General features: G+C 44.6%; 4 protein-coding genes and 1 pseudogene across 8 annotated transcripts; 4 read left to right on the forward strand and 1 right to left on the reverse strand.

Moving 5' to 3' along the window:
* Positions 1–44,965: 44,965 nt before the first annotated feature.
* On the forward strand, positions 44,966–169,056 carry ATP8B1 (ATPase phospholipid transporting 8B1). Of its 5 annotated transcripts, XM_066353507.1 has the most exons (29): positions 45,408–45,859; positions 79,560–79,823; positions 106,423–106,625; positions 124,614–124,711; positions 126,016–126,129; positions 128,256–128,354; positions 128,471–128,532; positions 130,953–131,025; positions 131,131–131,201; positions 132,500–132,582; positions 132,710–132,868; positions 133,372–133,460; positions 135,398–135,588; positions 138,285–138,493; positions 140,308–140,351; positions 141,305–141,461; positions 147,768–147,956; positions 149,835–149,947; positions 150,372–150,536; positions 151,465–151,576; positions 152,953–153,028; positions 156,227–156,359; positions 157,373–157,661; positions 161,718–161,941; positions 163,232–163,315; positions 164,393–164,638; positions 164,941–165,079; positions 166,054–166,184; positions 167,384–169,056. In XM_066353507.1, the coding sequence occupies exons 3-29, from the start codon at positions 106,445–106,447 to the stop codon at positions 167,600–167,602; spliced, it is 3,750 nt and encodes a 1,249-aa protein (XP_066209604.1). In that variant the 5' UTR covers positions 45,408–45,859; positions 79,560–79,823; positions 106,423–106,444; the 3' UTR covers positions 167,603–169,056. The 5 variants fall into 5 exon arrangements, with proteins under 5 accessions (XP_066209605.1, XP_066209604.1, XP_066209603.1 ...); XM_066353508.1 differs by lacking the exons at positions 45,408–45,859; positions 79,560–79,823 and adding an exon at positions 44,966–44,988; XM_066353506.1 differs by lacking the exon at positions 79,560–79,823.
* On the forward strand, positions 119,711–119,817 carry LOC136383687 (U2 spliceosomal RNA; annotated as a pseudogene).
* Positions 169,057–193,250: 24,194 nt separating the features above from the next.
* LOC136382875 (uncharacterized) lies at positions 193,251–194,704 on the reverse strand. Its single transcript, XM_066352287.1, has one exon. It carries the CDS (start codon positions 194,702–194,704, stop codon positions 193,304–193,306), a length of 1,401 nt encoding a protein of 466 aa, XP_066208384.1. The 3' UTR covers positions 193,251–193,303.
* Positions 194,705–195,471: 767 nt separating this feature from the next.
* NARS1 (asparaginyl-tRNA synthetase 1) lies at positions 195,472–213,922 on the forward strand. Its single transcript, XM_066352719.1, has 15 exons — positions 195,472–195,619; positions 196,820–196,902; positions 200,060–200,125; positions 200,226–200,318; positions 200,404–200,493; positions 201,397–201,475; positions 202,701–202,771; positions 203,580–203,666; positions 206,168–206,389; positions 206,483–206,682; positions 207,059–207,194; positions 207,767–207,880; positions 210,483–210,614; positions 210,921–211,052; positions 212,743–213,922. The coding sequence occupies exons 1-15, from the start codon at positions 195,577–195,579 to the stop codon at positions 212,872–212,874; spliced, it is 1,680 nt and encodes a 559-aa protein (XP_066208816.1). The 5' UTR covers positions 195,472–195,576; the 3' UTR covers positions 212,875–213,922.
* A 6,807-nt stretch (positions 213,923–220,729) lies between these two features.
* Positions 220,730–253,139, forward strand: FECH (ferrochelatase). The gene is made up of 11 exons (XM_066352704.1): positions 220,730–220,946; positions 227,580–227,709; positions 231,851–231,970; positions 232,967–233,115; positions 237,499–237,633; positions 240,134–240,240; positions 244,304–244,402; positions 247,233–247,340; positions 247,903–248,067; positions 250,650–250,709; positions 251,213–253,139. Exons 1-11 carry the CDS (start codon positions 220,880–220,882, stop codon positions 251,345–251,347), a joined length of 1,275 nt encoding a protein of 424 aa, XP_066208801.1. The 5' UTR covers positions 220,730–220,879; the 3' UTR covers positions 251,348–253,139.
* Positions 253,140–288,358: the final 35,219 nt, after the last annotated feature.

Genomic DNA, 288,358 nt, shown 5'->3' on the forward strand with positions numbered 1-288,358 from the left:
TAAATTAAAAATGAAAAAAAAAAGGAAATTATCCCCCCCCTCCTTTTTTCCTCTCCTCTCCTCTTCCGTCTTTCTTGAGAAAATCTTGTGGTGAACTGTGAATTATATTGTACTAAATAGAACAAACAATGCCTGTACTGGAGGGCCTGAATTGGGGAGAAGTAATAAAGGGGCAAAAAAAAAAAAAAACCCAGAAAAAAAAGGGGGTATGGATCCACAAAAAGCAAATAAGGAAAAAATTGGGGTCAATAATAAAATGATTTGCTTATAGGTGTTGGTTGACTAAGAGTTATGATGAGAGGAATAAGAGGGAAACAGAAAAATGGGGGGACAAATTAAAAAATTACTATTGTATTTAGTGGTACAAGAACTAGATAAAATGGAGAGCCAGGGATGGGAGCACTGCTAGTGAGTTAAAAAGGTGAATTAAAAACCCCCCAAAATGCCACAAATGTAAGTTTGAGTCCCAGATAAGATAATTTGTTCGTTATTGAGGTTTGAATGAGAGAAGACGTAAAGGAGAAAGGAAGAAACTAATATAGAGGGAGAAAAGAAAGAGAGAGAGAGAAAAAAAAGAGAGGGAACCACTAAAAGAAGAAAAAAGAAAAAAGAGGAGAGAGAGAGAAAGAGAGAGAGAGAGAGAGTTAAGGGTTTTGGAGTGCAACCCTCATAGAGAGAAAGGAAGAGGAAAGAAAAGATAATGGGAGATGTAACACTTATGGGTAGTGTAGTTCAAGGAGAGGAGAGAGTAAGACCGGCAGAGAGTTAAACAACCAAATTGGAGGAGGGAAAAAAAAATTTTAAAAAATCAAGAATGAAGATAAGAGAAACAAACGAACAAATATAATAAAATGGGATAGGTTATAAAGTCTGTGGATTATTCTTGATTTTGAGAGGTTATCTTTTTGCTTTTTCTTTTCTCTCCCTCTTCCTGGTCGGTGACTCTGTACCCTGGGTTCTGCCCCTTTGGCACGCTCAGGTAGAGGTTTGCAGTTGATAAGTCTCTGTGGCGATGTCATGTATTGTGCTTCAGTCTCGTTGGCAGTCAAGGCTCATTAGCATTTATAGGCTCCGACAGTGATTGAGTCCATGTTCCTGGAGCCTCTCTCCTAGTCTTTCCTTCCTCAATTAGTAGCCTGATAATCCAGCTATGGGGTTGCTGCTGCCTCTGCCTGGATAGTTAGAGGCTCAAAGAGCTGGCCACTCCCCACTCTATTCCCACTCAGCACAGGGCTCTGGGTAAGGCTCAGTCAGTCAGAACCACTAGCATAATCAGGCGGGGCTTCCGCCCACTCAAAGACCTCTGGCTCTGCCACTCTGTCTGGTAACATGGGTGGGCACCCACTCCTGGGGTGCTTGGAGGAAACTCTCGCTCACTATCTGTGCGCAGACCAGTATATCAGGCCAGAAGTCTCACCCTCTGAGTGAAACCTCTTCCCGCACGGAAAAGTTGCAACGTTGGAATTGGCTCTCGCTCCCTCCCCATGCACGGCTTTTTCAGGGTGCTGGGGCGGCCCGGAGATTCCACTTTTGGCCCACACAAAGGCCCCTGACTCTGTCCCTCTGTGGGATAACACGGGTGCCCACTCCTGAGGTGCTTGGAGGAATCTCTTGCCCTCTCTCCGTGCATGCCGACCAGGATATCAGGCCAGCCGCCTCACCCTCTGAGTGAAACCCCCACCTGCACGGAAAAGTTGCAGTGTTGGAGTTGGCTCTCACTCCCTCCCCATGCGCGGCTCCCTCAGGGCACTGGGGCAGCCCGGAGATTCCGCTTTTGGCCCACACAAAGACCCCTGACTCTGCCCTTCTGTGGGATAACACGGGTGCCCACTGCCGAGGCACTCGGAGGAATCTCTCGCTCACTATCTGCACGCGCAGACCAGGATATCAGGCCAGCCGCCTCACTCTCTGAGTGAAACCCCCACCCGCACGGAAAAGTTGCAGCATTGGAATTGGCTCTCGCTCCCTCCCCATGCGTGGCTCCCTCAGGGCGCTGGGGTGACCGGAGATTCCGCTTTTGGCCCACACAAAGGCCTCTGACTCTGCCTCTCTGTGGGATAACACGGGCGCCCACTCCCAGGGCTTTGGAAGAAATCTCTCACCCACTATCTGCGCGCGCCGACCAGGGGATTGGGCAAAATGGCTGCCCCACTTGTCTTTCTTTGTCTGGGTTTGGCGCGAGTCTTAGCTTGTATTGCCCGGGTTGCCACAGGAACAGTTTTTCCTTGGTTTGGATCTCTGTGCCACAGCCTGGTTTGGCTGTTTGTGCCGCGGCCTGGATCTATTCACCCCCTTTGCCCGCCTCAGTTTCTATATTCTCAGTTCCCAGTGAAAGCTGCCCTGTTAAGGTTAGTGAGGAAAGCGGAGCATTTCTTACTCCCTATTTCCTTCGGGGTTTGATTATATATTTAGCCAATTTTTCACTCGACCATACCTTCGGGTGTATTGCGAAACAATCTATCTGGAGGCTCCAAGGATAGGTTTTTCTGTTTCTGGTTGAAGATCTTGTTGAGTTTTGGGGGAGATTTATTGGCATCGCTTCCTACTGCGCCATTACGCTGACATCATCTCCGTTTATTGGTTTTAGAGAGAGAGCAAGTGGAGAGAGAGAAAGGGACAGGACCATAGATCTGCTCCTGTATGTGCCCTGATTGGGGATTGAACTGGCAACCTCTGTGCATCAAGATGACTTTCTAACCAATCAAGCTATCTGGCCAAAGCTATGTATTCCAAGGTTTCTACAACAACATATCTCATTTTTTTGCAATCATAAAAATAATATAGCCTGACCGGCGGTGGCGCAGTGGATAGAGCGTCAGACTGGGATATGGAAGACCCAGGTTCGAGACCCCGAGGTCGCTAGCTTGAACATGGGCTCATCTGGTTTGAGCAAAGCTCACCAGCTTGGACCCAAGGTCGCTGGCTCGACCAAGGGGTTTCTCGGTCTGCTGAAGGCCCACGGTCAAGGCACATATGAGAAAGCAATCAATGAACAACTAAGATGTTGCAATGAAGAACTGATGATTGATGCTTTGTTGCTGTCTGTCTGTCCCTGTCTATCCTTCTCTCTATCTCTCTCTGTCTCTGTACAAGAAAATAAATAAATAGATAATAAAATAATAATAATAATATAAATACTTTTAAAGAGAGAAAGAGACTCTGGAGTTTCCTTTCATGTGATATTTAAAAAATCATTAAGTTGAAAAAATTCCATTGGGCACTGAGAAAATTTCCTTTGGTCCTCCCACTCCGGAGCAATGCCACAAACATCGTTTGTGTTGTACTAAGTTTATCTTCAGGTAGAAGGTTGTCAAAGAACAGTGGGGAGGGCAGGTGGCCTTTATTTGCTCTTAACCTCATAAACTTCAACTTATTCTTTGCCACCTGTTATCAACAACACCTGCATGATGAACTGTGGACAACAAAAGAGGCATTCAGGGACGGAAAACTATAGTTACATGATTCCAAAGTCAAGGTTTCATTTTTGTTGAGTCCATTCAGATACCTGTGGATATCTTTTTCCCTCAATAACTCACATAGTTTCTGAATTTATGAATATGAAATCCTTTGGGGCCTCCCTTCTGTGCAGTTTTTGCCTCCAAACTCTCTCACAGATCACGGATGACTTTTATCCATTTCGAGTACATTCTTCCAGAATTTCTTTAGGCAAATACAAGCATTTATAACCCTACATGTATTTTAAACTGTGGATCATTTAGCAAGCACCATATCTACTGGAAGTGATATTCTGGAATTTCCCCCCTTGTTTTGTGTATAAGAGAATGATTATAGCGACCCTATATAGTTTTAATTTCAAGCAATAGTAGAGATAGCCCAGCCTACTAACTAGCGCTGGGCTAAATGTCAATAGATGTGCTATAAGTTTAATATATAACTCTGAACTATCATTCTTTATGCTTCAGGTGAGAAAGAGAATATGCATCTGTGACTGTGAAATAGGAACATGAATATGTATATATATTGATTTCAGAGAGACAGAGAGGGGGAAGGGGAGAAAGAGATGAAAGCATTCATTTGTTGTGCGTTCATTGGTCGATTCCCATACGTGCCTTGACCAGGGATCCAATCCTTGGTGTTTCAGGACAATGCTCTAACTGACTGAGCTGGCCAGCCAGGGTGCAAAAAGAATGTTAATGCTTACTTTCATATGGACTATGGCATCTCCTAATCTTCCTATGGTGATGAAAGACCAGCCTTAATCTTTTAAACTCGATTTGCAAAGCAAGACACTACTATCAGATATAATTTCTGTAATGACCAACCTTCTTTTATTGCTTGCAAATGTCATTGCCATTAGCCAAAGTTTACTCACCCTCCGTAACGTGCTACCATCCACGGGGAGACGACTGTGTTGGGAGAGATATCTGGATATCGAGAATATCTAAAAGGGAAGTTGGTCATCAGCCACAGAGATCTCTGGGAATTGGCTAAGGAAGAGATAGTTGTCCACCTTCTTTCTCTCAATATATCTGAGAAAGCTAGCTTAACTCAACAGGATCTCACATGATTGTTTTTGCATTAATAATTGTTAATTTATAGGTTACATTTTCAAAGGCTTGTCCCATATCTTTGATCAACTTAATCTATGGAAAGCATGTGCCTCATTTATTTTACTGTGTATCTATCTGCCTTTATCATAATATATAACATATATATTACATGTTTTATATAAATATCTTTTCTCCTAAACTTGCCCACTTTCTCTTTTGTCCATAATGCATATATACCTAACCTGCCCGTTTTGTTCAGGGTCTTCTATCTTAGGACACCGCTGGCATGTACATCTGTAATGAACATTGTCCATTGCCTCCTGTTAATTGGCCACTTTTAATGTGACTATTCATCCACCCAGCTAGAAGTACTTACTTGAATGGTGGGAGGAAAAGTGGTTTTTTTAACCCCTACAGAACACAGCCGCATTCATGCATTATGTGTCCGGTGCAGCAGGCGGGAAGGGGTGTGTGTAGTTCCAACAGAGGCTCTGCGTTTTGCAAGACAAAAGTATTTACTATCTGGCCCAGAAGAATGCATAAAACACGTATGTGTGGTTTTAACCAGAGGTTGCCTTAAACATATAAATTATGTACTTTTTTGTATGCATGGTATATTTCACGTTATGCTTTTTAAAAAAACAATTTTATTGATTGATTTTTTTAAAGTGTCTTGATTATGTTTTTTTTTTTTTTATTTTTTATTTTTTACAGAGACAGAGAGTGAGTCAGAGAGAGGGATAGACAGGGACAGACAGACAGGAATGGAGAGAGATGAGAAGCATCAATCATTAGTTTTTCATTGCACGTTGCAACACCTTAGTTGTTCATTGGTTGCTTTCTCATATGTGCCTTGACCGTGGGCCTTTAGCAGACCAAGTAACCCCTTCCTGGAGCCAGCGACCGTGGGTCTAAGCTGGTGAGCTTTTGCTCAAACCAGATGAGCCCGCGCTCAAGCTGGCGACCTTGGGGTCTCGAACCTGGGTTCTCTGCATCCCAGTCTGACGCTCTGTCCACTGTGCCACCACCTGGTCAGGCTATTGATTGATTTTTGAGAGATAGAGGAAGGGAGAGAATCATTCATTTGTTGTTCCACTTAGTTGTGCATTCATTGGCCATTTCCCATGTGTATCCAGACCACACATTATGTTTTAAAGAGAGGAAAATGCAAAGAAAAAAAAATGCATGAAATTTGTTCTTAATATGGTTGATAGATTTTGTAATTTTTTTTTTTTGAAGACCCACTTTGAGAATCTGATTCAAGGATTATTCGCTGTAATTAACTAAAACAAACTCTTCCAAGTTCATGTAAATGAAGATTTATTATAAAGAAAGGGGGTCTCAAGGAACCCTACTGAGCTTCAGGATGGGGGAAAACAATCCCCGTAAGGTAAGCTTCTTTATCTCTTCTTTGTCCCCCTGCACCTCCTCCTTAGCATTTCATCTTCGCTGCTGTCCCCAAGTCTTGTTGGCCTCCCAGTCTGCGCCTTCACAGTTTACAGGACTGCGTCCGTGGTAACCTGGCAGGTGGAGTAGCTCATCCAGCCTGTGGGAAGGGAAGCATTTCTCAGCAGAGATTGTGTGTGGGGAGCGACGATTGTGCAGTCTAGCAAATAAGAAAGGAACAGGCTGGAACTATGAGGAGCAATAAACGGGCAGGGGTTGTTAAGCCTAATCCGGAGGGACTCGAAACATTGAAGACATGAACAAAATCCGTCGATTTCACACCAAAGCTTTATTGTCTAGCTTGGCCAAGTGGCGGCAACTCCGACAGAAATCTGAGGGAGAGCTCACCGGCCCTTTGTTTTACCTAGTTTTTATAGTTTTGCAAGTGGAAAGTACAGAAGCAAAAATTGCAATTAGGTGCCCTTTACCACTATTGGTTATAGTCATATACCCTTTAACATGATAGGACCATGTTCAATTTGCAAGCCATACATCATTTTGGAGAAAACAAAATTTACAAGTCAACACAATGATAGAAAGATGTCTCTTTACATATTAAGAGACATTCCTATATTTTCTAATGTTTATCCAGCCATCTCTTTGTCCAGAATCACACACATTAACTATATGCATTCACATGGGAGAGCTAGTTTCCATGGGGACAAATGCCCGCAAATGGCTCATTACTATAAGAAAAGGTTTATTTTGGCTTTTCTCTTCCTGCACCTGGCTAGCCATTCACCCCTTTCCCCACAGGTGTGGTGGAATGTCAGGGAATCCATGTTTTCCTTCCCTTTGAATTTACAATACAATGCCAAGGGCCATCCTGGTTTTATGCCAGTCACATAGTACAGAGATTATTCACAAAATTTCTCTGCACACCTTAACCCAAATTAATAAAATGTTCTTCAAGCCTTTTAAAATATTAATATTGATTCTGTAGCTTTTGGTACTTTACAACACCTGCGGGTGAGGTGGCGCAGTGGCTCCTCAGGGCTCCTCAGGGCTCCTCAGGGTGGCTGATGGATGTTGAAAGACCCCTTTCAAGTGTGTAGAAGGATTAATTTGCACTTTATGTTGAAAGAGTTTATGAACACTTTTTAAGCCTTTAAAACCAGAAGCTGAATTTGAGGGCAGAATGGAAGAGAATGGTGAAGTCACTAGAAACCGTAAGTGAGCAAACCAGCAGAGAGACAGAAGGGAAGGCGAAAACAACGCCCTGGAAGGAAAGCCTTTGAATAAGGTTAGTTTGCAAATGAGCAAGTGAGTATATATATATTTAAATAACTTTGCATCAAAATAGTAGTCCTGGGAGGCCTGCATCTATGACAAACGTGCTGGAAATCTGAACGTATTGACTCTTGCTGCAGGTGGTGTGCTGGGCTCCATACACAGGCAAAGCAGAAATCAGCAAGGACACCTGACACTGAGATGCAAATGAAGTAGCTGGAACTCTCGCTTGCTCTCTTGCAGCGGGTGGGGAGGGAGACGAGGCTAAGCAGCTTTCTCAGTGCTCCTCACCACAATCTGCAACCTGGTCTAATGGGTTCCTCGGGCCCTGGTTGTATAGCTTGGTTGGTCAGAGCATCGTGCTGACACACAGAGGTTTGGGTTTGGTCCTCTCTTGGGGCACATGCAGGAACAGATGGATGCTTCTGTCCTGCTCTCTCTCTCTCTCTCAAATCAATAAATAAATTAAAATGAAAAGAACGGTTCCTTGGATGGCCCTACCGTGACTCCCCAGGTCAACAATTTTTCCGCCACCTCTCCCACTCCCACCCCCACCGATATCACACAATGCACTTGTGTGTCACGATTGTCACCAGAAGTTGAGGAAACAAGCGAGCAGTGGCCCTCATGCTGTGGGCATGTTGATTACAGCTTCACAGGCAAACGGCCAGCACTTTCGGTCCTGAGAATCTCGTGGCCATCTTCACCCCCCAGGTGGACTTCTCTCCGAAGGCTGCAAGGTTTCCACCACGTTGCTCTGACCTCTTGTTCCCCACCCCCAGTTCCAGACTCCATCTTTCGCTTCTGGGCCACAGTTCGCCAACGCAACTGGACTCGCTCCGTTGTGCAAAACACCTGAAGTCACACCTCAACACAGCCCCATTCATGGGCTGTTCTTGACCTTGGGCTTCACAACAGAACAGGCAAGGCCCCAGTGAGAGAAAGGGTCCTATGTAAACACTACTACCCCTACTCTGAAGGATTCATGCCTGCCTCCTGCAAGGCACAGTTGGCTGGGCTAGAGTCCTCTGGATTGTTAAATAACAATAGTTTTCTTCCTGTGCAGATGTGAAGACTAACCCTTAGGACCTAGGACGTTTAGGCCCCTCTCCCAAAAGGAGCAGGTCTGAAGGCAGGATTCTAACGCAGGCCCAAGACTCCAGATCTAGTGTTCCTAGGTCTAGCGTTTCAACAAGGCCAGGCTGCTTTGCCTGAAGCTGTGTTTGAAACCTGACTTGTAGCTGTTATCATCTCTTAGTCACAGCTAGACTTGACTCAGGCCTCTGTTTTCTTAATATTTCTATTTTGCCAATATAAAATGATAGAAAAAGATAGATACATCACACTGAATTAAATAGTGTCCCCCTAAATTCACATTCACCCGGAGCCTCAGAATGTAACTATTGGGGCTGGGGAACGGTTCTCTCACCCTTTTAGTTCTTCTGGCTGGTCAAATAATTCAAACAACATAATTCAAAGTACAAATTTTAATATATGCACATGGGGAATTCACAGAAGCATGAAAATTCCTAAGGCAGTGAAGCAATCTTGGGTATATATAAGACATTTTTGGGCAAAGGAGAAAACAGGGAACAGGATATTAAATTTCAAAGGCAGAACAGGCCATTTACAGGTAGTTGAAGAACAAAACACACTGGGCAGGCAAATTTTTGGTAGGCAACTCAGAAACAATGGGACACAGAAGGAAAGAGCTACTACTGATCATGCTTGGAGTCTTCCTGACTAAAGCCAGGGTATAAATTCTCAAGGTGGTTAAGTCCAGGGGCCCTTCCTAAAGCAGACTTTTCTCTCTGAATCTCTAAGAAAAAGAGGAAGCAAAAGCTTGTCCTGAATTTGTTGGGCTTTAATTGATTTCCTTTTGAAATAATCTGCATGCCGTCCTGGCCGGACCTCGGAGCTCGGTTGCTTGGAGCATCGTCTCAAAGTGCAGAGGTTGTGGGTTTGAGCACCGATCGGGACACATACAGGAGCAGCGTGGTATTCTTGGCTCTCTCTCTCACTCCCTCTCTTACTGAAATCAATCAATAAATTTAAAAAAAGTAAAAAGAAAAAAAAAGAAAAGAAAAAGAAAGAAAAGAAAAGAAATAATCTGCATGCCAGGGTGGCACATTTTTGGGGGGACACTCACTCCTGACCCTCACATGACCTTATTTGGGATAAAGGTCTTTGCAGATGTAACAAGTTAAAATGAGGTCCTCCTACTGAGTTAGGGTAGTAATTGGTGTGTTTGTAAGAAAGCCATGAGAGACAGCGCAGAGCGGAGTAATGCAGCCCCAAGACAAAGAATGCCAAGTAACGCCAAGCATTGCCCACAACCACCGCAGAGTAGGGAAAAGACATGACCCAGATTCTTCCTCGGCGCCTCCAGGAAGAACCAACCCTGCCCACGCTTGGATTTGGGGTTTCTGGCCTCCTAAACTGTGAGAAAACAAATTTTGATTGTTTTAAGACATTCTGTGTGGGATACTATGTTATGACAGCCCTGGCAATTAATACACTAATTAAAGAAAAGTTGGAAATTAACAGTAAGAAATAAAAAAGAAAAGCCACGGGAAAATTCACCTCTGGGTGGCAGCTACTGTGTGACATTTTGGTGTGTTCCCTTCCAATCATTTTGCTGTGCACAAGGTATTCTATACAACCACACACTGTTTTGCTTCCTGGTTTTTGTTCAGTGTTATAAGTGTGCATCCACACTGGTATGTAATTGTTGGAAACATAAGTTCAATTCTTATATAATATTTTATCAAGAAAATGCCTCATAGTTAGTCAATAATGGTTTGCGAGTCTATTCCTGGGTTCAGAATGATTTATTTTTCAATTTTGTGGGACTTATTTTTTAATATTTTTTAAATTGTGGTAAAATACACATAACATAAATACCATCTTGGCCATTTTTTGTTTTTGTTTTAATTTTTATTGATTGATTTTTAGAGAGAGAGGAAGGGGAAGAGAGAAAGAGAAACATTGATTTGTTATTGCACTTACTTATACCTTCATTGGTTGATTCTTGTATGTGCTCTGACCAGGATTGAACTTGCAACTTTGGCATATTGGGATGATGCTCTACCAACTGAGTTACCAACAAGGCTTTCCTGATATTCTATCGCAGTTTATATTCAATACTATTTTGTATTAGTTTCAACTGTATAGCATAGTGGTTAGACAATCATGTACTTTACAAAGTATTCCCCCCAATGTTTCAAGTACCCATCTGGCACTATACACAGTATTGCAATATTATTGACTCTATTCCCTATGCTGTACTTCACATCCCCATGACTGTTCTATAATGACCAATCTGTTCTTTTTAGTCCCTTTGCCTTTTTCACTCAGTCCCCCAAATCCCCTCCCCTCTGCAACCATCCATCTGATCTCTATATCTAGGAGTCTGTTTCTATTTTGTTGCCTCATTTAGTGTACTCTTTAGATTCCACATATAAGTGAAATAATAGTGTTTGTAAAGTCATGGTGCACTTTTGACCAGTCACAGGAAAGCAACAAAAGACTATAGAAATGTGAAATCTGCACCAAATAAAAGGAAAACCCTCCCAGTTTCTGTAGGATGATGTGGCAGCATGTGCACATGCGCAGATGATGACGTAACACTGTGTATACAGCGGAGCAACCCACGGCCATGCCAATCTAGATGTGGACGGTACAGAGGAAAGTTCAGTGTGTTCTGTGGCTCGCTAAATTCGAATCCGTGGTCAAAGTGCAACGTGAATATCGGCGCATTTATAAAGAAGCGCCACCACATAGGAATAACATTCCTCGGTGGGATAAGCAGTTGAAGGAAACCGGCAGTTTGGTGGGGAAACCCCGTTCTGGTAGGCCGTCAGTAAGTGACGAGTCTGTAGAGGCTATACGGGATAGCTACCTAAGGAGCCCTAAAAAATCTGTGTGTGAGCCCACATCAAACTGCACTGCATAGGTATGAAACTGGGAGAGTTTACCTTTTATTTGATATAGATTTCACATTTCTATCCTTTTTTGTTGTTTTCCTATGATTGGTCAAAAGTGCACCATGACTTTATGGACACACTGTATGATATTGATCTTTTCCTGTCTGACTTCTTTTACTTAGCACAATAACCTCCATGTCCATCCATTCTGTCCCAAATAGTAAGATTCGATTTTTTTTTTTTTTTTTGTATTTTTCTGAAGCTGGAAATGGGGAGAGACAGTCAGACTCCCGCATGCGCCCGACCGGGATCCACCCGGCACGCCCACCAGGGGTGACGCTCTGCCCACCAGGGGGCGATGCTCTGCCCATCCTGGGCGTGGCTATGTTGCGACCAGAGCCACTCTAGCGCCTGAGGCAGAGGCCACAGAGCCATCCCCAGCACCCGAGCCATCTTTGCTCCAATGGAGCCTTAGCTGCGGGAGGGGAAGAGAGAGACAGAGAGGAAGGAGAGGGGGAGGGGTGGAGAAGCAGATGGGCACCTCTCCTGTGCGCCCTGGCCGGGAATTGAACCTGGGACTTCTGCATGCCAAGCCGATGCTCTACCACTGAGCCAACCGGCCAGGGCAGATTCAATTCTTTTTTATGGCTGAGTAATATTCTATTGTATATATGCACCAGAACTTTTTTATCCACTTGTCTGTTGATGGGCATTTGAGTTGCTTCCATGGTTTGGCTGCTGTAAGTAATGCTACAGTGAATATAGGGGTGCATACAATTTTTTGAATTTGTGTTTTGGGTTTCTTTGGACAAGTATAACCAGAAGTGAAATTGTTGGGTCATAAGGCAATTCCATTTTTAATTTTTTGAGGACCCTCCATACAGTTTTTCATAGTGGCTACGCCAATCTGTGTTCCCACTGGTAGTGCATGAGGGTTCCCCTTTCTCCACCAACACTTGCCTGTGGATTTATTGATGATAGCTATCCTGACAGGTGTGAGGTGACATCTCATGTGGTTTTAATTTGCATTTCTGATGATTAGTGATGTTGAGCCTATTTGCCTATCTAGTAGGTCATCTGTATGTCTTCCTTGGAGAAGTGACTATTTAGGCCCTTTGCCCAATTTTTATTTGGATTGTTTGGATTTTTGGTGTTGAGTTGTAAGAGTTATTTTTTGTTGTTGTTTGTTTTCTTTTTTTTTTTTAATTTTTGAAAGACTTTATTGATTTTTTTTTTAAATAAATTTTTATTAATGGTAATGGGATGACATTAATAAATCAGGGTACATATATTCAAAGAAAACATGTCTAGGTTACCTTGTCATTAAATTATGTTGCATACCCCTCGCCCAAAGTCAGATTGTCCTCCGTCACCCTCTATCTAGTTCTCTGTGCCCCTCCCCCTCCCCCTAACTCTCCCCCTGTCCTCCCTCCCCTCACCCCTGGTAACCACCACACACTTGTCCATGTCTCTTAGTCTCATTTTTATGTTCCACCAATGTATGGAATCATGTAGTTCTTGTTTTTTTCTGATTTACTTATTTCACTCCTTATAATGTTATCAAGATCCCACCATTTTGCTGTAAATGATCTGATGTCATCATTTCTTATGGCTGAGTAGTATTCCATAGTGTATATGTGCCACATCTTCTTTATCCAGTCTTCTATTGAAGGGCTTTTTGGTTGTTTCCATGTCTTGGCCACTGTGAACAGTGCTGCAATGAACATGGGGCTACATGTGTCTTCACGTATCAATGTTTCTGAGGTTTTGGGGTATATACCCAGTAGAGGGATTGCTGGGTCATAAGGTAGTTCTATTTTCAGTTTTTTGAGGAACCACCATACTTTCCTCCATAATGGTTGTACTACTTTACAGTCCCACCAACAGTGAATGAGGGTTCCTTTTTCTCCACAGCCTCTCCAACAGTTGCTATTACCCGTCTTGTTGATAATAGCTAATCTAACAGGGGTGAGGTGGTATCTCATTGTAGTTTTGATTTGCATTTCCCTAATAACTAATGAAGCTGAGCATCTTTTCATATATCTGTTGGCCATTTGTATCTCTTCCTGGGAGAAGTGTCTATTCATGTCTTCTTCCCATTTTTTTATTGGATTGTTTGTTTGTTTGTTGTTGAGTTTTATGAGTTCTTTGTAAATTTTGGAAATTAGGCCCTTATCTGAGCTGTTGTTTGAAAATATCATTTCCCATTTAGTTGGCTGTCTGTTTATTTTGATATCAGTTTCTCTTGCTGAGCAAAAACTTTTTATTCTGATGTAGTCCCATTCATTTATCTTTGCCTTCACTTCTCTTGCCATTGGAGTCAAGTTCATAAAATGTTCTTTAAAACCCAGGTCCATGAGTTTAGTACCTATGTCTTCTTCTATGTACTTTATTGTTTCAGGTCTTATATTTAGGTCTTTGATCCATTTTGAATTAATTTTAGTACACGGGGACAGGCTGTAGTCGAGTTTCATTCTTTTGCATGTGGCTTTCCAGTTTTCCCAACACCATTTGTTGAAGAGGCTTTCTTTTCTCCATTGTGTGTTGTTGGCCCCTTTATCAAAGATTATTTGACCATATATATGTGGTTTTATTTCTGGGCTTTCTATTCTGTTCCATTGGTCTGAGTGTCTATTTTTCTGCCAATACCATGCTGTTTTGATTATTGTGGCCCTATAATATAGTTTAAAGTCAGGTATTGTAATGCCCCCAGCTTCATTCTTTTTCCTTAGGATTGTTTTGGCTATTCGGGGTTTTTTATAGTTCCATATAAATCTGATGATTTTTTGTTCCATTTCTTTAAAAAATCTCATAGGGATTTTGATGGGAATTGCATTAAATTTGTATATTGCTTTGGGTAATATGGCCATTTTGATTATATTTATTCTTCCTATCCAAGAACAAGGAATATTTTTCCATCTCATTGTATCTTTTTCAATTTCCCTTAACAATGCTTTGTAATTTTCATTATATAGGTCCTTTACATTCTTTGTTATGTTTATTCCTAGGTATTTTATTTTTTTTGTTGCAATCGTGAAGGGGATTATTTTTTTGAGTTAGTTTTCTAATATTTCATTGTTGGCATAGAGAAAGGCTATTGACTTCTGTATGTTAATTTTGTATCCTGCGACCTTACTGTATTGGTTTATTGTTTCTAATAATCTTTTTGTGGAGTCCTTCGGGTTTTCGATGTATAGGATCATATCATCAGCAAAAAGTGATACCTTTACTTCTTCTTTTCCAATATGGATGCCTTTTATTTCTTTGTCTTGTCTGATTGCTCTGGCCAGAACTTCTAGCACCACGTTAAATAAGAGTGGAGAGAGTGGACAACCCTGTCTTGTTCCTGATTTAAGGTAGAAAGTCCTCAGTTTTATGCCGTTTAAAATGATGTTGGCTGATGGTTTATCATATATGGCCTTTATCATGTTGAGATATTTTCCTTCTATACCCATTTTGTTGAGAGTCTTAAACATAAAATTGTGTTGTATTTTATCAAAAGCCTTTTCTGCATCTATTGATAAGATCATGTGGTTTTTGTTCTTTGTTTTGTTGATATGGTGTATTACGTTAACCGTTTTGCGTATGTTGAACCATCCTTGAGATTCTGGGATGAATCCCACTTGATCATGATGTATTATTTTTTTAATATGTTGTTGTATTCGGTTTGCCAGTATTTTGTTTAGAATTTTAGCATCTGTATTCATTAGAGATATTGGTCTGTAGTTTTCTTTCTTTGTGCCATCCTTGCCAGGTTTTGGTATGAGGGTTATGTTGGCCTCATAAAATGTGTTTGGAAGTATTGCTTCTTCAATTTTTTGGAAGACTTTGAGTAGAATAGGAACCAAGTCTTCTTTGAATGTTTGATAGAATTCACTAGTATAACCGTCTGGGCCTGGACTTTTATTTTTGGGGAGGTTTTTAATAGTTTTTTCTATTTCCTCCCTGCTGATTGGTCTGTTTAGGCTTTCTGCTTCTTCATGACTCAGTCTAGGAAGGTTGTATTGTTCTAGGAATTTATCCATTTCTTCTAGATTGTTGTATTTGGTGGCATATAATTTTTCATAGTATTCTACAATAATTCTTTGTATATCTATGATGTCTGTGGTGATCTCTCCTCTTTCATTTTGGATTTTATTTATTTGAGTCCTGTGCCTTTTTTCCTTGGTGAGTCTTGCCAAGGGTTTGTCAATTTTGTTGATCTTTTCAAAGAACCAGCTCCTTGTTTTATTGATTTTTTCTATAGTTTTTCTGTTCTCTATTTCATATATTTCTGCTCTGATTTTTATTATCTCCTTTCTTCGGCTGGTTTTGGGTTGTCTTTGTTCTTCTTTTTCTAGTTCCTTAAGGTGTGAAGTTAAGTGGTTTACTTCGGCTCTCTCTTGTTTGTTCATATAGGCCTGAAGTGATATGAACTTTCCTCTTATTACTGCTTTTGCTGCATCCCAGAGATTCTGATATGTCGTATTTTCATTTTCATTTGTCTGTATGTATCTTTTGATCTCTGCGCTTATTTCTTCTTTGACCCATTCATTTTTTAGAAGTATGTTGTTTAGTTTCCACATTTTTGTGGGTTTTTCCCCCTCTTTTTTGCAGTTGAATTCTAGTTTCAAGGCTTTATGATCAGAAAATATGCTTGGTACAATTTCAATTTTTCTAAATTTGCTGGTATTGTCTTTGTGGCCCAACATATGGTCAATTCTTGAGAATGTTCCATGTACACTAGAGAAAAATGTATACTCTGTCGCTTTGGGATGAAGTGTCCTGTAGATGTCTATCATATCCAGGTGTTCTAGTATTTCGTTTAAGGCCACTATATCTTTATTGATTTTCTGTTTGGATGACCGATCTAGAGCCGTCAGCAGAGTATTGAGGTCTCCAAGTATGATTGTATTTTTGTTAGTTTTTGTTTTAAGGTCAATAAGTAGCTGTCTTATATATTTTGGTGCTCCTTGGTTTGGTGCATATATATTAAGAATTGTTATGTCTTCTTGATTCAGTGTCCCCTTAATCATTATGAAGTGACCATTTTTGTCTCTGAGTACTTTTTCTGTCTTGTAGTCAGCATTATCAGATATGAGTATTGCTACACCTGCTTTTTTTTGGGTGTTGTTTGCTTGGAGTATTGTTTTCCAGCCTTTCACTTTGAATTTGTTTTTATCCTTGTTGCTTAGATGTGTTTCTTGTAGGCAGCATATAGTTGGATTTTCTTTTTTAATCCATTCTGCTACTCTGTGTCTTTTTATTGGTAAGTTTAATCCATTTACATTTAGTGTAATTATTGACACTTGTGGGTTCCCTACTGCCATTTTATAAATTGCTTTCTGTTAGTTTTGTATCTAGTTTGATTCTTCTCTTTTGTTTTTCTATCATTTGTTTCTGTTTGTTTGTGTTCCATACTTCTTTCTCTGTTGCTACCTTTTTTAAGTCATGTGTTTTTGTGGTGGTTTTTTCTAGGGTGGTTACCATTAAGTAATGAAAAGGGTACCTACCATATTCATTGTAGTACCCTATCTTATAAGTATTTCTGCACTTCATCGTCCTTTGCTACTGTTAATCTCCATTCTCTCCCCCCCTTTTTTTCCTTTGTTGTCACAGTTTAAGTTTGGTTTTATTGTGTTCTTGGTGGAGCTGTTACTTGTGGTGTTGTTTTCTTTTGTTCTTTGAATCTGGTTGGAAAACCCCCTTTAGTATTTCCTGGAGTGGGGGCTTTCTCGTGATAAATTCTCTCATCTTTTCTGTATTTGTGAATGTTTTTATATCTCCTTCATACTTGAAGGATAGCTTTGATGGGTATAGTATTCTTGGCTGAAAGTTCCTCTCTTTCAGGGCTTTAAATATTGGGGTCCACTCTCTTCTAGCTTGTAGAGTTTCTGCTGAGAAATCTGATGATAAGATTTTTTTTTTTTTGAGTGAAGAGTAAGAGAAAATGGCAGGGAAAGAGCAGGAAGCATCAACTCGTAGTGGTTGCTTCTCATATGTGCCTTGATTGGGCAAGCCAGGGTTTCAGACCAGCAACCTAAACATTCCAGGTCTACGCTTGATCCACTCAGCAACCACAGGTCAGGCCGAGTTGTCTGAGTTCTTTATAAATTTTGGATATTAACCTTACCAGTGTTTAGTTGCTAAATGTGCTCTTTGATTCAGCAGGTTGTCTTTTCATTTTGTTAATAGTTTCCTGTGCTGTGCAAAAATATTTTAATTTGATGTAGTCCCATTTGTTTATGTTTTTTGTAATTTTCCTTGGCCAAGGAGATATGTCAGAAAAAAATATTGCTAAAAGAAATGTCAAAGATTTTACTGCCTATGTTTTCTTCTAGAATTCTTAAGGTTTTGAGTCTTACATTTAAGTCTTTAATTCTTTTATATGGTATGAGAAGGTGGTCTAGTTTCATATTTTTGCATGTATCTGTCCAATTTTCCCAATACCATTTGAATGACTGTCTTGACCCATTGTATGTTCTTTACTTCTTTGTCATATATTAACTGACCATATAGTCATGGGTTTATTTCTGGGCTCTCTATTCTGTTCCATTGATCCATGTGTCTGTTTTTATGCTAGCATTAGACTGTCCTGATTATTATAGGCTTGTAGTATTGTTTGATATCAGGTAGCATGATACCTCCGACTTTGTTCTTTCTCAAGATTGCTATTGCTATTTGGGGTCTTTTGTGATTCCCTGGTTCATATTTATTTAATTAACACATGTAGACACTCTGTGTTTGCTCATACTAGAAAGCAGTTAAGAGTCTAGAGTTGGGCCCTGGCCTGTTGGCTCAGCGGTAGAGCGTCGGCCTGGCGTGCGGGGGACCCGGGTTCGATTCCCGGCCAGCGCACATAGGAGAAGCGTCCATTTGCTTCTCCACCCCCACCCCCTCCTTCCTCTCTGTCTCTCTCTTCCCCTCCCGCAGCTGAGGCTCCATTGGAGCAAGAATGGCCCGGGCGCTGGGGATGGCTCCTTGGCCTCTGCCCCAGGCGCTCGAGTGGCTCTGGTCGCGGCAGAGCGACACCCCGGAGGGGCAGAGCATCGCCCCCTGGTGGGCAGAGCGTCGCCCCTAGTGGGCGTGCCGGGTGGATCCCGGTCGGGCGGGCGCATGCGGGAATCTGTCTGACTGTCTCTCCCTGTTTCCAGCTTCAGAAAAATACAAAAAAAAAAAAAAAAAAAAGAGTCTAGAGTTGGAAGCGAGGCTACTCAACTTTAAACCTTATTGTACTTCTTTCTAGAGGAATGACCTTGGGAAATTACTTATCCTCTTCTATGCCTCAAGTTTTCCCATTTATAAAATATATAAAAGAGAAAGAAAAACCTATTTTATAGGTTGTTTTGAGATTCTGAAATACGTTAATATATCTACAGTGCTGCTTCAAGGTAAGCACTGTGTAAGAGTTAAATAAGTTATAAAATGTGTAAACAAGATTTATTCAGAGCATCTGCCATGTGTTGGGTTCTTTGGAAGAGACTACTATAAACAAGATAAACTTTATGCCCTCAAGAGGGTCAATATGTTAAAAAAAATACATGCAACAAATCATAACAGAAGTAAAACATTAAAGTAAATCAGGGGTTAGAATATATTCTGAAGGCAATGGAGTACATTTCCATTTATTCCATTAGATACTTGCTGCAGTGGACGACACATTGGATAAACCTTCTAAAATATAGATACATGCCCAGAAAGTGGAATGACTCATTAAAAGGTTTGAACATTTTTAAAGCTTTGGACATATACAGGGTGGGGCAATTGTAAGTTTGCAATTGTTGGTATAGAAAATAATATAGTAACTAATAAATAAGAAGAATAAACTCTTTTGCATACTCGCAACTGTAAGCCTATCTTTTTACCCTACCGTATATATTGCCAAATTGCTTTCCAAAAAGTTGTAGCAATTTGTACCATCCCCAGCCATGCAGACAGTTCCTGTTTCTCAGCATCCTCACTAGTATTGGAGATGAAGTTCTCTAACCTGCCAGGTGGAAAATACTACCTCATTGTTTTAATTTGCGCTGAATTACTTTTCATTACAGATAGATAAAGGTGAATGGAAAATGGGTCCATGGACAGGTAGGCAGGCAGGGAGGTAGGTAGGTAAGTAGGTAGGTAGGTATGTAAGTAAATTCTAAACTTTAAAAGGTGAAAATTTTTACTCTGGCCAAGAAGCTCAGTTGGTTAGCTTCATCCCAATACACCAAGGTTGTGGGTACAGTCCCTGGTCAGGGTTAACCAATAAATACATAAGTGGAATAACAAATTGATGTTGCTCTCTGTCTTTCCCTATGTCTCTGTAAAAAGTCAGAAAGTTTTTTAAAGGTGAAAATTCTGCACAGCTGGGAGCAGTCAACGGGATAGCGGGAGTCAGATCACAAGCCCCAAAGGGGAGTTTCAGCAGCCCGTGAGCAACAAAAGCATGGCTGGAGTAACAGCACTCATGGGTCCCTCACGCACATAAATGACTTCTCATGTCTGTGTTTTAAAAAAGGAAGAAGACATATTTTTCTTGGATTAGTGTGCATCCTAAATAAGATCCTATGTGCGAGACAACTGGTGCATAACAGGAGATCGGAAGGGATTGATTGTGTGCTTTGAAAAGTCCCATTATTTTAAAGGCATACCTCAAGTGTATCAGATGTATTAGCAAATATGGAAAATGCAATAAAGATAGAGTTTAGGAAGTGACAGTCATGAAAAACACTCATAACCCTCTTCCTCCGGGGCCGAGCCACCACGGGGATCATGGAATCTCAGGTGCTCCAACCCGGTTTACCATGAGAGTTCTACAAAAGTGACTCCAGTGTTCAAACCAGTTGATCCGGTTAGTGCCTACACATCATATCTAGATTCCTCTAGTAAAACTCTTGTCACAGAACAGTCCATGACAATCGTACCAAAAATACTGTTCGACACTCTGTTTCAGGAAACTGCGTGGCAGGATAGTTACAAGTAGATACACATCTCTCAAAGCAAATGAGTACTACTTATAAGCTACTAGTTCTATAAGTTCTATAAATACATATGGAGTCCCTAAGGTGATTTTAAATTGAAAAATTATTTTATACCCAAATACAGTGTTTGAAATTTTTATTTTGAAATGACGGATTCACAAGAAGTTGCAGGAAAACCAAAATGTGCAGGGGAGTCCAGTGTGCCCTGGCCCAGCCTCCTCCCGTGGTAACGTCTGTCTGTGGCACAAGGCCCAAACCGGGAAACTGACATTGATGTGATCCATGGAATTCTCAGATCTCACCAATTTTCTGAGCAGTCATGTGTGTGTGTGTGTGTGTGGGGGGGGGGTGCATGTGTGTGTTTCCATGCAAATTTATCTCACGTTTACCTTCATGTAACCACCACCACAACTAAGATGCAGAACTGTTCCATTGCCCCAGGGCTGGCTCATGTTGCATTATTATATTCCCCCCAACCCCCATCCATACACCCTGACAATCACTAATCTTGTCTCCTATCTATCATTTCCTCATTACAAGACTGTTACAGAAATGAAATCGTGTGGTAGATGATCTTTGAGAATGGCTTTCCCCCCTTGAGATCCATCTAACTTGAGGTGTGTATCAATAACAAAATTCCTTGTCGGGCTGGGTAGTGTCTCATGACACGGCTGCACTGTGGTATGCTTCACCTTTCACCTATTGAAAGACATCTGGGCTGTTTCCTCTTTGGAGCTATTGTGATTAAAGCTGCTATGTACATTTGTGTACAGATTTTGCATGAACGTGAGTTTTATTTCTTGGGATAAATGCCAAGGACTACAGTCACTGCATCATGTGGCCAGTTCATGTTTAGTTTCTTAAGAACCTGACAAGCTGTTCTCCAGAGTGGCTGTCCATTCCGTATTCCCACCAGCAAGTCAGGAGAGGGCCAGGGATTCCATATGCTTCCAGGCTTTTTCTGCTATCACTGATTTTTATTTTAGTCACCCTTGTAGGTGTGTTGTGTGATCTTTGTGGTTTTCATTTGCATTTCCATACTGGTTAATGATGTGGACTATTGTTTCTTATGCTTTATGTATCGATTGTACAGGGTCAGGAAGAAGTAGGTTTACAATTGTTCATATGGAAAATAATACAATAATTTATAACTAATAATACAAGAATAAACTGTTTCACGTTCTCACACCGTAAACCAGGGGTTAGGAACCTTTTTGGCTGAGAGAGCCATGAACACCACATATTTTAAAATGTAATTCCATGAGAGCCATACAACGACCCGTGTACATTAGGCATTATCCAATAAAACTTTGGTGTTGTCCCGGAGGACAGCTGTGATTGGTTCCAGCCACCGGCAACCATAAACATGAGCAGTAGGAAATGAATGGATTGTAATACATGAGAATGTTTTATATTTTTAATGTTATTATTATTTTTTTATTAAAGATTTGTCTGCGAGCCAGATGCAGCCATCAAAAGAGCCACATCTGGCTCACGAGCCATAGGTTCCTGATCCCTGCTGTAAACCTACTCTTGCCCCACTTCATACATGCTTTCTAGTGAAACGTCTGTTTGTTTTCTAACTGGATCTCTAGGGTTGTCCTTTGTCAGGTATGTGGTTTGCAAATAGTATCTTCTCCCAATCCTTAGCTTGCCTTTCCACCTTCTTTCACAACGCCAAGGTTTCTCATCTCGACGAGGCTCAGCTCATGAAACCCGCCTTTTAGGGGCTGTCCTTCTGGTATCAAGTCTAAGAACTCTTCACCTCGCCCGGGGTCTCACACACTTCCTCCAATTTTTTTTTATTTTAAAAGTTGTATTTATTTATTTTTTATTTATTGACTTGAGAAAGAGTAACGGAGAGAGAGAGAAATATTGATTTGATTTCCACCTATCCACGCTCTCATTGGTTGACTCCTGTATGTGCCTCCACTGGGGATTGAACCTACAACCTTGGTGCATAGGGACAATGCTCCAACCAACTAAGCCACCCGGCCTAGGGTTCTGAAAGCTTCTGGATTTCCATTGTACATTCAAGTTCAAACCTTTCGGCACCATAGACAAAGTCCACCATCATGTAGGCAGCCATTTCTCCAGCCGCACATGCTTCGTCGCTGGTGCCGAAACCGTCCATCTCCGGGCCGGAGGAAGGGGCTGGCGTGCTGGGAGCGCTGGCTCGGTGAGGCAGACCACTGACTCTGTTCTGAAGGATTTAAAAGTAGTTTGAGATGAATAGTCATTTTCAAAGTTTTAAACATAAGAGGTTTTTCCCAGTATCCACTGAGTTTTTGCTTTTGAACTTGTTCCTCTCAGAAGAGGAAGCAAGAACAATGAAAACTGGAACTCTTAAGCTAGAGGAGAATGATAGCGAATGTGGCCAACATCTCCCCTACAGTCAACCTAAACAAGGAGATGTCAACCTCCAAGAGGAAAGTATAAGTTCCTTTGCTACGTAATGGATACTAATACCCCAGGCTGTGCCAAAGCATCTTTCTGGAGCGTTAAACAGTTAAAGTATAAGTAATTTAAAATAAGCTCAGCTACCTCATAAAGAATAATGACAAAGCCACACGGAACCTCCATAAAGCCCAGCTCGCAGGGCCCACGTTGCTAGCCCTGCACTCTCCCACCCGTGCAGGTGCTCGCCAACTGCCGGTCTGCAGACGAGTTGCTAGCCCTGCACCCTCCCACCTGTGCGGGTGCTCGCCAACTGCCGGTCTGCAGACCAGTTGCTAGCCCTGCACCCTCCCACCTGTGCGGGTGCTCGCCAACTGCCGGTCTGCAGACGAGTTGCTAGCCCTGCACCCTCCCACCCGTGCGGGTGCTCGCCAAGTGCCGGTCTGCAGACGAGTTGCTAGCCCTGCACCCTCCCACCTGTGCGGGTGCTCGCCAAGTGCCGGTCTGCAGACGAGTTGCTAGCCCTGCACCCTCCCACCTGTGCGGGTACTCGCCAAGTGCCGGTCTGCAGACGAGAAAACAAGTGTGGGGAGGCTAGTCTTCCAATCCAGGTGTTTGACCCCAAAACCCACACAGTCCACTATCTCATGATAGGACCTTCCTTGATATATTCCAGAACCTTCTCCCCTTATGTAATCATCATTAACATTACAATGGGCTTTGCCATGCTCTCTTTTTAGTGCATATAAAGTGCATTGTACTGTGTCTGGCCCTGTATATATAGTAGCTCTCTAGAATAGTCTCTATGACTGTATGAAGTGAGAATTATTATTGTCAACTATAGTTCATGGATGAATTCAACGTTTGCTCCTTGTAGGTACCAGGCATGGTTCTGGGTACCGGGCATACAGCTGAAAGGAAACAGACAAAAATTACTGACCTCATGAAGTTTATATTCAAGTTAGGGAGCACAGATAGTAGATAGATTAAAAAATAGAGAGAGAACGATAGATGCTGATAGTGCTAAGGATTAAAAATAAAACAGGGACTGGTGTGGGGCGCATGAGGGAGGTGGTCAGGGGACCCGCCCCAGCATGGTAACGTTAGGAACTGCAGGCTGGAGAGAGGGGAAGTGACATGCCCCTGCCCCTAACACCCAACCCTGCACTCTCTCCCTGATCTTAGTGGTTTACTTTCATAAAATCGTAAGATGTCAGAGATGGAGGTGACCATTGAGGGTGACCATATGTTTTACCTTATGTCTGGAACAAAGAACATCCTAAGTATAGTAAATGAAAAATTTATTTTTTGTGGCCACTCAGGTTGATGAGTGGTGGCTTCCTGGGTCATGCTGTTGAGCAGGATTTCGAGGTCAGGTCTGGGCTCAGAGCAGTGATGTTTGCTTGCGTCCTGGAAGAGGAGTGGGGAGGTTATACAGCCAACCACCTGTCCCTCATCAAGTGTGACCCTCCCATCCGATGGATGAGGTGACAGAGGCAGCAGCTAGAGAGGAACAAAGTGCCCGGCTGGATTTTTTAAATGGTGATCAACATGAAAAAATTGTATGCCTTTATTTTCATGACTGAGTACGTTGAAGTAAAGAAAATGGAGCAACACACTATAGGTCACTCTGAGAAATGCCTCTGCTCTTGAACTTGTCGTTTCTCTCAGGGAGACTTTTTTTCTGGAACTTATGGAAGGAAAGGTACAACTCCTTTGCTTATCCCACACCCACCAAGGTGCTCCTTGGACTTCGGTAAAAGAGCACAAGTCAACATTTTTCTTTATCATTTACTCTGGTGAAAGAAGTGGCTCCCACAGACACCTTGAGCCAAATAATGCATCAAAAGTCCCTGAAAAGATCTGAATAAAGCCACTTTTTTTTTTTTTTTTTTTTTTTTTTTTGTATTTTTCTGAAGCTGGAAATGGGGAGAGACAGTCAGACTCCTGCATGCGCCTGACCGGGATCCACCCGGAACGCCCACCAGGGGTGACGCTCTGCCCACCAGGGGGCGATGCTCTGCCCCTCCAGGGCGTCGCTCTGCCACGACCAGAGCCACTCTAGCGCCTGGGGCAGAGGCCGAGGAGCCATCCCCAGCGCCCAGGCCATCTTTGCTCCAATGGAGCCTTGGCTGCGGGAGGGGAAGAGAGAGACAGAGAGGAAGGGGGGGGGGTGGAGAAGCAAATGGGCACTTCTCCTGTGTGCCCTGGCCGGGAATCGAACCCAGGTCCCCCGCACGCCAGGCCGACGCTCTACCACTGAGCAAACCGGCCAGGGCCTAAAGCCACTTTTTAAGTCCTGCAATCATGTTTAAAATACCCAGAGAGTATGACTCTTTAAATGATGCATAAATTGAGTAGTTTCATCAAACAAAATCTCTTGATTTTGTATTTGTTTAATAAATTTTTTTTCTACTAGGTTTTTCTGTAGAATACAACTGTGTTTAGGCACAAATTATTTTCAATCATTAACTTGGTGTCTACATTACCCTCCATGTTTTCAAGTGCTTATATCTTCCATCATACCACCTCCTTCAATCCATTAGACCTTCAATCCTATTTATTTAATACACTTAGGAATCCCATTATTTTTAATGCACTGGAATTATGATAGGGCAGGAGAAAGAACTCACCTTCCTACCAATATGACATCACATAAATTGTATGACTGAAACACAGAGAAAAGGAAGATTATTATTATTTTTAAAATTGTTTTTATTGATTTATTTTTAGAGAGAGAGGGGAAGAGAGAGAGACAGACATTGATTTGTTGTTCCACTTATTTAGGAATTTATTGGTTGATTTTTGTACGTTCTGACTGGGGATCAAACCCACAACCTTGGTGTTTCGAGGTGATGCTCTAACTCAGTGGTCCCCAATCCCCGGGCCGCGGACCGGTACCAGTTCATGGGCCATTTGGTACCGGTCCGCAGAGAAAGAATAAATAACTTACATTATTTCCGTTTTATTTATATTTAAGTCTGAACAATGTTTTATTTTTTAAAAATGACCAGATTCCCTCTGTTACATCCATCTAAGACTCACTCTTGATGCTTGTCTCATAAGTTCGACAATTATATTTAAAAATACCACAGTTTTTACGCCGGTCGCATAATTTTATTTTGTGCATTTATCTGTCCCACCCTAAAGGCTGGTCCGTGAAAATATTTTCTGACATTAAACCGGTCCGTGGCCCCAAAAAAGTTGGGGACCACTGCTCTAACTGACTGAGTTAACTGGCCAGGTACTGAAAGATTATTATTTTTAAATCTTTTTTTTTTTCTTTATTCATCTTTAGAGAGGAGAGAGAGAGGGAGAGAGAGAGAGAGAGACAGAGAGAGAGAAGGGGGGAGGAGCTGGAAGCATCAACTCCCATATGTGCCTTGACCAGGCAAGCCCAGGGTTTCGAACCGGTGACCTCAGCATTTCCAGGTCGATGCGTTATCCACTGCGCCACCACAGATCAGGCAAAGATTATTATTTTTGACTGAAATCTCTTTGAGAATAAAACTGATGATGCTAGACCCCAGACATTAGTCTTCTGATGGTTTAGTGGTTGGAGTAAGATTCCAACCACTGCAAATTCCAGTTCATTGGGTGCAAGGTGAGCCTGAGAGGCCGTGGCTCTAACCAGCTTCCTGTTGTTGCTATGCTGCTGGTCCAGGGACCAGTCTGAGGAATAAGCTGAAGGCAGGAGGCAGCATGCCACACAAAGGTGCAGCTAATGAACAATTGGAAGAAAAGCAAACAAGATTAAAAAAAAAAAAGAATCATCAGACACATGTCCTTTTATGTCAGTAAAATATATGGAACCTGAAATTTATCACTTTAACTATTTTTAAGTGTGCACTTTGGTGGTATTACGTACATTGATTTTACAACTATCACCACCACCCATCTCTGGAATGTTTTCGTCTCCCCAAACTGAGACTCTGTCCCCATAAAGCCCTGGCTTCTCCTTCCCCCCTTTCCCCTTCGTCCTAGTAATCACCCTTCTATTTTCTGTCTCTATGAACTTGACTCCTCTGGGAATGTTTATGAGTGGTACCATATAACATCCTTCCATTGTTAACTGGCTTCTTTCACTTAGCATGATGTCCTCAAGGGTCATGCATGTTGTAGCATGTGTTAGAACAGGGGTCAGGAACCTTTTTGGCTGAGAGAGCCATGAACGCCACATATTTTAAAATGTAATTCCATGAGAGCCATACAACGACTCATGTACGTTAGGCATTATCCAATAAAAATTTGGTGTTGTCCTGGAGGACAGCTGTGATTGGCTCCAGCCACCCACAACCATGAACATGAGTGGTAGGAAATGAATGGATTGTAGTACATGAGAATGTTTTATATTTTTAACGTTATTATTTTTTTTATTAAAGCTTTGTCTGAGAGTCAGATGCAGCCATCAAAAGAGCCCCATCTGGCTCACGAGCCATAGGTTCCCAACCCCTGTGTTAGAATGTCCTTCCTTTTTATTTTTTTTAAAAGATTTTTTAATTCATTTTAGAGAGGAGAGAGAGAAAGAGGTTGGGAGGAGTAGAAAGCATCAACTCCTGCATGTGCTTTGACTAGGGAAGCCAGGGTTTCAAACCAGTGCCCTCAGCGTTCCAGGTCAATATTTTATCTACTGTGCCACCACAGGTCAGGCAGAATGTCCTTCCTTTTTAGAGGTATTATTATTATTAGTAGTAGTAGTACATTTACCTCTGTAGGGAACAGACAGGGACCAGTAGTTCTGATGACAGAATAACACACACAGAGTGCTACAGAGCAAAAGGAAGCCGGTAGGTGAGGCTAAAGTCACTCCCCGAAATGGGCTGTCATTGCAGAATGACCATGACTTACTTTCAGGAGCGCTGACTGGCCATCCTTCCCCCATGGAACACAAATTGGGGAAATTCCTGATGTGAAAAAAAGAATTAGTAATGACCTAACTATGTTAGCAAGAAGTCAACCACCCTCGCCATGATGACACAGCTCACAGCTGCTGGACCAGGTCCAGAAGGCTGAGCTCACCAATGAGCCGGCTCTTATGCTCCGAGGCCACCTGAAAGTGAGAGAGAAACTTTAGGTGGAAACGCCTCAGTGACAGCCATGCCAAAGCCGCCTGCCTCTGGGGACAGCTCTGGTAACCAGCTTTTCCCGGCAGAGGGACTGCCTCCCTAAAATAAGAAAAGAAACTCCCTCAAAGGAAATGAACGAGTTGAGTTCTGTGAAAAGGGTAACACCCAAGAATGAAACAATGTAAGAAAATTCCAAAGGAAATACTCTGTCTCCACTTAGATTTTGTGAGAAGTTGCCTCAAGCCAGCCAATAAGAATGAAACTGACCACCAGTGGGGAGATTCTTCTTCTGTGTCTCAAGGGTCAGGAAGCTTTCCCTGGAGGCCCAACCCTGATGCAATCTCGTGTGATCTCCGCAACCCTCAGACTTTGCCCGATTGCCCTGTTCTGTGTTTCATTGGCCTTGTGAACCGGAGCTTATCTAGTAACTCTTGAGTGGAAGAGATTGTATTCTCCGTACCAGAAACAGCCTGGTATTAGTGGAAAGATCTTAGAACTGAGACTTCAATAGGCCCAGAGAAAATCCTCCCTTTCCACTTGCCAACTTTGGGCAAGTTATTTGTTGATCCTGTCTCGGCTTTATTGATCTCATTGGTAAAATAAAGCTAACAATACCTTCCACACAGGGTTTTTATCAAGATTACATAAGGCTCTGGCTGGTTTGCTCAGTGGTAGAGTATTGGCCTGGCATGTGGAAATCCTGGGTTCAATTCCTGGTCAGGGCACACAGGAGAAGAGACTGTCTGCTTTTCCACCCCTCCTCCTTCTTTCTCCATCTCTTTCTCTCCCTCTCCCATAGCTATGGCTCAGTTTGAGCAAGTTGGACCTGGGCATTGAGGAATGCTCCATGGCCTCACCTCAGGTGCTGAAATAGCTTGGTTGCTGAGCAACAGAGCAGTGGGCCCAGTGGGCAGGCATCACCCTGTAGGGGGCTTGCGGGGTGGATCTTAGTCAGAGCACATGCAAGAGTCTGTCTGCCTTTTACCTCTAAGTTAAAGAAAAAAAAAAAGATTACATGAGCTATTGTTTTTAAGTGTCTGGTTATAGGGGCACTCCATAAATGTTGGTCCTCACATGCTGTGTTTATAAAATAGACAATGTTAGGGGCCCTGGCCGGTTGGCTCAGCGGTAGAGCGTCGGCCTGGCGTGCAGGGGACCCGGGTTCGATTCCCGGCTAGGGCACATAGGAGAAGCGCCCATTTGCTTCTCCACCCCCACCCCCCGCCTCCTTCCTCTCTGTCTTGCTCTTCCCCTCCTGCAGCCAAGGCTCCATTGGAGCAAAGATGGCCTGGGCGCTGGGGATGGCTCCTTGGCCTCTGCCCCAGGTGCTAGAGTGGCTCTGGTTGCGGCAGAGCGACGCCCCAGAGGGGCAGAGCATCGCCTCCTGGTGGGCAGAGCATCGCCCCTGGTGGGCGTGCCGGGTGGATCCCGGTCGGGCACATGCGGGAGTCTGTCTGACTGTCTCTCCCCGTTTCCAGCTTCAGAAAAATATAAAAAAACAAAAACAAAACAAAAAACAAGACAATGTTAGGAAGAGAAGAGCCAACTGTGAGGAAAATCACACAATGGCCTACCCTCAAAGAGCTTCAGTCTAGAGGGGAGGCAGATTGTAGCCAGACACCCACGAATGTCCAGCTGGACCTGGGTTAAGCTCAGTGACAGAGGTGAGATAAAGAATGCCATATGGGGGAGGGGGCGAGGAAGGAGAGAGGGAGGTGGGGGGAGGGGAGGGGCACAAAGAAAACCAGATAGAAGGTGACGGAAGACAATTTGACTTTGGGTGAGGGGTGTGCAGCATAATCAAATGTCAAAATAATCTGGAGATGTTTTCTTGGAACATATGTACCCTGATTGATCAATGTCACTGCATTAAAATTAATAAAAATAAGATTAAAAAAAAGAATGCCATATGGAGGCCCTGGCCGGGTAGCTCAGAGGTTAGAACATCATCTGGATATGCCAAGTTTTTGAGTTTGAGCCCTAATCAGGCACATACAAGAATCAACCAATGAATGCATAAATAGGTTGAACAATAAATTCATGATTCTTTGTCTCTGTCTCCCTTCCTTTCTCTAAAAATCAATTTAAAAATTAAAAACAATAAATGTTACATGACAGCACTTACTAAGGGGAGGATAGAAACTTCTATTCATCCTCCAAGTCTCTGTTGAGATGTCACCTTCTCCAAGAAACCTCCTGTGATATCTAAGAATGAGTCATGGCCCCTCCTCTCTTCCTATGTGCCTTCCTGCTTGGGGCAGTTACCCAACTGGGTTGGGTGTTGATTGCTGCTCCTGTATCCACAGCTCAACTAGAGGGGCTTGCGCATTGGACATGATCGATGAGCCTTTTGTGCATAAATGAAACAAACACGGCCCTGCCCTGAATCCCTTCACAAGGAAGATGAAATCCCAGCTTTGCAAAGATGGCTCATGCAGCCACAGCAGCCGAAACAGAAGTAGGTCTGAGGGAGCCAGGTCCTTGGGGGAACAAAGAGAACATGAATCAGCGTGTACAGGTGACCTCACGCTTCACCTGAGCGGCAGTCCTATTCTTGTTGCTCAAGCTTTGGGAGTCTCGCTTCCTTCCAAAACAACCCCAGGTTGTAACACAGGTGACATGTGACTGGTTGAATAGTCTTCTGCCCTGGGGTGAGGGGGGCGGGGGAGCAATCATCCACCAATGCTGATAGGAAGGTGTTTCCATTTTTTCCCTTTTCCCTTTAGATACACAGTCTGGATTACTGGGATTTGGGGTTTAAATGAATGTTTCCTTGAGTGGGTCCCAATAAAACATTATCTGGAAAAACAGATCCATTCTAACCTACTTTGCTTTCTCTAAAGATACAAGTGTCCAAAATACCCATTATCTGTGACAAAGTGACATTTGGCATTATTAGTAGCTAAAGAGCATTTACATTTAATTAGAACAAGTGGCACCCACCTCCGCTTTCAAAGGGGAAAGTGGGCTGGGCTGAGGCCCTTGCTGAAACGGTTCATTTTGCTTGAGGCTGCCCTGGGCCCCAGTTTCTTCTGTAAAAGGGGTGGTTGGATGAGAGTTTTAAGGCTGTTTTTAGCTCTTGTAGGTTACATTATATTTTTACTTGCTAGTTTCTTTTTTTAAAAGGTAGAGTCTTACCATTTAGTTTTACCTTAGCCACAGCGAGAAATTGTATTCAGCCATGAGTGAGAGAACTGAACACTAGCGGCTTCAACACACAAAGCTTAATTTTTTTACATACAGTAAATCCAGAGGAAGGCAGTCCTGGCTGGTGGAGTCGCACTGTGATGTCACCAGTTGACACAGTCTCCTTGCTTCCTGCTCCATCCTCCTCAGTGAATGGCTCCCATTTTCAAAGTCCCCTTAGATCTAAGGTGGTGACCAGTTCAGCAGCCATCATGACGACCTTGCAGATGAGAAGACTAAGAAAAAGGGCATGGGGACTGTCTTTGGGAGCCTTCCTGGACGTCCCATCCAACACCTGCCTACACCTTATCGTCCAGAACTTAGTCACATAGCCACATCTGGCTGAAGGGAGACTGGATATGTGATTCTTTATCGGGGCGCATTGCTGCCCCAAATAACACCAGGGTCTGTAACTAGGGAGGATGATGTTGGGTGGAGTAGAGAATGGATGTTGGGTGGAATGTCAGTGGCTCCAGGGGAGGGTGTCACAGAGTCAAAAAAAATTAACAGTTTCAATTAACTTACACAATTGTGTTTGTGCAAATGACATTTCAAGTGAGATGAAGTTCCCCTGTGCCCAAGTTGACAGAACTCTTGTACCCTACAACCTGAGTTAGTCTATTGCAGTGGCCGGCAAACTCATTAGTCAACAGAGCCAAATATCAACAGTACAATGATCGAAATTTCTTTTGAGAGCCAAATTTTTTAAACTTAAACTATATAGGTAGGTACATTCCTTATCGAGGTAGTGCCCGCACGTGGTATTTTGTGGAAGAGCCACATTCAAGGGGCCAAAGAGCCGCGTGTGGCTCACGAGCTGCGGTTTGCTGACCAGGGCTCTATTGCTTCCAGAACAATGGGCAGTGACCCAGGGGAGCAGAGAGTGTTCTGGGGGGGAATGCCTGCTTTGAGAGCTCCAGAAGGATCTCTTCCCAGACTTGACTGCAGCCACTGCCTAAAATTTTACCCCTAACGACTATGCCACTGAGATAAAATACTAACGTCTGTTTAAAAGGAAGATATCCTTAGAAGGGTTAACATGAACACATCTAGTTATGTATAACCTGTCATTTCTCTCTTTCAACTGACATCTAGTGGGAGAGGAGATACTGAATTGTGGGGGAAAGAGAGAGCTGTCCCATTGGGATCACCAAAGTCCTTGCTTAAAGAGGGTGGGTCGGGGTGGAGCTGGGCAGAGCCCCGGATGTCAGGGGCAGCACGAGGTGTCCAGCACCTGCCTCCGGGGGAAGAACATGTCTAAGAATGAATGCTCCTGTGAGACAATATAGGACATGGCCCCAGGGGACTTTAGATAAAAAATTTTAATTTTGAAAGGGACCTCAGCGATCTAGTCACACACACCCATTATATAGATGGGTAAACAGAGTCTGAGAAAGGCCTAATGACTTGACTAAGGCACACGACTGGCTCGTAGCTGGCACAGGCCTCAGAGCCTGTCTCATGATTCCTAGTCCACGAATCGTACCACGCCACAGTGGTTTTTTATTTCTTTCGTAGAGGATTAGGGTTCCACGGAGAGCGGCTGGGGAGGAGGGGAGAAGAGGAGGGCTCTACCAGTGTGGGGTCAGGTTTCGTAGGGCCTGAACTTTCTACTATTGGTGGAAGGGTAGGCTCTTAAAAAAAACGACAAAATTAAAAATACAAAATTAGGCACAGGGCCTTGAAGGCACTCTCTCAGGTTTAAGTGTCATTTGCTTCATGGTAAACCTGCCTTTGGGTCCCAACATTGATGCTTTATACCTGATACACCTGCCTTAAAATGTTGCAGTTAAAAAAACAACAACTTTGCATGGTTTGGAAATCATTGCTCAGCACCCGCTGTCACTCAGCATTGCTTTGAACTAGCCAGCGCAGCCAACATAATCACCTGCCAGCATTTCATTGTCAACATTTTGAGGAGTTAAATGATTTGAAGTGAGTCATAGGACATGTGCTTGCAGTTAAGTATAGGACTTAAGTGCTGGGACTCAGGGAAGCACAGTGACCTCCAAAGCACAAATGGAATTTGAATAATTCCTGCTCGGGGGTCACAAAATCAGATGTCATAGATTGTTTAGATTTTAACACATGTGGATTTAAAAATGGCTTTCAGCCCTGGCTAAGTAGCTCAGTTGGGTAAAGCATTGTCCTGATACACCAAGGTTGCAGGTTCAATCCCTGGTCAGGGCACATACAATCAAACAATGGATGCATAAATAAGTGGAACAACAAATTGGTGTTTCTCTCTCTCTCTCTCTCTCTCTCTTTCCCCCTTCCTCACTCTCTGAAAACATCAATAAATAAAAACTAAAAATAGATAAATGAAAATAAAAATGGCTTTCAGATGAATCATAGCTTAAAAAGCCAAACATTTTATGGTGTGTGTTATAAATCCTGGCATTCATTTCCGTTAGTGGGTCTGAGAAGGAGAGTCAGCCTGCATTCTCAATGCATGGGACTGTGAGAAAAAACCTTGGGAATGTCCCCATCCTAAGGAAAGAGGGAGATTGGGGCAATAAGCTTTATGCACTATCAGATTCTTCTTAATCGAGAGACAAAGCTGCCCACGTGTGACATGGGTTTTATCGATTACCTCTACCCCTTGTCCTTACGGAATTGTTCTTGGATTCTAAAAATACTGTAAGATATTGGAGAGCACCCGTCAGTGCTCTGGGCCCTACTGAGACTATCACAGGACCCCCTTCCCTCTGTAATTATATTTCTCTTTCTCTCCCACAGCCCCAGGACTGCAGTCCTTGCTCTCAGACACCCGGGACCTGGGGGTGGCGGTGCCTGATGGAAGACAGTGGCTCTTGGCGGATGCGGCACACATGGAGCCTGGTGACAGCAAGGAGGTACTGGCCCAGGGGCAGGGGGCCCTGCTCTCCGCTCTGTCTGTGAGCTTGCTCTGGAGCCGGCCTCTGGGGACAGCGGCCTCTGGGGACTGCCTGACGTATTTGAGGAATCTGTGGAACTCTGTACCAGCAGGGGAGGGGGAAGCATCAGAGAGATGATCTTTCTGTCACTTCGGATTCCGATTCCACAGGATGAGTCAAATCCTGTTCCAAAGACACATGAGAGGAAACATTGGCCCCCAAAGAGCACAGGTCCTGTACTAATCAGAAGACAGTGCACCATCACAGTGCCTTTCAGAAAGCCATCCGGGGACTCCCAGGAGCAGAACTGAAGGCATTCTCAGGAGGAGGACGAAGGGAAGCCCTGCTGACAGCAACCCCTCCACCCTGAAACTGGACAGAAGCTTACAGTAGAGGATGCCTCAAAGAAAAGAAAGCCAAACTGATCAGTTATGTCTGACGATCCCGAGAGAAGCTTGGTAGTTATGTGAGAAATCTGGGGACTGAGAGAATGGTTGGAACATGGTATGTGGGGGGGAGGGGGAGGCAATTATTAAATCCAAACCAAAAGCCATCTGAGCCTGACCTGTGGTAGCACATTGGATAGAAGATAGATCTGGAATGTTGAGGTCACCAGTTCGAAACTCTGGGCTGGCCCAGTCAAGGCACATATGAGAAGCAACTGCTATGAGTTGATACTTTCTGTTCCTCCCCAACTCTTTCTCTCTCTCTCTCTCTCTCTCTCTCTTTCTCTTCTCTCTAAAATCAATTAAAAAATAAAATTTAATTCAAAAGTCATCTGAGCAAAGAAACAGAACCATAGCGTACCACGTGGCTCAGCTGCATACAATATTCCCATGGTCAGAATATTGTACCCACTGACTGTGATATAACTGTAAATGGAAGTCTAATTACGATGGGAGAACATAGAAAGGGGAGAGTGCGTGTATACACAGGTGTGCTGGGAGCGGGATGCATCAGAGTTAAGTAGTCTTCACCCATAACATATATATATGTGCTACACACACACACACACACACACACACACACACACACACACACATTTTACTTTCACCAAAATAAAGAATGACATTAAAAACTTATACAGGGCCCTGGCCGGTTGGCTCAGTGGTAGAGCGTCGGCCTGGCGTGCAGGAGTCCCAGGTTCAATTCCCGGCCAGGGCACACAGGAGAAGCACTCATCTGCTTCTCCACCCCTCCCCTTCTCCTTCCTCTCTGTCTCTCTCTTCCCCTTCTGCAACCAGGGCTCCATTGGAGCAAAGATGGCCTGGGCACTGGGAATGGCTCTGTGGCCTCTGCCTCAGGCGCTAGAGTGGCTCTGGTTGCAGCAGAGCAGCACCCCAGATGGGCAGAGCATCGCCCCCTGGTGGGCATGCCAGGTGGATCCCGGTCGGGCGCATGCGGGAGTCTGTCTGACTGCCTCCCCGTTTCCAGCTTTGGAAAGATACAAAAAAAAACAACCCAAAACAAAAACAAAAAACTTATACAGAACACAGTAAAAAAATTAGCTATATTTATAAAAAAAAAATTAGTCTCCCTTCATAGAGATAAGTTTTAGCAATTTCTTGTGTCTCTTTCCAGTTTATTTTATATAAATATAAAACACATATTTATTATTTATGTTGTACAAATGGAGACAACCTATAAACATCACACACATATTTACATACACACACACACTCTTCTGTACTTTGCCTTTCCATGTAATGATATATTGTAGAGATGTTCCAAACAACAACATAACTAGATCTCCATAATTTTTTTTAAACGGCGATTATTATCCCATTGTGTGGGCGTAAGTTGTTAGTGGATATGGAAGCCACCTCTGGTCTTTTGTAGTGAGAAACAGGCTGCATTGACTATTTCTGCACATTGACCTTTGTGTAAGCAGTTAAATATATCTCTAGGATAGATTCTTAGACATGAATTTTTGGAGTAGGAGGTATACATGTTTAAAACTTGCTATATGTTTTCTGAATTTTCTTCCAAAGAACTTGTACATTTTGCATACTCACCAGCAGCATGTGAATGCATACTAACACTGCCAATGCAGAATAATACCAGGCTTTTTCCCTTTGACAAAGTGATAAATGAAAAATTGTTTCTCAATTTTTTTTTTGCATTTAATTTGCTTTTCTTTTTGGAGAGATAACCACTCATGCTGGCTATCTCTCCCTCTATCTATAATATATATTTTAGCATATACACATACTGTTTATGTCACACAAATAGAGACATTCTGTAAACACATGTTTTGTTTACACACACCTACTTTTTGGCAGTTTAGGAAAATTAAAAAGGCGGTCTTATCCACAGCATAGACTGCTATAACTTTATGAAAGAATTCAAATGCCACTTAAATTTTTTTGATTTATTTTATTTTTTTAAGAGAGAGAGAGAGACATTGATTTGTTGTTCCTCTTGTTCGCACATTCACTGGTAGATTTTTGCATGTGCCCTGACCGGGGATCAAACCCACAACCTTGGCATATGCGCATGGTGCTCCACCCAACTGAACCACCCAGCCAGGGCTCAAACACTGTTCTTTCTATTGGTCTGGTGATAGCAACAAAGCCTTAGATGTGCCCTAGTTCTAATGAAGAAAAAACTTCTGTTGTGTGGAGGACACACTGTTCCTGGAATGAAGTAAAGAAAGTCAAATCACAACCCATAAAATAAAAGGAACCAGAGAAATAAAATGTTTAGAAGCCCTAAACATATTGGTGGGTTGTGATTGATCAGATATTTCTGGAACAATAGCAAATGATTAAGTAAATCATCATCGGAAGAAAATACTATACAACTATGAAGAATATGACTGTGTAGACCAGTGGTTGGCAAACTCATTAGTCAACAGAGCCAAATATCAACAGTACAACGATTGAAATTTCTTTTGAGAGCCAAATTTTTTAAACTTAAACTATATATATACAGGCAGGTACATTCCTTATTGAGGTAGTGCCTGCATGTGGTATTTTGTGGAAGAGCCACGCTCAAGGGGCCAAAGAGCTGCATGTGGCTTGCGAGCCGTGGTTTGCCAACCACTGGACAGACCATCCATTTGTTCTATAGCAATTTATTGGGCAGATAAAATATATTATGCTCACTTTGTTAAAGATGGCACTGCCCATGTGGAAGCCCATCACCCAGGTGATAATATTAGTTGCCCTTTGTTGGTCAAATAAGTTTATAAATATGATATATATGTTTGCTCGCTTATAGTTTGTATTGAGTGTGGGGGACAGGCTGTAAGCAGGTCAGGTCGTTATAGCCTAAGGCTTAGTTTTTTTGTTTTTTTGTGTTTTTTTTTAACAAAGTAGATCTTGCTCTTAAGAGCTCTGAATTTACTTATTTATTTATTTTTAAATATTTTATTGATTAATTTTTAGAGAGAGAGAGGGAGAGAGAAGGGGGAGGAGCAGGAAGCATCAACTTCCATATGTGCCTTGACCAGGCAAGCCCAGGGTTTCAAACCGGCAACCTCAGTGTTCCAGGTCGACACTTTATCCCACTGCGCCACCACAGGTCAGGTTAAGACTAAGCTTTTCCCCACACCCTTGACTGATTGCATGATGTGGGGTGATGCACTCTCATGAGGAATCCCATTATGCTTCAGATAAGTAACTTTGTATCAGAGACTTCCTTATTTGTATATTGGATTAAAGGTTTTGATTTCTACACTATAAAACGGGGGCAGACCAGGAGCTTGCTCTCTCTCAGTTCCTGAGATTAGCATAGAGAGGAGAGAAGAGTGATTATCTTCTAGGAGGAGCCCATGCTGTAGGAGAGCAAAGGGAGGCCACGTGAAGGAGGCCAGGAGAAGCAGCCAAGATGGCAGAATGCTGAAGGAGAAGCCAGTTTGTGCAGAGAGAAGGAGATGGGGAACAGAGGTGAATAAGTCTGGTGAGCTAGAAACCTTTGATTCTAGGAAATTCAGATAAGTCAGTAGCTTTGTGAGCACTGAATGAGTGGGTTTTGGAGCTCAGTGTGTGATTTTACTTGCCCGCCGGGTGTAAGCTAAGATTAAAAGTAATGACCCACCAGTTATTGGCTCCATTGTTTCATTACCGTCTGTCCGAATCTAATGCAAACCTGCATGGGCCAGGCAGCTGTGATGGTGGCCATGGCTACAGGCTTTACACCCTTCTTGCTTGGGATGGGCGTGATTATGTTAATATGTGTTTGGGGAGGGCTTTTGCGCCAAAAGGTTTTAAAAGGAAGAGAGATCACCTTGTTCTGGGGGAAGAGTGATTACATTCTAGGAGGAACCCATGCTGTAGGACAGCAGAGTAAAGCCACGTGGAGGAGAGGAGAAGCAGCCAAGATGGTGGAGTGCTGAAGGAGAAGCCTTGTGCAGAGAGAAGGAGATGGGGAACAGAGGTGAATGAGACTGGTGAGGTAGAAACCTTTGATTCTAGGAAACTCAGATAAGTCAGTGGCTTTGGGAACCTTGAATGGAAAGGGAAGTGTTTTCCCACTGTGTGTATTTCTTGCTCGCCGGGTGCAAGCTAGGATTACAGCTAATGGCCCACCAGTTCTTGGCTCTGTTGTTTCATTATTGTCTGTCCGAATCAAATGTGAACTTGCATGGGCCAGGCGGCTGTGATGGTGGCTGTGGCTACTGGCCTTACAGAATTAATAGGTACTTAGGGTACCAGGGAAAAAGAAACCAAGAATAACACCCCTTCTTGGGTCTCAAGGGGTTCACAGTAAGGAAGAAAGCATCACCCCAACCAATAAGCTTCAAGGACATTTTATATTTTAGTCCAAGCATTCAGAGAGATTTTGTAAGGCAGTGGTCCCCAACCCCTGGGCTGCGGACCAGTACTGGTCCTTGGGCCATTTGGTACCGGTCCACAGAGAAAGAATAAATAACTTACATTATTTCTGTTTTATTTATATTTAAGTCTGAACAATGTTTTATTTTTAAAAAATGAACAGATTCCCTCTGTTACATCCATCTAAGACTCACTCTTGACGCTTGTCTCGGTCACGTGATACATTTATCCGTCCCACCCTAAAGGCTGGTCTGTGAAAATATTTTCTGACATTAAACCGGTCCATGGCCCAAAAAACATTGGGGACCACTGTTGTAAGGGACACCCTTGTAACTGTATGACTTGTACTGTTACTGTAATGTACTTCATTCCCTGCATTGGAATGCCTGTGGTGTAGACAGCAATACATGCCAAAGGAGTAGAATGTTAGCCAAATAAGTTTGTAAAAATACAATTTTTATACTTTTTTTAAAATTTTTTAAAATTTATTTACTTTTTTAGATTTTATTTATTCATTTTTATTAGACAGAGAGGGGAGAGAGAGAGAGAACAGGGGGAGGAGCAGGAAGCATCAACTCCCATATGTGCCTTGACCAGGCAAGCCCAGGGTTTTGAACCGGCGACCTCAGCATTCCAGGTCGACACTTTATCCACTGCGCCACCACAGGTAAGGCCGATTTTTATACTTATATGTGATTTGCAATGAGGACCAGGCAACACGATCTAAAAGTGGTCAGTGAAATTGCAAATTACCTCCCTTCCTGCTTAGAAAGGGCTATTATTTTGCTAATGGAGAGGTTTTCATACTAGAAAGTTTTAAAGGAAGAATGCAGGGGGAAGGGAGCCAGCAGGGGTGAACTGCTTCCTATAGTTCTCTGAAAAGTTGCATGAGACAACTTGCTACACAGAGAAAGGAATATAGAACTTATTTGAAAAGCCCCTTCCTCTCCCATTTTCTTTAAAGTTCTTAAGACCTTAATGGGCCATTTCCAATGCTTATTCTCTGACCTCACCTAAACCCCCTCCCATCCTGGAGTCATGTGATTGACATGTACCCTAGACAAAGAGATCATGAGCCCCTTGCATGCAAACCCGTGTTCTGTATATAAGATATAAGAAATCTAACTTCGGAGAGCATGCGTTTGACTTGTCTCTTCAGGAAGTCACGCTGCTCCGCCAGGTAATTAAATCCTACTTCCTTCATCAAGTTGTCTGGGCATTTTTGACCTCTGATTCCTGCAATAAAAGTGCACTGTGCAAAGAGACCAGGAAACAGTTCAAATGCAATGAAATAAAGGCTTCCCTAGCCATTAGGTACAAAATGCTATGATACCACTGTCTGGTGGAGAGTCGGGCAAGGCTTACCTAGAGGAAGTCACTTTGGAGCTGGAAGTCCGGGAAATGAGGACGGCATTTCTTTTTCTTTTTTAAAAGTTTTTATTTATTGGTTTTAGTGAGAGAGGAAGAGAGAGACAGGAACATTGATCTGTTCCTGGATGTGCCCTGACCTGGGATCAAACCAGCAACCTCAGTCCTTCCAGAGGATGCTCTAACCCAGGGGTCCCCAAACTATGGCCTGGCCCACAGGCTGCATGCGGCCCCCTGAGGCCATTTATCCGCCCCCTGCTGCACTTCCGGAAGGGGAACCTCTTTCATTGGTGGTCAGTGAGAGGAGCATAGTTACCATTGAAATACCGGTCAGTTTGTTGATTTAAATTTACTTGTTCTTTATTTTAAATATTGTATTTGTTCCCATTTTGTTTTTTACTTTAAAATAAGATATGTGCAGTGTGCATAGGGATTTGTTCATAGTTTTTTTATAGTCTGGCCCTCCAACGGTCTGAGGGACAGTGAACTGGCCCTTGTGTAAAAAGTTTGGGGACCCCTGTTCTAACCAATGGAGCTATCTGGTCAGGGCAAGGACAACATTTCAAACAGAGGGAATATCAAATACTATTCAGATTCTGTGAACTGCAAACAGCTTGGACTGGGGGAGCTTAGGTGCCTGTTGTGGGGGATGCGGGATAAAGTTGGGAAGGTAATCGTGTTTTCGTAACGCAGTGGTAAATATTGAAAATAGAGCACACAGTAATGCACACAAACTTTTTCCAGCTACATGAAAACATGGCTATATATACTAACAAGGATCACAGATAGTTGGGAAATTTACTAACTAAATGCCTAAATTAATTACATAAATTAACTGGTGTTATATTGTCAATACAAGTTCAGTGTATTGGTCATTACATTCCCTTACAGATAGAAGGTTGTAGAAAAGAAATTGGAGACTAATCCTATACATACTCATGAGTATGAAAGAAAGAGAAGTGAACTTTAATAATGTGCCAGGTGTAATATCTCCCCTAACTTCTCGTGCATATTAAGCCAAAATAACTGAGAGAGTTGATTATCTGATGCTTAATGTTTCTCTTACAAGCCAATTTTTAAGTTTAAAGTGTTGGTCAGAATAAAAGAAGTCACTAAGTAATAAAGGCAGTGGAAAGCATGTAAGTCAGAAGGAATTTGGAAAATTATTTGTGCAGAGACAGAATATATCATTTGCATCTATTTTAAATACCACTTAAAAGAAAGTGAGGTGGCCGAGTTGAAGCTTCTAATTTTTCGTATTGCAAAGACATGCTTATATAAGAGATAACTTCCTATCAACTCTAAAATTCTGGAGCAGATCTAGACAATGACTGTGAAGAATTCTTCCTCCAAGTGAGTTCACCTTGACTGCCAGGCAGGGGAGACAATACACCTCGGGAGGCACCACTACCTTTCCGTTGGCATTGAATGCTTTAGCTTAAATGACCACTGAGCTTAACAAAGAACTGAAGACAGCAGTATCACCTCCCTTTAACCATATCTTTATCCCTTAACTCTTACCTTATAGAAAATGATAGGAAGTGAATTTTCAGTACAATCGAGCTAGTTCTCTCGCGACCTCCCCAGCCTTCCCACGCACCTCAGGGGAATGCTCAGGAGTGTTGCTGAGAAAAGGGAGGGGGAAGCAGTTGGAGGAAATTACAAACTACAGAAGCTGAAGAGAAATGACTGTTTCTGTAAAATTTAATGATTTCCTCCAGCAGCTTGCAAGGTAAAGGTGAATGGGAGTAGCTCCTAAACAGAACCAGAGCAATGGCACCTGAAAGTGCCAAGTATCGTGGAGCTGGTGGCATCGGGGCTGGTGCCAGGACAAAGCAGCCATCACTCAAGTGACTCATGTGTGACACATCTCAACATCAATCTTTGTTGCATGCATGAGACACTTTCAGTGATTGACCTGACAAGGCACCCTGAAATCTGGCTGAGTGCTTTCAGAGAGGACAAGGGTCAGGAACTCCAGGTAAGCTACTTCCTTTATCAGCAACATCGGCTGACACGCTCTGAGAGTCTCTTCCCAACGACCAAAAAAGTGCTGAGGTTAGGGGAACTCACCAGGACAAGGTGTGAACATGCTCTTTTCTGGTGGGTTCCAGGTGAGATGGGATTTCAAAGAATTTCTCTCACCCAGGATGTAACCCCTTTACCTTCTTGCAAATCTTCCTAAAATGCAACACTTTGTGAAGTGTACCCTGGCCACATTATTCAAAATTGCAACTCATTCTCCCACGCCTAATGTCTTTTTTTTATTCATTTTAGAGAGGAGAGGGAGAGACAGAGAGAGAGAAGGGGGGGAGGAGCTGGAAGCATCAACTCCCATATGTGCCCTGACCAGGCAAGCCCAGGGTTTTGAACCGGTGACCTCAGCACTTCCAGGTCGATGCTTCATCCCACTGCGCCACCACAGGTCAGGCCACGCCTAATGTCTTAACCTTGCTCTATTGTTCTTATTTTTTGGTCTACAAGTCTTGAGTGTACAGGTTGATGCACTCTTATATATGTATACCCACACATAACCACCACCCAGATCAAGACAGAGAACTCTGACAGCACCCAGAAGGCTCCCACAGTGGCCTCTCCTAACTCAGTCCTATTCTATTTTTTTCCAAAACATTTGTCACCTTTTAAGAAAGAATTCCCCTGATGGGTTCAGTGATATATCCAAGCAAGTAGAACAGTGACTAGCATATAGTAGGCATTCAATAAAAAATTGTTAAGTGAATGAATCTTTGAAACAATACCCATTGTATCCCTTTGTCCATACTCCCCCTTCCATGTGGCCTGCAAGAGAAGCAAGCCAGCGTGAAGTCTGGTGTCTACACAGCGGTGTTAAATGCAGTGGTAGGAATGGCATTTATCAAATCTGGGCATGGCTGTTGATTGGATATGCTTTAGTGCTGTGTCCTTTCTAGGCAATGTTTCCCTGGACAGATTGAGCACTTGCTGGTTGATCTACATAAATGAAGGGATCCTTCCTTTAGTCTTGAGTCATCATTTGATTCCTAGGTTTACAGAGCCCCCCTCAGTGGCCTCCCTTCTGACTCTGCAGTTTCTACTAATGCCATCACCCAGCCTATGACCTTGGCTCACCATCCATGCTTCCGTCTGCCAGTCAGTTGTGTGCTGTGGCCACTCTGCATCTTGGCCATTTCTCCTGGGGTGTCCCTGTAAGCACTTCTGCCTTTTCACTTCCCCTGTTAACGCCTTCAGGCCCACCTAATGTTGCTGTATGAGCCTCCCAAGTGATACGCCCATCTTCAGTCTTACCTTCTTCCAAACTACCACCATTACTTTTCCTAAAATACAACCCTGGCTGTGTCACTGCTGTGGTTATAAACTTTCAATGGTTTGCAGGTACTGCCAAAAGCAAGCCCAAACTCCACTAGTCTTTTTTATTTTTTTTACAGAGACAGCAAGAGTCAGAGAGAGGGATAGATAGGGACAGACAGACAGGAACGGAGAGAGATGAGAAGCATCAATCATTAGTTTTTCATTGCAACACCTTAGTTGTTCAATGATTGCTTTCTCATATGTGCCTCGACTGCAGGCCTTCAGCAGACTGAGTAACCCCTTGCTTGAGCCAGCGACCTTGGGTCCAAGCTGGTGAGCCTTGCTCAAGGCAGATGAGCCCGTACTCAAGCTGGCGACCTTGGGGTCTCAAACCTGGGTCTTCTGCATCCCAGTTGGATGCTCTATCCACTGTGCCACCACCTGGTCAGGCTTCTTCACTAGTCTTTTTTTTTTTTTTTTTTTTTTTTCATTTTTCTGAAGCTGGAAACAGGGAGAGACAGTCAGACAGACTCCCGCATGCGCCCGACCGGGATCCACCCGGCACGCCCACCATGGGGCGACGCTCTGCCCACCAGGGGGCGATGCTCTGCCCATCCTGGGCATCACCATGTTGCCACCAGAGCCACTCTAGCGCCTGAGGCAGAGGCCACAGAGCCATCCCCAGCGCCCGGGCCATCTTTGCTCCAATGGAGCCTTGGCTGCGGGAGGGGAAGAGAGAGACAGAGAGGAAAGCGCGGCAGAGGGGTGGAAAAGCAAATGGGCACTTCTCCTGTGTGCCCTGGCCGGGAATCGAACCCGGGTCCTCTGCACGCTAGGCCGACGCTCTACCGCTGAGCCAACCGGCCAGGGCTTTACTAGTCTTATATAGTACTATTGCACTGCCAGCCAGCTGGTCTACCCCACTATCCCTAAACAGGCCCTGTTTTCAGGCCTCTGTATCTTTCCTCTGTTGTTGGGTTCAGAAAACGAGCACTGGAAGCACCCATGTCAGATCATCTGGTCCAGGCTCATTTTACAGGGGAGTAAACTGGGTCCCAGAGAAATTAAATGATGAGCACTATCTAGTCCAAGGGTAGGCAACCTTTTTATACCTACCGCCCATTTTTGTATCTCTGTTAGTAGTAAAATTTTCTAACCGCCCACTGGTTCTACAGTAATGGTGATTTATAAAGTAGGGAAGTAACTTTACTTTATAAAATTTATAAAGCATAGTTACAGCAAGTGAAAGCATATAATAATAATTACTTACCAAGTACTTTATGTCGGATTTTTGCTGTTTGGCAGAGTCAATCTTTACAAAACAACTTACTATAGTTAAATCTATCTTTTTATTTATACTTTGGTTGCTCCGCTACCGCCCACCATGAAAGCTGGAATGCCCACTAGTGGGCGGTAGGGACCAGGTTGACTACCACTGATTCTAGTCGAAGCTCAAGTGTGACTAAGAAAAAAAGAAACGCGGGGCAGTCTAGGATTTAACTATGTCAGTCTAATCTTTTATAAACCTGGTGGACTACTCTTTGAATACCCTCTCCGTGCAACTCTGACCCCTAAGAGTGTGGATTTTGAGTCCCCTCTCAAGCATAGCCTCTCCTATGAAGTGTCCTGTCAGTCCCCAGTTTCGAGTCTAAACCCTCAGGCCAATGCCCTGAGCCTCTCTGACCGGTAGGTAACTAGAGTCCTAGCTCCTTCACTACATTTTAATCAAACCCGGACTCGCTGACTTTCCTTCATTCTTATCTCCCGGACTTGTCTGCTGCAGGTGAGTAGCAAAATTCTGCTGAAAGTGGAGCTTCTGGTATAAGGAGCACAGTGTGCTGTCTCCTGCCAGGAAGGTGCGGCTCACATGGCCAGATACCGGCCATCAACCATGCGAGCAAGTCCAAAATTTCCAACTGCGCCGCGCCATTCACATGCCGCACCTTGGCTCCTGTCGACCCCCAAACTGTAAAGGTGAGAGAGTATGGTCTCAGCAGAAAGCCTGCTCGCTGCGGTTACAGGATACGTTTCTGGAAGTCTTTTGGCAACATCTATTTCCCCACCCTCCGCGCGTCGAACCGCCACGCGCATTCGGTGACCTGTCCCGGAACGTGACCTGGCATCAAGCAAGTACAGCTCCCCTTACTGAGGTATCTCAGGTCCCGGGCGAGCCTCGACCCCGACAGCTTTCCGGGCTGGCGCGGTCAACGACCCCGGGCGGCGGCCAGGCCAGCCCAGGGCAGCAGGAAAGTGACGCGGGGCTGGTGGGGCGGGGTGGCGCGCGCGGCCCCCAGGGAGGCGGGAGTATCTGGGGAGCCGAGAACGGCAGTCGCTGCCAGGTCTCCGCCACCGCCGGGGCGCCCACCTGCCGACCCGGGGCATCGAGGGCGCAGGGCTGGACCTGGGTCGCGTCTGTCAGTCCAAGGACTGGCCGTCTAGCCTCTCTCCGACTCCGAGAGGGACAAAGGGAGGGCCGACGGCTGGGCCCGCCCTCAGCCCCTGCTGTGCGCGGTGGCCGGGGCTGCCGCAGGGAGACGGGAGGCACCGTCCCGGAGCGGAGAAACCAGTTTGGCCGGTCCCGGGGAGCGGAGAGAAAAGGGCGGCCGCAGAGGGAGGGCGCGCGGACGCGGGGCGGGCAGAGGCGAGAAGCCATTGGCGAGCCGCGGGAGCCGGAGGAGCCGCCGCCAACTGGACGAGCTTCCCCGGCCTCGGGCCAGCCCCCGTGCGCCATGAAGCGCTAGCGCGGCGGCCGGAGCTGGGGCCGGGCGGGCGGCCAGGTGCGCAGCGACAGCGCAGAGCGGCGCGCACCCGACGGATGCCCTAGCCGGGGCCCGGCGAGCGCCAGGTAAGCCGAGACGCGGCGCCGGGGGCCTCCGACCCCTACCCCACCCCACAGGCCCCGCAGGTCTTAAGACTGTCCCGGGGCCGGCCGGCTCTGGGGATCCGGGATGAGGTGGCAGCAGCTGTCCGCGCCCTCTGCTCCTAAGTCCTCACGGGTGGGACTTGGGTGGGGGTGTGGGAGCCTTCGCGGGGAGTCACAACTGGCCGAGCAGGCAGCACTGTGGAGAGGTCCATGGGGTTTTCACCTGCCGGGAGACAGGGAACTCGCGGGAGCTGTTGGGTTCTTTGCTCATTTGTAACACACATGTCTGCGGTTTAAGCTCCGAGGGTCAAGCTTGGCGGGACTTGCCGGTTTTGGAGACGTGCCGCTGGCTTCCCTAAAGTGTCTGCCGCCCCTCTGGAAGTCTCCCGCGGCCGGGTTCTGCTGGAGCCCCTTTTGGGAACGGATGCCAACACGTCCGAAAAGACCTTAGGGCCAAAAGTACCTAGCTGCACCTGCCGGGACGCATGGTGAGATCGCTGCCACCGCGCCTGTTGCGTGACCAGGCACCCACCGGACATCTTCCGTGCGCCTTTACGCAGGTTGGGAGATGATGGGGGAAAAGGTCACTTTTTTCCGGTGGTAGTAGGTGGTATCCGCTAGCTCCCACGGCCCTGCTGCTACATCCCATCTCCTTCTGTTCCCAGTTTGGTGCCCGGTGCTGTCACCTTGTTTTAGGTGTGCGGAGAGGCAACTTGTTGGGGCGGGCGGTATTGCAGAGAATGACGAGTATTTTAACTTCTCACCTACCCACTCTTCCCCAAGTGAAAAAAAGCTTGACTTGTCGGCGCAACTTATCCCAGGGGGGTGTGCGCGCCTGGTCCCCCGGTAGTGGGGAGGAGGAAGCCTCGGTATGCTGATCTGAGACAACTAGAGAGGTAGGAGGAGGGTGCGAAGCGGGTTGACATGAGCAAGTAAGGGGCCCTGGCCCACATTTCTACCCAGTGAGCGTCTATGAATCCCACCCGACCCATTTGGCCCGCCCGCGCTGCCCCCGCGCGCTCCAAGTCCTTGGGTAGCCCAGGAGGCCGCCGAGTTCGCCTCCCGGAAACCGCCCGCCCTATGGGCTTGAGAAGAGAGTCTCTCCTATCTTCCTGCTTCCATTGCTTTTACATTTGTCTCCACTCCTTGAGAACTAAGGACACAAAGCGGGCAAAGTACTTAACCACCACCCGCCACACAGTACTTTTAGGAACAAAAACTAGAAAATGATGTGTGATAAATTCTGCAGTGATAGTGAATACAAGCGCATAATAGAAGAGGAAACAACACGAGATGAAGTAGAAGTTCTCCTTTTCGTTCTTGCAGGAGTATATTGGTGTTAGACTTACAATGCCATTCATTAACTTGGGGCCTATTGTTGCAGGCCTTATTAAAATCCATTATAAATGTGTAAAAGATGATTAATGGTTATTAGATGATTACTGTCTGGGGAGAAGCGGGCCTGCCTGCAATTACCCCCTCTGAATTCTCCTAATGGTTTTCACTGTGTAGTGGAGGCTTCTTTTAACTTTAGGTAAGAAACCTTGTTGCCCAGGTTCCAGTGGCTGGTGCTTCCGTAATTCTTAGTGATTCTTTGTGTCTGTTATTGAGGGGACAAACAAGACTCATGAGGCTCAGTACTAGTGAGCACAAATGCCATCTATGTGGGAGCAGCTCTGGCTACTTTCAAGCTTTCCTTCTGGTTTTTATTTTTATTTATTTAAAATCTATTGATTTTACAGAAGGGGAGGGGCGCAAGAGGAGTATCAACTCATAGTTGCTTCAGTTTAGTTGTTCATTGCTTGCTTTTTGCTTGCCATATGTGCCTTGACTGGGCAAGCCCAGGGTTTCGAACTGGCGACCTTAGCCTTCCAGGTGGTTGCCCTATCCACTGAGCCACCACAAGCCACACTTCTTACTGGTTTTTATTTTAAGGAAAATGCCTTCAAGTGTGTACTTATTACTTGTTAGTTACTGATAGAAGTAGGAGTTAGTTTTTTCAATTGCAGCTTTAAAATAATGATTTGGTTAAAAAAAAAAATGGCTTAACAGAAAGAAGACTGGGCCCTGGCCAGGAGGTAGTTCAGTTAGTTGGAGCGTCATCCTGTCATGCTGAGGTTGCGGGTTCCATTCCCGGTCAGGGCACATACAAGAGTCTACCAATGAGTGCCTGAATGGGTGGAGCAGCGGATCCATGTTTCTCTCTCTTAAAAAAATCAATTAAAAAAAAGAAGAAGAAGAAGCCTACAGCTGTAAGGCAAGTTCAGGATTAGTTCCCTGTTTCAGCTGGATCTCAGGCTCTTGATCTTGGCCCTAATGCCACTGACCGGATCTGGCTGTAGGATATTTTTGTCCTGGTCTCTCTGCAATCCTCCTTTCCTTCCTTTCTTTCCTTTTTTTTTCTCCCTTTCTTTTCAAGCAAGGAGTAGTGAAAAACAATAGATTTAGATTCCCATAGAATAGATTTTTTGTGTTTTTTTTTTATTTTTACTGACTTTAACTTATATTTAATTTTTTAAATTTATTTTTATTTATTGACTTCTATTTAAAAAAAATTTTAACAGAATTTTGTGTGTGTGTGTGTGTGTGTGTGTGTGTGTGACAGAGACAGAGATAGTTAAAGAGAGGGACAGATAGGGACAGACAGGAAGGGAGAGAGATAAGAAGCATCAATTCTTTGTTGTGGCACCTTAGTTGTTCATTGATTACTTTCTCATATATGCCTTGACCGTGGGGCTATAGCAGACCGAATGACCCCTTGCTCAAGCCAGTGACCTTGGGTTCAAGCTTTGCTCAAAGCAGATGAGCCCACGCTCAAGCTGGCAACCTTGGGGTCTCGAACCTGGGTCCTCCACATCCCAGTCCGACACTCTATCCACTGGTTAGGCTATTTTTAAAATTTATTTATTGATTATTTTTTTTTTTTTTTTGAGAGAGAGAGAGAGAGGAAGGGGGAGAGAGACAGACAGACAGAAACATCGACCTGTTCCTGTATGTGCCCTGACTGGGGACCAAATGGCAATCTCTGCGCATTGGGACGATGCTCTAACCAATAAGCCAGGGCTTATTATATTAATTTACTTTTAAAATTGTATAACCTCAGTTGAATTCCTAGATTTTCTGTACTTCACTTTACTCTTTATCTGGGGTAAAAAAAGATATCCACTTACTTGGGTTACTTGGGTTATTGAGAGAATTAAAGAAGAGAAAATGTGCAAGTCCCCTAGTGTATGGTAGGGATTCAAATGTTGTTTACTTATTTTCCTTATTAAACATATATTTTTAAAATTAGTATGATCACAGGTATTTGGTGTATTTTTAATAGTTTATTTTGCTTTGTTAGTCTGAATTCCATCTTGTTTCTCATAAATAACTCTCAGGGAATCAAGGTGATCCTTCTAATTCACTCCAGAGAGATTTTCATCTCCTAGTTGCCTTTGCTCTTCAGTTCTGATTGTTGTAAAAGAATCCTATGCTCTTACGAATGCAGAGGAACTTGCTTTTTAGGGACCAGAACAAGTTTTATGGGGTTTATTCATAACCCATTTCTCTGAAGAGGAGATGATAAGGTTTCTTCAGCTCTTAATTTTAGAATTTGCTTTTATATTTGCTTCTAGATTCATCTCCTGGGAAGTTTTTAATCTGGTGTATTTAGGTATCTTGTGAATTTTCAGGCCTGCTTGTTGGCACTATTCAATTAGATTAATTATATTTATGCCTCTGTAGGTGTTATGTTACTTATTAAGAATTGATGAGAAGCATCAATTCTTTGTTGTGGCACCTTAGTTGTTCATTGATTACTTTCTCATATATGCCTTGACCGTGGGGCTATAGCAGACCGAGTGACCCCTTACTCGAGCCAGTGACCTTGGGTTCAAGCCTTGCTCAAAGCAGATGAGCCCACGCTCAAGCTGGCAACCTTGGGGTCTTGAACCTGGGTCCTCCATGTCCCAGTGGAGGACCCAGGTTTAAATAATTTATTATTTAAAATAAATAAATAAATAAATAAGTAAAAATTAATTTGGTGCCCTAGGAGTTTTAATGATTCAAAAGAGATAGCTTATTCTTTTTGATTCTGTCAATCGAGTTACTCTTGAATCACCATCCTTGTGCCTAGTGACAAATAATTCCTAGTCTAACATCTTGCAGTCCTGTGTCACTGAAGACCTGGCATTATGAGGAGTAGTCTAGAAAGCGCGTGCACGCACACACACACACACACACACACACACTAGCCTTGTTTCTCATTTTTATTCTTAGAAGACAAAAAATATTTTTAAATTTAATTATTAATTTTAGAGACAGAGGAAGTGGGGAGAGAAAGAGAGGCAGAGAGAAATACAGAAACATTGTTCTCTTCCTGTATGTGCCAGGACCAGGGATCCAACCCACAACCTCTGCACATCAGGACCGAGCTGTCCGGCCAGGGTGACAAAGAAACTTTTATTACCTGGTCATTTAGGAACATATAAGTACTGTTTCTAATACTTCTAAAATGCACTGCACCTTTAAATAAACTGTTGCCAAAACCATGCCCAGTGGGAAGTAGTATGAGAACTGGTCCAGGCGCGCACTGAGCCCATAGGCAGCAGTGAGTAGAGGTGGGTCAGGAACTCGGGATCCTTCGAGGGAGCTGGCGCACCCAATCCTTACCACTGCCTAGCTGTAAAACCTGGGGCAAGTCGCTTAATCCCTCCCTCTGGCTTCAGTTTCCTTATTTGTAAAATGGGACAACAGCAGTTACTGCCTCACATGGTTGTAAGATGAATTCCAAATGGAAAAACAAAAACCAAAAAACCCAAAAAGGCTTAGCACAAAGCTCAACAAAGAGTACTCACTACTGGGGTGTTGTTGATATCGCTCAACAAATATGTATTTATTGCTCAGCTAGGAACTGCCTTCTACACTGCGTAGGAACCAGGACTCCCTCGCTTAGTATTTATTTAGCAAACGAAGGTACCTGTTTGCACCAGGCACTGTTGTCACCCTGGCCTAGGGGCGAGCTTCTAAACTAAGAAACCCAGGGCTCAAGTTCTGGATCACGGGAGTTTGATGGCTCCGAAGGACCCGAGTTGTTAATGAGCTAGGGACAAGCCCACTCAGTCACAGCCCTGTGGGTCCCTGGCTGCTGTCACCTGGTATTTCTCCTCCTGCACAGTGGACGCCCGTGGGAACTACTGAGTACTGCTGTGTCTCCTTTGTCCCCACTCTACGTCTGTCTTTCCTCTCCCTCCACCCCCATACTCCTGTTTAAAAAAACAAAAAGTATTATTCACTGTTCAAAATTCAGAAATTTTTAAAACTTAAATCTTTTTTTTAAGGATCTGTGTTCTCCATGTGGTTTCTTAGTGGTGATGCCTGCTAGGTGTTGCTAATGACAGAGACCCTTGGTATAATTCCATTTATTCAGTCATTAGTTGTTTGTTTGTTTTTGACAGAGAGAGAGAGACAGACAGACAGACAGGAAGGAAGAGAGATGAGAAGCGTCAATTCTTCATTGTAGCACCTTAGTTGTTCATTGATTGCTTTTTTTTTTTTTTTCATTTTTCTAAAGCTGGAAACAGGGAGAGACAGTCAGACAGACTCCCGCATGCGCCCGACCGGGATCCACCCGGCACGCCCACCAGGGGTGAGGCTCTGCCCACCAGGGGGCGATGCTCTGCCCATCCTGGGCGTCACCATGTTGCCACCAGAGCCACTCTAGTGCCTGAGGCAGAGGCCACAGAGCCATCCCCAGCGCCCGGGCCATCTTTGCTCCAATGGAGCCTTGGCTGCGGGAGGGGAAGAGAGAGACAGAGAGGAAAGCGCGGTGGAGGGGTGGAGAAGCAAATGTGATTGCTTTCTTAATATGTGACTTGATTGGGGGCTCCAGCAGACTGAGTGGCCCCTTGCTCAAGCCAGTGACCTTGGGCTTCAAGCCAATGACCTTTGGGCTCAAGCCAGGGACCATGGGGTCATGTCTGTGATCCCATGCTCGAACTGGATGAGCCCGTGCTCAAGCTGGTGACCTTGGGGTTGCAAACCTGGGTCCTCCATATCCCAGTCCAATGCTCTATCCACTGCACCACTGCCTGGTCAGGCCACTCAGTCATTAGCTTTTAGAATGGCTTGAGCATCTTCTCCAGGCTTTACACTGGTGGTTAGCTCCTGCTCATGGAAGCCTGTGAGGTTTTCAGAGGGTCTGACTTGTGTGTTCTTGTTCTTCATTGGTAGAAAAGTAGATCAGACATTGTCTCTTCCTGCCCTGGACCTGTCTCTCTGTGCAGGGAGAGATGGCTGCCTTAGACCCTGGAAGAGGGCCCAGGCCACTTCTAGGTCTGGAGCTCTGTTTTATGGCCACTCGCCAAGTCTAGTGAACTATGTAATAAGGGAGAGCTGAGCCTGGAAGCTGTGGAGCATCAGGGCGGGAAGCCCACTGACTCCTGGGGGCACAGAAGTCACTCTTGCTCAGCAGTGCCAACTGCCTGCCCCCGGTGGGACTGAGAAGCCTGGCACTTCGGCATTGAGTGCATACCTAGCCTGACCTTTGGTTGGGAGGTTGGTCTTTATTTACAGGGCTGTTATTTATGGCTTTGTCTCTTGGCCGAGTGGCTTTTGTTCCCCAACATTGAGGTTTGTTTGACTCAGTGCAGGCAGAGTAAAATCAGTTTTCTAACCTTTACTCGTGTTGAGTTGAGTGGGAATATCCTCACTGGAACTTCTTAGGCACCCAGCAATATCCTCACAGTCTCTGGCTGGCTGTTCTTGCTGTCTGGGGAAGCATGACTTATAAAATGTGATGTGACCTGTGCACAAATCCTTACGCTGTCTTCTCGGGACGCAGTGAACTACTGATGCCATTCTCTGAGATCTGCCTATGACTGGTGGATCCAGAAAAAACGGCTTCATATTCTTTATCAGAAAATAGAGAACTATTTGACATGGGTTGTTTAAAATGAGGAAATGGATGGGCCAGATTTTGTATATTTCTTGCTGGAAAATATTGGCCCTACCTTCATATTGGAAACAAACATGAGGGCCTCTAACCTCTAGAATCCGTGATAAAACAAGGAAAATAGTATGTGGGTTTTTATCAGACTGAAGAAATTGTAAAAATTAAGTGAAACTCTATACTCTGTTTTTGGAACCAGAACAACTTTGGGAGGAGAGGCATTTCTTTGTGATCTCACTTTAGTACAGAAGTTTATTTTATGGGAATTGTGTTAATTGTGGTAAAAAAATGTTTATGAAATATACCATTTTAGCCACTTTAAACTGAATTAAATGGCATTCAGCACATTCACAAAATCATGCAATTTTTGCCTCTGTCCATCTCTAGAACTTTCAGTCATCCCAAATGGAAATTCTGGGTCCATTCAGCTCTCTATGTTCTCCTCCCCCATAGCCCCTGGTAACCTCTATTATATTTGTTTCTATGAATTTGGCTTTTCTAAGGTGTAAGTGGAATCACCCAGTATTTGTCCTTGTGACCGACTCACTTCACTCAGCATGTCCTCCAGATTCATCCACGTCATAGCACATGGCAGAATTCCTTCCACTCTTCAAGGCTGAGGGACATCCCGTTGCATGTGTATGGTACACTTGGTTTATCTGTTCATTTGTCGATGGGTTGTGCCTTCCATCTGGCTGTTGTGAGTGGTGCTGCTGCGAACATGGGCGTATGAGGTAGTTTTTGTGATCCCGTTCGGTTTTGTGAGATTTATCTTTCACAGAAAGCAGTAAAGATGAGCAGGGACATGTAGTATTCCATATCACATCTCAAAACATGTTGGAGAGAAGAACTCGGGAAACTGCGGGAGGGTGGTTGTGTTGAAGATGCGTGTAGAGCAGCCACGCGCTTCTCCGTGTCACCTCCAGCTAGCTGCTCTACTGAAGCTGGTGGTGCCTCGGCATTCCGTCACTTAACTGGCCATGATGGGGCTGACACTGCTCTGTGCCAGCGTGGGCACAGAAGCTCGGGATACCTGGCTCCATGATCTGGAGACCACAGCTGCCTTCTAAGGAGGACGTTCTGTAGTGGAGAAAAAAATCCGTAACTTTCCTTCCAAAATAACATGGGTTAAATAAATAAATGCATGAATACATAAATAAACAAATGTTTTGGTGGAGGGAGGGTCAGAATGTGAGGAAAAGTGATATTTAAATGTTTGAAAAAGCAAATATTTAGAAGTCAGATTGTTTTCTAACTTAAGATAGAACCCACATTCTTCAAAACCAGCTTTAAGGTGAAAGATCAGTTATTGATCAGCTGTTGCATCTGTGTAAGACTATGCTTACATGTAGAGCAGGATAAAAACCCAAAGCCTCTTATTCTTCTTTGTTTTTTAGTGAGTGGGGTGGGAGAACAGACAGAGGAGGGGATAGAGATGAGAAGCAGCAACTCATACTTGTGGCACCTTAGTTGTTCATTTGATTGCTTTCTCATATGTGCCTTGACTGGGGGGCTCCAGCAGACTGAGTGACCCCTTGTTCAAGCCAGAGACCTTGGTCTCAAGCTAATGAGCCTGCATTCAAGCCTGTGACCTCAGAGTCAGAAGCCTTTCTATTATGATTATTTCTCAATCTATATTAAAGACATCTTCATCTATATTTTCTAGAGAACAATAGACTCTCATATGAGCTTATGCTCACACTGTGCCCTGAAAATTAGCCAAAATAAGGATTTGCATGTTTGATTTAATGTTGTTTTTTTTTTTTAATTTATTGATTGGAGAGAAAGAGAAGAGGGAGAGAACAAGAGAAACATTGATTTGTTGTTTTACTTATTTACATATTCATTGGTTGATTTTTTTATCATAGCATTTTATTTTATTTTATTAGTTTTTAATGATAGCATTTATTTAAAAACTTTTATTTATTGATTTTTAGAGAGAGAAATAGGGAAAGAGAGAGAGAGAATATACTACTTATTCATGCCATCATTGGTGATTCTTGTATGTGCCCTGACCAGGGATTGAACCCACAGCATTATATATGAGGACAATGTACTAACCAAGTGCACTACCCAGCCAAGGTGCATGTTTAATTTTAGCAGGTTTTTTTTTTTTAAGGAAAAAATTTAAATCTTCAAACTAAGCCCAAATGCCACCATCCTTGGGTATCATTCCACCTTTCTATCCTGTGCTAGTCATACCCACGAGAAAGATTTTGGGGCTAACGTGGCTAATCTCTCAGCTTTGATACTTTGTCTAGCTCAACTTGATTAAAATCATTTAATTTTTTTTCTATCAATCTTAGGTCCTCCCCCATGCCCCCAATTCCATAGAAAAAACATGGTGAGAATTCCAGTGTGTATTTGGGATTACTTGGACCGACACTCTTTCTAAAGCTGAAGAAAGTTTGCACAGGCCCTGAACTCTTAGTTAACTGTCAGGTCATGTCATGAGTTCTAGCTTGAATGGCCAAAGAAATAAGCCCGTGGCTTCTCCTAGGGAACTTCCCATCCCCTCAATCATTCCTCATGGGGGACTCTCTCGTCCATAGCCTTACAAAGACTAAAACAAACAGGCTTCACTTACCTAGCCAGCTCCACAGCCAACAGACGCACATAAAGCACAGGCCCCCATGAGAGTGGGGAAGGAGCCTGTCCTCAGGGAGCTCACATTCTAGAGAGGGAGCGACAGAGACAGAGATTGTAGGGATGCTTGGAGATTGCTGCGTCAGGGCAGACTGGCGAAAGCCGAACCAGGTAAAGGGAAGGGGGGATGCTAAGGAAGCAGGATGCAATTGTAGAGCAGAGGAGGGCGTAGCTGAGCAGACTTGGCCTGGAAGAGGGTGAGTCATGAAGAGCTAAGGGAAGGGTAGCCCTAGCACAGGGGATAGAGGTCTAGGTACAGGGGCTCTAACAGGGGGGTGCCTGGCCCCTCTACTGAAGTTGGATGCTGTTCCTCATACTGGGGAGCTGGGAGGAGAGGGGAAAGAAAGGACAAGACAGAAAGGTAGGGGACCCCACGCGCAGGGCTTCCTCTGTGCGTAAGGACTTTGGTTTTGACTTTATGGAAGATGGGATGGGGCAGGGGTCAGTGCGGGATATTGCCCATTGGAGCAGCATGATCTGTCATCTGACTTGCATTATCAAAGGGTCATTCTGGTTGCCAGGTGGAGTCAGGCAAGGGAGGACTCCCAACTAGGGAGACCATTTAGGAAAGAGGAGCCAAAGATAACTTTCTCTGCAGAGCCTGGATTACAGACAGGAATCTGGGTTTCCAAGTGCTGTAATTCCAATGGGCAGTGTTCAGATCACTTAAAATAGGTTATAAGGAGGCTCTGCAGAAATACGCATATTCCTAGCAGGCTTTGTTGCAGAGAACTTTACTGTGTTTATCATCAGAGCATGTCTTCCTACTTTGGTGGAGGAGAGAGGTAGTTTTTTTTTTTAATGTTTGTTTTATTGATTTTAGAGGAAGGGAGAGAATGTGAGAGAGAGAGACAGATGTTCCTGGGCCCTGACTGAGGATCAAACCGGCAACCTCTGTGCTTTAGGACTATCCTCTAAACCGAGGTATCCGGCCTGAGCAAGGGGTAGTGTTTAAAAAGAGAAAGAGACGATGTGCATGAAGCAGCAGCCTTTCTTGCACTGGATGGAAGATGGCCCGGCAGGTGCCGGCAGCACCCCCTGCAAACTCTCAGGCCTCAAACACAGGCAGGCCACCCCCGCCCCCAATGCGCGTGTCATCTCTAAAAAACAGCTTTACGGAGATAGAATTCATATTTCATACAACTCACCTTTTTAAAGAGTACAATTCCGTGATTTCCAGTATAGTTACAGACTCAGACAGCCATCACCAGAATCTGTTTTAGAAAATTTTTATCACCCCCCAAAAAGATATCCTGTCCCATTTAGCCATCACTCCTGAGCTCCCGGCAGCTCTCGCCTCCTTTCTAACTGTGGATCGGCCCGTCCTGGACACTTTATATACATGAAATCCTACTGTATGTGCTCTTTGTGTTTGACTTACTTAACATAATGTTTTCAAGATTCAGCCACACTGTAGCATTAATCATTACAATTTCAGCACACATGCTGCCTAAGCAGGCACTGGTGGAGCACTGATCAATGCCTACTTGTATTGCTAACTATGCATGCCATTTATGCATGTAACGCATTCTGGAAGAGACCCAGGAATTGGAACTGTGTGCCAGTCACAAATCGACTGACTTTCATGTTATAAAGGGAATTGGTGGTGCCCAGAGAGCTAGATGTGTGCATGCATGCGTGTGTGCAGATGCATTAATTTGTTCTCTTTCCCAGGTGAATGCAAAGTACGTGGAATTTGCCAGTGAACATAGACCAGTGGCTTTCCGGTGGCCTAATGATTTCTTTCATTTAATGATTCAACAGTTATTAATTAAATACCGATTACATGCCAGGCCGTGTCAGGGACTGGTGATTAATACAGGAATAAACAAAACAGACATGGTCCTCCCTGCTGTGAAGTTTACAGGGTTGTTGGGGTTTAGGTGACAGGAGTAGATAGTAAACAAAATATCGAACAAAAGAAATATGAAACAAGCTGATGTTAGAGTCACGATCTATGAAAAGCACTTGGAAAATAAGACATTACTAAGATAATAATGAGAGCCTACTTTAAAATGGCCAGAGAGGAACCCAGATGGCCTTTGAGGGGTGAAGAGATAAAATGTGTAGCCATAGATAGTCTTTAATCTGAAAAAGGAAGGACATTCTGACCCATGTTACACTCCCAGGGTGAGGGCTGTTCTCAGGCCTTCACCCCAGGGAGCTGATGGTTGGAGAAACAGAACAAGTGATCCTGAAATAGATTAGCAAATAAAAATATAGGACACATAGTTAAATTTGAATCTGAGATAAAGGAATTATTTTTTTAACATCAAGTCTGTTTCATGCAATATGTGGGACATGCACTAAAATTTATTTATTGTTTATCTAAAAATTCAAACTTACCTGTGTGTCGTGTATTTATTTCATTTGGCAACACTACCTGGAAGTGAACTTTTGGAACGTAGAGCTGTTTGTAATTTGAGGACTACCTGTGTTTTTGAGTTCCATTTGACAACTGGATTGTCCAGGCACTTTTTGACATTTGGTGGTGGGGGTGGAAGGGGGATTGATTTTCCTAGTCTCTCAAAATGGCTGGGTTGTGTTAGTCTCCCAGTCTATAATGAATATTTGTGATTTGTAGTAAACAGCAGCCTGGTATTGGGGAACAGGCTCTGGGTTCAGAGGATGTCAGAGCTGGCCCATTCATTCTCCAGATTTTTTACCTTGGCTGATAACAATGCTTGATGTTGTTATACCACTTCATATATTTAAAATATTCTCATTTGGGCCCTGACTGGGTAGCTTAGTTGGTTGAGCATTGTCCTGATATGCCAAGGTTGTGGGTTTGATCCCTAGTCAGGAGACATAGAAGAATCAACCAGTGAATGCATAAATAAGTGGAACAATGAATTGATGTTTCTCTCTCTCTCTCTCTCTCTGTCCTACCTCTTGGAAAAAATTAAAAAAAAAAAAAGCCTTTCCATTTGGGAGCTGTTAAGACAGATATCCCCACGGAACAGGTGAGAAACCCAAGGGAAGCAGGATTTGGATGGGTAGGCAGTAGCCAGGGGTGGGAAGACTCGTTCCAAATTTCACTTCTGTGATCATTGGTTCATTTCTTAAGCTCTGACTTCTTTGTGCTTCAAATCAAGGCCGTGATGTTTTATCCTTCTACCTGCTGACCAGGTGCTACTTCCTCTTGGGAAGTGTCTGATCTTTCAGCCTTACCCATCTCCCTCTTTCCCTCCTTCCCTCTTCTCCTCCTTCCCTCCTTCCCTCCTTCCCTCCTTCCCTTCCTCTACTTCTCTTGCAGGTCAAAGTGAGGGGCTGTCCTGCCTCCCTTATGGGGCCTCTCTGTCCAACCCAAGGCTTTTTGTGGTCTCATTGGCCATAAGATTCCAATTTTTAAAAAAATATTTTATTTATTCATTTGAGAGAGAGAGAGAGAGAGAGAGAGAGAGAGAGAGAAGGGGGAGGAGCAGGAAGCATCAACTCCCATATGTGCCTTGACCAGGCAAGCCCAGGGTTTTGAACCGGTGCCCTCAGTGTTCCAGGTTGGTGCTCCATCCTCTGTGCCACCACAGGTCAGGCAAGATTCCAATTTTAAATGCACATCCTGTAAATGTCAAGCATATCAGGTTCAGAAGTCAATGAAACTTAGTCTTTTCTGATGGCAGATAAGTACAATAGGTTGTTTTGATCATTTCATGTTTACTTTTATAAAGTATTTTTACGTCTATAAAATGGATACTACAGGTCCCTTTCACAGGTTTATAAAATTTCAAATGAGGCCTTTTAATTTCAACTTTTTTTTACTTTTTATTGCAAGTTTTTTTTTAAAAAATTTATTGATTTTTAGAGAAAGAGAAAGAGAGAGATAAAAAAAATCGACTTGTTTTTCTACTTATTTATGCATTCATTGGCTGATTAAACCTGCAACCTTGGCGTATTGGGACGATGCTCTAACCAACTGAGTTACCCGGCCAGGACTCAAATGGGGTCTTTTCATTTTAAAGGTTCTCCCCCCCCATTTGGAGAGATTTTAAGTCTCTAGAAAAATACAACCAACATTGTGTAGTTGACCACTGAGATTTGACAAAATTTGGAGCATGTTTAAACAATAAGACTCCTTTCTTATAGTTGAAAATTTGTAAAGCTGTGCAATCCATAAGGCACTAAAAGCCAGTTTTGGAAAAGGAGCTCGTGGCAAGGACCAAGCCAGAACAGCAAGAGCAGGGGTCCCCAAACTTTTTACACAGGGGGCCAGTTCATTGTCCCTCAGACCGTTGGAGGGCCGGACTATAAAAAAACTATGAACAAATCCCTATGCACACTGCACATATCTTATTTTAAAGTAAAAAAAACAAAATGGAAACAAATACAATATTTAAAATAAAGAACAAGTAAATTTAAATCAACAAACTGACCAGTATTTCAATGGGAACTATGCTCCTCTCACTGACCACCAATGAAAGAGGTGCCCCTTCCAGAAGTGTGGCGGGGGCTGGATAAACGGCCTCAGGGGGCTGCATGCAGCCACGGGCCGTAGTTTGGGGACCCCTGAGCAAGAGGAAACCCACAGCACGCCTGTGCTACCCCATGCTACCCGGCGTCCGGCTTCTAGAAGGGCTCTTATGCTCACCTTTTATCAGATGAAGTTATATTTTCTGTTATGTTAGGTTCCTTTGCATGTGTCATAAGGAAATCAGTAAGTATAAAAATGGCTTTAATTGCACTTGGCACCGGGCAAGGGAATATAAATATTGGCGACTGTTGCAAGAACTAAAGTACATTTTACCAGCAAGTGAAATCTTGTTTGCTATGTTGTCTCAGGCCTCGTTCAATGCTTCCCAGTACAGAGAGCCCTTAGAATTTAATATGACTGTCCTAACATTTATTGTCTTCAAAACTTTATATGTGAATACTTCCGTTCCATTAAAATAATATTTCTCCTCTCATGTCTTGTTGGCAGTCCTTATATTCTTTAGAATTTGTCTGACTAACCTCTAAGTTGTTACAGATAGTTTTTCTGTCCCAGCGTGTTCTAAGTCAGTGTTATCTTCCGTATCTTGCTGTATTTTAACCTTTCTTACTAGACGGAGATGATAGTATTTCTCCTTCGTACTCAAGCAAATCTTGATTTTTTTAAAACTTCCTTTAACATTTTTTTGGGTTCTTATTTTTCATGAACCTTTAGATGACCACATTTCATTATTTAAATGAAGGGGCTTAGTTTAGAAACAGTCAGCAAAATTCCCAGCTCTGACATCTCCGCTTATGTTCATTGTACTGGATCCTTCCCTCCATCCCAATCAGTTTCTACTTGAAAGGTGAGCCTGAGGTTTTTTTTTGTGTTTTTTTTTTAATCCTTTTTTTTTTTTTTTTTTTTGTATTTTTCTGAAGCTGGAAACGGGGAGAGACAGTCAGACAGACTCCCGCATGCGCCCGACCGGGATCCACCCGGCACTCCCACCAGGGGCTACGCTCTGCCCACCAGGGGGCGATGCTCTGCCCCTCCGGAGCGGAGCGTTGCTCTGCCGCGACCAGAGCCACTCCAGCGCCCGGGGCAGAGGCCAAGGAGCCATCCCAGCGCCCGGGCCATCCCTGCTCCAATGGAGCCTCGGCTGCGGGAGGGGAAGAGAGAGACAGAGAGGAAGGAGGGGGGGTGGAGAAGCAAATGGGCGCCTCCCCTATGCGCCCTGGCCGGGAATCGAACCCGGGTCCCCTGCACGCCAGGCCAACGCTCTACCACCGAGCCAACCGGTCAGGGCCGAGCCTGAGGTTTTTAAAAAAGTTATTATTATTATTTCTTCACTCATTTTCTGGACGGGTGCAAGCACCATCTTTAGACTAACTGAGCATCCCACATTTGCACACATTCTTAGTAGTGATATTAAAATGGCAGGGTTATGGCTATTTTATAATCCTGGCATTGCAGTGCACATGCGTGCCTCTAAAGCTCGGGCCCTTGTTTCAGGAGGAAAGCATTCAGTACGAAAGGGAGAAGCATGGCGATGAAATGCAATCATGCTTGCTCTCTGCAGGGGATTGGGTCCAGGACCCCCCGTGGACACCAGAATTCATAGGTGCTCAAGTCCCTTTTGTAAAATGGTGTAGTGTTTTCACATAGGCTACAGCGGAGTGTGCTTGCACACGTCACTTTATTCTCTTCATTGGAGTGGATTCCGTGTTAGTGCATGGCCCATGGCAAATTCAAGCTTGGCTTGAACTGTGGGCTGCTTTACTCCCATTCCCAGCCCCTCTCCGGATCTATTGTTTCTTCCTCCAGAAGATCTTGGATCTGCCTGGCCATGTCCCCTGCCATCCCCTTAGTTCAGGCCACCACCCTCCCTCTCCTGGACCATCGTGGAGTCTCCTAACTGATGTTTCCATTTCCACCTGCCCCCTCCGACCCAGAGCAGCCCCCAGGTCCGGAGCACATCTCCAAGCAGCTGCACAGCCTCTCCCCAGTGCGGTCACAACGCCATTGACCTCCTTTCCACGGTTCGCCAGGCCGGCCTGCTCTGCCCCTGTTTCCTCCCCGCAGCTCCCTTCTGGGCCTCCTTCATTTTCTGGAGCGTGACAAGCCCCTTCTTGTCCCTGGTCCCACATGTTTGTTGCACTATGACCTGAAAAGCTCTGCCCCTTACTGGTTTGCTTTTTGGCTCATGCCATTCCTCCAGAGCTCTCTCTAACCCCCCCTGATTCAAGTAGGTTTCTCCCAACATGTGCCTCTGCTCTTTTTCTTGTGTTCATTAGCATGTAACCCTTTATTTTTATTTTTTTAAGATTTTATTTATTGATTTTTACAGAGCGAGGAGGGGCAAGGAGCGAGAAGGACCAACTTATAGTTGTTTCACTTTAGTTGTTCATTGCTTGCTGTTGTATGTGCGTTGACTGGACAAGGCCAGAGCTTTGAACCGGCAACCTCAGCGTCCCAGGTTGATACTCTGTCCACTGCGCCACCACAGGCCAGGCTGTACCCCTTTATTTATCTGTGAGATTACTGGTGTGCCGCTCCATGGGCCTGGCAGCTTCAGGAGGAGGCACCACGTCCGTCCTGCTCAGTGGCTGATGGCGGCCGCCGAAGTTTATTGTCTAATTACTGGTGGTGGAAGACTGTGGGACTAGCTGCTCCCTGGGCGGGCAAGTGAAGGAATGGAGACTAGCCCGACTGGTGGGGTGCTGGGGCTCAGAGAAGGGAGGCACTAACTCAGTTTGGGGTGTCCAGGAAGCTTTCCAAGAAGGAGTGACATTGGAAGGATTGATGATGGGGTTGAGGATGATTTGGGGTTCCCCAGACTTGAGAAATAAGATGTTCCAACTGGGGTGAGGGGAAGTACTTGAAATTCAATGGATCCTAAAGAACATCTGGCCTCTGATCATGCTCCCTCCCGTAGATGCCATGGGCCATCCAGAAAGAGGCTGCTGCCACAGCGTCCACCAGTCACTTCTCAAACACTAACGTGCGTGTGAATCTCCCAAGGGATCTTGATAAAATGTAGATTCCGGGTTTGGCAGGTGGGAGGCTGGCCAACTCTGGGTGCTGTAAACACTGCTGGTCTGCAGACCTCCCTTTGAGTAGTAGCAAGGACACAAGGCGCGGAAGACCAGTTATTTTGTTAAAAGGACATCCTCTCTGTCCTCACCTGCCCTTTGATATATGGCAAAGGAGGTGGCTTCTGTCTTTTCCCCAATATTTCATTTTCTCTTACACTTTCATTTGTGAGTCACATAAAGAAGCGTTTCATGACAGTCATTTAAGGCAGCCTCTACAGGTATATGTGATACTTTAAAGGTATTATTGTTTTACACAGCCCCTCCTATATTATTCAAGGAAATAGAAACATAAAAAAGAGTTGTTTTTGAGCCCATCCTGTTACATGGTATCAGTTTCAAAGGACCACAAGAAGCATGTTAGGGCTCTCCTTGAATGGAAACCCTCCCCGGCATCATCCATCACGCCTGCCCTCCTCCAGCTGCGTTCTCTGTGCTGGGAGCTGCACAGTATCTGCTTTACGGTTTCTCTGCAAAGCGTGTTTCATCTGGATGTTCTGTTCTGACCACTTGTTGTACTTCTGGGCACCCCCTACCCCGTCAGCCTGAGTATCTTCAGAACAGGCAGATTCATATCAATCCAGGCCAGTCATCATTCAGAGCATAAATCTGTTTTCCTAAAGAACCATATTACAGTCCAGATGCAAACACATGGGTGTCACATTACCTGGAGCTGCCTTAAGATACAGAAAGCAGATGTGGCAGAGCAGTTTTCTGTGGGTGGGAGTGAGTGTGCAATCCCTTCTTGGCTTTGCAGTAAAGGAGGTTCTCAAACTTGGCTGCACCTTAAAAATACATGGGGAGCATCAAATATACTTACACCTGAGCCCCCACCTAGCGATTCTGTATCCAGCAGGGATACAGCCGGGGTGATTCTAATGCGTAGTCAAGGCAGAGAACTGCCGCTCGGAACGTAAACATGGTGCATTTAAAATCCTACAAATAATTGTAGGTGCACTATATACAAATTTCTGAGAAATATGTTATAATAACTAAGTCAAATATTAAAGAAAAGAAATATAAAGTCCAAGCATGCTTTTATGGTAATTAAACGGAATAAATATGACAAAATTAAATTTATTCTGACATTAAAAAACATTTTTATGTTACATTTTTTGAGTTATGCTTTTTTAGAATTCATAAAAAAGAGGGGTTAAAAAATAAAAAAACAACAAAAAATTATCTTTATATATATATATAGATACATTCTTAGTAAGATTTAGTGAATTCAGCAGGTCCCGGCACGAATGTGTTTTTTCATTCTTGTGTTTATGAGAAACATGAGCCTGATGTGTCCTAGTGATTTCTTCAATGTTTGGGCATATATTTGAAAGGCAAACTCTCATTTCCTCGTCAATACATTGAAGAATTCCTCTCTTTTTACTCTTGTGTTGAGGGTAAAAAATCCTAATTCATATAAATAGGATGTTGAAAATTGTAGTAAAATGTTCAAAGCTTTTTTAGATATTGCCACATATTCTTCTTTTATAGAAATCCAAAAGGCTTCAAGAGACAATTCCTTATGTTTAATCATCAATCCATGATCAGTGGATATAGCTGCTAGTTCTTCTTCTTCCGTTAATGTTAAACCAAAATCACTTGAAGCTTCTGTGAATGGGCTTCTAATCCAATCATATTGTTCAGTGTTAAGTGATGGAAAATGCTATAAATTAAATTCTACCTGTCCGCCTTCAAGTCCTATTTTATTTACATTTAACTTTTGCTCACTTCCAGAATCGGATTCTTCAATATCACGCTTCTTTTTGAGAAATCTATCCACTTTATTTGGGTGTATTTATCTAAAAATAATATAATGATGTGTTAATAATAAATATAATAATGATGTGTTAACAAAAAGAGTGGTATTTCCATAATATAATGGTATAAAAGAGTAACTATATTTTTATATCTGGGCACATGCCACAAACCAGCGCAGTTAATAATTCCAGGTCCCGAGTGGGAACGGTGTGGAGTTAAGAAAATATGTGGAATTAAGAAAATACGGGGTTGGGAGGGCCCTGTAATTGCTGCTAGCAAGAACAAAGTACGCCCCAAAACCACATCTTGCTTTATTTATAGGGCAGAGTGGGCCATTAGCAAATATTAACGGTACACCAAACAAAGGATAGAAGAAACTTGCCTCCAGTCTTTCCAGGGAACATGGGGTGTAGTGTAAACAATCCAGCACCACAGCTTAACAGCCTTTTGCAACCTAATCAGCTTACAGCCAATTCCCCACACCTCTGTCCCCCAAAAATCTAAACTCCAAAAACCCTGTTGGTTTTTTGGTCCCCAACATGCACATATTTCTCTGGAATACCAATGGGCATACCTGGAAATCTTCTAGGGCCCACCAGTGTGCCCTGGTGCACACTTTGAGAACCACTGATCTAGTGTGTCAGAAACTCACTAGGGTTTAAGGAAATGTCTAAATATACAGCTACAGGAGAAGTGATTAAAATGAATGAACGGTGTAACTTGGATACATGGGACTGGTGTCTGTAATGCATCAGCTGTGGGTGGCCTCGATCGAGTCACTTAATAACCTCACAGTTCATGTCTGCACAGTGGTTTGCCGAATCCAAAGAACCTTCACATGCAGTATCTTATTTTCACAAGACTTTGAAAGAGAGAGGGCAGGGCAGCTTTGCCCCTTCTGCCCTTTCTCCAGGGAACACAATTCTTCATTGTTTGCATTCAGCTGCTGCAACATCCTCCTGGCCCGGAGTGACTCGCCAGCTCTTCCAGGGCTGGGCTGGGTTGGCTTCCCCAAGCTTCCCCCAAATCCGGGACGCAACACCCTGTCCTGGCACGTACCACGTTGTGCTGTGACGCCCCTGTGTTAAGGTTTCTCTCCTGTGAGGAGGGGGCATCATATTTTTTCATCCCAAGCATTACCTAGTGGGCATTCAATACCTGTTAGATGATTGAATGGATACATTAGTCACCAGTTCATGGATGGGGACTCCGAGGGGCAGGCAGACCAAACACACGCCTCACATTCACCTCCCCTAACCTTTCTGAGCTCCGGATCCTTCTTGTGAAAATGAAGAATTTGGAGAATTTCTCTAACAACCCTCAGGGCTCTAAAATAGGGGCTGTTCTAGTCTATTTGGTTTTATTGTCAAAATTCAACAAAGCTCTCCAGGCTGCTATAAAGACTAGGATCAAAGTAACCCAATTTAGCCCTGGCCAGATAGCTTGGTTAGTTAGAACCTCATCCCAAAGTGCAGAGGTTGCTGGTTCGAACCCCGGTCAGGGCACACACTGGAACAGATGTTCCTGTCCTTCTCCGGCTCTCTTCCTTCCTCTCTCTAAAATCAATAAAATAAACATTAAAAAAATAAATAAATGAAAGCACTTCTTTTTTTTTTTTAATGTAACCCATTTATTGTCAAGAACAGAAACTCAGACTTACACTTCAGCCTAGACCAGTAACCCAGATACTTCTACACTTCCAAGTCACCTTGAGAGATTGAGAAAGTAGAAACGGCTGTGTCTGTCCCTTTATTTTCTCTGTAGTTCCCAGAGATTTTGAAGGAGAGAAGCCAGCTTTGAAGGCCCGCTTTCTGGTGTTCTGGGGATTGCTCACATCCGAGACCAGCCACGGTTCTGGGAACAGCCTTCAAGTCTGGTTTCATAAATTTTCAACAGCTGGAGGATGCAAACACAGCCGGGTGGGAGCGGCCTGCGTCACCGGCTGGCGGGCCGCTGTGCATCAAGCCCACACGGTGGAGGCGGGGAGGCTGTCTCCTGTCCAAATTAGGATGGAATCAGAGACGGCGCTGCTCAGACTGGCCTCTTGGCCACTTAGAAATAATATTGCTAATCAGCCAGGGTGAGGAGCCGGGGTGGACATTCTGGAATACAGAAAGAAAAACGGAAAACGTGAAACCTCATCTTTCTCGGGGTAGAACCTTTCAAGAAGAAGTAAGTTTTTCGGAGCGTGGGCAGTACTGTTTCCATCACGCAACCCCTTCAGCCAGAGCCAATTAAGGGATTTTTAAGGGTTGCGCAATGCAAGAATAAGGGCGTATATTTGAGAAGTTAAATGAAATCATTTCTCTGGCTTGGAGGAGAGCGGCCAGACTGTTGAAAATCCATATTTAGATGTAACTGTGAGCCCCACCGCCCACCACATTTTCCGAGAAGTTTTCTTTTTCTTGGTCTCCCACCAAGGCAGCCCTGAATCGGAAGGCGGCCTACCAGTTTTGCAGCATGATAAGATCTGACACTTTTGATTGTTAAAGTCTCAGAAGCTGTTAATACTGCATATGTAAACATACAACAGGATGTTCCTTACAGCTGCAAGGAATGACTTGGGAGCCAGGCCAGAGGAAACCCTTTACAGTGTGAATCCTGTCACAGACCTTCAGTAACGCTCAGAGCAACTGTGAGCTCAGGCGCTTTGATTTTCATAGGACTTTTAAAAGAAATTGATAAGTTGAATGTTTCTTTAATCCTTCTAAGGATTTGCTGAATTTCAAGATGAAGAAGAGATCTTGTTCGCTTTACCTTTTCCAACTTCAGATTTTCAAAAACTTTCGCTATATTTATTGATGTCTCCAAGACAGTTTTCCATATACAGACAACCTGTGCATTGAAATTGAACAAGCTGAATTTCACGTGCTGCTGTGATTTACAATGGGCTTAGCAAAGAAGACGGTGTTTAACATTATACCCAAGTGTTTCATTTCTCTTTTATTGCACAATGCAAGAATTGATAGTTAATCATTCAAAAAATAAAAAACAGCCTGACCAGGCGGTGGCGCAGTGGATAGAGCGTCAGACTGGGATGCGGAGGACCCAGGTTCAAGACCCCGAGGTCGCCAGCTTGAGCGCGGGCTCATCTGGTTTGAGCAAAAGCCCACCAGCTTGAACCCAAGGTCACTGGCTCCAGCAAGGGGTTCCTCGGTCTGCTGAAGGCCCGCAGTCAAGGCACATATGAGAAAGCAATCAATGAACAACTAAGGTGTTGCAACGCACAATGAAAAACTAATGATTGATGCTTCTCATCTCTCTCCATTCCTGTCTGTCTGTCCCTGTCTATCCTTCTCTCTGACTCACTCTCTGTCTCTGTAAAAAATAAATAAAAAATAAAATAAAATAAAAAACAAACGCATTCAATGTTACAAAAATAAAAAAGTGGACATAACAGGCCAGAGCTGATACCAACTTTGATCTTAAAAGGTAACTTTGCGTTTCCTTTCTGCCTCTTCAGATGCCCTGCAGTCCTGTCCCTGTGTCCTCGTAATGCTTGGCACCTCCTGACGCTGTTCTGGGTGAAGTCACGTCTCTCTGGGTCTCACTGACCACTAGCCCTCTAGTGCTTGTTTCATAACAGCTGCTTCCAAAGACTTTCAACCATATTCGGGACCCTGCTAAAATGTCAGGATTCTCGCTGAGTGGAACTTTTGGCTGCTCCTGTTTCTGGGTCGCCGCTGTCCTGGAGGGTGGGCTGGACCCTGTGATGCGCTTCTCATGAAGAGAATGTGGCCGGCAGCAGGAAAAGTCACTGCCAAGGCAGGCCTGCAAAAAGACCCTCCTTAGACTTGCTCTAAGAGAAGCCAGCTGCCATGTTGTGAACTGCCCTATGAGGAAGTGTGCGTGGCAAAGAACTGAAGGGAACCCCCACCCGACAGCCCATGAGGAGCGGAATCCTGCCTCCTGTGCTGGGAGTGAGCTTGGAAGCAGAGCCTTCCCAAGGGAGCCTTCGGGTGGCTACAGCCTTGGCTGACACCTTGCCTTGGAGCCCCGAGAAAGACGCTGAGCCACGCCCAAGACCCTGAGCCATTGAAACAGAGATCACACTTGTGTTTTGAACTGCTAAACATCATTTGTTATGCAGCAATAGATGACTAATACAAGGGCAGAGATGTAAGGCAGGACTGAAAGCCCGAGCTCCTGCTTCGGGTGGCTCACCATCCACCTCGTAAGCTCTAGTTGTCAAACATCACTGGTAAACCAAGATACAACACTGTCATTGTTACTTTTATTATTGTTGTTGTTGTTATTATTATTATTATTTTTAGAGAGAGAGGAGAGAAATAGAAAGGGGAGAAAAGGAGAAGTAGGAAGCATCAACTCATAGTAGTTACTTCTTGTGTGTGCCTTGACCAGACAAGCCCAGGGTCTCGAACCAGTGACCTCAGCATTCAAGTCGACGCTCTATCCACTGCACCTCCACATGTCAGGCGTCATTGTTATTTTTGATTAAAGGGCTCTGACAATAATAGTTTCTGAGCTTCAGTTTTGCTTCACATATTTTTTCTGTTTTTCAGTTTAATTGGTGAGTAAGTAATACAGCCAATGATTACAACCTTCAAAAGACAGAAAAGGGTATAAAGTATATACAGTAAATTTTATTGTTCCCTTTCAGCCCAGTACCCAGGCTCCTTCTCCAAAGGCAATAGCTGTTACCAGCTTATTGGTTAGCCTTCTAGGGTTAAACTTTTCATTTACAAATGCGTACATACATCCCATGTCCCCACCACCACCAAAACAAAGCAAATAGCAGTGGAATTTGGCCTTCAAGTTCGACCTGAAATGAAGAGTATGGTTGATATGCAACAGATTGAAATCTTACATAATTTCTGCCAATGGATTCTACTCGCAACTTAATAATTAACTTGAAACCGTTGAAAGACCTTTGAGAGAAGGGAAAATAGCGTGTCACATAATGATAGGGCTAGAGTAGGGCCTAGAGAAGTCATACAGTCCGCTCGCCCTTCTGGTTTGCCCTCTTGCCTTGGGCCAGGATAGTGTTTAAGTCATCAAGATGAGCTTCTCTTGAGAGGCTGCCTCAATGAAGTATCTTGTTGATCTCTGGGGAAAGGAGGGAATGGGTTGAACATAGTCTACAGATCAGAAAATGTTGTCCCAGCCTTTTACCCCCTTATTTTTCAATCAACTCCTCCTTAACTTCATACTGTGAAAAATGAGATTTGTGTGCAAATGCTCATGTGTGTGACTCGCTTCTGGTCACTCTAGGGAACTGAGCGGACTCTGGGTTAGAATGTGGAATGAGCCCTGAGAACAGATATGAAGAAGGAAGTGAGGGCTGACTCGTGCTGTTTTTCTACTTCTTTCTCTCACCCAGTGGTGGAGACTGGGTAACTGTTGTTAGCTGTGTGGGTGGTATCCCAGGCTTGCAGAACAGGACTTGACTCTTTCCCTGGCTGGCCCTGAGACCTTGGCCACACACCTAAACCTGTTCACGTCTCCGTTTCCTTTTTGCAAGGGGAGGTGCTGAAACCAGGTGATGAAATGCTTTCAACGATGGCAGAAGTCTAATTATCATTGTAGGTGAAGACTAATAAATATCCTAGAAGAAAAGCACCTTATGAATTTGAGGTGACATTGTTATTACAGTCATGACCTTTAAAATTATAGGCGGCATGCCAAACAAGGCGCGATGGAGGCGAAAGAGTAGTTGGACAGAATTCAGCCAAGCACAAATGTTGGTTTTGTTTGTTTCATGTGTAGTATCGACTTTAAATTGAAATGAGTCATACAGTATGTTCACTCTGTTTGTTTTGCCAGCTCACAAGATTGGCCAATCCTTTGAATTTATTGTTAAGAGAACCATAGAAGAAAGTAGCCAGAAATAATGGTAATAATTGTTATTCAGTGACTCATGATTCCTTTGATTGGAATCCAGGGTCTTATTTATTTCTTGTTCTGGCAACATTACTAGATATTCCCTTTTATTTCAGCTAAAGGAACACATGAATGGATAGATTTTAAATGAATGTTTACTTATTTTACTGCTCCTCCACAGAATCTCTTCCCATCCTAGAAGAACCAATGGTCTCTTTCTTTTAGGCCACTCATCTGTGACCCTGATGATATGGAGTGAGACTTCCTCTCTCTCTCTCTCTCTTTCCCTTTCCCTCCCTCTCTCCCTTCTTCCTTCTCTCCTTTCCTTCCTTCCTTTTTTCTTCCTTTCCTCCCTCTTTCTCCTCCTCCTCTTCTCTTTTTCCTTCCTTCCTTCCTTCCTTCCTTCCTTCCTTCCTTCCTTCCTTCCTTCCTTCCTTCCTTCCTTCCTCTCATTTACCAAACATTTAGATTCTGTTCCTAGTATCCAAAACCTTTCATTACCTACCAACTACCTACTATGTGCCAGGCACTGTTCTAGGTGCTTCAAATACAGCAAGGAGAAGAGACTGTGGGGGACGAACAAACTTTCCTCTGTCTTCAAGATTCTTCAGGCTGGTCTAATCATCAAAGAGATGTGAGAGAGGTCTGCAAGAGACAATAACCCAATGTAATACTACATATGAATGGGAACCCTGCATACATGGAAGAGTCAGACCCTCCTCCCCTGTGCACCAGAATCTCAGAGACAGAAAGGAGGGTGGAGGTATATAAGACACCCTGAGCTAGGGATGAGGTAATGCACCTTGAGACCTTCAAAGGGTCATGGCAGGGTGATAAGAGCAGATGTTTAAGAAATAAAGGTTTGCCCTGCCATCTCCAGGATAGGAACATGGGGTGGCTCGTTCTGAACCCACACATGACAAAGTTCCTGCCCTCATGGCACTTATACATGCTCATGTTGGAGGGACAGAGAATAAGCACTCTAACAAGTGTTAGGTCACTTGGTGATAATCACAATGGAAGAAATATACCAGTACACGGTGAGGGTGAATAGAAGAGGCCTCATTAACAAGGTGACCTTTCATCCAGTCCACAATATTGCTAACATACCTACTTACTGTGTGTGGGGCTGCGCTCTAGGTGCAAGGGTATATATGAACAAAACAGAAATCCTTCCTTCAGGGGTGTGCGTGCTGGTAGGAAGAGACAGGTGGCGCATGAACACATTTTAGAGTCTGTTAGGAGGGGAGGAACGGTGTAAAGGTGGCTAAGGTGTCAGGAAGGTGAGGCCACACAGTTCAAATGTGGTGGTCATTGGGCAGGTCTCCTAAAAAGGTGAACTTTGAGCTATGACAATGACAGGAGGGGTGGAGCTCTTTGGGGACTGCAGGAGGATTCCAGGCACAGGGACAGACACCACCCGGCTCCCACAGAGTGCGGGGCCAGGGAGGGACCACTGTGGCTGGAACAGAGCCCAGGAGGGTGGTGGAGGTCAGGCTGAGGGGGTGAAACAGGGGGTGGATGTTGGGTTTTGCTCGAAGAGAAAAAATCTCTAGCAGGGTTTGGAGCAGAGAAATCACACAATCTGAATTACCTTTGTAGAGAATCAGTCTGACTTGTGTGCTGAAACTAGGCCACCAGGGAGCAAGGACAGAAGCAGGAGAGCAGTTTGGGGACTACCTGTAACCCAGGTGAGAGAGGATGATGGTGGCTCAGCCAGGCGGCCAGCATGGAGGAGGTGAGAGGTTCTAGATTCTGGAAACGTTTGGAATGCAGAGCCTTTAGGGTTTGCTGATGGCTCAGGGACAGAGTGTGAGGAAGGAGTCAAGTCAGCAGGATTCCAGGTGTTTGTCTCAAGCACCTGGAAGGATGGGGTCACTTTTTACCAAAATGAGGACCCCTGGGAAAGAGTGGGTTTCAACGGAGAAGGAGGGATTCTGCTTTGATTTGGTCTGAGAGACTTCTGGTTCTAAATTTAGCTTCTTTGGTAATGTGGAAGCACTCAGGGGAGCCACTTTCCTCTTTAACAAGATGTGAGGCCCATCTACAATGCTGTTGCTAAAGTGTCTCTCAGTGAGAAGAAGGCGAAACTAAGAACAATCCCCACGTTCAGCTGCTTGCGCTGCCTCAGGTTCCAGCAGCAGTTCCCCGAGCTAGAAGCCCCTGATCTTCCTAGATGTCTTCCTGCCTGACTCCTTGTCCCAACCAGATGAGCTGTGAAATATTGTTGCTTCTCCCGCGGAAGGGTTTCCATGACCCCCTCTCTGCCTACAATGCCTTAGCCCAGGGGTCCCCAAACTTTATACACAGGGGGCCAGTTCACTGTCCCTCAGACCATTGGAGGGCCAGACTATAAAAAAAACTATGAACAAATCCCTATGCACACTGCACATATCTTATTTTAAAGTAAAAAAACAAAACGGGAACAAATACAATATTTAAAATAAAAAACAAGTAAATTTAAATCAAGAAACTGACCAGTATTTCAATGGGAACTATGGGCCTGCTTTTGGCTAATGAGATGGTCAATGTGCTCCTTTCATTGACCACCAATGAAAGAGGTGCCCCTTCCGGAAGTGCAGCGGGGGCCGGATAAATGGCCTCGGGGGCCGCATGTGGCCCGCGGGCCGTAGTTTGGGGACCCCTGCCTTAGCCTCTGCCTTTGTCATCCAGAGATCGGGACCAGAGGGACTTTCTGCAGCCCTGTCTGGGCCACAGATGAACAGCATCTGGCTCTGGAGTGCATGGTCATGGCCATTTCTAAAATGCAGATCTGACCAGGCCAGTCCCTGTTGAAGGGGCCCCAGGCCCTTTGCACGGACAACTGCCTAGAACTGTGCTCCATCTCTTCTGTTGCCCTATTTATTATGCTTACAGTTCCAGGGCTGACCTCAGTGCCAGTCCATCCCTGTCTGTCTCTTCCCAGGCTTAAGCTTCAGAAGGACAGGAGCCATGTCTTGCCCACCAGGAGCTACCTGAGTACCCGTCCTATAGTTGGGAGACAGTTGTTTTGAAATCCCAGGCCTGTGGTGGCCTGTGCTTGCTTAGCACACAAATTCCAGATGCCTCTGAACTGCGAGGCCTTCCCAGCCTTGCCACAGTCCACACTGTGCAGCCCCCTCTTCCAACCACCTTCCCCTGCACCTGCCCACCCTTGCGTAAGTCCCCCAGTCCTGTGTGCTTTGAGATGGTTACTTCCATGGCTTCCTCTCCTCAAGTGCCTCTCTTCTCTCACTGCCGCTCTCCCAGCCTGATCACGCCCCAACTTGACCCTCGAGGCTCAACTCAGAGAACTTCCCTTCCCTTTAGAGAAGTTCCTTTCTCTAAAGTCCCTGCCGATCAGGTCAGTCCACACTGACAGCTGTCTCCCCTGGATTCTCCTAGCACTGAGGTATGGTGGGTGTGTCTTTGCCACTGTCGCCAACTATAGCATAGGAGGACCAGACCTGGGTTTTATATGTCTCTATATACTTATATATATAGTTCATACACTGTATGTCTTTCTATACTGAAAACTTGTTTATTGCATTGGTGTTTCAATTAAAAGAAGAAATGGTGGAGTTTCACACTTCAGGAGGCTTGTTCCTTGGGACAGATCTTAGCTCTTTTGTAAAGCACTGATGTAACTAACAGATGCACAGGTTTGATCTCAGCTCAAGAGGGGTTCTTGCGGTGGGAACCTGGGGTTCTATATCTGGTTTATTTGCCTCAAAACTAAAGGTACAGCCTGCCTGTGTCTCCCCCCCCCCCCCAGATATTTTATCAGGAGTTTCTGGGCCTCGAGCTGTGTTTCCTTCCATATTTTTTCTGGTTGTTCCAAGAAAATTGCTGAGCGCACCCCTTGATGCGACTGGCAAACTAACTTATCTCATGAGATATTATTCAAATCTGTAGGGACTGGATGCATTCTGATCAGCTCATTGGTTTTCACCGGCAGGGATTCCGGTTAAGTTCAGACTGGAGGCAGCACCCCAGAGCAAGCTGCCCCTGTGGGTGGCCTGACAGCTCATCACTTATCAGAAAGGAAATTCTGCAATCGACTTTTAAAGTGCTGATACCTAAAAATGACTCCCGGGTGTGATCTTTGGAAGCCTAAGTAAGGGAAACCGGGTTATCTCTGATCATTCAGGAATTACAAAGAAGATGAATTGAAGGGTCAGAGAAAAGGCAGAGAAGGGAGTTGTCCTGAAATACAAGCTGTGCAAAGCCCAGTGCTGAGGACCGTATTAAACTGCTCAGTTAAACCATCTGAAGAGGTGAAGTACTGCTAACCTATCCTCCAAAGTGGGTAGTTCGTCTCCAACAGAAATAGCTCCGTTTTGACTTTACGAGGCAGTTGTGCAGAGATTTACCGTCTTAACTCCCCACCAGCTGTACTGGCACTGCATTGACACTTCCTCCTGACAACAATGGAAGTCCACGTGCCTAGGAAAGCGGAGACACTAACCTGGGTCTGACTGTCCCTTTTCTGTCCTTCTCTCTGTCTGTGACAGCAGGGCATGTCAAGGTGTTTTCACCCCTAGGTAGATCGCCATGAACTTGGCATCTGCAGCTGGCAGGCCCCAATGTGCCCGCTCCTTATGCATGGTTTGCCCCGATGAGCAAGCTGGGGCCAGACTGAGCAGATCTGAATCTAAGCTCTTCCTTGTGCTGGCTGTGAGATCCTGGGCAAGTTTCCTCATCTGAAAATGGGAATAACAGGACCTGCCTCACTGAGTTGTGAGCTTGAAACGTGTTTATATGTATTAAGTGCTTAGAACAGTACCTGGCACAGAGTGGTAGCTCTGTAAGTGGCTAGTGTTATCATTAATCCACTATTAGATCCAAATTACAAATAAGCAGCTCTTGGAGGGCACGTGCCATTTCCTGGGCATCTGGACTGCTACAGATGCCCCTTCCTCCTGAGTGAGTTTTCCCCAAGTCCTATCTCGACTGTCTGTTCTGGGGCTCTCCTTGGCCATTTCCTGTCACTGAGATAATGTACACACTAACTGCTTCTGGCTTTACCCTGGCGAAGGAGGCTTATTGTTCCTGATTTTAACCAAACCAGCAATTGGTAAATAAATGGCCTTCCATTCTTGGTGGTTTGGGGCATAAAAGCCCACGAGCATCCTTGGAAAGGCTCCAGAGAAACTGGTTTTAAACTGAGGTAGGATTCTATCTGCAGGACATGGAGGAGGAAGGCAAATAGATCTTGATTTTCATCTCCTTGAAGGACAGATTCGGGCAGAGATGGAGCCCAGAGGAGCAAGGGGTTGCAGTGCGGGCGGGCAGCTAACAGGGCTGTGGCGGTGGGGGCGTGGCTGGGCAGCTGGGCTCTCCTGGCCGGCGTGTGGTTTTGGGTGATGCAGACACCTGGTTCTTGTTTCTTCTTGAGATGCCCCTCCTTTAACACGCCTGGGCTCCGAGAATGTCAAACAAAGGCTGCATGTGGTCCGTCTGGGTCCTTCCCAAAGCCAACTTGTGTGTTGGCATCAGGACCAGAATGCTCAGGCAACCTAGGAGGACCATCTAGTCACTGGAAACGCGCCCACCAGATTCTTCATGAGGGCTTGGGCTGGGCTCTTCAGGCTGGTCAGTTACTTTCTGAGCAGCTGGGAAAATAAAAACACCTGGATTCTCTTTGCAGAAATCACCACCCACCCCTGGCTTCTGGGGTTTGTTAGCTGGCTGAAAATGATGTCGGTGATGGTCCACCCAAGGGTTAACCCTTTCTCTGGGCGTGTTTGTTAGCTGGCTGAAAGTGATGTCGGTGATGGCCCACCCAAGGGTTAACCCTTTCTCTGGGCATGTTTGTTAGCTGGCTGAAAATGATGTCGGTGATGGTCCACCCAAGGGTTAACCCTTTCTCTGGGCGTGTGTTCATCTCACAGCATAACTCATTTCCTCCCTGCATCCATTTCCAGCTCTGCCCTTGGCTTGGGGTTTGTTACCCACTTGGCATGCAATATATCTTGCCTTTTATTTTTAGAACTTAGAGTAAGGATTGGCACTGTAAAAATATGCATCCTGTGCATTGAATCCCAAGAGAGAAAAAGCCTTCAAAGCTTAGCTTTTGTAGCACAGAAATAGTCTAAATGGCTTTTTAGAATTTTAATCTGGGGTTTATTATCCTCCCTCAATGTGCTTGGACAGCAATTTTTTGAGGATTTAGAAATGGCTTTAAAGAATGTATGATTCTAGGATTCTTCTTAGTGGCTTGGAAAAACTATTCCTTTTATCTCCTTATTTAAGTGATATCTAGGATAGCTGTAGCTTGAATATATATTGTGAGGGACTGCCAGTTGCCTGGGATTTGACTCTGTAATTAAAAAAATTGATTTAGAGCTGTGTATGTGTGTTTATAAATAATGCCCAACCCAGCTGCAAGCTGGTTTAATGCAGTAAAACCAAGATGCCTGACAAGTCTTAGATCCAATCCTGCTTACATATCCTGGACCAGTGCTGTCCAATAGAACTTGCTGTGATGAGATAAAAGTAAACCCTGGCTGGTTAGCTCAGTCAGTCAGAGCCTGGTCCTGTAACACCAAGGTTGTAGGTTTGATCCCTGGTCAGGGCACATATGGGAATGAATGCACAACTAAGTGGAATAGCAAATAAATACTTCTCTCTCTTTCTCTCCTTCCCTCCATTCTTCCTTCCCTTCTTCTTTCCCTTCTTCCTCCCCTTCTTCCTCCCTCCTTCTTCACTCTTCCTCCCTCCTTCCTTTATTCTTCCTCCCTCCTTTCTTCCTTCCTTCTTCCCTCCCTTCTTCCCTTTTTTCTCTCTTTCTAAATTCAATCAACATATAATAAAAAAAATTAATTAAAAAAACATGTTCTGTATCTAGCTACCAGCCACATGTAGCTACTGAGCACTGAAATGTGGCTTGTTCAACTGAGAAACTGCCTTTAATTTAATTTCAGTTCATTACATTCACATAGCCTCACATGGCTAGTGGCTACCCGTATGGGGCCTCACAATGGACCTGGACTATTCTTACCTGAAATGCCCACTCAGGCAGCAGTTGGCTTTCTGAGGAGCTAGTGTTTCGATAGGGGATTGGCTGGGATGATTAGAATCAGAGGGATATGGGACATGGGACACATGCCACTGTACCCTCCCGAACTCCTCAGGCAGCTTCTCTGCTGGATGGAAGCCCTCCCTGGGATGGGATGATCCAGCCTTCATTCTTAGAGTGTAACTAACTCATCAGTGCCGAAAGCCCTTGGCGGCTTCCTGTTGCCCTGAAGATAAACTCAAGGCTCCCTAATGCTCGTGGTTATCTGCTCACCTTTCACTTCCTTGCTCATCACTTTCCTGTCACCCTCTGACTTTCCGTCACATGGACAGGCTTGCATTCAGAGAACAGCTGAGTGCGGTCTTACCTCAAGACCTTTGCAGGTACTGTGTTCTCTGCCTGGAATGACCCTTCCCTTCCCTTCCCTTCCCTTCCCTTCCCTTCCCTTCCCTTCCCTTCCTTTCCCTTCCTTTCCCTTCCTTTCCCTTCCTTTCCCTTCCTTTCCCTTCCCTTCCCTTCCCTTCCCTTCCCTTCCCTTCCCTTCCCTTCCCTTCCCTTCCCTTCCCTTCCCTTCCCTTCCCTTCCCTTCCCTTCCCTTCCCTTCCCTTCCCTTCCCTTCCCTTCCCTTCCCTCCCTTCCCTTTCCTTCCCTTCCCTTCCCTTCCCTTCCCTTCCCTTCCCTTCCCTTCCCTCCCTTCCCTTCCCTTCCCTTCCCTTCCCTCCCCTCCCCTCCCCTCCCCTCCCCATCCAGTCCTGTCCCAGTTTAGATGTCAGTTTTTATAGCATCTTGCCTGGATTATATGGTAATTCTATGTTTAATTTTTTTTTTTTTTTTTTTTGAGAGAGAGAGAGAGAATGAGAGAAAGAATTAGGGAAGGAGGGAGAGAGAAAGAAAGAGAAGCATCAAGTTGTTGCTCCACTTCGTTGTGCATTGACTACTTTTATGTGCCCTGACTGGGTCTGGGCCATCAACCTCAGGCTCAAGCCAGTGACCCTGAGCTCAAGCTGAGATCTCGGGTTTCAAACTGGCGACTTGAGCTTTCCTGGTCAACGCTCTGTCCACTGCGCCACCACCTGCCAGGCATTAATTGTTTTTAGGAGCCACCATACTGCTTTCCTCAGTGGCTGCCTCACTTTGCAGCTCTACTAACAATGTACAAGAGTTTTGACTTTACAACCCCCTCAACTAACATTTGTTATTTTATGTTTCTTTACAACTGAGTGCTTGAAAGAGAAAAGTTAATTTAAGAATAATGTCAAAGAAAGAGCTCCTAACTTTCTTAAATATATTTTTGATCAATTAAAACCTATCCCTATTAAATGAAAAGTTGTATGAAAAGAAATGAACTTAATATAATTTATTCCGGTTAGTCCTTGAAAGTGTTAGAATTTGAAAAAAAAAATGCAGGTGGAAACAAAAATGTTGAAATGTTACTACTAGTTCCTAGCACAATTTTTGGATACAGAATTCCATCTTTAGCAACTGGTTTTTTGGACAACTATTCTATCTTTAGCATTTACCCTAAAGAAATAATTGGATAAATGTGCAAAAATGTACGTTCAAAGACCTTCGTTTTCTCATTATTTTAACTTCTAAATTTCAGAGAACTGCAAGTGCCAGTTATCTTTAGATCAAGAGATGTAATTTCTGTCAACATCTGGTTGCCATCTCTTAGATTTTTAAAAAGTGTCCAAGACTATAAAGTCATAGAATCTGTGGCTCATCATACCTGGGAAGCACATTATATTATTAAGGAGTATTATGGGTTTGGTAGCTTATGTAACAGATAAATTATGTAGCAAAGATATCCTAAGTGCTAAAAAGAAAAAAATTAAAAGGTATGGTGTTTGGACACATGACACATAGACCCTCCCTCCCCCTTTTTTTTGAGAGAGCAACAGGAAGGGAGAGAGAGAGGAGGGAGGGAGAGAGAGTGAGAAGCATCAGCTCGTAGCTGCTTTCCCCTTAGTTGTTCATTGATCGCTTCTCCCACATGCCTTGACCAGGGATTGGACCTCAGGCTCCAAACAAGCCACCATCCTCTTGCTCAGGCCAGTGACATTTGGGCTCAAGCCAGCAACTGGTCTTTTCACACCAATGACCTTTGGGACTGTGTGGACGATCCCCTGCTCAAGCCAGCAACCCTGCACTCAAGCCGACAGCCCACGCTCCAGTGGACTACCTTGGGGTTTCATACTGGTGACCTCAGCATTCTGGGTTGACACTTCACCCCCTGCGCCACCACCAAGCAGGTTAGACCTTTGCTGAATGTAAGTATCTTTGGTTTTTCCCTCTGTGTTACTGCCTTTTACTGTGCCTCACTCTTTTTTTTTACATACTATATTATAGTTTCAGGTGAAGTGATTAGACATTACTTTCTGGAGTGATCACTGTAAGTCTAGTACCAAGTGAGCACCATACGTAGTTATTACAGTGTTACTGACTCTATTCCCTGTGCTGTACTTTACATCCCTGTGACTATTTTCCTAACTGGAAATTTGTACTTCTTAATCCCTTTCACCTTTTGTGGGAGGGAAGGGAAGTCCTGCTATTGAGAGCAAGACTTACTCAGGAGTTATTCTTTAAACTAGAGAACATGCATGTCATTGTACATGGTCAAACCCCATAGAATGTACAGCACAAAGTGAGCCTAATGTAAACTGTGGACATCGGTTAATAAGAATGCACTGCACTAATGCAGGATGGTAATTTAGGGGCATTTTTTTCTGCTCACCTTTTCTGTAAACCTAAAACTATTTAAAAAAATAATTTACTAATTTTAAAACTACCATATTTCCCCATGTACAAGATGTACCCCTGTGTAAGATGTACCTTAATTTTGGGGCCCAAAGTTGGGGGGGGGAGTTTTACGTTATTGAACTCAAGTTTTATTCATCATAAAATTCATACAGCTCCTCATCACTGTCCAGAAAGCAGGAAATGCAAGTAAAAAATCTACAACCACTATATAAGATGCACTCAGTTTTTAGACCCAAAAGTTTTTGGGAAAAGGTGTGTCTTATACATGGGGAAATATGGTAGTTTTTCAAATCTGATTGAGTTTGGAAACTCAAGGCCAGGCGGGATCTGGGGCCTCTGGAGCAGCCCGAGGACAGGACAGTTGCCTGAGTCGCAGCCATTTCCCGGCCAGCTTCAGGTCTAGGTCCAGGCCCCGCCGTCCGTCATTGTTAGCAGCATTCCATGGCGCTCTGATGTGTGATCCCACTTTAGAACCAGTGATCTGGTGGGGCATCCTCCTCACAGGTGAGAGACTGAGCCCAGGTGGGGACGTGACCTGCTGAAAGTCACAGCCAGTGCTGGCCTCTCTCCCCTACTCTGTGTTATCTCAGGGACCTTCAGAGCAGCTGTTGGGTTTTAATTTAAAAATTGCTTGAAGCATAGATGACAGTTCCCCTGGTCTCTTAAAAAAAAAAAGAGGGGAGGGGGAGATAATTCAGCCTGCCTCTTTAGCTGGACTAGTCCTCTATTTTCTCTTGTTTCAAGAAAAATCTTTTCGGCAAGCTTCCCATCTGGGAAGGTGAAGATATTCTTATGACTTCACCCTCTTTTAGTGATAGAGGTGCTCAGTGGCCACCGATTCTTGAACATGTTATTCCAGTTAGACAAACTGACCCTTGCCAAATCCTTTCGTAGAACCGAAGCGGTTTCTTTGTTGTAGAGGGAAAATTAAATTAGACACCATTAAGTACAAGTTGAGGGTATGCGAATTGTATCTATTTCTACTAGGTATGTTTCCTCCTTTTTGGAACCACTTCAGGACTTTTAAGTTTGTTTTCACAATACAGAACATCTTGGTAAACAGAGGGGGGCAGTAGTGTGTGGCCGTATTTCCTTGTGGAGAGTTTCAAGAAGGGAAGAGGTTTTGCCGCAGGTATAGGATTAAACTCCAGGGTGTGTGTTCCTCGTGAGCTGTGTCTTGTGCAAGCCACTAGCTTCTCTCCTTCCCTCCAGGGAGAGCAGCGTTCAGTGTGGGGAAGGTGAGAGAGAAAAGCTGCCCATGGAGGTAGGCTGGCCATGGAAGGGGGCTCAGGCATTGCTGGGGCTGGCTCTGCCCAGCGCCATGTTTGCAGCCAGTGGGTCTGGTGGACAGGACTGAAACTCAGCTAGATAAGAGGGCCTGAGGCTGAGCCCTCAGAGGGTTCATCCACCCGTAGTCTTATCTGACAGTGATTGTATTTGTCATAATAACCCCTGAGACTATAATTATATTAGTATACTGAATTCATCTCTGGCTTTCTTCCTTTTATATTTCTGTGTGCTCATTAAAATCACTATGGTGGGAATCACTTTTAGTCATTCTTTTTCCCCCTGACCTGTGCATATTGGAGAGATTGGCCAAGTTTGAAAAACCCAGTGCCACAATACTAGCTCGCTTCTTGTTGGTGAATGGAGAGCTTGGAGTGCAAGCGCTCTCCAGTGCCCTTGAATTTGGGTGTGGGTGACAAAGTGTGAGGAACTCCTACCAGCTCTCCTTCGAGGTGGGAATGATGGGCGGAGTCGGAGGACATTAGCCTCGAGCTGCAGTTGGCTTGCCAAGGGCAGGGCCTGGAGCGGGTTACCCAACAGTGGTGCTGGGTTTGTTTTGAGTCATCCTAATACCTCCTTTTCTTTCCTGGTTCCTTTAATGGCCATTTGACACAAGCTGCCAGATATCTGCCAGGGTTTAAAGGTTCACAGAGTGATCATTTTCAGTCCCTATGCTTGAATAGTTACTTAGTTGCTACTATTAGGGCCACCAATTTAGATCAAAATTTCGCTTGGGGAAGGTCCTTGGAAAGTATCTTACCTTTCCTCTAGCCCTGGTGAAGTTGAGTCCCTATAGGCAAACCTGACCTGAGGACATGGAGTGGCAGATGACTTCTGTTTCGGAGAACAGAGAGCAGCAAGGGAGCAAAGCATCGTGGAATCTATGAATTTCTTTAAACAGTCTTCCAAGAAAATGATTTAGACATACAATGTTTCTCTACTTGTCAACAGTCCCTGAAAAGTGAGTTTTAATGATTCCCAGGAGATACTAAGAAAAGCAAAGTACAAACAAGCGTATCTATTCAATTTCTATATAAGAAAGATAATAATTAGAAATAGATATATCTGCTCATCTTTATAACAAGAAGCACAAGAAGAATGAACAGAACCCAGTGACATCGATGACCAACCAGGGGTGGGTGGAGATGAGAAGGGGCTGTGTGAGGGAGAGCCACTTGGCTAAGTACCTTTTTTTTTTTTTTTTAAATTTTATTTTTATTTATTTATTCATCTTTGAGAGAGGAGAGAGAGAGAGAGAGAGAAAGAAGGAGGAGCAGGAAGCATCAACTCCCATACATGCCTTGACCAGGCAAGCCCAGGGTTTTGAACCGGTGACCTCAGTGTTCCAGGTCGACGCTTGATCCACTGCGCCACCACAGGTCAAGCCGGCTAAGTACCTTTAAGCAATTGTTTGACTTTGAGGAGCATGTTAATTATTCTACATATTCAAAAAATAAATTCAAATCAATAGAAGGTGAAGGAAGAGAAAATCCTAAACCTGAAAGCAAAATAAAATAAATGAACCCAATTGCATCTCAAACAAGTACCATAGCCACAATGAAGAGGGGAAAGAAGGAACGAATCCAGGGAACAGTGGACAAATTATTTTACTACAAATGCTCAGCCTTAGACAAGGTGCGGGGGGAGAAAGGCCAAAAGATCTGAAACTATTTTAGGATGTTTTGTGTAGTAATATTGGTGTAAAAGTTCTAGATGTATGTTGGCATTGAGCACATGAGTAAATGTGTTGTTCTGAGGAGCCAGGTTTTTCGCTGAGGAGGAAGGGACCTCCAGGTAACATGGAATGGGAGAAATTGTGGGGATCAATTGGAATTGGAGGTATTGATACAAATTCATTTCTGAAATATGTGCATGTAGAAGCATTCTCATGTAACATATATGTATGTGTGTGTGTTTATACATACATCTGCATGTACATGTGGATACTACTTAATTCTGTCCACCAAAGGGCCAAGAATTCAGGACACCCCAGTAGCAATGAGCACTCTAGTGCCCAGATCTTGGTCTCTAATATCATTCCCCACAGGAAAGAACCTGACTAGAGCAGAGCAGGCACAGTGAGCTTGGAACATCTTTTTACTGCTACAAAGTATGGAAATGCTCAAAGAAGGATGGAGGTCTGTTCTAAGGACACGTGTCATCTCAAAGGGACTCCCACTGGCCCAACCTGGGACAAGTTGAACACTAAAGTAATTATGGACAATAAGGGATTAAAAACCACTGGGAAAAGTAGAATGTATGCATTCATTCTAAATATATAGTAGACAAACAGACAAATTAGTGGGAATAAAGGAGACCCTTCTTACAGTGAAACGCCAAAGCCAATGATAAATGTGGAGGGAATGCGAGACGCAGGAGTCATCCCGGTGTAGACGTTATAAAGATTGGGTCAGGCCAGAACCATCAGTGGGTGCCACATCTAGGAGGAAGTTGTGGTAAAGAGCAGGGAATTTGCTTTGTCTTAAAGTGCTTCCCTACAGATTGCAAGTTTAAAAAAATATAGTGGAGAGATCAGACAACACCTTGACCAATTGACGCGAATTCAATCACCGGCGAGGGATGGAGGGCATTATGTGCCTCCAGGTGTGCTGCCTGAGAAGGACACAGCATCACCTGTGCAGTTTTACAAGCAAGGATGCATAGCCCGGATGCCATCATGAGGAAGCATCAAAGCTCCAATGAGGAATGTTCTGTTAAAAATTTTTTTAAAAAGTGGGCTGAGTGGGTAGGGACCGTACTCTTTAAAAATGTTGGTGTCATCAATGATTAAAAAAAAAAGGTTGTGCGAATGTTCCAAATGAAAGGAGTTGGCTATTTAAAGTAATTCTTGATTTACACTGGATCTTGTCCTGGAGGAAATAGAATACTATAAAAAGGCATTATAGGGTCAATGATAAAATAAGAGTATTAGATAACCTAGTAATGTTAAATGGTCTAATGTTGATAACTAATGGGTATGGTTGTATAAGGAGATGTAAGCAACTCCCCCTGAAGTCTTGAGGGGTAGGGAGTATGATGTCACCTATCTTAGGATGGTTCGGAGGGAAGTACAGTATGGCGAGAGGGACCTAAGAGTAATGTAAACGGCGTAAAATGTTAACAAGTGAACCTGGGTCACCAACAACAAAGATTCTTAATGTAGAAACAGTCTGTGGTTCCACAGATGGTACTTTTCTTTCACTTTTTAAGAACTTTATGACAAATTTGTGGCTATCATAGATCCTAATTCAGAACACCCTTTATCAATTAATGTTAGAGGGTGCCTTTTGCAAATAAAAAATTTGAAAATTACCCAGGTGTGTCTATCCTGCTTGGTGACATTCCATTTCCCTTGCTAAAAGGGAACAAGTGAGCAACAGACTGTGTTAGTTAAAAACACTAATTTGGGCCCTGACTGGATAGTTGGTTAGAGCTTTTTCCTGATAACACAAAGGTAGCTGGCTTGATCCCTGGTCAGGGCACATACAGGAACAGCGATCTTTCTCTCTTTCTAAAATCAAGAAATAAATTTAAGAAAGAAAAACTATTTTTAAAAAAACACCTATTTGGAGCAAAACAGACTTTAAATGCAATTCTAGCTTGCCACTGACTAGTTGTATGACATTGAGATCACTTAAATTTATCTAAGCCTCAGTTTCCTTATCTGTAAAACAGAAATAGCAAGAGTATTTGAAGCATGGTAGTTCACTGCAGTTTTATTTACAATAGCCCAGATTTGGAAGCAGCCCAGTGCCCGTCAGTAGATGAGTGGATAAAAAGGCTGTGGTACATGTACACAACGGAATACTACTGAGCCATAAAAAGCAAGGTCCTCTTACTTTTTGCAACAGCACATGGATGGACCTGAAGAGAATTATGTTAAGTGAAATGAGGCAGTCAGAGAAAGACAAATACCCTGTGATTTCACTCATGTGTGGAATCTAATGAACAAAATAATTTAGCAAACAAAATAGAAACAGAAAGGAAAACCCCCCAGCATTTGTAGGGTCCCAATTTAGTTCCTGCATGGGCTGGGAGGGGACATGGCGACTGGGAACACAGCACTCAAAAGCAGTAGTTGTGACCTAGGCCCCACTGCTGGTTGTCTTGTTTAGGTGTTGCCAGATTTCCCAATTTAAGAAAAATTGGAAATCTGGATTTTATGCGGAATCAACAGGTTTTTAAGTTTTATTTATTAATTGATTTTAGAGAGATAGGAAAGGAGGGAGGGAGAGAGAAAAAAATACATCAATCTATTGTTCCATTGATTTATGCATTCACTGGTTGATTCCTGTGTGTGCCTGACCAGGGATCGAACCTACAACCTTGATGTATTGGGACAATGCTCTTAGCAACTGAGCTACCCAGCCAAGGCCATAGTCAACAGATTTTTAAATGCACTGAACTAAAATTTAAGTAAACAAGAAACCCTCAGTGAGCCAAACAACACATGGCTACAGGTTGCATTGAGCTGGTGGTTTCTGCTCTAATTCTATTGGGTGCATGGCGAGTCTCATATGTGTCCCTGGAAGGACTGCTCCTGGTTATGGCCAGGGTTGGTGGCATAGGAAGAGCCCCGCTGAGACTCTTCTATAGAGAACAGAAGAGAATTGAGAGTGTAAGGCTTGGAAATGATTGGGAAACTGACCACTTCTGCCCATTCTCTCAACAGTTAAAAGTGGAAAACTCCCTCTGGGAGCTTGCCTGTGTAAACAGGTGAGTCCCTCAGCCGAACAGGAAGGTAGTGCAGCCTGTGACCCACAGATAGTGAAGCAATCAATCATTAAACATGCAGATAATCAAGGATCCACTCAATGGAGCAGTCCATGTGAAATTGCCAAATCTATAGGAGGTTTTATGAAGGACATTTGTCTTGGTAGGAAAAAAAATGAGAAGATTTAGGTTCTCGTCCTTCTCATCCCAAGTGTTGACATGGTTGTATGGCGCAGTTAGCCTTTTTTTTTCAATAGGACGTGATCACAGGGACCATGTAATAAAGAGATTCCGATAGGAGTGTCACACACAGAGGTAAGAACGCATTGGGCTCCGGTTCCCCGCTGTACAATTACACATTGCTGATGAACCACCGGACCTATTTTTGGCTGCCTGGTGTTGCGTGTCTCTTGCTGGCAAGATACAGACTGTATATTGTAGCAGAGGTGTCAGGTGTAGACAGTTTCTGTTTCTGGAAATAACACTTTCTCTTTCTGAAAAATCCCACTTTGTCTCATTCTGCCAAGATATGGCCTCTACCACTGTTTTGTTGATGTATTTTAAATTCAAGAGAGTGGGTGTTGTAACAGGTTCGTTCCCCCTTTCCTGGGGAGATCTGAAGAGGTGGTAATGGATACACCCAGGCTGCTTTGTTGTGAGCAGCTGGGAGAGTAAAATATTTAATGTCTCTCTCACTACTAGGGTGACATTTTCTTGCAGCCCCGAGCACAGCAGGTTAAGAGCTGGGTATTCCCCTTGCTATCAATGATTCAACAAATGAAGGTAAATTTGAGCCTCGGCAGGGGCTGTAGTAACATCAGCTGTTCCTGAAGTGTGGGTTTGGTCACACATTTCTTCTCCCGCTGTTTAATCCTCTCACGGAAGAATAACAACAGGGCATACAGATTGTGCCCTGCCTTTAGGCCTGGCTCTGTCCCAAGAGCTTTCTATATAGTGGTATATATAGTGGCTCATTTCATCTTCACAGCAGCCCTAAGAGGCAGATGCTATGATTCTGCCCATTTTACAGATGAACAAACTGAGGAACAGCAATGTTACTTAATAATGAGCTTTCCCGTGGTCTCCCAGCCCTAGAAAGAATTGTGGGGACGCTGGGGATGCTATTTCGCTGCACAGCGACGTGACCTGGGCAACTGGAGAATTTGGACCTGGCTCCACTGTCAGCCCTATGGCAACCCACGGTGTGACCCTGAACACTGTGTGTGACCTTGAGCACCCCATGCAAGCTTCCCAGCCTCAGGTTGATTGTCTCTGAAATGGGGAAAATGACAGTATTTTACCTACATATTGGGGGAGGGAAAATGTGAGAAAGGATGGGGACAGCATTTGAGCTAAAAATGATTCTAAAAAAAAAAAAAGAATAAGAATTAAAACACACACAAACAAGTTCTTAGTGATCCAAAGAGCAAATATGCCTCCTCAGGTGCCATACGGGTGGGGCTGCCCTAACTTATGCAATGTTGTAGCTCTCTGTGACTTTTTCACTTTTTGAAATATTCAGTGAAATTTGCTTTTCACTTTATGAAATACTCAATTTCATTTAAGAATACTCTCCTTTTATCTATGAAAAGACTTATTATTTAATACCTAGGTTCTTGGCGGGCCGATGGCCGCACATGTGTCGTGAATTAGGACATATGCTACATACACGAGGACCTCATGTTAATTAACACATTGGTTTGTTTTAAGGCTAGTATTTTTTTTAATTGAGGAAGACTTCAAACATATATAGAAACGAAAATAATCGTGTAACGAACCCCCTTTGTCCGTGGCCATGGCCAGTTGTCGTTTGTGTACACTTCTACTACGTCTTTTTCTCCCTCCCCCGTATTATTTCAAAGCAAACACAGCCACGGCATTTTTCATAAAAACTGGTTTTGCAATTTAAGTTTATTTCACTTGTTCATACCATGATAAAGATTGCTATGTAGACTCTGAGGAAAGCAAAAATCTGCATTTAAGTAGTTAGATACGAACTGTAACTCTTCCCTGGATGACACAACAGTGGTAGTTTTGTTTGTTTTCATTGAGATCCACTTTTAAATGGTCTTGAAGCTATCATCCTAGAAAATGTATGGTTCGGTTCTCTGAAACCTTACGCCAGTGCTACGACACGGCGGTGGAGAGGAAGAATGCAGGACTCGGATGGATACACAGGGTGAGACCTGGTTCTGGTCCTCTGCCTGTTATCATCCGGATACAACATTGAACTCTGAGATTGAGTCTTCATTTATAACGTTTATTCACTTAGTAATTCTTTATGAAAGGTCCACTGTGTGTCAGACACAGTTCTGGGCCTTGGAGGTTATCACGGAGAATTACAAAAATAATAATGATCTTCTTTTCCGTGACATTGTATGTCATGGGAAAACCTTTTGTAAACTCTCAAATAAAATATAAAGTTATTATTACATTTATTTTCTTACTGTGCTTTTCACTTGAAAACTTCAGTTCCCAAGTATTCCAGGCTTATAACAATTTATAATAAACTAAGTTTTACTGAGTAGAAAAAGATTATTCATTATATCTGTGCTGTCTCGCTGCGTTTCTGATGGGACGGATCACTGAAAGTGTGCACACAGCGGATGGATGCTTGAGTCCCAGGTACCGTGCGCGCGGCTCCAGGGTTTCCCCCGAGACCCACACCGAGCTTCACAGGAGCTTATAGGGGAGGCATTATCCTCGTTTTATAAACGAGCAGGCTTAGTGAGGATGTTTGCCCCGAGTAGGCTGTGAGAGGTAGGCTGAGATTTTAGCTCTGTCTTCAGAAAGGAGCCCTTAACTAATTCTCGATTTTGCCCTACACGGGAAATAAGAGAAACAGGGCTTGGTTCTGAGCCGTTGGAATTTATGCTCTATTGACAGAGACAAAAAAAAAAAAGCCATAATACGCAGCAGAATACAAAGAACGGGCAGGGCAGAACGTAACTTGTTCCAGTGCACATGAAAAGCCTTACTGGTCTGAAAAAGAAGGGAAGTGCCCTGTTGCCTTTGTGTGTCCCTGTGTCCAGGCAGAAGGGGGCTGGAGTGGGAGGAGCCTGCGTGGGCGGGCGGAGCAGATAGCAAGCCTCTAATGTCGTGGTGGCGAACCTATGACACGCGTGTCAGCACTGACACGCGTAGCCATTTTCGATGACACGCGGCCGCATACCAGAGAAGTATAGGGCCGCATGCTGAGAAGGACGTTTCATCCTCCGCTACGGTATGGCCAGGTGCAGTAGCCGAGGACAAAACATCTGCCGTAGTGTAGACACTCTGTGCCAGAGGTCTGTAGGCCAAAATATTTTTGTTATTTAAACCATAAATATCGCAAAATTATGGGGGTTTTTTCTCGAAGTGACACACCACCCAAGTTATGCTCGTTTTTTTGGCGAATTTTGACACACCAAGCTCAAAAGATTGCCCATCACTGCTCTAATGTCTAACGTAGATGTGAAACTAATCATTTCTGTAGTGCAACACGACAGAAACCACCTGTCACTCACTTTGAAAGACAACTCAAGTAATCTTAGAGATTCTCCACCTGACCTACAACAGCTATTTTTTGAGGGTCATTGATTCAGATTTCAGAACCTATTGAACATTAGTTGTGTTTTATGTCTGTTCTAGGCAACAAAATATGCGTCATTCAAATGATTCCCCTCTGATGGATAGCCTGTTTAGAGCCTAACAACCCCTCACGATATGTAACTTCTCATGTGATATATGCAGACATCCATAGCGCTAGCTGCGCCAGGGTTGGGGTGACAGTGTGCTTGAGCATGGCGTTTCAACTTTGGAAAGCTAAGCTACAGATTCACCATGGTCAGATCTCTAAGGCAACGGAGGCCAGGAGGGCTGCGGTCTCGGAGCAGGAGTTGGAGTGGTAGCCAGTGATGAGCCCAGGGACCCACCTGCTGGGCGTTCTGGCGGAGGGGTGCTCCGACGTGGTCTGTTTTGTGGCTGAACCATTAACTTTGGGTCTTGAGTCTAGTTTGGCTTTTCACTGACTGTATAATGACAGAACATATGTGCCACAACTCTGAAATATTGAAGGATGACCATAGGTAAATCCAGAGCGCAGTCTTTAAAGTGCTTTAAAACCATGCTTTGAAAAGATTTTAAGTAGTTCCAGAAATCTAAAGTTCAAATCCATTGGTATTTAAAGGCTTTTAAGTAGTTTTCCTTGGGTTGTGCACTCTGTAGACACTCTGGGTTTATTTCTGACTTGGCTGTATTGATTTATGGCTATTCTGGATCCTCTTCTTTTTAGTCTTTGTTCAAGATCTCTGGGAAATCAGGGGGATTATTGTGTTGGAATATAAAGTTCAGGTCAGTTTGATTTGCTACTTGTTGGGAATTTATTCCTGGTACTGACTTATGATAGATCGTTGAAGGTTTGCTCTTGAGAGCAGAGGTGGAGTGGGAGGTGTTACAGTGAATGGCCCCAGATGTTAGACCTCGGTCCTTGAGTTTGGCTAGGAAAAAATTCAGAGCCAAAACTCAAATACAAGAGAAAGTTTAATGAGAAAGTCACAGAAGTAGGAGAAGTGAGCCAGCTGGGCTGTGTGGGCTCAGGAAACAAGTTACAGAGGCAAAAGAAGAACCCCTGGATCTTAGGAGAAAGGCAAAGAAGTGAGTCTGAGGGAAGGAGGGGGAATAAAGGGGGGAAGGTAGTGGTGTGCTCAGAAGAGAGCAGGCCACGGTCCTTATCTTACAGGGTTTTATCTGGAGGTCCAGGGGAGGGTCTTCATACAACATTCATCAGCTTTTACAAGTGGGTCTTTTCAGGCTTGTGGTCTCTACTTATTGGTGGACACTAGAGTAGGGGGTCATTGGTCATCACAGCTGGTCCTGATGTCAGCCATGGGGTCACTCGGCCTGGCCTTGCTGCCTTTCTGGGCCTGAAGCTGAAACACTGAGACCTAGATGTTATCTCTAGGGCTTAATGCTTAAGGAAGTGGTTGTGCAGGGGGTGGTGTGAGGCTTTTCTCTCATCCTCCCCCAATGGCTCTACCACGTGACTAGCCACGTGCCAGGAGAGGAGAGGTCAGGGGAGCGTCCAAACCACAGAATGGGGGGTAGTGGTGGTGTCCCGTCAGGAGGTCTAAACCATATGCCCAGTGACATGCTAGGGAAGGACAGGTCACCCTGGGGATGAGGTCCCATCTTACAGTTGTTTGTTGCTCAGCACTCGTGGCTTTCTGTCCTGGTGACCTTCTGTACTTGGCCCGTGTTCCCACCCTGCTCAGGTCTATAACTGCCTACTGTATCAGGAGGTAGAGTGGGGGTGGAGGGGAGAGGTCTCTGAACAACTCAGCCACAGCCTGCTTCCTCCCAGACCTACAGGGGACAATGAGCCCTGCTTCCTAAACGAAGGAACAATCTTCTCAACCCATTAAGAGTTCTGTAGTATACCTTTCCCCTAATCAGGTGATGTCTCACGTTAACCATAACAAAAGTGTATTAGCATTATTAGTAACATGGTAAAAGTCATAAACAGCATGGTAACAGTAGGGTTGAAGAAGTAAATTTTCTGTCATTCGAGCCCAGTTGCATTTAAGGAAGGGTGGAAGTCTGGGTCTGTGAAGAAGAGGGATGTGGAAGAGCAAAAATAGCCCCGTGTGGTTTGGTTGGTTGTTTTACATTTTATTTCACTTCAGAGCTGGTTTTTATTTTTAATGTTCTCTCTGTATTCCATGCCTTAGCGTAGGAGGTTGAGAGCGGGTAGGTGTGAGGCCAGGGGCTGCCACTGCCCTCATGGTCGTTCACAGGTAGGTTCTCATTGAACTCTGGCAGACGGTAAAGACACTTAGACTTGGGGGATGGTGGGCCATTCTGTTTATTGGTGTCTCACCAAGACAGGCAAGCCACAAGAGAAGCCAAGGGAAAAGCAGGACACCTGCTGTTCCTGTGGAGGGTAAGGGATCAGGGAGAAGAGAAAAAGAAATCCTCCTGCACCTCTCCGTGGTGGGGGCAGAATCGCCCTCCAGGGAACATTAGCATAACAACGGCCTCTCCCAAGCAGGAAGGCAGCCTGCAACCTCACTGCCCAGCCCCCAATGCAAAGTAAAAGCGAGCAAACAAAAATCATATTTACAAACTTATTTGACCAACAGTAGGTATTGCTAAATGTAAAGCCAGTAGCCACGGCCACCATCACAGCAGCCTGGCCCATGCAGGTTCGCATCGGATTAGGACAGACGGTAAAGAAACAATGGAGCCAAAATCTGGTGGGCCAACATCTTTAATCCTAGCTTGCACCTGGCGGGCAAGTAAAAACACACACTGGGCTCCAAAATCCACTCATATTCAGTGCTCACTAAGCTACTGACTTATCTGAGTTTCCTAGAATCAAAGGTTTCTAGCTCACCAGTCTTACTCACCTCAGTTCCCCATCTCCTTCCTTCTCCCTGCACAAACTCTGCACAAACTGGCTTCTCCTTTAGCACTCCGCCATCTTGGCTGCTTCTCCTGGCCTCCTCCACGTGGCCTTTCTCTGCTCTCCTCTCTACTCTCTCCTCTAATGATAGTCTCAGGAACCAAGTGAGCAAGCTCCCGTTCTGCTCCATTTTATAGTGTAGAAATCAAAACCTTTAATCCAATATACAAAATAGGGAAGTCTGTAATACAAAATCACTTATCTGAGGCATGATGAGATTGTACACCCCACATCAAAAAGGGTGGGAAAGGCTTAGTCCTAAAACCAAGCCCCAGGCTACAAGGATCCTGCCTGCCCACAGCCCGCCCCCAACACACATTAATATCACCTGGGCGACAGGCTTCCCATGTGGGCAGTGCCATCTTTAACAAAGTGAGCAAAATATATTTTATCTGCCCAACACTAAATCAAACCCAAGCCCTCATCCCTGGGGGCTACTACTCCCCCAAAAAGGCACACAGAGCTTTTAAAGGGAAGTGCATATTACCTAATTGAGAGAAAATGTCACTGCAGAAAAAAGTTCTGGAATGAATTGTACTTTCCCGGGAGCCATGTTTTCCAAGAGATGAAGTAGGAAGGTTATTTTATTGACACGTCTTTAAAACCTCAAAACCTTTTGGGGAAGTTTTAATGTTGGCTGTTTCTCTGGGTTTCTGTGTTCTCTTCAAATGCAAATCAGAGAGCATGTTTGTACAAGGCCTGCAGTAGTCTTCTCTATTTGAGCAGCTTGTCTTTATTTGCATTAAATATTAGTTTGTTTGTTCCTGTTATACCCTGAAAATAACTCTTATAATGTGGTTAAGTGGTTAAAAAAAATAGCATGTCTTATTAGAAGTAATTAGAGGAGAGAAAAGAAAATGTGGTCATTTACATCTTAATTATGTAAGTTGTTACAAAAGCTAGTCACAGCTTTTCCCTTTAGGTGAGCAGTCAGGTTGGGGAGGTAAATTCTGAATTTGTAGGCATAGAGAAAGCAGCATCCACTGTTTGTAGGAATTAAAAAACTTAAAGTTTTAAAGTGACACATGGACACTGTGTTCGTTTGCTGACTACTGTAACAAAATACCTTAAACTGAGCAGCTCAAACAACAGAAGTTTGTTGTCTCACAGTTCTAGAGACTAGAAGTCCCAGATTAAGGCCACACTTCCTCTGCAGGTGTTAGGAAAGCTCAGGTTCTGGCCACTCTCCCAGCTTCTGGTGGTTCCCTGGCTCGTGACAGCAGACTTCTAGTCTTTACACGGAGTTCTCCTTAGGTGTGTGTCTGCCTCTGGGTCCAAATGTCCGCATGTTACAAGGACACCAGTCACATTGGTTTAGGATTCATACCAATAACTTCATCTTGACTAATTATGTCAGCAATGACCCAGTGAGTCAACACAGTTCTGACACCTGGATACCTAAAAATAGCACTGGAATCCACAGGTTAAGGGCTCAGTCATACAAGACTGTTCCCTTGCCCTGAAACCTACTATAAGCCCAGGTTGTCATCAATCCTTCTGACTGGCTATCGGTTGGAGGTTCCAGCGACACCCCAGTTTGCTAGAGTGGCTCATGGAACTCAAGAGTAACATTTTTCTTAATTGATTATCGATTTATTATAAAAGGATATAGTTCAGGAACAGCCAGATGTAGAGATGCCCAGGGCACAGTGTAGGGAAAGGGCACGAAGCCACTCTCCCCAAGTCCCCACCAGTTTACCAGCCCGAAAGCTCTCTAAACCCCATCCTTTTGAGTTTTTATGCAGGCTTCTTTATTACATGGGCATGCTTGATTAAATCATTGGCTTTTGGCGACTGAACTCAGTGTCCACCCTCTGTAACCTCCCCTGAAGTTGGGGTCAGACGGAAAGTTCCAACACTCTAATCACAAGAAAAGCCAAGGGAGAAGCAGAAAACCTGCTTTTCCCATGGAGGGCAAGGGATCAGGGAGAAGAGAAAAAGAAATCCTCCTGCACCTCTAGGTGGTGGGGGCAGAATCTCCCTCCCAGTAAACATTAGCAAGACAATGGCTTCTCCCAAGCAGGAAGGCAGCCTGCAACCTCACAGACCACTGCATCTGGCGCTATGGTGAGTTCCCCTGGCAACCAGCCCCCATCCTTAGATTGCTTAGGTGCTTTCCAAAAGTCTCCTTTATTATGCTCATCACTTAGGAAATCCCAAGGGTTTTAGGAGCTCTGTGCCAGGAAGAGGACGAAGACCAAAAAGAGATATTTCTTATTATAAATCCCAACATCACACATGACCTCTCCATCTTAGTTCCCTGGGAGAATGGATTAAGGCAGTGATCACTGGATCTTTCCTTTTAAAGCCATAATTCTTAAAGTGAAAATTCCATGCAACTCCACAGTCAGAGTTAAAAGAGACGGCAGCTGAATGGCTAGGGTCACAGCCCCAGGGACTCTGCTACGGAGCCCTGCCAAGGGGCACATTTGGGGAACCACCAGCAAGGTAGAGGGCAGGAGAAAGCAAAGTGGAAAACCAGGCACCTTTAAGTACCCCTTCCCGCCAAGGGGGCAAAAGGCCTTTCTTATAAAATTAGGGACCTGGATTCTAGGCAATAGTGCTGAAAGTCTCTTGCGAGGGTGAAAACATGCTTTCCACCAGTGACCACCATTTTATGCCTCTTCCCCTTCCTCGGTTTCAGCAGAGTTCAAACCCTGAGTGGAGAGATCAGAAGATGTCAAGATGGTGCAACCCATTCTAGCTTCAACCTAGATCTAACTGTATGTCCCTTAGTTATGTCTCCTCTGCTGTGAATTAGATTGATCATGTCTTCTCCAGCTTACCCTACCGTGATGGTATCAGTTACAAAACACTGAGTGTTGTGACTTAAAGAATAGAATTTTGACAAGGAATTTTATCTCAGTTACGATCTATATACATCCTAGGGCAAAGAACTTAACTATAAATGTCCAGTGTCCTCATCAGCAAAATGGAGATAATAATTTGACCCTCAACAAATGAAATAAGATAATGCATATCAAGCCCTTGGCTCAGTGCCTGAGACACAGAAAGTATAGTTAGCTCTCTTGTAAATACTCACCACCATCATCCCTGGAAAACTCTGGAAGCTTCAGAATCTCTATCTTATAGGCATTAACATAAGTCCTTAAACCTATCAGATAAGTAGAAACTTAGAACCCCTGTTAATTGACTTGTTCAAAATCTGAAAACCAGAACTAATTAGAATGGTTGACTGTGGGAAACCCTGCAGATTATTCAAGCCAAGTACAAGTGTTTCCAAGAAACATATAAAATATTAATCACATGTTTGCCCTATGATCTTGGTCCAAAACTTCAGGTGTGAATTTAGTTGCCGGGGAAGCGTTTGTAATCTAAGTTGACTTTAAGTACATCAGAGGAAAGGGTATTTAAACATAAGATGTGGCCTTCATCCCTAGACTTTGGGACCTAGAATTTGTGAAGGTGTTAACTTTCAAATGGAATGAAAACTAAGGCCTTGTGACCAATCAAAGGCATCCCTGAAACCATGGCAGTGTCTAGAAAAGATATCTAGAAGGTGTCATAGTTATATTTGATTTGTCATTCAGAGATATGCCATTTAAACCTTGAAAGACATTTACCCATGAATATTTGGAAAATATTTTCCTTAGTTTAATGAAGGCCAGTGGTTTGAGGCCTCGACCCAAACACAGTACAGGCCAGCAAGGGCTCTTGGAGGAAAAGACAGATAGACTAGATTTCATGGCATCTCGTGATTTTTTTTTTTTTGTACCTTCCTGAAGTTGGAAACGGGGAGGCAGTCAGACAGACTCCCACATGCACCCAACCGGGATCCACCCGGCATGCCCACCAGGGGGCAATGCTCTGCCCATCTGGGGCGTTGCTCTGTTGCAACCAGAGGCATTCTAGCACCTGAGGCAGAGGCCACAGAGCCATCCTCAGTGCCCAGACCAACTTTGCTCCAATGGAACCTTGGCTGCGGAAGGGGAAGAGAGAGACAGAGAGGAAGGAGAGGGGGAGGGGTGGAGAAGCAGATGGGCACTTCTCCTGTGTGCCCTGGCCGGGAATTGAACCCAGGACTCCTGCACGTAAGGCCGATGGTCTACTACTGAACCATCCGGCCAGGGTCGCATCTCGTGATCTTGAGCAGAGAATGGATACCTTCAGTTTACTGATGTACTGGCAAAGTCTGATGATCAAGACAACAACTGGTAAGTTTCACATCCCTGCCCTGTCCGACATGCAAACTATCCCTTCTCTGAGCTCAGAGACGGCCTCTGGATGAAACCAACCAGCTTTCATGCTACTGTTTTTGGTTTTGTAGTCATCTGCAAAGACATAGGATGATAGCAAATTAAGTGTGGGTGAGCGGGATGACAGTAAGGACAGTAATACCCCCTACAATTTTTCTTTCCATTGGAATAGCTCTGTGACAAATTTTAGAGAGCTGGGGGCAAACAGAACTGGTTGAAACCTCACTGTATGACCCTGGAGAAGTCACCTAACCTCTGTAAAGCCTACAAAATGATAATACTTCTTCCTTTTGGGTGTGTTGTAAGGATTTCATAAATTAAGTCCAGCACATAGTAACTGTTCAGTAGAGGTGGGTCGGTATTACCAATTATTGATTATTTTGTAATGAGAAAATTTAGGGCAAAAATTCTGTCCTAAAGTATACATGTATATAATTTACAAAGCTGCTGTCATAGGACACAATTCTGATTTCTGTCTTTCCCCCTTTCATATATGTAAATACTTAATATTACTATCAGTACTAATGTCTATCACTTCTGTGATTGTTTTCCATTCCTATACTAACATCATAATTTATAAAACCATTATCCCATTGGACTTTCAGGTGATTTCTATTTCTGCTTTTTAAGTTGTCAACAGCAATAAAAAATTTTGTGATTTTACTTGCTGAATCATTTGTGTTGGAAGCATTTTTATAAATGAGATTGTTGGGTTGAATATTATAAATATCTAGTGTTCCTGGTACATAAAGTGTCGCTCTCCTGTCTTCTACAAGGAAGGTACCAGTTTTGATGCCAGCAGCAATGTGTGTGTGTGTGTGTGTGTGTGTGTGTGTGTGTGTGAACACACTCAGTCAGCTTTATCACAGCCAGCATCCGAGGCAGTCACTGAAGATAGCCTCACAGGCGTGTAAGGGGATTGGGTGTTCTCACCAGTTTCTCTGATTGCTAGGAAAGGCATCTTTTCCACATGTGTGTTTCTTATTTCCATATACTCATCACCTCTGCCCCTTCTACTGCCCAGTTATTCAAACAAGCAGATCCTAGTGAGTCGGAATGGGGAATATAAAGGGTCACCCCGCAGATTAAAAACGTCCAAGTTTAGGTTGAGTTCTGGAAAACTAGGCTGATTTCCTTGTTTTCCGGAAGTGTAATCTTTGGTAGGGCGGTGACTCCTCAAACATGAAAATGAATTCAACTTGAAAGAATTTCTTTTTTTAAATTTTACCTTGGAGGTTTGCTTCCCAGCAGCTGTCACTTGTAAAACCCCTCTGAGTTTATATGATTTCAGCATGGGTAAAGTTTGTCAGCCTAATCGGAGAGGCAATAGCGATGAAATAAAAATTGGCCCATTGTCCCTAATAAGGAAGCATGAAGCTTGAATGTAAAAATAACAATGCTTTTTTCCCTTGGTAATTTTCAGTGTTTTTTGTAAAAAACTGTGGACTGAGGCTGAGACTCTAAAATAGACATCTGGGGAATTCTGGCATTATTATCCTATGGGAACCGGTTCCAGTCTTTTGTTTACTTCTTTTCTGAGTTTTCCAGACAAAAGAATGGCAGCCCCACCCTGTCTTAATTTTAAACACATTTTTCTGGTTGCCACCACCCCGATCAGCCCTGGTGCCTCCTACACGCACGCTCTGAGTGCTGCTGCTGCCTGTGGCTGCAGAGGGGGTGGGACCCAACTGCTTGGTTTTGTTGATGCCAAAACGGTGACTGGGAGATGCTCCGTGTCCACTGTGACCTCTGGACAGTCTCCCTGCCCAGCTCTCACCTTCCTGGACACCCCACTCCCTCTTCTATCAGGTTAATCTTCCTGAAGCACCTTGTGGATCACATTTCTGTCCTTGCAGATGCCTCCTGTGGTTCCTCCCGCTCCCTGGAACCCTGCCGAGGACTCGGGGACCAGGGAAAGTGGCCCCAGCCAGCCTGTCACCCCTCCATCTTTCAGCTGGGCAGGTGACTTGCAGTTTCTTGCTCCTATGTCTTGATGTGTGAAAAGCTCTCTTGCACCTACCCTGAGTTCTTACTCACTGCTGTGACTCCCGTATTGCCCAGCTCGAAGCACCTAGAAAGTAATGATTGACTTAAGTACATTCTAACATGATATAACTTGGGAAGCATTTCAGATTTTACCACATCTTGCAGGAGGGACCTGTCTGCAGATTACAAAGTTGGTTCTTTGCTTGTCAGTTTCTCCATTTTCTTTGCTTAGGTTTTTCTTGTAACTATTGAGGATCTAAGTTGGTGTGTAGAGGGGACAGCAGATGACACTTGCAGTTGAGGAGCAGAACAGCCCCTGATGCCCCCTGGACAGAGCTTGAATTCCAGTCTGAATCCAGATGTCTTCACCGCTACACCTAACACAGACTCGGCTATGCAGTGTGGCATCTGAATCCAGTCCCAAACAACCACTTCAGTTTTCTCTTTGGTGAAATGATAATGATAGTGCTGGGCCACGCACCTCGGATTAATTCCAGGAGGACTGTGGAAGATGTGTGTGAAGAAGACTTAGGGAACTGTGAGGGGCTACCTCATACTGACAAGAAATGATGAGCATTAGTAGGATGTGTTGGGGAGCCCATTCTAGGGTTGAGCCACGTGATCAAGAACTTCTTTAAGTTTAGCAGGAAAATTTTTAAAGGTGCCCGTCTCTAACAGGTCAAAGTTTGGGACTTCTGCACCATTATGATGATGGAGGTTTTGGGATGGGAAATGGTAGTCAGCCTCTTTGTGGCTGAGGGTTCAGGGGTGGACTTTTGAAGGAACAGAGGATGTGGACCCAGAGAAGCCTTTTTTTTAATTTTTTTAGCACTGAGCGAGACAGGGACAGACAGAGACAGACAGACAGGAAAAGAGAGAGACGAGAAGCATCAATTCTTCGTTGCAGCACCTTAGTTGTGCACTGATTGCTTTCTCATATGTGCCTTGACTGGGGTGCTCCAGCCAAGCCAGTGACACCTTGCTCAAGCCAGTGGCCTTGGGTTCAAGCCAGTGACCTCTGGGCTCAAGCCAATGATCATTGGGTCATGTCTATGATCCCACGCTCAAGCCAGTGACTTCAGGGTTTAGAATCTGGGTCCTTAGTGTCTCAGGCTGATGCTCTATCCACTGTACCACCACCTGGTCAGGCCAGAGAAGCCTTTTCTATCATGAGTACAGGTTCGGGCTGAACTGTCCCCAGAGCAGTGAATTTAATGGTCCCTTAGTTTTACATTATTTATTTCAGACTTCTAAGTTTTCTAGGTTTCGGTTTGAGAGGAAATAAAAGATATAGCCCTGTCTGACCTAGGAACAGTAATCATGTTGTTTCTATAACAGTACAAAGTTTACATTTAATCTAGATCCTAGATACGTTTTATTACTATTGCTTCATGTGATTCTTTGTCTAATTACAACTGTCATCAAGCTTGTCAGATTTTACTCAAGAGTATTGGGCAGATTCCAAACAGGGAGTGGCATGTGTCCAGATAACAGACTTCTGCTGCTTCTTAGATGGGGCTCTTCTTCAGAATAAGTCAGAAACAATAGTGGCCATAGGATTATTATTACCATAAAATTATTATTGTTTGTGACTAATGATATGTATATTAGTTATCTATTGTTACTTAACGAGTGACTTTAAAAAACATAGCAGCTAAAAACAACCCACACTTGTTACCTCACAGTTTCTGTGGGTCAGGAATCTGAACACTGTTTAATTCATGTGGTTTTTGGCAAAATTCATTTCTTTAAAAAATGTTTTGCCTGACCTGTGGTGGCGCAGTGGATAAAGCGTCGACCTGGAAATGCTGAGGTCGCCGGTTCGAAACTCTGGGCTTGCCTGGTCAAGGCACATATGGGAGTTGATGCTTCCAGCTCCTCCCCCCCTTCTCTCTCTCTCTGTCTCTCCTCTCTCTCTCTCCCCCTCTCCTCTCTAAAATGAATAAATAAAAAAATAAAAATAAATAAAAAAAATGTTTTTTTCCAGTTTTATTGAGATATGATTGACATATAAATTTGCACTAGATAAAGTGGTACAACATACGATTTCACATACATGTACTGTGAAGTGATCACTAGAAGTTAACATCCTTCACCGGATGTAGTTACAAATTGTTTTCTTGTGATGATAAACTTTTAAGATCGACTCTCTTAACAGCTTTCAACTATACAGTACAGTATTGTTAGCTTCTAGTCCCCATGCTGTACGTGTTCAAAGTTCTTTTTCTTGAGGGTTGTTGAACGGAAGACCCCCCAGCTCCTTGCTGCCTGCTGGCTGGATGCTCGCTCAGTTTCCTGCTGTATATGAGCCTCTCCGTAGGGCAGCTGCTTTGTCACAGCTGGGAAGGAGACAGAGCTGGCTGCCAAGAAGGAAGTGACAGTCTCCTGTAACCTAATCACAGAGGAGGCTTCCCGTTTTCTGTTGGTTAGAAGCAAGGCACTAGGTCCAGCCCCCTCTGTGGGGAGGGGATGAAACAAGGCAGTGGGGTCACTGGAGGCATCTTGGATTCTGCCTGCCAGAGTTGTAATTGACTATCTTTAGTATAGAGCATATAATAAAAAAGTATACATTGTATTGGACATATAAAAATATAATGCACAAATTTATTGTGTCATATGTGTTAACATATTTTATATTATCTTTAATAATAATAAGCCAATGAAATGAAGAAAAACATATTTCAAAAATACCCTTTCTTGTTGAGGACTTTCAAAGCTATAAAAATGATGACAAAGAATGAACAAAAAATGAATATTGGGACTCTTACTTCCTGTCTACGCTTGGGTCTCTCTGGACACAAGTCAAGTTAGACTACAAAGATACCACTGAGCAGGGATCTTGGCCTTTCCCAGCCCCGGGGTTCCTGTTGTCACTGTGTATGCGCTCAGATCATACCCTAGCAGTGACAAAACTTGAACTTTTTTGTCCCCACTTTCCCTTTAGTTGAGTCTGAAAACCTTTGATAGCAGTTAAAGTCTGTATTTTTGTTCCTCTAGCTTCAGAGTTTTCTTGCAAAGGTAGGAAGGCCTCTCTCCTCCAGCATCTCCTTCCCCACAAAGGGGCAGAGGAATTCCCAGCCAAGAATTTGAAGATGACAGATGATGGATGTTAGAGGTTTGAGTTAGGAAATCCTGCTATTTAAAACCCTCCCATCTTTTGGGGTTTATGACCAAGAGGACTGAACGCTACAGAAGGCAGAGCAGGCAACGAGGCACCGCTTTCTTAAATGCTGGAAAAGACCCTAATCTAGTTCTGGTATAAATGATGCCTCTTGGTCCCTATTCTTCCCCCTCTGTTCCCCACCACCACCACCACCAGCACCCCAGGCTCATTTTAGGCAACCTGCAGGGGAATGTAGAATCCACTAACCAGACAGCTGCCTGGTGGGGACAGAACAGAGAGAGGAGGGCACCATGGGTGCCACTAGAAGACAAACTCCAGGCTGCGGTGTTGACCACATGGAGATGGTGAAGTGGGGAACGACTCACACAATATCCTGAATATTAAACTCAGGCAATAGAGTAGCATGACCCCTTAGTGCTGCAGGCTCTGACCAATACATTCACCAGGGCCCTTCCTTAGGGAGGAGCAGGACAGGGGTGACGGGAAGGGGGCTCAGGAGTTTTGTTCACTCGTGGCAGAGAGTCTTTGAGTTTTTGTCTTGAAAATCTTTGTCTTTCATAAGTACCGAGAAGGAGGTAATGGGTCGCAGTTCTGTGTTGGGTAGAGGAGACTATGTCACGTGGCTGTCAGGCACCATTCATTTATCTATACCCCTCAATGACCTGCAAGTCTCCACGTGGTCCATTCCCAGGGCCTAGTGGAGTAGACTGCACCTAGCAGGTGCTTAAAGGGGCGTGAGTCTGCGAGGTGCTGGCGTGGTGGACAGACATACAGCAGAGTTCCCAAATCCATATTATGTATAGTGCTCGTTACATCAAGATTATGGTTTAGACCTGGAAAGTTTCGGCCAGGGCTTCAAAGAAATGATGTCTTGCTAAGTTTTCTTTCACCACCCTAAAATGACAGAACTCACCTAGAGTGGTGTGTGGCTCTGTGTCTGGTTGGCACACATACGTGTCCATCAGAGAGCGTCTCTGCCGTGCTTTCCGGGACGTCTGCACAGATCCGGCCCGCGGAGCACGTTTGGGGGTTGGGTTGGCTGTTACGCAATGCCTTGCTTACTTTGGATCACATGCTCGCGGTTGTCTGATCCATTTCTTTTTGTTTGTTTGTCTCCTCCCCCAAGCTCAAAGGACGGGGTTCAGCCTTACAGGAGAAATCAGCGTGGAGGCGCTCGGAAGTTATGATGACATGTTTGCATACAGAGTGTTTCTATAGAATACGCTTAATGCCACTGACCTGCACGCTTAAAATGGGTTAGATGGGAAGTTTTATGTTACATATTTTTACTACAATAAAATAAAGTTTCTATAAGTTGTTTCAGACTTTTCACTATTTTATAGGCCCCTATAATGGGGAGATTAGATCCTGACCCTGCCATTTACCAGGGACTATGCTGTAAGATGGGAAGATAATATTTACCTCACAGGTTGTCATGCTTGACACATAGTAGGTGCTTAGTAAGTGGTAACCACTTTATTATTTTTGTTCAGAAATATGTCTGGTGAAAGTTTTTCCTTTAAGAGTTTTTAAAAAGGACTATTAAATTTAAATATTAGCTAAAGCTTTGATGCCACTATATTATAAAACCACAAAAAGGCCCATTAAATGCTTGTGAAGACCCAAGAAATAGCTATTTACAAACCCACAGACCATTGGGAAAGAGGGGGAAATGTTTCACTCTGCAATTAAAAGGTTTTATACCTGACTATGCCTGTGCTTAAGTATACTTATATTTTATAATGGTCTAATATTTTACCTCCCAATGAGGGGCAGGTGCATTTTAGAAGTGGTCTTTGGAGAGGAAAAAGCCTAAAGAGATAGATCCCCATACAGTTCCATCTGTTAACTATAAATAACATTTTTTTTCTAATTATGGAAGTAATTGTTAATGATAACAATGACTAGTATTTGAGTACTTCCTGTGGGCTAACCACTGAATCAAGCACGTGCATCATCTCTTAAATCATGCATAGCAGTTGTTGGAATTTTGAAAAGTGAATAAATGTATGTGTGTGAATAATTGGAATTATGCTATCCATACAGATTGTAACTCACCTTTCACCTTAATGTGTTTGGACATTGCAATATCGTGGGGAAAATGAAAACACTTGTGATCATAACCTAACTAACAATTTAGATCTGTCCCCAGAGTGTGCGGAGGCCACAACTATGTCCACAGTTGCCAATCACTGAACTTCCAGGTTGTTTCTGGCTTTCACCACTTTAAATAACACTGGATAAATCCTCATAAATTTTTGAACATTTCCTAGACGTACATTTAGGGCTATAAAAATGGAAATGTCAAGAGGCTAGGTTTGGTACAAAGCATGCAGTCAGCTAAACAGTTCCACACAAGGCAATTAACACTTGGTTAAAATATATAACAAACTGTAACATACAAGCAGAATATAGAAAATCTCTCTTTGGAAAGCCATTGTTTTTGCTGCAAATTTTTAATAAATATTAAAAATAAATATTGTGCAAGTTATTCAATGTCGCAGCATTGAGGTTTTCTCCTCTGGAGAGTAGGAATAACAGTGATTCACCGAGGTGGTGTGGGAACTTTCAAGGGTCAATGTCTACAAAGCATTTCAGGCAGGGCCGGCTGTGCTGGTAACAGTAAATAAACGTGAGGCGCTGTCATTTGACAATGCTGAGTACATAGCAGTGGGGTGCTGTGCAAATAACGCCAGGCTGTGTGTCTGTCCTGAAGAATTTGTGAAATATTTTCCTAATATACATGTAACTAAGTTTGTCCTTGTCTCTTGTGTAGAGTCACTTTATACAGTGCCACTTGCACACACAAATTCTAGATACAGGCAGTGAGGGGTGGCAGTTAGGAAAGTCGGCCTGGGAGGGCTCCCAGGAAGACATAAGCGGTATTTGAGGACCTAAGCTTGTATTTAATGTATTGGAGTAAAGACTCTGAATGTTACTTTTTAAATAAACTAACAACAACAACAATAAAAGAACAGTAGTGTTAGCAGAAACCAGATATCTTAGGGAAATGGATTAAATTTTGCAAGCAATCCAAAGTAAGAAATTCAATTCCATTAAGACCTACAATGCAAATAAATGTGTACAGTCATCCCTCGCCATATCGTGGTTTGCTTTTTGCAGTCTCACTGTATTGTGGATTTTTTAATTGTGTGTATCTAATTTTGTATTGCAGATTTTTCACTACATTGTGGGATTTTGCAGTATATAGGTCTTTCTATATATTTATTTTAATTATTTTTGTGATAAAATAAGCATAGGAAGTGTTTATAAGAGTGTGGGAAAGATTAATAACAGTGTGAGAAAAGTTTATAAGAGTGGGGGGAGGGTTTATAAAGCCTTAAAATACATATAAATAATAAAATAAATATAAGGTCGCTACTTCGTGAATTTTAGCCTATCATGTGGGGTGGGGGTGGGGGTCTGGGACCTAACCCCTGTGATAAATGAGGAATCACTGTATATACATCAGTTTTGTAAAACTATCACACAAAGCCCTGGCCGGTTGGTTCAGTGGTAGAGCATCGGCCCAGTGTGTGGATGTCTTGGGTTCAACTTCCAGTCAGGGCACACAGGAGAAGTGACCATGTGCTTCTGTACCCCTTTCTTCCCCCTTCTCTTTCTCTCTCTCTCTCTCTCTCTCTCCACAGCCATGGCTTGATTGGTTTGAGCTCATTGGCTCTGGTTGCAGAGGATGGCTCCATAGAGCCTCTGCCTCAGATGCTAAAAATAGCTCAATTTTGAGCATGGCCCCAGACAGAGATTGCCCAATGGATCCTGGTCAGGGCGCATGCGGGAGTCTGTCTCTCTCCCCTCCAGCTCAGCTTTGAGCATGGCCCCAGACAGAGACTGCCCAATGGATCCTGGTCAGGGCGCATGCGGGAGTCTGTCTCTCTCCCCTCCTCTCATTTGGAAAAAGAAGAAGGAAAAAAAACACTGTCACGTCAACAGTGCTACCTCTTACTGTGCATGCTGTACTCTGAGATTTTATAATCTGTCTAATTTTATTTTAATGTTGGTTGTGGACCGAATAAGTTGATTTTACTGGGCAGAGATTTACAGTTTGAAATACATCTTTGAAGGTTGTCTACCCCTTTTAAAATTTTCTTAAAGCTACATTTTTATTGTTGTTAATTCTCACCCAAGTATTTAGTCAATAATGAATAGTTTTGTTCTTACTTACATGATCATTTGAAATTTGGGGTCACTGTTCAGATACATTTACATGTTAGTAAGATAATATCCTATTAAAAGGGCATCACAACCAGAGGCAGGCAGGAGTCTATCAAAAACTGGGCATGGGTCATAATTCACTCTGGTATTCCTTTCTTTTAAACCAGGTAGTTCCCATTTGCCCTCAGAATGAATGCAGAAAGAGACTCAGAAACAACATTTGAGGAGGATTCTCAACCTAATGATGAAGTGGTCCCCTACAGTGACGATGAAACGGAAGATGAACTCGAAGACCAGGGGCCTGCGGTTGAACCCGCACAGAATCGAGTCAACAGAGAAGTGGAGGAAAGACGAGAGACATTCAGAAAAGGTAACTGCTTCGGGACCTGGAGACCAGGTACTGTCCTCATCATCATCAAGTGAGCAGTGGCAACAGCTGCAAAAGACAGATGGCCTGTGCTATACAGTCCAAGAGTCATCTTCCCTCTCTCATCTCAGTATGCAACCAGGAGAGCGGTGGATGGGCTTGGATAAGGACAATTGTCCTCAGAAGGTAGGGCTGGTCTGCTATAGCCGACAAGTCTTGCCCAGAAATAGGTCTTCATTAATGTCTATATTTTCAGAAGGCAATTGTATGTAGGAGAATTTGGAGTTACTGTACCTTTTGTTCAATCATTAGTGAATATAAAATGGTTTCGGTTCTCTCTTTCTCTGGGAAACTTTGTAGGTCTCTGATTGCCACGTGAGGCCTATTACACAGCAAACTGTACTACCTGCCCAGAATCAGGGCAGGTTCGAGGCGGCGTCTAGACTAGGGTTGTGAATCATTTCTGTTAGGGGCCAGAGAGTAAATATTTGAGCCTCTGCGGGCCCATGGTTTCTCCTGCAATGACTCGGCTCTACTGATAATTCTCGAAAATGGCCATAGGCAATCTATCACTTAGGGTAATAGAACATAGCCTACTCTCAAAATTACAGGTTTTCTTCCCTAGTGGCTCTTCTGTTTCATTTTCTGCTGGTTCTCCCGCCGTGGCAAATAAATGTGGTCTTTTCTTGTTGCTCTTCTGCTCCGTAGGTGAGCCGATCCTTTTCTCTTTGGACCCCTGATTTGCTTCAGGTTGAAAATGTTAACTCAAAGTCCCTAGAATCTCAGCTAACCAACTTGAGTTTCCTGTTCCCAAAAATCTCCATGAAATGGATGTGTCTTATTCTCTAGACACACCTCTGCACAGCCTCTGTCAGAAGGAGCTCGGGTTGTATCTCGTTTCTTGACGTCTCCATCTGTGCTCGTCTGCCTTCCCAGGGCCTCCCAGAAGTCTGCCTCCCTCGTGTCATGCCCTTCCCCCTCATCTCTTTGTCTGGGGTTCTGCTCCCTGGTCAGACTGGTCTTCTTTCAAACAGGTTTCACCCAGAGGAAAACGTGACATGGCATGGAATTCCTTACCCATATGCAACGATTCCTGCTGCGTTGGTCCGACGGTGCCTCTCACTGGCTTTCCTGTGTGGGGAGGTTCTCAGTGTGAGGTCAAGCATGTGCCACGTAGGCCCCTTCCTACTGCAGACCCCGAAACCTGGGGAGCCCGTCAACCCGTTTCTATCGGCTGCCCCTTCTCAGCTTTCCGTATCAAACAGGGAGAATTTTCAGACCTCCTTGGTGACAATCGGCTGCAGTTTTAAGCTATTGAGTATGAAGCTTAAGGGCTTTCTGCCTCTATGCAGAAGTCATGACAATTGAGCTAAATTAAAATGGAAGCACTACCAACTTGTACAGGAATGTGGCCTCTGTAACAATAAGTCCAGACTGGATGGCGTTCGAGTGGGAACAGAGCAGAAGTACCCTGGCGAGTTAGCGAGGAGTTCTAGCTGACTGCCCAAACAGGGCAGAGCGAGGTTCTTCCTCATTCCCTCCCCACTGCCCTTCCAGCCTTCTTATCACGATCCTGGAATCTCTATCGCATGTAGCTATCTGATGAGCTGGCAGAGAGTTGGCACAGTGGGGTGAAGGGTGAACTTTGCTGCCGGTGTCTGGTGTCACGCTATCAGATGTGTGGTTGAAGACTCAGCAAAGGAACTGGGGTTGGGAGCCTGCAGAAATGTCAGCCGAGCACGAAGTGGGTGGCAGCTCTCCCTCTGGTTTTTTTCCAGCTCTGCCTTCTCATGCCGGTGCTCAGAGCTCTTTCCTCATGGTTCAGTTGGCACGTCATGTTTCTTGTCAGTTTCTGCCCTCGGAATACAGGCACTGAGGGCACTCGGGCTTGATCTTGTCTTGTCATTAGTCCTTTCCAGTGGCGGCTTATGTTTCAGGTGGTTCTCGTTTCTCAAAACCCCACGACAAATGACTTTGCTTGTGACTTTTAAAAATGTTATTGTCCTGACCCGCTACCTGCCCTGCCCAGACACACAGGACATTCAGTAACGCTAGACCCCTCCCCCCCTCCCTTCCTACTCCTGCCTGGCGTCCCCTGCCCCCGACCAGTTCTCTCCTCCCCTGCCCTCTTCCTCCCTTCTTCCTCTGCCTCCCTCTTTCTTCCTTTCTTAATTTTTCCCACCGTAATATCACTTGGGCATTTTCCCAATTAAGGTCAATGTCACTCTGACTTTTTAGCCATCCTCTGTGTGTCCTGAGATTTCACATGAAGGACCGTTCCAGGGGCCAGTGCTCGTGGTGGCAGAGCCATGCTTAAAAATGTGTAGCCCACATTCCTCTCACTGGTAGTATCATCTTAGGGCAGAAAGTTGGTGCTTTTCTTTTTAACGTGCCCTAGCTCAGCTGAGCTTGCGTGTTAAGCAAGGGGTTTGAGAGACCCATCGTAAATGCTTTTCAGTTGAAGGACATTTATTCATTGAGTGCCATGAGACTCAAAAACAAGTGCAAACATGCTGTTTATATGTCCCATGGAGGAAGAGAAGAGCCCCCAGGTTTGGCTAAAGGAACTTGACCCTTAGTTTGCTTTGAGAGAGGATTGACACAGAGGTGAGCGGGAGTGTTTCCCACGCTAGGGGATGAACACTCTCTTTTTGCGATGAACACACTGGAACAGAACAGTATTGCCCAGAGTGTGATCTAGTAAACGCTAATTCTACCAGCTCCAGGACACCATGATTCTGCAGGAAACTCAGAATTCTTTATCTTTGTCTTGGAGTTTAAGGTCGTCCATTGGCAGAAAAGGATACAAGAAGTTTGGGCTTTAAAGAAACCCGTTTATTTATCCAAGGCTTCCTTAAATTCCTTGACTCTAGCATGCTGGGTCTTTTTGTTTGTTTTGTGGTTCCACATCCTGGTGTCACAGGCTGTGGGCCCTGTTGGTTAGGAACCAGCTTAGAGAGGAAGTCCTTGGGAAGAAATAAGTGCCCTGCAGAGGGTTCCTGGCTTTTTCGTCTGTGCCTGGGAAGGAATGGAAAGGCTGCCGCCTGCCTCCTGGGCAACGTGGCTTTGTTAATTACCTCTTGCATCTTCTCACTGTGGCCGGCTTACAAATAGAACCACAGCTTCCCTGTCCACAGCAGATTCTTACCTGAATCACTTTCTGCCTTGGGCTGGTGTCCTATTTGCTGTTCTTATGGCCAAGCTTCTGGAAACCCATTTCTCTACGTCCACATCCTCCCGTTCTCCCCCTCTGTGGGCTGCGTGCTGCCCTGCAGATAACATTTTCCTACAGGTCGCCAGGAACCCTGGTGCCAAGTCCGTGAGCTCAGTGAGCTTTCTACCAATCATCTCCTCCCAACCTCTGTTTTCTCTGATGCGCTTGACCTTTGTAGCAGCCTCTCCTTCAGGAAACGCTGTCCTGCTTGTCAGGGGATTCCGTCCTGTCCCAGCACTCATTTCTCCTCTGCCTCCACCTTTAAATGTTCACACACCGGTTCGCGCTGTTCTTCCTCCCTCGGCCATCCTTGGGCAGGCCGAGCCTTTCATCTGACCTGGTGCCATGTCTCAGTGCACGGCAGTGAGAGGAGGACCTTGATTGCAGACTGTGGGCTTCAGCCTCGTGTCACCTTGAGGAAAGGACTTCCTCTCTCTGTGCCTCTGTGTCCCCATCTGTAAGATGGGCATCATATTTGTACCTATTTCACTGGGTGGTTGTGAGTATTAAATCAGAAAATAATTGTAAAAGACTTAGAACAGTTTTAAGAGCACAGTAAGTACTCAACAAATAAATATATATTTGCTGTTATCACTACGTCCCGTCCCACACACACCTGTTTCTCCTTTAATGTCTTTCATATCAAACCTGAAGTGTCTATCCCACTCCTCATCTCTTTCATCTTTCAATGACCAAGTCTTCCCCCGGGTATTCTCATTCTGTTGGACCACCCAGGCTGAAGCTACCCCAGTAATTGTTTTCAGTGGGCCCTTCTGTCCCCAAATACAAATACAATGAGCAGATGAAGAGATGGATGGAATGGAGACCAGTGCATTTCCCCAGCAATGACTTTGCCCACATGTTGAGGAAAATTTTGCTGACTGAGTGGCATTCCTGCCTCTGCATTGTCTGAGTGCTTCCCATTAGCACAACCTTCCCTTTGTTTGCAGACCTGCAGACACTTACTCTAACCCTCATGCTTTCCCACGCCCCGATGGTTTTCAGGTACAATCTGTGACTGGGTCTTAGATAGTTCAGGACAGCTGCAGGCAGTCAAGGCCTGAGTCTCTTCAAACAGAGAAGGCAGAAAGCTTTATTTGTGGAAAAGCCCACCTGTACACATATAAAACTGTGGGACAGAGCTAAAGCTTGCCCAACGAGCCTCACTCATGCAATGACTTGGTCTTTTGATGGGTTCACCTGTGGTTCCACTGCACGAGCTGTGACAAAGGGGTTAGGAAAGGCTTCCGGCAGGAAGGTGTGTCTGAGCTGCCATGTGAATGAGGAGGAGGAGGAGTGAATCAGCAGAGGGGAGAGGCAGGAGTGTCCGGAATAAAGGACACATACAGAGGCTCTGTGGCAAGAGGACAGGTGACATGGCCCCGGGAGGAACTGACGTGAAGCGTAGGGGAGTGAATGTTATGAGGAGAAAGGATTAGTGTGTGCTCACTCACATTTCTGCACCTGTCACAGGGTCATTCAAAAATGGAATGATTGGTGGTTTTGTTGCCGATTACCCAACTACTCTGTTGGCACTGCAAAAGCCTAGGGGCCAGTCTATATTATTCGAAGCTGGTGTCAGGACACCAGGCCCCAGGCCTGCAATGTATTGTAGTAGAGGCTCGGTGGGCATTTGTGATAGAGTGCATTGGCGTGCTTCAGTAGAGTTATGGGTAGGAAGCCAGCCCTGCAGTGGCCTCTCCGTAGCCATGTTTGACCCTCTCAATCCAGTCTTCCTCATGGAAAAGACTGCATTGCACTTGGAATCTTGTTCCAGCCACTTCCGTTGGCTGCTAAGACCATGTGACTTGGCCCTGTCGTCCTCTCCTGATTGAGCTCACTGCCTGTTCCTGACAGCCTTCTTCACCACGTGCCTTCCACTCATTTTACCCTTGGTTCCCAGTTCATGGCAAGCCTTCCCCTTCCCCATGATTTCCCATCCACTCTTCCCAATGCCTACGGCAGCCCCGTCCCTGTGACTGGTTCCTTCTCCTGGCTCCTCAGGTCTCAAGGTAGGCATCACCTCCTTAGAGCTGCCTTGTCGGACCCCCAGTCCCAGCCCGGAGCAGACCCCTGACTGTATGATCCCAGAGTCCCTTGCACTTGCCTTCATAGCCCAGGTGCATTTGTAGCAGTGCCCACGAGTGACTGTGTGACTAGGAAGCTCTCCTCCCCCAGACTGTCGGCTTAATGAGAAGCGGGGCCGTGTCTGTTCCGTGCAGAGCACACATAGGCAGGCACTCAGTAAATATTTGTTGGGTACATGAATTTATTTTAGAAACCCTATGTTGGCAGCAGTGGGGAATAAGGAGTAGACAATAACCTAACTAAAAAGTGGTAAGAGCCTGAACCAGCACGGTCAGAAGGGAGAAAAGGGGACGCATCCTGATCTATGTGAAGGATTTGACTTCCACAAGTCTCATTAGATCTGCGGGTCAAGGGCAAAGGAGGCCTGGGGGATAATTTCTGGTCTAGGCACCTCGGTGGATATTGCTGTTATATATTGCCACGTTAAAAGAAAAGAATGCACTCCAAACTTATTGGCATAAAATGAATATTTCATGACATTGACAGATTCTTTGTCAGGATTTCAGACAGGCACAGTGGGTGGGGGGCTGTTTCTGCTCCAGGGTGTCTGAGGCCTTAGCTGTAGAGGCTTCGACAACTGAGGGGATTTGAACCGTTGTGGCCCGGTAGGATCTGGAAGCTTCTGCACTCCTGTGTCTGGCACTGGAGCTGAATAACTCAGAGGCTCACCCAGGGCTTCAGGTGCCCCCTCCAGCGTCTGTCTGGGGCTTCTCCCCACAGGGCGCCAGCTGAAGTGGCAGTGCCCTAAGAGATCAGAGCAGAAGCTTGTGGCAGAATTCAGGCAGCATGACCAGTGCTCCGTTCGCTTGGTTATAGGAAAGTCACTGGGGCCAGCCCTGATTCAGGGAAAGGAAATTAGATGCCGCTTCTCGAAGAGGTCACAGTGCAGGACGGGAGATACAGTTGCGGCCGCCTTTGGAGAGCGCTTTCTGCCTCAGTGCAGAAGAGACATTTGTAGGATGAGTAAAGGTGGGGGCGGGGGGTGGAGTCCCTCTGTAGGTCAAGGGGAAGGTGGTTGTTTTGAACCCGACCAGTTTGAGATATTTCTGAAGAGACTTGTGTTGCTGGCGAGGCGGCAATTGGAAATAGAGGATGAGGTGGTAAGAAATGATGAATGGTGCAGCCTTGTTCTGGGAAAGTGACAATTTTAAATTCTTAACCACAACAGAATGGACAGCATTGAGCTCTAGTTTCCAGAATGCCATCTTTAGAGTAACGGGTTGACTTTTGGGCTTTGATCTGCCCAGGTAAGTGGCATAATCTTAGGGAGAGGGAGAGAACAGGTAAGGGCTTTGGGAGACAAGCTTCTTTCATGAATGGGTCCCTGCCCTCCCTCCTTCCATAACTGCTCACGCCCACACAGCGCAGCCATTCTTCAGTATGTTTGCATACATTTTGCATACATTCTCATACTTGTGAGATTAGCAAAGATATATAATTACAGCATATTAGAACATACTGATTAAGGCCTGACCTGTGGTGGTGCAGTGGATAAAGCGTCAACCTGGAACGCTGAGTTCCCTGGTTTGAAACCCTGGGCTTGCTTGGTCAAGGCATGTATGGGAGTTGGTGCTTCCTGCTCTTCTCTCTCTCTCTCTCTCTCTCTCTCTCTCTCTTTGTCTCTCTCGCTAAAATGGAAAAAAAGAACATACTGATTCTGATTCTGCAACTTGGGACTGGAGATGGTTCACACATCTGGATAACAGTGTGAATAAGACTGTGGGGGGAGGTGCTAAGCCCCTTGCAGGGCAGCTTCCAGGCACGTGTGTGCCTGTGCACAGCTGGTGGCTAAGCCCTCACCTCGCCCTGGCCCTGCTCCTTAGAGGCAGCCCCTAAAGTCCTTTCTTCTTGACTGGTTCCTCACTGGGTTGGGATGTGCTCTGTACTTGAATGTGTAATACTGCATTTCTTTAAAAGTCTTTCCTGACTCCGTGTTTTGTGTCAGGGTGAAATGCTCGCTGGTGGCCAGCATTTAGAGTGGAATGTTCAATCCCTAAGGGTTAAAGGCATCGCCACGTGAGCATCAGGACACAGGGGAAGGGTCCTTGGTGTGACTTCAGATGCGATGTGGCATCAGCAAAGCACAGAGAGCTGCAAACCCCGTAGAAATGCTCTTTTCAGAGAAGAATCCAGAATCAAGGGTGTGAACATCTATGAATTCTATTTTATATGGAATCAAAAACCAGTCCATTGAAATACGTGAGTCCTCGGAACTCCTTGGAGCACACTGAGGAGCGGTATTTTCCACTTGATTCGATGCGTTTGCAGTTTTGACATATACATAACATGTGGAAATTCCACTCTGACTGCCTAATAATTTCTTTCTCTAATTGGCCGTAAACTGCCTGCCGCCACTTCAGCCTTAAGAACAGCATAGTAACTGGCAGCTTGTAAAATAAAGGGTGTGGGGCGGCGGGAGGCGTGGTGTTCCTGTGCTGAGTGATTTGTAGTGGGGGAGGGGTGGAGACTCTGCCATCTGGCTTCTGAGTAGTGTCATTTATGACTGAACCTTAAGAGAGGCGCTCTCGTTTATGGAGACCCAGCCTGGCTGTTATTTTTTTTACTGCCTGCTTCAACCTGAGTTTCTAACAGGTTCGTAATGGTAGAACTGCCCCCTCCCCGGAATAACTGAGGATGCTCGACCTTGATGGTGCATGAGAATCACGTGTGGAGGTTTTATTATAAAACTTCACAGGTGCCTGGGCCCAGTCCCTGGAGATGCCGGTAGAGTAGATCAAGAGTAAGACAAGAGAAAAATAATATTTTTAAATGGGCCCTGGCCGGGTTGCTCAGTGGATAGAGTGTCATCTCGGTGTGCTGGGGGTCACAGGTTCAATCCCCAGTCAGAGCACATACAAGAAGCAAACAATGAGTGCACAACTAAGTGGAACATGAGTTGATGCTTCTCTCTCCCTCTATCTCTCTCCCTTTCTCTCTATTTCCCCCTTCCCCCTTTCCAATGCCCTCTCTGTCTCTCCCTAGCCCCCTTCTTTCTCTCTCCCCCCTTCATCTCTCAAATCAATGGAGGAATAAACAAACAAGTAAATAAATAAATAAATAAAATTGATTTCACCATTTAAATCTCCAATCAGTAGAAAAATCCATTGCATGCTCTCCCCAGCACACCTGCTCCTTCAAGCCTGGGGGGTCACCAGCTAGCATCACCAGGGTGCTCATTAAACACAGAGCCTCCAGCTACTCCCTGACAAGCCAGCCGGATCTGTTAAGAAACGTTAGTGTTCTCAGCGAGTGTGAGGGGTGTTTATTTCTAAAGGCAGCTGAAAACTCAAAGTCCTGTTCTGCGCGAACCCTGCAGTATATTGCTTTAGCGAAGAAGTATGTTGTTGGGAGGGTCCGTCACCCACAGGTGTGATGGAAGCCGGAGAAAAGCTGAGAAATGCTGCACTTGAACAGTGAGTGCTTCATGACTTTACCTGCAAATCAGGGTCACCTGGGAGCTTCCTCGGCTCACCCAGCCTAAAACAGAAACCCCTGGGGATGGAGCCCTGGGCATTGGGATGTGATTTTAAAGAAAAGCCCCTGGGATTCCATTAGGCTCAAGAGCACCACATGGCACAGTCACAGAGGTCTGAGTGTGGCCTGAGATTCTCCACTTCTAACCAGATCCCAGCCACCAAAAGTAGCATCATGGGGTCACTTTTTAATTTCATTTTTACTCTGCCTTTTTTCTTTTCTGCATTCATTTAGCCATCCTTCTGCAGTTCTTGACTCTGTCTTCTCTCCATTTCCAGTCCCTTAGTTCTGGTCCAGGTGCTCACCAACTCTCCGTTCTGTGATTGTAGTGGTCTTCTGCCTCTAGACATATTCTCTTCAAATACACCCAGCTCATGGTTGCTAATGTGACCTGGGTCAACAACCATATGCCCATGCCCTTCCCTTCTTGGAGCCCTGTGTGGAGTCTCCCTTGCTCCAGGCATGCTGTACCAGGCCCCGTCCACCTACCTGTCATTCCTGGGAGCCACTCTGTGGTCCGCAGATACCCAGCTCTTTGCATTTGAACTCAGGCCAGGCTGTTTCATAGTTTTTGCCTTTGCTGCTATCAGTTTTGTCTCTCCCTTTGAGTCATAATTTTGGGATAGTTTTTAAGAGTCCACTCAAAGGGCACTCCCTCCAAAAGGTGTTCCCTGACACATCTGTCCCCTGGCCAGATTTATTGCTGTGCTTTGGGGTTTCTATACTGCCAACTGCTTATCTTTACTTTAGGTTGTCTTGTGTCATACATTGTCTTTGATGCGTTTAGGATCTCTCTCCCTGGCAGGACAGTCCACTCCTTGAAGTGGGGATTGTGTCTGACTGAGAGACGGTCACTCTCTGAAATGGGTTCTAGCTCTATTTTATTCTGAATTAGTGGTTCTCAAACTTGAGCATGTGTGAGAATTACAGGTGTGGATTCTCACAGGTGCCAGTCCATGCCGAGGTCCTGATAGGTCGGTTCTGGGGTGGCGCTGACAACGGGCATTATTTATAAGATGCCACTGGTCTGCACCCTCACTTTGGGAACCACTGCTACAGTAACAGTATCGTTGCGGCCGACCTGCACTTTCTCCATCCGCGTGTTCAGTGATTGTGAGTGTGGACAGAGGTGAGCCTGATCTAGAAAGACCAGGATGCATGTCGCAAAGAGGCTGATCTTTGTCCACTTTCTTGGGCAGAGTTGATTTTATCATTTGTTAAATGTCACCTTCTGTCCTACCCTTTGTGACCTGTTGGCTGTTTTGAGCCCGGATTAGAGAACAAGGACCCAACATGTGTATGGCTCAGTGACCAGTAAGCGTTAGGGACCTAAGAAAGGCAGGACCCCTCCTGGCATCTGGAGTGAAGAGCAGACGAGGTGAACGTCTGTTTGTACTACTCCTGCCCCTAACCTGACACCTCCCAGGCCACATTCAGCCACAGGCCCTAAGGAGACCTTGGCTGGGCTCACTGTCAGGTCAGGCTTCCCCCGGTCACCTGTGCTTATCCTTCTTGCCGTCCTCAGCATCCTGGGCTAGCTCCCTCCAGCACTACCTTTCTTTGGGGCTTCCTCTTGCCTCTCTTTTGATTTATTTTTTCCCTATATTTTCAAATACTGAAAAGTGTATAGAACATAAATACACAGTTTCACAAATAGTCATTAAGTAAACACATGTTTAAATGCTATTACCAGTTTCTCAAACATCCTTCCAGGTATACACTCACATTTGTAGGGGCAAAGAGTACTTATAAACATGTGCTCTTGTATACCTTTGTTACACATATACATGCACCTACATGTGAACGTGTGTCCTGCATGCAGTCCTGCTGTGCATTAATTCTGTGTGCCACGCCGCTGAGAGCTCGATCACTTAGTGTTGTTTGGAGATCTTCCCTGTTAGTACCATGGCGGTACCTCCTCTTTTGCTGACTGCGTAGGCTTTCATTGTGTGAATGCTTAACCAGGTGTTCATGGTGGCATGTAGGTACTTTCTTATCTTCCTGATAAACAGGGCTGCATGGAATAGGCCTGAGCTATGTTATTCCTTGTGTGAATGAGTATATGCATGGGGGATACGTTCCTAGAAGTGGGATTGCTCAGTGTGTGTGTGTGTGTGTGTGTGTGTGTGTGTGTGTGTGTGTGTGTTATAGTTTGATAGACCTGTTCACATTGCTCCCTGCAGAGACCACCAAAGAGGGCTGTTTTCTCCCCTCTTTTTTTCAGCTCAACATGTCATCAACTTCTTTACTCATTGCTTGTATTTTGCCAGCATAGGATAAAAGTTTGTGCCCCCAGATGACACTGCACTTCTCATGCGCTTGAGTATCTTTTCACATATTTAAGAGCCATTTGAATTTCCCTGTATATGAACTGTCTAGTAACATCCTTTACCCATTTCTCTCTTTGGTTGTTTGTTTCCTTTTTCCTTTTTAACATTAAACTTTTTTTTTGTATTTTTCTGAAGTTGGAAATGGGGAGGCAGTCAGACAGACTTCCGCATGCGCCCGACCGTGATCCACCCGGCATGCCCACCAGGGGGCAATGCTCTGCCTTTCCGGGGCGTTGCTCTGTCACAACCAGAGCCATTCTAGCACCTGAGGCAGAGGCCATGGAGCCATCCTCAGCACCCGGGCCAACTTTGCTCCAATGGAGCCTTGGCTGCAGGAGGGGAAGAGAGAGACAGAGAGGAAGGAGAAGGGGAGGGGTGGAGGAGCAGATGGGCACTTCTCCTGTGTGCCCTGGCTGGGAATCGAACCTGGGACTCCTGCATGCCAGGCCGACACTCTACCACTGAGCCAACCAGCCAGGGCCAACATTAAACTTTTGATCTTTTCACTCTACTAGTTTGCTGCAGGTTGTACCAGCCAGTGCCGCTTGCTGGTTGTTGGTGTGTCTGTAAGAAGAGCTCAGAGCCAGCCGTGATGGGCTGAGGGCCCAGGCCACACATACTTCCTTTCCCAGATGGGGACGATCAAAGGACGTGCTGGCCGTGGTAACACTCCAAACACCATGTAGCAATATTTATGTTATGAGTACACACCAGCTATGGGAATAATCTTCAGCCACAGCTGGTTGATGTTCAGTGCTTCTTGGGACACAGATATTGATGGTTTTGCTAGACATAATCCTTGGTGGTTGACATCTTTCTAGTTTTTAACTAAAGGGCCATATGATGAAGGTTTTGTGTATATGTGTAGGGTTATTGTTTTGTTTTTGATAGTAAAATATTACTTCCTTTCTTTTCATAGTCATTTCCATTCTAAAAAATGGGACAAGATTCCTACTTTTTCTATAAATTAGTTTTGTTGTCCAAGTGTCCAGTATAGTTTGCTGTTCCAACTGGGTACTTAGTAAATGTTTCATCAGAAAGACAGACATCGAGGCAGCAGCAGAGGGGGTGGCGGGTCTGCAGACAGACCACACCTAGGAAATACAGAGGCCACACATTGGACTCCAGTGGCCACACCCTTCGTATACAAAGACAAAATGGGAAGGCAGAGAAATGCAACCCAAATGAACCAAGAGAAATCCCCAGAAAAGGACTTGAACGAGTCAGATATTACCAAGTTACCAGATGCAGAGTTTAAAATAATGATTGTTAGGATGCTCAAAGATCGTAGAACAACAATAGATGGTCATTATGAACACCTAAATAAAGAGATAGCAAGTATTAAAAAGGACATTGAAATAATAAAAAGGAATCAGTCAGAAATGACAAATACAATATCAAAAATGAAAACCACAATGGAAGGAATTAAAAGCAGGATGGATGAAGCTGAAGATCGAATCAGCAAGTTAGAGGACAAGATAAGTGAAAGCATAGAAGCAGAGCATCAAAAAGAAAAGAGACTCAAAAGGTCTGAAGAAACTCTAAGAGAGCTCTGTGACAACATGAAGAGAAATAACATCCACATCATAGGGGTTCCTGAAGAAGAAGAGAAAGAACAAGGGATAGAGACTTTGTTCAATCAAATTATAGCTGAAAATTTCCCTAAATTGATGCAGGAGAAAGTCATACAAGTTCAAGAAGCACAGAAAATTCCATTAAAGAGAAACCCAAAGAAATCTACACCAAGACATATCATAATTAAAATACCAAAGCTAAGAGATAAAGAGAAAATATTAAAAGCTGCTAGAGAAAAAAAGGCTATCACCTATAAAGGAGCCCCCATAAGGATGACATCTGACTTCTCAACAGAAACACTTGAGGCCAGAAGGGAATGGCAAGAAATATTCAAAGTAATGCAGAACAAGAGCCTACAACCAAAGTTACTTTATCTAGCAAGGTTATCATTTAAAATTGAAGGAGAGATCGCTTCTTGGCCTTTTGGCTAAGATCAAGTGTAGTATCTGTTCTTATCAGCTTAAAATTGAAGGAGAAATAAAAAGCTTCCCAGACAAAAAAAAAAAAACCTCAAGAAATTCATTACAACTAAACCAATGCTGCAAGAAATGTTAAGGGACCTGTTGTAAACAGATCAAAGGGGGGAAAGAATATAGCAAAAGAGGAATACAGCTTTAAAGAATAAAATGGCAATGAACAACTACATATCAATAATAACCTTAAATGTAAATGGACTAAATGATCCAATCAAAAGACATAGGGTAGTTGTGTGGATAAGAAAACAGAACCCATACATATGCTTTCTACAAGAGACACACCTCAAAACAAAAGAAGAATATAGACTTTGATGGCTATAAAGGGCAAGATCAACAGCAATACTATAATGGTAGTGGATTTCAATACCCCACTAACATCGCTAGAGAGGTTGGACCACCAGACTTTGAGTTCTGACGTCCCACGAGATAAATCACCGGTGCTCTTTTGTCTCACCTGTAAAATTGAGATATTAACTACTTGACGTAACACCCAGCATATGAAGCCCTAGACAAATGTTGCTTTGGGGCTACATACATCATAGGACAGTCGGTCAAAAGCAGATGGGCAAAATCAAAACAGGTGTGTGGATTCGGGGTGACAAGTCCACTGTGAAACCTGCCTTCAGCAAGTGCTTAGCCAGTTGTGGACCTCTGGAGATAATAAAAACAAACAAGTTTGTAGCAGCCTGGAGGCAGCAGCCACAGCCCCACCACCAAGGATCCTAAGATACCCCATAAACCAAGAGGTGCCTATCCCCTGCTACTTGGGGTTCCAGAAGCGGGAGTCCCGCTGGGGCTCGGCTCTTCTCTTCCTTCAGGAAGAAAAGCCAGCCTTGCCACGAAAGAGGGGTTGCCACAAGGAAGAGAGGTAGGTGTTGTGTCTAAAACCAGGGAGGAAAATGTCAAGAGGACAAAAGGTGGCTAGCGAGCTGTGTGATGTCACTGGGCTGCAGCCCAAGTCCCTAGTGTTCAGTCAGGCAACCCCACTTCACACTCACACTCTTCAGAGCTGTCTGGAGCACTTACTCATACAGTCCTTCCTGGCTGTGGTTTCCCAAGGCTGTAGCTGAGAGTCACACCACCATCCCCACCCCCACCATCACCACCACCACTTCCACTGCAATCATCACCATCATATCCACCATCACCACCACCACCACCACCACCACCACCTCCACCATCACCACCCCTACCTCCACCAGCACCACCACCATCACCACCGCCACCATCACCACCATCACCACCACCACTACCACCACCACCACCACCATTACCACCCGCACACTCACCCCACCATCACCGCCACCACCCCCACCACCAACAACATCCCCACCACCACCTCCACCATCAGCACCCCTACACCCATCAGTACCACTTCCACCATCAGCACCAACCCCACACCTACCATCACCATCATCACCATTACCACCACTACCCCCACCACCACCACCACCACCATCCCCACCACCACCACCACCACCATCACCATCCCCACCACCACCTCCACCTCCATCCCCACCACTACCACCCCCACCATCACCATCACCACCACCTCCACCATCACCACCACCTCCATCCCCATCACCACCCCCACCATCACCACCACCACCATCCCCATCACCACCATCCCCACCACCACCACCTCCATCCCCATCACCACCATCCCCATCACCACCATCACCTCCATCCCCATCACCACCACCTCCACCACCACCACCCCCACCATCCCCACCACCACCACCACCTCCATCCCCATCACCACCACCTCCACCATCACCACCCCCACCACCCCCACCATCACCTCCACCACCATCCCCACCACTACCACCCCCACCCCCACCATCGCCATCACCACCACCTCCACCATCACCACCACCTCCATCCCCACCACCACCACCACCCCCACCATCACCACCACCACCATCCCCATCACCACCATCCCCACCACCACCAACACCACCTCCACCTCCATCCCCACCACTACCACCCCCACCCCCACCATCGCCATCACCACCACCTCCACCATCACCACCACCTCCATCCCCACCACCACCACCACCCCCACCATCACCACCACCACCATCCCCATCACCACCATCCCCACCACCACCACCACCACCACCACCTCCATCCCCATCACCACCACCTCCACCACCACCACCACCTCCATCCCCATCACCACCCCCTCCACCACCACCACCCCCACCACCACCACCCCCACCACCACCACCATCACCACCACCACCATCCCCATCACCACCACCTCCACCATCACCACCACCTCCATCCCCATCACCACCATCCCCATCACCACCATCCCCATCACCACCACCTCCATCCCCATCACCACCATCCCCATCACCACCATCCCCACCATCCCCATCACCACCACCTCCATCCCCATCACCACCATCCCCACCACCACCACCACCTCCATCCCCATCACCACCTCCACCTCCACCATCACCACCCCCACCACTCCCACCATCACCTCCACCACCATCCCCACCACCACCACCACCTCCATCCCCACCACTAACATCCCCACCATCACCACCACCACCACTACCACCATCCCCACCACCACCACCTCCACCATAACCACCACCTCCATCCCCACCCCCACCATCACCTCCACCACCATCCCCACCACCACCACCACCTCCATCCCCACCAATACCACCTCCACCATCACCACTACCACCTCCACCATCACCACCACCACCACCATCACCACCACCACCACCTCCACCATCCCCACCACCACCACCTCCACCATCCCCACCACCTCCATCCCCACCCCCACCACCACCCCCACCATCACCACCACCACCATCCCCATCACCACCACCTCCACCATCACCACCACCACCACCCTCACCATCACCTCCACCACCATCCCCACCACCACCACCACCTCCATCCCCACCACTACCACCCCCACCATCACCACCACCACCACCATCCCCATCACCACCACCTCCACCATAACCACTACCTCCATCCCCACCCCCACCACCACCCCCACCATCCCCATCACCACCACCTCCACCATCACCACCACCTCCATCCCCCCCCCCACCCCCACCATCCCCATCACCACCACCTCCACCATCACCACCACCTCCATCCCCCCCCCCCCCCCACCACCAACAACACCTCTCCTCTTCCTCTTTCCCTTTCCCACAATAGTCCCTGAATGATGACTGAACTCATATTTCTTCAGGGGAAGTTCAAGAGATAGAGTTGGGAGGGCATCAAGATTCACGGGCAACCAAAAGAGGCAAGTCATCCTGTAGACTTAGCAGTTCCACTCCTAGACAGATACCTGTGAGAAGGAATCTTATGAGTTCCAGGAGACAACCATGAGAAGGTTTACAGTGAAATAATGTGCAATAGCAAACAGTAGAAACACTCCAAATAGCCACTGACAGAGATTTGATAAACAATGGATGTGTGCAGATGATGGGATAGTATGAGATGGTGGCACTAAATAGCGGGTGTTCACATTTACATGAATGAAACTCACATCAAGGGAACAAAGGCAATTCACAGAAGAATACTCATGATATAGCTCCAAAACTGGCCTAAGCAATATGTTGTTTGGGGTGCTTGTTTGGTAAACCTGTATAGAAAGTCAGTAGGATGATGAGCAGAGGTGTTAGGAATGTGGTTGAGTGAATGGGGACACACAGGAGGTCTCCACAGAGTTGACAATTGTTCTGTTAACCCTTTGAGTACTGAGTTTTTTTTGTTAATCCTTTGAGTGAGGACAGACATGAACCTTAGTACTACTCAAAGGGTTAAACCAGGAGACAACATCTTCTGATAACGCAAAAACTACCCCCAAGGAGAATCCAATTCTAGAGAGTAAGTGTAGGGTGGGGCTAGGAAGGAGTGTTTTAAGAGGTACCTGTTGAGTGAGAAGTGTTTCCCCAAGCGACAAGAGAGCCTGTGGACTTTCTCAGTTGCCCTGGAATTCTGCCATGGTGATTGAATGGTAGGTGTGACATTAAGCAGGTAAAATGAACTTACAAAGATGACAGATACCAGCAAGGTCAGGGTAAAGCAGTACATAACACTGATCTACGATCAAGACATGAAGTGTGGACTTCACTGGGGATGCCCCCTTTTTTTTTTTTTTTTGCTTTATCCATTCACTAAATATTGAATGGGTTATAAATGTTAGATATTAGTTCCCTAGACCTCCTGTAACAAAGTACCACAAACTGGACGGTTAAAGACAAGTAACTGAGTTCAAAGAAAGTAATTGAATTTAGCGATGACCTTCTGGGGCTCTGGGACTTTAGTTTGGGCCATGTTTACATGCGGATTGCTCTTTCAGAATTCTAATGTTCCATGGACAAGTGACCACATGTTTGTTAGTGTGCTAGGACTGCCGTAAACGAAGTACCACAGACTGGGGAACTTGAACAGCAGAAATTTCTTGTCTCATCGTTTTGGAGGCTGAAAGTCCAAGCTCAGGGTGTTGACCCTGTTCATTCCTGCTGAGGGCGGAGAGGGAAGGATTTGTTCCAGGCCTCTCTCCTTGGTTTGTAGGACTTTCCCCTGCGGTTTGACATCATCTTACCTCTGTATCTCTGCATCCAAATTTACTTCTTTTTATAAGGATATGAGTCATATTGGATTAAGGTCCATCCTGATGACTTCTCTTTAAATTGACTACATCTGCTATGACCCTAGTTCCCAAATATGATCATATTCTGAGGGAGGGGGCGTTAGATTTTAGCATATAAATCCTGGAAACAAATCAATCCATGAAAACATGCTACTTCTCTACTTGATGGACTTTCTTCTTCTTTCTTTTTTACAGACTGTACCTGGCAAGTCAAAGCCAATGATCGAAGCTTCCACGAACAGCCTCATTTTATGAACACAAAGTTCTTTTGTATTAAGGAGAGCAAATATGCAGTAAGTTGATTTTAACTGCCTAAAATTACCTTTACTAGAAGCCAGTTTTTTTCCAATGGCTAGCACATTTACTAGTGTCCTGTGACACCTGCCTTCTAGACAACCCCTGGCAGGGCCGCTGATCATCATTGTTAGTTCTCTATGTCATCACAGTAAGTGTGACTGCCCTGAGGCTTTATGGGGGGGGGCTTCAAACAAAATAATGTAGATTGAAAATTTCCCTATGTATTTGCAGAACTCGCTTCAAAATGTATGAAAGAATATGCTGTAATATCACAGAAGCCTTATGTTTGAAAGTAAAAAGTTGAAAGGAACCTTAATAACTTAACTCTCTCCCTTTTCTGCCTGTGACAGATTTAGATATTTTGAAGATACTTTCATCTCAAGAATGATCATTACTTTTGAAATATCATAAAAAACACTTGTTAAGTGTGGGCTTAAATGTTATGTCTGTTAGTTCTATAGGACTACTGTAACAATATACCATAAGCTGGCTGGTTGAAGACAACAGAAATACATTGTCTTGTAGTTTAAGGGATTAGAGTCCAAAATTAAAGGGCTGGCAGGGTCAGTTCCTTCTGTACTATCTGAGGAACTGTCTGGTCCAAGCACCTGCACTAGCCGCTAGTGGCGGCCGACAAGTTTTGGACTTTCGTGGTGTATAAAAGTATCATTCTTGTCTGTGCCTCAGTCTTCACGTGGACTTCTCTCTATCTGTCCCTCTGTGCCCAATTTTCCCCTCATTCTGAGGGCAGCAGTCATTGGATTAGGGCCCCACCTTAACCCAGGATGACTTCACTATATCTCGATTGCATCTGCAAAGACCCTATTTCCAAATGAGATGACATTCACAGGTATCGGGGTTAGAACTTGAGCATGTCTTTTGGGGCACACAGTTCATCCCATAATAGTGTCTATTATTTTTCTTACACCACAGTCTCTATCCTTCCCCTTAAATAAAAGTGTTCCTTTCCTTTCCTGCTTTGCCGCCCGTATTGACAGCTCCCCTTGTACCATGTTCTAAGAGGCTCTGAGCGGTCAAGGATATAGCAGGCCCATTTGGTCACAGTTGAATTTGTCGGAGACTTCTGGGTGACATGCCTGCATCTTGATGCCATCTGTAACTTAAGTCTCCAAGGAGTCATTTTGAGGTCTGGTTAGAATTAAAAGCTTAAAAGAAAACCCTCAGTGTCTTTCTGACTGACAGATGATGTCTGTGTCGCTGTCAGCCATAGGACTGAGTGCTTTTTGCAGATGTGTGTACATTGCATGACTTACATGGACTATCTTATTTTCTCCAACAGAGCAATGCAATCAAAACCTACAAGTATAATGCGTTTACCTTTCTACCGATGAATCTGTTTGAGCAGTTTAAGAGAGCAGCCAATTTCTATTTCCTGGTCCTTCTTATCTTACAGGTAATGCCCTTTGATCTCTGAAATCTGCTTTGGATTATGGTGACCCAACAATTAACTTGTGGATGCACATAATGCAACTAATCTTGAAAGATTTTTTCTTGCAGCAGGGGTCTGCATGGAAGGGAATGTGCTTCACACTCAAAACTGGCTTCATCACTGTTAAATGAACAGGGAAAGGGAGCAAATAAATGGCAATGTTATTTTAATTCTGAATGTAAAATAAAATTTCATTGTATACTGATATGAGTGTTACAACTGGCCTCCCTGACGTGAACCAAGTTCAAATCTTCACATTGTAAAATTATTTGTACCTTAAAGTTAAACCTATTATTTATGTTTGCCCTTTATTTTTTATTTAAATGCCTAATTTCCCCAAGAATATTATTGATTTTATTAACATTTTGATCATAAATCTCAATTATTTTTGTGAAGTGGTTTTACATTGGAAAAAGCCTAATTTTTCTGAGTCTTTTTCTTTTTTCTTGATTGTGGCCAAAAATTTCACTTATCTGGAGAGTACAATTTCGTCTGTTTAGGAACTGTTATTGTAATCAAAGGAACTCTACCAGTGTGAATTCTACCTTTAGCATCTCATGTGCAGGTTACAAAGGATGGCAGATCCACTTGGTTTGATCACATTCTTTATACCAAGCATTGGATTTCGAAAATTGTCTCACCTGCTGGGATTCACCCAGTAAGGTTTTGTGGAAATGGCAGCATGTGTGTCTGGGTGGGGATGGAGGATGATTGGGGTGGGGGAGAGAGAGAGAGAGAAAGAGGGAGAAAGAGTGTGACACAGAAATAGAGAGAGAGACATAGAGAGACAAATACTTATCAGATTAGTAGACTGTAAGACCCACCGACATGATAGTACAGTACAGGATGGTTGTGTTATCAAGAGGGACCTTTGAGACAGACTTCCTGAGATAAACACTGCAACTTATGAAGTGCTGCTATGTTTTGAATGGGCTACTTTTCTCTCGCTTCTTCTAGCCGGGAAGGGGGGGTTACACATATTGGCAATAATGTGGGAAGTGATCTTCCTCCCTTCCAACTGCTTTAATTGCTTTAAATCCAAGTTAGGGTAATAGGAATAGCTTTCGACAGCCCTGAATCTGCACTGCTACTTCACTTAGTTCTTGTGCTCTGAGTTGAGTACCATCACAACCTCCATTTTGCAGAGAAGAAATGAGGTCTAGCCAGACAAAGGAAATTGCTCAGAGTCCCATAGTCTGTAAGTGGCAGAACTGGGCAGAACCTGGGTCCAGGAGCTTGACTCTAAAGCCTGTCACTGTAACCAGTCCATTATATGGCTCAATGATCAATGAGGTGGTTTATAAAAGATCTTTACTAAATTGACCTCTCAGTCTTTTCTTCCAATCTGTGGGCTGTCTTGATGGAGGCTGGATTGCCTACAAGGCCCGCCTCTTTCTTGCCTAGACCAATAGTAGTAACAGTGAAGGAAGTGCATTCATTGTTTTTTAATTCATTTTAGAGAGGAGAGGGAGAGGAGAAAGAGAGAGAGAGAGAGAGAGAGAGAGAAGGAGAGGAGCAGGAAGTATCAATTCCCATATGTGCTGGCAAGCCCAGGGTTTCGAACTAGTGACCTCAGTGTTCCAGGTTCACGCTTTATCCTCTGCGCCACCACAGGTCAGGCAGAAGCACTTTCTTATAGTGCTCCCAACGAGGCCCCATATAATGACCAGCCTTTAGAGCCAGCCACTACCCACTGCCCTCTTTGTCAGTATCAGAGACCCCAAGCCAAGCACCCGGCAGTGTAGAGCCTGCTGTATGCATTCCTGAAAGTGAAAGGACATCTTTCACCCACATCCCATGCCACCCTCCCCCAGTTAATTATGATTTTCACAAAAAACATTGGAGCACTTAATTGTGACCAGTTAAGATTACAATGAGACAGTTCCGGGAGCCACTGTCCTCTGGGCTCTGTTCCAGGAATCCAGAAGCTAGAGAAACCAGATTGTAGGAAGGAGGTCGGCTGGATGCTTCGGTGCCTTTTCGGCATGCTCTGCAGGATGCCCACTTAGGTGATGGAGAAGATTGGACTTCGAATTACCTGTGGGTCAGATGCCTTCAGGGGCTCACATGCACGCCTCTATTTCTTCCAGGCAATCCCTGAGATCACGACCCTGGCATGGTACACCACCCTGGTGCCCTTGCTACTGGTGCTGGGCGTCACAGCAATCAAAGACCTAGTGGACGACGTGGTAAGGATTTTGTGTGCAACTTACTCCTCGCGGGTGCAAGCTCATTTTTTAGTTTGGTGTTTATGCTTTATATTTTGAGATTATTAAAATAACCTTTCCTCATCTCTCTTCTAAAGGCTCGCCACAAGATGGATAATGAAATCAACAACAGGACCTGTGAAGTCATTAAGGATGGGAGGTACTGTCTGTCATTGGTTACCTAGTTACCAGGCTCTAATGTGTAAATACATCTAGAAACATACTGGGAGATAACCAGTAGAAATCTATCAGTGCATTCACCCTTTCACTGTAAGGTCTCTCTTAACTTCTTAAGAATGGTACCCACTGGGTGACCTGGAGGATCTACCTAGATTACATTATGGGAGGTTGCGGATTGGGCTGCGATGTCAGCTGTCCTGTGTTCACATTGCCCCTTCAGCCCAGACCTTGCTGCTCATGCCTCTAACTGCTGCTCTTGCCTCTGCTGCAGCTCCTGCCCAGCTGCTTCTTCCTCTTAGCTGCTGCTCCCCCCTCTGCTGCTGCTCCACCCCTCTACTGCTGCTCCCTGCTCTGCTGCTCCCCCCTCTGCTGCAGCTCTCATCCCTGCTGCTTCTGCTTCCCTCTCTGCTGCTGCTCCCATCCCTGTTTCTGCTCCCCCTCTGCTGCTACTCCCCCTTCTGCTGCTGCTCTTGTCCCTCCTGCTGCTTCCCCCTCTGCTGCTGCTACTCCTCTCTATGCTGCTGCTGCTCCTATCCCTGCTGCTGCTCCCATCCCTACTGCTGCTCCTATCTCTGCTGCTGCTCCCATCCCTACTGCTACTCCCATCCTGCTGCTGCTCCTGTCCCTGCTGCTCCTCCACTCCCCCACCCCCCCACCCCCCCACCCCCCCACCCCACCCCCACCCCGCTGCTCAGGGCTTTGCTCAGATGCCTTGACACCATCCCCAACTCTACAGCAGAAGGGATTCCTACCTTCCCTGCATTTTCAAAGCATTTTGTTGTCATCTTTCCCAGTATGATCTGAATTTTATTTGATTTATTTGTGTGGGTGTCTCCTCTTTTGTCTCCCACCATGAGTTTTCAGAGGCTGTCCTGAGTACTGGTTTTGTGTCCACCCACGCCTCCCCCACACAGAGCACTCAAGAAATGCTTAAATCAACACAGTCAGCTGTGAGCCAGTAATGGGTGGTTTTTTGAGCAGGCCCCTGGCGGCAAGAACTACAAAGTCAAGTATTTTTTAAAAATAGCGACGAAGGCCCAATCCAAAGACTTTTTACGTGTCAACACGGAGAACAATAACCTGATTCCACTGTGTCTAATTTGAGGATAGATTACGTCAATTTGTAAATATGTTTAGGTGGATTTTTTTTTGTCCTTCACGAATAAGTGAATTCTGTTCTGGAGGTTGCCTTAGTCACTTAGCATCATTGTTCTGAAGGGTGGCGAGAGAGACAGCTAGCCCACACTCCTCTAGCTAACTTGCCCTCAGCCTGTCTAGCTACACTGGTGAAGAGTAGCCTTAGATTTGGGAGTTGGGGTCACCAATGGGGCACAGCAACAAAGACCTCAAAGGGGAATCGGGAGGTCACAGTGGGAGAGTTCTAGTGAATGAACTCTAGCACCTGAGAAGAGCTATGACAAAAGGTGCTAACTTGTATATCTACCATTGGAGGCCCACCTGCAAATCGCTCATTTATAACTTTAAAGATATTGAAATGTACACTAACTATGATTTTCTTTATTGAAAGTTAAGCTGATTTTTAAAAAAATTCTGCGATTCATAATTGTAGATTACATGCTTGAAAAATTTGGGAAACCAGCATGTAAGCATATATCTAAAATGTATTTTAAATATCTAGGTCTTTTTTTTTTTAATCCATAAATTTATGTAGGACAAACATAGTATAAATTTCTACCTCCAAAAAATTAAATTAATTGTGGTAGGTTTAAACTATGTTGAGAATGTTTTTTCTATATATGAAAACTTTTAAAAACAGACTATATTTTAAAACTTTTTTAAATGTTTATTAGAAATTTAAATGGGTATTGCCTATGGAATTGAAAGCTGCAGATGGTCATAGTCATCTCTTTATTTAGTTTACATTTTATCAGTGTCTTTTTTTTTTTACTTATAATAAAAGTGATACATACCCATTGAAAAGGTAATTTAAACGTTAAAGTTCCATGCGGATTTCTGGTGGCCGTGTGGGAGTCATAATGTGTTGCAGTCCTGGGACCACCTGCAATTGAGTTGACGATGGCTAGTGGATATGACAGAGGACAGAAGAGGTGGGAACACAGGACATGAGCAGAAACAGAAGAGGGTGGTGTAGGTCCCCTTGCCATGTGTTTGGGTCGCCCCCTTAAGCCTGCATTGCATGATGGAGGATGGAAAGAAACCGTCAAAATTGTCACTATCACTTGCTTCTTTCAGAGGATAACATGAGTCTCATGACCACTTAACGTGGTTACGTCATTAAATGGCTGACCTTTTAGCAAAACTTTTCCCTGTGATTTTCATGTTTTCCCAGAATCTTTGGCTTCCTGAATAAACCATTTCAAATCTCTTGCCAGTAACTTAAATAAAAATAAACCACCTATCTTTATTTTTAATGTTTAGATTCAAAGTTGCCAAGTGGAAGGAGATTCAGGTTGGAGATGTCATTCGTCTGAAGAGGAATGATTTTATCCCAGTAAGTGAACAGGTTCCATGTTGCTCACTCTTTGTTCCCTTCTCTGCTTGGTGCTCGGTTTTGCCCTGGGGTCTCTCCATCACTGGTGTGTTTCATTTCGAACAGGCTGACATCTTGTTGCTGTCCAGCTCGGAACCCAACAGCCTCTGCTACGTTGAAACGGCTGAACTGGATGGGTAAGTGGGTCTTCAATGGGCCTGGGGTAGAGCTTACCTTTGAAGGCACTGTTGTTACCGGACAGGAAGCCCCGGTAGCTACCCTGGCCTCTCAGCACTTGCTTTCCATCCAACAGTGTCCCTAAACGACCAGCCTCTTTATTTATTCCCTCTGAAGTGGGGCTCTCACATCTGCCTTTCCCCCACCTTTCAGGTAGAAGGGTCAATGGCACAACGCACGCAGAGCCATTTGTAAATGGCTGTGCAGCGTTCAGACACATATGAACGACTACTAATACAATCTACTTTAGAAAAAAGAACTGATTTTTAAAGTCTTCGCCAATAGGCAGTGTGGAATTCTCCCTTTGTTGGTTTCGATTATTGGGTTACCACTTGAAAGAGAGTCAAGTTCTGTTTTTGACCAGTTTTCAGTATATTTCAGTACATTTATATTCAGTACAGTATAGCCTACTAGGTTATATTAGCTTTACATTTTAGTTCATTTAATATCCTCAACAACTGTAATATTAGTACCTCAACATTATCCGTGGGGAAACTGAGCACAAGAACTAACCTGCCCAAGGGCACAGCCTAAGTGGCTGAGTTGGGCGCCCCTCCCCCCATGCTGGCTCTCAAAGCTGGTGCCTTTGTTTGCTGCTCTGGTGTCAACCCCTGTCCTCACAACCTAGATTTCAGCTTTATGGAGAGCTGAAATCACCTGAGTGAAACCTACGTCTTTCTTTGTTCTATAAGTCAGTCAGTTGATTGTTCAATTTTAACTATAAAACAGTTATTATTCACATGAGTAAGAATAATGAGTGGATAGGACATGCCAGGATTTGGGATTTCAAAGATAGAATTATCTTTCAAAGACATGAGATCCAGTCATTCACTCTGGAAAGCAGTAAGTTGACAGTCTAGACACTTTCTGCAAAATATGTGTTTTGTAGAATCACCTTAGTGTGATCAAATATTAGAAGCTAAGTTTTTAAACGGCAGTTTGCTGGTCGAGGCCGGTGGGAAGAGGCAAATTAGAAGGAGAAAGGGAGATTTCTGGGTGCCTCTGTCTGGCAGGAATGGGCCACCATAACAAACAGTGAAAGGGATTGTCATTCCCCAGGTCGGGAATTTTTCTCTAGTTCAGGGAATAACCTCATCCAAATCTGAAATTCCACGATGAACAGAGAGTTTGAAAATAGAAAAGTTGAATTGATAACTTTCGTTTCTAGTTATACCTAATGTTACGTTGTACAATTTTCTTTACATTTTCTTTTGAAGGCCACAATTTATTTATTTAATTCTTCTCTCTCTCTCTTTAGAGAAACCAATTTAAAGTTCAAAATGGCACTTGAAACCACACACCAGTATCTCCAAAAAGAAACTTCACTGGCAACATTTGATGGTTTGTGCAAACACATCTGGCTGTTTTACATTTTAGTTGCTTGATTCGCTCTCTATTTATTAAATCCAGAAAACCTTCCATATGGGAGTACTTATGTGGATCATATCATTTTGGTTTTTTTTTTTAGGTTTTATTGAATGTGAAGAGCCCAATAACCGACTAGATAAGTTTACAGGAACACTCTTTTGGAGAAACACGAGTTTTCCTTTGGATGCCGATAAGATTTTGTTACGCGGCTGTGTGATTAGAAACACCGACTTCTGCCATGGATTGGTCATCTTTGCAGGTGCTTTCAGAGTTTCTTGGGAAATTGATCAGATAGGTGCTTTCAAGATTGTTTTCCTCTTCTTTTTTCATCAAAACCAAAGGAGGCCTGACCGGGTGGTGGCGCAGTGGATAGAGTGTCAGACTGGGATGTGGAGGACCCAGGTTTGAGACACCAAGATCGCCAGCTTGAGTGCGGACTCATTTGGTTTGAGCAAGGCCCACCAGTTTGAGCCCAAGGTCTCTGGCTCGAGCAAGGGGTTACTCGGTGTGCTGTAGCCCCCCTGTCAAGGCACATATGAGAAAGCAATCAGTGAACAACTAAGGTGTCGCAATGAAGAATTGATGTTTCTCATTTCCCTTCTTGCCTGTCTGTCTGTCCCTGTCTATCCCTCTCTCTGACTCTCTCTCTCTGCCACAAAAAAAAAAAAAAAAAAAAAAGAAACCAAAGGAGGAGTAATTTTATCAGCAGGCCAGTGACTTGATTTTCCCAATTGTTGATTGCACTGAACTTTCCATTTTTAGGTGCCGACACTAAAATAATGAAGAACAGTGGGGAAACCAGATTTAAAAGAACTAAAATTGATTACTTGATGAACTACATGGTTTATACGGTATTTATTTTCTTTTTCCATAGATGAGAGGCTAGGTTGCTGTCTGTTGCTCTAATTTTGTTTTTGTTGTTGTTGTTATTTTAATACAAAGAAATGTTACCTTTGTAGGTCAGGGAGAAAAATGTATAAGTCACTTCAAGGTTGGATGGGGGAGAGAGGCTTCCCTCACTTTTTTCTCAGAAATACCACCCTTCTAATATGAGAATCCCCTTGGGAATGGAAATACAAGATGTAGGGTGCCCTGGATGATTATTCATTTGGAAAACCAGGGAACTAGATAAGTTAGTGGGACTAGGCTCCTAAAGTCAAGGTAGGGTTGATTTTACATCTGTTTCCCATAGGGGTAGCTCTATTAAAAGCAAACTCTGTTTAACATACACTGTGTAAGTTCAAATATGAGGCTAGCCTAAATCTAAGTTGTGTTGAGGTCCACAAGACCACTGCCAGGTTTCATGACTCACAAGAGGGACTCGCAGAATTCAACATCTAGTTGTACTCACAGCTGTGACTTATTATAACGTATCATAATAAAATTAGCAAAAGCAAAAGGCTTATTGGACAAAGTCTGGATGAAGCTTCCAGGATTCCTTTCCTCTTTGAGTCACATGCTTAAGACACAATTAATTCCCCCAGCAACAATTTTGACAGTAATGTCAAATGTTATCAATACCAGACATGCTCATTAGAGATTCAGTGCCTAGGGTTTTACTGGGGTCTGGTCACGTAGCACCATCAGCCTGGAATGGCCAAATTTCCAGATTCCCCAGAGGAAAGCAGCTGGTCAGCATAAAGCATGCACAAAGAGACACAGTGAGCCATTCTTATCAGAGTGTAAGAAACAAGGAACCCGGAAAACAATCCTAAAATCGAAGTTCACAGATGCCAGCGAGGGGTCAAGCCAGCAAGCAGGTCTTCTGAGGACAGCTGTCTCAGGCCTGCTATGTAGGGTGGCCCCCAATATTAAACAGTCCTCCAATTTTCCAAAGAGAATTAATTTTTTTGCAAATATTTTTTTAAATTTGAATATATAAACTTTCAGGGAATATACAATACTAATATTACCTTAATTACATATATATATTCAAAATCATAAAAATAATATACTAATTTAAGACACAGTTCTTTTGTTCCCTGCTGTCACATTTCATGAAGACTTTATTTGACTATTTCATGTGCCTCTTCAACGTCATTGTCGTGGCGGTGGCCAGAGCACTCACAGTGAGCTCATCGTCTCTTCCTGCAATGCCAGTTTGTTTTGAGAGATAGCACTTTTGGGATCTGTGTCCAGAAATATAAATCTGTCCTGGAAATTTTATTACTATCCACAATTACCCAAATACCACTAGGATAGTTAACTCAGTTAACCATTTTTTATCTATTTCTTAATATATAACCATTATTTCCACAACAGAATACTTACTATTTGCTTTTAAATGATCTTAAATCTTAAGTGATCATTAAACTTTTAAGACTAATTATCCAAATCTGGGTGAAATTTCTTTGCCTTAAAAAAAATAGGCTACCTTCATCAAACCTTATCTATAAGCATTTCATTGAACATTGTTTGAAATTCTTTCTTTCTCAGGTAGGGTATCTTGCCCACACAGTATGTTATTGCTTAAAATGACAGTAATTGACAGAGCGTGGTGTAATATAAGGGTGTTTATGAATCTGAATATAAGACACTGTCTTCTCTCCTGAATGATAATTTTGGAATAAAACTTCCCTATGTATGTGGAAGGTAGGGTAAAGCAATCAATATAGAATAGAATCTCTAAGCATTCTTAGGGCACTGTTTTTATTTGAAGTGTGCTGTGTTTACGGACTACTAAATTATCATCAACATGAGAGAGTGTTGAGTAAAGCCAGTCAGCATCTCTGAAACACGTGTGGTGGGAAATCCTTCAGCATTCACATACATGTTCTCTGTCCTGTAGATCTTCATTGTTCTCATCCTAATTGCTGCCGGCCTTGCCATCGGCCACGCATACTGGGAAGCGCAGGTCGGCAATTACTCCTGGTACCTCTATGATGGAGAAGAGTGGACTCCCTCCTACCGTGGGTTCCTCAATTTCTGGGGCTACATCATCGTTCTGAACACCATGGTGCCCATCTCTCTCTACGTCAGGTAAGGCTGTCTGCACTGGGGACTTTGCTCTAAGGGAAGGCCACAGTTGATTTTCACAGCTTTGCACCTTCCTTTCCAGCAATACTTATTTCAAAGGTCATACAGAACAAGTAAGGAAATTACTTTCATTTCAGAATTGGGGGTAATATAGGGAAAGTGAACAGTTGACTGTCTGCTCTGTGCCGGACACAGCATCTTGTGTTTCTGCCTGTGTACAGATAAGACAATTGGAGTTCAGAAAGCAAACACTATTTCTGTAGTCACTCACTTGGTGAGGTTCCTTCCCTGTGGGCTCCAGAACCCAGGCTTCAGAAAGAGCCTGGGAGAAAGGGAAGGTTTAGAGGGCTATGGGAAAACTTAGTCGTCTCCTTTTCAGGAGCCTTCTTAATCCCTTATCTACCTCTTCCTTATTCCCCCGGTCCCATCCACTTCTTATAAAATTTACTAGGATTCCTGACCATGACCTTCCAATGGGAATGCCAGTCCCCCTGTCTCCCTTCAACCTCTCAAAATGTTCTGTTCCTGCCTGACAAGGTGGTGGTGCAGTGAGTTCTGTTCCTGCCTGACAAGGTGGTGGTGCAGTGGATAGAAAGCCAACTTGGGATACTGAGGACCCAGGTTTGAAACACCAAGGTCACCGGCTTGAGTGCGGGGTTGCTGGTTTGAATGTGGGATGATCCCATCATTGTTGGCTTGAAGCCCAAGGTCGCTGACTTGAGCAAGAGGTCACTGGCTCAGCTGGAGTACGCTGGTCAAGGCACACTTGAGAAGCAATCAATGAATAACTAAAGTGACTCAACTATGAGTTGATACTTCTCATCTCTCTCCCTTCCTGTCTCTCTGTCTTTCTCTCTCTCTCTCTTAAAAAAATAAAAATTTTGTTTCTAATCTCAAACACAACCACAGTAAGAGTCAGGTTATGCCTCTGACAAATGGTAACCTCTGGGTTTTATTGTATTTTTTTATTTTTTACTTTTTCCTTCCTTAATATCCAAGTTCAGTCACTGGTCAGTTGGATTTCAGATCTTAGGGAGAAGGATTGTGCCTTGAAATATACTCAATAGCCAGTTTGTTCTTAGTTCCAGTAAGTAACAGACCCGAGGCACACAAGGTCACATAGACACCTATAAATAAAAGCATTTATTTCATTTTAATTTTATTACATGGGCATTTGTTCTCTTTTTAATTTTATTACACATAGTCACTGTTCTTCTACCATGCAGTAAAGCCCAGGGGAGCCATCTGTTTGCAGTTACTTTAAGGAAAACAGATGAGTTTCACCTTTGTCAAGGGAACTTTTACCCTGATTATTTTGCCTACAACTATCAATGTATTTTATAAAATAAACTGTATGTGTAGTTTGGGATTTGAAAAAGTTATGTCATGTGACTGCTGGAATTTCTTTATTTCTCTTAGAAATAAAGGTCCTTTGAAGGTATAAATCAAATCGGGTCATTCTCAATGGTATCTGTGCTTTGTTTTCAGCCCTGTGGTAGCTTTCCGTTACATGTGGAATAAAATCATTGAGGCCGCACTATAATGCGAAGGGCCAGCTGATCTGATGCTCTGCCGTCCCCACCTCCGACCCAAACCTTCTGCCCCTCCCTGGGCTCCAGCCACTTGAGCCTCCTGGCTATTCTCAGGGTGCCAGTGCCTTCATACCTGCTCTTATCTCTGCCTGGAGCATCCTTCTCTCCATTTCTACATAATTGCCCTTTCACTTCCTTCAGGTCTCTGCCCGTCTTTCCGCCACCTTATCTATCTCCTTGGCTTTTCTGCCCGCTCTCTCTTAAATGTCTCGGCCATTCCCCTTGGTCTCCATCTCCTCTCACCCTCCTTTGATTTTCTGCCAAGAAGTTTCACCACCTGATGTTTATTTTCTGGTTTCTTTATCTATCTGATTCCATTAGAAGGGAACCTCCTTGAGAGTAGGGGTTTTGAATGTTTTTATTTACAGATGTGTCCCCTGTGCCTAGAACAGCATTTGGCTCATAGTGGGCACTCAGGAAGCATATGTGCGAGGAGGGAGTCACCTTTCCAGCTGTTTAACATGTTGTAAAACGTGTTGTAAGATACACTTTGCCTTCTTAACAGTTACTGGATATGTAAACAGTTTCCTTATAATGGAGACATATTTAATCACGTATGGTTTTAGAATTGAGAGGATCCTCTAAGAATATTTGAGTGTAGACATTCTATAACCCTGTAAGAATTCAGGGAAAAGATAGGCTTTTTTAGTGTGGAATTGCAATTTAGGCATTATTTGCCAAAAGCTGTTCTCCCTAATTGGGAGTACACAAGGGTCTATATCCCTACAACTGGGGCAAAGGTGAACGTTGCCATAGCAATTGTGCCCAAGTGCAGTGGAGAAGGAGAGAAAAGCGAGTAAGAATAGCCACCTGATGTGGTCCTCTGCATGCCACCATGTCACCCATCCCACTGGGCTGTGAACACGGGGCACTGCAGTAGTGGTTGGATGTGCTCAGAAGTGCATAGGAATAAGAAAGTCACTTTGACCATAAACCTGGAGGAAGGTATGTTTGGTTAGAGAACCCAGAGGCGGGGCATTGGGGCCACCGCCTGGCTTGTGTCTTTGTAGATAAGCAGCTTGCTCCTGTACGTCTAAGGGAGGATCAAACCCACGACCTGCCACTTGTGTCTGGGAACTCTATTAAAAGTAACCTTTCCCTCCCTAGTGTGGAAGTGATCCGTCTGGGACAGAGCTACTTCATAAACTGGGACCTGCAGATGTACTACCCTGAGAAGGACACGCCCGCCAAGGCAAGAACCACCACGCTGAATGAGCAGCTGGGCCAGATCCACTACATCTTCTCGGATAAGACGGGGACCCTCACACAAAATATCATGACCTTTAAGAAGTGCTGCATCAATGGGCAGATCTATGGTAAGTGCAAACCATTACTCGGCTCCTGAGCATGCGTGGTCGGAGCCTGCCTTCCCAGGGTTGCTCCTGCCCTCCTGGTGCAGAGCCCTTTGGTCTTCCTGGGCTGAGTTCTTTATTACTATTATTATTATTATTATTAGTAGTAGTAGTAGTGGTATTACAATTAACTTTTATTTTAAGAGTACCTTTAATAAAGCTGAGGACAGTGAAGCAAAGAACAGTGTAGGATAGAAGAAGCAATAGGAGAGCGCAGGTCCGGAAATGCCACAGGGAAGAAGTGAGCATAGGCAGCGCTTCCCTGGGTCCCGGGGAAGTCGGAGAAAAGGGGACCCTGGAGACCAGGTCAGGGGGTCAGCCCGGGACGAGCTGCCTCTGCCCACTGCTCCCCTGGGTGCACGTCTCATGGGGTCCCTTAGAGTAGGAAATGCAGGCCTGTGGGGGAAGCGGTGGGGAAAGGGAGAATGTAGGCGTGCTCCCAGGAGGGAGGGCACACTGGGTTGACTTCTGAAGCAGCATTGCTGGTGGCGTTGGGGACACAGGATGGGAGACGTCAGCTGTCAGAAGCAGGCACACGGTCCTCAAAGAGTTAAACTCACAATTACCATGCAGTCCAGCAGTTCTCTTCTGGATATATACCCAAAAGAGTCAATAGCAAGGATTAATTCAGAGACATATTTGTACACCGATGTTCATAGGTTCATTATTCACAATAGCTAAAGTGTGGAAGTAATCCAAGTGTCAATCAATGGATGAAAAGATAATGTGATATAGATAGATAGATAGATAGATAGATAGATAGATAGATAGATAGATAGATAGATAGATATAGATACACACAAACACACTCACAATGGAATATTATTTAGTTCTAAAAAGGAAGGAAATTCTGACATAAACTAAAACATGGATGAACCTTGAGGACATTGTACTAAGTGAAATAAGCCAGGCACAAAAGAACAAATACTGTATAACTCCACTTATATGAGGTATTGAGAGTAGTCTTATTTCTAGAGACAGAAAGTAGAATGGTGGCTGTCAGGGGCTGCAGGGGAGGGTGGAGGGGTAGATAATGCTTACTGGGGACAGAATTTCAGCTTGAGAAGATAGACAACTTCTGGAGATGGATAATTGCACAACAATGTAATGTATCCAATGCCACTAACCTGTACACTTAAAAATGGTAAAATTTATGTCTATTTCATCATAATTATTTTAAGTTGATTTCCATTTTAATATTTTAAAAAGTGCTGTATATTTATAAAATATTAAGACTAACACTGTATTTAATTAGAGTGTTTTAAATTTATTTGATATAATTTTGTTTTAAAAGCATTGAGATTACCATATGCTTTCACTTGTAGAAAACTTTGTACTGTGAATGTGTTTTCACATAACGTGCATCCATGAGGAAGGTGGGACAGCATGGAGGGGCTAAGGCAGTGATTCCCATGTACACAGTAACAGTGCCTTCTGAGCTGGGTGGTAAAGAGCGGCAGGAGACATGAGCTGGCCCTCGAGGATACTGTAGATGGAGAGACACGGGCACCCTATTTGAACCTCTGGACCAGCAGTCATCAGACATTTTTTAATGAAGAGCCAGAAGCAGACTATATCAAATATTCTTCTTTGTTGTATTTTATTTGTTTTTTACAATTCTTGAAAAATATAAGAAAAACCATTCTTGACTTGGACGACTGTCCAGTGTCAGGTTGGGGGACCCATAGAACCACCGCCAACATAGACCCAAAGCGAGGTGAGGAGGACCACTGGACACATGTGGCGACTCAACTTGTTTTATCCTGTTTGTTTTTCAGGAGACCATCGGGATGCTTCTCAACACAATCACAGCAAAATAGAGGTGAGTTCCATAACTTAAGGTATTGCTGGGTGTGTATTGTAGGATTGCTTAACAAATTATCACAAAATGGAGAGCTTAAAACAACAGAGATGTACTATCTCCCAGTTCTGGTGGTGAGAAGTCTGAGCTCAAGGTGTCAGCAGGGCCAGCCCCCTTCTGAAGGCTCTGGGGAAGAACCCTTCCTTGTCTCCTCCAGTTTCTGGTGGTGAGAAGTCTGAGCTGAAGGTGTCAGTAGGGCCAGCCCCCTTCTGAAGGCTCTGGGGAAGAACCCTTCCTTGTCTCTCCCAGTTCTGGTGGTGAGAAGTCTGAGCTCAAGGTGTCAGCAGGGCCAGCCTCCTTCTGAAGGCTCTGGGGAAGAACCCTTCCTTGTCTCTCCCAGTTCTGGTGGTGAGAAGTCTGAGCTCAAGGTGTCAGCAGGGCCAGCCCCCTTCTGAAGGCTCTGGGGAAGAACCCTTCCTTGTCTCCTCCAGTTTCTGGTGGTTGCCTACAATCGTTGGTGTTCTTTGGCTGCAGATGCAACACTCAGATGTTTGCCTCTGTCATCACATGGTGTTCTCCATGTTTGTGTCCAGATTCTCCTCCTTTTATAAAGACACCAGCCATTGGATTAGGGCTCATCATAACCCAGGATAGCCTCATTTAACTTGATGACATCCAGAAAGAATGTAACTTGATTATATACACAGAGACCTTATTTCCAAGTAAGGTCATTCCCAGGTAGCAGGGGTTTGGACTTCAACATCTTTTGTGGGACACATACTTCCAACCCACATCAAGCTGTCTTTTAGTTTTAAGACAGGTGTGAGCCTCTTAACACTTAAGAATGTGTTAAAATCCTACAGTGATTTTTGCATGAAGTCTTGGCTTCAAAGAAAAGTTCATATCATTTGTTAAGCTCAGATTGTTGTTTTTTTAAATTACATTTATTTTTCCTTTCCCACATCTCCTTTTAGCAAGTTGATTTTAGCTGGAATACTTATGCTGATGGGAAGCTTGCATTTTACGACCATTACCTCATTGAGCAAATCCAGTCAGGCAAGGAGCCGGAAGTACGGCAGTTCTTCTTCCTGCTTTCTGTCTGCCACACCGTCATGGTGGAAAGACTTGATGGTGAGTGTTTTTCTTGCACCTCAGATATCAATTTTTTTAGTTTCTAGGTAACTTGTGCTTTGGGAGAACTCCAAAGCATAGAAAGTAGTATACATGACAAGTTTTTCTAACTTACACTCAAGCAATGAAAACTTGTAGGCACCTGCTGTTAGATGGTAGACAGAATAGCAAAGCGTAAAAGCAAGTCCTGGCATCTGAGAATCTGTGCCTTCTCCACAGCTTAGCTCCAGACATGTTTATCAGTTTGTGAATGAAATCTTGTCACTGAAAGACATGGCAGACTCTTGAATTAGAATATAAGAATCAAATCCTCTCAAGTGTATGATTACTTATATGATTTATTGAAAATGAGTCACACCTTATCTGGGTCATAAGTGGACTTTAAACTTGGACAGTGTTTTCTGCATGATAATTTCAGAGATAAACTTTCCTTTTCTAGATTCAGATATGTTTAGGGTTGGAAATATGATGCCAGCCAAAGCCAGGGCCTCCTTAAAGTGCCTGTTTTAAAGGAACATAATTAATGTGCATTACAACAAGTAATGCTGATCTCTAGGCACCTTTGCAAAATTATTTTTTCTTTTTACTTTTCTATAGTCTTTTATTTTTCTGTGATGATTATATGTTACTACTGTAGTAACAAAAGAAAAAGCATCCACTGCCCCCCTCAAATATTCCGTTTAACCTGATGCCAATTTTTGTTTTTATGCAGTAAATTCAAGAGTCAACAGCTTTTATTTGACTACATTAAGAATTCAAACATATACTTCGAGATATTTGCATACAGAATTGTTGCAAATATATTTATGAAATAATTAAAAATGTCTCTAAGAGTCTAAACACAATTTTTTAACACTTGCTTATATTATTTTTTTTAACACCAACAATTAAAAGGCCTATTTTTATCTCATATTGGTAGGATCCATACAGAGAAAATAATTATTCCAAATGAGTGTTGAATATAATACTCCATCTGGACATCCTTAACTGGGATCTATTCTAAGAACACAAATTTCTGCAAAGAAATCTTAAAACTTTACTAAGTAATTTTATTGCTGGTGGTAACATGGGTATTAGAAATTATCAGGACCCAAGATTCTCACTGCTAGAAAAAGGAGATACAAATATAAAACTGAAAGTTCAGACAGATCCCCGTGATAGTAACATAAGTTGTAATTCCTTTGCAGGATTCTTAAATGCAGCTTGCGCAGGCGGCTTTGTTCCAGTTAGGCTGTCCAGTGTCTATGAAAGCTAGTCATTTTCTCATGTGACCTAGGACAAAGTATGTAGGCAGACATGGACATGATAGAAAGAACAGAAGCAACCCTTTTGGCACATCTGTTAGGGAGCACAGTCTGCCCTTCCATTCTCTCTTTTTCATCAATGCAGCATGTGAAGGCCCCTCTGTGTTTTCTGTACTGAGCTTTCCTATGTAGCAGGTATTAAAACTTCAGAGAAGAAATATGCATAAAAGCTAAATGTATAGAAGCTTTCTGTGCTATCTTTCAAGTTCCAAAGGAACCCATTCTTCAAGAAGCAATAAAGCGAGATAACCGTAGGATTCCAGTTGGGGTGGATTCATGGAAGGGGCTCTCAGCAGGCAGTGGGGAGATAGAAAGGGATGACAGCCGGTCACGAATGATGGAAGCAAGGTCAAGGTCTGTTTGGCTAGCTAAGCACATCTTACTCTTATAAGAATCACATACTATATTTCTAAGCAACTTGGTTCTCTTGGGGTTTGACTCATTTGTAAAATGATTTTTTTTAAAAATAAATATGTGGTGGTGTCATTTTTGGAGTTAACCAGCCAACTTAGGCACCCGTGCATTTATCTTACAGTCTCTATGTCTTCTTTCCCTCTGAGGTATTATGGGAAGAGTAGTGGACTGTGTGCAGAGATGGGCCTCTCCAGTCTGGGTTCCTGTCATAACACAGTACAGACCAGGGTCTCGGTCTGAGCACCAGCTTTCTCTGTGTTGCAGGAAGAAGGCTGGAGTTCCAAGTCTCCTCCCACCTAATGTGGGACAGCTCTTGGTCCTACTCTCTGCTCAGCCAGAGTTTACATCCTGAGGAATCCTTCCTCACACCGTATGTGATCAGCAAATGCTCTAGCCACCGAGAATGCGAACAAGTTGGACTTCTTGGTGCAGGATGTTAAAAGAGTAATGAATCTGGCATTGACACAGAAAGTACCTTGAAAGGTTTCCTTGGAAGGGATCTTGGGGAGCATGCCTCCAAATAGTAAAGTAAGAAAATTCAGACCTAGAAATTACAGGAAGATTCCCGAGCTTGAACAGCAGGTTAAACTTGTTCTAGTTGAGTCTTTGAATTTCACTGCACTGACTGGTGCACCGTTTGGCTTCTGCTGTCCTTTTCTCTTTTTTGTAAGAACAATAGAGATTGGTTAGCCTTTTATTATGTATAACATCAACAAGAGGGAGGAGGAAACCCTTTCATAATGTTGCCAACAGCTGACTAGTTCAGCAGACAGTTTGTGGGGCCCTAGCATTGAATATGGGTGGGGCTTAATGGGGGCAAAGCGTGGAGAGGCTGCACTCATGAGCTCACAGTTCTCTAGGTCAGAAATCTGGGCATGGCAGAACTAGGGTCTCTGCTCAAGATCTTATTAAAATCAACGTCAGGTCATATTCTCATCTGGAGCTCAAGTGTCCTCTTCCAAGCTGTATGTGAGGCAATTGCTGTAGTCACTGAGAATGGAGATGAATTGGATTTCCAGGTGTAGAAGGTTAAAAGAGGCGAGGTTTGGGCAGGATTCAGTTCCTGGGATTGTAGGACTGAGGTCTCCGTTTCCTTGCTGGCTGTCACCTGGGGCTGCTCTCTGCTCTTAGAGGCCTCCTTCCCTCCACCTGGAAAGCCAGCAGTGGGGAATCTCCCTTTTATCAAACCCCTTTATTCTTCAAATTGCTCTCACTAGGAAGAGCCCTGTCACTTTTAATGATTGACCTCATGATGTTGGGAATACCCAGAGAATCTTCTATCTTAAGGTCAACTGATTTGATCTTAATTACACCTGCAAAATCCTTTCCTGGCAGTGCCTAGATTAGCGATTGCTAAATAACTGGAAGAAGGTATGAGTACATCAAAAGGGTGGGGACCATGGGGCCATTTTAGACTCCTGCCCTCCTCAGAGGCCACGTGAGAGCAGAGTGTGAAAAAACTGGAGGCCTTTTCTTTACCAGAAGATCTTTAAGTCGAGATGTGCCATGATCACAGAGCTATGTTTTAGGAGGTTGGATGGGGAGACTTGGAAAGTTGAAACAGAAGTTGAGGGCCTGATTATGGTGGGGTCTTTGAGAAGAATGAGAAAACCCTGAATGTGGGGGGGGGGAGGGGCATTTGGCAAGTGATTTGAAGAGATTGAGATGATTGAGGGGAAAAAGTGATCTTATTTCGAGGCTGATGACCTGAAGGCAGGGAATGCTATGAATCAGAAGAAGCGATGAAGTTGGTATAATGAGAAATAGGATTTGTATTGTGAGCATTTTTTAATTTATTTTTATTTTTTTAAATTTCCATCGGTTTTGTGATCCACAAACTAGTCTTCGAAAGGCAAGACGTTCTTTCTGGTTGCCTCTGACAGGGTGGTAAATAGTTTGCTATTTAGTGTGAAGAATCATTTCTAATTCCAGATTTTTTCCTGCAAACATGAAGTTGAAATTTGGACCAGGTCCCTGAAGTTCTCCCCATCTCTTGGTCTGTGATTCTGTGGTTCCATTACTAGAACAGAATGGAAGGGTTTTCTTTTAAGGATAAAAAAAATATCAGTGTTTGCTCTAGATATGATTCTTACTCTTGGGAACTTTAGCACCTTTTAACATTTTGTTTCTTTACTCCGTTGGAAATAAGTTTGCTATTCATATGATGCAATATGCGTATCTCTGCCAGCTGAGCTGGGTGAAGGCACCGTGGGGCGGGCTGTGTGCTCACTGCGGCTTGCTTAGTTCTGGTTCAGTATTTTGCCCTCTGGCATGTGTGTATGTTTGTAGAATGGCTGCTCTTAGTAAGTGGTATTTGTAACTCCCACTGTATGACTTTCCGGGTGAACAAATACAGAGAGAGAGAACCTAATGCGTCATCTTTAATCACTAATTGGAAAGTGATTAATACTGACTTAATTAGAGTGAACCACCTGTGCAGGTGTGTGAAGGAAAGAGGGAAGGAAGAGGTGTTCAGCTCTACTGTGGTCCCTCTTCATGCCAGAGCGTCCTCCCCATCCACGTGGACTGAGATGGTGGGGGAGGCTGCCCATCCACCCAGGGCTTGCGTCCTGCTCAGACCATGGTGGAAACTAAATGCCTTTTCCTGTAAAAATTCATCCATCCATAGAAATACTTTCTTCCCCCTGCTTTGAGGCAGAAAATCTAGATTAGAAAGATAGGAGTGAAGGGGAGGTCAAAGAGGGTAAAGAAGGAAGAAATGGTGATGGAAGGAGACTTGACTTTGGATGTTGAACACAATATAACATGCAGATGATGTATTATAGAATTGAACAAGTGAGACCTACATAATTTTATTAACCAATATCATCTCAATAAATTCTATTTTAGAAAAGGCAAAAAAAAAGTTAAAAAAAAATCTTGGGCCCTGGCCGGTTGGCTCAGCGGTAGAGCGTCGGCCTAGCGTGCGGAGGACCCGGGTTCGATTCCCGGCCAGGGCACACAGGAGAAGCGCCCATTTGCTTCTCCACCCCTCCGCCGCGCCTTCCTCTCTGTCTCTCTCTTCCCCTCCCGCAGCCAAGGCTCCATTGGAGCAAAGATGGCCCGGGCGCTGGGGATGGCTCTGTGGCCTCTGCCTCAGGCGCTAGAGTGGCTCTGGTCGCAACATGGCGACGCCCAGGATGGGCAGAGCATCGCCCCCTGGTGGGCAGAGCATCGCCCCTGGTGGGCGTGCCGGGTGGATCCCGGTCGGGCGCATGCGGGAGTCTGTCTGACTGTCTCTCCCTGTTTCCAGCTTCAGAAAAATCAAAAAAAAAAAAAAAAAAAAAAAAAAAAAATCTTGGGTAAGCAAGTTTTTTTTTTTTAACTTTTTACTGAACTGCAACATGTATACAGAGACAAGCATATATGACGCAACGAACTTTCACAAAATAAATACTCTTTTGTCATGACTACCCAGATTTTTAAAAAGAGAACATTCTCAATCCCCAAGAAGTTGTTTCTGTGTTCTCTTCTAGTCGTAACCCCTCCGAGGGTGACTGCTGTCCTGACCTTGAAAAGCACACATCAGCTGGGTCAGTTTCACGGTCTATGTAAACGGAGGCCTATAGTGCACACTTCTATGTTTGGCTTCCTTCACTCAGGATGGGAAGACTGATTTCTATTATTGAAATGTGTTGTGACTATAAGGCAGTTTTCCATTGTTTAACTTAAAAAAAAAACTATTGTTTGATTAATTTTAAAGAGTGAGAGCAAGGGGTAGGGGAGAGAAACATTAATTCCACTTATTTATGCATTCATTGGTTGATTGTGGTATATGCTTTGACTGGGGATCGAACCCACAACCTTGGTGTATCAGGACAACACTTTAACCAACTGAGCTACTTGGCCAGGGCTCATTATATAACTTTAAAACATACAGACATTAAAAAGATTGGCAAAGGGGAAGTAAATACACTCTTCTAGAGGGAAGATAAACTGGAACAACCCTTTTGGAAAACAAATGAGTAATTTATACCAATAGGCTTAAAAATTATCAGCATTCCCTAGCTTAGTGTTTTGCTCCCAGAAAGCTATAGTTAGAAAATAAAGCCAGAAAGAAAACATACACATTCAAAAGGTTAATACAATGTTGTTATTACGAACAAAAAATTTTGGAAGTAAGCTAAGTGCCTGTAATAAGAAAGTGGTGACATGTTGACTTTCATTAAAATAATGTTTAGAATGAATTTTTAAAGGCATGACCACATATTCAAATATGATGTTAATATAATCAGATGTACATGTATGTTCAGAATGATAGAAATTATTATAGGAATAGGCTTTTTAAGAAAAGAACTGGATGGAATGAATCGTAACACAATATCAGTGTTGTTTTTCCTCTCATTTAGGTGGTATTACGGGAATATTTTTCTTGGCCAATTTTTTTTAACTTCTAGTTTATGTTCCCATTTGTAATTAGAAACAACACTTTATGGTTTACAAAGCGTTAATGTTGGCGCACTCCTTCCTTGGGGAGTTCTGGGCTCCGTAGCAGGTCCTTGCCCGCACGTGCCCGCAGCGGTGAGCGGTTGGTGGCGAGCTCTGCTTTGATCTCACCGCTTGTCGGGTGTTCTGCTCCCTTTGTCAGGTCAGCTCAACTACCAGGCGGCCTCTCCTGACGAGGGCGCTTTGGTAAGCGCCGCCAGGGACTTTGGCTTTGCCTTCCTCGCCCGGACCCAGAACACGATCACCGTCAGTGAGATGGGCACCGAGAGGACCTACAACGTTCTTGCCATTTTAGACTTCAACAGTGACCGGAAGCGAATGTCTATAATTGGTAGGTGTCCCTCAGGAGTATGTGTGCAAATCTCTCATTTAGATGCTACCTGTCACACGTTTCCTTTAGGACATCAGCCAATGTATGAGCTACTTGGTTCCTGAAAGACTTCCTCAGACTTACCGAAGCTGGTGTTTTCTCCTTCATTCTGCCGACGTGCATCGTCCAAAAGACAATCGCAGTGTATCTGAATCATGCAGCTGTTGACAGTTGTCAGCAGTGCGGGCTGACAGCTGCTGAATCTGGGGTGGCAGGCGTACCATGCTCAGAGCGGCAGCTGGGCAGCTGCAGCATGGCCCACGTGCGCCCCGACTGCATGAGCCTCTCCAAACACCTCCACTGTGCACTTTCTGTCAGAGAAGGAAGAATTCAGCAGGCGGGGAGTTCTGAGAAGAGCAAGGATGTGCTTATGAACCAAAATCACACCTCCGGTCCCGGCACATTGCAATAGGTCATCAAATGGAGATGAGGATTGCTTCCAAGTATCAACATTTTTTTAAATTCACAATTTGAAATAATTTAAAACTTACAGGAGAACTTCAAGAATGGTTTAAAGAACTCCTGTGTGCTCTTTCATATTCACCAGCTGTTAGCACTGGCCACGTATTCCCTGTCTTCTTCGTTAGGCAGAGGTTCTTGTTTTCTGAACCATTTGAGAGCTAACTGCAGATCTAATGCCTCTCCCCTAAATGCTCTGCAGGTGTTCCCTAAGAGCAGGAGCAGTCCCTCACAGACACAGACGGGGATCCCAGTCAGAAGTCTGATGTGATACCATATGCAATGTGTGCAAGCTTGACCGGAAACTTTCTTCCTCACCCCGTCACCCCTCTCACCCCCTTCTCCCTCTTTCCTACCTTCCCTCGCTGCTTAACCTCCTTTCCCTTCCTCCCTCCCTTCCTTTTGTCTTTCTGTATTTCGTATTCAGGGTTCAACCCAAGATCACCCATTAATTAGGTGATTGTTACTCAGGTTTCCTTCAATCTAGAACAGTTCCTCAATCCTTTTTTGATCTTTCATACATTGATGTTTTAAAAAAGCAGGTTCATTATTTGTAGAAAGTCCTTCAACTTGGGTTTGTCCGATATTCTCTCAAGATTAGATTCAGGTTACGCATTGTTGGCAGGATGCCTACGTAGATGATGTGCCCTTCCCAGCGTATCATATCAGAAGGTACATAATTATTGGTGATGTTAGCTTTGATCAGTTAGGTGGTGTCCGCAAGATTTCTCCACTATGACATTGACTTTTTAACCAATAAAAGATACAAGTTAACCTGTCTTTTGAACTCTGACTTGGCACATTTTGCTCTCTGGTTGCCTAGCACTAATCTGGACTAAGATTCCTTAACATCGACCTTGAGAACGTAAAATCTAGTTAACTACAAGGCACATGCTATAGTTAAATTACTGCATAGATAAAAAAATTTTTTTAAATGGTCACAAGTAGTCATGTTATAGTCTGAATATTAAAGGCAGTAAGAGTTCATAGGTAAGAAAGAATCCTATTGGTTGGCGTGGACAAAAAAGTTTCTATGGAAGAAATTTACTAACACAGGGCACGAAGCACAGTATGGAATCAGAAGGTATTTGCTGAAAGAATAAGTAAGGTTATGAAAAACTGAGTGACCAAGGGAATCTTTTCATATTTATTTCATCAGTACATTCATTCATTTATTCATTCACTTATCATTTATTCCATTTAATACATTGTATGTGGTTTACCAACTTTGTCAAGAGCATCATTTTTCTAGGTGCATTGATGATTTTAAACTAATAGTGAATTATTAACAGCAATGCTTCAAATAAACTTAACAATGTAGTTTTCTATTGAGAAATAAAACCTAACTTTGTTATTTGCTTTTCCTTTCCTTGCTACTAGTAAAAACCCCGGAAGGCCATATCAGGCTTTACTGTAAAGGTGCTGACACTGTGATTTATGAACGGTTACATCCGACAAATCCAACGAAACAAGAGACGCAGGATGCCCTGGATGTAAGTCGCACTTCCACTCTATGCCACAGATTCCAAACTCACTCTCTGGTACTAGTGACACAGTTTATGGGAACAGACGATCCAGTTGTCAGTCCTGTGTTTACAACATCTTTAGCATCTTTTGTCTTTCATTTTCTTAGTCATTAAGAGAAAAAGGTTTTCTTCACTCTAGTGACTTGATTTTGAAGAAAGATGTACGTTTACCTTTAATTTGGGAACTAGAATTATGGTCTCATGAACCTGAAGATACTCAGAACAAAGTATTTGTTTAATCTCCTTTATAAACTGTATTTGTATGAATACATCATTTTTCATGTGTCTCTTTTTAAATTCTCTTATTACTTCAGGTAAGATTTTAAACTTGATCTTGAATTAGACAAAATTAACTATTCTTTGGGTGGATGGGTTGTCTCAAATAAAACAGGTCTTCGCAAGTGAGACTCTCAGAACCCTGTGCCTTTGCTACAAGGAAATTGAAGAAAAAGAATATGAAGAATGGAATAAAAAGTTTCTGGCTGCCAGTGTGGCCTCAACCAACCGGGATGAAGCCCTGGATAAAGTGTATGAAGAGATTGAAAAAGATTTAATTGTAAGTTTTAACCTTCACAGCATTTTCTCTTGCTATTTTAAACAAAAGGAGAAATTTTATTAAGTTTTATTACATTAGAAAAACTTTTTTTCATTGATTGGAGAGAGAGGGGGAGAGAGAGGTATCAACTCGTTCCACTTAGTTGTGCACTCATTGATTGCTTCTCCTAGGAGCCTGACTGGGGATCAAACCCATGACCTCAGGGCACCAGGACAACACTCTATCCACTGAGACACTAGCCAGGGCCAAGTTTTATTACATTTTGATCTCATGCTTGAGAGATAATTCTGACTTCAGCATTTGAAACTGGTACAATGCAACTAGGTCATTTGACTTTCTGTGTTCAGCAAGCAAAATAGAAATTGCCATTATGAGAAGCAGAAAACATTAACAGAGGTTCTATTCTGATTATGATTTTTATACTACTTACCAAAATGATGATTTTTACACAGTAACAAGCCAGACTATTCTTAGTATATTGCAAACATTACTAAAATGATTTATATTTTGCAAAATCTCGAAACAAGAATAAAATACCATTTGTAAATTAAATTTTTAGAGTTGAATGTTTACTGCCTGCAGAGTTTAGATTAATAGAAAATGTTCAACAAATAGTAGTAACCTTTAGCAAAAATTGGCTTCTGTCCATATGAAATAACATATACATAAATGAAAGTGTGTTTTTATTGTCCTCGATTTTGTACTTGCATTTTAATCTACATTAGTTACTTTAAGGAAAAAGTTTTGGCTTGTTTTGGTTAGGGCTGTGGAACAGAGAAAACTTTCCTGTTAATGCCAGCCACTGACTCCAGTTAAGACCCAGCTGGGGCACATAACTAGCCCTTCTTCTCTTCGTAGATTGGCAGATTGTTATTGCAGAACATCTATTGCTCATTTGCTAATTTGTTCTTTTTAATGTCCATTGCAGCTATTGGGAGCCACCGCTATTGAAGACAAGCTACAGGATGGAGTCCCAGAAACCATTTCGAAACTTGCAAAAGCTGACATTAAGATCTGGGTGCTTACTGGCGACAAAAAGGGTAATTCGTCATGTAGGGAAGCATATCTGTGAACTCGCAAGTATTCACAGTTCCTGTTTCCATTCCCAGAAAGACCTTCCATCCTGCACTAGCACTGTCCTTTCTGTGGGATCAGTGCCTTCCCTTAGAAACCTTCTGTTATTCCAGCCCACCCTGACCATGTCCTTCCTCAGACTCCCTCAATTATCCCTTATAATTGAGCTCCTGGTCATGGGTTGCTGTCCTCCAGGGCCACCCTCCTTGTCCCTTCTGTCCTCCCCTGCACTGCCATTTGTTGGCATACGTTAGAGTACAACAAAACACTGAACAACTCTTATTTTCTTGCTCATTTTCTTGCTTGGAAATAAATTATAATCAAAATTTTATACCCAAGGGAAGATTTTAATTTTTAAATTTAGAGTTCAACAAAGAGTTGGTTGAACTCTGGGAAACCAACTCTGCTGATTCTGGGAAACCAGATGATTCCTCTTGCTCTGACTAACATGGTCATGGCTTCCATACTCTGATGAGCTAAGGACAACACATTCCTAGCCTTAAGTCAGTCCCAGTGGGGATGGTGGAAAAAGAGAGGAAATCTCCAGTAGGAGCCCATATGAAGATTGATAGAACTGCTTATCCTTCCCCATTCCCTCTATAACAGAATGATTAAACCACCTGAATTGAATGTGTTTAGTATTTCAATGAACACTGATTTATTAAATAATCAGTTAATGTATTTGATAAGACCACACATTTTATTATTGGAAACATTTATTTTATGTTTTAATTTTTTTTTCAGTGAGAGGAGGGAAGGCAGAAAGACAGACTCCCACTTGCACCCTGACCGGGATCCACCCGGCAAGCCTGCTAGGGAATGATGCTCTGCCCATCTGGGGTGTTGCTTCATTGCTCAGCAACTGAGCTCTTCTTAGCACCTGAGGCAGTGGCCATGGAGCCATCCTCAGCACCTGGGGCCAACTTGCTTCAATCAAGCCATGGCTGTGGGAGGGTAAACAGAAAACTTCCCTGTTAATGCAAGAGAGAGAGAGAGAAGGGAGAAGGGGGGGGGATAGAGAAGCAGATGGGCACTTCTCCTGTGTGCCCTGACTGGAAATTGAAGCTGGGACTTCCACACACTAGGCTGATGCTCTACCACTAAGCTAACCGGCCAGGGCCTGAAAACATTTCAAACCAGACTTTGACTTATATTATTTTACCGCAGATAGAGGGTTTGTTTTTTTATTATGTGATTTCCATACATTGCTACAAAAAAAAAACAGCCTATCTGGTTAAATCTGACCATTTCATTAATTACAAAAATCATCATTACCACATAAAGTCAATTAAGAAGTCCATTGGTGAGACTAATGTTTGACTTAAATTTTTTTCTATTGTAGAAACTGCTGAAAATATAGGATTTGCTTGTGAACTTCTTACTGAAGACACCACCATCTGCTATGGAGAAGACATAAAGTAAGTAAAGGGCCTACAGGATGAGACTATCTGGCATCTCGTTTTTGTAAATGTGAGAGTAGGTGTAGAAGACACAGCAGATATGGAGAGCCTGGAGTGAGATTGTCACTTCAGACAGTTTCCTCGCGTTACATGAAACAAGGGAACAGGCAGCTCTGGGTACCCTGGTTGTATCATGGCCTCATGTTGTAGGGAAACTTGGGGCCTGTATTTGACCTTCCAGGGGCCAATGTTCGCCATTCCTTAGAAGTCCTCAGGGCTTGTCTGATGGTCCAGGAAGTGGGCCTGTGACGTCACTAACAAATTAATATGAAATATACATATTTATATATTATCTTTTTTAGGAATGTTATATTTTCAAAGGGAAAATAGAGGAAAAATCCCACGCAAGCAAACCTGGACAGAAATGTTTGGGTGGGTTGCATCTGTAGTCCTGTCTAGATGGGCAGGCCTGACATTTCAGCGCTGAAATATCTCATTAGCCCTCAATCAGAGTGGCTGCGGACATGGAAATGTATAGGGGGAAAGCTCTGAGGTGTTAGGAAGCTACAAATGTGCTTTGCGGTTTCTGGGATGCGTTTGCCAGATGAGTTTGCCGCTGGCTTGACAGTCCCTTTGATTCCTCAAGACTTTTCCTTACGATGCCTCAAGGGCAAATTACGCTGTTAACATACAGCCTCATCAGGTAGATGATGAGGAAGTTGATGGTTGTTATTAGTCTTCTTCTAATGACGATGATAGAACTTTTGCAAGTCCTTCCAGTATATTAGGCACTCTGCTGAATTAGAATCAGTAGCCTTGTGATCTAAAGCGATCACTTCTGTTTGAATAGAGGTACATAAACCGAGCCTCTTTGTGCTTTTAGATTTTGAAAAATAGCAATGAATAAATACTAATATGTTTACTTGAGTAGTTTCTTGATTTCAAGTAATATGGTATTGTTTATTTCTTGTAGATGGGGGACTGAATATATTTCTGGTCTCTCTTCTGAAAATTGGACCCTGAGCTAAATTAAAAGATAAAATGACTGCAAGTAGCAAAATGTAGGATCATGCTCTTAGCTCAATTTACTTTGATAGCAGCAATTTTCAACCTTTTTCATCTCATGGCACACACGAACTAATTATAATTACTAAAATTCTGTAGCACACCAAAAAGTAGATTTTTTTGCTGACCTGACAAAAAAAAGTATAATTTTGATTCCTTCGCACTGGATGGCTATTGTTCTGTTGGCTCTTATATTTTAATTTGACAACCTACAGGAAAAGATGTCAGTGTCCCTGACTAGTCAGGTATTGCATGTTTTAACAATTCTTACAGCACACTGGGTGAAAATCACTGCCTTCTGAAGATGAATCATCTTTCTCGATGGCTCCTAAAAGGGTGATCCTGTAGAACAGTTTCACTGGGTAGCTTCATATTTTTCTCTTCTAGCCGTTTAGGGATTTGTCTCGATCACTCCTTATTTTCAACTTGAAAATAAGCATTACAGGAATGGGAAGGTGGAGAGCAGACAGCTAATCCTCTAGGCAGTGGTTCTCAGCGGGAGGCAGTTTTGCCTTCCATGGACCATTGGCAAAGTCTGGAGCCATCTTTGGTTGTCACAGTGGGGGAGGAGAGATGCCGCTGACTTCCAGTGGGTAGAGACCAGGGATGCTGCTTGACATCCTACGATCCAATGGACAGCCACATTCAACAAAGAATTACCTGGACTAAGACTTCAATAGTGTCAAGGTTGAAAAACCTACTCTTGAAGGTGAAAAATAATGACTCAGGTTGTGTAATGAGGAAAGCCCTGGGATAGGGTAGGGGACCTTAGTCCTTATTCCAGTTTTCCCTCCAACTTCCTGCAGGCAAATCACATTATCTCTGTCAGGTTTCATTTCCTTCTTTGTAACATGAAGAGATTAGATATTTATAGTCTCTTCCTCTCCAAAATCATGTGGCTTATTTTGCTATCATATGAATGTATTATGTGTGTTCTTCTCAATAATGTGTTGATAGAAAACACTGAGCATTTCTTAAAGCTAGACTTTATGTGGAAATAAGTTTCTTGCTGCCAAACAGTAACCCCTGTTTATAACAGATAGGGTTCGCCCTAGTGTATTATAATTCAGATTAAGATTGCCTTCCTTCTGCTTGTGAACATATTTTCAACTATATCTTCATCAAGCTGTTTTTGGCAAATAATGAAGCACCAAGAATATGGTGCCCTCATGTTGAAGGAATGAAAACTTAATAAGATTGTATGTCACCCGTTAAAAAAATGGGCAAAGGACTTGAATCAACATTTCTCCAAAGAGGATGTAGAAATGGCCAACAAGCATATGAAATGATGCTCAGCATCACTAATCACTAGGGAACTGCACATTAAAACCACAGTAAGATGTCACTTCCCACTAGGATAGTTACTTTCAAACAAAAAAAGGAAAGGGAAAGGAAAAGAAAGCCAGAAAGAGAACAAGTGTGGGCCAGGAAGTGGAGCAGCTGGGACTCCGTTCACTGCTGGTCGGAGTGCAAAGTGGTGCAGTCACTAAGAAAACAGTAGGGTGGTTCCTTAAACAAAATTTTAAATGATGTTACCGAATACTACAATCCCACTTCTGGGTAAAATCCCAAAGAACTAAAAGCAAGGACTCAAATAGAAATATTCGCACACCCATGTCCGTAGCAGCACCATTCATAATTGCCAAGAGTGGAAGCAAGCCAAATGTCCATCAGCAGATGAATGGACACACAAAGTGTGTTATGTTCACATGATAAAATATTGTTCATCCTTAAAAAGAAATTCCTTACCTGCTACAACATGGCCAAACCTTGAGGACTCTATGCAAAGTGAAATACACCAGTCACAAAAAGAGAAATATTGTATGATTCCACTTATATGAGTTACCCAAAGTGGTCAGCATTCATAGAAACAGAAAGTAGAATGGGGAGTACCAGGGACCAGGGTGGGGGAAGGGAAGCTGTTTCATGGGCATGGAGTTTCAGTTCGGAGAGATGAAAAAGTTCTGGACATTGGTTCTACAACAGTGTGACTATATTTGATACTATTGAACTGTACACTTAGAATTAGCATGAGAAATTTTGTTATGTTTTATACCACAATATTAAAAGAGATTATATATCAAAATTATCTCGCAGTCAGGGGCCTGTTTATGACCTTGTACTTTAAACATATATATTTCTTTTCCCCAGTGCTCTTCTTAACACAAGGGTGGAGAACCAGAGGAATAGAGGTGGAGTCTATGCAAAATTCTTACCCCCAGTGCACGAGCCCTTCTTTCCATCTGGCGGAAACCGTGCCTTAATAATCACTGGCTCTTGGTTGGTACGTACAGCATTCAGGTAGCTGTCTGTGCCTTTGGCTCAAAGTAAAGCAGTTTGTTATGGCCCAACTCTGGAAGGTTTGTCATATTAACTGCTAATCCCAAAAGCTATTAGCCTACACATAAAAATGCAGTTTCCCAAGTTTGAGACTTAATGTTCTATGATGTATGAAAGGAATTACACCAAATGGGTAACAGTGCTTATTCCTGGTTTATCAATCAATGGTTATTTGAAATTTTCTTCTTTGTATATTTTTTTTATTTTCTAAATTTTTATAGTAAATGTTTTATAAATAGGACAATGTAGTCAGTGATATAATCCAAGAATTGTCCTTCACATTATCGAAATCTTGGGAATGGGACTCTTTTTTTTATCTTATTTTTATTAATTTTAATGCAGTGACATTGATAAATCAGGGTACATATGTTCTGAGAAAACATCTGCAGATTATTTTGACATTTGATTATGCTGCATACCCCTCACCCAAAGTCAAATTGTCTTCTGTCACCTTCTATCTGGTTTTCGAGAATGGGACTCTTGATCTAAAAACTAACATGGTTGGGCCCTGGTCAGTTTGCTCAGTGATAGAGCATCGTCCAGCATGTGGAAGTCCTGGGTTCAATTCCCAGTAAGGGTGCACAGGAGAAGACCATATGCTTCTCCACTTCTCCTCCTTCTCTCTCTCTCTCTCTCTCTCTCTCTCTCTCTCTGTCTCTTTCTCCTTTCCCCTCCCTCTCCCCCCACCCCCACACACAGCCATGGCTCATTCGAGCAAGTTGGCCCTGGACACTGAGGATGGCACCATGGCCAACCTCAGGTGCTAAAATAGCTCAGTTGCCAAGCAACGGAACAATGGCCCCAGATGGGCAGAGCATCTCCCCCTAGGGGGCTTGCTGGGTGGATCCTGGTCAGGGTGCATGCAGGAGTCTGTCTCTCTGTCTCCCTGCCTCACAATAAAACAACAACGACAAAAAACTAAAATGGGTGTAATCCTTTTCCTCTGCATGTTCACAGAATGAAATTCTTCTAGAGAAAAAGACCAAGACAAGTAAGATCCTGAAGCTGAAGTTCCCGAAGACAGAAGAAGAGAGACGAATGCGAACGCAAAGTAAAAGGAGGCTGGAAGCCAAGAAAGAACAGCGACAGAAGAACTTCGTGGACCTGGCCTGTGAGTGCAGCGCGGTCATCTGCTGCCGCGTCACCCCCAAGCAGAAGGCCATGGTGGTGGACCTGGTGAAGAGGTACAAGAAAGCCATTACGCTGGCGATTGGAGATGGGGCCAACGATGTCAACATGATCAAAAGTGAGTCTTACACTGGCAGTCAGCTCAACGCGAATCACTCAAAAAATGGCAGGAACATTTTTGAGGGTCGTTTTCCCCGATTTCATTGCTGAGGCTTCTGTAAAGCAAGTGCTTTACCAAGGTTCCCTGCCATGATGGCTACACCTGCGACCGTGCCCGCAGGGAGTTTGCAGTCCACCCAGCCAGAGAGAGCAGGCATGACAATGACCCTCACAGAGTGCCAGGTGGCAGACAAGTTCCACATGGGCGGATTTATCCTCGGTTCCCTCTTTTACATGCTTGGATTTGTTATTGTTTTTTTTTTTTCTCTCTCTCTCTCTCTCCTTCTGCTTCTCCCATATTTCTTTAGGGCTTATTAAAAATCCTGCTATTTACTAAATTTTGTTTAAAATTCTGCTAAGCTTAGTATACAGCATTGAACTCTCTCTGGTATTTGTTTTGAGATTATTCTCCCTTCAGCATTTTTTTCTGGGCCTTTCTTCTTGCCTTTGGTAAATCTGTTAGAACTCCACCATTGAGAGACCTGGAGTTAGCTCAGCATAACACACTTGGCATTGAAGCAAAGCTCCAGAAGAGTCTCACTGTCCTCCTGACCTCCCAAGGAGACTGCTAAGGACATTTCTGCTGGTGGGAGGACCCTGAGTTCCTGCAAATTAAAGGATTCAATCTCCTCCTACAGAGTAAATACAATTGTGCTGGCATTAAAGCTGGTGGAATGAAACTGTCATCAACATGTCTGAATCCTGGTCCCTTTTATATTACTATAAGAGAGATCTTATCGTGACAATATGCAAAGTAGTGAGACCCGAACCAACATGCTCACCTGAAAACAAGAACGTTATCTCCGACGCCTCCTCCAGCTTTGTGATGTTATTATTAGGATGAACGATTATATGATTACATATGTATATGCATGTCCTGTTGTGCCGGGTAGCTTACTGCATTCTGTTTAAGTAGATTTTATATTCAGCCTATTTTGTGACTCATGCATCTGTCTTCTTTTCTTAGAGTCTCTCCTCCTCCTTGATAGACACTAAGAATATTCCAACTTTATCTTCCTCAACAGAAGTCAGCTGTACAATGTACGTCTTCTTGCTTCTTTATTACGTGTCCATTGCCACTGACACTTAACCCTCTCCACTGTGGTTTGCACATGTTTGTGCTCCCCGGCCATTGGAATTCCTTGCTCTGAATCAGATCTGTTTCTTTCCTCTGCACCAGCTCTTCCTTGTCCATTTCCTCTCATTGACATCACTAGCTGTACAAAAAGGGCAAGGAACTCAAGCGTTACTTCTATTCAGTTATAATGCAGACTTCTAGATATTTGAGGGGCCCAGGGGTTTACCTTGCAGATTTACCCTCTGATTATATGACTTAGACTTGAAAATGTTTTTGTCCCTCCCGATTCACCAACTGATAGCAAAGGAATTACAGAAGTCAACACAGATAACCTTAAAGAGACTTGTTTTCCTTAAGGTGTCTGAAGAATGTCCTTAAGCTCTGTTATTGGGCAGGTGCTTCTCTGTGTAACCTATGGAGCATCCATGTGGGATAAAAACCAAGGAACTCTGAGGTCTCACTGGAAGTCAGTAGCTTGACCCAAGTATTTTTAGTGCCTTTTTGTACTTTGCAAAACTGTCATCTTTTTCACTGCATCCAGAACAATATACAGAAAAAAAAAACAAAACAAAAATAAAACAAAACCAAGGCTTGTTGTTTATAAAGAAATAGAGTGAAATTTAAGTGTCAAAAAAACAAAAAGTCTGACCATTCGTGGGTGGGTTTCGTGCTTAGCCGTGTCATGTATGGAAGCGGAGGGAACTGCGGCCGCCAGCACGCTTTTGGCCCTAGCATGGACCCAAGGACTCGCAGATGCTGCCTCTCCCTCTCTTGTGCTAAAGATGTCTACTGCTGGGTGAGAAGCTGCTCTTGGTCTAAGACCCTGAGAATGAGCAAGCAGCATTTCACAGGGAAGACAGAGGCAGAAAGGCTTGAGGAAATGAGCTGTTTGTTACGGAATTCTGAAGGGGTCTATTGGGAGGCATTTGAAACCACATTTGGAACTTCAGGAAAATCTAGGTGTCTATATTTAGATGTTAGGGGGGAAAGCAGTGTGGCCTCATGAAGTGCATGTGTTCCGTTGCATAGACTCACCCTGTGAATCATTTCACAGACTGTACTTGGTCTGCACAACTGCAGGGCTAGACCAGATGCTGGTCTGGGGCAGGTGATCCCAGGCCTCAGCTCACACAGAATCACATTCTCCTCTGTTGCTTGTTCAGGAAAGGAAGCCATGGTTTGGTAGGAAAGAGCAGTTGGCAATCATGACTGGTCATATGAGATAGTTGTGTGTTTTGAAAGAGGTCATAAATACTGAATGAGATGCAATTTACTCTGTTTTTTAGAATTGCAAAGTATTGTTGGAAACCTTGGTTTGGACAAGTCACTATGTTGTGAATTTGCCAGACCTTGTGTTCTGCAAATGGGGAAGGATTCTTGGAGGTTCTTTTAGTTGGAAACTCGGCTGAGTTGGCAGTCACTCCTTAGGGTCTGAGTAATAGGTTGTGTTCTCCAAACACAAGTTCTCTAAATGATGTCACTCTATCTTCACTTTCATGACCTCTGATACCTAGAAAAAATGTGTGATTTTCTACATTGAATAGGTGACTTAATGACTATTGGAACAATGAGTAAAATTGTGACTTTCACTTTTTTATCTATTCCAGAAACCTTCCCCCCCTACATACTGGGGGGAAATGTGTCTTAAGTTAATGGTAGGCCATGAGTAAGTTTTCAAAAGTTTCATAGTATCTTAGTTAAACCTCTTGTGATTACATGTGTTGGAGAACAACTAAAACTAGTTTAAGACAAGAAGAAATTTATTTTAAGAGATACAAAAATGTCTCATGCTGCTCAAGAAGCCAGGCCCTTGAGTTTCACATTGAACCCAGTGTCTGTCAGTCTGTCCCTCTCTAGATAACTAAGTTCTCTGCCTTCAGAACCCCACAGAGAAAGATATATATATATATCCCACACTTCAAGAATTTATATGTTAAAGTTTCAAACACATACACACCTCAATTGTAATTCCAAATGCCAGCAAACTGATCTGCCGCTTGGGTTTTCTATCCGTCAGGGCACAGGACAGGAAGTAGACCCCTTGAGGGACTTTAAGCAGGAAGTGGTTAATACAGGTGAGCAGGTACTCTTAAACAGTTCTGGCTGAACAGAAGAAGCTGGTTTCAGGCTATGTCTAACACCTGGTATCACTCACTAGAGGAGAGGCTACTTTGAGGGTCCCTGAGGAGCCTGTCAGTTAAGAAGGCTTTGCTGTTGTCAGTCAACACCTGCCTCTGGCAGCGGGAGAGTGGACTTGAACCCTGTCGCCGAAATGCCGAAGTAGGAAGCGATGCTGGGCCGCAGTTCACCTCTGCTTTCAAGTACCAAGTGGGATGAAACAATGGAACTCAATTCACACTTAAGGAATCTGAAGGGGTCTATTGGGAGGCATTTGAAACCACATTTGGAACTTCAGGAAAGTCTAGGTGCCTATATTTAGACGTTAGGAGGGAAACCAGGAGACCCTCGCTGTGCGGGAGTCGGGGAATGCAGGGTTTTTATTTGTGTCCCCATCTCCAGTTAGAACGGAGTGGAATGAAGGTGGAGAGAGCCAGTTCATAGTCTCTGCAGAGATTATGTGTCCTCCCCCTTAGCTGTGCCTGGGGAGTCAGGGCCACACTAGTACATGTGGGTGCCAGAGGCTCACCCTGTGGGTGGGAAGGATAGCTTACAAGGTCATCCAAATGGAATTCCCCACCCACCTGAGATCGTTTCATAGATATTTATGGAGGCCCCACCAAGTGGTCTGTTTAGCAACTTGTACTCCTGACTTTGAATTGAGTTCAGAAGCTAGAGTAGGGGTTGATGAGCAAGAATTTTCATAGTTAGTATTTCATGGATGGCAATTCTTCATATTACTATGGAAAGAGTATCATCTCGATGTTTTACCTTCCAATAGGCTTATGCCTAACGGTACCTTCTCCCTCTGCCCCACAGCTGCGCACATCGGCGTTGGAATAAGCGGACAAGAAGGCATGCAAGCTGTCATGTCAAGTGACTATTCCTTTGCTCAGTTCAGATACCTGCAGAGACTGTTGCTGGTGCATGGCCGGTGGTCTTACATCAGAATGTGCAAGTTCCTGCGATACTTCTTTTATAAAAACTTTGCATTTACTTTGGTTCACTTTTGGTACTCCTTCTTCAATGGGTACTCTGCACAGGTAACATCGTCTTTATTCGTTTGATTTGTGGTTTGGAGGTTCTGTCCCTAATAGCTGAGGGACAGATTAAGATATAGATTACTTTTCTAAAAATGTTTCTGGTGCTTTAACAATATTTTATTTTGCCTTTAAAAGGGTAGAGTTTGTTCCTGGTATTTTGGTTGTATTTTGTTTGTTTTTTAAATTGAATTTATTAGGTGGCACTAGTTATAACAAAATTATACAGAGTTCAAATCTGTTGGCTTATGTTTGTGTCTTTGCCTTCACCTTAAGTGTTTTTCTAAGCTACTTTGCCATTAAAGAACAGTGACAATAATTTGTTCAACTTTGAAAGGATAATATTATATTGTGGCCAAAGCTAAAGGGATTATGTAAATTTCAGATCATAGATCCATTATCATGTCTCCATTTGTTGCTGGATTTTATTAATTTTAGTTTGTGCTGAAACAGCAATGGTGGGCATATGTAATATGTTAAAATAGTGATTTAACAGAAAAATATCGTTAGAATAAAATGAACTCAAGTCAGTGTCTGTGACTGTGCAAACCTATGATGCTATGTCACAGAGAGATGGTGTCAGATCAGCCTGAGACACCAGAGCAGGAGTGGCCTTGAGCAGGGCTAGGGCCTTCTTTCTTTTCCGGGCAGGACTGTATATCCTCACCGGTGCTGAGTAAGCCCGTTTCCTCTGTCCCACCCCGAGGGTGGGTGTGTGCACAGCCTGACTTATCCCTTTCAGAAACACAGTTCTAATATTCCGTCAAATTCTCTTTTTCCTTTTTCCTTTTTATTGAATGTATTGGGTGATGCTGGGTAACAAAATTATGAAGGTTCCAGGTGCACAATTTTGCGACACATCCTATGTATCAAATTGTTTTACAAAATGCTTGAATGGCAATACTGAACTTGCAAGATAAAAGTGAAGAACATCTAAATGGTACTTATGTGCTTTTAAATGGGTCTTATGTATTCTAATTCATTAAGGAATGTAAGGATTTAAATATTGACTCAATTTCCAGCTTTATTTGAATAGAATAGACCCCCTTTCCCAAAAACATTTTAGGATATATCCCCCACTTATTTAGGAGTAAAGATGGTTTCTGTGGAATGGTTTTTGATTCTGCCCATTAGACAGACTCATGCCATCTGCAGGTGAAGATGAGGGATGTTTGCTAAGGCAGAAGTCCCCCCTCACCTGGGGCACCCCTGCTTTGACAGAGCAGATGAAAACATGTCGGCTAGGCTGGCACTATTTCTTGGTTGGTGACAGACTCTGTAATCTCCTCACAGACCGCATATGAAGACTGGTTCATCACCCTCTACAACGTGCTGTACACCAGCCTGCCCGTGCTCCTCATGGGGCTGCTCGACCAGGTAGGGGCCTTGTGCGGACGAGGACACTGAACGCCTCTCAGAGAAGTCCAAAGGATATATTTCAATGCATCCCTTTAGTTTTCACTTGGTTCTGAGTGAATCCTATTGTAGTTCTATGGTCAAGCAACAAGAGTAACGCTGTGCTTCTTGTTGGATAGTAAGAAGACTTCCGTGGCAGGTTAGAATTCATTGAGGAGAATTTATAACCTTCTTTTGGACACTGAGACATTAATAAGACACTTGACAGTATTGAATATCTCTAGAATAATGTACTCACTTTTTGTTTGTTTTTGTTTGTTCATTTGTTTTTACAGAGACAGAGAGTCAGAGAGAGGGATAGGTAGGGACAGGCAAACAGGAATGAAGAGAGATGAGACGCATCAATCATGTTCTTCATTGCGACACCATAGTTGTGCATTGATTGCCCTCTCACATGTGCCTTGACCGTGGGCCTTCAGCAGACCAAGTAACCCCTTGCTGAAGCCAGCGACCTTGGGTCCAAGCTGGTGAGCTTTGCTCAAATCAGATGAGCCCGCGCTCAAGCTGGCAACCTTGGGCTCTCGAACCTGGGTCCCCTGCATCCTAGTCCGACACTCCATCCACTACACCACTGCCCGGTCAGGCTGTATTCATTTTTTAAAGTAAATTATTTTAACACTTGTCAAAACTTATGTGTGTAATTCCCAAACCAGTCCACAATTTCTAGTAGTAATTCTTAAGAGAAAATGCTTCAATGAATAAATCAAACACTAACTTGGAATGAACTTATCAACTTGTATGTGAAAATACTTTCCCAAAGAATTGCAAACAATATGTCCTTGAGGTAAAAACAGCCTCTTTACATTTTTTGACATTTTAATTTGCTTCCTTACCATCAATAGCAAAATAGTGCCCTTCCTTGGACTAAAGTAATGAGGTTGAACTCTGTACACCAAAACTGTTCACAATTTTTCTTGTTTGGTTTTTGCCTTCATAAAACCTAAGTCGAAACTGTTTGTGACACATAAGTTGTATTTTTCTGAGTTCTACGATTCTTGATGGATGGCACACAACTCTTAATTGTGTTTTCCCCTTAAGGATGTGAGTGACAAACTGAGCCTCCGATTCCCTGGATTATATGTAATGGGACAGAGAGACCTATTGTTCAACTATAAGAGATTCTTCGTAAGCTTATCACATGGGGTTTTGACATCGATGATCCTCTTCTTCATCCCTTTGGGAGCCTACCTGCAGACCGTGGGACAGGATGGAGAGGCCCCCTCAGACTACCAATCTTTTGCTGTCACAATCGCCTCTGCTCTTGTGATAACAGTCAATTTCCAAGTACGTGGCTTTAGTCACCTGTTTTCAGCATCCGTTGGTACCTGTTTTCCGTACATAGACCAGCTGGCTCCCATTTTCCCTCCAGCTGAGCCTCTGCCACTTTATAAAAACAAATGCTGTTTTCAACGCTTGTAACCAAGCACATTTCCTATGTCTTGCCTGAGCCAAGGATAGTTGGACTGTTTAGAATTCAAGCCAAATCATGCCTCAGTCGCTGAATTCTGTTTTCAGACTCCTGAGATCCTTTATTTCTTGCTAACTTCCTGAAGTGAGTGCTCTGTTTTTCTCTGGTTTCCCAACAGATTGGCTTGGATACCTCTTACTGGACTTTCGTGAATGCTTTTTCCATTTTTGGAAGCATTGCGCTCTACTTTGGCATCATGTTTGACTTCCATAGTGCTGGGATACATGTTCTCTTTCCATCTGCATTTCAATTTACAGGTTGGTATTTTCTGAATTCCAAAAATAAATGTACAGGAAAATATCACTAGAGTCTGATAAGACTTCTGAGTAAGTATATACACAGAGTTATAAATTATGGCTAGTGAAATTTAATGTCCTGAGCAGAAATTGAATGACAGTAGTAAGTTGGAAGGGTGGTAACGCTCCCATGTATAAGATGCACCTTAATTTGGGAGCCCAAAATTTGGGGAAAAAATGTATTACATAAAGTTATTGAACTCAAATTTAATTCATCATAAAATTCATACAACTCCTCATCACTGTCAAAACTCCCATCCATTAGCTTGTCCCTATCAGTGTCTGATGACGAATCACTGTCTTCAACAATGAGTGCACAAACAAGCATGAAAAAGCGGGAAATGCAAGTAAAAATATCTACAACCACGGTATAAGACACACCCCGTTTTTAGACCCCAGAATTTTCAGGGAAATATGCGTCTTATACATGGGGGAGTACAGTAGTTCTCGTATCTTGGGCAAATTATTTCTCCACACTCAAATTTCCTTACATGGTGAGGCAGGTCATCCTCATCTCTCAGAACTGATTAAATGGCACAATTTGTATAAAACACCCACTACAAAACCTACCACACTAATGTCAGTGCCAGTGAGTATTTGGAGTTTCAAACCCAAACTGTAAATTAGAAAGTACTTTTTTAAGTTCCTAAAAAATTGGAAGAACAGATATCCTAATTTTTCATTTTTATTCAATGTAATGTCAACAAATTCCCCACCTTGTTTACTTGTGCACATTTATTTGCCTTGTTCCAAAGAATTTACCTTCCAGATTTTGTTTTGCTTAGACTGATTTCAAAATGTTCATTTCTTGAGCAGTGAGGGAGTGATTTGGGAGGTTGTAAAGCTGCACAGAGAATCCGAATACAGACTACGGAACAGGAGCTACGCCTGTGGGATGAAAGGACCCTGTGACTCCTTCTCCACGTTTCTTGCAGGCACTGCTTCAAATGCTCTGAGACAGCCGTACATTTGGTTGACCATCATTTTGACTGTCGCAGTGTGCTTACTGCCCGTCATTGCCACACGCTTCTTGTCCATGACCATTTGGCCATCAGAAAGTGATAAGGTACAGAAAAAAAATCGTCTTTCTCCTAACTCTGAGTGCCCCCTCAGAAATCAAAACAGCATTTCCCATAACTGCTTTTCTGCACAACTCTAAGCTCTTGCAAAGTTTGGTATGAACATTTTTTAATGACTACTTGTCTTTCTTTAACTCCATCTTGCAAGTACGTCCTTCAGGATTGGCCTTTTTGTTTGCTTTTTTGTTATAAAAATTATCAAACATAAAAGGGAGAATAGTATAGAACCCCCAAATATCTATCCTCTCCATTTTACAAATACACTATTAACATTCTGCCATGCAAATATTCCTTCATTTTATTTTTTTTCCCTTCATTTAATAAAAAATGTCACCTTGGAGCTGGACCCTTTGAGATACAAGTAACAGAAAGCTATAGCTGAACAATAAGGCATCACCTCAACTCACGTAATTAGCAGGCTTCAGGCTCTGTTGATGAGCAACTTAATGTTGAGCAACTTAAAGAGTACAGGGGTTCTTTCCATCTCTCCCCTCTGCTGTTAGCTACATCTTCAAGCCAGAGGGCGACTCCACAGCAGCTCCAGTGGTGGCTGACTAATGTGCCAATATCCAGGGGATTACTGTCTCACTTTCACTTAGGAGCCTGGGAACTTTTCATGGCAGGACTCGGCACACTTCCCTCTAGTCCCATTGGCCAGAATTAGGTCTCATGCCATTCCTGGCCTAGTACCAGCAAGGGAAGTCAAGCAGTCCCAGCCCTGGGAGTGCCATCCACATCCCAGGAGACATGCTGCAGTCCGAGGAGCGGTACCGAATAAACTCAGTCCCCATCAGAGAGTGGGTGCTAGGTAGGCAACCCGCAGTGACCCTCCTGGTCTCCCCTTTCCCCCGACAAGTGTGTGCAATAGCAACAGGGGGAAGCATTTTCTCCTGAACCTGCACCGGCCTGATTTAGGAACTGGAAAGGGTACAAGTTTAGGACCTTCAGTACCCGTCTTTTAGCTCCGATACCTTGGAAACCTCACATACCCTGTCTCTCCCTCTCTCTCTCAGCGGCCTCATCTATAGTGAGGGCAGCGATGCCCACCTCCACGTGGGTGAGAAGGCCTGGTAGAGCTGCCCCATTCATGTTTGCCCCTGTCCCCGCCTTTTTGGCCGGGCTCCCTCCGCCACCCCAGGCCTTCCTCTCCACGCGTCTTAGCCTCGCCCCCTCTCTTCCTCTGCAGATCCAGAAGCATCGCAAACGGTTAAAAGCCGAGGAGCAGTGGAAGAGGCGGCCCTTCCGCCGCGGCGTGTCCTCTCGTCGCTCGGCCTACGCCTTCTCGCACCAGCGGGGTTACGCGGACCTCATCTCCACGGGGCGCAGCCTCCGCAAGAAGCGCTCGCCCCTGGACGCCATCGTCGCCGACGGCACTGCGGAGTACCGGCGGACCGTGGAGAGCTGAGCCCCGGCCGCCCCGCCCGCAGAGCAGCTGTCGTGCAGAGGAAATGTCTATTTTTTTATGCAACTCTCAGGACTATTTTCAAAAACAAAACAAAAAAAACAACTGAGCTTGTCACAAGGATGTGGAAGGCATAACCTTGATGACAAACTACTTGGGTTGGACTATTAAGCAATAGCAAAGCCAAGAATGCCTTTTTTTTAAAGTCCTGTTGTTTAACTGTTTATGTCCATGAAGATTCAAAGGGAAGTCTCTATCTAGGACCACAGAATTAGAAAACGTCTTGTGTTTCGACTTAAATGATATTGCAGTCTAAAATTAGAATTCGATTTTTCAGGCTGGGATGGATCTTCAAGGAGAATTTCCCAGGGAGTCCTTTTCGTCTTGTAGGCCACCTTTCAACCGAAATCTTTCATTTGTTAATGGTAATGACAAAAGATGCCAGAATGCCGGACACCTGGAAGCTCAGTGGCCCCGTATGTTTTCAGAGTTGTCAGTGGGCTGCATGGTTTCGTGTTCTCAAACTGGTTTAATTATTCAGTTCAATCAAAGAAAATTACTTCAGATTTCATAAGTACAAGGTTTCCATCTGTTTCTGTTTACTATGAGGTTAAAACAGCACATTACATACCTTTACTCTTACTATTCCATTATTTTAGGCACTTCCTATAGTACCAGATGAGTTATTCCCTACTTTCACCACCTCACCCTGCCCCCCAAAAATCATTTAAATATGTATGGACTTCTTAAAAAAATGTTTAAAATACTGAGGCTATCAGTGATAAATTGCAGAATACTTTGCAAAGCTTTCTTTTGAAAAGCAAACCTGTGCCTGCCTACGTGTAAAGTGTTTTATAAGAGACTTGAACAGAGACCTCACCCTTTTTCACTTGTATCTTGAGAGCAAGGGCCATCGAAAGCCACGTTTCTAAGACTGAGAGGCAGAAGTTATTTTTCCAGAAGCTTTTCTCATGCTCTGTCTTTCACAGTTTCCATATTTTAGTGAAAATGCAGGTGCGTTTTCAGTAAGTCTGGTCTGTAGGCTGCGAACCTTCACTGTATCTGTCCCATTGAATTCCTGTGAGGAAATCTCAGCGTGTACATACTTCATTTTCTAGGTGTGATAAAAGAATGTATGGCTCTTTATGGAAGCAAGTTTCTGAAAGTTTACAACTTCTCTTTCTCTTGTTGATAAAAAAAATTTAAGTTGGGTTTTTGTGTGTGTGCGTGTGTAAAGAACAGTTAGCTTGTACAATTCTCTGTTTCAGATTTCTCTCCTGTTTTGCGAATTGTGGGAAAGCTCGACAATGCAAATGTGTCAAAGACTTAATGTTGCTGGGTGCAATAGTAACAATTTTAAAATGCAAATTACTTTGGATAAATTATTTCTACATTCTGTAAATCTGAGATTTAATGTATATTTTTGTTTAAAAAATAAATGATTTAGTAAAACCTTTGGTAAGTATAATTTTTAAAATTTTTTATTGATTTTAGAGAGGAAGGAAGAGAGAGAGAGAGAGAGAGAGAAACAGACAGAAACATTGATCTGTTCCTACATGTGCCCTGATCCGGGATCAAATCAGCAACCTTTGTGCATTGGGACGATGCTCTAACCAACTGAGCTGCCAGGCCAGGGAGGAAAGTATAATCTTCTAAAATACCTTTTCAGTTGGTTATTTATTTATTTCACAGTGGTATATATATGATAAAACAGTGGTCCCCAACCTCCGGGCCACAAACCGGTACCGGCCTGTGGGCCATTTGGTACCAGTCCACAGAGAATAAATAACTTACATTATTTCTGTTTTATTTATATTTAAGTCTGAACGATGTTTTATTTTTAAAAAATGACCAGATTCCCTCTGTTCCATCCGTCTAAGACTCACTCTTGCCGCTTGTCTTGATCACGTGATACATTTATCCGTCCCACCCTAAAGGCCGGTCCATGAAAATATTTTCTGGCATTAAACCGGTCTGTGGCCCAAAAAAGGTTGGGGACCACTGTGATAAGACTGTATGTATGCCTGCAGGTTGTTAAAGAAGCTCAGGGGTCCCTCTAGTGGTGAGAAATAAAAGTGAGAGGCAGAGTTCTATGTGTTGGTAGGTTGTGGGTTGACTGAGAAAAGGTGATCAGACTTGAATGGCAGACCGCGTCGATTCATAAAGTTAGCTGATAAAGCAATGGCAGTGTTGAGAGAATTAAGTCCAATTGTGAAGGAATTTTTATCATGGGTCTAATGCTACAGGGAAATCATTCACGAAAGGAAGAGTCAGTAGATGTGGCAAACTGGCCAGAGTCACCCAACCTTTAGCAACCAGCACCCTGATCAGTTGTCAGCCATTAACATCGAGGCAAGGAACCCTCTCCCCCCACCACAAGGAACCCTCTCCCCCCACCACAAGCAAATTACCACTCACTGAGGGCTGAGATGCTGGCTAGCATTTTTTTTTTTTAGCAAAATCTTTAAATTTAGGTATATATATTGGGTTTTGAGGGTTTTTTAGGTATAATGCTCCCATACAGTTATTAGACTACAGTGTAGTGCATACACAACTGCTACGTGCACTGGGAAACCAGTACATTGGTGTGGTTCCCTTTATTGTGATTCTGGTTTCTGTGCATTGGTCTGGAGCCAAACCTGCACTCCCAACAAGGGATGACTGCATGTCATTGATACTTCAAAAGGAGCTGTTTTTAAGTACATAAAGTAGGGAGTGAGATTTCTTAAATGAAATTGTTTTCTTTTTTTTTTTTTTAATTTTTATTTATTTATTCATTTTGGAGAGGAGAGAGAGAGAGAAGGGGGAGGAGCAGGAAGCATCAACTCCCATATGTGCCTTGACCAGGCAAGCCAAGGCTTTGAACCGGCGACCTCAGTGTTTCCAGGTTGACACCCTATCCACTGCGCCACCACAGGTCAGGCGAAATTGTTTTCTTTTAATTGAATTTATTAGGTGACACTACTTAACAGAATTTTATACAGGTTTCAGGTGCCCAATTCTACAAATATGGAATTATTTTTAAAATTTTTAGTTTTGAACCACATGAGTATATTATCTACTCCAAAAACTAAAGAACAGAAATGATATTTAAGCCCCCCAAAAAGTCATTTGAGTTGATATTTTTCCCACTTTACAAATCCTCTTTGAGAGTCTCCCTTGCCCACACATTTCTCACTAGACCAGTGAGCCTCAGTTCTTTACTTCGCCCTGTGGGTGCCTAGGGACCCAAAGAGGTGGCAGCTTCCTACTCATGGATACAGGCTGAGAGCAGTGCGTTTTGTTAGGCTGTTGATATACAAACAAGTGTTTGCCTTCAGAAGAGTCTGGGTAACTTCTTAAGGTCACGCCAAAAGAGTGGTAGCTCCAACAGATTTTGAGAGAATGTTCCCGGTGGAAAGACCAGTCCAGGTTTGCCCCTATGCCATCCAGCCCTCAGCTAAGACGACCTCAGTAGTGGATGCATAGGAAGACATCCGTCAGTCTATATAAAAGCAATCAGGAATTGGCCTGTAAACTTGAATAAAATCCTAACGCAGCTGTTTTCTTTTTTTTTTTTTTTTTTTTTTTTAAATAAATTTTTATTAATGGTAATGGGATGACATTAATAAATCAGGGTACATATATTCAAAGAAAACATGTCTAGGTTATTTTGTCATTAAATTATGTTGCATACCCCTCGCCCAAAGTCAGATTGTCCTTCGCCACCCTCTATCTAGTTCTCTGTGCCCCTCCCCCTCCCCCTAACTCTCCCCCTGTCCTCCCTCCCCCCACCCCTGGTAACCACCACACTCTTGTCCATGTCTCTTAGTCTCATTTTTATGTTCCACCAATGTATGGAATCATGTCGTTCTTGTTTTTTTCTGATTTACTTATTTCACTCCTTATAATGTTATCAAGATCCCACCATTTTGCTGTAAATGATCTGATGTCATCGTTTCTTATGGCTGAGTAGTATTCCATAGTGTATATGTGCCACATCTTCTTTATCCAGTCTTCTATTGAAGGGCTTTTTGGTTGTTTCCATGTCTTGGCCACTGTGAACAGTGCTGCAATGAACATGGGGCTACATGTGTCTTCACGTATCAATGTTTCTGAGGTTTTGGGGTATATACCCAGTAGAGGGATTGCTGGGTCATAAGGTAGTTCTATTTGCAGTTTTTTGAGGAACCACCATACTTTCCTCCATAATGGTTGTACTACTTTACAGTCCCACCAACAGTGAATGAGGGTTCCTTTTTCTCCACAGCCTCTCCAACATTTGCTATTACCCGTCTTGTTGATCATAGCTAATCTAACAGGGGTGAGGTGGTATCTCATTGTAGTTTTGATTTGCATTTCCCTAATAACTAATGAAGCTGAGCATTTTTTCATATATCTGTTGGCCATTTGTATCTCTTCCTGGGAGAAGTGTCTATTCATGTCTTCTTCCCATTTTTTTATTGGATTGTTTGTTTGTTTGTTGTTGAGTTTTATGAGTTCTTTGTAAATTTTGGAAATTAGGCCCTTATCTGAGCTGTTGTTTGAAAATATCATTTCCCACTTAGTTGGCTGTCTGTTTATTTTTATATCAGTTTCTCTTGCTGAGCAAAAACTTTTTATTCTGATGTAGTCCCATTCATTTATCTTTGCCTTCACTTCTCTTGCCATTGGAGTCAAGTTCATAAAATGTTCTTTAAAACCCAGGTCCATGAGTTTAGTACCTATGTCTTCTTCTATGTACTTTATTGTTTCAGGTCTTATATTTAGGTCTTTGATCCATTTTGAATTAATTTTAGTACACGGGGACAGGCTGTAGTCGAGTTTCATTTTTTTGCATGTGGCTTTCCAGTTTTCCCAACACCATTTGTTGAAGAGGCTTTCTTTTCTCCATTGTGTGTTGTTGGCCCCTTTATCAAAGATTATTTGACCATATATATGTGGTTTTATTTCTGGGCTTTCTATTCTGTTCCATTGGTCTGAGTGTCTATTTTTCTGCCAATACCATGCTGTTTTGATTATTGTGGCCCTATAATATAGTTTAAAGTCAGGTATTGTAATGCCCCCAGCTTCATTCTTTTTCTTTAGGATTGCTTTGGCTATTCGGGGTTTTTTATAGTTCCATATAAATCTGATGATTTTTTGTTCCATTTCTTTAAAAAATCTCATAGGAATTTTGATGGGAATTGCATTAAATTTGTATATTGCTTTGGGTAATATGGCCATTTTGATTATATTTATTCTTCCTATCCAAGAACAAGGAATATTTTTCCATCTCATTGTATCTTTTTCGATTTCCCTTAACAATGCTTTGTAATTTTCATTATATAGGTCCTTTACATTCTTTGTTATGTTTATTCCTAGGTATTTTATTTTTTTTGTTGCAATCGTGAAGGGGATTATTTTTTTGAGTTCGTTTTCTAATATTTCATTGTTGGCATAGAGAAAGGCTATGGACTTCTGTATGTTAATTTTGTATCCTCCGACCTTACTGTATTGGTTTATTGTTTCTAATAATCTTTTTGTGGAGTCCTTCGGGTTTTCGATGTATAGGATCATATCATCAGCAAAAAGTGATACCTTTACTTCTTCTTTTCCAATATGGATGCCTTTTATTTCTTTGTCTTGTCTGATTGCTCTGGCCAGAACTTCTAGCACCACATTAAATAAGAGTGGAGAGAGTGGACAACCCTGTCTTGTTCCTGATTTAAGGGGGAAAGCCTTCAGTTTAGTGCCATTTAATATGATGTTAGCTGATGGTTTATCATATATGGCCTTAATCATGTTGAGATATTTTCCTTCTATACCCATTTTGTTGAGAGTCTTAAACATAAAATTGTGTTGTATTTTATCAAAAGCCTTTTCTGCATCTATTGATAAGATCATGTGGTTTTTGTTCTTTGTTTTGTTGATATGGTGTATTACGTTAACCGTTTTGCGTATGTTGAACCATCCTTGAGATTCTGGGATGAATCCCACTTGATCATGATGTATTATTTTTTTAATATGTTGTTGTATTCGGTTTGCCAGTATTTTGTTTAGAATTTTAGCATCTGTATTCATTAGAGATATTGGTCTGTAGTTTTCTTTCTTTGTGCCATCCTTGCCAGGTTTTGGTATGAGGGTTATGTTGGCCTCATAAAATGTGTTCTGAAGTATTGCTTCTTCTTCAATTTTTTGGAAGACTTTGAGTAGAATAGGAACCAAGTCTTCTTTGAATGTTTGATAGAATTCACTAGTATAACCGTCTGGGCCTGGACTTTTATTTTTGGGGAGGTTTTTAATAGTTTTTTCTATTTCCTCCCTGCTGATTGGTCTGTTTAGGCTTTCCTCTTCTTCATGACTCAGTCTAGGAAAGTTGTATTGTTCTAGGAATTTATCCATTTCTTCTAGATTGTTGTATTTGGTGGCATATAATTTTTCATAGTATTCTACAATAATTCTTTGTATATCTATGATGTCTGTGGTGATCTCTCCTCTTTCATTTTGGATTTTATTTATTTGAGTCCTGTGCCTTTTTTCCTTGGTGAGTCTTGCCAAGGGTTTGTCAATTTTGTTGACCTTTTCAAAGAACCAGCTCCTTGTTTTATTGATTTTTTCTATAGTTTTTCTGTTCTCTATTTCATTTATTTCTGCTCTGATTTTTATTATCTCCTTTCTTCGGCTGGTTTTGGGTTGTCTTTGTTCTTCTTTTTCTAGTTCCTTAAGGTGTGAAGTTAAGTGGTTTACTTCGGCTCTCTCTTGTTTGTTCATATAGGCCTGAAGTGATATGAACTTTCCTCTTATTACTGCTTTTGCTGCATCCCAGAGATTCTGATATGTCGTATTTTCATTTTCATTTGTCTGTATGTATCTTTTGATCTCTGCGCTTATTTCTTCTTTGACCCATTCATTTTTTAGAAGTATGTTGTTTAGTTTCCACATTTTTGTGGGTTTTTCCCCCTCTTTTTTGCAGTTGAATTCTAGTTTCAAGGCTTTATGATCAGAAAATATGCTTGGTACAATTTCAATTTTTCTAAATTTGCTGATATTGTCTTTGTGGCCCAACATATGGTCAATTCTTGAGAATGTTCCATGTACACTAGAGAAAAATGTATACTCTGTCGCTTTGGGATGAAGTGTCCTGTAGATGTCTATCATATCCAGGTGTTCTAGTATTTCGTTCAAGTCCACTATATCTTTATTGATTCTCTGTTTGGATGACCGATCTAGAACCGTCAGCGGAGTATTGAGGTCTCCAAGTATGATTGTATTTTTGTTAGTTTTTGTTTTAAGGTCAATAAGTAGCTGTCTTATATATTTTGGTGCTCCTTGGTTTGGTGCATATATATTAAGGATTGTTATGTCTTCTTGATTCAGTGTCCCCTTAATCATTATGAAGTGACCATTTTTGTCTCTGAGTACTTTTTCTGTCTTGTAGTCAGCATTATCAGATATGAGTATTGCTACACCTGCTTTTTTTTGGGTGTTGTTTGCTTGGAGTATTGTTTTCCAGCCTTTCACTTTGAATTTGTTTTTATCCTTGTTGCTTAGATGTGTTTCTTGTAGGCAGCATATAGTTGGATTTTCTTTTTTAATCCATTCTGCTACTCTGTGTCTTTTTATTGGTAAGTTTAATCCATTTACATTTAGTGTAATTATTGACACTTGTGGGTTCCCTACTGCCATTTTATAAATTGCTTTCTGTTAGTTTTGTATCTAGTTTGATTCTTCTCTTTTGTTTTTCTATCATTTGTTTCTGTTTGTTTGTGTTCCATACTTCTTTCCTCTGTTGCTACCTTTTTTAAGTCATGTGTTTTTGTGGTGGTTTTTTCTAGGGTGGTTACCATTAAGTAATGAAAAGGGTACCTACCATATTCATTGTAGTACCCTATCTTATAAGTATTTCTGCACTTCATCGTCCTTTGCTACTGTTAATCTCCATTCTCTCCCCCCCTTTTTTTTTTCCTTTGTTGTCACAGTTTAAGTTTGGTTTTATTGTGTTCTTGGTGGAGCTGTTACTTGTGGTGTTGTTTTCTTTTGTTCTTTGAATCTGGTTGGAAAACCCCCTTTAGTATTTCCTGGAGTGGGGGCTTTCTCGTGATAAATTCTCTCATCTTTTCTGTATTTGTGAATGTTTTTATATCTCCTTCATACTTGAAGGATAGCTTTGATGGGTATAGTATTCTTGGCTGAAAGTTTCTCTCTTTCAGGGCTTTAAATATTGGGGTCCACTCTCTTCTAGCTTGTAGAGTTTCTGCTGAGAAATCTGATGATAATCTAATAGGCTTCCTTTATATGTTGTACTCTTCTTTTCCCTGGCTGCCTTGAGAATTTTTTCTTTGTCATTGGTTTGTGTCATCTTTATTATGATGTGCCTTGGAGTGGGTTTGTTGGGGTTAAGAAAACTCGGTGTTCTGTTTGCTTCTTGAATTTGAGGCTTTAGTTCTTTCCACAGGCTTGGGAAGTTCTCGTCTATTATTTGTTTGAGTATATTCTCCATTCCATTTTCTTTCTCTTCTCCCTCTGATATACCTATTATTCTTATGTTATTCTTTCTGATGGAGTCAGATAATTCCTGTAGGGCTTTCTCGTTTTTTATTATTTTTGAGTCTCTTTCTTCTTCTCTCTGTTGTGCCTCAAGTTGTTTGTCTTCTATTTCACTAATCCTATCTTCAATCTGGGTTGTTCTGCTAGCTAAGCTTGTTACCTCGTTTTTCAGTTCGTGAATTGAGTTTTTCATTTCTGTTTGATTTGTTTTTATAGTTTCAATTTCCTTGGTAATATATTCTTTGTGTTCATTGAGTTGTTTTCTGATCTCCCTATATTGCCTTTCCGTGTTTTCTTGTATATCTCTGAGTATTTTTAAGATTTCTATTTTAAATTCTCTGTCATTTAGCTCCAAGGCTTCCAATATGTTAAGTCTTTTCTCCATAGATTTTTCCACATCTATTTGTGTTACCTCTCTTTCTTTTGTATCCATAATATTCGATTTCCTCTTTCTTATTGGCATCTGAGGGTGGTCTTGTTGATAGCACTAATTAGAATTAATAAAGAGTAAAAAGTAAAAAACAAAAAACAAAAAAAAAACAAAAAAAACAAAAAAAAACAAAAAAAAAACAACAATAACAACAAAAAAAAAAACAAAGGGTAAAACACCCCACAAAAAAAAGCAGTAATAATTTATTATTTCCCCCTTTTTTTTTTCTTTGTTCTCCTTCCCTCCTCTCCCCTCCTCAGGGAAATATCGTGTCTATAATGGAGGGCCTGGTTTGCGGTGAAGAGTTCAAGGGGGCAAAAAATAAAAAAATAAATAAAAAAAATAAAAAAATAAAAAAAAATAAAAATAAAAAGGAAGAAAATCTTAGACAAGCATAAGTTGATCTGCCTGCGGGTGACGGTCAACCAAGAGATATAATGAGAGGGACAAGAGGGAACCAGAAAAAAGGACAAAAAAAGGAATAATCAAGAAGAAAAAATAAAAATAATAAGTAAAAATACGTTGTATTAAGTGGAGCAAAGACCAAATACAATGGAGACCTTGGGTTGGGAGGACCCAAAATGCCACAAAAACAAACCAACCAGAAAAAAAACAAAAACAAAACCGAAAAAGAAAAACAAAGCCAAAAAAAACCTTGAGTCCCAAATTAACTAATTTGTTCATGATTGAGGATTTAATGGGAGGAAAGTAAAACGAGAAAAGAAAAAACGAATAGAAAGGAAAAAATAAGAAAAAGAGAAAAACGAAGGAAGAAATAAAAAAGGAAGAGAAAAAGACAAAATAAGTCAAAAAAAAACAAAAGAGGAGAGAGTGAGAATTAAGTGTCCTGGAGTATAACCCCAAAGGAGGGTGAGGATGAAGAAGAGAAATAAAATGTAACACTTATGGGTAGTGTAGTTCAAGAAAAGGGAAGCATAAGATGGGCAGAGAATAGAAGGACTGAGGTGGAGGAAATAAAGGCAATAAGATAGAAGGAACAAACAACAACAACAACAACAAAAAACAAAAAAAAAAACCAACAAACAGTGGAACAAGCTGCAAAGTCTGTGGATTTTTCCTGATTTTGAGATGTCAACCTCTTCCTCCTTCTCCTCTCTCCCTCTTCCCGGTCGGCGACTCTGCACCCCAGGCCCTGCCCCTGCGCCACACCCAGGCAGGGACTTGCAGTTGATGGGGTTCTATGGCAATGTCACACAATTGGCTTTAGTCTTGTTGGTAGTCAAGGCCTGCCGGCGTCTGCAGGGTCTAACGACGAGAGAGTTCGCCTTCGTGGATTCTCTCTCCCAGTCCCCCCCTCCCGAACCAGCAGCCTGGCGATCCAGCCACAAGGCTGCCACTGCTTCTGCCTGGGGAGTAAGAGACTCAAAGAGCTGGGAAATCCCCACTCTATCCCCACTCAGTGCAAGGCTCTGGGAAGGGCTCTGACAGTCAGGGCCTCCAGTGTAATCAGGCGGGGGTGGGAGTCAATTGTTGTCAAGGTGATTGTTCAGCGCCTAGCATTCCGTTGGACCTCTCAACCCAGGCTTTCCACTCTTTGTAGCCTGTTTTGTCCGGTAAGAAGAGGCACTAGTCTCTGCTTGCGACTAGTGTGGTATAGATCTTATTATCTGCCAAGTCCTTCTTGTTAGCATTTATCCCTGAATATGGAGGCTCTATCAATCAGAAGTTGCCCCCGCCCCTTTAGCGAGAGGCACCAAAAAATATCACGCCTCTTGTCTTGGGTCGGTGAACTGAGAGAGATCTTATCAATTAGAACCGAGGGTGCGCAGATTTCACGGGTTAAGTTAATTTTAGTAATTGGGTGGCAGCTGTGCTCCGAAGGTATTTCAGGCTGCCTGCGCGCGCCCCTCCCCCAACGCTTGATTGTTAGCTTGAATGGCTGGGTGAGGTGCCCCGCCCGCGGAGAGAATCTCCCAAGTAGGGAATACCGCCCTGGGGCCTCTCCCGCTCCCCGTGCGCGGGCCGCTGGGAACGTTAGCGGTGCTCGGTCTGCAATGCTCGGTCTGCAACCAGACCGGGAGCGCGCCAGCGGCTGCTTGCCGCTCGCCCTGCAACCGACCCGGGCGCTGCTCGCGGCGGCCGGCGGCGGCGGCGGCTTCCGAGTGCGGGATGACTTACCACAGGCGCACTTTCTCGCGGCTTGAATGAACGTCCCGCGGTAGCTTCCTCCACACCCTCGTCTCTCAGATTCGAGTGATAACAGTCCTTTTGCTTTCAGTTTGCTCCGAAGATAAATTTTCCTGTTTCTAGTTGATAAATTTGTTGTGATTTTGGGGAGATCTGTCGGACGCGCTGCTCACGGCGCCATTTCCATGACGTCGCAGCTGTTTTCAATAAGTGTAAGAGGACAGGAAATTCTAACCTGGGTGAGAAATCCACCTTCCCCACCAAGGATGGAGGTTCAAAACCTAGGGTGCACCTGCCCAATTTGGGATCTGGTTTACTTGCTCCAGATAACCTGTTTAGGACCTGCGGTTGGGGAGATTACCAATGCTCCTTTTGGCCCGACACTGTTCAACAACAGTCGCTCTGGAAGTGCTAGCATGAGCCCTGGAACATATCCCTGTTTCTTTTCCACCAGGGGATTGAAGATACTGGATCTGGCTTGTGAGGCCAACCCGGGAGGGTTCTTTAGCATTTCTCATCAGGAATCTGTTTTCCCAGGTGATCGACCTTGAGAATAGAAGTCGATTTGCTCACTGGGAGTCATCTTGCAGTTTCATTCTAAAGTGGTTCTGCTGAGCTGAGGAGTATAATAAATAAGCCAGTCTATGGAAATCCAATAGGAGGTTTAGGGTTACCATTGGCTTTGGGATTCCCACCTGCCGTCAGCTTCCTCATTTAGACTTTCTGTGACCAATATGAAAATGTATGCTTATTGAAGAGTGTAGTGGACTGTTTCTAAAGGTAGAGTTCTGGTTCAAGTTTCTGGAAAACTTGCATTAAGATTTCGTTATTGCAAACACCTTGAGGAAATGTCGACCAAGAAGAGCTCTTCTCAGTTAACTGGCTTTGCCTAAGACTGCAATATTTCATAGAATGCTGTGGCTTGGGGTGAAGGCACTTTCATGAACTGCTTCAACAGCAAAGAAAAACAACTCATAAATCAAGAAATCATCAGCAGGGCCTCAGAAACCCCTAAGAGCCTCATCGCTTGCTAAACTGACGCAACAACCGCTGTTCAAACTAACCCGGGGGAGTTCTTCTTCATGGCTTCAGAGGACACAACCCCACTTGACTGTCTTCACCTTTCTTAAAGGCTCTCCCAAATCCCACATTGTATGCAGAATAATGCACTAAAGAAATTCGCTCAGGCTGATGTTAACCGTGCTTTTTGAAAGCAAGGACTTGCCAGGGCACACAGCCTGGTGGGCATGTAGGGAGGTCGGGGTGGACTCTGAGAGCAGAAGGCAGTCGGGAAGGTTGCCAGCTGGCCAAGGGGACGATCGGCTTGGTGGTTGGACTGTAGAGATTGGATTGGAGAGCTGAGAGGGATCCAGAACACAGGAGGGAGGGTGCTCCTTGCATTGTGCTAGAGGACAGGATGAGCACTGAAGCAGAAAAGTCTGAGGGTTTTCGGGAAGGGCTGTCACAACTCCTATTTAATGGCGTGATGGAAGAGACAGGTCGCCTGCTGAGATGGGGCAGTGGGAAAGCTATGCATTTGAACTGGCCAGAACTCCCCAGGGTGACGGGGTGGAGTGAGGGTAGAGAATGGGACGGGAGCACCAGCAGTCCTCAGCTGTTTGGTTGAAGGCTTAAAGGTTTGATTCGTGCAGTCATGACACAAGAGAATCACAATGACTTACTATTACTACCATTTATATCCCAGGTCAGGGGGCTCACTAGATGCCAGACACATACCAGGCATTTTTGCTTACTTGATCTCATGTCAACCTCACAGAAATCTTTCCGGAGAAGGATTATTATCATTTTACAATAAAAAAAAATCTATGGCTCAGAAAGGTTAAGGAACCAGACCAGGGTCATGGAATCCTGTATCCTATGGTAGTATACAGGCATACCTTGAAGATATTGTGGGTTCTGTCCCAGATCACCACTATAAAGTGATAATCACAGTACAGCCAGTCTCAATTTGGAGGATGGGCAGATGGAGGATCTTGCCTTCAATTTGTGTAAAAAAAAAAAAAAAAGAAGCAATATCTGTGGAGTGCAATAAAGCCAAATGAAGTAAAACCAGGTATCTTAATGATAAGGCCCAACTTCACAGAATTATCGTTATTCAACCTCTTTAATGGGTGGGCATCTAATAGCACTTTAACATCTTGTTCATTTTCATTTTCTAAGGAACAGTGTAATGCAGGAATTCCAGACTAGGTATATCTACCTGTCTCACAGATATTCCAAAAAAAACACAAGGAGGACCAGACGGAGCAGACATAAACTTTATTACGTACATACAGAGACAGTACCATGGTGGCTGTCAGCTGACGTCGGCACCAGCCACACGAGAGTCCAGCTTATAAAGCAGTTAAACAACAGTGGCACAAAGCCAAAGGCAGGGAGCAGTAAGTGCTGGGAGTTGGGGTACGGGAAGCCTTCTCTGTTTATTCCTTGGCAGAACATGACATAGTTTCAAGAGCAGACAGCCCTAGACCCTGGGCCATCTGCCAGGGGGTATGGAAGGGCCCTGTACAGCATCAACCCTACACTCCGCCCCAACATTGCTAATCCGCCTCACCATCTATGGGGAATTCTTCCTTGGAGAACCTGTGTGGATTGAGCAGTGCTACATTGTATCCAAGTACTACAGATACAGTATAAGCTACAAGCAAGTATGGCAAGAAAAGATAGATACCTTAATGATTAATAGCATGAATTTTAAGTTTGTTCCTAAGGATAACCACCAAGTTGTAATAAGGTCGTGCCCTGGGGCCTCTTAATTGTTTCTGTAGCTTGGGACTTTGTGGGCATTATCAGGGGTGTACATACAACATTCAGTATGGTACAGGGAACAAGTGCCTGTGGCAGCCTCCCCATGGGGCAGGTTACATTACCAGTCCCATTAGTTCTCTCAGTGCAATGAGGGGCCAGGAGGCGTAACTCAACATGGACGGTGTCCAGCCAGCTGAATCCAGTCCAAACAGTGCGGCGAGAGGCAGTCGGGGCCACACTCGGGTCTGGTTCCCGACCTGCCGGACGCCCTCCGGGACGAGGCAGAACACCTGTTCTTTTGGTGGTGTTTAGCTGGGCCAGTGTGCTTCTACCTCTGCGACCAGGTGCATTGTCTGGCTGGCTGCATGTGTTTGCCAAGGTAAGCGGTCCGCCGCTGAGGCAGGGCAAGTCCGAGCACAGCCAGCATGCACTGCGGTCTGGACATTAGCAGTGTCCGCACCCATTGCGGACAGGAGTTACCCATACTTAGCCTCGGGATGATAGGACAGGTAAGATAAGAATACAAACAGGCAAATCCCCACCATCAGGTAAATTGCAGGTAGTTCTAGAACCTGTGATACTGTTAGCACGGTCACACTCTGAGGGGCACGCCCTGGTTTCCTACCCCACACCGGGTTTGTGCCCCCCGCCCCCATGGAGGATAGATAGGTGTATAGGTGGGGCCCTAGGTCGCTAGACTGAGGCGATGTATGTATGTTTCCTTGGGAACGGTCTGACTGCCGTGGCCAACTACCTGAGACAGCCGGTTGCAAGGGTAGGGCCTAGGCCAGACCCTGCGCCCAAGGGGAGAGGATGGAGCACCACTTGGGGCTAATCTGTACTGTCCAATCCCAAATCAGAGTGGACCACCTCCTCACGGGAACATCCTGAGGGCCGGCAGGGACACGTTCTGTGGGCCTTGCCCAACAGGTCCGGTGTGGACTGCAGCTGCACGTGCACAGGTGCCGACCAGGTTTGAGTTAACAACGCCACCAGGGCTGCTTGTCCTCCCCGTAGCCCCTCATTCAAGACCCGGAGGCAATCGCCAAGCACATTGTCCATCCTTGATGGGAGCCGGTATCGGTCTTCAGAGCCCGTCCCATCATCAGTCTGTTCGTTCTATGAGTCCATCTCCAGTAAGATTATGAGGTAGATGAAATAGCCAATTAACGTGCTGGTTCTCTGCCCAGTCCTAGACCAGGTGTCCGGTGAAATGGGTTCCCTGGTCACTTTCAATTACTTCATGGGTGCCGTAGGAAGCACAGAGCTGCCATAGCCCCGGATGGTCGCTCTTTGATTGGCCTTTCCACTTGGGTCTGGTTGCAGAAGTCCTGTCGTGGTACCAACGCAGGTGAGTGCATGCCTGGACCCCTCACTCGAGGCAGGGGTCCTATACAGTCCACTTACCACTGAGCGGAGGGTGCCTACCAGCATGGGATCCTTCCACCCTCCTGCAGGAGGGGCAGGATGTCTCCCAGCACACACAGGGCACTGCTGACATGCACCTGTGATGTCTTCATTCTGGAGGGGCAGGGCCCAGCCTTCACTGTCTCCCACATGGTGCACTGACCAGCATGGTGTAACTTCTGGTGCAGCCAGTCTGCTGTGTCGACTGCCAGAACATCTAACCACTGGATCCGCACCAGGTGTCGGCCTCATTATTGCCAGGGCTCTTCAGAGGCTGGTGCCCCTGACTTGGAACATTGTGCAGTCTTGCTCTGGCATACCTGCCAAAGATTAGCTCGCATATCTTGACCCCAAAGCGATGTCTGATGTATGGTCCAATTGGCTCGCTCCCACATGGGGAGCCACAGAGTCAGTCCCCTATACACTGGCCAGCTGTTGATGCAGACGGTTAGGGGCCTTTGTTCCTGGGTTATGACAATTCATACTGCCCATTGGCTGTTCTGCTCCTCAACATCCTCATCCAAATGTTTTCCGTGGCTGGCTGGTATGCAACCATGGGCCACTTAGGAGGTTGTCCTCGACAGGTGCCATGGGTGTACCAGGCCTCCTCCAGGACGGGGGGGCTTCCCTTCCTGGACCAGGAGGGTTTCACAGCCTCAGGCTTGGGCGTTATCTGTCCTGCATCTTGGTAAGTTACTGGGCCCAGCACGGTTTAAAGTTCCTTGCTGGGGTGGGGTGGGGCGATGATACCAGCTCACTCTGTTGCTGCAGGTATGCGCTTCATTTGGTCATGGGAGCCATCTGAGTGACCACGCTCTTGGGTCTATCTAGCACTGAAGGCACCCATGGGTGTGAGAGGATGTGTTCCATGTTCCTGCACCGGAGCAGGCCCGGTGATAGCTTCCGTGGAGAGCAAAGCCTGGTATACAGCATTCACCTGATGATATATGGAGCCCCATGCTGTAACTGGAACCGGAAACCTAACAGAGTCTGCACCTGACCTTGTCTTTGCCATAAGCCCCAACCATACCCCTCAGGTGTTATATGAGTGGCTGGCCTTGGTCTGCTGTCCCTAAGACCTGGACAGTAGCTACGGCCTGCTTAGTGGCCTGAAAAGCTGCCTCACGGTGCTCCATCCAACCCAGGCGACCCCCTTCTGCATCAGGGCATACAAGGGTTGCACTAGCTGAGCTAAGTGGGGAATAAAGACCCTCCAGTAATCCAAAAGCCCAGGGGACTCCTGCAGTTGCTTTGGCCGCTGCAGCCGGGGATACACCTGGATCTTTTCAGTCACCGCAGCCGACGCCACCTTTGTCCTACCCGACCAAATGACCCCAAGAATGTGACAGATAAGTCAGGACCTTGCACTTGGTATTCGTTGACTTCCCTCCTTGCTGTCGGAGGCACGCCAACAAGGAGGGAGCTGCTTTCTCTAGGGAAGGAAGGCAGTCAGAGGTTAGCATGACGTCATCAGTGTAATGAAATCATAGCACCTCGGCCGGCATGGGCCAGGCCGACAGTCCGGTTGCCACAAGCCCGTGGCAGATAGTGGGGCTGTGCAGTTATCCCATAGGTAACACGGTGAATGTCCATTGCCAGCCTTCCCATGTGAAGGTGAACTCCTCTTGGCTGCCTTTCATGATGGCTAGAGAGAAGAAGGCATTAACCAAACTGGGATGTAATGGTAAGTCCCTAGCTGGTGAGCTAAAGCACCTAGCAGATCTGTAATGTTGGCCACAACCGCATGCACGGGGGACACTACTTTAATTCCTTATAGTCCCCAGTCATACACCATGTACCTCTGGCTTCCACATGGGCCACATGGGTGCGTTAAAAGGGCTCTGGATAGGACAGATAATGTTTACCGTTGCCAATTCTTGTACAGTGGCTGTGATCTCTTTGTGCCCCCAGACAGACGGTACTGCTACACGGCCACTGTCCTGCGAGGGGGCGGCAGGTGCACGGGAGCATGCCTGGCATATCCCCATAGGACAGCTCTCAGATGGAATTCACTAATGGCTGTTTGCAGGCTCATGTCTGCCAAAACATCTATGCCTCAGATATATTCTGAGAGAGGAGACACACACACCTGGAAGGGATGGGGGTGGGGGACACCTTCCTACACCTAGGGTGAGGGTAACATCTCACACATAGATGGCTGATTCCCCATATCTATGTATAACAGAGAGACAACTAGTGAACTTATCCGGGGTGCCATAAATGAGGGTACACTCGGCTCTCGTATCTATTAGAGCTGAAGCTTTATGCACATTGTGTGGGGAGCAGTAGATGGCAGAGTTCTAAGTGAGGCCTCCAGTATGCCAATATCCCTCCCCTACGGGTGGGACAGGGCCTCCTCTTCATGGGTCATCCTCCCGATGAGCCAGATATGCCAGAGACGACTGCACCAAGGAACCGTCCAGTCAGGGATGGGAGAGGCCGAGGTGGCGGCCGCCTTAGAAGAGGTGCCTTCCCTGGTGCTCACCGCTGGCTTTGGGAGGGGCTGCCACTTCTGATCTTCTCTTAACTGCTGCCACCAGGCCATGAGGACGCTGTCTGGCTCCTCCTCAATCTCATCCTCATCGAAACCTGCCTCTACCAAATCTACCCATATCTGCCTATCGGACACCTTCCCTGCTCCCTTGTTTCTGGGCGCGCCTCCCATCGCCTTCTTCCCCTCCTTTGTGCCCTTCACCTCGCTCTTCATTTGGTGAACCCCCTTGTTCTGTAGCGTGATCTCCACCCCGCCCTCCCTGGAGCAGGCCTGGCAGCAGCCCTCTGTGAGCCGTGACCAGGGGGACGCTGTCTGTGGTGCCCGGAGCAGGCCTGGCAGCAGCCCTCTGTGAGCCGTGACCAGGGGGACGCTGTCTGTGGTGCCTGCAGGCCTGGCAGCAGCCCTCTGTGAGCCGTGACCAGGGGGACGCTGTCTGTGGTGCTTGCAGGCCTGGCAGCCCTCTGTGAGCCGTGACCAGGGGGACGCTGTCTGTGGTGCCCGGAGCAGGCCTGGCAGCAGCCCCCTGTGAGCCGTGACCAGGGGGACACTGTCTGTGGTGCCCGGAGCAGGCCTGGCAGCAGCCCCCTGTGAGCCGTGACCAGGGGGACGCTGTCTGTGGTGCCCGGAGCAGGCCTGGCAGCAGCCCTCTGTGAGCCGTGACCAGGGGGACGCTGTCTGTGGTGCCCGGAGCAGGCCTGGCAGCAGCCCCCTGTGAGCCGTGACCAGGGGGACGCTGTCTGTGGTGCTTGCAGGCCTGGCAGCAGCCCTCTGTGAGCGGTGACCAGGGGGACGCTGTCTGTGGTGCTTGCAGGCCAACCCCGTGGATATACTGCCTCAGGGACGGGTGGGTTGTAATAGAGGACATGCGTGAAAACTCATCCCCAGTCAGTAAAATCCCATCGGCCCCGACTTCCCACAACAGCAGCAGCCACGCAGCACACCCTCGGTCTCCTTCTGTCTGAACTTTGCTACCAACTGGACTAATTCAGCTGGGCTATAGGGCCTGGTGGGCAGGTGGGTTGTTTGTTGTGGTAGGGGCTGCTCAATGCCCACCCGTATCCCGGGCTGCTAGGACCTCTCCTTCTGCACCATAACCAGGTGTGGCTGCACCCCATGCCTCTGGCTCCTCCTCTGTCACCACCGTCTCCTCCTCAGAGTCAGTGTCACTTTCATCCATGGGATCCCACTTCCAGGGTAGGTAGTCCTCCTGAGCCATCATCTCCCACACCTGAGCAGGAGTCAGGGGACAGCTTAGGCTTTGGGCAAAGCGACACACAAGTTCTGCTAGCTGCTTGTCAGTCTGTTCTAACTGTTGTGACAAGGCTTCCCTGCTGTCTGCCTGCAGCAGTCTCATGTCTCGCTCTAGTCTCAATTCTTTCTCTAAATGCTGCACCTCTGTTTCGGCAGCTAACTGCTTCTGCGTCACACTGCGCAAAGCCCCAAGCAGGGGCCAGGCGACCGCTGCCACGGCTTCCCTTATATCCTTTTTGTTTCCAAGTTCCCAGTGCTCCTCCACTGCCTTTAGAGTTGCTAGGACATCCCCAGGACTTTGGGAGCTGTATCCCCAGTCTTTCAGTGGGCCCCACAAGTCCACCAATGCAACAACGTCTTGCCACATAGAGTAGGCTGGCCACCCTGCAATTCCCCCTGGTAACTCCTCAACAGGCATGCTGCTCAAGGTCGGCTCAACCTGGGAATTTTTCAAAATATTCTGCTGAACACACCAAATTTAATGCAGGAGTTCGAGATCAAGTATGTCTACCTGCTCGCAGATATTCCAAAAAAACTACAAGGAGGAACAGATGGAGCAGGCATAGGCTTTATTACTTACATATGGGCACAGCACCCATGGCGGCTGGTCGGCTGCGGATCTGCCCTGGCCACACCAAAGGTCTGGCTTATAAAGCAGCTAAACAATAGTGGCACAAAGCCAAAGGCAGGGAGCACATGTGCTGGCAGTCAGCGTATGGGAAGAAGTCTGCAAGGTCTGTTTCTCAGTAGAATATGACATTCCTTCAAGAGTGGACAGCCCCAGGCCCTGGGCCATCTGCCAGGATGTGTGGAAGGGACATGGCCAGCATTAACCCTGCAGAAGAGACTATGGAAAAAGTGCTTACAAGCAAGCAGTTCACACACAGAAAGGGGCTGGGGGGGCAGTTCACAGAAATAAATTAACAAGCAAGCCTAGGTACTTATAATTAACTCTGCAACAGAAAAGAAAGTTACATTTCAGTTCTTTAAATGAATAGTTACAGCATCATGGTAAGTCCCACTTTTTGTTTGCAGTCTCAAGCCATTTTTTTGTTTGTTTTTTGTTTGTTTTTTTTTAGCATGCATGCGCGACAGAGAGACAGACAGGAAGGGAGAGAGATGAGAAACATCAACTCGTAGTTGCGGCACCTTAATTGTTCATCAATGAAACATATGTGTCTTGACCAGGGGGCTCCTGCTGAGCCAGTGAACCATTGCTCAAGCCAGTGACCATGGGATCATGTCTATGATCCCAGACTCAAGCTGGCGACCCCGTGCTTAAGGTGGATGAGCCCAAATTCAAGCCTGCAACCTAAAGTCCTCAGCATCCCAGGCCGATGGGCTATCCACTGCACCACTGCCTGGTCAGTTTTAAATATCACTGAGATTTTTTTGACAGCTAGACATACTGGCTAATTAAGCAACCTGTAGGCTTCCCTAAATCCTACCCCAGGCCTGGCCCTGAAATACAGAAAGGAGCCCTCCAGGGACTTACAGTGACTTTTGCCTCCTCTCTTGCAGAAGGCTGCAATGAACTGAGTGCCTGAGAAAGCTCTAAAGACGTATGGCCCAGGATGGTAGCTCAGTTGGTCAGAGCATGGTCCTCATGCACCAAGATTGCAAGTTGGATCCCCTGTCAAATGTCAACCAATGAATGCATAAATAAGTGGAATGTTTGTTTGTTTGTTTTTCTCTCTCTCTCTAAATGCAATGAATTTTTAAAAAAGACATCTGTAGAGCTGCTGGGAGATAGTTCTCTGTGGACTAGGACAGGGCAAACCCAGGCTTCCCTCCTGATTTGTAAGTGTAGGGGAGCTGGCAAAGCAGAAGCAGGTGAGAGCCACGCGGAGTGGCCCAGAGATAACATGGCGGATCGGCATCCAGTACCCTGAGCTCACGTTAAGGTGGCCGGTGGGGTCAATACACTTTTGGGACGGCGATTCGTATCTGGCGCCGGATGGAGTGAAAGGGGTGTCACCTGAGACACCTGGGTGACCCTGACTGGGCACAGAGATGTAAGTTCGAGGCACGTGGGAAGAGGTGCCCCGAGCTGGCCCAAGTCGGAAGAGGAGACAGAAGAGCAATGGCATTCATTCAGTTCATTCCGTTTATTCATTCACTAATGAGCACCAACAAACTTCAGTTTGTTCTTGGAAGTCTCCCTTTCAATGATGCTGAAAGTAAAGTTCTGCTTCTGGAGGGAGACTGGACTAAAGGAGACTAAGAGATGGTTATCAATCGCTAGCTGTGTGCAAGGCTCTGTGCTAAATGTCAGGAAATAATCTTACCTATAGTCTAGTGGTGATGAGTAAAGGCTACCTACTAAATGCACTGAGCACAGGCAAGTGCAATGCAGGCTGCGGGCAGGTAAGAAGAGCATGCCCCTGGAAAAGAGGAGGCATAACTGACCACTTTATTTGTATTACAGGGGTTAGGCAGGGGTTGGCAACCTATGGCTCGCAAACCAGATGTGGCTCTTTTGATGGCTGCATCTGGCTTGCAGACAAATCTTTAATAATAAAAATAATAATAACGTTAAAAATATAAACATTCTCATGTATTGCAATCCATTCATTTCCTACCACTCATGTTCATGGTTGCGGGTGGCTGGAGCCAATCACAGCTGTCCTCCGGGACAACACCAAATGTTTATTGGATAATGCATAATGTACATGGGTCGTTGTATGGCTCTCACAGAATTACATTTTAAAATATGTGGCATTCATGGCTCTCTCAGCCAAAAAGTTTCCTGACCCCTGGGGTAGAGCGTGAGAGTGGTGGGCGGAGGGGATGGTTAACAGGAGCTGTGTTCCCTAAACACTGCTGCCTACTCGCTTCAGTGCAGGTCATAGACATCACAATTATTTCATGGAAATGAAATACCTGGAGACTTATTTGATACCAATAAATATACCAAAAAATAATAACATGCATCCCAACTATGGAAGAGATTGTATCCTACACTGGCTACTGGTTTAAGGCCTGTATGGCACCCTCACTGTCATGATTGACTCCTGTTAGACCATTTGGCTATTCTTTTAAGCCAGCTGCTTCTGGGTAATGGCACACATATCAGTCTATTATTGCCACAACAAAGCTGGGTAACAAAATGCTATAAAACTCAGAGGCAACACAGCAATCCTTTTTTTTTTTGGACAGAGACTCAGAGGGAGGGACAGATAGGGACAGACAGACAGGAAGGGAGAGAGATAAGAAGCATCAATTCTTTGTTGTGGCACCTTAGTTGTTCATTGATTGCTTTCTCATATGTGCCTGGACAGGGGGAGGTAGGGGCTACAGCAGACCGAGTGACCTCTTGCTCAAGTCAGTGCTCCTTGCTCAAGCCAGAGACATTGGGCTCAAGCTGGTGAGCTTTGCTCAAACCAGATAAACCTACGCTCAAACTGGCCACCTCAGGGTCTCAGACCTGGGTCCTCTGCGTCCTAGTTCGAGGCTCTATCCATTGCGTCACCGCCTGGTCAGGCACAGCAATCATTTGTTCTCACTCATGCATCTAGGGGTCAGGTGATCAGGGCTGAGTTCAGCTGGGCTTGGTTCAAAGCTGCAGATTCTCACTTTCTTTGGACCAGTGGGCCAATTGGACCATGTTCTTCTCATGATGATAGCAGAAGCAAGAAAATAAGCTTAACTGTCCAAGCACAATTGAAATTTTTGGTTGTATCACATATTCTAAAATCAAAGAAAATCCATTTGGTTAAACCCAACTTAAGTGAAGCAGGGAAGTCTATTTCTCCCATGTAAGAAAGGAGAGCATGTGTATTTTGAACAATAATCTAACTTAACACAAAGCCCATGGTTAGTGCAGTGAACGCCACAATTCACTGGAAGTGTGTCCCCTGGTTAGAGAAGGGTTTATATACAATGGAGATGGACACAGCATTCTATAAGTTCCAAGATGTTGGTGCTGCAGCCAAGAAGGGTACATTTTCATGTGGACTGTGACTGTACTTGAGAGACACATTTTCGCCTCATCCTCCAGGGGTCTAATGTAACCCACCTGTCATCAGGTGGCCAGCTGGTTTCCCCAAAGACTGGTGTCCTACCAGGTTCTCAAGGTTGGCTACTGCTGTGGCAGGTTGGGTACTCTGCAGTGGTAATAGTCCACCAGGTCAGCCTGGACGAAGGGCAGCCCGAGGGTCAGATCTATGTGTTGCCTCCACCCCATTACTATAGCCACTTTGTATGTGTTTCTTTGAGCAAGCACTGGTGGAGGGGGGACCAATGACCACAGATTAAAGAGACCTACTCCATACTGAATGCCTACTAACTGACATTTACATGGGACAATATATCCAATTTTATGGATCAGGTAAAACTAAATTCATGAAGGGCTGTTTGGATGCCAGTCTTTTAATTCTACCTAATGGGAGCTGTGGCCTTCAGCTGCGGATGCAGCAGCAGCCTCCCCTGAGGGAACTGGGGAGTAAGTACCCAACCTCACCATCGCCCTCTGCTCTTCCTCCAGTGCTTCTCATTGGCTGGCTGTATCTGACCAGAGCCAGAAAGGTTGCTAATATAGTCCATGGAAGCCAGCCTCTAGGGGCTCAGAGCAGGATGAAGAAATTCTTCTTGATGGGCTATGGTAGTCAGCCCCTAAGATGGTTCCCACTGAGCCTCCTGGTATTCACCCCCTGTGTAGTCCTTACCATGTTGCACTGGGGTTGGTCTTTGTGACCAGTAGAATATAACAGAAATTATGAAATGCCTTTTCACTATTAGATTGCTGTGGTAAGTAGTTAGGGTGGCCCCATGACCTCTACCTCCTAATATGCATGCCCTAGTTTAAAACCCTTTATTGGAGTGTTGGCAGAACGAGTGACTCAATTTTAATAAACAGAACACGGTTAAGTGTTGGGACATAACTTCTAAGAGTTGGCTACAGAAGACTAACTTCCATCTTGATTGCACTTTCTTTTGTGTCTTACTTGCCCTGATGATGCAAGCTGCCCTATGGAAAGTCCCACATAGCAAGGAATTGAGGGGGACCTCTGGCTAACAGCCCATAAGGAACTGAATCCTGTCAACACCCACTTGAGTGAGCATGGGAAAGGATCTACACCAGGTAAGACTTAAGAATCTTAAGTTTCAATGACTGCAACACTAGCTGACCCCTTGATTGCAGCCTTTTGAATGACCCTGAGTTGCTAAGCTACTCCCATATTCCTGACTCTAAGAAACTGTGAAAGGGCCTGACCTGTGGTGGCGCAGTGGGATAAAGCATAGACTCGGAACACTGAGGTTGCCGGTTTGAAACCCCAGCCTTACTTGGTCAAGGCACATATGGGAGTTGATGCTTCCTGCTCCTCCCCCTTCTCTCTCTCTCCTTCTTTCCCTCTCTCTCCTCTCTGAAAATTGAATAAAGGTCTTTTTTTTAAAAAAAAAAGAAACTGAAAGGTAATGTTTTGTTTTTTTAATTATCTCATTGAAATGAGAGAGAGAGAGAGAGAGAGAGAGAGAGAGAAGCATCAACTCATTGTTTCACTTAGTTGTTGCATTTAGTTGTGTACTCATGGTTTCTTCTACACGCCCTGACTGAGGATCAAACTAGGGACCTCTGGTGTGCCCAATGGATGCTTTATCTACTGAGACACAGGCCAGGGCAATGTTTGTTGTTTTAAGCTTCTAAGGGTTGGGATAATTTGCTTTGCAGTAATAGGTAATTAATATATGGGCAAGCAAAAACAAAAAAACATTCAGCAAAGAGGAAAATAGAAAATCCATGAAATTAGGTGAAATATTATTGAAGAAAAATATTTAGTTCATAATCTTGACTCTGAACTTGTATATGAAGTTACTTTTAGACTTTCTTTCAAAAGAAAAATGTTTTCCACCTTTCCCAGGGTGGTACAATGGATAGAGCATTGACCCAAGACACTGAAATCCCAGGTTTGAAACTCTAAGTCACCAGTTTGAGCACAGGCTCATGTGGCTGGAGTGCAGACTCACCAGCTTGAGCTTGGGGTCACCGGCTTGAGTGTGAGATCATCAACCCAATCCCATGGTCACTGGCTTCAGCCCAAAGGTTGCTGGCTTGAAGCCCAAGTTTGCTGGCTTGAGCAAGGAGTCACTGGCTTGGTGGGAGCCCCCTGGTCAAGGCACATATGAGAAGCAATCAATGAATAACTGATGTGCTGCAAATACAAGTTGATGCTTCTGATTTCTCTCTCTTCCTGTCTGTCTATCTGTCTGCCCCTCTCATTAACAAAAGTAAAAAATAATTTTTTTTCTTTGTCTTAAGGAAAAACTCCCCCTCCCCCATTCCTCTGTCTACATCCCTCAGGAACCTAGCCTTTCCCCTGGTAATCAGCAGCCCCTCAGGCAGAAGACAGTAGAGGGGACCTGATTACAGGTTCAGCTCTCCAGCAGGCTAAAGATAACATCTTTTTTTGTTGTTGTTTTTTTGTTTTTGTATGATTTTATATGTGGAATCTAAAAAAGTAAAACTCAGAAACAGAATAACTGCAGTTGTCACAGGCTGGGGTGGGTACGTGGGAGAAATACAGGAATGTTGTCAACATATAGAATGGTTTATTAAGCTAATTTCAACATAGCACCATTCTCAGTAGGGCAAGATTCTTGACCTTGGGACAAAACTTTGAGTCTGGACTTCATGGAATGTGTATGTTATGTGGATGATGAGCCAGGGATCAGTGTAATGAGGGCAGGTGGAAGCTCATTATCCACCAGCTTCCTCTGAGGGAAATGATTGTAATTTGATGCAGAGGTCTTTCGAGGAGTCCACAAGTGGGCAGACATCTGGCTTTTCACCCTGGTACAACTGGCACACTATGTATAGGAACTGGCTCATATCTCCCAAAGGTTTCCCATTGATGACGACCCAAGGCACATACTTGTGGGGTGGCTGCAGAGCATTTGTAAGCTGGGCATTCACGTGCAAGAGCTGTTGGCCTTGGTCCCCCATTGCGCACTCCATGATGGTGTCTGGGGACACCTTCGGGGCATACATCTGCAGGCACATCTTCAGACTCTTGGTGATGTTCTCCATTTCATCTATGCAGATGATGGAGAGGAAGGCCGTGTCCTTCTCCAGGTGGTGCAACAGACAGGCCTCCACCTTGTTAATCTTGCACTCCTCCACCCCATGCTGGCACGTGAACTCCCACTTGCCATTGACATTACGTTCCTCGGCATTGCCATAAGGCACCAGTGTGATGTTGAGGATCTCTGGGACCATCAGCCACGAGGGGAACAGCTCTCGGACCAGGAAAGACCGGCAGCTAGGGCACAGCGCTTCATAGTAGACGTCCACTTTGACAGGTGGTGAGCGGGATGGCCCAAGGGGCCCCTGTGGGCACAGCTCACTATCCTTGCAGGGGGCCACCTCCTCGGGGGTGTGATGACTGTCCAGCGGGATCGGTCGCGTTGTCTTGGGGGAGTGGTGACCGTCCAGCCGGATTGGTTGCGTTGTCTCGGGGTAGTGGCGACCGTCCAGGGCGATCGGTCGCACTGTCTCGGGGTAGTGGCGACCGTCCAGGGCGATCGGTCGCACTGTCTCGGGGGTGTGGCGACCGTCCAGCGGGATCGGTCGCGTTGTCTCGGGGTAGTGGCGACCGTCCAGGGCGATCGGTCGCACTGTCTCGGGGTAGTGGCGACCGTCCAGGGCGATCGGTCGCACTGTCTCGGGGTAGTGGCGACCGTCCAGGGCGATTGGTCGCACTGTCTCGGGGTAGTGGCGACCGTCCAGGGCGATCGGTCGCACTGTCTCGGGGGTGTGGCGACCGTCCAGTGGGATCGGTCGCGTTGTCTCGGGGTAGTGGCGACCGTCCAGGGCGATCGGTCGCACTGTCTCGGGGGTGTGGCGACCGTCCAGTGGGATCGGTCGCGTTGTCTCGGGGTAGTGGCGACCGTCCAGGGCGATCGGTCGCACTGTCTCGGGGGTGTGGTGACCGTCCTGGGCGATCGGTCGCATTTTCTTGCGGTAGTAGCGACCGCCCAGGGCGATCGGTTGCCCTGCCTCGGGATAGTGGCGACCGTCCAGCAGGATCGGTCGCGCTGCCGCGGGGGCCTGGAGCAGCAGCAGCACTCCCAGGAACAGCAGAATTGCGGAGCAGGCCATCTCAGCTGGGCACAGGCGCAGTGGCGGGAGTGTAACCTAAGTTGTTTCAGCTCCTGAGCCCAAGGTGAACGGCCCGCTGGCTACTCTCCCATAAGACAGGACAGAGGGACGCTGGAAAGGACCTCAGAGCTGTCTTCAAGACCTGAAGAAACGATTTATCACTTTTACTTCACCTCCGACCAATTAGCTCCCAACCTCACCCCAAACCCCTAACTCACGATTTCTGGCGATTTCACCCTAATTTATAACCATAGCCATCAGGAGTAAGGTTTTGAGCCTTAGCTAACGCCTCCGTATTGGCCCATTCAATATTCAACTATATTTTCTCTATATTACTGCGAAGTCCTACTCGTGCACTTCTTTGGGGGCAGAACGTGCAGGCAGGCCAGCTCAAGGGAAAACCAAAGGGGTTCTGGTTCTGGTAACCATGACGCTAATCCACAAACATTCCAACATCTGGGGCTTATGGAACGAAACCTCGGGTCTGCTTTCCCAGAGGGCGTGGAGCCCACAGCTGGGGGCAGAGTTGTACAATTCAGCAGAGAAAGTAAAGACAGGGAGGTGGAGACGGAAGGAGCGGTTGGGGCCGGAGCGAATCCCGCGGCGAGGGAGCGGGTGCGTCCGGCTGCCGAGATCCCACAACGCGAGGTAGGCGGGGCGCCGGCCCAACCGGAAGTTGCCTCTGCCCGACCCAAAGATGGCGGTTTCAGCCACGCTCGCCCTTCTCCCCTAACCGCCCGTGACCAATGGCGCCGCGACGCTAGCGTGACTCACGGGTGCGACTTACGCACGAAATTACAGGATGCAACGTTGGCGTAGAGGAAGCCTCCCGTGCACGTTGCGGTGACAGGGCGGTGGCGTGTTGGAAGACGATGTCCTTGGAAGTGACCGGGAGGACTGCAGGGATGGTACTAGGTGAGTGAGGCCCGAGGACGCCCGGCAGTGGAAGTGGCGCGAGGCCCCTGCCTGGGGCAGGAGCCTCGTTCAGGACGATTACCGGCACTGACGGATGGCCTGGCTCAGGACGGGCGCCTCCATTCTTAGACGTGAAGGATCGGAGGGGGTTGGGAGGAGGGGCCGGGTCCACGAGACTCCCCTGCAGCCCTGGGCGCCCGGGGCGGGGGCGGCGGCCGCTCCCGCCCTGCTCCCTGCGAGCACCCGGTGCTGCAGTCGAGACTCAGACGCTGTCGGACGTCAGGGCAGCTTCCATCTGTGTGACTCTCCCAAGTGATCGTCAGGCCTGTAGGCTTCCTCTTTCCCGAATCCTCATTTTTGAGATTTTCAAGTTGACCACACGGCGCAGGAGAAAAGGATAAATGGGGAGACCTGGATTGATATCAGACTCACCCCTTGTGAGAACTGCAGTTTGTGTCACCTCAGAGCTTCGGTTTCCTTTCAAAAACCAGAGGGAACTGGTATTTCTTTGACATCTGTGCACCGGCACTGGGGTGTGAGATTCGTATGTGTGATTTTATTTCGGCCTTAGTGCAGCCCTTCAAGATAGGGATTGTTTTCTTTATTTTGTAGCCGAAGAAATAAGCTCAGAAAGGTTAAGTGAGTTTCCTAGGGTCACTCTTGCTTTTTTTAAGGCTCAACATCCCAAGATGCCTGGCCGCTCTCGCCAACTTCAAAGCCCTTCTTTGTTACTGGGAACTCGAGTACATGGACACAGTGTCACAAAACTGAATGATCAAAATTTATTTCAGGCCGTGGCCGGGTAGCTCAATTGGTTAGAGCGTCCTTCTGACCCGCGGATGTGGTTGATTCCATCCCGGGTCAGGGTGCATACAAGAATCAACCAATGAGTGCACAAATAAACTAGAACAACATTTCTTTCTCTCTCTGTCTCTCCCCTTTCCTCTCTAAAAAAAACAATTAATGAAAAAATTATTTTAGAAAGCTAAATTTGTAACTAACCTTTTTATGAGATGGATGTCACTGAAATACAGGCATGGAAAAATAATTGATATATTTTTTTGGACCACGGCACTTTTTACTTTAGTAAATCAGATGCTGTTCTGTTTACAGAGGTAAAGAATGGATAAAGTAGTTGTAGTATGAAATGACTGGTAATTATTGTTCAAATAAGTAACTTATTCTCATTTTGTAAAACAGCAGAGCTATACGTCTCAGATCGAGAGGGAAGTGATGCTACTGGTGATGGAACCAAGGAGAAACCTTTTAAAACCGGTCTAAAGGTAGTGTCTCTTCTCATGAAAATGACTGGGTTATTAATGACTCAATGGCAGTCATTATGTGACTTGTCAGTAATTTATTTCAAGCACTAGGTTTTGAACAGAGTTTTCATAAAAGGGAAAGTAAGGATTGTTTACAGATATATAGCTTCAAGAAATTAGATCTCAGTCTAAGCTCACTGGAACATTTTAAAAAGGTGTCTTCCTTCCTCCAACCCTGGCCGGTTGGCTCAGCGGTAGAGCGTCGGCCTAGCGTGTGGAGGACCCGGGTTCGATTCCCGGCCAGGACACAGGAGAAGCGCCCATTTGCTTCTCCACCCCTCCGCCGTGCCTTCCTCTCTGTCTCTCTCTTCCCCTCCCGCAGCCAAGGCTCCATTGGAGCAAAGATGGCCCGGGCGCTGGGGATGGCTCTGTGGCCTCTGCCTCAGGCACTAGAGTGGCTCTGGTCGCAACATGGCGACGCCCAGGATGGGCAGAGCATCGCCCCCTGGTGGGCGTGCCGGGTGGATCCCGGTCGGGCGCATGCGGGAGTCTGTCTGACTGTCTCTCCCTGTTTCCAGCTTCAGAAAAATGCAAAAAATAAAAATAAAAAATAAAATTAAAAAGGTGTCTTCCTTCTATGGCATTGCATCTTGGAATATTTCTCCCCATTGATTCGGATGGCCAGTGTTTTCAATTTTTGTTGAAATAAAAATCAGCACCCTGCCTGGCCAGTTAGCTCAGTCGGTTAAGGGCATCATCCTGAAATGACAAGGTTGTGGTTTGGATTTCTGGTCAGGGCACACATGGGAAGCAACCAAAAGAATGCACGGCCGAGGAACAACAGATGAATGTTCCCCCCCTTCTCTCTCTGTCTCTCTAAAAATCAATAAAAATAAAACCCTGGCCGAAAAGCTCTGTTGGTTGGAGCATCATTTTGGAGTGCAAAGGTTGCCAGTTCAATTCCCCAATCAGGGCACATACAGGAGCAGATCAATGTTTCTGTCTCTCAAAAGAAAACAAAAATCAGTTTCCCTCAGGTACGTTGAGCTCATGCCCATGTTTCTTCCAAACTGACTCCTAGGAGGTCTCTTGGTGAATTTACTGCTGGAACCTGATGTGATCCCAAGCCTTGAGACTCAAGGACCTACTTTATATCAGCATACCAAGGGTGGGCCCATTTCTCAGAACACTACTCAGTAACTTCTGAGTATGGAGCTTGATGCCAGTTGCTAACTGATTAGTGTATTCTTACTTCTCAGGGCCTGGAATCCTCAAATGAGCTTGGTATAGTCTCTGTGCAAACTTATGTAGAAAGCTAACTACAAATCAGAGGGGATTTTCAAGAGCATTGACTCAGAACATGAATGCATAACCGATTGCCTCATGTTAAGGTGTGGCTCAAGCCATCCTAAAATTGCTGTGAGTTTTGCCTGTTAAACTGAAATGTCTGCACCAGCCAGGTAAGGAAGATGGTTAAAGCTCCCTCCTTGGGCAGTGCTAGGAAAAGCTCTGCCATGGCGCTTTTTTCTGTGTACTTGTGCCTGGCCAATCCCTGCTTTTGTTAGCTGTTATAACATTTATTTAGGTTATTACCAAGGGTTCCTGTCCTGGGAACATTGTCTTCTTTTTCCAGTTTGGTATGCTTTTGTGTAAGATCATAATAGATCTTACTTTTTAACTCTTGGGGGAATTCTTTCTCCATTTCTGGGTTGTTGGAGTGACTTGGGCTCCCCAAACTGGCAACACTGTTTAGGTGAATGTTTGCAGACTGTCGCTTTTAGCAAAGATGTACCATTCTGATTTGGGGCATTGTAGTTTGGCTCTTTCAATTTCAGTGATATAAAAGGAGGGATCAGTGGTGGGTCAGGCATTAAATGAATTTTGGGGTATTTTTTAAACATCCAGGTTTTCTCCTGGGTACCAATCATTGAGTTGGCACTACTGTTAAAAAAAGAGGAAACTTGTCTTTTAGGTTTGGAAACAACCTGTAGAAAAGGTCATTTTTTTATAAGCTTCAGATATTAAGATTGGATATTCCTTACATTTCTTGGTTGACTTAATAACTTGGGAGAAAATTTGAAGGAATAGTTGAAGCAGTTAATAAGACATCTATCTTTTACATACTTTGAACTATATATTTTTTAATTTTTAAAATACTTTTATTAAAAGTATTTATAGATTTTAGCCAGAGAGAAAGGGGAGGGTAGAGAGATAGACAGACAGGAGGACATCAATCTATTCCTGTATGTGTGCCTCACCAGAGATTGAACTGGCAGCCTCATCACTTTGGTCCAGTGCTCTCAGCAACAGAGCTATCTGGCCAGGGCAACTACTATTTTTTTTTTTTTTTTTTTTTTTTTTAGAGAATATAAACTAGTCTGATCAGGTGGTGGCACAGTTGATAGAGCATCAGCCTGGGATGCTGAGGACCCAGGTTTGAAACCCTAAGGTCACCGACTTAAGCATGGGCTCATCTGGCTTGAGCACGAGCTCACCAGCTTGAGCTTGGGGTCACTGGCTTGAGCAAGGGGTCACTGGCTCTGCTGGAGCCCCCAGGTCGAGGCACATATGAGAAAGCAATCAATGAGCAGCTAAGGTGCCACAACAAAGAATTGATGCTTCTCATCTCTCTCCCTTCCTGTCTATCCCCCCACCACCACCAAGAAAAAAAAGTATAAACTATAAATATTCAATGACACAGAAATATCTGATGTGTCCCAGTATTAGTGAAAGAGATATTCTGCATATGGTAATTTTTCAAGTTAAATGAAACTTAGCCCTTTGTATTCTTAGCCATTATTTTGGTGTTAGAGTTTCAGAATTGACTTGCCTGTTTCTTAGGATTAACCATTTCGATGTGATCTGCAATTGGCTCTTGTTATTAACTGTGTCCTCTGTTGTCAGCATACCTCACTGTGGTCTCTGCTTCCCTTAAAATCTGTTGCTTCCAGTCTGCTCGTGCTGGGAAACTGTGCAATTATTGCAAAAGGACCAGAGGGTTAAGCAGAAAGTTCTTGGGAGGTCAACCAGTCATTCATTCTAGCAACATGGAAGTTTAACTCTTAGGGTCTTTATGCTTTCTTCTTGGCTCGAAGCTACCTCATAATTAAGGTTTTATTTTGATCTCAAATATTGTATAATATTAAGGGTATTATCTTTTTCTCTCTCCCCATCCAAGGCTTTGATGACAGTGGGAAAAGAACCATTTCCTACCATTTACGTAGATTCACAAAAAGAAAATGAGGTACAGTGAACCAACAACTTGACAGAACTTTATTTTCTGAATAAGTTTTCATAACAACACAGAGGTCTTGAAAAATTAAATATCTGTGTTTTCTCTCTAGCGGTGGGATGTTATTTCTAAATCCCAGATGAAGAACATTAAGAAAATGTGGCATCGGGAACAAATGAAGAATGAATCCCGGGAAAAGAAAGAGGTGAGCAATGAGTTTGCAACTGTGAACATCTGAAAAGTTAGTCCACTAGAAACCATGTTAACAGATTGCTTCGTCATTAAATTAGGCAGAAGACAATTTGAGAAGAGAAAAGAACCTGGAAGAAGCAAAGAAGATCGCCATTAAAAACGATCCAAGTCTTCCAGAGCCCAGATGTGTGAGTGTGACATGTCATGTTGCAAACACGCCCAACTGTTACTTCTGTGTCTGACGGGCCTGCTGCGTGGTTGTTCCTTTGCACTGTCCGTCTGTCTTTCCTTCTAGAAGGGATAGAGAGAAATAATGTTTTAGAGTTTTGAGGCTGGTGGTTCTTTGGAGGTTCATTTTCTTATAAAGGTTAGTAACTGTGTGTTGAACAGATTCTGTCTCTTGTAAAAACTGGCAGGCTTAGAGTCCCGCCTGGCTGCGCAGGGTGGTGTTGCTCAAGTGATTTCACCTCCCGAAGTACCCGTTTCCTCGGCATAAAGTGAAGAGCTGGAAATCCATGATTTTCATGATTTTTAAATAGATACAAATTTTGTGAATTTCATGAAGTTGGATTCGTCCCTATTCTAGAACAATGCTGGACTGTGAGTGTGCATGCTTAGATTTCAGATAGTTCTGATTGCTGCTGAATTGTCTGATTTTCCGTTTCCTGAGGGTAGAGCTGTTTTCATGGCTATATTCACCATCCCCTCTACTGAGCATCTCCTCTGCTTCATCTCCCAAAGAAAAAGCTAGCCTTTGTGAACGTCCCTCCCAGAGTGTCCGGAGGGCCTGTGAGGCTAGGGAGAGGGCTGTGTGTGCACTTGGGTTGTTGTGTTCTGAATTTATTTTCTGTTGATTCTCTGAAGCAATAGCTGAAATTCTGGGTGTTTCTCATTGTTGGTTTTGCACTAAGAAGACTCAAATTATGAGTTTATTTGAGCCAAACTGACAACATGCCGAGAAGCAAAATCTCAAATGCTCCTTGCACCATTTGTGACTTTTTAACACTTTATTGGGATCCATCTAATGTGAGTGAAAAAGTTGACGTGCAAATGGTGCGGCTGGTCAAATGTTCTTTATTCTGATTTGACAGGTGAAGATTCACACGTTGGAAGGATTCCGAGGCCAGAGAGTGAAGGTGTTTGGCTGGGTGCACAGGCTGCGCAGGCAGGGTACGTGGCACGGCTCCCTCTCCTCTCCTTGGGTTTTAAATGTCCCTGGTCTCAGGTGGAGAGGAATGTAAAACCGTTTACGTGGAGGCATTTTGATTTTGGGGTATCCTAAATTTATTCTTATGTAATATGACTATTAAAAGTTTAAAAGTTATTTAAATGCTATTTAACTGAACAATCACAGCGATCGGAAGGTATCCAATAAACATTTTCTAATTGAACTTGATTATTTCATGGGAAGCAGAAAGTGGAGCACCAAATCTGAAACTTACTTCATGGCAGTTTTGGTGACCTTCATAATTAGTATATATATTTGCATTCTACTTCTCCCTGGGTCCTGCTAGTTTTGCTTTCCGTTTCTCTTTTTTTTTTTTAACTTTTTTTTTTGTATTTTTTCTGAAGCTGGAAACGGGGAGAGACAGTCAGACAGACTCCCGCATGCGCCCGACCGGGATCCACCCGGCACGCCCACCAGGAGCGACGCTCTGTCCACCAGGGGGCGATGCTCTGCCCCTCCGGGGGGTCGCTCTGCCACGACCAGAGCCACTCTAGCGCCTGGGGCAGAGGCCAAGGAGCCATCCCCAGCGCCCGGGCCATCCTTGCTCCAATGGAGCCTTGGCTGCGGGAGGGGAAGAGAGAGACAGAGAGGAAGGAGGGGGTGGGGGTGGAGAAGCAAATGGGCGCTTCCCCTATGTGCCCTGGCCGGGAATCGAACCCGGGTCCCCCACACGCCAGGCCGACGCTCTACCGCTGAGCCAACCAGCCAGGGCCCCGTTTCTCTTTTTATTATTTTATTACATGTGTTTAATTGTAAGTGGGTATCAAATCCTTTGTAAAAGGAAATGAGACATATGTAGGAAAGAGTGGTTCTATACGGTGGTATTTCTGCATTTCCCGCTGAGTGCACAGTCCTGTTAGCATTGAAGGGGGCACAGCAGCTCATGGTCATCGTCCCTCATCCGTGTGGCTTACTGTCTTGCTTTCCCCCGATCATCTGCGTCATGAGGATCACATTGGCTTTGAAAGTACAATGAAGAAGATACAGTGCTTCCCAAATACTGCATAGTGCTGTACCCAGGGGACACTTCAGGGGAAGGGGCCAGCTGGGAGGCTTGAACTTCCAGTGTCCAACCTTGGAGTTTCCTTTGTTTAAGATTGAATTAGGAGAAAGGACTTTTAAATGCTTTGAGAATAATCTGGCTGAATTTCTCTCTTTCGCTTTCAGGAAAGAATTTAATGTTCCTGGTGTTGCGGGACGGTACCGGGTATCTTCAGTGTGTCTTATCAGACGACTTGGTAACCATTTTCTCTTATTTGTGGCTGAAAATCTGATTTCTTTTTTCCAGTAGGTACCTTTATTGTAAGTTTTGGGAGGTTTAGGATATGTATACATATTTTAAACTGTTATGGACATTTATTTGTTGTAAAAAAAAACTGGCCTTTGAAAATTCTCAGTCTGGGTTCAGTCAGTTGCATCCTGAGGTATTAAGCTGGAGGTTAGGGTTAATCAGATTTTTTTTAATTTATTGATTTTAGAGAAGAAAGGAGAAAGAGAGGCATTGACTTGTTCCATTTATTTATGCACTCATTGGTTGATTCTTTTATGTGTCCTGATCAAGGATTGAACCCACAACCTTGGCATAAGGGGACACCCTAACCAACTGAGCTGGGCTAGGGCTTTTATTTTATTTTCTTTATGAATTGTGGGTTCAGGTGTTGATAGCCTAGTCCCTTTGTTATAAATTTCTCCATCCCTTTTCTAATGATTTTAGGAAGTATTGATAATCATAGTTTAGAGGGGCTCTGTGTTATTTTAGCAGTATGAATGTCAAAGAAAAAGAAAATGAACTTCTCAGATATTTTTAAGAGATATGAGCCAGTGTCATGTATGCCTATGTATATAATGTATGTATTTACATATATATGTACTTTTATATAGAGAGAGAAGTCTTTTTATAAAAATAGCTATTTATTAATATAAACATTGATGGTCATCTAATTGTTTTAGACCAGATAACTTGTTTGTAAATAATTCCTTTTGCTTCTTACTTTTGACTATTTTAATGTAAATGAGTAACTAAGTTTGAACTTGATCTTTTTATAGTGTCAGTGTTACAATGGAGTCGTCTTGTCCACTGAGAGTAGTGTAGCTGTATATGGAATGCTGAATCTTACCCCAAAGGGCAAGCAGGTGAGTGGGCTGAGTTTCTCGCTGGGTGAATAGATGTTTGTTTTGTAGTGTCTTCATTTGTGCTTTGGGTATTTGGTATACACATACACAAATAAGATGCACTTGCCAAATTTAGCATGTCTTTTCCTTTTCCAGTGAAATCCCACTGTACAGCTCATAATATACAACAAACTCAGGGATTTCCAACCTTATAGAATTCCTGAATAATCCTCATGGGCCATAACATAGCTACTTTGCTGTGGGTATGTGAATAACTTTTCAGCTAGGTGGAAATATAAACAATCTACCCAAGAAGTTTCAGGAAAGAATAGTAATCTATGTCTGAAAATTTCTGAATAGAATTTAAAAACTTCTTTTAAAAAAGTTCAGTGTAACTCTTATATTCAGAGAGATGTTTATTTCTCAGCCAACAGGCACATAACCTGTACCAGTTACAGTTACTTGCTGGTAATTAATGCTCAAATAACTAGCACTGTGGTCGTATTTGTTGACTGAGAAAGAAAACAAACAAACATGACATACCAGCCACCAGAGGGCACCGGTAGAGTCATCTACTCGACTCTACCCAATAGACTAGAAATATTGATAAAAGAGTTGGAGTTCATATAAAAGAACCTATATTGAGAATGAATATTTGATCTAAGTTCTCTGGGTTTTCCTTGCAGTTAATGTGATTGGAAAATGGAGTGGTTTTGTGATGTCACTTGCTATGATATGTGGCTTCTAAAATGAATTACTTTTAATAGAATTATCAGGGAGAATTTGAATTTTTACTATACATATGGTCCAAAGAGAAACAATTTTTTAGTAAAATCTTTGCAATTAAGAAGTTTTTCACTCTGAATGCTATATTATTTTAAATTATTGGCAAAGGCTAGAAAGATATACCAAAATGTTAATAGTAGTAGTTACTCCAAGTTGTGGGTTTATTGTTTATTTTATTTTTAAGTTTGCATTTTAATTTAAAATAAAAAATTTTTCATTGAATTGAGAGAGAGAGAAAGAGGAAGGGAGAAAAAAGGGGAAGGGAAAGAGAGAGAAGCATCAACTTAAGTGTTCCACTTAGTTCCATTTAGTTGTTTACTCACTGATTCTTTCTCGTATGTGCCCTGACCCAGGATGGAACTACGACATTGGCATGCTGGGATGACGCTCTATCCACTAAGCCAGCTGACCAGGGTACTTTTTAATTTTTTAAAAACTTGTATGTGTATTTATTCTGAAAGAAATATTAAATATGGCTCTGGCCAGTTGGCTCAGCGATAGAGCATTGGCCCAGTGTGTGGAAGTCCCAGGTGTGATTTCCTGGTCAGGGCACACAGGGGAAGTGACCATTTGCTTCTGCACCTCTCCCCCCGTCTCTCTTTCTCCTTCTCCTGCAGCCATGGTAATGGCTCTAGTAAAGTTGGCCCCAGGCACTGAGGATGGCTCCATGGCTTCACCTCAGGTGCTTAAATAGCTTGGTTGCCAAACAACGGATCAGCAGCTCAGCCATGCGGAGCATCATCTGGTAGGGGGTTTGCTGGGTGGTCCCAGTCAGGGTACATGCGGGAGTCTGTGTCTGCCTCCCCTTCTCTCACTTAATTAAACAAGGAAAGAGGCCTGACCTGTGGTGGTACAGTGGATAAAGCATCGACCTGGAATGCTGAGGTTGCCGGTTCGAAACCCTGCACTTGTCCAGTCAAGGCACATGTGGGAGTTGATGCTTCCTGCTCCTCCCCATTTTCTCTCTTTCTCTCTTCTCTAAAATGAATAAAAAAAATAAAAAATAAATAAAATAAAAAAATATTAAATATATCAATATAAAATTGAATTATTGGGTCTGTTAGAAGGGTAGGCTAATAGAGATGAGGTTCTTAGAATTATCTGCTTACCAGAAATGTTTGTAATGCATTAAAAGCCCAGAAGCTCAAACTGCTAGCCACACAGCAGCCCATCAGTAGGGTGACAAAGAGTTGAGGTACGTAAATAGACGTTATTTGGAAAGCCGGCAAGCCGAGGTGATGACAGACTAGCGTCCCATCTTGAAAAAGTACAGACTTCTGGTGTCTTTTATGTCACGGGAACAGGGTTTGAGGACAGGAGATGATTGATGACCACAGACATCTGGACAGTCGCAGGGGTCCAAGGAGGGTGGTGAAACTTACTTGCTTTTGTTCCACAAACTCCAGTTGTCGTCCCAGTCCCAGTTCCAATAAGGCTTTTTATATAAATATCATTTCTTTTGTACATACTTATCTCTTTGGCAGGTAGTGGCAAGCAGGAAGGTTGTTTCAGTCATTCCTGGGCTCCTTGAATGACTAGTATGTCTGTGTGTGGTACTCAAGATAAGAGTCTAACTGACGTGCTATGGGGGTTGGGCAGCTTCTCAAGAGGTGAAGTCAGAAAGACTGATTATTTGAATCTATTGCATTTTGACGTAAATTAAAATCTTTACTACTGTAAATTTTTTGTTTTCTTTTCCTTCCCTTTCATCCCCCGCCCCCTTTTTAAAAATGTAGGCTCCTGGGGGCCATGAGCTGAGTTGTGACTTCTGGGAGCTGATCGGGTTGGCCCCTGCGGGAGGGGCCGACAACTTGATCAACGAGGAGTCTGATGTTGATGTCCAGCTCAACAACAGACACATGATGCTCCGAGGAGAAAACGTGTCCAGAATCCTGAAAGCACGCTCCATGGTCACCCGGTGCTTCAGAGACCACTTCTTTGATCGGGGGTACTGTGAAGTAAGCGTGCATTCGGCATCTCTGCAAATGATACCGTGTTCCTCTTACGCATGAGTGGAGGTGCCCTCAATAGGCCTTTCTGCATTTGAACAGGTTACTCCGCCAACATTAGTGCAGACACAGGTAGAAGGCGGTGCTACTCTCTTCAGGCTTGACTACTTTGGGGAAGAGGCATTTCTGACCCAGTCCTCTCAGCTCTACCTGGAGACCTGCCTTCCGGCGCTGGGAGATGTTTTTTGTATTGCACAGTCATATAGGGCGGAACAATCCAGAACACGAAGGCACTTGGCTGAGTATGAATTGTCTTTTAATTTTTATTTTTAAAATAATTTTAAAGAAAATATGTTTAGGCAAGCCATTTATATGTAGGCAAAGGGTATCTATGTAAATGTGTTGGTTAAGAGGATATAGGAAGGACAGTTGCATAAGCTAATTGAAATTGAATCCGTGGGAGAAGCTTTGCCTCGTAGGCCATTGCTACCTAAGGCCTTCCTTTTACTTTGCCTTGATCCTTAATGTGTTAAAGAATAAACAAGAATGCACTATTTAAAGGGGAAAAGTGGCGGTTGCTAGCAAGGCTGGAAGTTTACCTTTCTGGACCATTAAAATCCTTGTGCAAGAGCAGCTCAGTACTAATGAGCATTTCTGAGCCAGTGTCGTCATCTTCAGATACACTCACGTGGAGGCAGAGTGCCCTTTCCTGACCTTCGAGGACCTCTTGAACCGGCTGGAGGACTTGGTCTGTGATGTGGTGGACAGAGTCTTGAAATCGCCTGCAGCGAGCATAGTGTATGAGCTCAACCCGGTAGGTCGAGCATTTTATGGAAATACAAAATTATGATTCTGTTTTTGGATTAAATGGGCTACGTAATAAGCAATATAGCTGGTGCTCAGTGACTTGCATTTCAATAAAAGAAGAATAGCCTTTGAAAATAACAACAATATAATTTCACACCAGTGGGTTCAGAGAATAATGAGTTTGCTGGAGTTAGTCCCCTTGCATGGAACCACAAAGATTTCCGGCTGTGTGTCAGGTCTCCTCACCTTCCCCTCGAATCAGAGTCTGAAACAGAAAGTTTGAAACCTCTTTTATCTAATACTTTGGCCATTCCTTTCAGGGGAGTACTTTAAAAGTGAAAGCATTTAAAAATAAAGTATTTTCATACTCATGCATTAAAAAAAGAAATATCATTGCCTATAATTTTATAATAGTTTAACTTAGGTAGCAGGAAGTTCATGTTTTTCACTTTAGAAATGTCCTCATTGATTTTTATTGTGAAATAATACTTTGCAGTAATACTCAGTAATTATTCTTAAAATGGAAGTTTTAGCTTTGACGGTTTCTTTTTGTACACTGTATTTTTCCTTCCACTGTAGAACTTCAAGCCCCCCAAACGGCCTTTCAGACGGATGAACTATTCAGATGCTATTGTGTGGCTAAAAGAACACAATATAAAGAAAGAAGATGGAACTTTCTATGAATTTGGAGAGGTTTGATTTCCTTTCTAATCATTGTTTGAAAGGCGGCATTGTGTTTAAGTGGATTGCTACTTCTGCTTAGTTAAACCCGTGATGCAGGAGGCGTCTGCTTGCCCTCAAATAAATGGAGACTGAACCTTCTCCGTGGGGTTGGCTGAGGATTCAGTCACTGACTTACAGCTGTAGGGTAAGCCTTAGACCTGTGCCTTTCTGTAGTGTTCAATAAGTGTTAGCACATTTTTAGCTTTCACACTCATTTGCCTGTTTTCTCTTCTTCCGTGATCAGGCATGATCTCTGGTGTGATTCTCTAGGCTGGCAGGAGGTTTCAGAAAGTTGTGAACTGTGACATCACATGTAAAATGTTGGGGGGGGGGGGTGTGTATATTTGTTTGTCTGGAGAAAATATCTGGCTCTTTCAAAAAGGATTCCTCCCCCCAAAACAATGAGTCAAACTCCTTTGGAGGATTCGAAGAAGAAAATAGCCACTGGTTAAGGTGCAATACCGAGAAGTAGCCCAGATAAACTGAGCGCGCATCTGTCTGCCTGGGCCACCCTCCTGCGGGAATTGGGGGTAGAGATGCTAACCCTCCTCTAAGCCTCACTAAGTGCCAGCAGTGAGTTTTTTCATGCTCGCTGACTCCGGGAGTGAGTTTTTTTTTCAAGAAATGAAATTAGTTCCAATTACAGTTTTATTAACTTAAAATCATGTTTGTTTGATAACCAGTTTGTGGTTTGCCTTTTTTTAATGTTGCCTTACACATTTTTAAAATAAATCGTACTCTGGATGATCAGGAGGCATGAGGACGTACATGAACGTTTGTACTACTCAAAGGCTTAACCATTCCTTACATAGTATTTGCAAACCCAGCTGCCTACCGATGAAATGTAACTACTGCTAACTAGAGTCTTGTTTTGTTTTTAGAAGGAATTTACAAAGGACAAACAATAGACTTGACCTATATAAATTACTGTTATTGTTTCATGAATTCAGTTGATGATGTATAATAGAATTTTGAATCTAAAATTTGAGAAATGTTATTACCCAATATTTAGCAAAGTGATGTGATTGAGTGGATAGAGCACCAGCTTTGAATAAGAAGGCCTCTTGGGTGGGTTTAGCTCAGACTTCCATCCTTACTTCTGTGTAACTGAAGGCCCAGTGACCCTGCTCCCTGGTTCCTTATTTCTGCCTTGGGTATGAGATCCACTTTGCAAAGATGTGAGGACTCACTGAACAAAATGCCTAACCGGGTCCCTGGCCCAGGAAGCCCTCGGAACGTATCAGCCCTTACTCTACACCTATACACATGAGGGTACTAGAAGAGATAAACAGTCTTTAGACTTTTTGGAATATGCAATAAGACCCTTCTTTCCCCCACTTAAATCTTATGCAGAACTCTAGAATGTAAAGCAGATAAAGGCTGAGCGACCAGAGCTTTCCCATTCATTGCCATATCCCCTCTGCGCTTTAGAGGGCACAGGGCTCAAAGGGTCAGAGCTTGGAAACATCTGGGCCAGGGGACTGCTAAGCTCCATTTCAGTTCCTGCTGCAGACAAATCAGTGAGTCTTGCCCGGTTCACTCATCAGTTTTTACTGGGACGAGAGTTTCCAGTTTTCACTAGAATGAATTTTTTTTTTTTTTTTTTAGAGAGAGAGATAGGAACAGACAGGAAGGGAGAGAGATGAGAAGCATCAACTCATAGTTGTGGCACTTTAGTTGTTCATTGATTGCTTTCTCATGTGTGCTGTGACAAGGGGGCTCCAGCTGTGCCAGTGACCCCTTATTCAAGCCAGCGACCTTGGGGTCATGTCTTTGATCCCATGTTCAAGCTGGCAACTCCACACTTAGCTGGTAAGCCTGCGCTCAAGCCGGATGAGCCCGCAGTCAAGCTGGTGATCTCAGGGTTTCAAACCTGTGTCCTCTGCGTGTCAGTCCAACACTCTTATCTACTGTGCCACCACCTGGTCAGCCGGTTTTCACTAGAATTTATGTGTGGTTTACTGAAGGATGTTTCAAGCGAGAAACAGATTAATTCTAGGTGTGCTTACACTTAAAATTTGACATTGGTTGTTTGTCTTATGGTGGGGTCTTACTCTCATTGAAGCAGATAAGACTTCTTATAATAGGAAAGAAGTGCAGATAATGGGAGAGTTTAAAGTGGTTGTTATTAATAACACGCACTGTGTGTCCATCAGTGATGTTCTGGAGTATTCACTGACTGTCTGATGCCTTATGGGAGGGACTCTGGACCACGTTTGCTTCAGAGAGAGAACCCTGGCCACTGGGAAGATAACGGAGCCTATCTAGTTGAAGTGATAATGACTTGGGTGCTTTGTTTCTTATTTTCGGGTGGGTTTCATTCCTCAAGCAGCATGGCACTTAAGCTATATTGTGGAAAGAGACATCTTTTTATAGTTCATTTAATAACTGAGTTTTTAAATAAATTTGTTTTTGAAGGAAACTGTCCCTTACAGCCATGTGTACGGGTTCCAGTGGGGCGCATTCTCTCCTGTGTTGCATTAGTAAGATGGAGGCAGCTACTGGGGAAAGAGCTGCTCTGTCCGGCTGCATTTTGAGCGGTAGATGTTAATGAAGTCTTGTTTAACCTCAGGATATCCCAGAAGCTCCGGAGAGACTGATGACGGACACCATTAACGAACCCATCTTGCTGTGTCGATTTCCTGTAGAGATCAAGTCCTTCTATATGCAGCGATGTCCTGAGGATTCCCGCCTCACCGAGTCTGTCAGTTGTGCTTCGAATAGTATTAGTCCTTTTGCTTTTTAAGGGGGTGGGGACTGTTGTCACTGGAATGAGACACGTAGCTCATGGAAAATATTTCATTATAAATCTATAATATATGACAGTATTTTAAGAAGTTTCTTTTTTGTCCTCTGATAGAGTTTTACAGACCTTGGTTAATCACAGAATTTGAATATTTTAATTTTGCATGATCATAGTGCTCCTTTAGCTCTAGGGGCTTAATTGTGATCAGCAGGGCCACAACTGAATGCCTGGTTGTAACTGCATCTGATTTACTTGTGTTCAAAGGTTGATGTGTTGATGCCCAATGTGGGTGAGATTGTGGGAGGCTCCATGCGCATCTGGGACAGTGAAGAGATCCTGGCAGGTTACAAAAGGGAGGGAATTGACCCCACTCCCTATTACTGGTACACAGATCAGGTAAAAACAAATTTTTTAATGCTCTTTAAAGTGTTTTCACTGTAATAGTTTTGCATAAATTAAAATTGTAAAGAAAATAATTTAGGGTGGGCCTTTGACATTTAAAAAACTATTCACACCTGACCAGGCAGTGGTGCAGTAGATAGAGCGTCAGATTGGGATGCGGAGGACCCAGGTTCGAGACCCCGAGGTCACCAGCTTGAGTGCGGGCTCATCTGGTTTGAGCAAGGCTCACCAGCCTGAACCCAAGGTCGCTGGCTTGAGCAAGGGGTCACTTGGTCTGCTATAGCTCTACCTCCCCCTAGTCAAGGCATATATGAGAAAGCAATCAATGAACAACTAAGGTGCCGCAACAAAGAATTGATGCTTCTTATCTCTCTCCCTTCCTGTCTGTCCCTATCTGTCCTTCTCTCTGTCTCTGTCACACACACAAAAAACTGTACAGTATTCACTTTCATGGTTATAATAATGTGTCATGTAAATATTGCTAGTTTTGGTTTTGGCTAATAACGTTAACTTCTTTTGAAAACTTATTTAACTTCTGGCCTTGCTTATAGCTACTGAATTTTTAAAAATGTGTCACTAGAGCTCACCAATATCTAGAGCTATCTTTCATTTTCCTCTTATAAACAGGGACATTGGCTTAGTTTAAAAGTTTGAAATCTCTTTTTTTCAAGGTGGCACTTAATCCCTGGCATATTTTTCATACCCAAATCTTCCTTTTTATTTTATTTTTTAAATGAGAGGAGGAGAGATAGTGAGACTTCCGTATGCTCCCCAATCAGGAACCACCTGGCAGCCCCCATCTGGGCCAATGTTTGAATCAACTGAGCCATCCTCAGCACCCGGGGCCAATGTGTGAACCAATCGAGCCACTGGCTAGGAGAGGGGAGCAGAGAGAGAAGGGGGAGAGGAAGGAGAAGAGAAAAAGATGGTTGCTTCTAATGTGTGCCCTGACTAGGGATCAAACCCAGGATGTCTGCATGCCGGGCCAACACTCTATCCACTGAGCCAACTGGCCAAGGCCTTTTTAAAATTTTTAAAAATATTTTATTTATTGATTTTAGAGAGAGGAGAGAAAAAGAGAGAAGGAGGGGTAGCAGGAAGCATAAACTTGTGGTTGTTTCTTATCCATGCCTTGACTAGGCAAGCCCAGGGTTTCAAACCAGCAACCTGTGTTTTAGGTCAGTGCTTTATCTACTGTGTCACCACAGGTCAGGCTCCTACCAAATTATTTCTTTGCATGTCCATGAAGGTACATAGATTAAGAGTTGAGCCTCACCAGGCAGTGGCGCAATGGATAGAGCATTGGACTGGGATGTGGAGGACCCAGGTTCGAGATCCCGAGGTTGCCAGCTTGAGCATGGGCTCATCTGGTTTGAGCAAGGCTCACCAGCTTGAGCCCAAGGTCGCTGGCTCCGTCTACTGTAGCCTCCCAGGCAAGGCACATATGAGAAATCAATCAATGAACAACTAAAGTGTTGCAACGAAGAATTGATGTCTCTCATCTCTCTCCCTTTCTGTCTGTCTGTCCCTCTCTCTGACTCTCTCTGTTTCTGCCACACACACACACAAAGAGTTGACTTCTTAACCGCAATAAATTACCTCATTTCACAGTAGAAAATTTTAACTACGGGTATTTTAGACAAAATTGTAAACTAAGCCTATTTTGCTATATTTTTTCAAACAGAGAAAATATGGCACCTGTCCTCATGGAGGATATGGCTTGGGCTTGGAACGGTTCTTAACCTGGATCCTGAACAGGTATCACATCCGAGATGTATGCTTGTACCCTCGCTTCGTCCAGCGCTGCAAGCCATAACCAGTCCTCCCAGAGCGCGACGACAGGACGCGGACCGTACGAGAACATGGAGCGCCAGACTGCCTCTCAAAGAACAAAAAGCCAAGATCTTCCCTTTTTTTATTCCTTTAGGATGTAGCTGGTTTAGTTTTCTCTTTGTTTTCTAGTCCTGCTGCCACAAAAAGCAGTCTAAAACACTGGGACATAAAATGACATTGATGTTGTCATTTTAAGAAAAGATATCCATTACACAATTTGGGAGAAATACATGGCATGTAACCCTGCTGCTGTGAATACATTTCAGCATTTTATCTAATTACAGGTTATAATGTTTGCAACGTAGATACCATATATATATATATATATACATATATTCATATGTATATAGAATGATATGTATATGCACCATTTATATCTATATATACATATGCTATATATATATATATATGTAATTCAACAGTTTTTAATTATGGTCTAAGACATTCCAGTTCTTTCTGTCCTTTTAAGTATAACTGAAATTCTTTAATTTATATCATTTTATTATATCAATCAGTTAAACATCTTGGGAAGGTTGACACTGGTGTAAAATTTACTAGTATTAGTATAATTTAACAATAGATACTGGAATCAAATGAATAGTCTCTTGCATCAGTTATTAATCTTTTCTAAATCTGTATAGCTGAGGCATATGAATTGACATGAAAGAATTTGTAAAAACGGAATTACCTGAATTGAAGAGCAAAAAGTTTTTTCCAGTACTTCAGTGCATAGCATCCTTTGTAGCGTTCATTTAAGCTAAAGGCAGACTGATCTTTCCTCTTTCCTGCTAGTTCCTAAATAAGAATAAATAAGTTCCAAAGAATTTGCAGCCAGAATCTTGATAACAACTCCTAAGTGACTGGATCCTCCCCACCGCGCCCTCCAACCTCACCCATGTGACCTCATCAACTCTCAGCGGGCTTGTTGAATGGCTTCGTTTCAGAGTTGGTTAGTGTCTCCCCCAAAATGCATGTCATGTATTCACAGGCTGTATCCCCAGCAATCAATAAATGGATACACATAAAAACTCTTTGTTGGCTTAATGTTTTTTAAAGCTGAACATCTCTGTCTTACATGAGTTCATGTGTTTGCATCTTGATCTTTTTACTTTTCATGAGATGTATATAATTTTATAATATGAAATTAGATATTACTAAATTTAGCAGGTATTACTAACATTACATGGTCATGAAAAGGAATGATGTTTAAAAATTAGATGTGGGTCCTAGCTCTATCTTTCTGTAATCTTCTCTGTTATTTTTGGACATACTGCGTTGTATTCTATTTTGCAATGAAGTGAGGTGCCAGATGGAACTGGGTCGTTTGTGGTGTATTTGGCCTGTATCATTAAGTAAAAAATACAAGGATGTGAATAAGTTCTGTTTTGATTCAAGTAGGCAACTTATGCGATCAGAATTTAGGTGAGTGCCTGACTGGCACAGTGGGTAGACTGTCAACCTCGGACGCTGAGGTCGCCGGTTTGCGATCCCAGCCTTGCCCGGTCAAGGTGCATATAAGAAGCAACTACTATGAGTTAATGCTTCCTGTTCCTCCTCCACCTTTCTCTCTCCCCTCTCACTAAAAATCAATAAATCTTTAAAAATTTAGGTGAAGTAGTTAGACTCAATTATCTTAAATTTTAATTGTGTAAATTATTTTAAAACTAAATACTGAGGTAGAGCTGTGGCATTAGATAGGGAAGGGGAGTTAAGTCGTGGTTACATCAGGCCAAGGAACGGAGCCCAGTGAGTGGCAAACCTCACACAGGTGGGCTCGCGTTCCCTTCACTGCGTGGTTGTCATGACCCAGGTGTCACAGCCCTACCCGTCCCTGCCAGGTGCCCAGCACACAGACACCTGGTTCCGCGTCCCTGATCTTGTGGCAGTCTCCTCACTGGGCTGTTATTTCTCAACTCCTCCGAGACACCTGTTCCTGATGTGGCCCTTTAAGTTGATGCTGGCACCAAAAACTCCATCTTTGGTGCTGGGTAGCACGCCAGCTCCGAGTGTTAGAGAAAGATGGGAGGCTAATGCTGTAGCAATTCAAGTGACAAGTCTTAACGTACCTTCTGCAGTGTTCTGCAGCCATACCATATCATCCCAGTCTTCTCTGTGTCGGTCTTTTTCTGTTTGCTTGGGTCTCTGTTCTTCCTGTTAGAGGCTGAACTCAGATGTCAGGTTGTGCCTGGTTACCTGCCGAGAATTCTAAATAGATTCAGGTGCTCAAAGTGTGTGGGTAGCGGATGTGTACCTCGTGTCCAGTGAGCTGCCCAGGCCATTTAGGGAAGTCCAAAATCAATGCCCTTAGGTCTCTCTTCTTGGGCTGGTTGGGTTCCAGACTCTTCCCACTTCCTGTGGGAAGAAAGGCAGAGAGGGCTGGGCCTCTGCCCCTTCAGGAAGTCTAGTTTTTGTCAGGGGGTCTCTGCCTGACCTGTGCCTGCTGTCTTCAGTCCAGAACCTTCCTCTTCCTCCAGGAACCCCACCTCCAGGCTGCTGCTGGCTGGGTGGGGGCAGTCACCGCTGCAGTGGGGGAAATCTAGGCAAACTACTACTTTTTGTTTTTAATTATTTTTATTGATTTTAGAGAGAAAGGAAGGGGAGGAGAGAGAAACATCAATTTGTTGTTCCACTTAAGCATTTATTGGTTGATTCTTGTATGTGCCCTGATTGGAGATTGAACTCGCAACCCTGATGCATTGGGAGAATGCTCTAACCAACTGAGCTAACCGGCCAGGGCCTGACTACTTTAGTTGGTTTTGTTTTTTGTTTTTGTTTTTTTCATTTTTCCGAAGCTGGAAATGGGGAGGCAGTCAGACTCCCGCATGCGTCCAACCAGGATCCACCTGGCATGCCCACCAGGGGGCGATGCTCTGCCCTTCTGGGGCCTTGCTCTGTTGCATCCAGAGCCATTCTAGCGCCTGAGGCAGAGGCCACAGAGCCATCCCCAGCGCCCAGACCATCTTTGCTCCAATGGAGCCTTGGCTGCAGGAGGGGAAGAGAGAGACAGAGAGGAAGGAGAGGGGGAGGGGTGGAGAAGCAGATGGGTGCTTCTCCTGTGTGCCCTGGCCGGGAATCGAACCCAGGACTCCTGCATGCCAGGCCGATGCTCTACCACTGAGCCAACCAGCCAGGGCCTGGGCCTGACTACTTTAACAGGCTTTCTGTCCAGCTGATTCTAGCATCTCTTCCATCTCCACTTCCAGAGGTAACCCGTGCTGCCAATCCTGAACAACCTAGTGCTTCTGCATGCAAATCCTGGTGGTTCTGTTCTTAGCATGGCCAGCTTAGCATTCCGTTTTCTTGGGTCTGCTCAGTTGAACCATTTGTCTGTCTCCCCTTCAGCTTCCAAAATTAGGTTGCTGTGGTAACCTTTTCTTTTTTACCTCACCCTTTTAAGTTTATGGTTGAAAACAAAACATCACCACCAACAACAAAACTTCCATTGACATTTAGTGGGGGTTTGGGGGAGGGAGGGAAACTGTATCCATGTTTTGGAATCCCTGTCTACCCAAATTTACTCTGTACCTGAGGACAAATCAAAAGGGAGTGAACATAAGCAAAGGAAAAAAAAATGTTCATGCCCAGGCCAGATAGGTCAGTTGGTTAGAGCATCGTCCCAAAGCACAGAGGTTGCTGGTACAATCTCTGGTCAGGGCACATAGAGAAACAGATTAATGTTTCTTCCCCTCTCTCCCTCCCTCTCTCAAAGAAAATTTTTTGAGAAGTTTAATTATTAGCTATTAAGAAGGACAAATTAGCAAAGAGAGAGATGAATTCTCTGGAAAATATTTTGTAAAAAAATAAAGAATGAATGATTAGATTCTTATTTTTTACATAGATGACCCCTTAAACTTCTGGTTGGATAGATTTACCTGTTTGTCCTTCCTGCAACATAAAACACTCAAGTAAAAACAAAACAATATGAAAACGACAGATTTTAGAGGGAGCATGGTCCTGTTGACACCTTGCTTTGGGACTTCAGCCTTCACAATTGGAAGACAAGAATTTCTATTGGTTTAAGGCCCTTGGTTTGTGGTACATTGTTCCAGCAGCCCTGGGAAACGAATACACGTCTCAAATGTGTTCCAGCAGGTGCTGTTTCCTCTGCTTGCAAAGCCCCCCACCCAGAGAGCCTCCCTCACTCCCCACAGGTCCCTGTTCAAATACCACCTTTGAAGGGTGCCATGCCCTACTGCACCACCAAAGCTAACAGTTCCCGTCTCTCTCTGTGCCTTGGCCCTTTTATTTGTATTCGTGGTTCCTAGCCATACCTGACATTATACTGTATACCTTTTGTTTATTGTCTGCCTTGCCTTCTAGACTAGAAGTGCCATGAAAGTAGAGACAGCCTAGTTCTCTGCTGTAGGGCCAGTGCTGTGTGCCTGACATAGGTAAGCTCTCCGTACAGAGTGTGTTTGTTTCATAAATGAATGAGCTACTTGAGAGTTCGGGTTTTTTACTTTTTTATCCTTTATGTTTCTTTGCTCATGGTAGACACTCAGTAAATACGTGCAGATGCACCAATAAGCCCATCCTCACTAGTACTAGTGGGCTTAGGGCTCTGCCGGGTTAAGGGTGGTCAAACTGTGTTAGCGCTGGCCTGGGTTGGATGGCCTCATGGCTATGAGACAATTGTGGGGACAATCGATCAGATTTCTCTAAGTAATCATTGGTGTGCCTCACACAGCCCGTTTTTCTCGCATTGGACACCACCCCCACTCGCCCTGTTGTTTTTCTGATTAAGGAAGCAGAATTGAGTAATCTAAATTTAGTTTGTGTATCTCAGAGGTGCCAATCATGGCAAATAATGAATTAGAGATCTCTCCCCTCCCCCGCCCCCTTGATACATTGAGCTGAAACCAACAAATTCATTTCATTTAGGACCACAGGCTGAATGGGAGGGGGTCTGTGACGGGAGAGAGCTTTCTTCACTAATTAAGTCACCCAGGCTCAGACCAACCTTCCCAGAGGAGGGGCTGCAACTTGTCTGAGCTGGCTCAGAGACCGTGCCTCTGGCCTCCTGTTTGGGAAGGGAAGCGGTGCATAATTGTGTTACAAATATATAAGCCAGAAAAAAAATACATTTATATAACAAATATACAAGTAAAATGCATATGTGTATATGTGTATATATATATGTGTGTGTGTATTATATATATGTTGTGTGTATATATATTACATATATATATTCATTTATACATCTGATCGTTTTATAAATGTCTTTAACTTTTCAAGGGCCTTTCTAGTTTTCTTAGTAAACCATTGTTAGAACTCATAATTTCTGATGTAAGGGCTGTTTTCTAATCAGTTTTGAAAATAGCTGATTTAAAGCACATTTTATCTCCTTTCATTTCATAAGAACATAAAAATGTACTCGTTGGAAAGCTGTTATGGTTGATGTTTGTAAGAAATAAGCCATAGATTAGAAATACTAATTGTTATGGCACTCTCTGTTGGAAAAAATAATGAGGTATTGTTTCCACTTGTAACCTCTAGGTCTGTATTTGGGCACCGGGAGGTTTTATTGTTATTTATTTAGTATTTCTCAGTATGTACTCTTTTGTGTAAAAATTCTCTTTCTGGATTCATCCGCATTGTTGCTTGAATCAGTACTTCATGCCTTTTTAAAATTTTTATTTTTCAATTAAAATTTACGTCAGTATTATTTTGTATTAGTTTCAGGTGGCCAGCATAGCAGCCGGTCAATCACGTGTTTTACAACGTGCTCACACTGCTGTTTCCAGTCCCCACCTGGCACCACGCAAACTTATTAGAATATTATTGACTATATTCCCTATGCTGGACTTTACATCCCTGTGGACCAGCAGGTTTTATACATGACGAGTTTTGAGTTTTTTAAGTCAGTAAAAATGAAAATACAAGGTGTGCATAGAAACATATAAAATGGTGCTCATTTTAAAAAATGTTATGTTACTATATTTAATAAAGCATGTTTTGCTTGCTCCTTTCTCTTTACTGGTCAGATACAAATTTAACCCCTCCCAGTTGTTGATGATGTGAAATTTGGCACCTTTATGCCTTGTCACTAATCATCAACATTAGCCTGGGAGGGGCCAGCAGACCTCTGGTTATCTCCACCTAGCAGGAGGGGCACAGCCCCCTGGACCAATCGGTTACTTATCCTGAGCTCCCAGAGGTCGCTGGGAAGAGCCTGTGTAGCTCAGACATCTGAACTCTGAAGTTCTCTGAGCTGATACTTTTTCCAGCCCAGCATTTCAAAATGTAGAGTCTTTTTGTATAGTTTATTTAAAAGAAATAGATTTAGGTTTTATATTATCTATAAAGATTACCTCTTTAACCCTTTGAGTAGTGAGTTTTTTGTTAACCCTTGGAGTGAGGATGTACATGAATGTTCGTACTACTCAAAGGGTTAAAGGGCAAATTAAACAAATACAATGTTTGTTATGAGAGTAGAGTTAGCAAAAAATATATATATAGGAAAGCAGTTTTATACTTGGAGCAAGTTTTACTGTTTTTCAAGAAACATCTCTTGTTTGGATTTGAAGATCAGGTAGGTAATAGGAAAGGCAATCCCTTTAATTAGGCATTTTATATTGGGCTCATAACCAAAGCAGGGCTAACTTCAGTAATAAATACACTAAATCAATCAAGAGCACCAGTTTTCGCTACAGAAAACTGGTTTTCAATTCAATCTAGACTTCATCTTTGTGGGACATTCCACAAGACGTTCTCCCTTACTTTGCCCAAATATTAGCGAGGACTACTCTGACCCATCTATTTCAAATTACATCAGCTTCCCCTCCATCGCTCTTATGTTGCTCCATTTTTCTTTCTAATGCTCATCATCACTCAAAGCAGTGCATGTTGCGATATTGCGATTGTTTTGTCTCTCCCCAAATCCCTGTGGAAACTCCTTTTCTGTTCTGTTCACTGCTGTTTTCCCAGTGTACACAGTTGGTACTTGTTAATTGTTTCACGGATGAATGATGCCTGAGACCTTTCCGTTGTAAGGGTTGGTCTGGTTCTCCGTGTGCGTGAACTTCTAGGCAGGGGTGAATGGCAGAAGTGTGGGAAGGTTGGCATGGCTAGAAAGGAGGCAGGTGTCTGTGCCCCACACACGAACCGTTTCTCTAAGAAATGCGCTCGCTATACCGGCTTTCACGTTTCCTGAGGCTCTCGTGTTAGCAGTGCAATGTCTGCGTTTCTGGTCTCCCCTATCAAACTGCTACACAGAGATTCTACCGAGAAAATGAATATGTCATGAGTCTCTAGTATAAATTAATTCCTTTCCGTACTCTGAAAACAAAGCAAAACAAAACAAGGTCGACACAGTTGTACTGTGATTAGGCAAGTAAACTGGAGACCTGAGACTAAGCATCCTAATGTCTAAGTAACAGGGGAATAGCTAGGAAGTCCTCTGCTGACCTGTGGCTGCGGTTCCTGCCTTAGTCGGGTTGGCATATGCAACCAGGGCATTCACATAGTGCCACCAGGAGTCTAAAAGGACTTTAGTGCACGGATCTGCAGTGGTGGCAAGGAGGGGGTCACTAGAGTAGCCTAGGGCCCTTTTCTTTCATTCATTCATTCATTCATTCACTCATTCATGAAAGTGAGAGAGAGAGAGGAAGAGAGAGAGAGGGACATTGATTTGTTCCACTTGTTTATGCATTCATTGGTTGCTTCTTGTATGTGCCCTGACTGGAGATAGAACCCGCAATTTTGGTATCCAGACAATTCCCTTTGTAACCAATTGAGCTACCCAGCCAGAGCCGGCAGGGCACTTTCTGACGCTGGGGCGGTGCTGGGCCAGGCGGGCTTCCCGTGAGGGGCGTGTCTCCGCTGGCCCCGCCCCCAAACCGGGCAACGAATGAGTGGGCACAAAGGAGACCCCGAGCGCGGCAGAAGGGTGCCCGGTGCGGTGCGGGCGCTTTGCGGCTTGGCTCTGTTGTCCCCAGCTGAGCGCGCCGCTGCGGCAGGAAGCCAGGGCCGGCCAGGCTGTCCTGAGAATGCTTTCCTTCGGCATAAACATGGCTGCGGCCATGCGGACTGTGGGCGCTCTGCTCCGCGATGGAAGTAAGTGGGGCTGTCGCGGCAACCGCGGATGCCGAGGACCCCGCGACCCGCGGGGACTGCAGGCAGCTCACTCCCTCCTGACCCCCAGCCCGGGACTTCCGGAAGCGGCGGCCTACTGCGCAGGAAGCAGCGGCGGGGTGGGGCGAGGGGCGGGGAAGGCTCGGGAAAGGGACCCTCTCCTGGGAGGATCGCGAGTGGGTACGTGGGTCACTGGAGGGCCCTGGGAGGCCGCGGGACGGGGCATGGAGTCCTACCCACCTGCTGGTGGCTGTCAGCAATGGCTGAATTTCTCAGCGTCTTGGTTCTTATCTGTCAAGTCAGAATAACGAGTCACCTGATTGTTGGGAAGATTACGATGGGACAGGGTGTTAAGGCCCAGACACGGGGACCGAGCTCAAAAGAGTTTGCAAAAGTGAAACACAGCTAGGCTTATAAAGACCCAGAGCCTTCTAAAGGAGAAAGAAAAGTTTGAGAGTTTTATAGTAAAAAGCACGTGCTTGAAAAAACTTCACTTCTGCTTTCTTAGCTGGTAGATTGGCTCAAAATGGTAATCTTTCTGATGTCCAGTGTTTTGGGTAATGGAACATTTTCTTTTTATTTTTTATTTTTATTTATTTATTCATTTTAGAGAGGAGAGGGAGAGACAGAGAGGAGAGACAGAGAGAGAGAAGGGGGGGAGGAGCTGGAAGCATCACCTCCCATATGTGCCTTGACCAGGCAAGCCCAGGGTTTCGAACCAGCGACCTCAGCATTTCCAGGTCGACGCTTTATCCACTGCACCACCACAGGTCAGGCTGGAACATTTTCTTGACGTCATTCACATGGTTCACTGAAAGGCATTGATGCAAAGGGACTAATGTGCATCCAGCTATTGATGCAGGATTGCAAAGTTCGGAAATTTACTTCCCAGGCTAGTTAAGGCAAAAATAGAATTGTTTTCTTATACCTCAGCTTACTTTCTTTTTCTTTAATTTTTCTATTCATTTGAGAGAGGGAGAGAGATAAAGGGTGGTAGGGAGAGAGAGAGAGAGAGAGAGAGAGAGAGAGAGAGAGAGAAGCATCAGCTCGCTGCCCACTTAGTTGCCCCACTTTTAGTTGTGTACGTATTGATTGCTTCTTGTATGTGCCCTGACTGGAGATGGAACCTGTGACCTCCACGCACCAGGATGATGCTCTTCCACTTAGCTAACCGACAAGGGCTCAGCTACTTTCTTTAAATAATTTGGTAGCTTGACCATAGTGGCTCCATTTTATTCACTCTATTCTTCGACATCATTATCATCATGCATCCAACCTTGGCTTCACTCCCTGGTGATGGAGGGGAAATGTGCCCACTGCTGCCCTGCTCTAGCCCCTGGCATCATCTGGTACTCGCTTGTCCTTGGCAGCAGGGCACACTAGCCCAGCCTAGTGTTTTCTAGAGACATTTGGAGAACAAATATGACTCGTTGACAACCCCACACATTTCTAATGCAGATCCTGAATGTAGGTTGTGTCTACAGAATGTACTGATGGAACTCTGGGTCAGACATACTTGGTTGGGACACTAGCTCTGCATCATTCTTAACTGTGACCTCCTGAGCAAGACACTCTACCTGGCTTGGGTTTTGGTAAAGGTAAAAGGAGTATGGTAGTACTTCCTAAGCTTGCCTTGAAGATTAGCTGGATACAGCTAAAGCTCATAACACAGTGCCTGGCACACAGTAGGTATATCGAGGCCTTGAATATGTTCAGTCAGTATTATGAAAAAGGCTGCCACATACTAAGATGCTTGTTAATGCATTGGAACCATGAGTGGACACAGAGGTGACTTGTTTTGCTAAGAAATTTCCTAATTCGCCTGACCTGTGGTGGCACAGTGGATGAAGCGTCGACCTGGAAATGCTGAGGTCGCCGGTTTGAAACCCTGGGCTTGCCTGGTCAAGGCACATATGGGAGTTGATGCTTTAAAAAAAAAAAAAAAAAAAGAAATTTCCTAATTCATCAGTCTGGTGTCTACTAAGTGGAGAGAGTCCACTCCAAACCTTCATATCTTATTACCAGTGCTTTTGTTGGGAAAATAATAAGGACCCCAAGTACAATGAGAATCAGTTCACTATGGGAGACAAAAGGCATGATCTTTTAAGAAGAGGAAGCACAGTGGCAGTAATGGGCTGAAAAAAATATCAAATTAATCTTTTCTTCCATTGACCCTTCCTGTGGCAAATAAAGTCTGACAGGCTCTAGATTTGAGGTCATGAGACAATATGATTTGTTGTCCAGGTTGTAAGTGACTTAAGTGGAAGGGTTCAGAAACTATAACAAGTAGATTTGATATCCAGTTGTATTGCAGAATCTGATTTTAAGTTGTGGTTATAATACTTCAATCATTTTGTTAGATATGAAGGGATTAACATTACCTAGGTTGTAAAAAATTGAGTAGTATTTCTGAAAATAAATTCTGAAAGTAAGAGTGGAAAAGCAAAATTTTATACTCTGTTTTTAGCATATGGTTCCTTGGGGTGTACTGTATACCATATATATATGTTAGAAAGTTGGCAGAATAATTAATTATAGTTTTTCTTTCCAAACTTTCTACATAAACATGTATGCCTCTTGTGATTATAAAAAAAATTCTGGAATAATAATAAAGAGAATCAATGTTTAAATTAATGACATTAGGACATTTTGGCTCCATACAAAAAAATAACAATTTTTTAAAGCATCCCTTCCCCAAATAGAACTTTATTTCTGTTAGTTTTTTAAATGACATATATTTTTATAAATGCCTTTTGAAATAATCCTCATCTCCTATGTGGTAGAAAAGGACTCTATTATATATTTAAGTGCTTGTGTACTTTGTTCTTTCTACCCTCTTCTATCCTATCCTCAAGCATCCAGAATATCAGATAATTAGGTTTTGGACAACCAGCTGATAGCCATGAACTTTTTAAGTTACAGGTATATACTTTTTTTCTTTTTCTTTATTTTTTTAACTCACAGGTATACTTTTGAATGATTCACCTATTGAGTTTGTCAAGGAGTTATGAAGTTTTGTTTTCTTACATCATCTTCTCTTCTTCTGCACATCCCTCAATTTGATAGCTTTTATTGTTTGTAGGTCTTCCAAAGGTAAATCAGTTGTAAAATTACTTGGTCTTAGTTTATAAGTGGGTAAGGACGTACTGTTGAGTACTGCTGGTCTTTAAATAATGTTGTTTTGTCTAACATTATTTTCTTACAATGTCGATGAGATGCCTTAGGTACTTTTATTTTCTTTAAAAAAAATTTTTTATTGATTGATTTTAGCAAGAGAGGAAGGGGGGGAGAGAGAGAGACAGGAACATCGGCTGTTCCTATATGTGCCTTGACCAGGGATCAAACTGGCAACCTCTGCACTGCAAGATGATGCTCTAACCAACTGAGCTATCTGGCCAGGGCAGGGACTTAACTCTTGTTTATATCACTTAGGCGATGGTAAAATTGATTTCTTTTTTTTTTTCATTTTTTTTTTTTTTTCACTTTTCTGAAGCTGGAAACAGGGAGAGACAGACAGACTTCCGCATGCGCCCGACCGGGATCCACCCGGCACGCCCACCAGGGGCGAGGCTCTGCCCACCAGGGGGCGATGCTCTGCCCATCCTGGGCGTCGCCATGTCGCGACCAGAGCCACTCTAGCGCCTGGGGTAGAGGCCAAGGAGCCATCCCCAGCACCCTGGCCAACTTTGCTCCAATGGAGCCTTGGCTGCGGGAGGGGAAGAGAGAGACAGAGAGGAAAGCGCGGCGGAGGGGTGGAGAAGCAAATGGGCACCTCTCCTGTGTGCCCTGGCCAGGACTCGAACCTGGGTCCTCCGCACGCTAGGCCGATGCTCTACTGCTGAGCCAACCGGCCAGGGCCAAAATTGATTTCATTATACGTCATTTCACTTAAAGGCGTAGAAATTACTGATGACATTAGGTGAGGACTTGCTGAATTCAAACCTCTCGCTTAATTACACGCAGTGTGTGCAGTACTATTCTTGGGGCTGGGCATAGATTTCTTCTTTCTAATCTTCACAACAGCTTTGCAAGATTGACCTTATCACCATTTTACAGATGAGAAAAGTGAGACCTGGAGTAGCTGGGTGAGTTGCCCAAGCACTGCCACGCAGCTCGTTGGTCGCATCAGGGATTCCTGCTCAGCTCTCTCTGGTTCCAGAACACGTGCTCTCTATGCCCCATAGTGCTGCCTTTGGACTGCTCTTCAGCTGGGAGCTGTGTATATTCAGGGGTCTCCGTCGGAGTTTCGAAAGATCACTCAAATTCCTTTAGCTACATGAACACTAATCTTTGGGTAGGAGCCACTGTTTCTCTAGAACCTTCAGATCATTAGGGGAGAGGTGTGTTTTAGAGAGGCCTTGGAGGGGTTGGTTTTTAAAGTCCTGCGCAGGCAGAATCCATGATTTAGTAACATCACCCTCCTCTGAGAATTTGTTCAACCATGGAGAAGAGAAGACCGTAAGCAGAGGGCATCACAAATCAGCAGCTCAAATAGTTGCCAGCTCCCACGTTGTTCTAGGAACTAGTTGGAGACTCTCATCTCACCCCTATCCTCCCTTTTAAGGTGCATAGGCAGAAATTTTATAATGTTACAGCAGTCATATTATGAGATGCTAAAATTCTGATCTCATACTTGATGGAATCAGATATATTCCCATTCATATAAGGAATTGCGGACATTGTGGCATGATTGAAAATCTGGTTAAATCTTATCATGCAGTTCAGAATTGAACGTGTCTCAAATAAGGAGGTGTGGGTTGATTTGAAACTTCATTTGAGCAGAATTGAACTTCTTTCTGTCAATCTTTGTGCTTCCACTTTGAGTTAGTAAGGTTTATTCAACACAAACTCATGTAATTGGCTCTGTTGGCAATGGGCACAATCTGGATAGCTGGAAATCTAAGTGGCCTGCGGATACCATTGTCCTGTGTTTTATAGACATTCTAGGTGATAAGAATCAGCAGGTGTGGTCCCTATGCTCTAGACTAGGGGTCCCCAAACTTTTTACACAGGGGGCTAGTTCACTGTCCCTCAGACTGTTGGAGGGCCGCCACATACAGTGCTCCTCTCACTGACCACCAATGAAAGAGGTGCCCCTTCTGGAAGTGTGGCGGGGAGGGGGGGGCGGATAAATGGCCTCAGGGGGCTGCATGCGGCCGCGGGCTGTAGTTTGGGGACACCTGCAGTCTAGACACTTACAAATGAAACTAATGTGATCATTAGTCATATGTAGCAGACCCCGCACAGAATGCTGCACTGAGGATTATCTACTGCAATCCTCACAAGGGTTCCCATAGCAATGTGTCATCATTTTACACCCTAGTCACATTTCTAATTAGCGGCAGAACTGGATTCAGAATCAGATTGCTGGTCCGCAGGTTGAGTGCCTCAGCAGGACACCAGTGACTCATAAGTAGCAGGAGGAAAGCGGGAGGCTGAGCTCAAAGCTGGTTCAAACCTGTGGGGCTACAACCAAGTAAGGCCCAGGGCTCCCCAATCCGGGGCGTTCTCCAGGCACAGCACTAAGTCCTGTGGGGCGTAGGGCAAGACTACATTTGGATAACCACTTATCATATGTTGGACAGCAAGCTAGCAAGCTGTGAAATGTATTCTATTTTCCTACACTGGTAAATAGACCTTCATGACAACCTGGAAGGGTTCACTCTCGTGTCCTTCAGAGTTCCTGCAGAAATGAGGAGGCCTGGGGAGGCTGGTGTCTGGCCTGCAGGCTCCCTGCTTCTCCTCCCACCGCTGGCGTGTCTGGCCATTGTGGACAGTCTTGTGCATTCACATCTGTGGACTCTCCAGTTTGTATGCTCAAGTTCCATTCTTGTCCCTGCAACAGCCGCTCGTTGGGTAGCCTTCAGGTCAAGAATTGCTTACATCGATGGCATGATCAGCCCCCAGGAGGATGGGCCCAGGAAAGGGGCCTGTGCAGGCTCTGGAAGTGGGTGGAAAGCTTTGGGGCAGAGAATGCTGGGGTCCTGGCACCCTGGTCAGGAATGTGGGGCTTGGATTCTGGGGACCCACGAGTTCTTGGCCATGCAGACTGCATACCTCCTGGGATAGGGTGCAGCTGGGGAAGCACCAGAGTGTGCCCTCTAAAGCTGAGCCCCCCCCACTGCAGGGTCCAGGGGCAATACCCGGGTCCGCAGCCCTGGTGCTTTATGGGAGAAGGTATGTAGGCAGATGTGGGGTTTGTGTAGCTGATGGACCCTGGCGGGTTCCGCCCCTGCAGTCCGCGGCTCTCACCCTTTTCTGCAGCCTTCTCACCTTCCACGTGAGCAGTGTGCTGTCATCCATAACTTCCCTAAGGTGCGGTGTGTCCCATGAGAGGTCCTACCCAATCTGCAGCCCAGGCTCTCCCTAGAGGAGGTGCATGGTTTCTAAAAGGACTCCATGCAGTTCCTGATAAGCCACCCTAGGGGGCGCCACCATGTCCCCTTGGAGAAGCTTTCACTGCCTTCACCACTCTGCAGAGAGATGGATGTGGGGGTATCACCTCTGCTGTAGCCTCTCGTTAAATTTTAAATCCAGGAATTATCTTCTGAGAACCACTTCAAAGGAAATTACTTTCCAGCTAGATTTCATGCTGCCACTTTAATTTTGTCACAGGGGTGCCTGGCAGCTCAAGGGCCCGTCAGCCATGGAGGTACCAGTCGGATGTGGTGGCCGCCGCGGCAGCCACCGTGGACACAGCCCAGTGTGCCAGAAGCCCACAGCCTCAAGTTCAGCCTGGGAAGAGGTATGAGCCTAAGGTCAGGTGCTAATAGGGATTTCTCTTTACTGATGCAGACGTCCGTGGATACGAGCCACCCAGGAGGAGGGTGCTGGAGACACCCCGTGTGTAAGGGGCGCCATGTCATTTCCTGACTTCCTTTCAATAGCTGTTAAACTATTAAACAGGTTTCACCACCCCGCCCCACCTTAGGACTAAAAGTAAACTTTTAAAAAATTTTTATAAACTTTTATATCATTAACTGATTAATGAATTTATTTTCCAGCTTTGTTAAGGTACAATTGACAAATATAACAATCCCCTTTTGTTAAAGGGCAGAGTTGAGTGCCAGCAGTCTGTGAATCACGTAGGAATTTAGTTCTAGAATATGTCACATAACACAAATGATTTGGATGCTGGAAATGTATTTATGAACCTAACATAGTAATACCTGTGAGATGTACGTCCTGTACAGACTAAAGGATAACTAACCTACCGAGAATGCCCATAGTGAGCTCTACAGACTAAAGGATAACTAACCTACCGAGAATGTCCATAGTGAACTCTACAGACTAAAGGATAACTAACCTACCGAGAATGTCCATAGTGAACTCTACAGACTAAAGGATAACTAACCTACCGAGAATGCCCATAGTGAGCTCTACAGACTAAAGGATAACTAACCTACCGAGAATGCCCATAGTGAGCTCTACAGACTAAAGGATAACTAACCTACCGAGAATGCCCATAGTGAACTCTACAGACTAAAGGATAACTAACCTACCGAGAATGCCCATAGTGAACTCTACAGACTAAAGGATAACTAACCTACCGAGAATGCCCATAGTGAACTCTACAGACTAAAGGATAACTAACCTACCGAGAATGTCCATAATGAGCTCTACAGACTAAAGGATAACTAACCTACCGAGAATGTCCATAGTGAGCTCTACAGACTAAAGGATAACTAACCTACCGAGAATGCCCATAGTGAACTCTACAGACTAAAGGATAACTAACCTACCGAGAATGCCCATAGTGAACTCTACTGTTGTTTTTCATCTGTTCACACAGTGAACATAATTGTAAGTGACTTCATATGATCTGTAATTTATTAAAGAAATAAAGCACATCTTTCCTAACTCAGCTCTGCTGTTTGCGGGCCTCAGCAGGCTGGCGTTGTTGCTGAGTGTCACCTTTTGTAACAGGCGCCTCAGCTGTTCCCAAGTCTTCCTCGGGGACAGAGGCAACAGAAGACTATAAAGATAATTATTTAAATGAGAATGTAGATAGAATTCCCCACTTTAACACTAAGGACAGTGAAAGAAAGTAGCAATGAACTATTTAACTCTTTGATCTTTCTGGTAGACCAGATGTTCTGTGAGTTATACAACCGTGAAAATAAAATAGGTTTATTCTGTTTGTTATTTTTCGTTGTGTGACCAGGGGATACAGTGATTGAGGAGGAAGTACACTGACGCTTGTAGGGGATAGGGCATTAGAGGTGGGACCCCAAATCATTTCTTTTCTGCTCTCTGGCTTCCTAAAAGATTGACTGTGGCGAGGAAGGCGGAGTGCAGCCGCTGCAGCGGTCCTGGGGGCCGAGCAGGCCGCCTTTCCGCCTCACCCACGGCTCCTCTCACCACAGCGGCGGTACGCAGTGCTTTAAGTCCTAGGGTACTCGTGAGACCTCAGGAACTGATTTGATGTGGAACCCTGGGAAATAATATTTCGTTACTGTATTATTTCAGTGTCAAAGTCAATAATATAACTAGCCTTAATATTAAATTATTAACATTTAATACAAATCTAAAATAGAAGTTTTTATTTTATTTTTTATTGATTTTTAGAGAGAGAGAAAGAGAGAGGTAGAGAAGAGAGAGGGAAACATTGATTTGTTGTTCCACTTATTTCTTTATTCATTGGTTGACTCTTGTATGTGCCCTGCCCAGGAATTGAACCTGCAACTTTGGTGTATTCGGATGATGCTCTAATCAACTGAACTTCCCAACCAGGGCCAAAAATAGAAATTCTATTAAATAACTTTATAACATATTTATACAAAAGAAATGAGAAATGAGTGCACTTTGGGTAATACAGACAGCAAAAACAAACTCCCCAAAAAGATTAAAAATCAGCAATAATCTTACCATCTAGTATTTTGTCTCTATACCTTTATCTATTAATATTCACTCAGTATCTATTTTCTAAATGTGACAATACTGTACACATTATTTTTATAACTTCCTCTTTTTATTTAATAATGTGTTACCATATAAACATTCTACATTATTTTACTAATGGAAAGGTATTAAATCATAATTTACCCAGTCCCATATTTTGGAACATGTAGATTACTTCTAATTTTAGATATTAGAAATGGAGCAGTGATGAGTGTCTGTGAATCTTCTGGTGCCAGACTTTGTGAAGGCATTGTGCTGTTTAGTGCTTGAACTAGACTAGACTAGACAATACTAGACAACCCTCTGCTAGACCCGAGTTAGCAAGCTTGTCTGTAAAGGACCAGATAGTAAATATTTTAAGCTTGTGGGCCATTTGATCTTTTTTTGCTGCTATTCAGCTCTGTTGTTGTTATAGGAGAACAGCCATAGATAATATGTAAATGAATGATCTGTGTTCCAATAAAACTTTATTTAAAAATAATGCAAATTTGATGCATGTACTGTAGCTTGCCAAACCTTGTTCTAGAAGCAGCATAGACCTTCAGGCCAATTATATCTTGTAAGTTGACTATTATATAAGGCAGGATAAAATTCTATTTATTGATGAGCTAAGTTTCTGTGACGTACCATTAATTGTTCAAAGGAAAAAAATCTCATATTTTGAGAGTCTCAGAATATAAAAATGGCAAAATGTTGACACCTTTTCAAGTGAGAAGTTTTAAGTTTTAAGTATGTTTTCCTGTGTACACTTTACGTTCAGACAAAGGGAACTTGGCTATGTGCAGACCTTGGTGTCAGATGTACTCTGTTTGGAAGGGGGAAGCGACAGAGACCCTCAACTAAAGCTTCGTACTTGACATTCTGGAAAAGAGGGCTGTGGGACTGGGGCTCACTAATGCTCAATTCGTCATGCACAACACAGTTTTGAATTAAGTGCGTGTGCATTAGGGATTTTCAAATCGCATACATCTCTTTCATGTATAAGATCAACATGCTTTGCAAAGCATGGGTTTGCAGTGCAGGGTAACATCCCATTTAAAGCCACTCTCGTTCTGAGCTCAGGTGTAGATGAAAAACAGTTCTAAATCCCGTTTCACATTGATACCCTCCGTGGCTTAGGTAGATCTCTTAGCCTGGAGTTTCTTAACCACTAATCTGTTAACTGGCAGCAATCCATGGGAAAATGCACTTAATTTATTGTGAGTCACAGATTTGGAAAGTGTGAGACAGTATCCCAGGAGAACACTGGTGGTCTAAGTAGAAAGATTAGGAGAATATTACAAGTTCATAGTATAATGAATTTGGAATTTTCAGGTATCAAGAAAAGAAGACTAAACTCGTTTGTTAATTCATTGATAGGACTTCTGGTCAGAGTGGGTGGAAAAGTTATAGAACAATGGCATCTTCAGTGTAGTTGTGTGCTTTAATAAAAAGGAGATTAAACCTCCTTCCTCTAACAGTGGTCTAAGCCAAAGACGATTTTGCCCTCAGGACATATTTGGCCACATCTGAAGACATTTTTGGTTGTCGCAACTGGGATGGGATATGTGCTATTGCCATCTAGTAAGTAGAGGACAGGGATGCTACTATCCCTCTACAATACACAAGGCAGCCCTCCCCAACCAATGTTATCCAGCCCAAAATGTCAGTAGTGCCAAGGCTGAGAAACCCTGGTCTGAGACAGTGATGTGAAAAATGAATTTTGTGAATTTTTATAATGGGGCCTAATGACATTGTGAAGACACAGCATCAGGGTGGTTAACTCCGCTGCGATGGGCATGAAATTTCTGGCGATTGGAAACCACTGATCAAAAAAATTGTTTCCACCTGTGTCAATCTGACCCTCTCTCCTGTCTCCCATTGCCTGATGTTCTTAACAATCACATCAAACAGGTTAGATGAGAGTTTGCTAGCCAAACCAAGATTCTACTGTAGAGGAAAATAAAAAGTGTTACAGGTCAACTGTTGCGTTTTCTCTTACGTAGAAAGCCGAAAACCGGAATACTGATGCTAAACATGGGAGGGCCTGAAACCCTCGGCGACGTTCATGACTTCCTTCTGAGGCTCTTCCTGGACCGAGACCTGATGACACTTCCTATTCAAAAGTAAGACACCTGTGAGCACCTGGACTTGTTCATAACTTGTCCAACACATTTTGCGTTCCATGTATCTCAGTGCTATAGTTTAAAGAAACAAAAATAAATGGTGCTAATGCACATCTGGTGGTGACTAGAGCGGCTTTGTGGTTTTCTGTTAGATGTGAGAAGGATATGATACTGGGAGAATTGCAGGGTCCCCAAGAGACAGCAAGTCAGGGAGTATTCTTGTTAAATTAAGGGAAATATATGCTTCCTAATGTCTTCTACGTCCCAGTTCCTGCAGGGTGCAGGGTCAGGTGCCGTGATCGTAGCTGTACACGTCCCGAGTCTCTCGTCCACCTGTTTGGGGCCCTGGATCTTCCATGTGCCGGCACAGCTTGTGGGAGAGGTGGCCACTCCTCTGAGAGTGTCCAGTGTTCTCTCTAGTCCAGGCCGATAGAGCTGGCCCTTGTTGGTGACCTCAAGCTTCTGTTTTATTTTATTTTATTTTATTTTATTTTATTTGTTTGTATTTTTCTGAAGTGAGAAGCAAGAAGGCTGAGAGACAGACTCCCACATGCGCCTGACCGGGATCCACCCAGCATGCCCACCAGGGGGCGATGTTCTGCCCATCTGGGGCATTGCTCTGCTGCAACAGGAGCCATTCTAGTGCCTGAGGCGGAGGCCATAGAGCCATCCTCAGTGCTCGGGCCAACTTTGTCCCAATGGAGCCTTGTCTGCAAGGAGGGGAAGAGAGAGATAGAGAGGAAGGAGTGGGGGAGGGGTGGAGAAGCAGATGGGTGCTTCTGTGTGCCCTGTCCAGGAATCGAACCCGGGACTTCCACACATCCAGTCAACGCTCTACCACTGAGCCAACTGGCCAGGGCCAAAAGCTTCTGTTTTTAAAGGCTTATTCTTGTTAGGTCCTAAAGTTCTGCCTATCTTTTTCTTATTGAGTAGAAAATGTTTCTGAGGTTGCTAAGGTGACGTGAAAGCCACTTACCTTCATGTTACATGATTTAGTAAGCTGGCTCCAATCATTGCCAAACGCCGGACCCCCAAGATTCAGGAGCAGTACCGCAGGATCGGAGGCGGCTCCCCCATCAAGATGTGGACTTCCAAGCAAGGAGCAGGCATGGTCAGGCTGCTGGACGAGATGTCCCCGCACACAGGTATTGTGCCTGTTTAGCATCTTGCTGGGTTTGCTCTTTCAAAGCGGTTACGAAGTTCAGAACCCTACTGGGTGCCAGCTGCAGTCTGTGTCCCGGCAGCTCCTGACCTGTGGGGTTCCTATGTGATGCATGATCACTTAGATCTCGAGATATTTTCCTTTTCCTTGGCTGTATACCCTTTCCTGCTGCTTCCTTATGTCACAAATCAAAAAGCGGTTGAGCTGGAGTATAAGGAAGAGACTACACACCCTGAATAAAAGGTGCACATGTCATTGCTCTGGGAAAAAAATCTTTGGGAAATGGACCGAGGCTGCTGCTCTTGCCTTTTCTTTCCGAGCGGGTCAGTAGTTATTAGATCAGCATCTATAGCCGCGTTAGCTTGCTGTTGCTGCAGCCGTGAGACTAAGCAACTTTTGGCAACTGCATTCAGCTCTCGGCAGTACCACCATCATGAGGCACCTGCGTGCCTCATTGGACATGGTGCTGCAGAGGGGATTGCCCACCTGTCCTCTGAAAACCTCTAACACAGAATAAAAATGTGCAGAATGAAACACTGACTCCATGAATGAATGACCAGTGCCATATTTAATCGCATTTGAGATACCATCAATTGTAGAGCATACCATTGTTTTTGGTATTACCAAGACACACAAGAGACACTCTACCAGTGAATGTTAAGGCAGCGTCTGCTGTAGGTACAGACCGGTATGAGGAATGTAGAAACAAAAACATGTGCATCTGAGGACATGTGAAATATATTCATTGCAGGTCCATTTTAAGGGTGCGGGATCAGGACAGGAATGAGACACAGTGGGGGCCCTTACGGAGAACAGCCCCATTAGGCAGGACCACCAGCCTTTCACACACAATTAGGGACAAAGGGCTGTAGCCCTCTGTGGATATCTCACTCGGAAAATTGCTCAATTGTGCTTCTGAATGTGAGGTTTGCTTCCTGCCTCTGCTTGTGGCCTGGGGGCATTTCCCATTCAGTTCAGCCCCAAGGCCTCGGTGCATCTTTTAGAATGCTGGGTGAGGGAAACTGCGCTGACCTGTGCTCTCACTCCATAGAGTGCAGACTCTGTGATCACTGACAGTTTATCACGATAAAAGCTTTAGGGTGTGTCAGGCCTGCACTCGCTGTGCTGTCTTCAGTGGAAAAGAGGAGGAAAGATGGCTTTTTTTTCTGACGATGTGGTTGCCTTGGCAGTGTCGTACCCATTGCCGTGAAGGGTCCTTGTAGAGTCGCCAGACGTGAACAAGGCATACAGATGGAGGCGCCCTCTCCCACTCCCCCCTCTGTGGTGAGGGAGGGTTGTCCAGACTGGATGGGCCAGCAGTGGCCTCAGCCTCCTAGGCTGGCCTGGGAAGAGTCCCCTGGAATGGGCTGGATTTAACCCCGTGTCCCACTGACTGTCAAATAATTAAGTATGTTACTAACTGATCATCTAACTACGTGGCCATTTCATGCAAAGAGAGGAAGCTAAGATTAATCATTCCCTGCTTTGGTAGGGACCTAAGCATAATATCCATTTCATATTTTCATAGTTAAATTGTTGAAAGAGTCATTTAGAAACAATTAGTTCTTAAGCCTTCTATCTTATAGAGACATATGAAAAGACGGCCTGTTATTCTTTATTATATAACTCTGGGGGTAAGTTTGGGCATCCATGAGGCACAGCTCAACTCCGTGGCTGCCTCTCCAGTCACTAAGTTATTACCAATGTGACAGGAAGTCCTTTTTTCTCCTTTTTGTTTCAGTTGCTCGCCCCTTTGATCACTCACTCACCCACCAGTTCATGCGTTAATTCCCACATCCATCCATTTTTCCGTCCAGTGAGCCACCAGATATGTGTCAGCACTGAGCACATTGCAGGTTGAACGAGGAAGGATAAGGTGGTGAATAAGTCACATCATTACCTTCACGCAGCTGAGTTTCCTGGTTGTTTTCACTGACGTAGGGAGGAAATTCTTCCCGGGGCTACGTCTGGTTTTTCTGGCTCCTGGAAGCTTGTCCAGGACCAGGTCTGGGAGGGCAATGGTACCGAGCACCCTTTGGCATGTCATCACCCCCTGCGCCCGCAGTTGGCACCCTGAGGCAGGTAAGTGAAGTTACTGCTTTGTCCTGCATGGTAGGTGACCCTGCCTGATCTCAGCAGACCTGGTGGGGGGTCTGGTAGTGGTGGGGAACAGGCCCAATACCTCTCACTCATTCCCTCACCAGCGGTCCACTGAGTGCCCTGCACTGTTCAGTGCTGCTGTTCAAAGTTGAAAAACATGGTGTCTACTTACAAGAGGCTTCCAGTCCAGTGGGAGCTCGCTCCGCAGGCCCGTCTGCCGAAGGGAGAGAGAGCAAGTCTTCTGAAGGATTGTTGCCGTCATGTGTACAAAGGCTGACAATCACACAGAGTGTGGAATAGGAATCATTAGATAGTCTCAAGGGCTGGCAACTTCGTTGGGGGAACTTGGCATTGAAACCGAGATCACCAGGCGTGGCTCCCGTGAGCCCCCCCCCCCCCCCAGAGTGGCCACTGCAGTGCAAAACTCAACAGGGATCTCTGTAAACACGTGATATTTCCTCAGGATAAGGCCAGCCGCAGAGAGCACGTTGTCAGTTTTCTGACTGTGTTTTGTAAGCCATCTTTAGTTGAACAGGATAGCAAGCCTTATCTGCTCTTTCCAGAGTATTTTATTCTGTCACTTCAAAATGTGGTCACCACCCTGCCCTTATTACAGTGCCGAGGAACCCCGAACCCCAGGCATTGCGGTTGCAGCCCCCCAGCGACGGTGGAGAGAGAACGTGAGAAGCTGGCGGACCTGCCGCACTGGGGGATCTTACTCTGTCCACTTGATCGTAGTGTCGTCTCAGAGTGGATTAGAAAGAAAGCCACGGTCACTGCAGCTGCACCGCAGATTGTCAGGCACTCCTGAAACGCGGACTCGATCTCGTGGTGGTTGGCAGTGTTAGGATGAGCCGTGTAACCTTTGGACAATCAGTCGTTTGGAGTTTGCTGACAGGGTCATGTCCTCCGGTGTGTTTTAACTGCAGTTCACCATATGTTATGTAAGAGGACATAAGATTGGTGGCTTAGAAGGGACAGACAGCTGAAAATGACTTTGTTTATTCCCTTTTCTTCCTCCTTTCGTGGTCCCCAGCCGAGAATGTCGCATCAGACTGTCCCTCCCATGCCCCTCCTTCCTCTCAGTATTCTGTCGTTGGTGACGTGCTCCTCTGATTCATGGTTTCCAGGTCCCATTATTGAGGGATATTTTACACACACACACACACACACACACACACACACTAAATGTGTTTATCTTTTCCTTCACTTTAATCTAAATGTTTCTTATGTGGCAGTTTAATGTTAGATTCTTAGTTGCATGCAGCCCATGCAGATGGTTGGATGGTAAGATAATCTTGGGTTTATTTACTATTACTTAATGCTTATGTAGTGTAGTCTTGTATCATCCTTGAGTATAAGTTAGGTGTATGCAAAGACAAGGAAACAAGTCTGGGTAACTTTAGGAAACTTTGAGTTTCACGATTTTATAGATGCCTGAGAATTGCGTGGTTGCAGATGCTTTTAAAATCCAGGGACAAGAGTCCCAGGAAGGCCGAGGAGGAGCTAGAAGAGGCGATGGCAAAGCCATGGCAGAAGGGACACAAAGCCACAGCCGGTGTCGCTCTTTAGGTGCCAAGAATTACTTTAAATCCCACTTAGTGCCTCCAATTTAAGCATCGCTGTTGGGTATTCATGTTGTTCATGTATTAAGTGAGGGGAATCGGCTCAATCATTTGTTACCTATGGGCTTGTATGGAGTATCCCAGAACTTCTGTATCGACTAGGTGACCTGGGACTCAAGGGCACAGGAGGGAGGAACCTGGTGGTGGAAGCGGGTGGGCGGCAGGGAAGGAATGTGGGCAGACCCAGGTTATAATTTCAACTCGAGCACCTGCTCCGTGTGACTCTGGGCGGTTCATTAACCCTGGGGAGTCTCTGTTTCCCTATAAGAAAAGGGAGGTTTAAATGAGAGGGAGAAAAGCGAAGTGTCTGCCACTGTGTCTGGTTCGTAGCTCTTTTCTTCCTTCTCTTGAGTCTCATCAGTGAAGAGCAGAGACCTAAGCGCAGAAGCGTGAGTTTTGAAAACCATTATGCCAGGTAAAGATGTATGGGGGAGGGGCTGGCCCCAGATAGCGATCCGAAGTCCATGCCCTAGCTGCAGACTGGATAAGATCCCAGGAATATTCTAAACTTCCTCACGCTGGCAGCGCCATAGGCAGTGGGGCTGCTGTCCTTTGTTCTGGACAGTGCATTACATTTGGCGACTCGGAGGGATCTATGTAAAGATTAATACTTCCTTGTTTCCACATATGCTCCCTAATAGCCCCTCACAAATACTATATTGGATTCCGGTACGTCCACCCTTTAACGGAAGAAGCAATTGAAGAGATGGAGAGAGACGGGCTGGAAAGGGCCATTGCCTTCACGCAGTACCCACAGTTCAGCTGCTCTACCACAGGTGAGGGCTCCCCTTCCCAGGGGCAGGGGGTGGCTGGGGCCCATGGCAGAGTAACCAGGGGGCCTGAATGCGGAAGGGAAGGATAAACCCTCTGTGATTTGAATGGCAAATCAGCCTGTCTGTTTTCAACTCGAGAGTTCAGGTCAGTCCATTGGCAGTCTCATGGTTCTCCTGTTTCCTGAGTTATTGGCCAGTCGGCTGAGAGTTACAAGTGGGGGTGGAAGGTGGTCGCTGCTGGTGTCCAGTGCTGTAGCACGGTTATATAATGCAGCGATTTTCACCTGGTGTGCCGCCGCAGTTTTTAAGACATGCGTTATCTGACTGTTTATTCGGGGCACTGACCTCTTTTCCCTTAGATTATCAAATAAAAAACATGATGACAGCCGACACAACACTAGCCATGCAGTGTGAGTGAATCAAAATTATAGCCACGTTTTTATAAGATCAGCAAAAAATATATCTTTTGAGATGCTGCAGAATTTTTAGTAATTAGTTTACCTGTGCCATGAGATGAAAAAGGTTGAAAATTTCTGGTATAATGGAGGAGGAATGAACCTTAAGCCATTTTCTCCACTTGTGTAATAAACCTATTTTTATGGCTACCCTAATATTCTTATCAATGTAGCAAAGGTGATTGCTTTTTGCATACTGAGAGCAGAGGTGCCCATTATAATGTTAGAAATATTGGTGTTTTTTTTGTTGTTGTTATGCTTCAGTTATGGGTTAGTTGCTGGTTAAACCAAAGCCCAGTTTGAGGTTCCCTTTGCAAACATAGTGTTCTAGATTTTGGAAAATATTACTGTGTGTCATTTTCTATATATTTAAGTGGAGCAGGAGAATAATCTACATTTAGCACCCTGTCTCATTAATTGTAGGCAAAGTTGCTTCTGTCACCTACAAATACATTAGTTTATATTTCATTTCAAGGATTGGGGTCACCACATTTTTTTTTATTGAGAGAGAGAGGAAGAGAGAGAGAGAAGTCTGTGCAGTTTTCCTCCAGTTTGTCACATGCAAGGGAAAAATAATTGTAAAGAACTACATCATCACGTCAGAGATTTGAGAGCCTTTGGGAAGCACATTCATTCTCTGAGGCCACTAGAGTGTCATTTATCTATTGTATCATTTAAACACAGGAGTAAGTATATTCTGTGTAAGAGTCATAAGTGATTTCTTTAGTTACGTTTTCCTCTTAATTACTACTTAATTACTGCTGGTCATTCTTGGGATGTTTCCAAGTGACTCAGAACAGTGACCGTGGCTTCCAGAAGTCCCTTTGTACATCTGAAAATGATGTTCACCTGTATGATGTGGCTTGCAATGTGAATATGGTGGTGATTACTTTGCAATTTCTGGAGAGACTGTTTTTGAACTTGGAATGGACTCCTTCTGGATTCTTCTGATTCACTGTAGTCTACTCACCAAAGTGGGACTCATTTCTTTTTTTAAAGTTGAGTCTTAGCTTTCGATTTAAATACGGCTGTGTCCTAACTGGCATTTTAAGTTGGAAACCTGATTAATAGTTGTCATAGTTAGAGAAACTAATGGATTGGTGTTGGGCAGCACAAAGGGTTTTGAAACCTTTACTCTATGTTAAGACTGAGATGGAGCCCTGTGCTGGGATCTGTTTCGTGGGATGAGGCTTGGCCTCAGGCCCCGCCCCCCTAGGCTGGGATAAAGTTGCATTGGGTTGGTCCCCTTTACTTCCCTTAGGCTACATTTTCTTGATTTCCACCTCTTGCTTAGAAATGCAGGTTTTGTTAGCTTACCTGTGAGATTTTGACATCTATTTAACTTATTCCAGGGAACGATGATAATTTAATAAAAACCTAAACATAGAAAGTGCTCATAGAAAACTCAGTAAGACGCTGTTTTATCAACAAACTGTTAAGAAGGATGGTTATAAAGCTTTTATTATAATGTGGGAAATATTCATCCATAATATTAACTGAAAAATGCCCCAAACACTCAGGATTTCATATATATACAAAATTGCGTATATACTAAAATGACAACTTTGTAAAACAAGATAGCTAAAAAAAAATAATTGTAAAGAACTATGCAACAACAAAACAATGATTGTATCAGTAAGCTGGGATAAAGGCTGGCTCTTCTTTCCTTCTTTCCCATCCCCCACCTTTTCTGTACCGGTTACCTTCAGAGTGGGGAAAAAATTTTGACATGGTTTTAACTGTAGGACTTGGTCCCTGCAAATAGCGACGGCTTGTATTTCATAAATTCACTGTTGCTGTGTCTCTCACCAGGCCTGACCGCTGTGATCTCTGAGAGGCCGTTGAAATGGATTGCTTTTTTGTGATCTTCATTTGCAGGCTAGTTAAGTCTATGTGCATTTTAGAGTATTGAAATGATTGTAATTAGACTTATTCAGTATAGAAGCAGTTGCCTATTTTGAGCGTATCATTACTGCCTTGGCTAGTCTTGTTTCTTCATCTCACCCTGGTCGATAAGCATCTGCTAAGCGGCCCCCTGTACATTTCAGGTAGCAGCCTAAATGCAATTTACAGATACTATCACGCAGTGGGAAAGAAGCCCAGGATGAAGTGGAGCACGATTGACAGGTGGCCCACGCATCCACTCCTCGTTCAGGTGAGCCAGCAGCGGCCGGACCTTGCCTCTGGAGTGGGTCATGCCCTTGCCTCGCCTCCTTTCTGGGTGTCCCTCTGAGCCTCACAATTCTCTTGCTTAAATTGTGTGCTGGGAATTTTAAAAAGGACTTGATTTGATTTATTATGACAAGGGAAAATAAATGTAAAGATGAAAGGTTAGACTCTTTGCTTTCTTCAGGTTAATATTATTAGTCATAAAGCATAGCAGAATTTGAGTTTGGTGTTTCCCAGTGACCAGAAGAACATTCATAGACTGAATGACGGACAAATAAATCCTCTATTTTCTAGATCTTTTAAAATGTCAAAATACTTTTTAACTGAAAGGGACTATATCCATGTCTTTGGAGACATGAAAATAAAATTAACATTTCAATTGAGAGCATTTCATATATTAGAAAAATTTTTGAAATTCTTCTACACAAATTAGGTTTATAATATTTATATTAACAGATGCTTGATATTAGAATCAGTGAAAACAACAAGTCTAATGCCACTGGTTTTGTTGTTTTCAATTACAGTTGACATTCAGTATTATTTTGTGTTAGTTTCAGGTGTACGTCAGAGAGGTTAGGCAGTCATACACTTTACAAAGTTGTCCCCCAAACATCCCCGGTACCCATCTGGCAGCGTACGCAGTTATTACACTATTATTGACTATATTCCCTATGCTGCACTTTACGTCCTTGGGACTATTTTGTGATTACCAGTCTGTGCTTTTTTATCTCTTTACCTTTTACAGCCAGAACCCCCACCCCCATAACTGTCAGTCTGTTCTGTATCTCTGAGTTGGCATTTATTTTGTTTGTTTATTTTATTTTTTATTTTTTATTTTTGTTTTTGTTTTTTGAAGCTGGAAACGGGGAGAGACAGTCAGACAGACTCCCGCATGCGCCTGACCGGGATCCACCCGGCATGCCCACCAGGGGCGACGCTCTGCCCACCAGGGGGCGATGCTCTGCCCCTCCAGGGCGTCGCTTTGCTGCGACCAGAGCCACTCTAGCGCCTGGGGCAGAGGCCAAGGAGCCATCCCCAGCGCCCGGGCCATCTTTGCTCCAATGGAGCCTTGGCTGCGGGAGGGGAAGAGAGAGACAGAGAGGAAGGAGGGGGTGGGGGTGGTGAAGCAAATGGGCGCTTCTCCTATGTGCCCTGGCCGGGAATCGAACCCGGGTCCCCCGCACGCCAGGCCGACGCTCTACTGCTGAGCCAACTGGCCAGGGCTTTGTTTGTTTATTTTGTTCATTAGATTCCACATATAAGCGAAATCATACGGTACTTGTCTTTCTCTTTCTGACTTATTTCACTTAGCATAACACCCTCTAGGTCTATCCATGCTGCCACAGATTGCAAGGTAGCTTTTATTATATCCCTCTTTTGCCCTTTGAATATGAGTGCTGTTGGTAATTGCCCTAAATCACGCAGATATAGTTTTGTTCTGTTGGTGAAAGTTTCTGCCTGTGAGTTAGTTGAGGTAGGAGAAATAGTAAGTGATTCGGATTTTATCCAGGGTACGTTTCATCCCTTGGACATTCTCTGGCAAAATACCTACCCAACACCTTTTTTAAAAGGCTGGAGTCACTTAATATCTGTAACCACAAGATGGTGCTAGACATTGTTAAAAGCAGGCCAGCTCTCCCCTAAGCAGACAGCATTCCTTAGACAAGTAGGTGATGTCAAGGGTTAACCCTTAGGTTGAAATCCAGTTCGAAGTATAAAAAGTGAAAAGAAGGTGCCTTCCCTTAGGGAGGGGTATAGTTTTGGTCTCCGTGTCCTCCGTTTGTTTGCTCTGCTGCTGGGCCCGGCTGGCCGGAGCCCCAGCGTGCCGGACTCCCTTGCTCCTGGCGGCCTGGACCAGACAGGAGGGGCGCGCAGGTCAGCTGTGACATGTGGTCTCGGAGAACTGAGGGTCTGTGTAGCATCTGCCGCCTCGATCCACTTAGTAATTAGATTTGCATTAAAATTCAACCATTTGAAAAGGGGGGAAGCAGGAAGATGGAAAGGTCTCTTAACTGAGGAAGTCTCCATTCCTAAAATGAAAGGGAATCTCGGGCATTTATCTGCCCTCCCAGGTGGTGTGATTGAAGGCTCTGAGAGCCGCCTGCCCCTTTCATTCTGCTGAGCGATTGCGCAGAAAACACCACAGATGGATTTTAGATGACTTAAGTAGCACTTGGACTTGCCAGGGCTCCTCAGTTTTGATGACGGCTTGGGGTCTGTTGTGAGCCATAACAAACAGTGTGTTTGTACTTGCAGGTTTGCAAGATGAGAAAAGGACAGGTACAAAAATTCTTTGGAAACAAAAATTTATACATAGATTTTGTTCTTAATATTATATAGATTACATGAGAAGGAGATTTGATATCTAGCAGAAATAGAAATAAAAACACACCCCAAACCTAAACCCTAAACTAAAACTAAACTGAATATAGTTAAAAACTAAAACCATACATATTTCTAATCAACTTCGTACATATTAGGGGTAGTAATTACTTAGAACAGTCATTTTATTGTTACCTAGCTGTTGGAATAATCAGGATAAATGGTCCAGGCTCCCGGGTCAGCTTTGTGGTGGCTTCCTATCCCAGCTTTTGTCCAGAGTAACCCTTCCTGAGCACCCTAGTTTCCAAACACTGCGAGGTCCACCAGAAAACACCGCCTTTGTTTGCATGGAACCCTACCACATCCTGTAAGTCAATTATACATTTTGAAAAGGAAGCTAACTCTCTAGGCACCATTTTGTGCCTTGAAGGCATTTATTTACATTATTTTCAGGGTTCCAGAAAGATGAATCATATTTCAGTATTTATTGGGGAATGACTTGCTCATCCTAAATTGGTTATATATCCAGTTACGAACAAATATAAATTTACATGGATCTGGTAAATTGTTTTTCATAATGTTTTAAAAATCTTTTTTACTTGAAAATGATTTCAAACATGCAGAAAAATTACAAGACTAAGAATAGCATAAGGAGCTCATATCTTCTCTTTACCTGTATTGACATATTATTAATATTAACATTTATCTCTGTGTATGTATGTGTCTATGTAGACATAATTTCTTTTCCTGAACCTTCTGAGCATAAGTTTTAAAGGTATATATACACATGTAAAATCACCCTTTACGCCTAAATAGCCGGGATATTTCTTCCATAACCATGATAGAATATTCAACTTCAGTAAATTTAGATTAAATTATTAGAATTTTGTCAATTGACCCATCAATGTCCTTTGTAGCATTTGCTATTTATAAGTGAAATGACAAAGAATGATTAAAGTGGAAGATGAAAGCAAGGCCCTTCAGATCTGGTATTTCAGCACCTATTGATGTAAATTGGAAAGTGCCAACTAGACTGGAGGGAATTAACTGGTCTGGTCGACAGAGGTTGGGGGGGCGGGGCTTGCGTTCCAGCCCAGGCCCAGCAGATGTGACTGAATGGGCCCCGAGCCCGCGCATTGCTCCCCCCTGTGTGAATTTAATGGGAGTCCTACAACCTCTCCTCTGTTGTTAGGGAGGCTGTTAGGAAGATGGACTCAGTGAGGACACGGGGCTCAGAGGGAAAAAGGTCATAAAAATAGATAATATTTTCTTATTCCTCTATTTCTGTCTGATGTATTTTAATGCAATATGCCTGAAAGCCATACTGAGGAGATTTAGAAAGACCCTGTAAGCTGTTTTGCTGCTCACTGAGCAAATGAGAGGTCTTAAAACAACTTCTCCTTCCCATCTGTCTTCCTTTCCATCTGGAAGTGCGCCCTGTCCCTCCCGAGGGGGGCACATCTAGCGCGTCCGTTTTCATTGAGCCATTAGCGAGCTTTAGAAGTTTCCCATCAAATCCCCTAGGCCCCTGGAACCGTTATGAGCCATTCTGATGATGAACTAAAGCAAGAGACACTGTACTGTTTGCAATTTTTTTTAAAGAGAGTTCAGATGATGGAGGCTGGCTCTGAGATCGTTGGTGTGGCTCTCATTTTTAAAATACTATCTTTTTCTTCCACCTCTTCATCCCCACGTCCTCCTGCCCTCCCTCCCTGGTATTTCCACAGTGCTTTGCAGACCACATTCGGAAAGAGCTGGACCATTTTCCCGCGGAGAAGAGAGATGAGGCGGTGATCCTTTTTTCTGCTCACTCACTGCCAATGTCTGTAAGTAAGGACATTCTGTTGGATGGCCTCCTGGTAGAGGACGTGAAAAGTGTGTAACACGGACTCGCCTCCCTCACCACCCTGAATTCCAAAGTCTCCAACTTTGGTGTTCATTTAACTCAACTGACTTCTTGAAACCTAACAACAACTCATTCAAACTGTAATACTCATGATTTATAATACTGGAAAAATTATAATAACTTGTAAGTGGCACAGTGCAAAGAAGACAGCTCTTACCTGCCCGATGTTTTAGTGGGTTGCGTCGTGGGCCCTCCATTCAGCCTGAGGGTCTCAAACTCATTTCTTTGTCCTCGAGACTTGGCAGGGGCTGTGTGAATTCCACGAAGTGAGTGCGGTTTTCAATGCTAAGACTAAGGACCCACTTTGGTAGGTGAGCACAGAGAGTATAGGAACAAGAGCGATCCAGCTAGTGTGCTGTGTGACACATGGAAGTGCTTGGAACAAGCAGCCCGTTTCATCAGCTCGGAGCTAGTATCGTGTCCTACGAACATTTCTTTCAAAGCTGGAGACTTTTGTTTTCTTAGGGGTGACTATTAAGGTTTTAACTCCAGGCTTGACGGAGTGAATGTGAGACTGGGCCACTCCTGTAGTCGGTCTCTACTGCCACCTGGTGGTGACCAGGGTCGAGCCCTTTGCAGCTTCTCCACTCCGTCCAGCGAAGCAGCTGCCAGTTAGGCAGGCTGAGGTTCGGCTCGGAAAAGACACTCCTCTCTTCTGGAAGCCTGCCTGTCTGTTTGAACAGGTTCATATTCTCTCTCTCTCTCTGGCATTATGCAAATCCTCTTCACATGTCCGTCTTTCTCCTCCACCCTCATCCTATTTATAACTGTCCTGTGTGTGATGAGGCCACGTCTGAAGTGCCAGAGGGAAGCTCTTGAACTGGGAAGGGAGGAAACACATTTTTACAGTGAATGTTTCCAGGTGCTGCCTTCTCTGTCCACCCCCTCCCCCCACCCTGCTGCTCTGTTTCCCCTCCGGAGCTGAGCATGCTGCCTCCAGGTTTTCTCGCTCCAAGTTCTTCCGTGTGGGACTGAGGAATGCCGCGAAGTCACGAGGATAAGCAAGGGGTGGCAGGGAGCGTGGGACTGGCGTGGAAGGAAGCTGATGTAGCAGGCTCTTGTCCCTACATTTCCCACTGCTTCATGGCTTTTTAAAAATGTATTATTGGAAATAAAATTTAGACTTACTTGCAAAAATATTGCCACCTCCCCTTCATATAGCCGTGCCTGGTGTGACATCCCGCGTAACCCTAGTGCGGTGATCAGAACGGAGAACCAGACCGCGGCGCCTAGTGTTCGCTGAGGGCCAGGCTTCTGTGGAGCTCACCTCTCCCTCCACCGACATCCTTCTCAGTTCCGGGATCCAACCCAGGACCCCACGTCTCACTCACTGTCTGATCTCCTGTGTCCTCAGTCTGAGACGGTGCCTGGTCCTCTCCTTGTCTTTCCTGACCCGGGTGTTTGTGAAGAGTGGTTATGTAGAACGTCAGTTATTGTGTCACGTGCTCCTCTGTTTGGATGCGCCTGGTGTTTCCTCATGATCACGCTGAGGCTGTGCATCATGGGACAAGATGCCCAGGGGTGACGGGTCCTTCGGAGTGCATCATATCAGGGGATGTGATGGCGAGTGTGTCTCCTGCTGGTGTGTGATCAGTGGTGTCTGCTGGACTGGTAGTTATTCTTTGTCTTTTTGCAACTAAACATTTCTTAGGGGAGAGTCTTCGAGAGGATGTGTGTGTCTTGATTCTCATATTTTTGCCCATAATTTTAGCATCCATCAGTGGATCTTGCTTGTAGCAATGATTTCTGTGCTGTTCTGATGATGACTTTGTTTTTCCTTTATTCCTTCTGCATTTATGTTTCTAATGTCTTTTGAACTAATTTTTAGTAATGTCATAAAATAGTTTGTCAGTATTTCATGTCAACAGTATTTATTGAGTACCTGTAATGTTCCAGGCACCGTTCTGTTCACTGTCAGGATATAGGAATGAACAAAATAGACGCAAAGCTTTGCCCCAGGGAGTTGACAGACAAGACAACAAACATAATATATAAGAACATATTATGGCACATCAGGAGGTAGTGAGAACCATGGGAAGAAATGCAGCATGGTAGGGGGCTTTCAGAGTCAGTACGCAGATAAATGTTAAAGCAGCAAAGATACAATTTCTAGTGCACATTTTCAAGGTATGAGCAAACTGTTCTGTGAAAAGTGTTTCTCAGATGTTCCCCCCACACACAGCGCTCGTCGCAGTCCACTGTTGTGGGAAGAGTGGGTCAAGAGGAGGAATTAGAAGGCACAGGTCATCCGCTTGAGGACCTGGGATCTGAACCCACATGCTGCTTCTTCATCTCTCGTTCCTCTAGCCTTTACCCCTCTGTGTTCCTGGACCCCATAAACTCAGTTGTATACACTGTCCATGCAATGCTCTCAATTCCTGTTGTGAAATCAGCCACTCAGGGGACTGCCAAGTAGATGTCCCGTCCTGTGTTGATTCTTTCTGCCCAGCTTTCCTATGTCATTCCCTATTTCGGATGGGGGCACAGAGAGACCCATCATTCATCGTTAGACATTGTCAGTCTCCCACGCACCATGTGGAACACAGAATTTGACATAGTCTTAGGGACCTCTGAGATGATTGACTTTTGGCCAATGAAGAAATGGACCCAAGGAAGTTGGCGACTGAGCTCAGCTCATGTCGACATTGGGCGGACTCTGGTCCAGGGCTCACACCATCTACTGCGTGGTCCGCGGCTCTCAGAACCCTTCCCAGGGATGGTGACTGAACTCCCATGTGTCTCTGCTGCAGGTGGTCAACAGAGGGGACCCCTATCCTCAGGAGGTGGGTGCCACTGTCCAGAAAGTCATGGAGAAGCTGGGTTACTCCAACCCCTACCGACTGGTTTGGCAGTCCAAGGTAGGCGGCTCCCACACGTTTGCAGGTCATCGGCTGTTTTGAAGACATCTGTTTTATAAATGATGAGGTTTGGCTCTTCCCTAGAGGCAGACTGTTGTGTAACCTGACTGCCCACCATGGGCAGAAAGAACTCTGCAAGCAAGGCAGACAGAGGGGAAATCCAGTGGCTAGCGGGGCGCTGCTAACTTCATATAGTATTTCTAGTTGTAAAGATAGTAATTGTTGTTTACAGTCTGCCAACTTGTAGAAGGATTGAAGCTTTAATGTGGAAATGCCAAAACCTGTCAGTATTAAAGTGGGTGTTCAGCGTGGCCCTGGCTCTTGGCGGCGGTGCATGTGCCCACGGCAGGGGCGTGCCGGCACAGTGGCAGGGGCATGCCGGCACAGTGGCAGGGGCGTGCCGGCACAGTGGGAGGGGCGTGCCGGCACAGTGGGAGGGGCGTGCCAGCACAGTGGGAGGGGCATGCCGGCACAGTGGGAGGGGCGTGCCGGCACAGTGGGAGGGGCATGCCGGCACAGTGGCAGGGGCAGACCTGTGTGCGCTCACTCCCCTTCCTCCCAGGTTGGCCCGATGCCCTGGCTGGGTCCTCAGACAGACGAGACCATCAGAGGGCTGAGCGAGAGGGGCTGGAAGAACATCCTTCTGGTCCCGATCGCGTTCACCAGCGATCACATCGAAACCCTGTACGAGCTGGACATCGAGTACTCCCAAGTGCTGGCCAATGAGGTGAGTGCTGCCGTCAGCCTGCCACACCCACTGTGGTGTGTGCTGAGGGGAGACTTCCTCTGTCGTGATCCGAGTGTCTTGTTCAGAAGTGTGGTTTGGTATGTATATTTGCATGCGCTGTGTCATCCTGTCTGAATAATACTTAATCTGAGTGTTAAATCGGACACATCACGTCAGCTCCATGTCAGCGGGGGGGGGGGGGGGGGGGGGGGGGGGGGGGGGGGGTGAGCACTGTGTGCCTTGCTGACCCCGGGCGACTCACGGTGGCAACATCAGTGTTTCGTCTGAGTAGTGCACTGCTTCAAAGGCCTAAAAGGTACTTCTCTTTAGGAAAACATAATTGTACTTCTCACCAATCTGGAGGAAAAAATTGTATTGTTCTCTGAGTCCTTTTCTTCACCTAATAGCGACCTTCAAGTTTCCAAGGTGTATAGGAGTCATTGTCATTTCGGGAAAGCGTGTGGGGTGACACCAATGCTGAGTGTGCTGTGATTTTCTTGACCTCCGTTTTTATGTACTTAATTAGCTGTTTGATTCAGTCTGATTATTGATGTAACAAATACCATCCTTAATGTCTTGTAATGCAAGATGGATGTGAATTGTCACTCAGAGTGGAGAAAAACTATTGTTCACTCATCTCATGGCTTCTGAGGGTCGGCCCGAAACCTCAGTTCTATTTATGGCATTGTTTCTGTGGGAATTGTGGCAGCGTGGGGACCCAGAAAACCCATTCCCCCTCACCTTCTGCCAGAAGTCCTGCCTCTGGCCATCCAGGTGTGATTGGTGGGGGCCTGGCCTAGAAGGCGTCCTCACCCTCTCTGGGCTGAGTGACAGGGGCAGGGAGGGGGGGGGGCGGGGGTGGAGGACAGTTCCAGCCAGCACCCCCCCACCCTGCAGGTTTTGTTTTTGTGTACGTGCTGGGCATCAGTCAAGCGCTGATAAAGTTGGAGGGTGTCTAAATTACTGGTCCAGAGTTCTGATAAAGGCTTCATGGGAAAGTTGTAATTGGCTAAAACGAGGTTGCAGGGTTGTCTGTGGATTTCATTTCATGATACCTTCTGTATCCCACCATGACCAAGGCTAACTGTGAGCTTGTTAAAAAGACGTAAGTACAAATTTAGTTCATACCGGAGTGTTTGGAAAACATGTTTTGATTTGTGTTGAATGATAATTCACATTTATTCATATTACTAAACTATGGTCATTCCTTAGTAATCCATGGATTATTAGTGACTAATGCATTAGTTTATATAGAGAATAAAGAAAATCATCTAACTACAATTTATTGTGTTATTTTGATGGGAGAATAGACTGTGTTTAAATCAAGTAACTTTCTTTAAAAAATAGTTTGAATGTTTCCTCAACTAGAAAACCTTCAATTTTGGGGTAATAAAAATAGTACAGACTAGTACGTTCATATTTTGATATAATTAAGACCCCTTTCTCCTCTAAATATGTGTGTATTTTAATTAAAATGGTATTCTTCTACACGTTTAACAAAAATGGTATTTTCTTTATACTGTTTTGTAACCTTTTTTCCCCTAAAATATATTATGGATCTAAATCAATAGATATCATTAGATCTATGTAATTACTTTTAACCAATTCTTAATTGGTATACATTAAAGATGTTTATAATTTTTTACTGTCCTACACTGCTCTGTAATAAACATCATTTCCTTTTTTATTTTTCCCGTCATTCTCTGAGCATAAATTCCTAGAGGTGGAATTGAAGTGCTGACATAGTTTCCCGGATGGCCCCACAGAAATGGGCCCCTTACTTCTCCCGGCAGCAGTGCCGGGGACCACTCTGTGCCCGCACTGGGCGCTTGCCGCTCCTGACTCCACCAGGCAGCTTGAGGCTGCGGACCCTTTTAAGAGCTGAGTGTTGGCTGAGTCCTCAGCATTCTCCTCGTGTGGTCTTCTGGCCTCGGGGCTCACTCACATGATGAAGTGTCTGAAAGGCCGTCAGTTTCTAGGACAGGGAAGAGATCCCGAGCACCTGAGCAAACCCTGGTTTCTCACTTACATGGAGAGGAGAGTGGGGATGGGAGTGAAACAATCCCCAGATTTTTATATGAGATTTGTGAATGTAGGAATGTATTTAAAATCGCACCTCTGAACTGGATCCAGTGTAGTTATACATTGAATTAATTTACCTCTTTTGATACTTGGAATCAAAACAGGTCTAAAGATTTACTTACAGCAACATTCTGCTTAGGTAGAGTCTATAAAAGGGTGCATTACAAAGGTACAATACAAAAAAGAATGGCAAGCAGATTAAAATTAGTTGGGGATTCAACAAATACAACCTCAAAAATGGTTCAGACACAGAGTCCCTTTGGGAAGGCCACGGGGGAGGGGAGGAATAGGAACCCAAGAGCTGCTTTGTGGTAACAGAGGTGAACATCAGCAGATGGTGCGGTCCGTGCATATTTTTCATTGCTGAGCAGTCTGGGAACTCTTTTGAAGTAAGACTGAATTGTGTGCATGCGTGTGTGTTTTGTAGCAGTCAGTTGCTTTAAAAAAAAAGGACAATAAAACGTGTATGTGTTTTTCCTCCCTTTTCTCATTTGATTCAGTGTGGAGTGGAAAACATCAGAAGAGCAGAATCTCTTAATGGAAATCCATTGTTCTCTAAGGTATCTGCAGCATTACAGCATTTTAGTAGAACATATCGGAGAGCAATCCTCTGAGAAACTCGCGTGGAATATTGGTTTTCTCACATATTAGAACATTTTGAGTTCCAATTAATTACAAAAATAAAATCGAATTCCTTATCCTCTCAGTCTGTCTTCCTTTAGAGAGCCCAATGTTCTGATCTCTCCCCACCGATCACTAGATCTGATTTACAATCTGCCTTTCACAGACCAACGAGGTTGAGCAGGTGGGGCGAGCGGCTTTCATTCTCAAAGTCCCGATTTTCACTCTTCTCTAAGCTGAGGATGCTTGGGAAAGAAAGATGCTGTCGAATTTGGTTCAAAAGATTCATAATTGAGATGGAAAGAAACGCCACACCATAGTGATTGTCAGGACAGATGGGAGGAGGAAGTATACGGGGCGGGGGGGGGGGGGGCGGTGGTTGGAGGGGGAGGCGGGCAGACTTTTTGTTGATGCATCTTTTCCTCTTGTGGTTGCCTCCCAGGCCCTGGCTGATCTGGTGCACTCACACATCCAGTCCAACGAGCTCTGCTCCAAGCAGTTGACTCTGAGCTGTCCGCTCTGTGTAAATCCTGTCTGCAAGGAGACTAAATCCTTCTTCACCAACCAGCAGCTGTGACACCGCTAGAGGACCCCGCGGGATTAGGCAAATGCCAACCTCCGGACCCCGCAGTGTGGAGGACGGACCCCACAGTGTGGAGGACGGGTATCTCGAGATCCAGGAAGGAAGCTGCATCAGTACACGCGCAGCATTTGGGCACGATGTGTGGTTTCTTGAGGAGCACACTCTGAAATCCTCATTGTGGGTCTTCTATTTTTATATGCCAATATAGTAAGCATTTATTGTCTCTCTTTGGGTGAAGTTACTCTTTTGGAATGGCCATTAAGCTATTACAAGATGAGTTTTAAAAATCTCTCTTACAAAACGCACACATTTTAGATACAGACTTGGCTTTGTTGCCCCCACACCCTCCTGCAAAGGGATGGAAGTCCCCCGTACGGGCTGTCAGAGTGACTGAGATCCGTTTACAAGTCTTGTGCATAGAGTTGTTGTTTGTTAAGTGAACATAGTTAAGTAAATGCAATATAATTTGAAAATGAAATGTTACCTAATCTTCCCTAGGCCCAATGGTTACAGAAAGCTGGGAGGTGGCGTGGATGCCCACAGTGGCTGCTTTTGTCGGTGCTGTGACCATTGATAGTCATTTTGGTATTCATGTGTGAACCCCACTTTCCGCACCATAAAACCAAACCAAGTACAGATTCTGAAAGTGCCCTGAGATTCCCCAGGCACATGAGGCCAGGAAACGCGTAGAAACCCAGCGTCTGTCACGTGTGCCTGCCTGGATGGGGACGTGTGAGCCACGGGGAGTGGGCTCCCCTGCTTCCTGTCTCCAAGGACAGCTATGGAGGAAGGCTGAAGATATTCGTGCTCAAAGCTCCTCCCAGGACCCCGTGAGCCCACCCCTCAAGCTTCACCTTCATCTGCATCTGGGTTGAATATCTCCTTTCTGCACATTTGTTTGAGGAACTATTTTATAACGTCAACTGTGTTTTGTAACCTTGAATTGTTTCTTGATTTATAAGTTTTTTATTACAAAAATTACATAACATGATAGCAAATTTGAAGATAGAGAAAAGAAAAATAACCACTCTAATGCAACCATCAGCCATCATATTTGTCTTTCCTTGTCATTCCTTTCCTGGGGATATTTTTAAGGCCATTGTAACCTTGAATTTCACTGAAAAGTTCTAAAAATGTAGAAATAATGTAGGATCAGAGTCTGATCTTCTATACTTAGATTTTAATGGATTAAAAAAAAATCTCTGATGGATTCATGATGAATTTGTAATGATTACTTTGTCTTCCCTCATAGCCCTAAAACTTTGTTCTTTAAAAGAGCATTTCTTTGATTTTTTAAAAATCCTGTTCATAACATGGAAGTATTGGAGCAGTCATAGATCTTCTATATTCCGGATTTACTATATTAATAAATATGACAATATTAAGGTTTGAAGCAGTTTGATTAATGCTTCTGTTAAATCAAAACTAATCCAGCCTGACCAGGTGGTGGCGCAGTGGATAGAGCATCAGACTGGGATGCCGATGACCCAGGTTTGAGACCCCGAGGTCGCCAGCTTGAGTGCAGGCTCATCTGGTTTGAGCAAAAAAGCTCACCAGCTTGGACCCAAGGTCATTGGCTTGAGCAAGGGGTCACTCAGTCTGCTGAAGGCCCGTGGTCAAGGCACATATGAGAAAGCAATCAATGAACAACTAAGGTGTCGCAATGCGCAACAAAAAACTAATGATTGATGCTTCTCATCTCTGCATTCCTGTCTGTCTGTCCCTGTCTATCCCTCTCTTTGACTCTCTCTCTGGCTCTGTAAAAACAAAACAAAAAAAAACCCAAAGAAACACAAACTAGTCCAAAAATTATTGAATAGCAATTTACTTTGTAATGCAAGAAAAGAAACATGCTGTCCACTTTATTTATGTATTTTTAAATGGACTTTATTGGGGTCACACTGGTTAACAAAATTATACAGGTTTCAGGTGCACAGTTCTACAACACATCTCTGTACACTGTATTGTGTGTTCACCTCCCATGTCAAGTCTCCATCCATGCTGTCCACTTTAGTTAATAGTTTGCCCACACTGATAAGGGCTCTGAAATTTGAGAAGCATCTATATATTTTTTCAAGTTAATTTTGTTATTCATAGGTTGTGTTTCCAGAGAAAGGTACAAGGCATAGAAAGTTCTTTAGAATCTTCCTCATCTGTTTCCATCAGCTTTTTGGGGATTAGGTTCAAGGCAGACTTTGAGCGACTGTCCCACATGAGTTGAATTCTCTGGGTTAGTGGCATGGTGCTGAACAGATTATACTTGCGGTCCTTCTCCCTCCTTTGGGGAATAGGGCCTACCTCACTGGGACTGCTTTCGAGTGGAATACATACTATTACGGAGATGGTGCAGAAAACTCCAATTCTAGAGCTCTTGCCAGGATGTCTGAAGCCCTCCTTTGCTAAGGAAGCATCCAGATTCACAGTGAGCTGCCTGGAGCAATATCCTTGATTCTGAGTGAGGATCAGGCCGACCTTTGTAGGGAGCAGTTAAGGGAGTTTATTGGGATACTGCCCGTGGCACTTGTTCTAAGAAGCATTACCTTAGACTTAGTAACCAAAGATGGGAGGGGTCACACACAAGGGTAGCATTTGGTAGGACGATATCAGCAACTGCGTCTTTTAGAACTAACAGGCTTTGAGAATTATTATCCTGTGAACTTTGAAACCGATGCTTGCCCTGGTCGTTGACGAGGCGCTGTTGGCAGTTTCTTCAGGCTGCACTTAGGCACAGACCTGGCTTGAACTGATGAGAGCCCACTTGTACGGTAAAGTCCCAGGAGCTTGGGTGATGGGGCGGCTCAGCTCCCTGGGCGACAGAAGGTACAGATCCCCATATGTGCAGCACAGAAGGAATGAACTGCTGCAGAATTTGCATTCTGGAGCTCCTTACCTTTTTAAGATGAAAAGAAATTCTTGCATGTAAAGAAAATTTGCTTCATGTCAGCAGACATGACACTTGTTAGAATGCCCTTTTAAACGTGGATCAGTGACGTGTTGGTGACCGAGTAGTAAAAATCCATGACTTTCCCTTGGAGTTCACATCCTCACTCAGGTAATCCCATGTCCAGAATGTAACTTTCCTCCAGGATTTCGTTAAATCTTTCCTTATGGCTGAAATTATTTAGGCAATAATGGTGATGTAGGTATGAAGAGAAAGTGGATTTTCTGTCCCAAGTTGCCCAAACTAAGCCTGTCAGAAGGTACATTATATTAACAACACTAAATTTATGTCATTTACATGTTTCGCTGCTCTTTAAAAGTATATGTTTTTTTCTTCTTGGGGGAAAATATACTGATTTGGTGGTATGAATCTCAGAGTGAAGTTGCTGCCTTTTTTTTCCCCTCAGCTAATCTATTCTCGAGTGGGCATTTAATTCAAGAAATCTTGACTTAAGGTATGCAGGAGTGTGTGCTTAACCTGATGCCATTGTGTTTATCCAAATTGAAACATGTCATTACACTAGTGAGCCCACACCACGGAGTAGGGCAGCGAGAAGGCCCGCACCCTCCCGAGTGTGGGTAAGCACAAGGGTCTGCGTCTTCGGAGTTCTGTCTCCCTCGTCCATCTGGGCTGGGTGTGAGGGGAGGGCAGGGCCCTCTAGCTGAAGCCGAATGGAGAGCTGGTGACCATAAGAGAAAGCTGACGTCTGTGTGCACGTGTGCACGTGCACGCACGGGTGTGTTAGCCCGGAGCCTCTGACAGCATCTTCAGGACCACGTCTCCAAGCTCTTAACCTAGCGGGCAAGACACCCTCTGGCAGAATCCCGATGGTGGCGTTAGGAACAGGCTTCCCAGCATTGGGTGGGAGTGAAAAACCCATGGAGAGGTCACAAGCTAGGAAAGAAAAATTCTGCGCTGACACTAAAATCAGTGCCCTCCATTAAAACCATTCAGCTTCTTAGTCTAACTAGCAATATGGCCAGTCCTCAGAGGAGGCCGAAAGCTAACCGTTTCTTTCATGAGTTATAAAATTAAAAACATTTCATCAAGGTCATGCCCCAGAAGGGCTTTGTAAATGTCATTCCAAGGACTGTTGTTCTTATTGCCCAATAATTGAGATTTTTCTTTTTGTAAGAAGCCCCTTCAGTAACTTCTTCAATCCAAGTGGCTTTTTTGAGACACTAAAATTTTGTTTTATAGCAACGCGTCATGAGGGTTCAGAGAACATACATCAAATGGATTCAAATCTGAATATCAGATGGCCCAGGAAAGCTGAATTCTGCTTGAGTGATTGCCAGTTAAAATATCCCATCATGTCATCAGCATATTGAAGTTTCATTCTCACTTTTCATCAAATAGTGGCACTAGAGAACTTCTCTCTCTTTCTCTCTCTCTCTCTCTCTCTCTCTCTCTCTCTCTTTCTCTTTCTCTTTTTCTTTCCTTTTTTACTAGATTTCTTCAAGCAAGCCAGTTGTGTGCTATGGCTCTGATTTGACTTTTGCCTTAGACGTTGTGCTTCTTTTAAAAAGTGCACCACTTATTTTGGAAAGTATCAAGTGTGCCAAGCTCCACTGTGGCACCGAGTCGGGTGGTGGGTCCCGGCAGTGCTCGAGAAATAAGTTGCTGCTGCTGGTATTTGCCGAATGGCACTGATGCAGGGAGCAATAGTGCATGGTACCCTTTGTGGGGTCGCTGTCCCTTGTGGGAGATGAGTCTTAGCTGCTCCCAGGGAAGGGGGAGCCTTCTGGGGAACACATTCATAGTATTGTAGGGCTCAGGAGAGGAAGAGATGCGTTTGCTTTCGATGTGGGAATCCGATTAAGCCTTTCCACAGGGAAGAGGAAGTGAAAAACAAATGCGCCCCCTGATCATCGGTTTCTTACAATAAATATATTTTGATAGTGCCAGCTTAGTTGCTTTCAGCTGAAATCATTAGCTTCTATTTTTAGTATAGCAACTCCTGGCTTAACTAGTCCACAGTAAGCCATTAAGATGGATGCTGGAATTCAAAAACATTTTTGGAAAAAAGCCGGGGTTGAGCCTCTGTTATGAGCCCTTGGGCAGGAATTGGGTCCTGTTTCTGGGTGTTTGATGGCTGTCACTCAGATGTTCCAGGCGTGTGGTCTTACCGGCAGCTTCGGAAATGAGATCACACCAGCCAACCTTTCTTCTTCCTGTCCACCCTGTGGGTCAAAGGTTTACTTTCCCCAGATGCTAAGAAATAACAGATTTTACTCTGAGAATTCATAAAGTGTTCTGCACTTTCATCTTTTCCATATTTAAAGAGTTATGTATATAGGGGACCCAATGGCTGGCTGCACAAGGGTACCAGCAGGGGTGAGCTGGCTCATGAGAGCTGATTGTTCAATGTTCAGATTGTTAGACACAACAATCATTCAAAATTCTATAACTTGCAATTAAATTTTATTAAAAACAAAGGTAATAGGTACTCAAACTTCACCACTTCCCAATTATTTTACTATATTTCATTATCTTTTGTGTGTGTGTGTGTGTGTGTATTTTTCTGAAGCTGGAAACGGGGAGAGACAGTCAGACAGACTCCCGCATGCGCCCGACTGGGATCCACCCGGCACGCCCACCAGGAGGCGACGCTCTGCCCACCAGGGGGCGATGCTCTGCCCCTCCGGGGCATCGCTCTGTTGCGACCAGAGCCACTCTAGCGCCTGGGGCAGTGGCCAAGGAGCCATCCCCAGAGCCCGGGCCATCTTTGCTCCAATGGAGCCTCGGCTGCGGGAGGGGAAGAGAGAGACAGAGAGGAAGGAGAGGGGGAGGGGTGGAGAAGCAGATGGGTGCTTCTCCTGTGTGCCCTGGCCGGGAATCGAACCTGGGACTTCTGCATGCCAGGCCGACGCTCTACCACTGAGCCAACCGGCCAGGGCCATATTTCATTATCTTTACAATGTTTTATATTTTATTATCTCTGCTCTAGAGGTTATCTATGTTATTGTCCCTATATGGTGGAAACAATATTTAATGATCAACTACTGTAACCCTTTTCAACTTTGTTTAGTAACATCATATTGGTGGCTTGAAATTGGCTGCTGTAGTACTAGTCACACTGGAAATCAGCGGATACCAAAGATAAGGACTTGATTGTTTTGTTGATTCTCTGGACTTAAGAAAGTAATGGGGAAAAAATGTTAATAATGGAAATTGAGAATTGTGTCTATAGCTATTACATTATGAATTGCACAAAAACTCGAGGAAATATTCTTCAATCATTTGAAAAGTATTATCCAATTTACCCAGGTGAAGTTTCCACATACAAAGATGTTGTTTCACATTTGCATTATGTTAATGCATTACTCATTAATTTCAACGTTCATGTCAGGACTATGTGGTTGATCAGTTGCAACCATAGATTGGCTACAAATACAAGAACTTGGTGAAAATCAACAAAGCATTCTCTGAGAATCAGCTGCCTGGATGGGATTTCTAGTAAAGAGTGTCGTGTGTTTTATTATTGTTTGTGAATTGCGTTTTCTACCTCTTCTATGCAGGTAACGTTTATAGCAAACATGGGCTCACACATACATGCTCAGGAGTTCTTTGTCAGAGAACTGGTTGTGACCACTCCCCAGCACACTGTTGCCTAAGAGGGAGCCTTGCTGGGGTGATGGGGAGACGCACGTACTGTTCTCCAGCCTCACTGCGGAGAGAGGCAGCTCTCTCTAGGTCAGTGGTTCTCAACCTTTCTAATGCCGTGACCCCACAATACAGTTCCTCATGTTGCAGTGACCCCAAACCAAAAAATAATTTTGGTGGCTACTTCATAACTGTAATTGTGCTACAGTTATGATTAGGAATGTAAATACCTGATATGCATTATGTATTCTCATTGCTACAAATCAAACATAATTTAAACATAGTGATTAATCACAAAAACAATATTTAATTATATATTGAGAAATATTTATTACTAATGGACCTCCTTACCTAGTGTATTGGGGCTACCATTCTGTAAATAGCTGCTTAACTAATGGATCTGTTTTTTCCAGATTAGTGGCAAGTTTTCTATATAGAACAGTGTGAACTACATCATAGGATACACTGCAGTTTCTGCACAGCATGGTATCTTTCAGGGCTCTTTCACACTATAAAGCAGCGGTTTCTGTGGTGGAATCCACATCTCATTTACTTCAATGGGAGACCTGTGGATTCCACAGAAGAGAGATCCCCTGTATGGCAGAAATGCAGTTCCAACACATTTCTTCTTCTCCTATTCAAGTCAATGGGAGGCCGCAGCAGATTCCGCTCAAATATAGAGCATGCTGCTTAATTTTTTCCACGCTAGAACTTTTCCTAGAGCAGAAAAATTCCAAAGGTGGAATCTGCCACCCCCAATAGACTTCTATAGGAGGCAGATGTTTTACACTGCAGAATCCGCACAGCAGATTCCTCAGTGTGAGGCCTCTTTCAGTCTATTGGGGGTAGACTTCTATAGGAGGCAGATCTTTTACACTGCAGAATCCGCACAGCAGATTCCTCACTGTGAGGCCTCTTTCAGTCTATTGGGGGGTGGCGGATTCCACCTTTGGAATTTTTCTGCTCTAGGAAAAGTTCTAGCGTGGAAAAAATTAAGCAGCATGCTCTATATTTGAGCGGAATTTGCTGCGGCCTCCCATTGACTTGAATAGGAGAGGAAGAAATGTGTCGGGAACTGTCATTTCTCCACCTTTTATTGAAATCAAAAGGAGGCTGCGGAGGATTGTGTGGTAACCCGAGATTCTCGGGAACTCTCTTCCACAAAATCTGCCGCACTCCCAATGAAATCAATAGGAGGCAGATTCAATGCCGGAAACAGCTGATTTCAGCAGTTTCCTCATTCAGAATATGGGAAAATAGTGGGAGATATGGGAGATAATTATACATTGGGGAACAGTGTGAACTACATCTTATAGTGGTCTCTTATAGTATAAGACCGATGTAGTTCACACTGTGTAAATGTATGGTGCTTTGTGTAAGTGTAAGCTGCTTTGTGTACTGTGTAATTATTACACACAAAGCACCTTACCCGTACACAGTATTGTGTGTATGGTGTGTGTACTGTTTTTACATTATTAACCTTTTTTACACCAGCAGGCTCTCCTGGCTCTCCTCCTCTTGCCTCTCCGCCTCCTAGGCTTCTGTCCTCCAGCGCTTGCTGCACCCGCCCACTGATGACGTCAGCAAGCGCGGGACACACGTAATGCGCTGCTATGGACTGTGGAGCGTTCCCCCCCTCCCCCCTCCCCCACTTCCCCCGCCCCTTAGGCCCTGGACGGATGATGCAATCACATCTGCGCATGACCGCAGGCATTCAGTTTGGAACGCACGTCCATAACGCGTGCATTCTACCTGAATAGCGCTGTGCAGACGGTAGCGCGGCTTCTCAGCGGCTAAGCCATCGGAAATATGTATTTTCGGATGGCTTTAGGTGACCCCTGTGTTTTGGTCGTTCGACCCCCGCTGGGGTCACGACCCACAGGTTGAGAACCGCTGATTTGCAGCAGAGGACTACCCCACGATGACTAGATATTTCAATCTTTTTAGTAAGATTTCAATTGTCCCCAACAAAATCCCACGGCCCTGCTGGACTGACAACATCCCTGAGAAGAACTCTTGGATGGCAGAGGTCTCAAGAGTGGGGTTGTCGCTCACTGCTTGCCTCACTTGGTCGGAGAATTGTCACAATGAAAACCACATGCGCCAGTTCAGGGGCCATGACTCATCCCTCTGAAGATCGGCGCTGGTTCTCTGAGCACCTGCTCTTGCTCCACAGGGGTGGTCTCATCACATCTATTTTTCTTATGGGCCATACCATATGACACCTTGACAGCCAGAAAGAATGAGGTCGCACACTATGCTCAGAGCTGACCCCCAGCATGCCGTCCGTTGTCCTCGCCGAACCCGAGCAACCCTCTCAGCCCATGGTCGTCACCGCTGGTCCCACGGTTCCTATTTTTCCTGCAGCTAAGCAGTAGAGACACCTCCTCCATGCAGCCACGTGCCTGCTCAGACCTACCCACGCCCAGCTGGGCTCTGCCGCGGCTCCGTGCTTCTGCGCGGCTTCTTCCTTTCAATTCCTGGCCCATGTTATCCTTTGCCTCAATCCTTTGATCCTCGGGAACTTGGGATATATTCAGGGTTTTATGCTGATCCCTTCCATATCCCTCAAGTACCAGCGGGGATAGCTGACAGGAATGGTTAGCCCTGCCTTTCCTGCCTGATCTCCGCCTGTCCCTTCCCACGTGTGATTGTAGCTGAGCAACACAAGGTAGCATTTCGACGGTATGTGGCAGCTTGGTTACAGTCACTCCTCAAAAAAACTGAAATGGGTTTCCCGGGACGAAGGCTGTGGGCCGCCCAGGGCTTCTGCCTGTTTTATTTCTGCCCGCGTGGGCACCATCTGGGCTGAACTAACTCCTGATAAGTTTCGCGCCCAGCCGAGTGGTCCTCAAATGCAGAACGAGCAGAGGTGGTTCATGAAGCCTCAGTGGAGGTGGCCCAAGGGCTGGGACCCAGAGCAGGCACACCAGCGCCGCCTCCAGGGACCCCGCGGGGAGGCGCAGGGCCCAGGCCGTGCAGGTATCCAACATCCACACGGCACCTAATGGGCAGGCAGGATGCTTCTGTTCTAGTCATCGTCTAGGCCCATCCGGCATAGAAAGAAAAGCACTGGATGGTCTTCCTTTGACTCTGAAGAGGACACAGCAAGGAGGGGGAAGAGAAGGCAAACCATCAAGGTTTGTAAATATTGAAACAGTTGTTTTCAAACAACACCCACCTCCTGCTTTAGTCTATGCAGGCCTAATCCTGTTTAAAGCAAAGGTCAGGGCAGGGTGACCCTCATTTCAATCTATGGATTTCTTCTGGTGCTGAGGTTATGCGGTGGTGTGCTGGTAACTGTTTAACAGCTGGCTCTCTGGGGGGAAAGGGGCCCTGACTTATAGTGCTTGCTGATTTCCATGTAGAAATACTCCCCCACGGCCGATACCAAGCTACCTTTGTGGTGTCGCAGGTGGCAGAGCTGGGCAGAGGTGCCAGGCATCCACTTGCCCGAGCCCGCGCAAGCCAGCTCCGTCACACCAGTGGCTCTCCTTTTTGTCAGAGACTCTGCTTACCGTGTATTCTGGAATGTTCTCTTGCCCCAGTTCCTGTCTTGAGCAGAATCCTGGAGAATCTAAGCACTTGTGGGGGGAACCAAAGAAAGGACCCAGCTGACTGCTCTCAGAGCCTCAGAGGCCGCTGTCAGCATCGCGTGCTCGTGTTTGATGAACATCCTTGTAGACCAAAAAAAAAAATCTTTGTATGTATCCTTAGTCATTTCCATAGGAAAAATTTTTAGAAGTGGATTTTCTGCAACAAAGGATATTTTTTGCAGAGTTTTAAAAAAGAATTAAATGGGACCACATGCATAATGCATATAATGCATCTATCTCGTACAGTGTTTGTATATGTGTGTAAAAGGCACAATAAATGGCAGCTATGACTGACTTGTGTTACTCACTTGTTCAGCAGACTTCTGCTGTATTGTTTTCAGTGGTGATTTTATTTAGGAGGTAGAATTTCACTGTGTTGTTTCTTCAGGGGTATTATGACCAAAGTGTGATGGCAGAATGGATGTTTTATTAGAAGTTCCAAGTGCACAGAGCCTGCAGGAACCAGGGACCAATTCTCTAGTCCTATCTTTTATGTTCCTTACTTTTGGTCCCTTGCCCTGAGTGGGCCACGGGCAGAGGTGGGAGAGCCAGACGATAAAGATGTCAATCCTTATTCATCAATAACTTCGCAACGAGTTTGAATGTTGGGAGAAAATCGAGTTTCAGGTGAAAACAACTTGGGGGATTATGTGTGGGTTTCACTTACCCTTTGGGTCTGCAGGTGCCTGAGCGCTGGCCTGTGTGTGCCCCCCACCCCCCTTGTCCCCGCATGGCTTTGAGCTGGCTCCCCGAGGGCAGAGCCGTCCATCAGAGCCAGGGAGGCTTCCAGCGCAGGTGACCGCTGCATTTGCACAACTGTCCCTTTAAAAAAGGTCAGCAGGGAATGTGGTTCTCCCTGCTTCTATTCTCCTGAAGGTTTTCATGTCCACAGTGGCCTACTGCGGGCCTGGGCCGAGGCCAAGTTGCTCATCAATATTTTAAAGTAACGGTGTTATAAAATTTATGGAAGACGCACAAAGGACAATTCCCTGAAGTGAGGAGCCTGCTGAGAGGGGATATTGGCTAAAAGAAGATTTCCCACTTTGAAACAGTGTGAGATCTAGTGCCAAGCTGGGAACACCCTTTGTATGTATGCGTGGGCTCCGGCTAGGTGGAGAGAGAGATCTGACCTGGCTTCACATCCCACCTACAATTGTTAATTTATTTGATTATCTATTAACAGTCTCATGGCAGCTTACTTTTATGTTTAAAATTAAGTGCTTGATTGATTATTTTCTAGAACAGTGATGGGATGTTGTTCCATACTCAGGCCAACCCATTAGTGGGCTCTCATTACTCCCTTTCTTGGTTCATTGTGTGTGTGTGTGCATGCGTGCACATGCATGCATGCCCCTGAAGGCTGGGGTAGGTGGAGGCTGGAGTAAAGAAGTCTTTATTCTGAAAGTGAAGGGAAGTTGGGCTTTTACGCATTCCTGAAACTATATTTCCACAAGGATTCCCCAGTGTCCAGGGCCAGTAGTTAATTCTCGGCATGATTCAAGCAGAGTCCCAGTGAATTATTATCATGGTGATTTCATTTGATCAAAAATCTCAGCATAAGCTTCAATTGTTTTTTTTTAAATCTCTCCTCTCCTTTTATCTGCTTTGGAGGCATCTTCAACTATTCCCATCGTTCCATGATTTGCTTCTGAGGATTGAGACTCCATTATTTTTTTAAAATTGGGCTTATTAAATATTGAATAGATATAAAAAATAGCCTATGTAAGGCAGAGAGAGCCTGACTCCTGTGCTTAGTCAGGTTTTTGGTGTTCTGGTTGCTGATTGGTCCCTCAGGCCTTGGGTGTCTGGGTGTGGCCTGAGGTGGCCAGACCCCCCATTGGTCTCTCAGGCCTTGGGTGTCTGGGTGTGGCCTGAGGTGGCCAGACCCCCCATTGGTCTCTCAGGCCTTGGGTGTCTGGGTGTGGCCTGAGGGGACCAGATTCCCCATTGGTCCCTCAGCCTTGGGTGTCTGGGTGTGGCCTGAGGTGGCCAGACCCCCCATTGGTCCCTCAGGCCTTGGGTGTCTGGGTGTGGCCTGAGGGGACCAGATTCCCCAGGCAGCTCACCTCTGACCACCTAGAGCAGGGCTCCTCGGAGCAGCAGAGGCAAAGCAGGATCTGACCTGTATTACACCTGAAAAAGGTTGGGAAAAGGCTGGAATATAATGTCCCGAGGACAATCAAAAGAACATCTCTGTCCACAGCACACAGCTTAAAAAGTCATTCCTTTTTTAACCTGCCTTCACGTGGGGTAGGTGGTCCCTCCCATTTGTAGACGACAGTAGGTACAGGGAAGGATGATTCGATCCATCAGTGATGAAGTGAGGCGGGACATTCAGTCACACCAGGGTGTGTGCTGTCCCAGAGCCAGCCTGTTAGGAGGGCCAGCTCCTCTGTCCTTTGTCTCATAATGAGGGTTCAACAGGCAATGTATACCATGGACCATGCTTCACACGAGAGGCATGTTCCTGCACATTTCCATGGAAATAGAAGTCTTGTAAATCTAATGACAGTTAATATACCATCGGGAGGAGCAGTATCTAAAGGAAACCTTCACCACAGGTAAGAACCTTTCTCTAACCCCTCTCACCCTGCTAATTTGTCAATCTAGATTTTTGACTCAGGCTAGAACATGCCTGGGTTCAATGGCCAAGTCCTACTCAGAGAAAGAAGCGGGTTCTGTTAGGCAAAAGGCAGTGGAGTAATAGTCCAGAAAACATCACTGGAGCTCTATAATGGTAAAGAGCGTGAGGATGGCAGGCTAGGGTGCAGGCTGGTGGTTGGTGCTGACTGAGAAGGTGGCCGTTCAGCTCCTGTGCTTTCTAGGGGCGTGGAGATTTCGGTTTCACAGAACCTACTGCTTTGGCCTCAGAAGCCTAAGTGACCGACTCCGCAGGCCTGGTGAGAGCTAGGATGCAGCGGACAGAGGGGGGTCGTTCCCTCTGGAGCCATACCTTTCCAAAAAGAACACGACTCTTCTAAAAGAAAACCCTTCTCCCACTGTGCTTTGGTTCCTGAGGGCTGCTGTAGCAAATACCACAAACAGGTGGCCTAAAAAATATATGAAAATGTAGCCTGACCTGTGGTGGTGCAGTGGATAAAGCATCAGACTGGAATGCCGAGGTTGCTGGTTCAAAACCCTGGGCTTGCCTGGTCAAGGCACACATAGGAGTTGATGCTTCCTGTGCCTCCTCTCCCCCCCCCCCCCCACTTTCTCTCTCTCCCTTTCCCTCTCTCTCAAAAATGTAGCCCTAGCCACATAGCTCAGTTGATTAGAGTGTTACCAGATATGCCAACGATGTGGGTTTGCTCTCCAGGAAGGGCACATACAAGAATCACCCAATGAATGTAAAGAAGCAAAACAACAAATTGATGTTTCTCTCTCTCTCTTTCTCTTTCTTTCTTTCTCTCTCTCAAATCAATAAAACACACTTAAAAATTAAAAAACAAACCAACCCAGAAATGTATTCTTTCATAGTCTGGATGCCAGAAGCCCAAACTCGAGGAGTTGGCAGGGCCGTGCCCCCCCCCCCCCCCCCCCCCCCGCCTCTGGAGGCTTGAGGGGAGGACCCTTCCTGCTCCTCCAGCTTCTGGCGCGAGGCCATGTGGCTGGAAGGCTGTGGGCCGGTGTGCCAGGTCAGTGCCTCCTTATACACTCAGAGACACTCAGGGAGGTGGGCACCCCTAGCTCTCAGGGCTCATTGGGACCGGTCGGGACTGAGGCCCCGTTTCTCAATTCACAGCCCATTCTGGTGGCTACACCGTGGGTGATGGCCCTGATCAGTGTGCTTGCTTCTCATGTGTCGTCTCGGTTGGTCTCTAGCAAGCTGTGGCTGGATGCCACTCTCCCAGTGTTAGAGAGAGGCGGGGACCACGGTCCCGAGATAAGGAAGCAGCCTAGATGTCCGTCAGTAGATGAATGGATAAAGAAGATGTGTAGCATATATACTGTGGAATAGTATTAATAGGCAAGAAAAGAAATGAAACCTTGTCATTGTGTCATGGATGGACCCAGAAGGTATTATGCTAAATGAAATATGTCAGACAGAGAAAGAAAAATACCATATGATTTCACTTATATGTGGACTCTTTAATAAGTTAGATTCACTTACATGTGGAATTTATTAAGTTAGATTGACTTATCTGTGGAATCTAACAAATGAACAACAACAAGTAAAAAAGCCCCAGCAAAATGGAGACAGACCCATAGAAGGCAAGCTGATGGTTGCCAAAGGGGAGGTTAGTGGGGAGGTGGAAATAAAAAATAAACAGATCTGCCTATATGAGCTGAAGGTATCATTTAAAAAATTTTTAAAAAGAAGAATAGCCCTGGCTGGATAGCTCGGTTGGTTAGAGCATTGTCTGGAAGCACAGAGGTTGCTAGTTCAATCCCCGGTCAGGGCACATACAGGAACAGATCAATGTTCCTCTCTCTCTCTCTCTCTCTCTCTCTCTCTCTCTTCCTCTCTTTCTCTAAATCAATACAATAAACATTAAAAAAATATTTTAAAAAATGAAAGAAAGAATAGGGATAGAGGACCAGCTATTTAATCAATTCTCTTCCATCTATATAAGATTGTCCAGAAACCAGAAATCATGAGAAGTTAGAGATTATCCGGCTCCCGGGCAGCGCCTGTGCAGAGCAGGTACTCAGCAAGCACAAGGACAATCTGAATCTATGGATGAAGAAACTGAAGCTCAGAGAGGTGAAGTGACCTGTCCAAGGTCATTCAGCATTGATCTTCCAAGTCTAAGACCAGGAGTCTTTCTTTCTAGATTCTTATTTCATCCGAACTTGCTCTTGAGTGCCACTGTTCAAGACACATTTTTATTAAACCTAGTTGTGCTGTACTGATCTGATAGAGTTAAAAATACATTTATACATACCTCCCAGTGAAATTACAATTTGAGTCACAGTTAAAAGGAAAGCAGGTGTCTGGATGAGATGACAGAGAGAAATTTTTCAAATGAAGTCTGTGATGAGTGTCTGGATGCTGCTACACTGCTTTTCAGTTTCACCGTAGATGAGGACACAGTATATTTGCAAACAGAATCTTTGCTTGAAAGAGTAAGGCACATCTATTTTTTTCTCCCCATGGTCAGGTCTCTGAACAGAACTTTCACTCGTACAAACTTATCTGGCAAAGTTCTCAAGATCTGTTTCCCAACATCAGCTTCTTATCTCACTAAGCTAGAAACACACACCTGGGTATTTTTTAAAAGAAGTAAAACTTCAATGGTCATGAAAAACAGGAGCATCTCCTGCCTAGCTCCTTAACAATTTGAATAGTATTTCTCATCAATTCAGAAATTAGCCTGACCTTTGCCTGGGGGCATGTGTGCCACATATTAAGGACCGTTGAGGGACGATCTGTGCAATATGGGAGGTGACATCTGTTCTGCAGAATGTGACCTGCTTTGTGGGGCCAACCTTTCACCTATTTGACAAGTCCTCGTCTTTATCAGCTCCCTGCTCCACTGACTTTCAGCTTGTCTCTAAGGCTGGTTCTGGTGGCCACAGGGAAAGCACTTGGCTTGTGATGGGCCTCACACATCTATCCATGCCTGCCGTAGCCACTGGGCAAACCTTGGGAAAGGAAAATGCTTGATTTTCAAATGATGCCGTGATATTGACCTGTGTGTGTGCCTGTGTGTGGACGGGGGCAGGAGGAGGGGAGGAAACCAATTTATAAATCACATCTTGCAAATCCTTCCATTCTGAGCCGGTTATAAACTCACCACTTTGCTTCCCTCCAGCTCTGATTTATGTACCAGGACCATGGGGTTTGTGTCCCTTCTTCTAGCTGCATGTTTGGATTTAGCAGGGCGTTCCATAAAAATGTTCTGCGATTTGCATGTGCTGGGCTGATTGAGTTGCATCCTTTTCATGACCATCTCTAGATGGATTGTCTCTGGGGGCCTCCTTTTGTTTTCAGAGGTGCAGAGGTTACATCAAAAACCTCCCTGCCTGCTGCCTGATGTGACCTTTGAACTCCAAAGGGCACAAGATCACAAGGCCATAAAATCAAGCACAAACACGAAAGGTGTCATCCTGATTGTCCTCAGAAGACAGGAGTTTAGGGCTTGATCATGTGATTTGGGGTAGAGGACATCCTGAGAGAGCAAAAAGCACTGAATGCAGCACATCTGAATCTCAGTCCAGAGCCCAGAAGGATATCAGAAAGCTTGGTGGCTGGGGGTGGCACGATCCTCACTGTGCAAATCAAATTGCTAAAAATGTCAGCAGTACCTTTCTCCGGCCCTTCTTGGGAGGACAGCCCCGGCCAGGAATGTCAGCCATGCCCAATCTGCAGACCTTAGGTGGAAGATGTTGTGCCCCCTAATCAGGGGCAGCAGGAAGTTGCGGGGAGGCGGTCTGGCTGCTGGCAGGTGCTGTTGAGACTCAGGCAGGACAGCACCCAAGATGAAATCCGAGAGCCTGGAGGGCGCGGCTGGCTCCGGGAGGAAGAGCTCTAGCTTAGCTGCTGGTTTTTTTAAAAGGGGAGGAAGCCCTGGCGCTGTGTCAAACCTCCACAGAGTATGTCATTAGAAAGGGGAAAAATCTATTTGGAATAATGATAAAGGTCTCCTTGTGGCTGGCTAGCATTTCAGGGCAAACCAAAACAAACATGCCAGGGAAATGAGCGGCGCCCTGCAAGGCCTCGGTCGGAAAGCTAGGGCTCCGCTCTCGGGATCCTTGACACCAAATAAATTATCCAGAATATTCTAAAACCAGAAATGAACTTCTACTGATTTATGCAGAGGTTTCCTTGGTCTTTCAAAAATGCATGTGAGGAGCATTTACACTCCCCAGTGGCCCAGAAAATGGTCCACAGCAGCAGAAAGGTGCAGAGCCAGTGCAGCGGAAAGTCTGCGGCTGCAAATAAGCTGCCATCGTGGAAAAAGCCCATACACAGGATTGGGGGGTGCCCTTGGAGAGAGGTCAGGGTCCACCCTGCGTCGCACAGACAGGGAACCCAGCATCATGATGAAGGGGACCCAGGGACATTTGTCCCCAGATGTTATTCTATGCCCAAACTATATGAGGGAAGGGATTTTAAAAAAATTAAATTTATTGGGGTGACATTGGTTAATAAAGTTACATAGGTTTCAGGTGTACAACTCCATAACACATGGTCTGTATATTGTGTGGTGTGCTCACCACCCCAAGTCAAGTCTCCTTCCATCACCTTTTATCCCCCTTCACCCTCTCCTACCTCCCCCACCCCTCCCTCCTTTAATCACAACCACAGTCTGTGTCTATGAGCTTTTTCCCCTTGCTTAATCCTTTTACCTTTTTCACCCAGCCCCCACCCCAGAGGGAAGGGATATTTTTAAAGGAGAAGTGGATGTGTAGAAATCTGAGCTCCCCCAAGGGCAAGGAAAGGGGACACTCCTGACCCAAAAGTCCTACTGGAGGCTGTGGGTTTGAAGGGTTTAGAGGGCCAGGCAAGTATTTGAAGATTTTAGGCTAAAAACTCAAGAGTCAACTGCATCTAAGGAATGAGGGGTCCAGGTAGAGGTGGGGACAGGGAGAGTGAGGGGCTGGCTGGTGGGCAGCCAGAGGAGGCCAGCTGGCTCTCGTGACGGTGGCTGTTCTTCTCAAGCTGGGGAGGGATGAGACAGAGGAAGGACGCCTTCTCTGGAATGACTGGATTTTACACTCACTCCCGGGCCTGGACCGTTAGGGATTTGTTCCTGGGAAGAGCGGAGCATCTTCGCTGCCTGCCTGTCTCTACCAGTTAGAGGAGCTATTCTGAAGGGGGCGCACGGTTCCGTTGTGATTGACCTGGGAGTTGAACTACTTGAGACACAGGTGTCTTTGTGAAGTGACATCTGCCCAGGCGTGCGACCAGGTCTCCTGTCTTCTCTGATCACCTGTCTCGCCTCCTGACACCTGCTTTAGGAGAGGTCAGAGAGTCTGCCTGGGTCCTTGTGCTTTCTTGGGTTTGGACCAGGGACAATTTAAGTCCCTGAGTGTCTCTGGTTTGCTTGATGGAAAAGGAAGTCATCCTGGGAGGGGAGGGGAGGGGAGGCGAGCGGGAGGAGGAAGAAAACAAATCCCCAGGCTGGAGGGCAGTGATGGACAGAGGACAATGCAGATTGAGAAGCGGTGCTGGGAGCCACTCCTGTTCAGGGAGACGCCTGAGAACACCCAGGGGTGGGTTCACCGTGTGTGTATGTGGGGGGAGACGCTCCTTCAAGCCCCCACTCTGCTGGTTATCCTGGTCTGTGGGCCTGCAGTGGGCTGCTTGCCTTCTTCACCTGTTTGAAAATCCACATTTTCTCAAAGTCTAAGTTAAATCCTCCACCTCCAGGGAGTCTTCCTGGTTCAGCCGGCCCAGAGTGATCTTTCCTTTATGATCACATGAAGTTCTGTTTGCTCATCATGCATTATACTTGGTTTTCTACTGTCAGTCAAACAGCCTGCACATGTGGGGGGTGTTTCCATGTGTGTATACAGACCAACAGCCTGCACATGTGGGGGGTGTTTCCATGTGTGTATACAGACCAACAGCCTGCACATGGGGGGGTGTTTCCATGTGTGTATACAGACCGACAGCCTGCACATGTGGGGGGTGTTTCCATGTGTGTATACAGACCAACAGCCTGCACATGTGGGGGGTGTTTCCATGTGTGTATACAGACCAACAGCCTGCACATGGGGGGGTGTTTCCATGTGTGTATACAGACCGACAGCCTGCACATGTGGGGGGTGTTTCCATGTGTGTATACAGACCGACAGCCTGCACATGTGGGGGGTGTTTCCATGTGTGTACAGACCGACAGCCTGCACATGTGGGGGGTGTTTCCATGTGTGTACAGACCGACAGCCTGCACATGTGGGGGGTGTTTCCATGTGTACAGACCGACAGCCTGCACATGTGGGGGGTGTTTCCATGTGTACAGACCGACAGCCTGCACATGTGGGGGGTGTTTCCATGTGTACAGACCGACAGCCTGCACATGTGGGGGGTGTTTCCATGTGTACAGACCGACAGCCTGCACATGTGGGGGGTGTTTCCATGTGTACAGACCGACAGCCTGCACATGTGGGGGTGTTTCCATGTGTGTATACAGACCGACAGCCTGCACATGTGGGGGGTGTTTCCATGTGTACAGACCAACAGCCTGCACATGTGGGGGTGTTTCCATGTGTGTATACAGACCAACAGCCTGCACATGGGGGGGTGTTTCCAGGTGTATACAGACCGACATCTACCTCCCTTCTGCAGCCTCATCCGAGATTCCTGCAGAGCAGAAACTTCGTCTTTCCTCCCATTCATCCCCCACTCTAAAAATACGTCCTGATGTACTGACTTTCTGGGTGCACCACACATCTTCCTTTGACGGACATTCATTTTATTAGAAGCTCATTGGGAGAACGATGATTAAAGATCCTCCCAGTTCCGCACTGCAATGCCCCACAAGTCCATGATGTGTAGAGCAGCCACGCAAATGACAGCGCAGTCCCATGTCACGTTAATCCGGTGGTGCTCTCGGAAGGCCTGGAGCACAAACAGTTCAGTTTCGATGGGTGTTGGGGTGAGTCAGGCTGGGAACAGGGGCTCCGACACCTGGGCCCACCCTGAGACTCTTGTATAAGTGGTCCCAGTTTGGATACTGGCATTCATATTTCTTACAATCTCCCCAGGGTTCAAGGTCTATACGATGAAGTAAGGCTGTCTCCTGATCCTGGGTACAGTCCCCACCTGCACAAGTCAGTCATCTCTGACTTTTAGTTCCAAATTAGTGGGAGAGGACATTTGATTGGCTGAGCTTTGGACCAGGTGTTCACTTTGGTCCAACTAGCCATGGCTGGGGGTAGGGGATGGTGGTATCATGAACTACAAACCTGGCTAACTCCTTTAGATTTGGGGTATATTTTCCAATAGTAGCAGGCTGTGAACTGGGCAGATATCCCCAAAGGTGACTGGTCATTGTGGTATCAAACACTACTCTAATGGCTTGTTTTAGGTCTGTGAGCTCTTCAAGGGCAGACTGTCATTTTTTGAGACCCCATGTGTTAATCATATTTTTAATCTTCTATATTTTATGATGCTAACATCTTGGGACCTTGCAGATCCAGGGAGGGAGGGATTGCCCCTCCCAGGGTTAGCTTATTCCTAGAGACAGTAAACAGCTTGTCTGCAAGCCTGACCTCGACGTCCACACCTACCAGCCCCAAGGCCATACAACCATCTGTCTTTTCTCATCAGGCCCCAGCAGTCCGGATATTATCTCCCTGCCCAGGTCACGCCAGGGCCAGGTATTGGACAGGCGGGTGCCGCCCAAACAGCCTAGAGCCTGCTGTAGTGCTTCCAGTGATCCAACCCAAACTAGTCACCCGGTCTCTCTCATTCCTTCCTGGGAAGAGAGTGAAGCAGGCTGTGGTCCATGCTCCCCCCAGCTCCTCTCTTCTGACTGAGCCTTGGTGCTTTTTGATGCAGCTTTGCGGGGCGTGGGGTGGCCTTTTAGGAACCGTAAGCAACAACCAGTCTTTGTCTTTTCCTATAACAACTATGCAGAGCACCTGCTATAACATTTTTAGCACCCCAGAAGTTTCCCTTGTGCTCCTTCTAACTCAGTACCCACTTACCCAGAGATGACCACCATTCTGACTTCTATAAGTGTTAGATGTTCTTGAACTTCATATAAAAGGGACTTTTTTTTTTTTTACATTTGGCTTCTTATTCTCATCATTGTGTCTCTGAGATTCACCCATATTACTGCATGAATTTGCAGCCTGCTCTTTATTTTACTGCTGCGTAGTATCCCATCCCATCAAGGTGGACCCCTTAGGACCGTGATGGCGAACCTATGACACGCATGTCAGCACTGACACGTGTAGCCATTTTCAATGACACGCAGCCGCATGCGGCCGCATGCTGAGAAGGAAGTTTCATTCTCGCTCCTGCCTGGCTAGGTGCAGTAGCCGAGGATAAAACACTTCCTGTAGTGCAGACACTCTGTGCTGGAGGTCTGTAGGCCAAAACAACAGAACTCCGGCACAGAGCGTGTAGTTCTGGGACTTCTGGTTAGGCCGTTAGGGGATCTTTGACCTCACTTCTGGCCTGTGGAGCAGGGAGCAGCGGAATGGGGGGGGGGGGGGGAACGCATCTCTGGGGGCCCTGTGATCGCCATTACCAGAACCACATAATCACAGCAACCATCATCCAATCTACTGTTCTGGGGTGTCGTGGATTTCTAATTGACCATCATTACTGAGATAAGTGAGGGGGAGGCTGGGAGAGGCGAGGGCCTGTGCTATGGGTGCCGTTTCCCACCATTAGAAATAGCGGCAGCCATCTTAATTTACATAAGATGCAACTTGCAGAATTTCAAGACAGCATCTGGGCTCATGTGTTTGTCGACTTGAGGTCAAAGCTTGAGAATCTGGAAAGATGCCACTTGGAGAATCAAGAGGAGTGCCACTATGAACAGGAAATTTGGAGTGCCTGGAACCGATTACCAGACACTTTTAGCACCCTGAAAAATATAGCAATGGCTTTACTCACAATTTTTCCCTCTACGTACTTTTCTGAGACCTTATTCTCAGCATTAAATAATATCGAAACCAACAAAAGAAACAGATTGATAGATGAAGCTAGAAGCACTTGCTTGGGCTTAAAGTGTACAAAATACCAACCTTCAATTGAAGATTTAGCCAATGAAATTCAGCAACAAAAAAGTCACTAATAGGCAGGTTAGTTAAAGAATTCCCCCTCCCCCTCACTTATCTTAGTTCACTGCACCCCCCATAAGTTAAATAATATCAAGACCAACAAAAGAAACTGACTGACAGATGAACAAAGAAGTCACCAAGCAAGTATGTTAAATAATTAGTTTTTGGTTTATTAAATACAGTTATATATTACAATTATACATTTTTGCGATTTAAACTATAAATATTGCGAAATTATGGGTTTTTTTCTCGAAGTGACACAGCACCTGAGTTATGCTCGGTTTTTTGGCGAATTTTGACACACCAAGCTCAAAAGGTTGCCCATCACTGCCTTAGGACCTGCTGGAAGGGGAGTCGCCTACTACCTTTTGGTGGCAGCCATCTCCTGATCTACTGGCCTCCGCTCACCTGAGTCAAACTGCCCTTGTGCATTTTAAAACACCCCGGCACTGGCACAGTGCCTGTCACAGAGAAGGCAAGTGAGAGATATTTGCTGAATTGGATAAATGGGTGACTGGATGGCTGAGCAGACCCCTGAAAATGGTGTGCGGGCCTGAGTGTGACCTTATATGCCGGATGCATCCTTGCGTGATGGACGCCTGGGCCGAGTTCCCCGCGTCCCTTCCTCTGTCATAAGAACCGCAGACAATTATGGTGGGATGACTGAACGGAGAGACCAGATGACTTCTTGAAGAGCTCAGTCTGACTGAAGAGCCAGGGCAGAGGAAAGGGAACCATCACGTCTGTGAGCAGAAATGAGTCACGAGTATGCTCTGATAGTATGTCACTGTGCCAGGCCCTTCTCTCCCCTTCTCCTCACGTTGTCTCTTTGGGATAAAAGGCAACTGGCACCAAAGAACTGTTATCCCTTCTAAACTGGAGGAACTGACAAACTCCATCGTGGTTCATTAAACCCCTTGATGAATTATGGGAAATGGGAGGAAATCGTGACTGCAGCACACTTAATGAGCCCGGGAACTCCAGTGATGGATAGATGGAAATGCACATTAATCTCCTCGTACTCTGATGATGTCATTTTTAACCAACTATGAACATCACCCAGAAGCCAACCTGGAGACAAAGCAGTGATAATGGGGAGCGGGGGGCTGTTGAGGGACTACTGTGAACCAGATTGCAGCGTCTTGACAGTGGATCTGCTATGTGTGCATGGAAATGCTCTGTTTAGCTCTTGAATTAAAACAAAACAGGGCTAAAGCTTTAATCAATCCAGTTCAGCCACCGCATTCAGGTATGAGCAGAGAATAAAATGAGGTCACAGGAGAAGTCCGGGAGAGAGGATTTGACGTCTGTGCCAGTGAACGGGGCCGGGGGGGGGGGGGCGTAGGGGGAGTAAAGGGGGAGCAAAGGGCCTCTGAGACAGAACGGAGCCAGGCCGGCAGTGCACGGAGAACCGGAGGCCAGACGCCTGATCCCTGCTCTCCCAGCACATGGAAGTGTGTGTGTGTGTGTGTGGGGGGGGGGGGGGGCTCACCTGCTCACGTGGAAAAATAGGTAAGAAGCTTCTAAAATATAATCTCCTGTTTCACGTTCACCTAATTAGAGACTTATTTTCATCAGCAACTAATTTCCATGGAAAGGTAGTTCATTTTTTGGTATACATGGTATTTCTTCACATCATCAGTTGCTTTTGTCTGGATTCCGGAACTGGGGGAAGGGGCGGGGATTTTGAAACCGGCATATATGCCTGGTAGGCCAGGCCTTCAGTAGCTAATGAAGGAGCAAATCAGGGAAGAGGGGGGTGCCAGGGTCCAAAAACCAGCTAGTCCCCTGGACTTCGCTTAGCACCATGCAGCACCCCCAGCAAGGTACAGGGGAGGCCACCAGTCTCCTGCATGCTCACAGGTGGCCCAGGGGTAGGGAGGGGACAGTGGGCAAAGAGGCCTGGTGGCGGGAATCCAGGTGGTGCTATGGAGACTTTGCGGCCCATCAGTCACATCTGATGTAACTGCCCTTGTGACAGCCCACGCTTCTGCTTGGGCCTTTCATAGACTGAAATGTACAGACTACCCTGAGAAAGGAGAAGGGAGGCCACGTGCTAGAAGGCTGCCTTCGTCCTGCCTGCCCAGGTGAGGTGATTGTGCCCTGCCCCCAGTCTCTGACTTCACTCTTCCAGCCCCTCTCGCACGCTTCCTCTCTCTCCTCTCTCTTGCTTACGCACTCTGCTCTCGCCACACTGGTCTCCTTGCAGATCTATCTATGCCAAAACACTCTCCATCCAGAGCCTTTGCACTGGCTGTTCTCACTTCCTAGAAGGTTCTAAGCCCGAATATGCTCCTGGCTCCCTTTCCATTCACTGTTTAAATGTCAAATGGTCAGAGAGGGCTTCCCTGATACCTTATTTTAAAAAAGAAAAATCATCATTCATTACTCTCTGTGCTGTTTTGTTTGTCCTCAGAGCACCGATCATCACTGACATTATGCATGCTATAGAAGTCTATATATAAGCCCCCACCTATACATAGTATGCATTTGTTTGTTTGTTTATTGTTCGTTTACACTGATTTGACTGTCAGCCAGAGGAGAGCAAGGACTTGGCCAATTTGTATCCCAGGGCTGAGAACAGGGTCCTGCACAAACACTTCCCGAATAGATCGGTGGATCTACATATGCTCTGCCCTCCGCTGCTTGGGCGAATGTGCTGGCCTTCAATGTCCCTCAAGGCTTCTGTGACACACCTCTGCCTCCCACACCTGCCATTTAAGCCCTCTGTTCCTTCTCTGCTTCTTCACTCCCTCAGCCCAGAGAAACTTTATCTAGCCTGAGGCAGAGCTGTCTGGCTCTGACTGATCACGTATTCTTCCAAATCTATTATTTATGCCTCAACCGTATGCCCTGAGTCCTTCAGGCCTGAGGCTTCTTATGTTCAGAAGCCAGGCTTTGAACTCCGCAAAGCTTTTTATTTTTAATTTTTTTTTTTTTTTGCCCTTAAAACTATAGTCTCTGCTGTGAGCTTCCAAAAGCCTAATGTGCAACGTCGAAGCGAAAGCCTGATTCCTTTTACTGCAGTTTGCAGTGTTGTTACTTTCCTAATGCAGGACGTATGGATGTCCCTGTGGCTGCCAACATTAGCGGGCAAGCCAAAGAATAAGAGAAAGGGGGTGGTGGGCAGAGAAAGGTGTTCTCTGCCATATACTGTGCAGTAGAGGAACTCCCACTAAGTACTGGAACGATAAATCTCCTTAAAACTCTCTTTGAAAGTGCTTTTTAATTGGCACCAAGGAATGAACAAACATAGCTAAAAAATAATGAAACCCAGAGTTACTGGGATGTGGGGAAACTGGATGCATTGTCAATGCCACACTCACTTGCTCCAATGTTTCTAGAGAGAGCAGTGTGGCAACAGTGTAACAGGAGCCATGAAATAGTTAATCCCCTGGTAATGCCCCTCTAGGGAATATACTCAATGAGTATGAGTTGAAAGCAGCAAATGAAAAACCTTAATTTGTTCAAAGATAATCATAGCATTACTTAGCAACAATGAAAACACCCAAGACAGGAAAGGGATTAAGCAGAGTGTGATCTGTTAAGATAATGGGATTGTAGCTAAATCTTTGGGGTCAGGGTGGGAAAACTCTTTTTAGCTGCTTATCTGGTTGGCTTATCAGAGTAAAAGTTTATTTTGTTGTCCACATCACAATCTAATGTGGGTCAGCTGGGGAAAAGAGTGTGTCTACTCCATACAGTCACTCAGGGACCCAGGCTCTGGGAACAGAGGAATAACAGAGTACAGCAAGGGAGAGTTTGTGAACCAGATCTGAAGATCTGGAGTGTCCAGAATTTAGTCATCTGGTCACAATGAATTGCAAGGGAACCTGGGAAATGTAGTCTCACTGCATGCTGGGGTGAAAGTGCAGCACAGCAATCAATGACTGCCACATCATTAAAGTGATATGCATATTGATTCTGCTGACACTGGGAATTTTTTTTTTAATCAGAGTTTTTTTTAAAAAGATTTTTTTTTTATTGATTCTAGAGAGAGAGGATGAGAGAAAGAAACATTTATTTGTATTCCACTTATTTATGCAATCATTGGTTGATTTTTGTATGTGTCCTGACCAGGGATCAAAGCCACAACCTTGGCATATTGAGACAAGACTCTAACTAACTGAGCTAACTGGCCAGGGTGATACAAGGAAACTTAAATATTAAATAATATTAAACAGAAAAAGCAGAACAGAATTACTAATAACTATGTGCTAATACTATATTATTGCAACTATACATTCACCATCATAGAATGGATATTAGAGTACTGTGAGCTTTGTAGTTGTGTGGAGCCATTTTTTTTCTTTTGACATGAAAAAGTATGATAGGTGGAAAGAAAAGTGAATGTGAAATCACGTGACAGAAAGTTAAGTTCCATTATGCTGGTTACCTTTTTAAGACTTTTTCATGAAACTCAGAGGTTTTCTCAATTATTTTTTTCTGGTTCTGAAATAAATCCCATTCATTGGAGACATTTAGAAATATATTTTTTAAGTGTAATCATATTTCGACTCACTGGTAACCACTCTGACATTGCTTTCCAGTCTTTTTCTTTTCTTTTTTCTTTTTTCTTTTTTTTTTTTTTTTGTATTTTTCTGAAGCTGGAAACGGGGAGAGACAGTCAGACAGACTCCCACATGCGCCTGACCGGGATCCACCCGGCACGCCCACCAGGGGCGACGCTCTGCCCACCAGGGGGCGATGCTCTGCCCCTCCAGGGTGTCGCTCTGCCGTGACCAGAGCCACTCTAGTGCCTGGGGCAGAGGTCAAGGAGCCATCCCCAGCGCCCAGGCCATCTTTGCTCCAATGGAGCCTTGGCTGTGGGAGGGGAAGAGAGAGACAGAGAGGAAGGAGGGGGGCGGTGGAGAAGCAAATGGGCGTTTCTCCTATGTGCCCTGGCCGGGAATCGAACCTGGGTCCCCCGCACGCCAGCCCGATGCTCTACCGCTGAGCCAACCGGCCAGGGCCTCCAGTCTTTTTCTTTTTAGGCCTATGTTTATATATTTGAGATCGCAAACAAAATGGTACTTAACCATTTTGCAGTCAGCATTTTTCACGGAATACCATCTCATAATAATTTTTCCTTGCCACTAAAATTATTCACAAATGTTAATGTCTTTATAATTCTATTGATGTGACATCATTTAGACTGGTTTCCTGTTTAGGGGCATTGTTTTTATAGTTTACCAGTATAAATTACTCTCTAAGAAATATCTTTTCTATACATCTCAGCCTACATGTCTGGTTACTGTTTAGGATAGAGTTCTTTAAGGGGAATTACCAGATCAGAGAATATGACTATTTTCAAGATTTTAAAAACCTTTATTGATTGATTTTAAAGAGAGGAAGACAGAAAAGGAGAGAGAGAGAGAGAGAGAGAGAGAAACATTGATTTGTTGTTCTACTTATTTATGCGTTCATTGGCTGATTCTTGTATGTGCCCTGACTGGGGATCGAACTGCAACAGGACGATGCTCTAACCAATTGAACTACTCGGCCAGAGCCTGTTTCAAGGTTCCTGATGTATGCTGCCAACTGCCTCCCAGGAGGGTTCCTATAATATATGTTTTTCTCTCATTTCACCTCTGTAGCATCTGGAACGATCAGTCTTTTCATTTATTATCAATTTGATAAGCAAGAAGCTGTAGCTGGTGACTTTTTAATTTATTTCATACCTTTTTGTGGCTGAATAGCTTTTCTTGTGTGTATTGGTAAGGCATTTATATTTTCTCTTTTGTAAATTGTCTATTCATAACCTTTACCCATTTTTGTATTTATTTTTTTATATTGATTTCTATGCATGCCTTATATATCAATAGTAAGAATATTAACCTTTTGCCTGTCCTGTATGTGGCTAATATCTTTTCTGTTTATTGTTCGCTTTTATTATTTTTTATATCTAGACATTTCAAATATTTGTGTGATATAATTTTAGTCTTTTCGTGTGTGTGTGACTTCCTGTAATGTCTTATGCTTTGAGAATTCTTTCATTGTGGGGATGAGAAAATAAATATTTACCTATATTTTCTTATAGGTTTTCTTTTAATATATATGATTTGGGGGTATTGTAATTTTAACATGTCTGGAATTTATGTTATGATGTGAAATGAGGATTAAGATGTTTCCCATCAGCAAGAGAGCCAGTTTTTCTGAAATCACATTTGAATAATTCATTTGTTTCTCACTGACTTGTGATGCCTCCTTTATTAGCCATGAGGCTTTTTTAATAGTGCAGATTTTAGAATCTACAAAGTGGAAATAATAATCTGAAACTCGGCACCCAGATTTGTCATGAAAATCGACTGAGGTAAATCTGTGTGAAGTGGTTTCTCAAGTTCTAAAATATTTCACAGATACTTTGGTGGCTAATAAAATTTAAGAAAGAGAAGATCAGCACCAAAGCACTTATCATTTCTCTAAAGAAAATGTCCATGACAACAGATAGTTAACCACTAATTCCCTTGGGTTGAGCCACTGTGAGGGCTATAGCTTCCTCTTTCATAACTTTATCTCTCTGTGCTTCTATTCACCTCTTGCCAAAGTTAAGAAAAGATGGAGTGATTTTTTTTTTACCCAAGTCTTATTAACATGGATTTTTTTTTTGGGGGGGGGGAGAAGTGAGAAGTTGCAGTATAAGACAAAATTAAAATAGATATTCCATTCAGGCATTGTTTAGAGATTTCAGTTCTCTTTTGTTATCTTATCCTTCATATCCTCAGATGAGGGCTTGCTAGATTCAACAGTTGAGTCATCTCACCAAAGACCGCACAAGTTTCAGGGAGAGAAACATTGAAATGAAATGGACTGTTTCATGTTCAAGGACAAAAGACTAACCCACCAAGAAAAGCTGAGTGAATGGAGCAATATCTGGCCAAGGGCCATGTGGGTTCACAGAAGAGCTTATGGAAATCATAAGTGTTTCTGGTTATGGGAAATAGAAAACTAAAGACCAATAAGTCTATGCCACTTTTGGGGGGTATGTGTTCAATTTAGAAAAGAAGATGAAGAGATGACAGCAGTAGGCAGGTTCAGAATACAGAGAAAGATGGAGAATTCAAGTTTAGGTCTGTTCTTCTTCACAGGAAGCATAATAGACACTGTGGAGGGGAGGCTGTGACGAGACAGGGACTCATGCCCGCATGGAGGGCATGAGAAATAGGCGGTTTGTTTGTCAGTCCTAGAAAGCTATTTTCCATGAGCAGAACCTTTGGGATTGAGGGAGAAGGTTGGGAAGAAAAGAAATAGGAGTAATGGAGGCATGGCACTCTGGCTGGGTAGCACAGCTGGTTAGAATAGTGGTCCCCAACCCCTGGGGCGCAGACCGGTACCGGTCCGTGGGCCATTTGGTACCGGTCCACAGAAAAAGAATAAATAACTTATATTATTTCTGTTTTATTTATATTTAAGTCTGAACGATGTTTTCATTTTTAAAAAATGACCAGATTCCCTCTGTTCCATCCATCTAAGACTCACTCTTGACACTTGTCTCGGTCACGTGATACATTTATCCATCCCACCCTAAAGGCCATGTGAAAATATTTTCTGACATTAAACCGGTCCATGGCCCAAAAAAGTTTGGGGACCACTGGGTTAGAATATTGTCCCGCTCTACCAAGGTTTCAGGTTTGATCCTGATCAGGGCACATAGAAGATTCAACCAATGAATAATGTATAAGTGGAACAACAACAACAACAAAATAGACAAGGCTGGACATTTTGGTGATATTTAATTTCCTCATAGAAACTTTCAGTTGAAAGTGGTTTTCAAAAGATTACATGCTCCTCATGTTTAATCAGCTCTGGGCTCATATACTCCTGATGAACTTGAGCTGCAGTTTGTGGAATTTTTGTCACATCTGGGTTTGGAGAGCACCCCATGAATGGAGAACGACTTACTTTTGCTAGATTTGACCATGTCTGCCCCCCATACGGTCAATCTCTGGGATCGAGTGCTCTCAGCCTTCTTGCTTTGCTGATACTTCTTCTCCTTCCATTTCAAAATCAAACAAAGTCATATCACTCTGTATTCAGAGCTATGAGTCTAGACAGGAGATTATTAAGTGGGATTTTTTTTTTTTTTTCACAGAGGACAATGGTGAGAGAGTTAATATCCACTCCACATGGCCCTGGGTAATTCTTTTCTGTCATCTTTAAGGATGATGAACAATGTGTGAATTTGGCCCACAACTGAGGCCTAATTACGGTCCTCCAGCGAGGGTGCTGCAGTGTGGAGGCCGACTTCAAGAGCACTTAGCAGTGATGCCTCGAAGCTGAGCACACCACTTGGATTTGGAGGGGGCTCCACCTCCTGCCACAGGAGCAGACCACTCCCATGCCGCTCCCACAAGCACTTTGATCATCTAGTTATGAGACCATTATGGTCTAAGATTGTGTCTTACCACCTTTGATTCTTTTCTGTTGTCAGACATAAGGAAAATCCGATCCCAAATGCTCTTGTTTGTCTTAATCTACTGTTTTAATATATTGTGGCTTGCTGCCATTACCCTTCTCTGGCAGGGTCCTAGGGCCCCTTGGAGACGAGGAGCCTGCAATGTGCCAGGCACTTTGGGGCTTTGTGCCAGGCGTGGGGTTGGAATCCGAGTGGACCCTGGAGGTCACCGGAAACGGGTTCTCACAACAGAAGGAGAAGAGATGGTTGGAATTGTTATGCACTAAATTTCCCTTCTAGCAAAAAGAGTGGGAATGACATCACATTATCTACTGCTGGTAAATTAAGACATTGAGATCCAGCATATTGTTTAGCATTAACTTAGGCAGGAACTTAGAAGAATAAAAATGAAAGGTGAAAAGGAGTTTCCTTTGAAGTGGGGGAGGTAAGATGGGATGTTTTACTTTTTACTTAATGCCAGGCTATACTGTTTGGATTTTTAACTATTATATATGCCTATATTATTTTATGTTTTTGAAAATGTATTTATAAAAAAATTAGTGTTAACAATAGGTATACAGAAAGCCCTAATTAAAGAATTGTTTTCCCTGCTGGTGATGTTTGCTAGCCTGGGTCTTTCGCTAATGATGTTTCTACTTGTCCTTTGGGGGTTCCTGCCCCACGGCTGAGTTCCCGTTTTTTGTGTTGACACTCTCCATCATTCTAAGTCACTGTGTGCACTTAATGGGACTATTTAAGCCTTAATAAATATTGTAACATTGGTGGGGGATGGTATGGAGAGAAACAGGAGCTCATGAGAAAGGGGCTCATGAGAGAGGGGCTTATCATGTCATGGCATGTGTACAGGGGTGGGCAAAAGGAGGTTAGAGTGTTGTCCAATATGCCAAGGTTGTGGGTTCAATTCCCTGTCAGGACACATACAGGAATCAAGCAATGAATGAATAAATAAGTAGAACAACAGATTGATGTTTCTCTCTCTCTCTGTTTTTTTAAATTATTGACTAATTTTTAGAAGAAGTGAAAGAGAGAAAGAGAGAGAGAGAGAGAAAGACAGAAACAGAAACATTGATCTATTTCTATATGTGCCCTGACCAGGGATTGAACCAACAACCTTTATTTATCGGGATGACATTCTGGCTAACTGAGCTACCTGGTTGGGGTTGCTCCTTCTATCTTAAGCCCAACCTTGATTCACTGTCCCTAAACATACTCTCAAAATAAAAAAAATAAATTAAAAAAAATTTTAAAAAGAGGAAGAGTGCCTGCCAGCACTTTCGTCTGAAAGAAAACTGCTCCTGCAGTTCAGTTCCTCCCTGTGTGTCCCTGGTGCATTTGAGCTGCTGCCTTAGCACTGGAGCTCAGAGGGATAAGTCTGTGCACGGACCCTTTAAGAGAAACTTCCTGGGACTCCAGCAGCACCAATCCATACTAGTTTTTAACAGCCAGAAGTTATGGGGACTTCTCTTTCTGGCACTGGAACCCTGGGCTGGAGGGCCTGATGTTGGGTTGGCGGGATGTGCGCTCTGTACTCAATAAAGCCTTTTATTATTCCACACTTCATGGCTCCGGCCCCCTTCCTTCCTTCTCGGTGGGGAAAAATACATTACATTTTGGTGCCGAAAACCCGGGAGGAGTTTGAAGTCCGCAAGGACCGCTCCTCTCCTCTTCCCCTCCGAGAAAGAACCAGGATCTCCGACCTTCCACTCACTTCGGTGCAGTAAGTCCCCTGCTTCCACCCACCCTTGAGTTCTCTCTGCCAAGACTCCCTGTCCGAACCGCAGCTGTGCGGGGGAAATCTTTCTGTTCCGAGTGCGTGTGCCCGTGGAGACGTCCTGAGCACATCCACTTTACCTTATCTGTCCGTGGCCAGAGCTTGAGTTTTGGGATGCTGATGCTCAAATCTGACCACTCTGAGAACTGAGGGCAGATGTGGGGGCATAGGAATCCCCCTCCCTAAAGAAGAAGAAACTGTTCTTTTGCGCTGTGGCCAGGCCACAGAACCCACTGAATTAGCCTCCTGAAGGGACTTTCAGTTTTAATACCCTCACCAATTTAATTATCGCTAAAAAAAGCTGGGAACTGATTGGAGATCTCTTACATACAGGGCTTCTAGTTATTCGCGTGCCTGTCCTTAATCTCTGTGCCACCTGTTCCACCACACAGGCCCTTTTTCTGGCCAGAGACACCTCACCTAAAACCTCCACTCCTAGTCTTTCCTTCTCTGCAGACTCCCAACTCTCTCCCCCTCCTGCATGACCCCCCAGGGGCACCCTCTCTTGGGACTTCTCTTTAGTCCCTCTGTGGACCTCTTTCACTTGGATCTCTTCCCTCCGAGAGCCCCCCTCCCCTTCCTTTGCAAAATCCTGTTTCTTATTCACCACTACCAGTCTCTCTTTCTCCTCCTCTGCTGGCCAGGGCCCCCTCCCTTCTACACTGTGTTTCTTAAACCCCTTCTTCGTGAGGCCATTCTCCACCTACTATTGGTTCTTATACCAGTTTGCAGGACCCCAAAGCCCAACCCCAATTTTATTACAGGAAGTGCCCAACCCAAGTCCGGGCCGTAAAGAAAATTCCCACCAGCAGCTTGCTTTAAGTGTGGCAAGCAGGATCACTGGTCCCAGCAGGGCCCCTGCCCGTGGCCACCCACTGAGCCCTGCCTTGACTGGAAGCAGCCCGGTCACTGGCAGAGTGATTGCCCCTTTGAGCAACAGGCTTTTCCTCAGTGCCTCTACATGGAGGACAAGCCACCCAAATGGGAGGCCAAGCCAGGCAGGTGGATGCATCACTCAAAACTACTAGGACACGACTTGGACTTGGAGAACCCAGGGTATGCTGCAACTAGTGGGTAAGTCCATCTCATTTCTTGTGGACACAGAGGCTACCTTTTCTGTTTTGCCATCACACTCTGGACCTTTAGTTCCCTCATGGGTCTCGGTTATGGGAATGGATGGGACCCCTTCCCTTTCCCCTTTTTATGCCACTCCTGACATGCAGTTTTGCCTCAAGCTTGCCTCCTTACAGGACCACTGGCAGTCGGAACCACTGGACTCCACTCCATCCATCTCCAGCTCACCAAAAGACTGGACCCTACAAATCCTCCTATTACTCCTCTTTTTTAAAAAATCCTTACAGGACCACATCCATGAAGTTTCTCAACTCACGGCCAAACAGATATTCCTCCTGATATCCCTCAAAGCCACCACCTTCTGATCTCCCCCTCCCCACGATGCCCCTATTCAGCAGGAAGTAGCCAGATGAATAAACGGCGCCCTTATTCTATTTAATACAAAAGGTCAGAATGTAAGGTCAGTGGATAATGGGGAAAGGTCAGGCTCGCGAACTTTGGCTAGCACTGCCCACAACCAAGCAAGCCAAAAGAAACTTCCCAGGAGCCCTTTGGAAAAAAACGACTGTCTGCCAGCCAGTGAGATTTCACCACATCATATTAGCTCAACCACCCTAGGGACCCTTTAAATATCTCTCACACGGGTCACTCCTTGCGACTTCCCTGGCCTCCATCTTTCCTCAGGGCCAGGGAACCTTGTTGGGTGGGATGCGCACTCTGTACTCAATAAAGCCTTTTATTATTCCACACTTTGTGGCTCCAGCCCCCTTCCTTCCTTCTCGGTGGGGAAAAATACTTTACAGGAAGTAAGTAAATACTTTATTGTCAGAATGAGCATTTTGCCCCTCACATCATTATTCTGGATATGTACATGTGATACTGTGATCTGTAATAAAACATATACACAGTGTTTGCCTGACCCATGGTGGTACAGTGGGTAGAGCGTCGACCTATAACGCTGAGGACCCAGGTTGGAAACCCCAAGGTCACCGGCTTAAATGTGGGCTCATCTGGCTTAAATGCAGGCTCACCAACCTAGGCACAGGGTCACTGGCTTGAGCCCAAATGTCACTGTCTTGAAGTCCAAGGCCGCTGGCTTGAGCAAGGGGTCACTGGCTCTGCTGGAGCTCTCCAGTTAAGGCATGGATAAGAAGCAATCAATGAACAACTAATGTGATGCAAGTACGAGCTGATGCTTCTCACCTCTCTCCTTTCCTGCCCTGCCTCCTCTCTGTCACACAAAAAGGAAAGAGAAAAAGGTATATATAGTTTGGTTTTCTTCCTCTGACACAGAGCTCCAAAATTGCATGAAATTTCCCCAAGTGATGAGAGCTTAAAAGTTATGTTAATGAGATGACTTTTAAAAAGCACTTAAGGGTGGGGGTTGGTGGCCAGGAGAACCAACCACAAGTTTAGGGGATTACAGGGTTAGAACCATGTGCTCAGAGGGTAGTCCCATCCGCTGGGAGGAGAGAGGAGCTTGAACTCAATCAGTGATGGCTGGTAAGTTCATCTGTCCTGCCTGTGTGAAGAAGCCTTCATGAAAACCCAACAGGAAAGGCTTCTGAGAGCTCCTGGGTGGTGAACACATGGAGTTCGGGGAGAGGGGCACGGTGGGGAGGGCTTGGAAGCTCATACCCATATCCACACTTAGCCTGAGGCATCTCGCCCACATGGCTGTTCTGGAGTCTGGTAAGTGAAATGTTTCTCTGAATTCTGCGAGCTGCTGTAGCAAATTGATTGAACCTGAGGAGGAGGTTGAGCCCCACTCGGAAGCTAGTCAGTCAGGAAAGCTCAGGTGACATGCGCTTGCCAGTGGAGTCTGAGGTGGGGTTGGGGGCAGTCTTGTAGCACTGAGCCCTTAACCTGTGGAATCTGATGTCGTCTCCTGACAAATAGTTTCAGAATTGAGTTAAATTGATGGATACCCAACTGGTGTCAGAGAATTGCTCACCTGTCATTAGATGTGTGGGGAAAGTGCCCCCTTCATATTTGGAATTTGGATATAGAACCCCATTAGTATGTCTTAGAGTATTTATTTAAAACACAGTCTTATCACTTGATAATGTTCTTAAACCATATTATGTATGTGCCTTGACTCCCCATTGGACTCCGAGCCTCTGAAGAAAGTGGCTTATCACCCAGAGAGCTCTGGCAGGGGGCATCTTTGACACTCTTGCATATCATTGAATGCAGTCATTGAAATTCAAGTACAGCGTGCCAGCATGTCTGAAAGCTGTCTGATAAAATGCAAACTTTATGCTGTCTCCAATGGCTTCAGCTAAGTAAAAATCAGCCTAGAGGGCAGAGCAACCTTCTTTTTTCCTAATACATTACACAGGGAGAAAGCAAAGGTTCTCAAGGTCCCGGGAAATGGCTAGTATTCCCAAAATGGACTTTGATTAGGGGAATGTGAGAAGCCAAAAGTATCTGTGAAAAGAAATTGGGCAGTTGGGAAGCACAGGTAACCTCGATAGAAGTACGGATCTAAGTCTGCCTCTAAATCCCGTTGGCTGGACAGAAACACCTGGAGGCACAATCAGTTTCACTGCTGGGTGATGAACCACATTTTCTATCAGTTGAAAGCAGAGAGGGAGGTAAGTTTCAGAGTTTTCTGGAAATGATAGGTAAAAAAAAAAATCCTTGTTTTTGCCAACCCACCCTCCCTGCCTCTTCCCTTTCCCCTGGAGAGGGCTTGTTGACTCCATCCCATCCTTTCTTTCCGAGATACTGTTTTTTGCAAGCCCAGCTACTAATTAGCTTGTGATAGGGTCCTGGCTCAGGAGGCAGGCCAGATGGTGTTCTCAGCACAAAGGCACGGGGGGACCTCCGGGGAAGCCTGAGAACTCCAGGAAAGGCCATCAAAGATAACTTCCACCCGTTTCAGGATTTTGCCGAGGGCCTGCTCTGCATACGTGTGTGTGTATGAGAATGTGTGCTTGTATGTGTGTTATTGAACTGACAATTGGCTTTTGTTATTGTTGGTTTGATGTCTTTCTCTGCATTGGGGATTAAAGCATATTTAGGGGATGCTGGATTGCAGTATCAAACCACTGAGATTGGCACTTTTCTGGGAATTTTGGGACAGTTGTCTCTGTTGTAATGGGAGATGAGAGACAGGCAACCTTCACAGAGATGGGCGCTTCCTCCCAGGTCCAAGCTTGAGAAGGGCAGGGTGGAGGGGGCAGATGGCAGCTCTGTGTCACTGCAGCTGGGCTCCTTAGCCCTCAGGCTTGGGTCGAGCTGGAGCTGTTGGCTACATGGGAAACTGGGAGCAGAGAGTGGGTAAGAAGAAAGGCACCCCACTCCTTAAGTGTGGGCTACCCAGAGTGACTTCCTTCCAAAGTCTGTGGAAACAGGGGAAAGGCTGACTTTACAGTGGTGAAAACTGACACACCCTGCCTCAGCCAGGCGATCCAGGTCAGCATCAACGGTTAAGTCACACTGATGGGATAAGCCTTTGATTTGGTGTGGCGAGAGTGGCAATTCTGGGGTCTTCCTCCCCTGAACCTTGAACGTTCATCTGATCACAAGGTGCTCTGCCTCTGCTCTGGACCCCTGGGGGTGCCCATTAGGACCCCCAGGGCTTAGCTCAGTTGCCTAAGGATACATGGAAGTCGGTGAAAAAGAATAACCTAGCAGCTTTCTCTTGTTTTTAAGTAAAAAAACTCACTAGAAAGTAACTTGGAATTTTTGCAAAAATTCCTTTTTCTTACCTGAAGTGGCTGTTTATTTTAAGGAAGATTTTGTCTAACCCACCTTTGAGAACATTAGGGCCTCTACAGCTCTGCCATGGGGAGCCGTACCCCCTCCTGGGGGCTCTCTGCCATCTCGCAGGCCCCTCTGACATCCTTAGGTGGCCTTCTTGGCTGCTCAGTCCTATCTGCCTGACCGGCAGGACTCACTGTCCACTACT

The sequence above is a fragment of the Saccopteryx leptura genome, chromosome 11, assembly GCF_036850995.1.
Source record: "Saccopteryx leptura isolate mSacLep1 chromosome 11, mSacLep1_pri_phased_curated, whole genome shotgun sequence".
Lineage (NCBI taxonomy): Eukaryota > Metazoa > Chordata > Mammalia > Chiroptera > Emballonuridae > Saccopteryx > Saccopteryx leptura.

Bases quoted from the DNA above. Each gene is read 5' to 3' on its own strand.
- ATP8B1 (XM_066353508.1), top strand. From the start codon at position 106,445: ATGAATGCAGAAAGAGACTCAGAAACAACATTTGAGGAGGATTCTCAA. The intron at 135,589-138,284 runs GTAAGGCTGTCT...TTCCCTCCCTAG, and splicing joins CCCATCTCTCTCTACGTCAG to TGTGGAAGTGATCCGTCTGG. The intron at 166,185-167,383 runs GTACAGAAAAAA...CTTCCTCTGCAG, and splicing joins GGCCATCAGAAAGTGATAAG to ATCCAGAAGCATCGCAAACG.
- LOC136382875 (XM_066352287.1), bottom strand. From the start codon at position 194,704: ATGGCCTGCTCCGCAATTCTGCTGTTCCTGGGAGTGCTGCTGCTGCTC.
- NARS1 (XM_066352719.1), top strand. From the start codon at position 195,577: ATGTCCTTGGAAGTGACCGGGAGGACTGCAGGGATGGTACTAG. The intron at 202,772-203,579 runs GTAACCATTTTC...ATCTTTTTATAG, and splicing joins GTGTCTTATCAGACGACTTG to TGTCAGTGTTACAATGGAGT. The intron at 211,053-212,742 runs GTAAAAACAAAT...TTTTTCAAACAG, and splicing joins ATTACTGGTACACAGATCAG to AGAAAATATGGCACCTGTCC.
- FECH (XM_066352704.1), top strand. From the start codon at position 220,880: ATGCTTTCCTTCGGCATAAACATGGCTGCGGCCATGCGGACTGTGGGC. The intron at 227,710-231,850 runs GTATGAGCCTAA...TCTCTTACGTAG, and splicing joins CAAGTTCAGCCTGGGAAGAG to AAAGCCGAAAACCGGAATAC. The intron at 244,403-247,232 runs GTAAGTAAGGAC...TCTCTGCTGCAG, and splicing joins CTCACTCACTGCCAATGTCT to GTGGTCAACAGAGGGGACCC.